Below are 214,607 nucleotides of genomic sequence, written 5' to 3' on the forward strand. Positions count from 1 at the left end.
AAAATGTATTACCTGGACTGGACTTTAGTGTCTCCAGATTAGGATAGTTGGCACTGGCAGGTGAAGCTAGAGACACCTTTAATGATGAACAGGAAAATTAAATACTATTGTGCAATTTGAATGTCTGTGATAAATGGACTGTTCAGCTTATTGTAGTACACGGAGATACACTGACTAGCTATGCAGCTGTGTGTCCTTTCAAATGTCAAACTAACTTGTCAAAGAAAACTAGAAACGTTAACCTGTCTGTAGCCTTGATAAAGAAACGTCCTAACGCATCAGACTGAGCTATAAAGTGTATTCACAGCTCCTGCTGTTCATGAATATAATTTAAAAAATTAAAAATAAATAAAATGTAGAGTCCAATGTTATCTTTGTACTTACCGTAAAATGTAAATTCTCTGACAAATGGATGAGCCGTTGTATTCACATGGAGCCGTTGCTAGCAAAAGAGGTAACAAATTGAATTCGTAAATCATTCACACAATAATGGGTGGAATAATGGGTGGGTCATTCAGACCACTCAGCCGGGGCATTCAGACCAATGGGTGTGGGTCATTCGGACTGGGGCATTCCGACTAGCACCCATCCATAGTTTTGTTATGTTTTTTCTCATTTCCTGTTATTTATTTTTTATTGCAAAGTCAATTGACAATGTATCTTAATCAAAAAGGCAATACAAATGACTGCTGTGCATGAAAATCTAAGTATCAAAAAATAAACAAATAAATAAACATTTGTTACAAAAACATCAGGGCATTAGCTCATATATACAGACACATTTTTCACATCGTTTTAAGGCACTTTTACATTCTTCAATTTTAAGAGACTTGCACAAGGACATCAGTTCATTTTTAAAAGGAACAACATTGGCATTTACATTCAGGAATCTACACCTGTGTATGATGAGGCAGCTCTTTAGTTTTGCAGTAAGTGTAATTCATACAGTCTACCACAAGGGGGAGCTCCCTTCATGTGAGCCGCAAGTGTCTGCGTAGAATAAACAGAAACTCATTGTAGTCATGTTGTGTTAGAGGAAAAATAAAATAAAACCGTCAAAAGCACTTTCAGAGTTTGGAAGCTCAAATACCACAATGAATATGGCACAGTTAACGTTCTAAAAATCAACACTACTTTAAGGTATTTTTGTTTTATTTTGATTTTTTTTTTTTAAATGCAAATTAGGAAAAAAAATTGATATTTATAGTTGGAACATTTTCTGCTTTTCTACACGTCACCAAGTATCCAAGCGTCAGTAAATGTCCGTATTTCCTTCACATCAACCAAATCCGTAACCAAGTCCGGAACCGGGACTTAGATTAAGAAGAACAAATTCTTATTCACAAAGTTGGCCGGATTTAGCGGTTGCCTTGAACGCAGCATTAGTGACCACATGATATAAAGTCATCATGTGGCTTCTGGGGCTGTACCCGAGCTAAGATTTTCATTGTCGACCAAAAAGTCACATTAAAAGTCACATTAATCTCACCTTTAATCCCAGACTCCAGCTCCCTTGTTGTGTTGGCCTGATGGAACTGCATGTAACGTCCTCTACAATGAGACGCTGTGACTGTTGTATTAGCTCTGCTCCTCTCACTTCTCCTTCTCTTTTCCACAGCGGACACAGCTCTGAGTTCGACGAGACATAAGTTACAAACTGGTGAAAATGGTAAGTTTTTCTTTTTCCGTAGCTGATCAGAAGTTGATTTAAACATTGTGATAATGCAACAATGCTTATGGAAAGACCGCCGCCCACACTCGCTCCAGAGACCACATCACCCCCGTCCTCCATCCACGTACAACAGCACACCCACTACAAAGTTCTGCTCATCGTCTACAAAGCACTCAACAACCTGGCCCCTCCCATACCCCACAGAGCTCCTACAACGTCACCGCCCTCCCGTCGCCTCCACTCTGCTGACTTAACCCCTTAACTCCCACCTGAACCGAGCACATTTTCTCCAGTTTGGCTTTACTCCAATCCAAAAGCTTCTGGAAAAAAGCTGTGAAAATAGCAACAAAACTGAGACGAAAACAATGATGGAGATGTCACAAAAATTTCACAAGAAATTGACAAAAAGTTGACGAAAAAATGACAAAATGTGATAAAAATTGGACAAAAAAATGTGACAAATGTGACAAAAAAAATGACAAAAATGTGATAAAATTGGACAAAAAAATTACAAAAATTTGACAAAAAAATGACCAGAATATAACAAAAAAAAATGACAAATGTGACAAAACGTGACAAAAAAAATGACAAAAATGTGACAAAAAAAATGACAAAAATGTGATAAAAATTTGACAAAAAAATTACAAAAATATGACCAAAAAATGACCAAAATATAACAAAAAAAAATACAAATGTGACAAAATGTGATAAAAATTGGACCAAAAAAATGACAAAAATGTGACAAAAAAAATTACAAAAAAGTTACAAAAATGTGACAAAAATGACCCAAAAAATGACAAATGTGACCAAAAAAATGACAAAAATGTGATAAAAATTTGACAAAAAAATTACAAAAAATTGACAAAAAAATGACCAATGTGACAAAACGTGACAAAAAAATGTGATAAAAATGATAAAAATTGGACCAAAAATGTGACCAAAAAAAATGACAAAAATGTGATAAAAATTTGACAAAAAAATTACAAAAATATGACAAAAAAATGACCAAAATATAACAAAAAAAATGACTAATGTGACAAAACATGACAAAAAAATGTGACAAAAATGTGATACAAATTTGACCAAAAAAAATTACCAAAAAATGACAAAAAATTGGTAAAAATTTGACACAAAAATTGACAAAAAAATGACCAGAATATAACAAAAAAAAATGACAAATGTGACAAAACGTGACAAAAAAATTGATAAAAATTGGATTAAAAAAATGACAAAAATGTGACAAAAAAAATTACTAAAAAGTTACAAAAATGAGTTGAATATCCAACAAAAAAATAAAATAAAAAAAGATCCTCTCGGTTCAGGCGGGAGTTAAGAGGTTAAACCTTCTCAAACCCATCGCCAAATCAAAGCACCGAACCTTGGGGGACCGAGCCTTCGCCATCGCCGCCCCCACCCTCTGGAACTCACCCCCCATCAGAAACTCACTCACTGACCACCTACAAAAAAACTGCTCAAAACGCACTTGTTTCAGCTCCTCTACAACAGCTCCGCCATCTTTGTTTGTCTCTCATTCATAAAACTGATTCATAATGATGTTTGTTTGTTTGAACAGGAAGACGCCGTCCCAAAAGCTGAAGGAGCCTCTGCAGAGAAATGCCACCCCTGTGACCAGTGTGGGAAGGAGTTTAATACAAAACTACATCTCATCGTCCACATGAGAGTTCACACAGGAGAGAGGCCGTTTTCATGTGACCAGTGCGGGGAGTCGTTCAAACAAAAAGGAGCGTTAAAACTACACTCCGTCGTCCACACGAAAGAACGAAACCACTGCTGCGACGAGTGCGGGAAAACGTTTGGACGGTCGTCATATTTACAATCGCACAAACTCACACACCGCAAAGTCCGATTCCCCTGTGACGAGTGTGAGAAAAGCTTCAGCTGTAAGCAAAGTTTAGACATACACAAACGCCTGCACTCGGGACACGACCTGTGCTGCTGCGACACGTGCGGGAAACGATTCGCGACTCCGTGTGAATTAGACCGACATCAGATCTCCCACTCGACGGACCGCCCTCACCTCTGTGACCAGTGTGGGAAGTCCTTCAAAAACAGGGAGACGCTCGTTCTGCACCAGAGGCTCCACACGGGGGAAAACCTCTTCTCCTGTGACCAGTGCGGGAAGAGGTTCATCACAAAACCGAAGCTCACTGAGCACTTGAGAGTTCACACGGGGGAGCGGCCGTTTGCGTGCGACCAGTGCGGGGCGTCGTTTAAACAAAAGGGGTCGTTAAAACTGCACTATGTGATTCACACGGGGGAACGAGACCACCGCTGTGACGAGTGCGGGAAAACCTTTGGACTGATGTCATATTTGAAAATACATAAACTCACTCATAAGCGCGAGAAGAACCATTTTTGCGACCAGTGCGGGACGGCGTTCGTGAACCCGAGCAGATTAAAAAAACACAAGCTCACACACGGCGAAAGGAGATTCCCCTGCGACGAGTGTGAGAAAAGCTTTGCCTGTAAGTACAAGTTGGAACTACACAAACGCCTGCACTCGGGACACGACCTGTGCTACTGTGAAGAGTGTGGGAAACGATTCACGAACCGGAGCGATTTGGAAAGACACGAGGTCTCTCATTCAACAGAGCGTTGTCAGGTCTGCGGGGAGTGTGGGGCGGCGTTCAAACGGATGAGCGATCTCAAAGAGCACATTCAAGCCAGACATGAGACTTACGGAGGTGTGAGCAGTGTGGAGAACGCTTCAGAGGCAGACGCGGGACAGGACGCTGAGTGTTCGCCGCTTCTCCACCAGGGTATTTCCTGATGTGTGTGGTTTAAACTGGGACTTACCTGTTGTCGTTGTACTATTACACGTTTAAACTGAGACTCCCCTGTGATTCGCAATAAGGACTTTTGTTTTTTTGCTCACCTGCTGCTGTTTCTGCGACACAGAATATGCCGATCTGCCGTCTTCCGATGATTTCCCATCTCTCTTTGACTTTCTATCCAGAACTTGGAAGTAACATCAAGCCGCCTGCCACTCCTATGTATTATGAAAACATAAAATCGAGATCGAGCAATATGCAAAAATACTCGTGATTAATGCAATGTAAAGCGTCTTTGAGTGTCCAGAAAAGTGCTCTATAAAAAACAATGTGTTATTATTATTAGAGACAAGATGTGCATATTGTACTTGCATAAATATGTGATTTTCAATAAAACACATGCTGATGTCGTTCAGCCTTCAAAAGCCACCCTCATGTTCTTTTTTTTTTCTTCCAAAAGGCACTTGTGATAAAACCAAAAGCCATTATAGACGTCTGTCAGAATCGCTACTCTCCAACCAGGCACTCTGCTCATAGTGTTGTGGATTTTCATACTTAACCTCTTAACTCCCGCCTGAACCGAGAGGATCTTTTTCCTCACGTCATCAGATTTTTTTTCCCATCATTTTTTTGTGGGTATTCAACTCATTTTTGTCACATTTTTGGTCATTTTTTCGTCCATTTTTTTTCTCCAATTTCTACATTTTTGCCACTTTTTCAACAATTTTTCATCACATTTCCATCATTGTTTTGTTGCTATTTTCACTGCTTTTTTCCAGAAGCTTTTGGATTGGGGTAAAGCCAAACTGGAGAAAATGTGCTGGGTTCTGGTGGGAGTTAAGGGGTTAATAAAGCTCTAAAGAGCCATATTTGGCTCCGCCCCCCTTGTGTCTGCATCTCCGGGGCCATAACCTTCGCATACAAATACTGTCAGTCATATTTTTCACCTCTCCGTGTTCAGTGGACTCTCAGCAACACATTCATCCACTCCAATTTCAAATCAACAGATCCTCAAACAGCCACAATATGTCCATTCGTCATAATTCGTTGTACATATTTTGGATATTGAAAAAAATGGTGTTCATTTTTAGACAGGGAGTGCAATATTGTGACCCGACATGTCCCTATGACTAAAATACTTCATTTCTGTAAAAAGATAAAAAATAAATAAAACAAATTTACATTTACATTTATTTATTTTTTTATTTGGCAAAATTTGGCACAGTCAGATTCCGCCTGGACTTTTATTTTATAAACATGTATAACTTAAGTGTTTTGACCTTGGTGGTATTTTGTTGACTACAGGAGCACACATTATATTGATTATTTCCATTTCTGTTCTTATTTGCTTCAGCACAGACAGAGAAAGAGCATGTTTTGGTGCAAATATGTGTTTTTCATTCAGGCGGAATTTTGATTTTTCTGTTTCAAACTAATTTTTACTTACAAACTAATTTTTTTTCACTTCAACAAAAAGTCCCAAGGAAACACATGTATAGCATTTTGGGGAAAAGGGCCTAAACAAGAAAGGCTTCAGAGATGTTTGTCTAGTCAAGATGTGAAGTTTATTACACAGTGCATTGCGGAGAGGGTTACACATATGGTCTGGTGATGCAGAAGGAGATCTGTGTGATGTTGAGGAGAAGGGCCACTGTTGTCTAAAGGTGCGAGGGCCTCGTCTGGAGCACAGGAAGGAACCGGCCTTTCTACCTGGTTTAGTCCCAGCAGAAGACCCGGGTGTTTACCAGCTGAGCAGTAACAGAAGTGACCGCTTGTGATTTCAGGTTAGACTATCTTCCAGTTTTGTGATTAGAAGAAGATCTTTGTTTATATAGCGCCTTTCACAGACAGTCACAAAGCGCTTTACATGATACAGTTGCCGGGTTGCAGGTTCGAGAATGTGATGTCATTTTCTACATAGTTCTACATATGCCAGTGTTGTACATCATAATAATAATGCCTTACACTTGTAATGCGCTTTACAAGCCTGTATTAACAAGTTTCTCAAAGCGCTACATTGTCGTCATTATTCATTCACTCCATACTCGGTGGTGATAAGCTACTGTTGTAGCCACAGCTGCCCTGGGGTAAACTGACGGAAGCGAGGCAACCAGTCTGCGCCATCGGCCCCTCCGACCACCACCAACCACTCACTCACACACCACATTCACCCCAGGCTTCCTGGTGTTACCAAACGGTCTCCCATCCAAGTACCGACCAGGCCCTTCCCTGCTTAGCTTCCAAGATCTGACGGGATTGGGCATAGCAAAGGCGGTATGGCCATACCGCCTTTTCACACTGTGAAAATGTCCAATTTAAATGAGATAAATGACTTAAAATTTGCTTGAATAAAGTTTTTTTTTATGTTAAATTAATTAAATTTAAGATCAGAAAAAAACACTAATGACAATCGAGCAAATAGAAATCCCACTGGAAATCAGACAATTTAACTTTTACTGTAAAAAACATTTCTTTTTCACTTGAAATGATACAAAATAATCTAAATTAAGAAAAAACTTTTTAAAAAAACATGCTTGTTCCATTGGCAAGAATAGGTTATATCTGCTCTAAGACAAAATCTACTCAAACTTTAGATTTAATCTCTTGGGTTAGGGTTAGATTTAAGTCATTTCTTCCTTTAGATGATTCTTCTTTCAGGATTGGCCTAAAAGGCTGCTCTGCTAAGACATTTTAAGGAATTGACAGTATTTTTCACATTTCTAGAGTACTTTAACACGCGTTTGAGCTCTGATTTGTGTCATAATATTTCTCAAAATCATCTCGAGGACCAGAGTTTGATGATGGGCCAAAAGCTTAAAGGGTTAACGTCGTTGTGCATGAAGCATCATAATATGTTTTGTTGTTGTTGAGGACGTTGCAGGAGATTATTGAAGCAAAGCCACAGCCAATGGAGCTGGAATCAAAGCTAAAGGCGGGCAGGGTGTATGTTCATGAAATCAAACATACAGCCGACCTTCAAGTATGAAAACTGCAGCTTTAAATCAAAGTACAGAGAAGAAGACATTGCAAAAACACCACATAAATGATAACAGTGGATTAGCCACGAAACAAAAACTATGGAGGACATATTCCATCTTTATTCTGAAAACTTTAGTGTCACAGATTTGTTTTCTTCAAAATAAAATGAGCATTTGACAACGTAAAATTGTTGTAAAGAACAATTAATAAAAACCTTTGATTGCTTTCCGTGACTAATGGATTGTTGTAATTCTCTCTTTCCATGTTCTTAGTTATGATTAGAATAAAACAATGTTTGCTCCAGCTTCACCAGAGCTTAGTGACCTGAACATTGGACAGAGTTTATATGTTGAGCATTATTCATATGGAGGTGTAGACAAAGTGCAGTGATGTGTGGACCTGTGTAAACTCAGAGAAAGCTCTGAAGGCAGCAGGGGGCGCTGTTGTGCGTTCGGGTCAAATCCAGTTGAGGTTTACATACTTCAGCAACACATGATTTCTGCGGGGGGATAAAAAAAAACAATAAAAAGTGATGACAGATAATAAACTTGTTTACATTTTCAGATAATGTGCACAGCTGGACTTCAAACCTAATACGACACAGTGGCTCTTGGTCAGAAGAACCAAAAAGCTCTAGTAAAAGCCTTGTCATTGTGACTTTACAGCTTTCCTGGAATTCCATCCATTTCAAAATCATGATTAAGTGAACAAACACGAGCGCGACTTCCCCCAAAAGACGCAACAAATTCCACAAAAACCAAGCAGGGAAACGATCTATTCCTGGCTTTTCTGAACTTCCATTTCCAGAGGTGGGAGTTTTCAAGTCCTGCAATTTTCGGGGCTTGAGACTGACTTGACCAAAGCTCCAAAAAGACTTGACTTGGGACTTGCTGTTTGTGACTTGAGACTTAACTTTGACTTGACGTGAGGCTCAATGACTCGCTGTGACTTTATAGTTGTTATTTATTTGAGTGAAACTGTTGAAAGATCAGGAGTCATTGTGTAAAAGCGGAGCATCTATGTTTACATTTGGTAATTAGCCACATGCTTTTTCAGCTTCAGACTCGATGATTGATGATTTTGAGAAATACTATGACCCAAATCTGAGATCAAATGCCTGTTAAAGTCCTCTAGAAATGTGAAAAATACTGTCAATTCCTTAAAATGTCTTGGCAGAGCAGCCTTATAGACTATAATCCTAAAAGAATACTCATCAATAGGTAGAAATGACTTAAATCTACTTGAATTAAGAGATTAAATCTAAAGTTGGAGTAGATTTGGTTTGGCCTTAGAGCAGATAAAACCTATTCTTGCCACAAGTTTTTTCTTAATTCAGATTATTTTGTATAATTTCAAGTGAATAATAAATATTTTTTACAGTAAAAGTTAAGTGTTTGATTTCCAGTGGGATTTCTATTTGTTCCATTGGCATTAGCGTTTTTATGTGATCTTAGATTAGTTCAAACTGATTCAAATTTAACATAAAAAAAACTTTATTCAAGTGATTTTAAGTAATTTATCTAATTTAACACAGGCGTTTTTCCAGTGTGTATGATGTACAACACTGGCATAGGTAGAACGTTGCTTCATTTGGAGGGTCCGGCTCTTGGTCTTTTGACGATGAAGAAACCGGCCCTCCACCGAGCAAACTTGCCGACCCCTGACTTAGAGGCTATTTTCCACATCCAAATCTACTTTGAGCAGGGGCGAATCCGAGTATACAGGGGCCGGGGCATTACAGGGGAACCACTGACACAAAAACTGCCAGAAACTAAAACAAATAAAAATATTATTTTATATTTATCTTTCAGACTGCAGGAAAAGCAGCTCATGTTTAAAAGACTCTGTTTCCATTTTTTTTAAAGTTGCCCCCCCCTCGGGCCCCCTTCCTTAAAATGCTGTCCCAGGAATTTTGCACATAGACTCGAGCATTTAAAATATATATAGTTTAAATTTTGTGGCGATTTAAACATTAATTAGACTTTGAATTCAAATTTTGATTTTAGCCTAAATTTTCAAAGTCGCTAAATCTTGAGAAAACACTCCAACCTCTTACCACCCGCCTGAACCAAATGCATTCTGTCCTCTTTGGCCATTATATAGGTCTGTGTAACACCTCATTTGAAAGCTAAGACCCACAAAACTGATCTTTTTCCTCGCGTTGTTGCTGTGTTGTGTCATAATTTTTATGTTGTTGTTTTTTTGTCACATTTTTGTTGAGTTTTTGTAAAAAAAATTGTTGAGTTTTTGTCACATTTTTGTCACATTTTTGTTGAATTTTTGTCACATTTTTGGTTGAATTTTTGTCACATTTTTGGTTGAATTTTTTTCACATTTTTGTTGAATTTTTGTCACATTTTTTTCACATTTTTGTTGAATTTTTGTCACATTTTTGGTTGAATTTTTGTCACATTTTTTTCACATTTTTGTCACTTTTTGTCACTTTTTGGTTGAATTTTTGTCACATTTTTGTTGAATTTTTGTCACATTTTTGTTGAATTTTTGTCACATTTTTGGTTGAATTTTTGTCACATTTTTGGTTGAGTTTTTGTCACATTTTTGTCACATTTTTTTCACATTTTTGTCACTTTTTGGTTGAATTTTTGTCACATTTTTGGTTGAGTTTTTGTCACATTTTTGTCACATTTTTGTCACATTTTTTTCACATTTTTGTCACTTTTTGTCACTTTTTGGTTGAATTTTTGTCACATTTTTGTTGAATTTTTGTCACATTTTTGTTGAATTTTTGTCACATTTTTGTTGCGTTTACATCCTTGTTTTCTTCTAATTTGTAGCTGTTTTGGTGCTTTTTTTCCCAAGCAGCTTGTTGATTAGGGTAAAGCCAAACTGGAGAAAATGGGATCCGTTCAGGTGGGAGTTAAGAGGTTAATATTTTAAAGTTGATTAAACACATTTTGAAAAGAAGAATTAGGCTTAAAGCTGACGTTTGCGACTCCAGGAACAACTTGGACTTTCTTGGGACTTGGACCTTCACGACTGGAACTTGACTTGGACTTGCCTTCAGTGACTCACTCCCACCTCTCACTGTCACCGCCTCATGTGAAGGAAACTCATGATTCTCGTCACCTGTTCGCTCGAGCGGCGCCTCCGTCACTTGGCGCCGTTGTACTTCACTTCCTTCCCACATTTCTTCAGCGTCTCCGTCAAAAACTCCACGTCTTTCTCCGACTCGATCCAAACCAGCTTTTTGGGCAAATCGATCTCGAATTTTACTTCTGAAAAATAACATAAAATCAGCTTACGTTCCAATAACATGTTTCAAATAAGTGGAAAACAGAAGTGAGGAGAGAGAGAGAAGTAGCTTTTATTACACTTTTAGTGCCAAAACCGTGTCATGTGACCAGCAGCTGACGGAACAATAAAAGTCATGAGGTCGTGTTTGGGCAAGTGATTATTGCATCTACTTTCTCTTTTGTTTGTTGAGTTGATTAAAAAGACTGAGTTTAAGGATTTTAACTGTTCTGACACTAAAATGGGAGTCAGACAATTGGGAAAAAATGATTTTCTCTGCATTTAATCAAAGAGTTGAATAGTAAAAACTGTTTTACTTTTTTTACTCTACTCCAGGGGGTAGGCAAGTTTGTGTCATGGAGGGACGATTTTCTTCACCGTCCAAAACACATAATTGTAGCCCAAAGTAAAGTACTTTTTTTCTACAAATATAAGTTTTGCACGTAATATATGACCTTATGGGTTGTTTTGCTGGGAAATGTGATAATACTGACAGCATTTTCCACACTTTAGAGTCCTTTTTATGTATTTGGTCTCTGATTTCTGAATAAATGTTTCTTCAAAATTCTCTTGGCGGCCAAAGGTTTTATGCTGGAAGGCCGAATTTGGCCCCCGGGCCTGACGTTGCCTACCCCTGCTCTACTCTATAAATGTTACAAATAACTCTAAAGTTCAGATACACCAAGAGAAAATACAACCATACATCCTTTTTCAATGACATTTTCTAACTGTGTGTATCTATGCTGTAAAGTCTATGCCAGATTAACCATCACAAAAAAAGAGGTTTGTGATTTTCCTGTGTTGGATTGTCGGCGTTAGAAATCTTGGAGATTTAAGTATAATCGCGTTACCATCTCCGAGTTTGTTGAGGATCCTGGTGACGGCTCCTGAACATCCCTCACACGTCATGGCCACTTCAAACTCGTGCTTCTGTTCGGAAGAGAAACAGTGAGATATTACACATGTTTATGTTAAACTCTTAAAGGAACAGGCCACCGTTTTTCCAAACTGAGTCTGAGTTTTCAAATGTGGCGTCACTCCGGCCTGAACTCCAGTTGAGAGGCTTTTAGATTTGGGGAAAGTCGAACTGGAGAAAATGAGCCTGGTTAAGGAGGGGTTAAGAGGTTAAAAACAAGCAGTCAATGAATTGCTATTTCTCCTGTTAAGCTACACCCATAGTCTCTTTAATATGAAGCAAAAATCCTTAGTTTTTTTTTAATGCACAAAATGATGAGATGAAGCTACAGTAAAGTCAGACAAACACAACATGCTGTTTAATTCTTTCTCACTACTTTACTTAAGAAACTTGTCATTTCGCCTTTTCCCATTGCTTTGCACTGTGAAAACTGTACCACGTCAAACATCTGGTGGGAACAAACCAGATGTTCAAGTGTAACCACATAATAATAGCTGATTCAATGAACATGCACTGATGCTACAGTTCTTGCTAGATCTAAGTATTTATTTGATTCAGAAAATCCATAAGGCGTTTTCGGAATAACAAGGTTGGCTAAATCAAGGAATATAAAACATAATGCTGTAAATCTCCGTATTATTAGCTTGATTCTGTAGCAACAGCTGCTAAAATTAACTTTGCATCACGTAAAATTGCATTATTTTGAACTCACTGTCATGTTTGCCGTGTTTTGTTGAAATCAGAGGGTCTGGACTTTGCTTCTGCCGGAGTTTGCGGCGGTTAGGACAAGAAACCCGCAGGAGAAAAGAGAGAAATGTCCAAAGTCTGGCGCTGACTGACCACAGAGTGCTGCGCTGGACAACAAACGCCTCACTTCCGGGTTTGGGGGCGGGGCAAAAACATTCAAAAGAGAAAAACGAGAAGAAAAAAAAAAAAAAAAAGAATCCGATGTGCGATGGAATGAAAATAAATATACACTGATGCTTTATTAAAGTGGGCGTAAACTTAAAAAAAATAAAAATAAATAAATAAAAAAAAGATAATGAATAGTTATATAATCACTCACTTGCACGAATAGTTTATTTCCGAACAACACAACAAAAGTATAAAGTTATTTTTATAAATTATTTGTACTGAAAAAAACAATAGTTTTCTCTTTCTTGACGTCAAATGGGCTGCGCCCGTTGCGCCTCTGCAGTTGCACCTCCCGGGCAGCAGATGGCGTCGTAGTTAAGCTCACGCAGAAGAAGATTTCCAACATGGCGTCGCAATACTTCACATCGATGCAGGAAAGCTTCAGAAATAACTGCAAAAGTCGTGAATTTCCGGCACATTCCGCCAAAGTGCACTCCGTGGCGTGGAGCTGTGACGGCCGGAGACTGGCCTCGGGCTCTTTTGACAAAACCGCCAGTGTTTTTGTCCTGGAGAAGGATCGTTTGGTGAGTTCGTGCTAACGATGCTAACGCTAGCCTCGCCCGAATGAATGAAGGAAACATTGCAGTGTCTAGAAGAGAAGGGGATGGACGTATTATTCACGTTTATTCATAAACACATCCCTACCACATATCTGAACCGTGATCTTATGACCTAAATACATTTTTATGGTTTATCTTGAATAGTGCTCGGTCCCGTCACATTTTTTTTTTTTTATACGGGTGCTTTAACCCCTTACTTTGTGCCTTTTCTCCTGTTCAGCTTTACCCAAATCTATAAGGTTACAGCTTACTGGCCAGTGTAACGCCTCACTTCAACGCTAAGACCTTCAAAACTGATCTGAACTGATCTTTTTCTTTGTTGTTGCCATCACTTTTTTCACATCCTTTTTCCATCCTTTTTTTTTTTTTACCACTTTTTTTCACTTTTTGGGTCACTTTTTAAAGCTTTTTTGTTGCGTTTTCTTCCTGTTTTTGTTGCCAATTTGACTTTTTTTTTTCTTCAAGAAAAAAGCTTTTAGATTTGGGTAAAGCTGACACCGATATTAAAATGAAGAAGGCAAAAATAGAAAATTGGGGATAAATTGTGATTAAATTGGTGAATAATTGAGGTAAATATTGGTAATAAAAATTGGCAAAAATAAGAATTTTTTTGGGGAAAATCAGGCAAATATTTGGCGAAAAAAAATGGAAAATTAAAAAACAAAGGGCAAAAATAAGATAAATATTGGGATTTTTTTTTTTTAATTTTGGTTAAAATTTGAAAAAATAAATAGATATATTTGTGCTGAATCAACCAAAATCACTTGCTTTAATGCTGTCCCTGGACTAACCTCATAAAAACTGTAATCCCTGCTTTCCGATACCTGTATTACCAAAAGTTTTTTTTACAATACCAAACTGGTATCATTTAACGGTACACAGCCCTCATCTTGAATTTCTGCAAAACCAAAATCCTTCCTCTATTGCTGCTCTCGGTGAGAAGCTTGTTTTTCATATAATGTAATACTACTAGTTTATCTACTGCAGATAGTTGTTCTCAATATTTCATTTTTGCTTTTTGATTAGGAATAAAGGGTTTCTGAATTTGACATAGAACGATATGTGCCACAGATTGGGATTGAGCTGTACAAAAAACGTCTAAAAAACATTCTCTTTGTATTTAGGTGAAGGAGAATAACTACAGGGGACACGGAGACAGTGTGGATCAGCTCTGTTGGCATCCCACCAACCCAGACCTGTTCGTTACGGCGTCCGGAGACAAAACCATCCGCATCTGGGACGTCCGGACGACTAAATGCATCGCCACTGTCAACACGAAAGGTGGGTTCGTCGTCTGGCCCCCTGTCTTCTTTGTGTTTGGGTTCAATAAAGGTCAGGACTGCACTTAAATGACTCTCATCCATGTGTTCCAGGAGAGAACATAAACATCTGCTGGAGCCCCGACGGACAGACCATCGCCGTGGGAAACAAAGACGACGTCGTGACTTTCATTGACGCCAAAACGCATCGGTCCAAAGCCGAGGAGCAGTTCAAGTTCGAGGTGAACGAGATTTCGTGGAACAACGACAACGACATGTTCTTCCTCACCAACGGAAACGGCTGCATCATCATCCTCAGGTAACAAGCACTTTAATAATGATCTTTTATGTGAGTGTGTGACAGTAATCATATATGTTTTTCAAATACACTAATAGTTTGATATATAACGAGTGGTTTATTGAGGTTTTCTTCTTCTTTCCACTTTTGTTTTGCTAATGGAACTATGTTATTCCTAATGTGTTTAAAGAGCCGATCGTCTTTCCTCTTTGCAGTTACCCGGAGCTGAAGCCGATCCAGTCCATAAACGCTCACCCTTCAAACTGCATCTGTATAAAGTTCGACCCGACGGGGAAGTACTTCGCCACCGGCAGCGCAGACGCTCTGGTCAGTCTGTGGGACATGGACGAGCTCGTGTGTGTTCGCTGCTTCTCCAGGTAAAAGGCTTAATGTTCTCCCCATTCAAAGGCAAACAAATATAAATATATACACGTCTGTGTGTCGTCATCAGACTGGACTGGCCGGCGCGGACGCTCAGCTTTAGCCACGATGGGAAGATGTTGGCCTCGGCGTCAGAGGATCATTTCATCGACATCGCAGAAGTGGAAACTGGTCAGTGACAAATAGTGAAACTATTAAAATATTAAAGATGTTTTAAGCACCATTTGCATATTTCCAACTTTAATCAGGTTTAAACTAAACAAGGCCAAATCCAGGAAAACCTAAACTAAAACCAGTCCTTACAAATACCAAACAAAAGGGCTATAGCTGTAGAGCTACAGCATTGTGACCCATGTGTGACCCCTGTGTGACCCCTGTGCGACCCTAGCCCTTGGGACTACGGATGCAAATTAGCCGTTGGCTTTAACTTGGACTCAACTTCAGGCATGAAAATCACTCGCCTTTCGGTGAAATTTGACGTTTTGAAACCAAAATAGGTGACCTACGTGAATCGTGTAGAATCTATGAGAAAATATTTGCCCTGGCGCATGTTGGTAACCAGCGGGTCTGTTTGGCCCACAAGCAGCCACAGCGTGAGGTTACAAAGCCAGTTTCTATGGTATAACGAGTGTCGCTCCAAACTCCTTCCTGCTCCGCGTGAGAACTCATTTGCATAAAGACACAATGTGGAGTTTTTGAACTACAAATCTTATTCACATGATTAATTTACCAAATTAACACAAATACAATTGAATATTTTTAGCTTCATTTTCCACTAAGAATTTACCAATTAAGTTTTTTTCCTCACATTTCCTGGCTCTTTGCTATTCACCCTGAGTGTTTCTACGAGCTGAATGTAACGAGTACATTTCTCCATTAAGGCCATGTTGTCTTATGATCTGCAGGAGAGAAGTTGTGGGAGGTGCAGTGCGACTCTCCCACGTTCACTGTGGCCTGGCACCCGAAGCGCCCCCTGCTGGCCTACGCCTGCGACGAGAAGGAGGGCAAATACGACAGCAACCGTGAGGCCGGCACCGTGAAGCTGTTCGGGCTGCCCAACGACTCTTAGGACCAAACCGCCGCCGCCCCGTCCACTGTGGCTTCAGGAGGTTTCAGACTGAACCGTTTCTGAGCTAAAATCAGTGGTAAAGTAGAACAGAAACGTCCTGAACCCACTGTACATAATGTAAAATAACAGTAACAGGGGCGCGACCGTCATTCTTCATTTGTTTGTTGTAATATAATTGTTTTTTACTGTAAAATATCAAGGTTTTGATAAATAAAAAAATACCTTTTGTAAGGCTTAGTGGTGTCTTTTTATTTGTAGGTTTGGGGTCAAGAATCTTAACAAACATCAGAACTGTCAAATCTGTCAAATCTATTCTCCGTATTTACTGACTTTTTAAAGACGTTATAACATTATTTCTTTACTTTAGACCAAAATATTCAAGCCTTTCTCTTTTAACCGTGATTCTCAACTTCTCAGTTTTCAGTGGGAATATTTTCCTTTTATATTTTCCATCTGAAACTGCCTGGTAACACTATTGGAGTTAGTTATTGTTATTGGGTTGTTTTGATCATATTGAGTCTTGAAGGCAAATCTACAACTTATTCGATAAAAACACAATATTTGACACGATATATAATAAAATGACATTTTATTTTGGTCATGTTGGGTCAAACCACTTGTGAACCACTGTTTTATCATTGGATGTGAGGAGATTTGTTTCATTTAAAGAGGGGGTGTTCTGCTTTTTTCAATCACATAGCACCAGTCTATATCACACTACAATGATGATTCTGTTGGTCTGTAAATGCAGTAAATTAGAATAACTGCCTTGTATAAAATTGCTCTTTCAAAATGGCTGTAGTGAATGTCTTGAAATAGGCCTCTGTCTCTTTAAGAACCTCTGAGCCTTTAGACACGCCCCCTCCACACGCTGTCTGTGGCATCAGTGGGGAGGGGGTTCTGCTGAGGAGCAGTGGTTGGTTACTCGGCTGGTGACGAAAGCTCGGAGGCGTCTCCAGGAGGTGGGGGCGTTCCTAGGAGGACTCAGGCAAACCTATCCCTAAAATGGCCGCCATCAGAGTTTTTACAGATTTACTCAAAAATACGTGAATGTGTCAAGGCAACACTTCAGGCATGTTTTTAATGAGGGAGTGACAGAATAACATGATGGAAAGCTTGAAAAAGTACATTTTGCATAATACCCCCCCTTTAAAGTCAGTGGTTCCCAAAGTGAGTTCCGTTCGTACAATTATTAGCTATATTACACAACTTTAACCCAGTATTTAACATATAGTCATTGCTAAATGTTGCTTTTTATGTGATTCTAGCTCTAAAATTGGCCCAAGTCTTCAATCCAGAACCAGGCTGATTAAATGCACACGCGATAAAAAGAGATCGAGAACACGCGTGTTTCAAAACAATGTTGTTGAAAATTGACTTGAAACAAATATATCTAGGCATTTGCCTCTTCACATCAAGTTGTGTCTGTAGAGGAGAGGAGTTAATCAGAAAGGAGAGTGTTATCCTTGAATCTAGGAAAAAAACAGTGATTTTGATTAAACTAGCCTCTGTTTAGCTTAGATTTCTCAGGAACCGAGGCAGAATTAAACTGTTTTCACCTATGGAGAGCTTAGAGTCTCACCTTTCAAACTATTACATAGAACACGCTGTGGTGATACAAATATCATGAAAAACTGTCTGGATTGTTGGCACTCAGTGTGCTAGAACACATTGTGAAAACTGACGGTGCAAACGAGGTTGCTTTGCTCCCTTTAGCACCGGTGGATCCGCCTGCTTACATTACAAACCATCACTTTAAAACGATAAAACCGCACTTGAATAATTCCACAGAACGCTGAAATGAAAGAAGCCTTTTATTTGACATCCCTTATGTGATTGTGCAGTGGATTTAATGTCGACAAATGGATCAGAAAACATGGACATTTTCTCCAGCGCTCGTGTAGAAATACATAAATCGACTTTATTCACTAGTTTCATGAAGACGGTGGAAGATCTTAAAGCATTTCAGACGTGGTTTTCCAGCTTTTTGCCTCCGAGCTCTTGTCGGTGTTTGTACAAAATGGCGTCGTCAGTGTAAATGATGATTTGAAAAGGAATTACTAAACAACAAAATGAGTAAAAAATATATTGCCGCTAGCTCTCATCTCTGAGTGTGGTTTGGTTTTGGTCCTGGTTTAGACCTTCTTCAGCCCTCGTCCCATCAGACACGCGAAGATGGTCATCACCATCTTCTGGTTCTCCTCCACGATGTCCTCGGGCAGAGCGTAGACTTTGGCACCGATCTTTCTGGCCATTGAAATCGCGTATCTGGAAGAAAAGGTCGAGATTTACAAAGTGCAGGTTCAGATAATAAAACACACAGGCTCGGTCCCCTCTGCTCCTCCACCTAGACCTGGGATGGTCGAGGAGACATTATTCAGTGGACCTCAGAGCTCTGACAGGATTGAGCAAGGATATCAGCTCTGACAAATAAGGCAAAGCTAATTTAGACATTTAAAAACAAACAAGAGGATTTTAAAAGTAGTCCTGACGAACACACAAGAGTTTCCGTCCATGAAAGAAACCTTTGAAAGCTCTGTCCTCATCCAAGCTCAGAAGATCGTTGAGAATCTGTCACATTTTCTGAACGGTGAATATGAAGTACTCCCATCAAGAAGACGATACAGAGACACAGACCCAAGAGCAACAGATACAAGAACAACAGAGACAAGAACAACAGATACAAGAACAACAGATACAAGCTCTCAATTCTCCCCAACTCTGTGTCTCTTTTGAACAAACTGAAGGATAAAGAGCAGGTGAAGAGTCATAACTAAGATGAACTCAAGTGCTTTATTGTGATTGTAATTGTTTAATATGAATGGTTGTACTGTATGTGTGGCAGCTGCGGGCAATGAGCTCCAGACATTGTTCGGCATCAGGGCTCTCGCAGACTCTCCACCAGAGCCTCAGTCAGTGGGGACTGTGTTCTCCCAATATGTACTAAATCTTTTGGATAGTTTCTCTTTTAATGGATCCAGATTGTGGAACTCTCTGCCCACTGATTTAAAACAGAACAGTTTTTACAGAGGCCTGAAAAAGTGGCTGAAGTCAAGTCAAAGCTGCACACATGTTAACACTGTATGAAATGTATAATGTATAATGTATGTATAATCTAATTATGTGTATTGTTTACTCTTTTGAAAAATGTGTAGCCTCCTATGTACAAGTGTTGCAAATTAGCAGTTTTGCTATAACACTAAAAAACAATGCATCTGGTTTGTCCAATGCAGTTGTTATGTCCATATCAAATAAACTAATAATAATAATAATAAAATATCCTCATTAAGGAAAATAACGTTTATCAATCAATCAAAATCTATTCTCAAAACAACAGGTAGCCAGTGAAGAGACGCAAGCACAGGAGTGATGTGGTCATGTGGTCATGTGGTCATGTGGTCATGTGGTCATGTGGTCATGTGGTCATGTGGTCATGTGGTCATGTGGTCATGTGGTCATGTGGTCATGTGGTCATGTGGTCATGTGGTCATGTGGTCAGGCCAAACTGAAGTGAATAACAAGGACGCTTGTTTTGAATTGGTCAGAGGGAAAGTCGTGCTTCACCTTCCCAAGAAGCCTAAGATTAAAAACGCCAGATCTAACCACTGCGCTCAGCTGCTTTTCCAGCTTAAAGAACTATCAATAAAAACACGAGAGCTTTGCCACAGGACTGAGAACGAGACTCAAGTGGCCGAGGGCAGAGAGACGGAGGTCGACAAAAACAACTATCTCTGTTTTGTCCTGGTTCAAATTTAGAAAATGAAGGTCCTTCACTTCCTGAAGACACTGATGCAAAAGGTGAGTTGATATTAAGGGGAAGAAACGTCATCAAAACAGACAGTAGGACTTACAGAATCAGAGTCTGTGATTCGCAGTTTCATATTTTTGCATTATTTCTAAAAATCCCCCTAGAAACACCTTCAAAAACAAAGTTGAGATGTTGCAAAAGTGTAAAGAAGACCTCATAATGAGAAAGCGAGCCCGAAGGTTTTGTAACATCTGCTCTATATTTCTCCCGACTGTCCGCCACAAAGGGTGAGTTGTCATTTTTCACTCTGACATTAAAAACAGGACGACATCCACAGACGTAGTAAAGTCTTCTCTTACTTAGCGTTGGAGAGCTTGTCCTCGTCCGTGAGTTCGTTTCCCGTTCGGACCAGGTCGAAGTTGATGCTCAGAGGCTGGATGGCGTCGATGAGCTCCACGATGGGCTGGCTGGTGCTGATCGAAGAGTCCTGCAGGAGAGGAAGAAGAAGAGTGTGGAGGTGTGATCGTGTCTGCTCAAGTGCTTTCCACACAAGACACTGCATTAACTGCTTTATGAGACGAAAAATACCTTAAAGCTTCTAATAGTCGACGTCTTTCCGGCTTTTTTCAGAGTTTCATTCACCCACGAGACGATGAGGTCGTCCCCCGCCACCTCGCCGTGACCCAGATCCGACAGCACGTTTAAAGTGTACCTGCGAATCCAAAACATGTATAACGGGGGTCGGAGGATTCGCTCTGACGCTCGTTCTTCTCACCTTCTCATGAGTTGCCAGATCAGGGCGAGAGTGAGCGTTTTATTTCCGTTGTAAAGGTCCTCGCCTCCGATTCCCACCAGCGAGAAGTTGGCTTTGGTTTTGCCCAGTTCCACGGCGTAGTTACAGTTCTCCACCTGAACACAGCACAGACGGCGTCACAACCCCACAGCACGCCTCAGCTTTACCCAAATCTAAAAGCTTCTCAACAGGAACCGACAGACTATAGGCCAGTGTCACAAGCTAAGATCTACAAAACTGATCCCAACTTTTTAAAGTGTTTTTATGACGTGTTTCTGTCGCTCTTTTTGTTGTGTTATGGTTTCTTTTCCAGCACGTTTGTAACTCCTCATTTAAAAGCTAAAAATAAACCACTTTACAGAAAATTCACACTTTTATATTTTAGAGCAATAGAGGATTTGGCAAATATGATAATAACTCAGACAGGAGTTGTTTTTCATCAGTAAAACAGATTTGTATCGACTGTCTCCGCTCAGACTGAAAAGTGGGCGGAGCAGCCAGTGGCGTAGCAAGGGGACCAAGGGCCCTGAGCAAGAATGACGGTAGGGGGCCCTCTGGTGGCTGCTCGGTGTACTGCGCACTGGGAGAGAGGACGTCATTTGGGCAGGAGTTGGTCACCTGACAACTCCCATAGTGCAGTTCTCTGCATGAGTTTCCCTCAGAACAGAAGCTGAGGTTCTTTAGTAGTGATGTGCCGATCGTGTCGAGGCTTCGAAGTGTGTGCCGAGTAATCTAGAGTGACGTTCGAAGCCTCGGGAAGTGGCCGGTACCAGTGTTAATTTTGACAACATATTTTAATTTAGTTTTAGTCTTAGTCTTTTGACTAAAATGTAATTTAATTTTAGTCGAGATTTAGTCAAAAAAATCTTTACAATTTTAGTCTAGTTTTAGTTGACTAAAATTGCATGTCAATTTAGTCGATTAAATTTAAAGGGGCTATATCATGCTATTTTAGCCATTCCAGAGTTAAGTATAGGCATTTATATGATATATTGTACCTCTACCACTATGGAGCACTCATTTTTGTGATAAATATAAGTGTTTTCTGGAGGTATTTTTCAAACCCGGAAGACACAACGCTTCGATTCAGTTAACTCCGCCCCCTCTCTCCGCATATACTTTACCGTAATATAAATAAACAGCAATAAGTGAAAATGCTTCACGATGCAGTTATACGGAGTTGTCATCTGCAACACAGCTTCATAAATGGCTAACACACATGCTAATATGCTAACACACATGCTAATATGCTAACACACATGCTAACACGCGTTTGGATTGACTCACCCTCTGCTCCATTGCTGTTTACATTATGGGACTCGCGTTGGTTATAAAAGTTAATCCACTTTGGTTCTGGCGAAGGTTCACCAAACATCCATCAGTGACAGTCACAGAAAAACAATATTTTGGTTGATAGTCGCTGAATCCCGGAGAAAAAAACAGCTGAGTGGCCTCTTCCTGAAAAAGGTTGAATAAACTCCTCGTCCTCGTAGCCAAACACGCTTCTTTTTCTCCGTGACATGATCGTTAGGTAAGAATAAAGAACAGGTGTGTCCAGAGTAGGTAACGAGCTCCATCTTCAGCTGCAGCGCAAACATGACTGATCTGTTCAGACGCTCAGGGGTGTTTGTATTTTTTTTTTTTTTTTTTTTTTACTCTTTGTTTCTCTCTTACGCCAGAAATAATGAAAAGGCTGGATTTACAAATTAAAATCAGACCGTAAGCATAGAATTAAGACATTACATTACAGACGTCGAGCACTTCCGTTCCGCTGTGACGACACAACTGAACACTCAGTCGTTCACCAGGAGAGGGCGGAGCCTCAGAGAGCAGGATTCAGGAGGATTACTGGGAGCTGCGTGAATGAAGCCACAAACCACTCTGGGGGTGTTTTTGATAAGGAAATAGCATAACAACATGGATAAAAGCTCCAAAAAGTCGATTTTGCATGATATAGGACCTTTAAGACTAATTTAGTCGACTTTGCATTGATAATATTAATTATAATCATATTTAATGTTGTTCCTCTGCTTCATGGAGCTGCTCCACATGAACAAAGCTCAGCTGATCCTTTGGCACAGAATTTACATGATCTGAGGCTCTTTCAGACGCTCAATAGAAGTTTGGATGATTTTAGTCTCTCCTTTTCATTTTTATTTAGTCTTATTTTAGTCGACTAAAATATCTGGACATTTTAGTCATAGTTTTAGTCTCATGAAAAACTTTTAATTTAGTTTTAGTCCAATTTTAGTCGTCAAAAATATGACTTTGACTAAAATTAAGACTAAATATTTTAGTCGACAAAATTAACACTGGCCGGTACCACGTGACTGATTCAGGAAGTGATTCGCGGGTTTGGAGCGCGATTCAAAACAAAAGAGACGATGAAATGAAATGAAATGAAATGGATTCCCCCTCACATAAACAAAGTAACACAAGCACATTTACATCACAACTCTTTCAGCCCCCACCATCTATTGTCAGCACTCAGAATGTCATACATTCTCATGGACCTGTCCCTTTTTAAATCCAGATTAAAGACTCATATTTTCAAACTTGCTTGCTTACTTAGAGCGCACTGAATTGTGTCCAGGTTGCAATCATTTGGTGTTTTTTTCTTTTTATTGTTTGTTTGTAGCACTTTGGTCCCCCTGGTGTTGTTGTAAAGTGCTATAAATGAACTTTTCTTGATCGATTGATACATTTCTCGTCCACATGATGGCGTAGTGGAGCAAAGCACCTTGATGCTTCGAACCATGTGTGATGCAATTGGCTGTGAGGCTTCAATGCTTCATGGGGCTTCATCTTGCCATCACTATTCTTTAGGTCATGAAGAGTGTTACAATAAACTGGTTTCACTTTAGAAATATAATCTGGTGGAGCCGTGAGTAAAAAAGTTACATTAGGGAACCATGACCCACTAAAGCAGCAGCAGGAGGGGGATGAACAGCGCCACAGAGCATTAGTGGAGAGATGATGTAACTGCATCACCAAAATCATTAGGAAGACTGTGTATCAAGCATTTACTGCAGGATTCTGAAAAACGGGTTGGTTCCTGGGCAAGGCCGTGGGACCCCAGGGTGCTGAGGGGGCTGTAGCACCCCCTGTTGGACAGTTTAGGAACGGCAGACAATATTAATAAAAAGGAAATATGCACAGAAAAAGCATATTTGGGGTAAATTTTGTCCCTCAGCACCCCCTAGCTAAAACATCTCCACACGGCTCTGTTCCTGGGGGCCCTTGACTGTCGCTGTAGCATCTCAGAGTCCACACAAGTCTGATAAAACACTGCCCAGAACGAGCTGCTCTGCGGGGGGACAGGACTAACCCGAGGATAACTCAAAACTGCGTGACTGCAGAGAAACACAAGTCCACATATGTCTTTGTCGAGGGAACAACGTGGTTTAAAACTCAAAACATCAATATTCCTTTTCATGCCAGACCTTTTTCATGTTTCCTCCGATCAGCTGCTTGAACGGCCCGCGGTTGACTCGGTCCCAGTTCACTTCAACCTTTGTTTTTTCATAAAGCTGGAAAATCACCATCGCGCTCTGTATATCACTGAGACACAAACACGAGGCGTTATTATCACGGTAAAACTTAAATCTCACGGATCTCTGCCACCGACCTGTACAGATGGTTGACGTGAGGGTTGACTCCGAGCGAGTTCATCCAGTTTCTGAAAGTCCTCTCTTCCCTCGTCTCACCTGGGAATTACATTTCAGATCAAAAACTCACCAAAAACAAGTGGAATGCTGCTCCGGGTTTGTTTCTGAAGAGGGGATAAGATTAAAACATGATTGAGCCTCTTTAACCCCCACCTGAGCCGAGCACGTTTTCTCCAGTTCAGCTTTAACCAAATCTCAACACTTCTGGAAAAAAGTGTCAAAGTAGCGACAAAAAGAAGGTGAAAACGAGGGTGAAAAAATATCGAAAGAGCAACAGAAAAGTGACAAAAAATGTGATGAAAAAATGAAAAAAATCGGTTGAAAAAATGAAAAAAATTGTTGAAAAATGAAAAAAATGTGATGAAAAAATGAAAAAAATCTGTTGAAAAAATTAAAAAAATGTGATGAAAAAAAAAAGATTAAAAAAAAGATTAAAAAATTTTATATTTTATTTATAAGACTTTTTTTTAAAACATTTGGTTTTAAAAAAATTAACAAAAATGTGATGAAAATTGATGACAAAACCAACAAAAATGTGGCAAATACGCAACAAAATGGTCACAAAAGTGACCAAAAAAATGAGAAAAAAGATCGTTCTAGATTAGTTTTGTAGGTCTTAGCTTTCAAATGAGGCGTTACTCTGGCCTGTAGGCTGCGAGCTCCAGTCCAGAAGCTTTTAGATTTGGGTAAAACTCAATTGGACTCGGTTAAGGCGGGGGTTAAGAGGTTAAAGTCAGACATGTTTTACTTCTACACATTTCCGTCCTGTCTGTCCTTACTGTCCACCACGAAGTCCTGGTTCTCGGGCTTGGTGAGCGCCGGGTACTTGTTGAAGAGCGTGGCCACGAACGCCATGTTGAGCTTGGAGTTCCCGCTCACCACGTCGCCCGCGGTAACGAACTGTCGGCAGTCGAGTTTGTCCGCCTCCTTCAGCATGGCCTCCGCACGCTTCGAGTTATCGCCGAGCTGAGCGGAAAAGGGGCGTGGTCAATACTCTGAGGTCTGATGGTTCTCATGAGTGTAACAGTCTCACATAAAGGCCGCTCATGTCGATGTCGATTTTGGGAGCGTCTTCTTTGCTGCCGTCGGGAGCGATGGCGTCGAGGAGGTGGAAATACGCCGTGGAGTCCTGAAGTACACACAGAAACATGCATTATTTACACGAGTAAGAAGCTAAAGCTTTCTGGCTCCATCGCTGAAGTCGCACCTTGACGTCGGAGGAGAAGTTATTGACGGTGATGCCGACTTTCTTCAGATGGAAGTTCATCCAGCGCAGCAGCAGCTCCTCTGGGCTCAGGCGCATCAGGTCCTCCAGAGTCTCTCCCTCCTCCAGGAGAGCTGCCAGCGCTGAAAAACAAGGAAATGCTGTTAAATAACGGGCCGCCAACGCTAAAGAAGAAGAAAATACTGTTAAATAACGGCCGCTAGCGCTAAAAAACAAGAAAATACTGTTAAATAACGGGCCGCCAACGCTAAAAAACAAGAAAATACTGTTAAAAACGGGCCGCCAGCGCTGAAAAACAAGAAAATACTGTTAAATAACGGGCCGCCAACGCTTAAAAACAAGAAAATACTGTTAAATACCGGGCCGCTAGTGCCAAAGAAGAAGAAAATACTGTTAAATAACGGGCCGCCAACGCTGAAAAACAAGAAAATACTGTTAAATAACGGGCCGCCAACGCTGAAAAACAAGAAAATACTGTTAAATACCGGGCCGCTAGTGCCAAAGAAGAAGAAAATACTGTTAAATAACGGGCCGCTAGCGCTAAAGAAGAAGAAAATACTGTTAAATAACGGGCCGCCAACGCTGAAAAACAAGAAAATACTGTTAAATACCGGGCCGCTAGTGCCAAAGAAGAAGAAAATACTGTTAAATAACGGGCCGCCAACGCTGAAAAACAAGAAAATACTGTTAAATAACGGCCTGCCAGTGCTAAAGAAGAAGAAAATACTGTTAAATAACGGGCCGCCAACGCTGAAAAACAAGAAAATACTGTTAAATAACGGCCTGCCAGTGCTAAAGAAGAAGAAAATACTGTTAAGTAACGGGCCGAAGAAAAAAATAATCATGAGTGTATGTCTGTGCGGCAGCTTGGGGCTAATAAAAACAGCCCATTTTCTTTGTCTAACTTGTCAATAAATCCTTCCCGTCGTCCCTCTGCTCTACAAAAAAACTTGCCTTGCCTCTGGGGGTAATACAAGTGTTAATGGGATGAATGGAGGGTCTTTCATCTCCCCCTGGTGTCTCTGACCAGAAAAAACAACTTGCAACTTTGCTGCCACCGGGTCAGAGATGCAATACACACTAATAGAATCATGAAGAAGCTAACAGGCTAACGAGCAAAGCTAACTCTGGGCTAGCACCACTTAAACAGTATTTACAGCCAAGTTTGAGTGAATAAAATGATCTCCATTGTGTAACTGGATGAACAATATCCCTCTGTCCCTTTGTCTTTTCTGTCAGCGTAGTATTTACTCTCACGGACAATTAATGAGTAAAAAAACACAACATGCTACGACACCTGCAGTTGCGCGTGTGGCCTCTAGGGGCAAGAGTTACATAGTTCTGCTTTAAGTTATACTTTATTTATTTCATTTGATGATTCCACGGATATGATGCCCATCTCAAGGGGGATTGGGGAAAAGAAATGGGGAAAAAATGTGCTATGCCTGTAAACTGATAACATTGTAAATGCAATAATGGCATCGCACCAATAAAAAGTTGATAAAAAAAAAAAAAGTTATACTTTATTAATCTCTGTAGAGAAATGTGTTCTCTGCATTTGACCCATCCTCAGTGTCGCTGGGCGACCTGTAGGACCCGTCTCCATGATGTGGAGCCAGGCTGGTGGTGAGAAACACCTGGCTGGAGGATTCACCTATTGCACATGTTTTTACCACTAACCTACGCAGACACAGGGAGAACATGCAAACTCCACACAGGAACTCCACACATTGAACCTGGGACCTTCAAGCTGTGAGGCACGAGCGCTAACCACTGTGCCACCGTGTCTAAGTATGATTCTACACATTAATACATAAATAGCATTAGGATAATAGTTATCATATAAAAATTCCAAAGCCCACAGAGCCCATTGATGCCAGCCGTCCCTGAAGAAAACACAGACATATTTGTGAAATCTCTGAGTGATGTTGACGACGGATTGGACTAAAGTTGGACGATGGAAATCATTGGCTGTGACTGATTCCAGACACTCTGCGGTTTGCCAGGAGGAGTGACTGTGGCAGCAGTAAAAGCACCTTCGTTCTTGCTGAGCTCTATATTGGCGAACAGTCCGATCCGGATGATCTGCCACAGCAGCCCCAGCACCAGGTGAGGCTTCCCCTCCTTCAGGTCCTGCGCCCCGATGTTCACCACCTGGCACCCGATCGCCGACGCAGAGTTCAACGCCAGGTTCAAGTTTTCCTGAGGAGACGGTTCAAAATCAGTCAACAGCGTTCTCTTTTGCTTTGCTTCACACTCTCTCACCTGGATGGTAAAGGCCGTCAGCTTCGTCTTGTTAATCGTCCGCTCATCGATCGTGTCCGGCACAGAGTGGTTTATAAGTTTACTTAAGGAAGAGAATAAGTCAAATTTAGACTTAGACTTAACATTTTAATATCTGTTTAAGGCGTGTACCATAGGATGATTCCGTTGGACAGCGAGGTGAACAGGGCGTTGGTCTCGGGGTTGATCGGTAACACCGGTTTACAGTCCTCGTCATCTTTCAGGCTCACGTTGATGTAGTTGGCAAAGGCGTGACGTTCCTCCTCTGGAATGAGACAGAAAAATAGAACTTCAAGGACAAACAAGGATTATTTTACTGTGATACAGGACGAGGGCTAAACCAGGACTAAAGAAGGTCACAGGCACTAGAAATGAACTAAAACTAGATCAAGACTAAACAAGGACTTCACGAGGATTAAGCCGAGGCCACATTCAGGGTCAGCAAGAAAATGACAAAAGTGTGATGAAAAAATGACAACAAATATGGTTAAAAAATGACAAAAATGTGATGAAAAAATGACAACAAATATGGTTAAAAAATGACAAAAATGTGATGAAAAAATGACAAAAATGTGATGAAAAAATGACAAAAGTGTGATGAAAAAATGACAAAAATGTGATGAAAGAATGACAAACATGTGATGAAAAAATGACAAAAATGTGATGAAAAAATGACAAAAATGTGATGAAAAAATGACAACAAATATGATTCAAAAATGACAAAAATATGGTTAAAAAATGACAAACATGTGATGAAAAAATGACAAAAATGTGATGAAAAAATGACAAAAATGTGATGAAAAAATGTCAAAAATGTGATGAAAAAATGAAAAAAATGTGATGAAAAAATGACAAAAATGTGATGAAAAAATGTCAAAAATGTGATGAAAAAATGAAAAAAATGTGATGAAAAAATGACAAAAATGTGATGAAAGAATGACAAAAATGTGATGAAAAAATGACAAAAATGTGATGAAAAAATGACAAAAATGTGATGAAAAAATGACAAAAATGTGATGAAAAAATGTCAAAAATGTGATGAAAAAATGAAAAAAATGTGATGAAAAAATGACAAAAATGTGATGAAAGAATGACAAAAATGTGATGAAAAAATGATAAAAAATGTGATGAAAAAATGACAACAAATATGGTTAAAAAATGACAAAAATGTGATGAAAAAATGACAAAAATGTGATGAAAAAATGACAAAAATGTGATGAAAAAATGACAAAAATGTGATGAAAAAATGACAAAAATGTGATGGAAAAAATGACAAAAATGTGATGAAAAAATGACAAAAATGTGATGAAAAAATGAAAAAAATGTGATGAAAAAATGATAAAAAATGTGATGAAAAAATGACAAAAATGTGATGAAAAAATGATAAAAAATGTGATGAAAAAATGATAAAAAATGTGATGAAAAAATGATAAAAAATGTGATGAAAAAATGACAACAAATATGGTTAAAAAATGACAAAAATGTGATGAAAAAATGACAAAAATGTGATGAAAAAATGATAAAAAATGTGATGAAAAAATGACAACAAATATGGTTAAAAAATGACAAAAATGTGATGAAAAAATGACAAAAATGTGATGAAAAAATGACAAAAATGTGATGAAAAAATGACAATATGATTCAAAAATGACAAAAATATGGTTAAAAAATGACTAAAATGTGATGAAAAAATGACAAAAAATATGATTCAAAAATGACTAAAATGTGATGAAAAAATGACTAAAATGTGATGAAAAAATGACAAAAATGTGATGAAAAAATGACAAAAATGTGATGAAAAAATGACAAAAATGTGATGAAAAAATGACAACAAATATGATTCAAAAATGACAAAAATGTGATGAAAGAATGACAAAAAATGTGATGAAAAAATCATAAAAATGTGATGAAAGAATGACAAAAATGTGATGAAAAAATGATAAAAATGTGATGAAAGAATGACAAAAATGTGATGAAAGAATGATAAAAATGTGATGAAAAAATGACAACAAATATGATTCAAAAATGACAAAAATGTGATGAAAGAATGACAAAAAATGTGATGAAAAAATCATAAAAATGTGATGAAAGAATGACAAAAATGTGATGAAAAAATGATAAAAATGTGATGAAAGAATGACAAAAATGTGATGAAAGAATGATAAAAATGTGATGAAAGAATGATAAAAATGTGATGAAAAAATGATAAAAATGTGATGAAAGAATGATAAAAATGTGATGAAAGAATGCAAGCGAGGACCAAAAGACTAAACCAGGATTATTCTATATATTATAGCAGTAATTTAATAGTAACGAAGGAGTCGGTCCAAAGAGCCGCCTCTTTTAAGTGAACAGAAGTGACAGAGAATGGCAAAGACTAAAGGAGTAAGAATGGGGTCGGAGAGAGAGAGATAAAAAGGAGGTTAAAATCTTGCACCTGCACCCATGCGTAAGGAACGAACCAGCTGTTTACACAAAATCAAGATCTTTACAAACTTAATCTAAACCATAAATGTAGTCAGCGCATCTCTAGTCACTTCTTCTTTGAGAAAGATCTGCCTCATAGTTTAGTCTTTTTGGATAGATAGAGTTAGTAGCTGGGTTTGTGGAGTGAAAAGTACACAATGCGATCACATGAGCAGAGGCGTTTTCAGACCTTTTCCTCATGTGTATTAGCTCAATGCAAAAGCAGAAGTATAGGAGTCCTGCTAAAGTTTTGACTGCAGTGATGTCTGGTGTCTATAGATTCCTCTCTCAGCACAAGGAGCACCAGCTACAGACGGGACAAGAGTGGAACGGGGGCGGAGCTACAGGCAGCAGAGGGACTGGGGAGAAACTATGGGGGAAAGGATTTTGACTGTAATTAAAATAGTACATACGTGAAACTAATACCAGCTTTGTGTGTGGCGAGAGAGCGCACGACTGCCCCACCGTGTCGCTCACTTATTCGGGAATAAGACAGACTGAGACAGATCTAAACCTGGACAGATCTCGGACTTGCCTCCGATGGTGTGGGTGGTTCCGGCGCTGGAGATTTCACTGGTTCCTCCGATCGACACCATTCCCTCCTTCTGTTTCAGAGCGCTCTTAAACGCCGAGGCCATTGGGTTGTCCTTAACATCGCGGAACATCTGGACAAACAAGAACGTTACACATCATGAATGAGAGATAACATAATAATAACGTCTGATAACTCTGCCAGCGCTCATTTCTTCTGCCAGATGGGGATCAGGATCGTGCAGGAGAATTTCTGAAACCTGAATGAATGACCCAAAATAAACCATACCAACTTTGTTTATAAAGCACTTTGAAAACTTTACATGTGGTCGAAGTGACACACGACGCAAAACAAAACATTTACATTATGCAAAACGTGAAAGATACAGAGGGCATCTTTGGAAGTGCCCATATAAGGACATGTTTGAAGCAGCCAGAGGGAAAACAAAGACGAGAAAAAAATGAACTTTCTCCCATTCCTCCACCATTACTGTAACAATATCTGAATAATGAATATATTTCTCCAATAAATACAGATACAAAGACATGGAGAGAAGCAAAGTGGTTCAACAGGCCATAAATACTTAAAAAACAGACGACGTTAACCAGGAAGCTAATCTTTTTTTCTTAAGATGGGGGAAAGGCCAGTTAATGAAAAGTGGCTCAACCAAACAACCGTATACCTGACCCATAGAAATAATATACAAGAGATAACCGGTTATCCATTCAGCTCCATTCATAGTAATGATCCCTTATGTCCTGTGAAATTAACATGGCTGCTCAATCTCCTCCTACGAAGCCTGTTCCTTAAAAGGGCAAAAAGGCGGGAAGCCGGACCGGCTACGAGCCTCCACAGAGCTCCACAGCCTGTCAATCACAGATATAGGCTTCCACTTTTTATTGCTGATGTACAAAAACCAGTGTGGTTAATAATATGACACCGACCACAGCGCTGTCACGTGGGTCACAGCCATTTTTAGAAAAAATAAAACTCTTTGGAGCAAGTGCTAGGGAGGTGTTAAGTCACCATAGGGACTGTTTACCATGTGTCTTTTGGAGTCGTTAGGGGGTGATATTACAGCAATGTCAGCTCCCATGAAGACCAGAGAGAAGCGCTTTCCTCGCCCATTGACCTGACCCTAAGCCTAACCTTAAAGGGACTGGATTCAAGTTGGTCATTTTATACTCACTACTGCCACTTCAGGTCTTACGTGTAACTACAGCTTCTATATTAAGCTCGTGCATGACGGCACTTCGGACACGAAGTAACACCTTTGACAGTGAGTGACAGTGCAGGATTTTAGAGGCAGTTTAGGGGGAACATTTAGGGGGAGGAAAACATTTTAAACCCGTCAACAAAAGGTGTCTTTCAAGCGTTAGTACGAATCTGAATCAGAGAGTCAATATGCAAATGTGGCCTTCACTATCTTGGGAAAAAAATGTTGCAACCAGGAAGCTACGTTAGCTTCGTGCTACATATGCTAACGTTAGCAACGAGTGCAGTTCTCTACATCTACAGAACATGCTGTAAAAAAAAATATTTGGACCCGATTTTGCCTCGACTTTCTTGTGTGTGATAGTTTGCGTGGCCGCCCTGAACTGTCCCGCCCCTTCTCTCCTATTAGTTTACACAGAACTGGAGAAGTCGAGATAAAATCATTTCTACACGAATACAAAGCTGTTTTTAGGCCGCGCAGAGAAACAGTGCAGCGTCGACTTGTTGGTGCAAATGAACATTGGACATTTTACACAAATCTACTAAACATTAGATTTTAGCGGCGAACACTTTCCCTGGTGGGCGGGGCAGAATAAGGTGAATAGATGGCTAAATTGTGATTCCCATGTGCGGTTTTCTCCCCCCCTCGACTCGGCCACGACCCCCTGATTGGTACAAAAGTGTCTGCTCATGTTGGTGCAGAGTCGGTGTTACCTACTTCGGTGAACTCGTCCAGGCTGATGCGACTGTCCTTGTCCCGGTCCAAGGTCTCCAGCAGCTCGCGGACCTTGTACCCGGGCATGGGTTTGCCCAGCTCCTGGAACAGCCCCTGGATCTCCGACGCCGTGACGTAGCCATTGCCGTCCACGTCTGCGAGGGACGGACAAAACAACAAGGAAAAAAGCAATGAAAAAACAAGAAGAAAACACGACAAAAAAGTTACCATCAGTTTTGTAGGTCTAAGCTTTCAAATGAGGTGTTGCTCTGCCTATAGTCCATAAGCTCCAGCGGAAAAGCTTTTAGATTTGGGTAAAACTGAACTGGCGGGGGTTAAGAGGTGCCCTGTCCCAACCTCATAAATCAATAAATAAATACTACAACCATTTAGTATGTTGAAGATAAAAAAGATGAAAAAGAGCAAAATTACCCAGAGTTTGGCCTGAAATGCTAACAAACGATTAGCAGCGCTAGCATAATTCAATATAATAATTCTACTTCTCTATCCCTTTCAGTGCCTGAGATATCGTTTTTTTTATCGGAGCTAGATCAGCCGATATCCGATATTCTAAAATCCCAATTATTGTATATAGTAGGGATGTCACGGTTACCGGTGTCGCGGTAAACCCCGGTAAAAATGTTGACAATAATAATTACCGTCTTGTTTTAAAAAAAATACATTATCTCGGTGGATTACGGCGCCCGCGGTTTAGGCAAAGTGAGCCTCATGAGCCGCCGTCTCCTCTGCTGAAGCTGCCGCAGGCGCCTCTGTAGCTACAACCAAAACTAAACTTTCTCCAAGCTGGAATCATGTCCGAGACGACAGCGCAGGATCAGCCTCAGAGACCGAGCCTGAAGTCTGGACATGTTTGTGTGTTTTAATAAAGCTGAAGGACAGTTGATAGAGACAGTTTTCCTGTTTGTGGAACGTGCAGGAAAAAGTGTCTCTAAAGCAGCAACACTTCGAACCTCTGACTCTCCTGCGTGACCGTCTCCCTCTATAGCAGTAAGCTAACGTTAGCGTGACCGTCTCCCTCTATACCAGGAAGCTAACGTTAGCGCTTTAGCTGAAATGCTGATGTGGCACTTTGGGTTGAAGGAGAATGTAACGAGTCGCCCCATAGTGCGGCCACAGCGCCACCGCCAGCATAAGCCGTGTCCGGATACCTCCGCACAATGACACAATGCATTACGGGGCTCCCAGAGGCAGATTCAGTCTCGCCGCAGTTTTATGAATTTAATAATGTTCATTGTCTGAGGCATTTTCCCAAATCTGCAAAGCAAAAGCTCACTGGAAGGAAACAAACTGAGAACAATTTTCCTGATATAGACGGTTTATCTTTAAAACTCTTATTCTTCGTTTCTGGCGCCATAAATATTACTTGTAATACCCTCGAAACGATCAACAACACATTGTTAGAGTTCCTTTACTATGATGTGAAAAGGCTTTGTCTGTATTTTTTTTTTTTTATGTAACAAGCACTGTTAAACTTTTTTGAAACTATTTCAGTTTGTGTAGAACTATCAATGCTTTCTGAACATATTAACACACATTGAAAAAATACCGCGATAAAACCGAAAACCGTGATAATTTTGGTCACAATAACCGTGAGGTAACATGTTCATACCGTGACAGGCCTAGTATATAGTTAAAACTAAAGGTTCGATTTTTCGATTTCTTTTTGTTAAACCATGACCTAGTGTGGACGGCTCTCAGTCATTTTATAAAAGCCAACGTAGGAAAAGATATAACAGCTGTGAGAAGGTCTTGCCACATGTTGAGCAGCTGTTTTAGAGGCATTCACATGTTTATTGATCCCTTATGGAGCAGCACTTACCCACGTTTTGGAAAGCCACCCTCACCTCCTCCAGCTCGTCCTGCGTGAACTCTCGGGGCATCTTATCACCTGCAGAACAACCACATATCGAGTTACACATTTACATTGTCGCAGTGTGTGGCTACTATGTAAATCAATGGGCAGCATTCTCACGTTGGACTATAATATACCGACTAACATGCTTCATGCTTTATGCTGCAGATTTGCCTTATTCAAATCATGTTCCTCGCATTAAAAAAAACACAAACAGCCTTTGTAACTAACACCACTAAAGCGTGACCTTCAAACTTTACGGAGCATTTGCATCTCCAAACAGGAAGTCCTCCATACACAAGACACATTAGTGCAGTCGATGAGTATCCAGAAATGTTCCTGTACATGTATTGCTATTTCAAGATGATTAGTATATAACATAGTACAGCAATATCGAGAAGTAGAGGGTAAAAAAAAGACAGATTTGTGAGAACTGCGACATATTTTGTATAAATGGACAGATCGGTTACTTAGATTGGATTATGAAACGTGCCCACGGTTCACAAATCAAACGTTAGATCAAATAAAGATAGTTTTCAGGTTAAGCCCAGTTAAGGGAAAAACTACTGAATAAGAACGTTCCACATTATTAAGCAGATCATCATTTTCAAGCAATATGGTAAAGAAAAAGGATCTCTCTGCTGATGAAAAGTGTGAAATAGTTGATTGTCTCGGTCTAGGTATGAAAACTTTCGATATTTCATGAAAGATTAAGCGTAATCATCACACTGATAAGAGATTTGAGGACGGTTTCTGCCAGACAAACACATCAGATTAAGAGAACAGCTGCTACAAAGCTGGAGTCTCCCGGACATCGAGGTGTAGGACCCTCCAGAGGCTGCAGTGTCCGGCCTCCCCTAAACTGTTAATTGAAGCTGAAATACATGAGGACTCATTTTCAAACAGTCTTGTTCACTGATGAGGCCGTGTGACCCTGGATGGTCAGATGGATGGAGGAGTGGATGGTTGGTGAATGGCCACAATGTCCCAACAAGGCTGTGCCGTCAGTAAGGAGGGGGCGGAGTCATGTTTTGGGCTAGAATCATGGGGATCCCTGAAGGTGCTACTACAAGCAAATCAGCTGAGCAGACCCGTCACAGCAACACCACATGATGCCTCTGAGGAAGGACACAGCTGTAGCCGAAACTGTCAGGTACAAGAATCAACATAGATAGAGGCAGGGGCGGACTGGGACTGAAAAGTGGCCCTGGACTCTGACCAGCCTGACCCAAATTAACGTAAATGCGACACTTCCACAAAGACATATTCTAACCTCTTGCCCCCCCGTCTTAACTGAGTGCATTTTCTCCAGTTCAGCTGTACCCAAGTCTAAAAGCTTCTTGACTGGAGAGCAACGCCTCATTTGAAAACAATGGCCTACAAAAGTGATTGTAAGTTTTTGTCACGTTGTTGCTGCATTTTTTGTCATGTTTTTTGTACTTTTTGTTGTTATTCATTACTTTTTTTGTGGCGTGTTTTCCTTAAATTTTTTGGTCACTTTTTCTGGCTTTTCCACTGCCTTGTCATCTGGTTTTCTGCACTTTTTCTTGGCACTTTGGCTTTTTTGTTGCCTTTTTAGATTGCTTTGTTGATGTATTTTCATCACGTTTTTTTTTGTCACATTTTTGTTCTGTTTTCATCCTCATTTTCGGCGCTATTTCAATGCTTTTCTTTCAAGTTTTTAGTTTCGGGTAAAGCTCGGTTAAGGCGGGGGGGAAGAGATTGAGGAGAAAACTGAGAGGCCAGACCGGTGGCCCTAGAGCCAGTGGCCCTTCTGTGCTCTTCCAGAATGGACATGTGACCAGTCCGCCCCTGGATGGAGGGGTGTGTCGGAGGTGCACTGTGAGGCGAAAGAGGTGCCGAGCTCATCTGTTCACAGCTCACAATCCAGAGCTCTATTGAGTCTTTGGTATAAATACAGCGGCTTAAACGTTGTGTGCTTTGACTGCCACATCCATTATGACTGAAATCCAACGCCACATTAATTACGTTTCTGCGTTTACACGGCGAACCACCGCCCGGCGCTCAGACACTTTCCCCGTCTGCGGTCGTGTATCCGGATACGTCTCTGCTGTGCCAGACGAGCTCGGGTTTCAGGAGAGCGCATAAACAAATGCGACCTGCCTCCATGCAAAACCATTCGTCTGGCGTGTCAGGCAAACTGGCCCCGCGGAGGGGAATCAACGCCGGATTACACCGACGTACAAACGTAGAAAACATACTGATGGAAGCCTGTAACAAACGCGGCCGCAGGTGTCCAGGGACTGTTATCTCGCACCTGGGGATTTGGATAATGAACACGCAACAAGGAACACCTGTGAACACACGTGTAAACAAATGTATGCAAAGGCGGCCACAGTAAATGTAGTTTACCACCTATTTATTGTGTACATATATTTCTTAAGAATCCGTTGACAGTCAGGTGGTTGTCCAGTGCCCAGTTCCCCCATCCCGCCCCCCAAACTGGAGCTGTGTTTCGACCCACTCGCTCCCAAGAAATCCTTTCCTCGCCTCTCGATCTCTTGCTAAACTTAATCCTTTCGTTGCAGAATAAAAACACTCGCCATAGCTTCTCTACAAACTACTGGAGATTTGGTTCTAGCTGTAAAGATGTGTTTGAGATTGTTATCAAATACCTGCTAAAAGGTAAGGCCCCTGCCAAGTAAGACTCTTATTTACCGATTCTTAAAATTAGATTAGATTAGATAGAAAAAACGTTATCAATATTCTCCAACTGCTCAGTCTATGCCGCAACAGAAGCGTCACATTCATTTCTGTTGTTTTTGCGGTGGCTGCACCAAAACTATAGAATGAGCTGCCATTAGACAGGTTTCTTCTGTGCCTGTTTTGAAATCCATCCATCCATCTTCTTCCACTTTTCCGTTGCCGGGTCGTGGGGGCTGTTGGAGCTGTCCAAATCACATTGCACCAGCCTCTTATGGCTCCTCCTGCAGGTGGTGGGTCCACAGAAGGACGGCCTCAGGGTTCTACCCGGGCCTGTTGGCCTCTCATAAGGGGCTTCTGAACCGCTCTTTGCCTGACCCGTCACCTATAGGACCGGTTTGCCCTGGGAGACCCTACAGGGGCACGAAGCCCCGACAACAGAGCTCCAGGATCATTCAGGTGCTCAGACCCTCCATCACGTTAAGGTGACGGTTGCAGGAGGGGCTGTTTTGAAATCTCTTCTTAAAATGCACTTTTGCCTTTGACACAGCCTGAGATTTTGACATTTAATCAGATTTTAGTTTATATATTTGATTTCTGTTTGACCTTTCTAGCACACTGGTCCACCTAGCTTTAAATAATGCATTATAAATAAAGTGGTCGCTGCCATTTGTAAAACAACTACACTGTCGTCTGGGATCTCTTTTATCTCCCTGAGTTCAGATGGGCGTGACTGAAAGGTAGATTAACCAATGAGACAAAAATGGTCTGTTGTGTCTAGGGCTGTGTACAGTTAAACCAGACATGCCCAAAGTCCGGCCTGCGGGCCAATCGCGGCCCTGACGTTACTTAATGTGAGGAGTTTACAGGAGAAATAGCACATGTTGCTTTGTTTTGCTTCTGCATCGCTGAGGAACCTTTGAGATCAGGAGCCTTTACTTTCACCACATCATGGACGACTTTGGAACTAAAGCTGAGCCGCCTTTGTCTCCAGCTCACCTGTTCCAGCATGTTGCCTTTAAAGGAAGAGGAGAGGACGAAGAGCAGCAGATTTACCTATACATTTACCTATATTTACATGGATGTTTTAGGTGTATTGTTGAGATCAATAAGGAAGCAGCTACTGTTGGACATGGTTGTTTGGCTTCACTCTTCACACATTTTTCAGATTTTCTAAACTAAAAGTCCAGAGGTCATTTTCACACCTTCAGGGATCCTAAAGGGGCCGACCAGCTCTCTACCCATGATTCTGGCCCAAAACATGACTCCGCCCCCTCCTTACTGACGTCACAGCCTTGTTGGGACATGGTGGCCATTCACCAACCATCCACTACTCCATTGATCTGACCATCCAGGGTCACACGGCCTCATCAGTGAACAAGACTGTTTGAAAATGAGTCTTCATGTATTTCTGGTTTATGCACAACTGCAGCCTCTGGAGGGTCCGACACCTTCATGTTCCGGAGACTCCAGAGGCACCAGCAGCTTCAAATACCTGTCTACTGTTTTTGTAGCAGCTGTTCTCTTAATCTGATGTGTTTGTGCACATAAAATTAGTGTTTGTGCTCACTTGGTTTTTGAGATATTGATCATTGATTGGTAATTGGCTCGGGTCTTGGTCCTGGTCTGATCTTTGTTCAGGTCTTGGTCTGGTCTTGGTTTGGTTCTTAGTCTTGATCTTTGTTCAGGTCTTGGTTTGGTTCTTAGTCTTGATCTTTGTCCGGGTCTTTGTTCGGGTCTTGGTCCGATCTTGTTTCGGGTCTTGGTCTTTGCTTAGTTTTAGTCTGGGTCGTGGTTCGGATCTTGGTCTGGGTCTTGGTTTTAGTCTGGGTCTTGGTTTTAGTCTGGGTCTTGGTTCGGGTCTTGGAAAAGTTGAAAACTGCTGAAAATCAGGAAAAAGACGGAAGTTTAATAAAAGATAAAGAACATGAAAACCAATTATTGATGCTGAAGGATTCACAGTCGATCAATATCTCAAAAACGAAGTGCGCACAAACGAAGGTGGGGGGGCTGATCAATGACCAATCAATGATCAATATCTCAAAAACAAAGTGCAGGATTGTAGGGCAGTTGTGGTGAACAGGTCTGAGCTCATTCTACACATTTGGACATGGAGGAACATGTAGGGGGAGGAAAATACTAAGCGTCTAATGTATGTAATGTATGTAATGTATGTATGTATAATGTATGTCCTTCATTCAGTGCACTGAGTCTTTGTATTTGAGATTCCACTACGGCTCTCTCTCTTTTATGGATATGTCTGTATACCTGTTTGTGGGCGGTCACTTACATGGGTCACCATTAAGACCACCTGGTTACACTCTCCGAAACGAGCAGATTGGTAATTGGTCAAATGCCAAACCGGATGTGCGTCAGCGTCCGCCATGATAAGAAGCCTCCGAATTGGTCTGTCAGTTAGGAAGGAGTTAGGAAAAGGAGCCTCAATGCTAACTATCATAGCTACTTTAGCATAGGGTCCTCTGGTGCTAACTATCATAGCCACTTTAGCATAGGGTCCTCTGGTGCTAACTATCATAGCCACTTTAGCATAGGGTCCTCTGGTGCTAACTATCATAGCCACTTTAGCATAGGGTCCTCTGGTGCTAACTATCATAGCCACTTTAGCATAGGGTCCTCTGGTGCTAACTATCATAGCCACTTTAGCATAGGGTCCTCTGGTGCTAACTATCATAGCCACTTTAGCATAGGGTCCTCTGGTGCTAACTATCATAGCCACTTTAGCATAGGGACCTCTGATGCTAACTATCATACCCACTTTAGCATAGGGTCCTCTGGTGCCAACTATCATAGCCACTTTAGCATAGGGTCCTCTGGTGCTAACTATCATAGCCACTTTAGCATAGGGTCCTCTGGTACTAACTAACCAGTGATTAGGAGCTATGTGCCATCCCATAAGCCAGTGGTTCTCAACCTGGGGGTCGGGACCCCCAAGGGGGTCGCGAGACAAATTTGGGGGGTCGCCAGATCATTTGAATAAAACATACATATTTTCATTAGCATATAATCTAATATTTTATTGTAGCATGTGTTATGTGCTATTTTACCAGAGTGCTGTTATTTGTTTGTAGTTTGATGAATTTTATTTCAACCATTTGTTTTTTAAGAATTATGTCAGCTAATGTTTCTATTTCTCACGGAGTGACCCGGGCGGGGGTCACAAACCCCTTTACCTGTTAAAATGGGGGTCGCGGCTCCAAAAGGTTGAGAACCACTGCCATAAGCCACCGCCCAGTCCTTTTTAAAGTTCTTGTAAAGTGAAGCTCTTGTTCACTGGTAAATGGTCTCAACTTGTTCAGTGTTTTTTCCCGACGCACACAAATTCACGCTCTCGTTCATCCACCAGCGCACACAGCCCTTTTTAAATCTGCAATCTGCCTTTCATTGTTCACACCGAGACACAAAACACCAGAGACACAATGTTTACACTTTTGAGACAATTCTAAAGGCGTGTCTCTTTGCAGACACTGTTACAACTGACCCACTACTGTCTGTTTCAGGATTTATATTTGGTTCATTCTACAGCCAACACGTCTGAGAGTCACAGCTCCAAAGATCAGACATTTACAGTTCATCATTTAGAGCAGGGGTAGGCAACGTCAGACCCGGGGGCCAAATCCGGCCCTCCAGCACAGAACCTCTGGCCTTCAAGGTGATTTTGAGAAACATTATGACACAAACCAGAAAGTACTTCAACATTTTTAAGGTTAAATGGGAGAAATACTGTCAATACACACAATTAGGTCATATCATGTACAACTCTGGCATTTGTTGAAAGTGCACTGAAAAAAAAAAAATATATATATATATATAGAAGAAATGACAGAAACCATTTTGAAATAAGAGATTCAATCTAAAGTTTGAGTAGATTTGGTCTGGTCTTAGTTTAGATAAAACATCTTATCGCCAATGGAACAAGTCATTATTCTCTTAACCTCTTACCACCCGCCAAAACCAAATGCATTCTCTCCTCTTTGCCATTGTCGTCACTTTTATTTCCCTCAAGTTTTTTTGTCACTTTTTTATGGCACTTTTGTTACTTTTTTGTTACTTTTTTGATACATTTTTGTCAAATTTTTTGCTGGATTATTGTCACTTTTTGGCTGCTCTTTTGTCACTTTTTTGCTGGATTTTTGTCACTTTTTTTGCTGGATTTTTGTAATTTTTGTCAATTTTCATCCTCGTTTTTTGGCGCTATTTTGAAGAAGCTTTTAGATTTGGAGAATTTGGAGAACAGGAGAAAACATGTTCAGGTGGGAGTTAAGAGGTTAACAGACTGTACTGTATAATTTCATGTGAAAAACAAAAAAAGTTCATTTGTCTGATTTCAAATTGGGTTTCATGCTTGTTCCATTGGCATCAGCATTTGTATCTTTATCTTAGATTAGACTCAACATAAAGAACCTTTATTCAAGCAATTTTAAGTCATTTATCTCATTTAACATGGTCATTTTTCCAGTGTAGTGCTTTACTTTGGCCTAAAACTGGCGGCTTCGGCCCTCGGTCTTTTCACAATGAAAAAAACTGGCCCTCGGTTAAGAAAACTTGCCTACCCCTGATTTAGGGGTTACATTTCCCAACTTATTGCACTAGGTCAAATGCTGCGTTACCGCCTTCGCCCTAAAGATGGCGCCATACTTGACTCTCCTCCAGTGCACCTTTAAGGATAAACTACATAAATCTGACACAAAGCTCCTGTCATCTCACTACATTCAACACACACAGACCTGCAAAAGTAAGTGGACTCCGCAAAATAAGCAAAACCTCTCACTAACTTCAGCCAAAAACTAGGAAAAGGAAATGAAATAAGTCTCCTAAAATATCTTAAATTACAAGTCTACAGTCTTGCACACAAAATGGCTCTGATGAAAGTGCTCAAACAAACAGCCTCCATCACATTTAGTCTGAATGATTTAATGAAAGTCCAGTGGGAATTTAGAGGAATTTGCCAGGTGCGTTTGAGGACGTCTCCACACTCCGCTTCCTCCCCCCGCAGGAGCAGAAACACCCTCACCCTCTCTCCCCCTCGCGTCTTACCTGGAGCCTGGCGCGGTCCTGTCCTGAGTCTTCCCCGGGAAAAGTGTTGTCCAGAGCGGGTGGATCCAGGCTGCTCCGCCGCCACCGCGCAGTTTTTCTCCAGAGGACACCGCCCCGTGCGCGGACAAGCCCCGCCTCCGCCTCCGCCGCGCCTTCACGCGCTTCATCCACATCAGGCTCTTGGAAATGTGTAAAACCAGGCCCTAAACTCACTTAATTCACTCCTTTATTGTGCGTTAAGTTAAATATTAATTGTTCAAAATCCTCCCTAACTTTCCTTTTTATGCTCATTTGAAAGCTAAGACCTACAAAAGTGACAGGTGGAAGTTAAGAGGTTAATACTTTTTAATGCAATTTTGAATCATCAAAAACTACATTTTAATGCCGCAAATGAACAACAGTGGAAAGAGAATTGGAGAAAACTGGTTCAGAAGCTTGACAGTGTGTGTGTGTGTGTTCTTGTACTTACGACATTGTGAGGACCAGTGGGAGTTTTTAACCAACAGAGTGAGGACATTTTTGAAAAGTGAGGACATTTTGGGTGGTCCTCATTTCTCTGAAGGACTGTTTGAGGGTCAATTGTGTGGTTTTAGGTGTAGCTGCAGTCAAGGCAGATTTAAATATTTTATTTCATAATTTAATTGTTGATTAAAAAGGACAAATAATTCATATAAGACAATACAGTTCATAATTAATACTTAATATTTCATTGGTTTTTCATTTCTTAAAAATTGTGTAAATAGGGGAGAACGTATTTTTGGTTCCGCTTTAATTTGAGTTGCTACGGGGACAGCATAGGCGTGGCACAGAGCAACATGAGGCCACCGGCACCCACATGAAGCAGAGTCCGAGAGAGAAGCCAATTAACATTTGAACTTTATTTCCTTGGAGTTTAAGCGGCCAATGAGGTATTTTATTGAAGCTGTGTGATATTTGTGTGATTATCTGTGAAATTATTTTAAGTTTTATTGTCTTTACTTTTTAGTTCTGATGGCATTGTACTGGCATGATTAAGGCATGTGAAGACATGATAGCCAAATAAATGTCTGTGGAAACCAAAGGATGACTTTAGCCTTGATTAACTCTGAGGGAGTAACATTAGGGTTAGGGTTAGAAAAGGGTTAGGGTACAACATTATGTCTATGAGTGTCCTCACTAAAATAGAAGTACAAGATAGTGAGTGTTTAGAAGTAGATCTGTAGATTTTTTTCCATCATTTTTTTGTTGGGTGTTCAACTCATTTTTGCAGCTTTTTTGTCACATTTTTGTCATTTTTTCGTCAATTTTTTATCACATTTTTGTCATTTTTTTTGTCACATTTTTGTCATTTTTTTGTCACATTTTTGTCATTTTTTGGTCAATTTTTTGTCATTTTTTGTAAATTTCTTGTGACATTTTTGCCACTTTTTCATCAATTTTTTGTCTCTTTTTTGGCAATGTTTTCTCACTTTTTTGTCACATTTCCATCATTGTTTTCGTCTCAGTTTTGTTGCTATTTTCACAGCTTTTTTCCAGAAGCTTTTGGACTGGGGTAAAGCCAAACTGGAGAAAATGTGCTCGGTTCAGTGTGAGTGTTTAAAAGAGCAGCACCACTTCAGCCCGTGGAACAGAGTGCTTCAAGAAGGGGAAGGAGTCAATATGGAACAAAACATATATATTATGAGGAAACAGCATTTCGATATGGTAAAAAAAAAAAAGAGTCTATTTAGCTTCTTTAAATTTATTTTCATTTATTTATTTATTTATTTATTTATTTATTTATTTGACAGGGACAATGCATATTGATAAACAGATTATAGCAGGGATGCTAGTTTCCATCTGTAGCCCCTAGGCAGGCAGCACATACACAATTTACATTAAAGCAGCACTAAGTAACTTGTTCACCTTAATAAATCCTTTCCGTAGTCCTTCTGGGGGTAATACAAGTGTTAAAGGGATGATTTTCTTTCCTGCCACCGGGTCGGAGTCACCAATACACATGGAATAATCAAGAAGAAGCTAACAGGCTAACGGGCAAAGCTAACTGCGGGCTAGCGCCACTTAAACAGTATTTACAGCCAAGTTTGACTGAAAAAAATGATCTCCATTGTAGTCTACATGGATTTACACTACATGTAAATCCATGTAGTGCAGGATTTACCCTCACGGACAATTAATGAGTAAAAAACACAACATGTACGACACCTGCAGATACGCTTATGGCCTCTAGGGGCATCAGTTACTTAGTACTGCTTTAACAGTCAAATAGTCTAATGTAAATTTAGGTTTGCATCGATCTCTCTGAATATATAGTCATTTCATACAAGCATTGATCAGAGTGTATAATGTAGCCTGTTTGTGTTTAATCTATGCAACAACCAATGATCCCGTATTTTAGGCTATTGTTGAAGCAGCTTTATATAAAGTTTGACATTTATAACGTGTACGAGCTGATCACGTTCTGACTCATCGGCTGCAGGTAAGTCATGTGTGAATGTGAGCTCAATGTTTGGTCATGGAAGTGAGTCATTCTCCTGACCATTACCCTCACATACAAAAACACTCAGACATTCAGAATTCAATGTCATTCTGATATTGACTTTGATGTATTTTTTATTGAAAACATCTTATTTTAGGGAAATTATGACAAATATCAAAATATAAATTATCCAAACTAACATCAATAAACCGTCTTAAATTATTATTATTATTGCTGATTACATTCTGGCGTTATAAGTGATTTGCCTCAGGTGCTCTGTGGAGCGGGTCACACTGTTTTTAACCTCTTAACTCCCGCCTGAACCTGCCTGAGAGGATCTTTTTCCTCACATCATCAGATTTTTTTTTCCATCATTTTTTTGTTGGGTATTCAACTCATTTTTGTAACTTTTTTTGTCATTTTTGTCATTTTTTTAGTAATTAATTTGTCAAATTTTTATCACATTTTGTCACATTTCTGTCATTTTTTTTTCCCGTCCATTTTTTAATCAAATTTTTGTAATTTTTTTGCCACATTTTTAATCACATTTTTGTCACATTTTTGTAATTTTTCATCAATTTTTCGTCACTTTTTTGTCACATTTCCATCATTGTTTTCGTCTCAGTTTTGTGGCTATTTTCACAGCTTTTTTCCAGAAGCTTTTGGATTGGGGTAAAGCCAAACTGGAGAAAATGTGCTCGGTTCAGGTGGGAGTTAAGGGGTTAATGCAGGCTAGCTGATACCATAGAAATGTGCTAGCCTAGCGCCACGAAACTCTTCAAATATAAGAACTGCATGAATTACAAACAATATCTCCATAAATCAGCAACACTCTGGATAACGAGGAAATGAGGCCCTATGTCAAACATCCTAAAATATCCCTTTAACTCCTGTGGCTGCAGTGAGAGGATTCTTCGAGCTGCTACTGCTCGTACATCGGGTCAGATCATAGACTTAGATCAGAGGCCAGAACAATAGCAGTGATAGAAGACTTGCTGTGAGTCTTGCCCGGATTCGTCCTCGTTTGTCCCTTTTTGCTTCCACTGGTGTGGGGGCTCTTCAGTGTTTCAGAAGAAGAAATGTTAAGGTCTCAAATGTCTTTAGCTCACATTTTAATCTCTTAACTCCCACCTGAACCAAGAGGATCTTTTTCCTCACGTATCAGGTTTTTTTCCATCATTTTTTTGTTGGGTGTTCAACTCATTTTTGTAACTTTTGTGTCATTTTTTGTAATTTTTTGTCACATTTTGGTCAAATTTTTGTCGTTTTTTTGTCATTTTTTGTCACATTTTGGTCAAATTTTTGTCGTTTTTTTGTAATTTTTTTGGTCACATTTTTGTCATATTTTTGTCACATTTTTGTCATTTTTTTGTCACATTTTTGATCTCATTTTTGTCATTTTTTTGTCATTTTTTTGGGTCAAATTTTTGTCATTTTTTTGTCAAATTTTTATCACATTTTTGTCACATTTTTGTCACATTTTTGTAATTTTTTTGTCACATTTTGGTCATTTTTTTGTCACATTTTTATCACATTTTTGTCACATTTTTGTAATTTTTTGTCACATTTTTGTCATTTTTTTGTCACATTTTGGTCATTTTTTTGTCACATTTTTATCACATTTTTGTCACATTTTTGTAATTTTTTGTCACATTTTTGTCATTTTTTTGTCAAATTTTTATCACATTTTTGTCACATTTTTGTCACATTTTTATTACATTTTGGTCATTTTTTCGTACATTTTTTGTCAATTTCTTGTGACATTTGTGTCACATTTCCATCATTGTTTTCGTCTCAGTTTTGTTGCTATTTTCACACCTTTTGTCCAGAAGCTTTTGGACTGGGGTAAAGCCAAACTGGAGAAAATGTGCTCGGTTCAGGTGGGAGTTAAGGGGTTAACAGGCTATACTATATTCGTCAGGTGAAATTACTGCACATACTCTGTCTTTGAGCTGCAGCAGCCAGTTTGTACGACACGCTGTGATTAAATCGGTGTCGTAGTAATTGTTGGAAGTAAGAGGCGGAGTAATCATCCAAAACCATGTGTAAACTAAACTGCTGGAGCCAGTTTGTACACGCTGCTCACATTCCTCTGTTCTTTCCCACCTCGCCTCCCCTTTTATGAAATATCTCAGGGTTTCCTCGTTTACTGCGAAGGGAGATGTGCCGGGTCTTGTCACGGTGAATTCCAGAAAAAAAACAGGAAGTTTGTGTGATAGGTGTGTAAAGGGGCCGGCCTCAGACATTCTCCCATAGATCTACACTTATTTGAATACATGGGTGGCATGTTTTAGATGTCACATAAAGTGTCTGATTATTTTCCACAGTATTTATATCAAAGGAGGAAGAAGAGAGGACCTGAAGTAGCACAGAGGTCACAGGATGATCGCTCTGCCGGGCTGGTCATTCATCAGAATTCAAAACAAAGTCATCTGCCAGAGCCATTACATGTGAAGGGTTTGATTTGACTGTTCGGGTGAAGCTGGATAATCCTCGTAAACAAATGTCCCGGTGGCAGGATTGGACATTTGACTTTTCAAATCAGGAGCGTGACAACTCCTGAGGCCACTGTGGAGTATATTTAAGTGTACTGAATAACAACAATACGTTTATTTATTTTTTACACTTAATAAAGAGAAAAAAATCTAGAACAGTCTTTTTTTTAAATTATAAATTAACAAAGAAATCTTGATTTAAAGAGGGGGTATTATGCTTTTTTCAATCACACAGCACCAGTCTATATCACACTACAACCAAACCTTCTGTTGGTCTGTCAATGCAGTAAATTAGAATAACTGCCTTGTATAAAATGTCTCTCTCAAAATGGCTGTAGTGAATGTCTTGAAATAGGCCTCTGTCTCTTTAAGAACCTCTGAGCCTTTAGACACGCCCCCTCCACACGCTGTCTGTGGCATCAGTGGGGAGGGGGTTCGTGGTTGGTTACTCGGCTGGTGACGAAAGCTCGGAGGCGTCTCCAGGAGGTGGGGGCGTTCCTAGGAGGACTCAGGCAAAGCTATCCCTAAAATGGCCGCCATCAGAGTTTTTACAGATTACTCAAAAATACGTGAATGTGCCAAGGCAACACTTCAGGCATGTTTTTAATGAGGGAGTGACAGAATAACATGATGGAAAGCTTGAAAAAGTCCATTTTGCATAATACCCCCCCTTTAAGTGTAAAAAAAAAACTGCCCCTTGACAGATTTCTTCAAATTCCATCCATTTTCTTCCGCTTTATCCGGGGCCGGGTCGCGGGGGCAGCACTCTGAGCAGAGACACCCAGACTTCCCGATCCTCGCACACCTCCTCCAGCTGTTCTGACCTCGAGGCCACACCAGGCCAGATCGGAGACATAGTCCCACCAGCGTGTCCTGGGTCTTCCACGAGGCCTCGTCCCACTAGGACATGCCTGGAACACCTCCCGAGGTCCGAGCTCCTCCCGGGTACCTGAGCTCCTCACCCCCAGCCACCCTGCGAAGGAAACTCATTTCAGCCGCTTGTATCCGCGATCTTGTCCTTTCAGTCAATACCCAGATCTCATGACCATAGGTGAGGGCGGGAACGTAGATCGATCGTTAAATCGAGAGCTTTGCCCCGACTCAGCTCCCTCTTCACCACGACAGACCGATACAGCGACCGCATCACTGCTGACGCCGCACCGATCCTTCTGTCCATCTCACGCTCCATCCGTCCCTCACTGAGAACAAGACCCCGAGATACTTGAACTCCTCCACCTGAGGCAAGGACTCCCCACCGACCTGTAGAGGGGAAGGAGAACCATGGCCTCGGATTTGGAGGTGCTGATCCTCATCCCGTCTGCAAACCGCCCCAGAGCAACTGAAGGTCCACCAGAACAACATCTTCTTCTTTCTTCAAATGAGTTTACTTTTTGTTGATGTGTATCATTAACGCATGGGTGCAGCCTGGTTTGCGTGGGAACCATGGAGACATGTCCCCGCTAATATTTTTGTTTCACATTGATTGGTCAGATATTCGCGCAGCTATTCATATTATCGGGTTTTTCATTGATCCACATTTACGTGTCCGACAGAAACACGCGATCTTTCTCATTTATTTATGTAAAGTGTCTCTGGAGCTCTGTGATCGGGGCTTCGTGCCCCTGTAGGCTGTCCCAGGGCAAACAGGTCCTAGGTGACGGGTCAGACAAAGAGCGGGTCAGAAGCCCCTCATGAGAGACCAACAGGCCCGGTTAGAATCGTGAGGCCGTCCTTCTGTGGACCCACCACCTGCAGGGGGCGCCATAAGGGGCTGGTGCAATGTGATTTGGGCAGCTCAAACCGCCGCCCCCACGACCCGGCAACCGACAAGTGGAAGAAAATAGATGGATGGAAGTGTCTCCACCAATAGTAACACCAAACCTACGTCCTAAATAAAAAAGACTATTTCTGTACTGCAAAAAGTCATTTACTAGATTAGTTTAGATGTCTCCAAGCAATAATCCAAATTATAATCCAAGCAATAATAATCCAAGCAATAAATCAAATTCTAGTTCTTTTGACTAGTTAACATTTAGTTGGGCATTTGACCTACATTATTTCACTTGTTCTGAGATGTTTCTGACTCGTTTCAATACACTTCCCCGTTATTTCAAGTACGTTTCTCTGCCAATGGAGCGAGAAAAATGGTCTTGTCCCATTGGCAGTTTCACTTTCTTATTTCAAACGAGTTTTACCATAGAACCATCTGAACTGTCCTCAAACTAGCAAAATAATCTTCAGATCAGGAAAAAGGTCTAAATTAGTGAAAACCCCTGAAAACGAGATATATTTCCTCAGTTCAAGTCATTTAAGCCAATACTTGATATTTACTTTTTGTAGTGTATACTATTTTCAGTGTACTTAAATACTTCATAGGATGTAGGTACTTTAGCACTCTTATGCTAGTACGACTACGTAAGTATAGGCTCTGGTGTTTTTTGTTTTGTTTATACTAGCGTTATATTAGTTATATTGGACGTTAAAAATACTTTTAATGTTCAATGTTAAGGTGTTGTGGTTATTCAGGAAAGCTTTTAAGTGTTAATCTGGTGTAGTTTTATTCACTACTTGCACATGACCCATAATGCTTTGCGCCTTGGGGGTAGATGAGCTGGAGGCCTTTGAGTGCGAGTGAAGCTACAGCCAAACAATGATGAAAAACACCTTCAAACAATCCAAAACGTAATCTGGAACCACAAAGCTCTGCACACAAGGCTTTTTTTCCCTATCGACTTTTTAAAATCAGTAGATAAAAAGGTGTAGATTTTATTAAGCTTTGGTTCAGTGGAATTGGATTTTTTTTAATGGTATTTGGAAGATTAATATTAGTCTCTTCAATGACAGCTCTAAACGCCATATTGTTTACAGCAGCGACCCCCCAAAGTCGCAATGCATTATGGTATTGCACAAGTAGCGAATAGTGTTTTTAAATGTAGCACTTTGAGACCACGCCCTTTATCCTGACCTGTTCTAGACTCGTCGTGGCCAGAGTCCAATCCCAGTACTGTGCATCAGCTGGAAGAGTCCGTATGTAAAGCACATCTGTCGCGAGTGACGTCAACGTTTCAGTTTTCAGAAAGCCTCCGTGGAGTCGCCATCGTTTGCTGACTCATGTTTCCTCATGCAAAAATACATCGAAATGGTCCTCGTGATGAACAGAGAACGGCTCCATTCACTATTGTTCGCTCTGGGTCACGTTGTGTTTGGAATGCGCCGTACGGGAGACGCTTTACAACGAGAGAAAGTGAACTAGAAACTCTTAGTCTCACCTGAACCGAGCACCTTTTCTCCAGTTTTGGCTTTACCCAAATCTAAAAGCTTCAAAAGAGCAACAAAAATGAGACAGAAATGTGACACAATGAGAAAAAAATACAAAAAAGTCATTGATGAAGACGGCGCAACCTCATGAACCAGGTGACAAGGCCGTTCCTCCTGACTCTGAAGCAGCTTTGAGGCTTCGTAGTTTTTACATTTGACGCTTTATAAACTAAACACAGAAGCACAGACGGCGAAACGACCTCCGGAAACAGTTATTAAACCGGCTGCTCTGGGAAACATTTAGAACTCTGTGTTTGATCAGTTTATTTTTCCTATGTAGCGTTAGCATTAGCCTCAAACATCGCAGATTATGAACAATGCAGATGTTTCCAGCTGTTGTCGACCATCGACCTCATTTAGATGAAGTCAAAGCCTGGTTAGAGTCAGCAATGAAATAGTTAATAAGAAAATTAACAAATAAAAGTGGCTTCTGATCCAAACGTTGAAACATTTTCATTTTTTTAGCTAGTCGGATTTACGTCTAATGGCCTCGAAACATCTTCTAATAATGTGTTTATTATTAGATGTTTATTATTACCTCACCATAGTCGGCACTGGCTTCACCGTCCAGACCATGTGGTGAGAAAAAGCTTTGTTTACAGGCCCGTGAAGCCGATTCAGCCGATATTCAGCTGCAGAGTCTGGCTCTCAGTTACCCATGGGCCAGCTACTCTTCCTGGGGTCCTTTAGAGAAAAAAACAACACATTTAAAATCTATTTGAATTACAGACATGTTTCAGACAAAACATTACACTGTAAATCTCTTTGTTCAAAGTCCATTTTCAGTTCATTTTGTTTCATATCTGAACATAGTTACAATTCCATAATTAGAAACATTAGATCATCTCCATGTTCAGACAGCATCAGTACATCAACATCATTTGCACATGTATTATATTATATCATAGATCAAATACGACCTTCCTAAAAGCATCTTTATTTGTTTTTTAATGCCAATATTTGTTTTGTGTGTGTCTGTCATTGGCCTGAAGGTCACAGTTTGTTGAAGAAAACAGGTTTTAGAACTTGGTGTTAGAAATCGACCTGTCTTGCTGTGTATCCATGTGTCACTTGATTTTGTTTGAGTTGCTCATAGATAAATTTAAGACTCTTATGCTGTAGTATTTTCCAAGTTGCAGAGAAGCTTTCACTCCATCTTCCACCGTTAGCCGGTTGAGTTGAGTTGCATGACGTCCACTCGAGCGGGGTGGACTCCTGGTCTCTGTGAGTGGAAAGTGTCCTTTTCCAAATATCTCTGAAAGCCTTTCCCCTGAGCTTTTACGAGGCTCAGTGAAGAGCGATGTTTGATCCCAGCCTCTGATGGAGGATCTAAAGTGAGTGTGTGTGGGAGACGTGTTGGACGGCAGATGTTTGGCTCGTCCTGTGTTTTTGGACAAAGACCTGAGACGGACGTGAGGAAGTGAGTGGGAGAAACCGCCGCGCTGCAAACGACTGATGAACTGTCGAGATTTGCACTGATATTTAATGCAAAGGCAGCTCATTTCTATCATTTTGGTTTGATTGTTTTTCTGGTCTCACGTGCAGCACTTTGCAAACGCTTTGTTGTTTAAATTTGTTATACAAATCGAGTGGATTGGAATACGAGATTTAAATAGATTAGGTCCTCATCCAAATCCATTCATTTGTGTATCCACTGCAAAAATAACATTTCCTGTGTCGAGCTGCTCCTCCAGAGCATGTGTTGTTTTAGCAACAGGAGAATCCAAATGGTTATGCCGTGTTAAACGGGCGAGAAAAAACATGTTTTTGTAGGATTCAAAGACAAAACCTTTAAAGGAACAGACCACAGTTCTTCCAGACTGAGACTGAGCTTAGACGAGTTGATCCGTAGCTGTCTGGAGAGCCTGGTCACTTCTAAATTCACCCCTGTTTGGAGCCATAGGAATACTTTGGGAGAGGCCAAATGCTAACAACATCTGTGGTCGTTTTGCGTGACTGAGGGCACGCGTAAAGACCAGACAGGTACACATCAACTCGTCTAAGCTCAGGTAAGAACATATCTCAGTGTGGACAAACGGTGGCCTGTTCCTTTAAGAGCCAGATTGTTGTTACAGTGTCAGTAATCTGGGATCTGTCCGGCTCAAATCGTTCGGGACAGACATTTGGAGCAGACTGTGTTGTTGACAAGTCTCTGTTTGGCCCAAACCACTTTTGAATCGCTTTCGATCGCTATTTATCATATTGGGTCGAGCTGTACTTGTCGTGAACAAGAACTGGCAGACCCAAAATGCAGAAGCGATAAGTATTTATTTTTATTGTAACAAGACAAGTGGATGGGGGGGGTGTGATCCTGGACAGCGAGGAAGGTAAGTGGAAGGAGGGGATCCGGGACGGCAGCAGAGGGGAAGGCAGGTGGTTGGTGGGGAATCCAGACAGAGACAAAGACAGAGGACGGATGGCGATGGTGGTGATACAGGTACTGGCTCCAAAAACTAAACAGGACACGGAAAAGGGCAGGTTAGTTCCAAAAAATCAAAAAGGTACGACAAAATAGTTTGAAATAGCCTGAGAGATGATCACCGCATGAGTGACGGAACAATCTGGCAATGGAGTGGAGGTCTGGTGGTATTTTCTGCAGAGTTGATTGCATGATGAGACACAGGGGTGGAGCACAGCAGGGAACTAATGAGGGAACCGCCCAGGAACTGACTAACAAGGTGAACACACAAGGGGAAATGGAAGGAAGGGAGGAGGGGCTAGACCACAACAGTACTATCCCTGTCGTAGCTTCTGCGCCTCTGAATGTTTGCTTGCATATCAGTATGACGCTCCAGAGGGTGTTTCTCCCTCAAGCACAGACAGACCTGAATATAAGACCAGTGCAAGGTCTGTCACATGTTGTATCCAGGGCCAGATGTTTGTGGTTCAGGGCTTTCTCTTGGAGAGGTCAGAGCTGAGCTGTTGAAGCTAAATGCTAACCGGTAGCATGCTAACGTCTAGAGCAGCTTCAGCACTCACTGGTTTCTTCACATAAACATGCGTCATGTGTTTTTACTGTTTCCTTCATGAGCAATGATCAAGAGTAAATAAAAATGTTGCATGTTGTAGCATAATTCTACTTCAGTATTCAAAATGGCCGCCATAACAACAAAGGTCACATGACTGAAAGGCATGAATAGGCAAAGATGGAGAGCACTGACTTTACAAGCCTGTGTTGACAAGTTTCTGAAAGCACTAGTCATTATTCATTCACTCCATACTCTGTGCGGGTATTAACCTACTGTTGATAAAGATGGATAAAGGAGACACTTCATCAACCACTCACTCAGAGTGAAGTAAGAAGTGTCTTGCCCAATAACACGACGACAATCTGCCCCTTCAGAAGCTGGCACTTCAACTGCCGACCTCTCCGTTATGGGACGCCGCGCTCGACCACTGAGCCACAGTCGCCCTGAGGTGGGAGTGAAGCGGCTCTGGTCAGTCTTCAGCAGGCGTCAGTGAGGGAGAGAGAGGGGTGGGAGTCACATGATCATGGGAGTCACATGACCAGAGACACATCTCCATCCCTCCTCCGCTCTCAGGTAAACCACAGCGGCATCACTCCGTCCGCCTGCCGTAAAAGGAACGACGCACTTGTCTCTCCTCTGACCACGCCCCCTCTCAAAGCCCGCTCTTCCTTATACGGTTGTGCTCCCAGCGCGGCCTCTGATTGGTGGAGAGGGACAGGTACATGTGGTAGACACACCTGAGCAGTGAAGCCACGAACAACACACACATTTCTCCCTTTTACACGTCCGGTGCAGGTCCAGACAACTAACCCTGAGTGATGGTGAGGGTGAACAGGACGAGGAGCCTGAGAACAATGTGTAAAGAATGTTATTGTCCACAAAGTAATGGGTATTAGATTCATAGATATGAGAAGTGGAATAAAAACTATGTTTGCATGTTGGGTACAACACTGCAAAATCATCCTTAAAGGGGGAGGTTTTATGCAAAATGGACTTTTTCAAGCTTTCCATCATGTAATTATGTCATTCCCTCATTAAAAACATGGCTGAAGTGTTGTCTTGGCACATTCACGTATTTCTGAGTAATCTGTAAAAACTCTGATGGCGGCCATTTTAGGGATAGGTTTGCCTGAGTCCTCCTAGGAACGCCCCCACCTCCTGGAGACGCCTCCGAGCTTTCTTCACCAGCCGAGTAACCAACCACTGCTCCTCAGCAGAACCCCCTCCCCACTGATGCCACAGACAGCGTGTGGAGGGGGCGTGTCGGAAAGGGTCAGAGGTTCTTAAAGAGACAGAGGCCTATTTCAAGACATTCACTACAGCCATTTTGAGAGAGACATTTTATACAAGGCAGTTATTCTAATTGACTGCATTTACAGACCAACAGAAGGTTTGTCATCATTGTAGTGTGATATAGACTGGTGCTATGGGATTGAAAAAAGCAGAATACCCCCTCTTTAAGAGATTAATTACCCGGTAAAGTAATGTCATTTTAATTTAGTTTTAGTTTATTTGAGCCATTCCAGGTTCCATGTTATTACACAAAAAGACACAATAATGCCCAAAATGGAATAGGCTGAAGCAAACAATGCCTATTTATGCCAACTTATTTACAAACTCATACCAACTCATTATTATATAGTTCAATATGTAGATACACAACCACAATCAAACAATTTACCGAGCTACCTTTGTTTCAGAAATGTATATCGATTGAAATGCATTCATCCAAATGAAATTATCAGGAAAGCTCAGTGAGATTCAGACTCGCAGACATGGGGGAAATCGAAAACGCAACAAAGAAATCCCAGGAGTGGAACCCAGGACCTTCCTGACCAACACTAATGTGGCAGTGCCATTTCATCTGGAAATGGATCAACATTTGTTCCAAGCCATAAACCCAAGACTTAATTCATCTCACAGGGGAGAAATGTATATCACATCACAGAATATGTAGTAAATGGCAAAACATTGGGTCATTTATCAAAATATATTGAAATAAAATGGCTCCAAAGGCTTGAAAATAAAGAGATGGTGCCCTCTAGTGGTTGTTCTTGTCAACAGTTTATTCCACATATGAATACATTTAGAAAGAGTTCTTTGACTTCTCATTGGGACTGCTCTGCTGCCGACTCCAGCTCAGACAAAATGGATCTGAAAAAGAGACAAAGATGAACTCAGAAATGCCACAGCATGGAAGGAACTGCGGCTCCAGCTTCATCCGAGTCCTCACCGGTGTTCCTCGCTGAGGCTGAGCTCCTTCACGGCCCTCTCCGCGAGTCTGGGGGTGCAGGACAGACAGAACGCGGCCGAGGTCTGGACCAGCTCCACGGCTCTGTCCGAGGAACCGGAGCTGATGCACCAGCTCAGCAGCTCCTCCATCAACTCCGCCCTGGACAAACCAAGCAGGAACATCAGCAAATATGAAACAAGGCAGGAGCCCAAATATCTTCAGACAAATCAAAACTCACGTGGGGACTCGGTTCTTAGACTTGAAGACTTGGAGCATCTCCCTGAAACAAAAACAAGGTCACTTTTTCTACTTTTTACGGCTGTGATTAGATTTCGACGGGGTTTAAAGATTCTGTCCAGGTTTGTTAACATTTGAGACAGAAATATGAACTGATAAACAATTTAACACAGAATCACATGGGTTCTAAAACATGTTTGCAGGTCTGTACTTTTACACAGGAGCCCCGATATTTCATCAATTAAGTAAGTGTAGCTGGGGGCGCACCAATTTTATTTAAAAGCGCCTTTCAGAACACCCAAGAACACTGTAAAATGGACACATTACAAATATTAAAAACAAGAGCAGCAAAATAAAACAGAGTACAAATGATTGAGAAGGTGAGCGCGTAGCTAGCTGGTGTAGGACTGTCTGAACAGGTGAGTTTTGAGTCTGGATTTGAAGAGTGGCAGAGAGTCTATGGTCCGGAGGTCGGAGGGGAGAGAGTTCCAGAGTTGCTGAAGGCTCTGTGCCCCATGGTGACGAGTTTGGCCGGTGGGACGGAGAGTTTGAGCGGAGAGTGCAGGGGCAGGAGGTCAGATATGTTCGGAGGGGCCAGGTTATGAAGTGCTTTGAATGTGATGAGGAGCATTTTGAAGTCGATTCTTTGTTTCATGGGGAGCCAGTGGAGTTGTTGTAGGACGGGGGTGACGTGATGAGAGCTGGGGGGTCCGTGTGATGATTCGAGCTGCAGAGTTTTGGAGGAGCTGCAGTTTCTGAAGGAAAGAGCGAACAGAAGTGAGTTGCAGTGATCGATGCGGGAGGTGACGAGGCTGTGGACGAGGATGGCGGTGGTGGAGCGGAGACCGAGTGATGTTATTGATGTGAGACTGGAAGGAGAGTGCGCTGTCGAGGATGACACTCAGACTCTTAACCTGAGGGGAGGGAAGGACAGATGAGTTGTTGAAGGGAATAGGAAAACTGTTAGACTTGGAGAGAGTGGAGGAGGTGCCTACGAGAAGGACTTCTGTTTTGGAGCTGTTCTGTATCGGATATCAGAGCAGATCCAGGAAAAGCAAGTAAGTAAGTGCTTTGTTTGTGCTTATACAAGTGTACAACGAAACAGTGTTCAGGTGTTAGTCCTGAGCCGCTGCCACTGTTCGTCAGCCTGACCCGCATGACCTTGGAGGACGGAGAAACTGTAGCTGCCCTCTGTCTCCTCTGAAACGCTGCAGCGCCTCCTGGGTTTGTCCTCGTTTCAGAGCGTGGTGTCCTGCACTGGTCAGCTCCACCTCCTTCCTCTTCCTCCTGCGCAGCTCCCTCCGCCCCACAAGTCTTTCACCATCTTCTGGGAAGAGCTTCATCCGTTTTATTCTCCAGTGAACGTCCGCTTGCCAGAACAATAGAAGGCATGTGTGGTTTCCCTGTGAGTCTCGCCCTGATACCTCCTTTGTCCCCTGCTTGTTTCCTGTAGCTCCTCTTGTGACGCCTCCTCTGTGCTGCAGGTGTGGGGGCTCTCGTGCCTCTTCAATGTCTCAGAAGAACACATGTAGGTCTCAGATGGGTTTAGCTCATACATTTCTGTTTGCTTTCCTCAGGACCAGTACGGACTCTCTGCAGCAAAGAAATCCACCGAACTTCACAAAAACACGAACCAAAGTACCCAGAAAACAATGTGCAACCCAGAAACTACAAATGCAGTTCACAGAAAAACACAAAAAGCTGTACCGAGAGAGAGGGAGGGTGCTTCATGTTTACACGGCATGACGGCAAAAATAAATAAATACTGGATCTGGAATTGGTTCCACATAAACAGAAAACACATCTTTCACCCACTTGATCTAAGGGAATATGTACTATGGAAGTACTTTTAACAGGCTGACATCACAGCGTCATGTTTTGGAATATCATTCAACTGCTTTTGGGCACCGTTATAAAAAAGAAACTGGACCTCACTTCAAATGTGCGGACAGAAAATACCTTAACCTCTTAACTCCCACCTGAACGGAACCCATTTTATCCAGTTTGGCTTTACCCTAATCAAAAAGCTTCTTCGGGAAAAAGCGCCAAAACAGCTACAAAATATGAAAAGAAAACAAGGATGTGAACGCAACCAAAAAGTGACACAAATTCAACAAAAATGTGACAAAAATTCAACAAAAATGTGACAAAAATTTAACAAAAATGTGACAAAAAATCATCAAAAAATGGGACAAAAATTCAACAAAAATGGGACAAAAATTCAACAAAAATGTGACAAAAATTCAACAAAAATGTGACAAAAATTCAACAAAAAATGTGACAAAAATTCAACAAAAATGTGACAAAAATTCATCAAAAATTAATAAAAAATGTGACAAAAATTCATCAAAAATGTGACAAAAATTCAACAAAAATGTGACAAAAATTCTACCAAAAAGTAGCAAAAATTCAACAAAAATGTGACAAAAATTCAACAAAAATGCGACAAAAACTCAACAAAAATGTGACCAAAATTGAAAAAATAAAAACATAAAAAAGGTGACTTAACACAGCAACAACGCGAGGAAAAAGATCAGTTTTGTGGGTCTTAGCTTTCAAATGAGACATTACACAGGCCTATATAAAAGCCGAAGAGGACAGAATGCATTTGGTTTAGGCGGGCGGTAAGAGGTTAAACTCTGAGATTGTTCTGGTTTGGCCCAGTGACCTGCCTTTGGCCCACAGCCCCAGTCCATAAACCAGGATCACTAAAGGGACCAGCAGGTTTCCCACAGTGGTCCTCGTACCAGGCGTGTTTTCGCGTGTGGTCCGCCCTCAGGAGCAGAGTGGTGACGTGGCTCAGAGCTGCCGAGCTCCACTGCATGTTCCTCCCTCTGTCGCCCTCAGGCAGAGCCTTCACCTGCAGAGCGACGTCGGCGAAGCTCCGCTGCACCTGCGGATGGACCGGGGGTTTTAACGGGGGGCGGGGCTTCACTGAGCTCGCATAGGGTGGAACGCACTGACCTCTGGGCCGTGTTTGTCCCGGGACATGAGGCCGAGCAGCTCCTCCACCAGGTCCATCTTGTTGTCGTGGCCCAAACTGCGGATATCTGAAAACACATATGTTTAATCCCCCGCCATTTATCAAGACAGGAATGTGCAAACTGGAAAATAGCATCTAGCTGTTTTAGGACCTGAATCTGACATGGAAATAAGACAAAGACGTGCTCCTTGTTTTGCTCATCAGCTTCTAAAATGATCCTCCAAGTGTTTTTCTATTGTTGAAGTGCAGAGGCAGTTTTCTAACCTTTCCAGATGGCCGGTAACATGTCCAGCCGATTGTCCGTGTCTAGAGCCTGGAGCAGGTCCTTGAGGCCCTGAGCGTTCGGGTAATACAGCTGAAAAACAACACAGGAAAATAAGTGATAATCATTTGAAAACAAACAAAAACCCAAAGAGATTCTTTGTCGACATGTTGAGAAGTTGATGTTAGACAAACTAGGATTTCACTGGCCATAATTCTATAATGATTTGTTATCAACATCTTATTTTTATATTTATTACCGCTTAACCTATTACCACCCGCCAAAATCAAATGCATTCCCTCCTCTCCGCCATTGTCGTCACTTTTTATTTCCCTTATGTGTCTTTGTCACTTTTTTACTACTTTTTTGCTGCTCTTTTGTCACCTTTTTGCTGAATTTTTGTCATTTTTTTTGCTGGATTTTTGTCCTTTTTTTTTTGCTGGATTCTTGTCATTTTTCTGCTGGATTTTTGTCATTTTTTAATTGGATTTTTGTAACTTTTTTGCTGTATTTTTGTCCCTTTTTGTTGGATTTTTGTCTTTTTTTTTGCTGTATTTTTATCCCTTTTTGTTGGATTTTTGTCTTTTTTTGCTGTATTTTTATCCCTTTTTGTTGGATTTTTGTCTTTTTTCTGACAAATGACAAAAAATTTGACAAAAATTGGACAAAAAAATGACAAAAAATTGTGTGACAAAAATTAGTTGAATACCCAACAAAAAATGATGGGAAAAAAATCTGATGACTTGAGGAAAAAGATCCTCTCGGTTCAGGCGGGAGTTAAAGGAATAGGCCACCGTTCTTACATACTGAGATATGTTCTTACCTGAGCTTTGACGAGTTCTTTAGGACCTGTCTGATCTTCCCCCGTGCCTTCAGTCACGTAAACACAGCACAGACGGCGTTAGCATTTAGCCTCTCCCTCTCTCCTCTATAGCTCCAAAACAGGTCAAGATAGAAGCTACCAAGCTCTTCCACGTTTTCCCTTTTTAAAGATGGTTACGTGAAGTGTTCCACTACAAAGTATAGTGTAAACAATGTGGATTTTCTAAGTGGATAAAAGGGGGAACTATATTGTAAGGCGTAATAATACCAGGAGTAGTTTGAAATCCGCGCAGTAATCTTCACTTTACTGTGCGGATGCCAAATTACTGCTGGTATTATTACGCCTTACAATATAGTTCCCCCTTTTATCCGCTTAGAAAATCCACATTGTTTCATTTTGTGTATTTATACTTTGTAGTGGAACACTTCACGTAACCATATTTAAATAGGGAAAACGTGGAAGAGCTTGGTAGCTTCTATCTTGACCTGTTTTGGAGCTATAGAGGAGAGAGGGAGAGGCTAAATGCTAACACCGTCTGCGCTGTGTTTACGTGACTGAAGGCACAGGTGAAGATCAGACAGGTCCTAAAGAACTCGTCAAAGCTAAGGTAAGAACATATCTCAGTATGGAAAAACGGGGCACTACATTGTACGGCGCAATAACACCCGAGGAGCACTTTGACGTCCGCACAGTAAAGCCGACGTGCTCCTAAGGTGTTATTACGCCTCACAATTAGAATCCGCTTAGAAAAATCAACGTTTAATTTTGTGTAACTACTCACGTAACTGTATGTAAGTAGGGGAAACGTGGAAGAGCTTCACCCCCGGAGGAGAGGATAAATGCTAACAACATCTTTGGTCTGACTGAGCGCACTCGTAAAGACCAGACAGGTACGTATCAACTCGTCTAAGCTCAGGTAAGAACATATGATGCCTATAAACAGGTGTGCAGAGGCGCATCGCTCTACTGCTTTAATGGTACATTGAAAAATAGACTTTCGTGACTTCAAAAGAACCAAATAATTCTAATGATTATTATGACTATATAATGATGTCGTCCTAATGATTACTGACCGCTGGTATGAGCTTCCTGTACCACTTCAGCACCACATCCACGTTCTCCATCATGCACAGGAGGTTAAAGAAGCGCCCGCTGGAATCAAATCACACAACAATGACTTTTCGAATCTTAAAGACCTTAACCCCTTAACTCCCACCTGAACCGAGCACATTTTCTCCAGCTTTACCCCAATCCAAAAGCTTCTGGAAAAAAGGTGTGAAAATAGCAACAGAACTGAGACGAAAACAATGATGAAGATGTGGCAAAAGAAGACAAAAAATGAAAAAAAAAAAGATAGAAAGTGACGAAAAATGTGACAAAAAAAGACAAAAAATGACGAAAAAAGACAAAAAAATGACAAAAAAAACCGACAAAAAAGTGACGAAAAATGTGACAAAAAGACAAAAAAACGACAAAAAAGTGACGAAAAAAGTGACAAAAAAAGACAAAAAATGACAAAAAAAGACAAAAAAACGACAAAAAAGTGACGAAAAAAGTGACAAAAAAGACAAAAAATGACCAAAAAAAACGACAAAAAAGTGACGAAAAATGTGACAAAAAAAGACAAAAAATGTGACAAAAAAAGACAAAAAAGTGACAAAAAATGTGACAAAAAAGACAAAAAATGACAAAAAAAACGACAAAAAAGTGACGAAAAATGTGACAAAAAAAGACAAAAAAACGACAAAAAAGTGACAAAAAATGTGACAAAAAAAGACAAAAAATGACCAAAAAAGACAAAAAAACGACAAAAAAGTGACGAAAAAAGTGACAAAAAAGACAAAAAATGACCAAAAAAAACGACAAAAAAGTGACGAAAAATGTGACAAAAAAAGACAAAAAATGTGACAAAAAAAGACAAAAAAGTGACAAAAAATGTGACAAAAAAGACAAAAAATGACAAAAAAACCGACAAAAAAGTGACGAAAAATGTGACAAAAAAAGACAAAAAAACGACAAAAAAGTGACAAAAAATGTGACAAAAAAAACGACAAAAAAGTGACGAAAAAAGTGACAAAAAAGACAAAAAAACGACAAAAAAGTGACTAAAAATGTGACAAAAAAGACAAAAAATGACAAAAAAAAACGACAAAAAAGTGACGAAAAATGTGACAAAAAAAGACAAAAAATGTGACAAAAAAATGACAAAAAATGAAAAAAAAAAGGCAAAAAATGTGACAAAAATGTGACAAAAATGAGTTGAATACCCCCCCCAAAAAAGCTGGAAAAAAATCTGATTACGTGAAGGAAAAGATCCATTTAGATGAGTTTTGTAGATCTTAGCTTTCAAATGAGGCGTTACACTGGCCTACAGGATTTGGGTAAAGCTGAACTGGAGAAAATGCTCTCGGTTCAGGCCGGAGTTAAGATGTTAAAGAATGATCTAGACTTACTAGTAAATGCTCTGTTGATATGGATCTCCCAGCAGCCTCCAGTTTTCCCCAAACTCGGTCAGAGCGTGGACTTTATACCCCAGCTCCAGCTCTTTATTGTCCAAACACTGCACTCAAACAAACACAAATGACCAAGTGTTCTACGATAGATGTATAAGTAAATAAATAAATAAATAAATACTGTGACTCACGACTCTCATGGCAGAGCAAAAGAAAAAGACTGAAAAACAAAAAAAAACAGATGAAAACACTGCATACTCATAGGGTTGTGTTGGAGTTTTGATTTTGTACCGTCATTGGGGTCTTGGCAGCTGAATCTGGTTCCCTCGATGTCGGACATCAGCTCTTGTAAAACGTCGACGTTGCTTATGTCAGACGAGCCTGAAAAGTGGTACGTTTTTAGTGATTTGTTCTACAGAAGGGTAAGAGTGTTTTGTTTTTACCTGGTCTGTAGAAGGCAGCGAGGACGTGGTCATAGGAGGCCAGACTGGGAGCTACAACAGAAGAAGAACATCCAGCTTCTCATCACTCTGTTTGAAATAAACCCGTCTTTCACAAATGGTTAAGGTGTACTTTCTGTCAGGAGCTAAAAACAAAACACATGCTGTGGATCGTTTGAAAGCTGAGACTCTAGACTCTCCGTAGGTGAAAACAGTTTAATTCTACGAATCTCGGTTCCTGAGAAATCTAAACTGAGCTAGTGTTGATCAAAATCACAGATTTTTTTTCTAGAAATGGAGATAGAGGGGGTTTTATGAAACACTCCTTTCTGATTTCCTCCTCTCTCCTCTCTGGACGGACACTAAGGTTATGTGAAGAGGCAAATGCCTAAATATAATCGTTTCAAGTCAATTTTCAACAACAACATTGTTGACACGTTTTGAAACACGCGTGTTCTCGATCTCTTTTTACGGCGTGTGCATTTAAACAGCCTGGTTCTGGATGGACTATTTGAAATGTGCTGTTTTTATTATCGTTATAGGAATGTTGTTGATCTCGTCTTGTTATGGCCATTTATGACCTTATGTTGGTATATGTTATGCTGCACCTTCATGGTATTGGTTTGGGTGTGTAAGGGTGGAGCCTTGTACCTTAAAACCAGGTGGACTAGGTTGCTGGCTGATTGCGTGTGGAAGCTGTCCAGGGGCTAGAGGCCAAACAGTTTTTTTGACCGTGTGATACAACCATATTAAAGACCCATAACTTCATCCGTAAGTTTGGACATTGAATTTATTCAGTTCATTTTGGACACATGAGTCAAGCTTAAGCCATGCCCGGACAGCTATAGTGGCAAGCTGTGGATTTAAACTGCCACTACACGTCTGAACTGTTGGGAATGACACACGGTGACTGTTTGTGAAGTGGTTTGCTACAAATGATTTGCTCTTTGGGATCAAGAAAGTTTTCTGAATCTCAATTACAGTCCGTTAATTGCACTTGCTCTGGCACCAATGTTGTTTTCGTCAACGAAGACGATAACGCTATCTTTTTGTTGACGCCTCTTTTTTTAATGACGATAACGTAACCAAGACGAGACAAAAATGGGAGAAAGTTTTTGGTCAGATCGTTTGTGCGCGGAGTGAGAGAACACACGGTAAGCGTGACCCGGAGCGGCGCCGTGCTGCTCATGATGCACCGGCGCCTCTTTCGCTCTCTCTCTCCCCGTGGCGTGCGGTCACTGCTCGCGTACATCCTCCTCGGAGCGTCTGACGTCCAGGTCACAGGGACTTTAATGTTTCTCAGGACAGTTTTCAACACCGTGGTGTATGAACGCAGAGAGCACGTTGAGGTCGGCTACGTATGTGCAGACAGCGCTGTTGGTAAAAAATAAATAAATCTAGAAGCGATGATCAGAGGACGAGGAGAGCGGGCGCTTTTGGAAAAAGTCCTGTTCACAGTCGGCCGACCACTTCTGCCAGTGCCTATCGTGGTGTCATCTGTTTGTCAAAAGCTATAGAAAGCCTATAGATAGATATTAACTTATTGAAATTAATTATAACTTCTTACAATGAAACCGACGAAAACGTGACAAAAACCTTTTTAATTTTCGTCTGACTAAAACGTGATTAAAACGATAACATTTCGAAATGACTAAAATGTGACTAAACCTAAAAGCATTTTTGTCCAAAAGACTAAGACTAAAACTAAATGGGCCAAAAACAACACTGCCGGGCACACTCCTGCTCGGCCCCCTGGCGAGTGCAAAGGTTTGCCCATACCTGACCTCAAGCATGGCCGCGTATTGCCTCCCATTAGCTTACATCTGGTCTACTTGTATGGCAGGATGTAACTGCTGCTAAAGGAAGATCATCATCACATCGTCACATCGTCACATCGTCACATCATCACATCATCACATCCCTCTGCCTGAGCTCACCGATCCCCAGCGCCTTCATCTCATTGAGCGTCTGCAGACTGTAGGTTTTGGACAGGTATCCGCAGCGCCTCAGGGCCTTGAGCACGGAGTTAAACGTCTGGAGCGTCGGCTGCACTTTCTGCTGGTTCATCTGGACCAGCAGCTCCTGGAGAAAAGAGACAAGCCGTTATTGCACTTTCAACAAAACCAGAAAGAACATCACATCTGTTCAAAGCAGATCCTACAGTGATGAGGTCCCATTTCTCGCTGTATTTCTCTTGGATGTCCGGAGCCGCGGAGATCAGGGCGTTGAACATGTGGACGTCACCTGAGCACAGAGACAGCAGCAGGTTCAGTCGCAGATTCGCTAAAAGGTGATGCATTTCGGTTTTACACGACTGACCTGTGAGTCTGTTGTTGAGGAGATCCGTGTAAAAACTGAAGGCCCTGCTGTACGCTCCGTGCTGAAGAAAAACAATTTATAATGATTGATCTGTGCAGTCACAACAATGGGCTGGGGAAGGGAGAGTTAAAACAAAAGCTAATATTTCCAAAGTATTGCTCAACATGTCAAAAGGATTATTAACATTTAACATTTTTGTTTTTCCACACAATCTTGAGTATAGAAACTAGCCTTACTCATTGGATTCTGTTCGAGCAGGTGAACAGCAGGAGGGACTATGGCCTTGGTAATTTCCCCAATTTCAAAGCACTTTAACCTGTTACTTAGTCTTCCAGATCTTACACACAGGCTGTAAGCTCTCCGGTCAGTACACATTGAGATTTGGATATGCATAATTGGAGAGAAAATAATTCTAACCCTAAACCTAACCCTAAGATCACGTTCATTATTGTTTTGAAAAAGAAATCGCGATACTAGACTTATATGTTTGCACCGTTGTGGAGGATTGCTGAGGATGAATTTCCTTAACTATGAACATTTTATAAAATTAATCTATAAATGACAACCGCTCCCCTGATGTTCTCAGAAGCTCCACCACACGAGGAGCTGCCAATGCGGACGTGAAAAAGCCCCTTTACTGTTTATTTGGTGGAAGAAAATGGATGGATGGTTTATTTGGTGCATGTTATTGAACACGTCACCCGGATTGTAGCCTTGGGTTGATTAGCATCCGCCCCCTCGCACTCTCAAACACCCTCATTCATTCTGACTTATTGTACACAGTGATGGGGAGTAACTAAATACAAGTATTTAGAATACTCATTTTGAGTAACTGTATTCTGGCACAGTTACTTTCATTTGGGAGTATTCAGAATACAGTTACTTTCCAAATATGAAGGGAATACATCCCAGAATCAATCATTACATTTTAGCTCCATATTGCACATCTATCCACTTTCTTCCCCTTGTCCGTTGCCGGATCGTGGAAGCAGATGTTGGAGCTGCCCAAATCACATGGCACCAGCACCTTATGGCGCCCCCTGCAGGTGGTGGGTCCACAGAAGGACGGACTCACGGGTCTCTCATAAGGAGCTTCTGAACCGCTCGTTGTCTGACCTGTCACCTATAGGACCTGTTTGCCCTGGTAGACCCTACCAGGGGCACGAAGCAACCGGCAACAGAGCTCCAGAACCATTCAAGCTCAAACCCTCCACCACCTTAAGGTGGTCGTTCCAGGAGGGGATTTTGCACATCATTATTAAAAAATTACTTTTAATGTTAACCTATTTTTCCGTAACACGTGTCACATGATGCTGTATCTGCTGCTCCATTGGCCAAGAGAGGTAAAGAGTTCCTCATTAATGTTCATTTTTGTAATTATACGCCATATTTATACATAAATATAATGGCAATCAAAGTGAAAGTATTCTAAAAGTATTCTAGAATACAGTACTCAGTATTCAGTAACTAAATACAATTGGAAAGGATTCTCCCCAACACTTGTGTACATGTTTTAGTGGTGAGGGGAAACCGGTGTCAGATGAAAATAAAAATCATCACTTTTGCCAAATTTACAGGAAAGTGGTTAAACGGAGGAAACACCCCGGGCGCCTCAGTCTGGAGGGCAGAGCGATGTTGTTCTTCAGTCTTTGCTTCACTCTTGCGTCTCACTCTCAATGACCTTCACAGCTAAACAACAAATCCCGCCCTCGAGGCTCACCTTGACCATTCCCCTGATGAGGGCGGAGTAGCAGCGCGTGTCTTGTTCCGGTAACAGGTTGAAGATTCGCTCGGCGTTGTTGTTCTCTTTCCAAGAGGTTTCGACGAGCTCATTGGCTCTTTGGAACCTGCCGCGGCGCTTCTTTTTCTCCTCCACCACCGCCGCCTCCTCCTGCAGGCGGACACCGGCCGGTCAGTTACGGAGCAAATAAAGGCAGTGTTTTCTGGTGATTCTGTCTCTCACCGCGTCGTCTTGCTCCGGCGCTCCGTCCTCCACTGGATCTCGATCGCAGTAAAAACTGATCAGGTCCAAAAGGTCGTGGGTCGTTTCCATAGAGACCGTCACGCCTGAGAAAAAGACGATTTCAAGTTATATTCGGCGATTTACCAGTGTTTAAACTCTTAACCCCCACCTGAACCGGACACATTTACTCCAATGTGGCTCTTCCCAAATCTAGAAGCTTCTTGAAAAAAAACATCAAAATAACAACAAAAAGCACGACAAAAGAGTGATGAAAAAAACAATAAAAAAAACATAAAAGGGCAACAAAACGGTGGCGACAAAAAAGTTGCTGTGAGTTTTCTTGGCTTTAAATGAGGCCTACAGGCTGTAAACTCCAGTCAGGAAGCTTTTAGATTTGGGAAAAAAATATGGTCCTTATGGTGGGGAGATGACATTGCTGTAACACCACCCCCTGGTGGCCAGGGGGACTTCAAAACATCCCAAGAACGGCTTAAGTCTGGCTCCAAAGAGTTTTTCTTTTTCTAAAAATTGCTATGACCCATGTGACCACGCTCATCCCGACATTTGGATGCATTTTCAGAGCATTGACTGGCTCCAGAGCCTGTCAATCAAGCTCTGGAGCTCTGCGGAGGCTCCGCCCACTCCTGGAGTGCAGGGCTTCCTGCCTTTGTGTAGGAGGAGACCATTAAGGTTAAGGCCATTAAGGTTCACACAGGACTCGGGAACCTTTTCAATGAATGGGGCCGAATGGGACCCACTCATCTTTATTATATTATATCTATGAGCACTACTCAACAAAACTAGAGGTTGCCTGACATATTGGGCCGATATTTGGAGATATTTTGCAATACCAGCTATTGGCCGATCCAGCGCCAATAAAAGCCGATATCTCTGAGTAAATGGTAAATGGTCTCAACTTATAAAGCGCTTTTCCACCTACATTAGGCACTCAAAGCGCTTTACAGCAAGGATCCACTCACCCATTCATACTCTCATTCACACACCAGTGTGCACAGACACTGCAGGCAAGGAGGGTGAAGTGTCTTGCCCAAGGACACAACGACAGTGTGCACCTGCAGGATTCGAACTGCCTCTACTCTCTGTGCCACCATCGCCTCAATAGTGATATATATAATAGTGACTTCTTTGCATTGGAAAGAGCGTAGCAGGAGTTTAAAACCAGTCCCTCCCACAACAGAGAAACATCGTGATGAAAACTGGTTTGCAACAAGTTTTACTAAACCTCACTCAATATGGACATTCTGCAGGTCACTCTGAAGCACAGAGCATTGTTCCCTTGTCTCTCACCGCTCTGCAGCAGCTGGTCGAACATGTCCACAGCCTCCGTGACCCTCCTCAGACTCAGCCTCTCCTTCAGAGCCGCTTCACTCACCTCCTCCAGCGTCGCAGACACCGACTCCGGCATCAGGCACTGCACAGACGAGCTCGAACAATCAGCGAAGGACAAACAACAGAAACGAGCCGGGCTTTCCTGACGCTCACCGGTATGTGCGGCTCTGCAAAGTCTGTGGTGAAGAATTTGGGGTTGCTGTTGATGAAATATTTCGCCGCGGCTCGACCGGACTCCTGAGAGAGCGAGAACAGCGTCTGTGGAGAGAAAAACAGAAGATCCAACACGCTGAAGAGTAAAGACAGGAAACGGGAAATGGCTTTGGACGCACAAAGTCAGAGGACGTCCATGGAGAAAGGTAGGGGTCATCCTGGAACTGGTATTGATACGCAGTGGGGTCCTGTTTCAGACACGAGAAATCAAAATGAAGTATTCAACTAAAAACAGTGATGGAGAACAAATATTACTGTACATGGAAAAGACTTTAAACTCACCCTGTTCACAGTCGAAGCCAGAGCCTCTAAAACAGCCACTTTGCTCCTATTGGGTTAAAAGTATTTTGTGAAGAATGTTAAAAAGAGGAAGAACAGAATCGTGAAGTAATAGATGTTTATTATAGTCTGGGCTTTTACCATGTTTTCTTTCTGGGCACGACGATGCTCTCTGTAGATTCTGTAACACAATAAAGTCAGAAAACGTTTTGCAGCTGGAAAAGGCAAACCTAAACCTAAAGTCATCAGTATTATTCGCCTGAGCCCCAGCAGGTAAAGATCTGGGCCCTCTTGCATTCTGAGATGCCCCCCAGGTTGGGAATCACAATTTGTCAAAAGAATTATATTTGTTTGTTTTACTGACCTGTTGTTGCCTCAGCAGTTTGCTGATGGAGGACGGAGGTCCAGTGGAAACCTCTGAAGGAGAGAAAAAGAATCCTTAAAGTGACAGTCTTTAAGTTTAAATGTTTTACAAATGTAATAGATTGAATATAATTGATCCCCTGGGGCTCCTATTTGATGTAATGCAGGGGTCCTCAAACTACGGCCTGCGAGATGATTCAATCCGGCCCCTGACTTGTAGAGCACATATATATAAAAAGTAAGTCTCCAGCCCATTCCTGTGCGGAGTTATTTTTTTACTAAATAACCAGTATACTCATTCCAGCCGCTAGGGGGCAACTTAAATAAATAAAAACGAATTCCACACGTGTCCAGCAGAGGGCACTAATAATGACTACAGTTTGAGAAACTTGTGACACAGGCTCGTAAAGCACAATAAAACAAAAATCAATGGAATACCTGTGGTATTTCAAATTAAAACAAAGTGTGAAGACTTGATTACTATTATTTAACCACTACAGCGAAACAAACATGTTTCTGGAATCAAGTGCCAGGCGAGTAATCTCTACTTCACAATGAGGCCTTTTGCTCTGGGTCAGACAATTATAGCTGACCCGGCCCGGCCCCCCATCACCGTCAGGAACGATAATGTGGTGTAACAGTAAAATTATTGTATTCCACTTGATACTGGTGTTAATCGTGGGGCAGCGCCCTCTAGTGGCGGCAAACTCTATAAATAGTGGGGGCGACGTGAGCTCGGCACCATTCTGTCAATGCGCAGCCGAGGTAAGGCCACGATCGTTGGGGTGTCTGTTTAAGTTTTATTTCTACATTTAATTATCATTTGTATGAATGTCGTATGATAGTAGAATTATTAAGGACATGTTTTAGTTATATAATTTCTACATTTTTATTTGATTATTTGTTAAACCACCACTAACGGTTTATAACGTGTACCCCCCCCACTAGCTGCTATGAGTGTTGGTGTTCCAGGTTCAAGGCTGACCAGCCGTTTTTGTCTGTTGCACAGGTACATTTATTTATTTTTACATTTATTGTATTTATTTTACCATTCTGTCAATGCGCAGCCGAGCTGCTATGAGTGTTGGTGTCCCAGGTTCAAGGCTGACCAGCCGTTTTTGTCTGTTGCACAGATAAAGAACCCTTGTAAAACAACCCCGTCTCCTGACCGTTACTAAATAACACAACGCAGAGTCATCCACGTTACAGTGGCCCCCAGAGAATAAGAGTTTAAAGACCCCTGATGTAATGCAAGTAGTACTAAATAATTATATTTTTCTAAAGCTCCTCCTTTTGCTGATTTTGGAAGTTTAGCAGAATCCCCGGGCCATCACTTTGACCAATGAGACGAGCTTTCCTGCGAAATGGCCTGTCAGGTCCAATCAGAGCGAGGGGGGCGGGACTTCAATGTTTACTTGTTAAATCTGTCTCTCTCTGAAATCTTACAGACTGTCACTTTAACGGAAGACATAATCCACGTTTCACACTCTGTGTTCATCTAATCTACCTGACCTGAGGGTCATGACTGAAACGATGAGATGCCTGGTCTAAATAAGTTACTGTGCTCAATATATCGTATCAGCAATATATCATTACGGAGTGACAATAGCTTACACGTATCGTATCGATGCACCTGAATCGTGATCGTGACACACAAATATGTTTTTCTAACCATTGACTTTATTCATAACGTATCACAACATGCACTCGAACTAATGCAATGAAAGGCTTAAATTTCACGTGGAGTTTATAAAATGTTTGCTTTAAATCTGGTAATGATTGGACTCTCTGACGACATACTTGAATCGTGATACACATCATGAACTCTGTCAAATCTGAAATGCACAATAATAATTTGGCAAAATGGTCTGGGTTATAATATTATCTCTGACAAAAGGGGGAAAACATGGATTTAAAATAAACACAAACTGGCACACATGTACACATTTCGATATATAAATAAATACAAACATCCTTTGCTCCAACAAAATGCAACACTTCGTGAATGACCTCGTCCTGTCAAAGAGATGCTAGCCGCAAATTTGTTCCAAGATCTATTTAAAAAATACCAACCACAACTTCACAATTCACACAAACACTCCTTAAGCAGCACGTTTAACCTCTCTTACCTGCGAAACCACAATTTGTCGATGTTATTTAACAGGAATTGACCATTTTTCTGTAAGCAATGCCCTACGTGCCTCCCGGGCGCCGCCATGTTGTTACGAAGGCGGAAGATTCCAACTGAAAGTACGAAAAATAATAAATATTTTTGTTTTCACTGCGCACCGCGTCCAATAAATTAACAAACGTTTCCCCCAACCCTTAGTATTATGTTTACATTTTTTCATTGGTTCAAAATGCTACTTTAGTCAATAAACAGTGTTATTTAAATGCATTTCCTCCCCCCTCTCTTTAGCGCTACAGTGGTACGGTCCCGCACGTGGAGCTGAGGGAGCCTGGCGGAGACGCGTGGGTCCCGGATAAAGTTATGAATTCAGGGAAATAAAGCAATAAAAGCGAGATATTTCGCCGCGATGTTGTTCGCCAAGGAGACACCGTGGCGTCGCCTGGAGGGCATGTCGTTTGGGTTGTTTTCTGCGGAGGAAATAAGGTGAGAATTGGCCAAAACGGCGTCAAAACAACACGAGTGCTGGGGCTAGCTAAACATGTTCTATGACCACATGTGTTTCTCTGTTGACAAAATGCGAAGAACAAGTTGACAATACGTTGAAATATCTTGGTAAGATGTTAAAACAGATTAAAATGGACCTTCTTTATTAGGTGTTAAGCTAAGACACGTGAATGCAAACAGCGTTCAGAGACATTAGCAGATCATATTGCATGAACTGGTTACACACTGTACATTTGTTGTCATAAAGGTTTAGAAGTTTTAAAATATTATTCCTCCTAAAGAACCCTTTTCCTGCCGCCCCTGATAACTGCAAATCAACTTTACACAGGTCTGTCACGATAACACGTTTGAAGTTCGATGTATTGAGGCAGGAAAGTATCGTGATAAACGATATTATTGACTCGAACGATACTAGTTACTGTCAAATCTTGGGCTTAAAAATGACAGTAAAGCCTTCGTTCTACAAGTGCATAATCATATCCTTAAACTCACACAAGCTGCAATGACCATGAAATGTAATGTCACTGATTTTGTTTCAGTAAAAAATCAAAGGGAATGCTAATAAATGTACAGACGATAAATATCGGGCCCTAAAATGTATCGTTTATCGCTATATATTGAACGATATGTCATTATAGTAATGATCGTGACAGCCCTACCTTTTAGGGCTGGGATAAAATGTCGGTTTGGACTTGGATCGCAATACCTTGTGCTGCAATACCAAGTAGTTGAAAGTATCGCAATACTTTCAATACTTGTGTTTGGAGGCATTTTTATCATAAACTCCTTTGTTTTCCAGTAACAGAACTTTGTTACATTTTGTGTTGATGCACTTTTCAATCTTAACAATTAATATCAAATAATAATTCACATGAAGTCTCTTTATAAATGTGTAATGGTAGTAGGGCTGGGACAATCCCCTTTTGTCACGATCCGATACGTATCACGATACTCGGGCCGATCCGATACGCATCTCGATTCAATAAGTAATTATGATAAGTAAGTAATATGTTTATCTTAAAATGTGTAAAAAGACAACAGTCATGTCGCCAAAGTTTAGAAACCAAATGCCATTTTCAGTTTATCCTAAAGAAAAAAGGGTTTGATGTTAAATAAACTTTCTGCACACCTGCATAAAATGTAATTATTGTATTTGGAAACAGGAGAGTTAACAAACCATGTTGAATCAAGAAAGGGTCTATATAACAAAAAGCTATATTATGTAAAATCAAAACCTCAAAATACATTATATATTTACTGTACAATTTCTGTGGAAATATGGGGGAATACCTTTGAAACTAATACACAACCTATTTTTTTTTTTTTATTACCAAAGAAAGCAGTTAGAGTGATCAGCCATTTTCTGTGTTGAGCTGGTCATAAAGAGCTTGTTTTGTTTTGCCAGCAACAGCATAGTCCAAAATGTTACCTTTAAAGCTCCAAAACTATTTATACATTAATAAAAATCTACAAGTTCAGTATTATGGAAAAGTATAGATCACTTGAATGAAGATCATTAGAAAAGAAGTTGTGGACGTGTAACATAATTTTGATGGATTGAAGTTCAAGTTCTGTGTTTCCATCGTTGGTATTAGAGTAACTGTATCATGTGCTTCTTTGGTCGTAGTGTTAGAGTTGACTTCAGCCTAAACCCTTTCAGTCAGGCATCATTTAGCACTTACATACTTAAAGTACATGTATTCTTATTGTGTAATGTACAAGATCTTTGAAAATATCATGACAGAAGAAAATTTAACTTTACTATAATTGATTCCATAACTTCATTTGTTTTCCTCGAAATGTTTTTGGTGTCATGTTCTGATCCCCAAAGACCTAATTATTAAAGTTCTATCTCTCTTTTGCAGGAAACTGAGTGTGAAGACCATCACAAACTCCAGATTACTCGATAACGTTGGAAATGTGGCTCTAAACGGCCTCTACGATTTGGCCCTGGGTCCGGCAGACAATAAAGAGGTAAAGGGTTTTGAAATGCCGTCCATATTATAGATTTGTGAATGTGTTGTGCTTGTTTCAGGTGTGTGCGACCTGCTGCCAGGACTTCAACAACTGCCCCGGTCACTTTGGCCACGTGGAGCTGCCTCTGCCGGCCTACAACCCGCTGTTCTTTGACGTAAGCAGCTCATACACACTTAAGAGAAATAAATAATAGATGCAGCAAGTCTCACATGATATAAAATGGGATATTATGAGAATGGATCAGTCAGAAGGAGTTTTATCCGTACAATGAGAAAACGAGGGTCTGACAAAAACATGAACATGAAACAAAAGCCGGCACAAAGTACAGCCTCTTCTCTGAAATGTAAGGTGTAAGATGTAACTTTTTTTCTTTACGTGATTAAATATTCGTGGCATTATTCAGGCACACAGGACTGTCAGGACACTGGCTCCTCTGGCAGAGAAGTTAATTCTTATTGTCGAACAAAAATAACCCCAAATACATTCAGCATTTGTGGAGTTTATGGTCATATATTTTCCAGTAAAAGAGTGAATCACTTGTAGACTTTCAAATCACGGCCTTAAATGTTATTATAAAAGTATTGCATTTCATTACAACTGGCTTGTAATATAAATATTGACATTGCGTGACTATTTTTCACTTTGTCAATGCGAAAAAAATATATAACACATTCATTTGTAGGTTTTGCTGAAAAAGTTGTTCAATTTTCAGCCATTTTTACACAAATTTCTACTTAAGTTTCCTGCTGTTTTGTTTTGGTTGGCATTAAAGCAGTACTAAGTAACTGGTGCCTCTAGAGGCCGTAAGCGCCACTGCAGGTGTCGTAGCAAGTTGCAGTTTTTTTACTCATTAATTGTCCGTGAGAGTAAATCCTACGCTGACAGAAAAGACAAAGGGACAGAGGGATATTGTTCATCCAATTACACACAATGGAGATCATTTTTTTCACTCAGACTTGGCTGCAAATACTGTTTAAGTGACATTAGCCCGCAGTTAGCTTTGCCCGTTAGCCTGTCAGCTTCTTCTTCATGATTCTGTTAGTGTGTATTGGTTCTCAGACCCGGGGGCAGTCAAGTTGCAATTGTGGTTTTCTGTCCAGAGACACCAGGGGGAGATGAAAGATCCTCCAATCATCCCTTTAACACTTGTATCACCCCCAGAGGGACTACGGGAAGGATTTATTTTAGTTCTGCTTTAAAATGCATACAATTTGCTGCTACCTGCATAAAACCTGATAATTATATTGGCCCCTAAAATCACTAATTCCCCACTAAAGCCTCAGAAACACTGACTTCCTCCTCCACAGGGACATCACAGATACTTCATGTGTTTTGTTTGAATCACATTCATTTAAACTCCTGTTTTCCGCCTTTCAGAAACTGTTCTTGCTGATCCGCGGCTCGTGTGTGTCCTGTCATTTACTGTCGTGTCCTCGGGCGGCGATTCACCTCCTCATCAAACAGCTGCAGCTCCTGGACCACGGAGCTCTGCAGGAGGTCCACCAGCTCGAACAAGTCCTCTCACAGGTGCACTTTAAACAGACACCTTCCATTGTCTTTTCTTTTATGTTAACCTCTTAACTCCCACCTGAACCGATCCCATTTTCTCCAGTTTGGCTTTACCCTAATCAAAAAGCTTCTTGGGGAAAAACACCAAAACAGCCACAAAAAATGAGAAGAAAACAAGGATGTAAATGCAACAAAAAAATGACAAAAATTCAACAAAATGTGACAAAAATTCAATAAAAATGTGACAAGAATTCAATAAAAATATGACAAAAATTAAATAAAAATGTGACAAAAATTAAATAAAAATGTGACAAAAAATAATTAAAAATGTGACAAAAAATAATTAAAAATGTGACAAGAATTCAATAAAAATATGACAAATTCAATAAAAATATGACAAAAATGTGACAAAAATTAAATAAAAATGTGACAAAAATTCAATAAAAATGTGACAAAAATTCAATAAAAATGTGACAAAAATTAATTAAAAATGTGACAAAAATTTAACAAAAATGTGACAAAAATTCAATAAAAATGTGACAAAAATTCAACAAAAATGTGACAATCATGATCAATCATCATGCGTCTGCACGTAGCCATGGCCAATCGTATCATCGTATGAGATGACGTATGACGTACCCGCTGTAAACTTTTGAGCTAAATTATTTAGAACAAGGTCTAAAGCTTGATCGAAAAATACCAGCGTGTCTGCTGCTGTCATGTTGGATCCGTAAATAAACTTTTTTTATTTTTTATCCGTAAATAAACTACAAGCTTCCGTATATCGAATAGCGCGTCATCGTCTTGCCGTCCCTCCTCGTTCTGTGATTGGTTCCCAAATCCACCGGAAAATTTCGGCCATGGTCCCCAGGCTGTTGTGCAGTTCGAAATAATTCGAGCGCACACAGCAGCCTGGAGTTAGCCAGGTTATAAAAATATGACATAAATTCAACAAAAATGTGACAAAAATTCAACAAAAATGTGACACAAATTAAATAAAAATGTGACAAAAATTAAATAAAAATATGACAAAAAACTCAACCAAAAAGTGACAAAAAAATTCAACAAAAATGTGACAAAAAAAAAGAAACATACAAAAGGTGACACAACACAGCAACAACGCGAGGAAAAAGATCAGTTTTGTGGGTCTTAGCTTTCAAATGAGGTGTTACACAGGCCTATATAATAGCCAAAGAGGACAGAATGCATTTGCATTAGGCGGGTGGTAAGAGGTTAAACCCAAAAACGACCGAACCCTGGAGAGACTGCAAACCTTAAATGTATCTAATCATTGTGTTGCCCCAGTGAGCTCTAACTTAACTTTTGTGCTGCAGTATTTGGACACGAACCCCAAAGCCTCCGGTGACGACATCGAAAAGGCTTTAAAAGAATTCTCCGACCGAGTTATCAACAGCCAGCACCGAACCAACACCAAACCAGTCAGTGACGAATATACAGCATTTAAATCAAATATATGTAGCACTTATTCTCCCAGAGCAGCCCTGACCCTCACTTTGTTTTCAGATCAAACACATCGTTCACCAGAAAAACACTTTGATAAACGACTTCTGGAAAAACCACATGAAAAGCAGGACCTGTCCGCACTGCAGGTAAAACCAGATATAATCATGTTTTAATAATGTCTTATATAACGTATAGTTTAGGCATTTCTTTGTGATGATGAGTGTGATTTATATAAATGTCAACTCTTTCTTCGAAGGTGTGGTAAATTTTCCATACGCCGTGAACACAACAGTAAACTCATCATTAACCTGCCCTCAGCCGTGGCCCAGAGCAAGAACGGTAAAACAAAACATCAGCTCACGTTTGTGGAGCAAATTCTTCATATTCTCCTTGTGTGTGTTTTTGTCTAAGATGATTTAATGGCCGGAAAGAGGTCGTACATGACGGCGAGTACGGCCCGGGAACACGTCAAGCTGCTGTGGGAGAAGGAAGGTAATGCTCCAGATCTTCTAAATATATCTGTAAACAGAACATCTGATTAGAAATAAAAGTTTTAAACATCACAGGATCAGAAGTATCAGTTCAGGTGCATCTGTTTCCACTGATCGTCATTGAGATGTTTCTACAGCTCTCCTCGAGTCCACCTGTGCTGATTACATGGATTGGACTTGGAGAGGTAGAGGCCGAGTAGGCTTATAACAACACCACTCCCAAGTAAACAATGAAATAAGAATCACAGTAACTTCAACCCACGCCAAGTCACTACATAATCAAAACACCAAGTCAAATACAAAGTGTTAAATATACAACACTCATACGATCATTTCCTTTGAGTCTTTGCTCTGTCCTCAGCGCAAATACTCATTCATTTATGTTTGTTTTAGTTTGTTTTGGTTATGTCATACTTCAAAAGGAACAGGCTTCGTTTTTTACAGACTGAGATATGTTCTTACCTGAGCTTAGACGAGTTCATGTGTACCTGCGCGTGTCCTCAGTCACGTAAACACAGACGGTATTAGCATTTAGCCTCTCCTCCTCTATAGCTCCAAACCAGGAGAAGATAGAAGCTACCGAGCTCTTCACGTTTTTCCTATTTAAATATGGTTACGTGAAGTATTACATGATAAAGTATAATTACACAAAATTAAACAGTGTGGATTTTCTAAGCGGATAAAAAGGGAACTATATTGGGAGGCGTAATAATACCAGGAGTATTTCAGCATCCGCGCAGTAAAGTGAAGATATTACTGCGCGGATTTCGAACTACTTCTGGTATATTTAAATAGTTATATCAAAAATATTCAAGCGATTCAATTAAAACAACCTGGAGCATCAGGTTTGGAAAGAGTAGCTAAACGGACAAACTTTTTTTGTAGAATGAATATTTTGTTTAAGAACGTCTGACGAACCAGAGCGTGTGTGCGGGGCGGGAGAACACACCCGGTATACGTCACACAGAACCGTGCTGTCAGCGTACGTCCTCCATGGAGCGTCTTACAGCCATGTCACAGGGACTCCATCTTTTCTCTTTTGGGAGTAATTGTGTCAAAACAAAAAAACAGACAAAAACTACAAATATGTAAAGCTGACCTGAGTAGCGCAGTATAAAATATCTTTTTGTCTTAACAGTTTCCACATTGTTTCCTCTGTAGGTTTCTTCCTGAAGCACCTGTTTTCTGGGATTGACTTTGACTCTAGCGAGACCGGCTTTTATCCAGACTTGTTCTTCCTGGAGCTGCTCCTCGTCCCCCCCTGCAGGTCAGACTTCGTAATAACGCTCTAACGAGACATGAGTTAAAGACTTTCCCTGACGATCTCCGCTCGTCCAGGTATCGCCCGATTAACCGCTTGGGCGACCAGATGTTCACCAACGGGCAGACGGTGAACATGCAGGCGGTGATGAAGGACTGTGAGGTCGTGCGGAAGCTGCTGGCTCTCATCGCCGGGAAGAAGCTCCAGGAGGAAGTGGTAAAAAAACACGGGAATCAAAGTCACGGGAGCGACTGTAGCTGACGTTTGAGTCGACTGAAAAGTCGATAGTGCAGGAACAGAAAGTAGTAAATGTCTGTGTCCATAGAGTAATTTAAAAGAACTTATATTTGAGCATCAGCTTCGTGGTTGTTTAAGCTACGCGGCGGCGGAGTGATCTGCTAGAAAATAGTCCCTCAAAATGCGATCAGTCATGTGATGCAGGTCAGTTATATTCCAAACATGACTCTATGGACACAGACATTTATATGGTTAGTCTGGCGTTATAAGTGATTTGCCTCAGGTGCTCTGTGGAGCGGGTCACACTGTTTTTAATGCAGGCTAGCTGATACCATAGACATGCACTAGCCTTGCATTAGCCTAGCACCACAAAACTCTTCAAACATAAGAACTGCATGAATTACAAAAAAAATGTCTCCAGAAATCAGCAACACTCTGGATAACGGGGAAATGAGGCCCTATGTCAAAAATCCTGAAATATCCCTTTAAGACACTTGAATAAAGTTTTTATAAAAGAGAAACTGATGTTGAAGTTATCGAATGTCATCATTTTATATTTTTGAACAATAGTGTAGTGATGCCACTTCATGCTAATGAAGTGGCATCACATCGCTCCTCTATAGGGCAAACACGGGGGTGAAGTTTGAAGCGACCAAGCTCTTCCATGTTTCCCCTCTTTAAATATGGTCACACAAGTCGTTACACCATCCAAGTATAGTCACAAATAGTATAGTCAAAAAACAGGTGGATAAAAAGGGGAACTATATTGTAAGGCGTAATAACACCTTAGCTTAGGTAGCACGGTTCAGGTGGTGAAGAGGCTAAGGAACTAATAAAGGCGGCTCTTTCGCTGCATCTCAAAGCTCCTCTGTGTGCGTCGGTTCGATGATGTACTCTCACTTTCCCCTGTGTTTGCCCCTCAGGCCTCGGAGCAGCCGGAGAAGCAGGAGAAGCAGGAGCAGCAGGAGCAGGTCGACCAGTCCTTTTTACTCTCTCTGCCCGGACAAACCGTCACTGACAAACTCTACAACATCTGGATCCGTCTGCAGAGCCACGTCAACATCGTGTTCGACAGCGACATGGACAAACTCATGACGGAGAAGTACCCGGGCATCAAACAGGTGCAAGAACCTACTACTCACTTCACTTATTTACCCTGTTAGACCTTCAGCGTCCTAATGTAACAATGTCCCGCCCTCTCACAGATCCTGGAGAAGAAGGACGGCCTGTTCAGGAAGCACATGATGGGGAAACGCGTGGACTTTGCCGCTCGATCCGTCATCTGCCCGGACATGTACATCGGCACCAACGAGATCGGGATCCCAATGGTAAATACTGAAGAGGAAAGCACCGAGCTCTACATCCAGTCTCGCTTCTCCCATCCCTTACACACCCTTTTGCTTTCTGACGAGGCATTAGGCCACATTAAAGCATAAAATCTTAATTATTAATCTGTTAAATTACGTGAACTAACAGGAATTTTCAAGAAACGCATTGAACAAAATGTGATTCATCAGTTTTCAAGCCTATTTTTTTGGCCCAGAATAAATGCAAATTGGGAGCAAAGTCTTAAAATGCTTAGCTTTAATGTATAATAAAGACGAAACTTAACCGTTGCGATGCTTATTTTATAATGTTTGTTTGCTAGCAAGCCGGTGAAATCCACAAAGTTACTACAACATCGTGCCACAACGGCTCTTTTCATTCATTGACATGTTTTGTATCAACGTGTCAAGATTTTAATCCCAGTATGGTTATTTTATGGTTAAAGACGGTGAAATGTACATGTGCAGATGTTTCAAAACTTTAGGCCCATTTTTTCAAAAAAAGGTTTTCATTCCACTCTTGCCACTTTCCAGTCTTGGACTTAACCATATTTTTTACGGGTTTTTCCAAGGGATTTGCCAATATCTAGTTCCCAGCCTGATTTATTGAGCTTTGATCCCCCTCAAAAATGTCAAAATAAACATTTCTACCAGTTTCTTCACTTATAAATAGCTTATTCAAAATCTAAATAATCGATCCAAATCTGGGTCTGTCCATTACTTCGGTTTCGTCGCTGAAATTTTTTGACATTTTCATGCATTAAGCCAAGACACGGCAGGTGAAAGTATTGATTTTTCACACAGTGGTCGATGTGGACGTCCTCCCTTAACATCTTAGTTTCCATGTCGGAGTGTAAAAGTGACAAAACTTACCCGTACAATGTTTTTTTTTATGACTTATTGTCCACAAGGAAGTGGGAGATATCCCGGTAGTTACGCCGTCATCACAAATGCCGGGTTCCCACACTTATTCATTCACAAATATTGACATATTTAATATGCACGTGTCCTGTGAAGGGCGTCTGAGATTAGGCTCTAATACAAATATATTAATTTGTCTTTCTGGGGAGGCCCCTGGTGCGAAAGAGCAGAGAAATGTGTCACACGTTACAAAACTTTAGGGCCCAGGGTTTTCATTCCACTCTTGCAACAATATCTCCACTTCAGTCGCTCCTACAGACTCCAAACTTTCCAGGCTTGGACGTAACGATATGTTGAAGTTTTTTTCAGAGGGATTTTTTAATATTTAATTTCCCGCCTGATTTATTCAGCTTCGAAGCCAAAGAGCGAGGCGAATGTTTTTACAGATTTCTTTACTTATTCAAAAACTGAACCGTAGATGAAACTGGCCTACACTTGTAAACCTCTATTGCCAAGCTTCTCAATGCGCTACACTGTAGTCATTATTCATTCACGCCTTACTCGGTGGTAAGCTACTGTTGTAGCCACAGCTGCCCTGGGGTAGACTGAGGAAAGAGATCCAAAATCCCCCAAAATATTTGTAAGTAATAAATCATCAAAATAAATCCTGGGTCTATCAATTTAGATTTCATCTCTGAAAATAATGGCAGTTTTGAACATGTTAACGCCTTATTTTTATATGAAAATGTAAAACAACCAAAAATAGCCTGGGATGAATGAGAGTGAGGGACATTAACATGTACTTCCCAATAATAAACCAATGAATAAAAACTTGCAATACATTTTTTTTGTCATATTTATATCCATAATCTAGAGCAAAAGTTTCAAACTGACGTGTCTAAATCTTTTTTTCTTCCCCTTTTCACCTGCTGCATCTTGTGTCAGATCTGATGCTCAGTTTGACTCTTCGTTTCCTCACGTGTAACTCCCTCGTGCAGGTTTTTGCCACGAAGCTGACGTACCCTCAGCCCGTGACTCCCTGGAACGTGAAGGAGCTCCGCCAGGCCGTGCTGAACGGTCCAAACGTCCACCCCGGAGCCTCGATGGTGATCAACGAGGACGGCAGGAAAACCATATTATCGGCCTCGAGCTTCAGCCAGAGGGAGGCGGTGGCGAAGCAGCTCCTCACGCCGTGCCCCGGGCCTCACAAGATGCCCATGAAAGTCGTGAGTCGTGTGTTTTCCACCAAAGTCGACTTCCTTCTCAGCTTTTCTAAGGTCTTCTCGTGCTCTGTGTGTGATCTTTATTCCCAGGTGAATCGTCACATAAAGAACGGAGATGTTTTGCTTTTGAACCGACAGCCCACCCTGCACAGACCGTCCATTCAGGCCCACAGCGCCCGCATCCTGCCCGGGGAGAAGGTAGGAGGAGAGCCAAAAAGTCTCATCACTATTGTCTTTACTCTGAATTAGGGCTGTGCCGGTTTGGATTTTTTCATACGGTAATCAACAAATTCCCGCGGTTTTGCGATATACCGCTCATTGGCGTTAGAAGCGTTTCGAAGGTGGGGGGGAAACATTTGAAGAGGGCAGAGGGGCTATCCAAGCACCTGAGCCGCTGGTCTCCTGCCAGACCTGTCGCTTTATGAAAAACTGAGTGAATTAGGCTCTTATTATGAGATGACTCATGTTTGCTGATCATTTATTCAGCTTCAGCCTCTTCACTCCGACCATCGCAAACAAACATCTCTGCACTTGTATCTTTATATTTCCCACAAATGCACATCGAATTGAGTGAAAGGAGAAAGGAAGCAAACATTTACCTGTCAAATGAATTGTTCTGATATTATTTGCAGCAGGTTTTAACACGCGTGTTGACCGGTTGAACACGCATGCCAGCCCAGTGCAGTTTCCCCAAACTCACGCTACATCAGCTTCATCACCTGCTTTGTAAACACATCCCAAACTAAAGTTCCTTACCTTAAAGTTACTGGTCAGGCCTTTGTACTGATGAAGAAGGAAAACACGCTGCCCACCTGCCGAGGACCGTGAAGATCCTGCTCCTCCAGGATGATCCGTGAAAAAGTCCGAAAACACGACGCACGAGTGTCCTTGTGCTTTGGTCAGATCTGCCAGTCCGTCCAACGATCAGTCTCTTGTCTTCGTAGTTTTTCCGTTTTTCTCCGGTTTGCAGAGCCATGTTTACATTTCAGCCGCTCTGAGGTGATGGAGCCGCATAAACACAGCTACGCAAAGTGGAGCGACGATCCGCGGATAATGCCAAAACTTTTTTCTATGGAAAATAAGACGCGGGTCAGATTTAATTGTTTGCCCTCGCGTCGTCTCTTGATCAGGCCCAGTCTGAACTTTAAGTAAATGTATCCTGTTCATGTGCATATGGAGCTGTATCTCGTCACCCACACACTCCACACTCATGTAGGCCTGATGTGTGACTGCTGCACCTCTCCTGCCCCTCACCTGCCCCTCACCTGCTCCTCTCCTGCTCCTCTCCTGCTCCTCACCTGCCCCTCACCTGCTCCTCTCCTGCTCCTCTCCTGCTCCTCACCTGCCCCTCACCTGCTCCTCTCCTGCTCCTCTCCTGCCCCTCACCTGCCCCTCACCTGCTCCTCTCCTGCTCCTCTCCTGCCCCTCACCTGCCCCTCACCTGCTCCTCTCCTGCTCCTCTCCTGCTCCTCTCCTGCCCCTCACCTGCCCCTCACCTGCCCCTCACCTGCTCCTCTCCTGCTCCTCTCCTGCCCCTCACCTGCCCCTCACCTGCTCCTCACCTGCTCCTCTCCTGCTCCTCTCCTGCCCCTCACCTGCCCCTCACCTGCTCCTCTCCTGCTCCTCTCCTGCTCCTCACCTGCCCCTCACCTGCTCCTCACCTGCCCCTCACCTGCTCCTCACCTGCTCCTCTCCTGCTCCTCTCCTGCCCCTCACCTGCCCCTCACCTGCTCCTCTCCTGCTCCTCACCTGCCCCTCACCTGCCCCTCACCTGCTCCTCTCCTGCTCCTCTCCTGCTCCTCACCTGCTCCTCACCTGCTCCTCACCTGCTCCTCACCTGCCCCTCACCTGCCCCTCACCTGCCCCTCACCTGCTCCTCACCTGCTCCTCACCTGCTCCTCACCTGCTCCTCACCTGCTCAGGGCGGCTGCTTTTTCATTTTATTTTCACCTGTGGCTGGTCTTTTTTGAGACTTTTGTTAGTTTTTTCGTTGAGCCACTTGTTCAGGTTTATTATTAGTTCCTTTTCTGGTTAAGTTTCGTTTACTTAAAGGCATTTTTTTTTTTTTTTGGCGGTGATGACGGTGAGGAACTCAGACCCGCGGTGTGCGTCACGTGACCGCGGTATGACGATAATCCGGTTACCGCCCCAGGCCTACTCTGAATCATTTTCTGTGTCTAAAGCCATCTGCTCCTTCCTTGGTTTTGACCTGGTTTAGTGCAAGTTTCAGTCCTTACATAGTTTTTGACATTGTTCCCTCGTCCTGGTTTAATTCTGGGTGATCCTCGTTTTGTTCAGTCTCTGCTTTAGTCTGGTTTTCTTCTTAGTTTAATCCAGATACAGGCCGTGATATTGTCTGATTTCAAATCTGGTTTAGACTTGGGCTGTGCGACACTATTATTTCCCCCATATTGATCGATTTTAAATTTGATGGATGAAAATAGGGCTGGGCAATTAATCGAATTTTAATCTAATCATGATTTTAATAAAGGTCGATCACAATAATCGCGTGGTACGTTTTAATCAGTCCTGTTGCATTCTGGAAAAAAAAATTGACGGTGCAATGCTGCAGCGTCAAGCCCTAGATAAAAAACTATAATGTGCCTGCAGCCAAACTGTAAACTGCAGCAAACTCATCGGCAAAAGCAAACTCTACATGTAAAGCCTCACTGAACAACATGCCCATGTCACTTCGCCTGAACCACAACAGCAACACACAAACATCTGCAAAGGAGACGCAAATGGCCCCCGTCTCTGTGATTTATCTTTATGGTGAAACCCTCTCTCTGTGATTTATCTTTATGGTGAAACCCTCTCTCTGTTCCTCTCGTGCAGGTGTTGAGGCTCCACTACGCCAACTGTAAAGCTTACAACGCAGACTTTGACGGAGACGAGATGAACGCTCACTTCCCTCAGAGCGAGCTGGGCCGCGCCGAGGCCTACACTCTGGTCAGCACCGACCAGCAGTACCTCGTCCCAAAGGTCAGCTTTAAACCCTCTCAGTCTTTATCAGGGTTCAGGTTCAAAACAGACCCTAAACCCAGAGTGTGGCTGTGTTCAGGACGGTAAGCCGCTGGCGGGGCTGATCCAGGACCACATGGTGTCCGGGACCAGGATGACGATTCGAGGCTGTTTCTTCAGCAGAGATCAGTACATGGAGCTGATCTACAGGGGCCTCACCGACAAACAGGGGAGAGTCCGGCTGCTGCCGCCGGCCATTCTCAAACCACACCCGCTGTGGACCGGCAAACAGGTACAGGCTCTCATCGGAGGTGAACACGGCCAGTTTTCAATGTCGAGATGAAAAACGACGAAACTCACCCTTTGCAATGATGATTTTGTTGACGTTTTGTCCGAAATAACTAAAGGCGTCAGAGATAGTGCTGAAATCCAAATATGGTCATTTCCCTTCTGGGAGGCAGCCGTGACTAAAGAGAAATACTCTTGCCACATTATCTCCACTTCAGGAGCTCCTACAGACTCCCAAACTTTCCAGTCTTGCCTGTAATGTCCCGGTGTGTCCTGTAGGTGGTGTCCACTCTGCTGTCTTTGTCCTAAACCTGTAATGTCCCGGTGTGTCCTGTAGGTGGTGTCCACTCTGCTGCTGAACGTCATCCCGAAGGCCGCCGTGCCTCTGAATCTGGTGGGACGGTCCAAGATCCCGAGTAAAGCCTGGATCCAGGTCCCGCCTCGAGCCTGTCCCGGATACAAACCGGAGACCATGTGCGACTCTCAGGTGAGACAGAGATATTTACACGCTAGATCCTAGGGCTGTGCAATTAATAGAAATTCGATTACGATTTTGATTATTACACGAGACGATCACAAAAATAGCATAATCGAGAACAAACGATTATTAAGGATGCCCTCCCGCTCGTCTTCCTGTGCGGTTTGTGTGACGCGTCTGATCAGCTGAAACACCAGCGTGACAGAACTGGAAATAATATCTACTAATATTTCTTATACCTAACTCTTGAGATAACGCCACTGTTCAGAGCTCACCTTGTGCTGAAGGAGAACCGCTGTTCAGAAGCCTCGACATCCTTTGCTCAGACACTGGTTTGGTTTAGTAGAAAAGTCAAACTCTTCTTCAGGAGCAGATCAACGGAGCTCAGACAAACTTATTACTTCATGCCACTGAGATGATTGTTTCTGTTCCCTTCTCATTTCACGAGCTAAAGGCTCAGGCTTTGGTTTGACATAAAAACATTAGCGCTGAGTGATGATGTCATCAGGCCGCGCGGCTCTGTTGGACAGGTGTGAGGGCATATAAAAAAAAAAAATGCTTTTATTGTCCAAAGAAAATGTAGTATTTTTAAAAATAATAATAAAAATGAATAAATAAAATACATACATATATTTTTTTAAGGCAACAAATAATCGTTTGAATAATCGTGATTTCAATTATTACTAAACTAATCGTGATTATTATTTTTTCTGTAATCGAGCAGCCCTACTAGATCCACACGCTAAGGGTTTTTATCACATGATGTGCTGCACGTTTGGTTCTGAGAAACAGTCGTGAAGTCACAAAAACGACCCCATACCTGAACTTTCTTTTCCTAGTTGTTGAATGAAACTAGTTTTATCCTTCAGTATATTGTAAAAAAAAAGACGTAATAAAGATTCTTTCCAGATCATTTAGTCGACTTAAACAAAATAAAGAGATCTGAACTTCCACTGTCAGTGTGCAAGAGCCTTATATTTAAATTCACAAACTGGTCTGTGCTTTTTTCTGTAACTATGATTCAAAATGTTTCAATAAAATAATGTAAAAAAAAACTACAAACACACAGCTTGACTAAAACTATATTAAAATATGCCGACATTAACAAGATTATGGAGGAATATATCACTGTATACGCAACAAATAAGTATAACTATTGAAAGAATCGAGATCTGTGTGTCAGTGCAGAGGATCAGGTCACAGATAAAGGTCGTAGGGAAGTCTGTGTTTGAGGTGACCTTTGACCCTCTGCTGCAGGTGTTGATCCGTCAGGGCGAGCTGCTGCAGGGAGTTCTGGATAAAGCTCATTACGGCTCGTCGGCGTACGGCCTGGTGCACTGCTGCTACGAGCTGTACGGAGGACAGACCAGCGGGAAACTGCTCAGCTGCCTGGCCCGGCTCTTCACGGCGTATCTGCAGCTCTACAGGGGCTTCACGCTCGGTAACGTCCCGTCCTGTGGAGAGTGGAGTGAAGTTCATGTGCTGTGGCCTGTATTCAGAAAACCTCAGCCAGTCATTACTGATGTGTTTTGTGTCGCTCTGGTCACCGGTGTGATTTTCAGTGCGATGTTTCTTGTTCGATGTGGTGTTTTTGTACAGGTTTGGTTTACCTCTTAACCCCCACCTGAACGGAGCACTTTCTCCAGTTTGGCTCAACCTGAATGTATGAGCTTCTCGAAATAAAGGTTCAAAAGAGCGACAAAAACGAGGATGAAAATGCAACAAAGGAGCGACAAAAAAAGCAATAAAAATGTGACAAAAACAGAAAAATTGGCTTTATAAAAACCTGTTGAAAAGTCAGTAATGGAAAAAAACATTAAAAGTTGGGACGTTCTGATCCCAAGACCTAAATATCTTACAGTGACTTGTGGTTTAGAGTTTAGAACCATTGAGAAAAGTAGGGATACCATATGCTTGTACTCATACTCGTACTCATTCATGAGGTCCCGATACCAGAAACCGATACCATTTGTCGTGCGGCCAGCGCAGCTACAAGGCGCTCCTACGAGGCGCAGCTACGAGGCGCAGCTCTCAGCTGAGGAGAGAAGAAGCAACAAACTGGAGAATTGTTTAGTGTAAACACAATAATCCACATAGAGCTGACTTTATTACAGACTGCGCTCTCTAAACCAGAGTCTGAGCTGGATTTAACCAGAGTCTGCAGTGTTTACAACATACAGGCTAATGTTGCTAACTCGAGGCTAGCAGTTTTGGCCATTCTGATGCCGTTTTAAGCCCAGGGTTTTATTCATCTGAAAAACTAACCCAGCGACTAAAAAGTCCTCAGAAAATCCAAATTAAAGACATACAGCAGAACAATGAAAACGCTGTAGCTACTCGCCAAGTTACTACAAACACACGAGAAAATCCACAGAGCTGAAGTAAAGACGAAAATCTCAATACTATTGTTAAATAAAAATACATACATGAACAAAGCACAGGCATTGGGGAGCTCTTGGACATGGGCTTTTCTGTCTATGATGGACAGAGCAATAAAAATAAATAAATAAATGGCATCAGCACAATTCTAATATAACTGCTCTTAAATGTGTCGCCTACTTTACTTAAGGAAATGTACATGAGTAAATTAACTAATTACAAACCAATCTGCTGTGAAAAAAGTAAGAATGAAGAAAATGCCTTGTACTCGTATCGGTATTCGTTATCGGCGAGTACTTAAATCAAAGTACTCGTATCGGTTTTAGAAAAAGTGGTATCTGTGCATCCCTAGAGAAAAGTTACTTATTCAATGTTTGGCAAGTTACTGAATCATAACAGAGATGAAAATGTAATGTTGTTTTTAGGAAAGGAGGGAAAGGACTGTATCAGCTTTCATCAGTAATTTAGGCTAAACAAACTGTTGAACTCTACTGTGTCAGCTTTTACCCACAGTGTCATAACCGCGGCGCCGCTTTCACAGAATTGCTTCATCCGTGTCACTGAAACCACATCTTATTTCACCGTGTCAAACCACAGAGTCTCACAAATACAGTCGCCTGAGCGATTGCAACACATGAAAAAAAAAAATATATATTTGTTTGAAAGCTTTTCTTTTGTTCATCCTTGGAAGAATAGTTTTGCTTTTTGAAATGCTAATTACTAAAATCGACCAGTTTCCCGAGGGAACCGTGATTGAATCTCAAGGGATTGAACCACAAACCTTTGAGCCGTTTCTTCTCCTCGTCTGCAGGTGTGGAGGACATCTTGGTGAAAGCTGGAGCCAACAAACAACGGAGGAAGATCATCAAACAGTCTCTCAAAATCGGCACCAAAGTAAGTTTCCTGGTGATGGGTTTCAGTGATCAGTGATTGGCTCAGTGGTGTCAGAGCGACCCCTAGACCCCGGGGTTACACTCTTCATCCCCTGGTCCTATGAAGTTAACACAACTTTATAGCTGATTTTACAGTAAAATCACCAGGTCCTCTTTGTGCCGCATGTATCAGCCGGTGCTTCCTGTTTGTTTGGGCCGAGTGTTTCCCTGGGATTGACCTGACAGGTGCTCACAAGACCACATTACAAAGAAAATGACTCTTTTTATTTGATTGAGTTGATGCTTCAGCTGTGTTTAGTTCAGTTTGTCCACAAGAGGTCGGAGTTTAAACAGAAAGCCCAGAAACAGAAGCTCCGAATGCACCACTAAACCCTCTTAGTAAACTGCAGCCTTGTCAAATTCAGTGCTCCGCCTCCACTCGGTGCCACTGGCCAAAATGGCTGCCACAGTGAAGTGTCGCTCATGGGCCCCGTCGGTTTATTCACGACCTTCTGGGGATGAATCTGTGCGACACACATTCCCCCGTGCTCGTGTTCTCGCTATAAAGTAACCCCCCTCTCTCTCGTTTCTCAGGCTCTGCAGGCGGCCTTTAACCTGCCCCCCAACGTGGACCAGGCCGAGGCTCGCAGCCGCTGGCAGGACGCCCACCTGAACCCCGACCAGAGGGACTTCAGTCTGGCAGATCACAAGTTCAAAGAGGTGGCCAACCAGGTCAACAACGACATCAACAAGGTAACACTGACCGGCTTTGGTTTAGAGCTGATTGATGCATATATATACTTCGTACTGACCCTCGTCTGTCTGCAGGTGTGCATGCCCATCGGCCTCCACACGTCTTTCCCCGACAACAACCTGCAGCTCATGGTTCAGTCTGGAGCGAAAGGATCCACCGTCAACACGATGCAGGTGATCCTCTCTCTCTGTTTGTGTATTTGTTTATCTGTATTTGTTTCGTGGTGGAGTGTGCTGTGCAGCCTTGTCAAATTCAGTGCTCCGTCTTCAGTCGGCGCCACTGGCCAAAATGGCTGCCACAGTGAAGTGTAGTTCATGGGCCTCATCGGTTTAAACGTAATCTCTGAGGATAAATATGTACTACACACAAAACATGTCTCTTAAAACTCCCACCTGAACCGAGAACATTTTCTCCAGTTTGGCTTTACCCCAGTCCAAAAGCTTCTGGAAAAAAGCTGTGAAAATAGCAACAAAACTGAGATGAAAACAATGATGGAAATGTGACAAAAAAGTGAGAAAACATTGACAAAAAAGTGACGAAAAATGGATGAAAAAGTGGCAAAAATGTCACAAAAATGTCAAAAAGAAATTAACAAAAAATTGACGAAAAATGACACAAAAAAAAAATAAGACAAAAAAAATGAGATAAAAAATGTGGCTAAAATGTGACAAAAAATTACAAAAATTTGATTAAAAAAATTGACGGAAAAATATTAAAAAAAAGGATAAAAAATTGACAAAAAAAAAATACAAAAATGTGACAAAATGTGACAAAAAATGTCCAAAATTTGATAAAAAATTTACAAAAATGTGACAAAAAAATGACAAAGGACAAAAATTTGATAAAAAATTGACGAAAAAAATTACAAAAATTTGATGCAAAAATGGACGAAAAAATGACAAAAAAGTTACAAAAATGAGTTGAATACCCAACAAAAAAATTATGGAAAACAAATCTGATGACGTGAGGAAAAAGATCCTCTCGGTTCAGGTGGGAGTTAAGAGGTTAAATGTCTGTGCAGATTTGCTGTCCAGTATTATTATTAACGATGTGCTGTATGGTGTGTGTGTAGATCTCGTGCCTCCTGGGTCAGATCGAGCTGGAGGGGCGGCGGCCTCCCCTCATGCCTTCTGGGAAGTCTCTGCCGTGTTTCCAGCCGTACGACCCCTCGCCCGGAGCCGGCGGCTTTGTCTCCGGGCGGTTCCTCACGGGCATCAAACCTCAGGTGAGCTCTCGGTGTGTCGATTGGGGATCTCCAACCAGAAACCCTTTCTTTGTAGCATCGCGGAGAAGCTAAACCATCAACTGGACTGGGTTACCGTCACTAGAAGTGAAACGTCCTCCACTTTAACAAAACCCAGTCCAAGGTGATGATTTAGCGTCTCTACAGTGGATACTCCCTGGATGAATGAGAGCCCACAAACATGTAAAAGTATCTCACTGGGTTGAAATGGGGCGGGAACCCTGGACCAGATCAAGGGTCTGCAAACTTCAGCAGGGTGAGGGTTAGAACAACTCCAACTGAAAGACGTGAAGAGCCGCAGAAGTATTTCTTAACCCTCCCCTGAACCGAGCACATTTTCTCCCGTTTGCCACTTCCCAAATCTTAAAGCTTCTTGGAAAACGGCTCCCGTGTTGTCTGGGCACAAATAAAACCTAGCTGATAATGATAGAGGCGTAATAACGATCCTCATGGCGCAGGAGTCAGCTCAGCGTCTCCCGTCATGGACTCTTTCCCTGTTCACCCCCCCGCTCTGAGAGTCCACGATGTCAGTCTCTTCATGCACATTTCTCCGTCCCTCTGCAGCGGGTCTTGAGCGTCTTTGGGCACAGGCAGTAACAGGTGCTCGACTATTTTACTACAAAGCGCTGAAGTCTGTGGAAAACCCTGCGTTCGAAGTGTGCGATTTACACTCAGACACTGGAGCTTTCGCTGAAGGCTTCAAAGAGACTGAAACGTGGCCACGCCCACAGCACTGACCGAGCCTCACCTCTCCTGGTTATTCAACACATGCTCCAAAAACAGTGGCGTATGTGGGGGCGCAGGCGCTCGCTCTACAGCCCCAGAGTCCGCTCGTTTTGCACAGACGCAAAGGCCCAGCTCATTCAGCTGCTTTTAAAAAGTAGCTTACTCATAGGTTCAGGTCTGAGTGGAAGGATGTGTTGATGAGGAGGTTCAGCTCGGAGAAACGCCACCTGCAACTGACGTTTCCACCACGAGGACTGATGTTGCAGATGTCGTTGGTCTGGTCATATTTGCTGTGGATTATGTTTAATGTAATGATTAGTGTGCACCAGGGCTACACGAATATGAAAAATATGTATTTTTACTAATAGTAATTGTGCCCCCTCCTAAATCTGAATCTGAATTGTGGATTTCGTATGCTCCCCTTAAAGGAGGGGGTATTATGCAAAATTTCAAGCTTTACATCATGTTATTCTGTCATTCCCTCATTAAAAACATGCCTGAAGTGTTGCCTTGGCACATTCACGTATTTTTGAGTAATCTGTAAAAACTCTGATGGCGGCCATTTTAGGGATAGGTTTGCCTGAGTCCTCCTAGGAACGCCCCCACCTCCTGGAGACGCCTCCGAGCTTTCGTCACCAGCCGAGTAACCAACCACTGCTCCTCAGCAGAACCCCCTCCCCACTGATGCCACAGACAGCGTGTGGAGGGGAGTGGAGTTATTCTAATTTACTGCATTTACAGACCAACAGAAGGTTTGGTCATCATTGTAGTGTGATATAGACTGGTGCCATGTGATTGAAAAAAGCATAATACCCCCTCTTTAAGTCTGACATCTGGCGACGGGACTGTTACTATTATTGGGAAGTTTTATCAATGATTTGTCACTGCCTTTGTTTTGGGTCAAATATAGCCTAGTCAGTCAGTCAGAGCATTTTGCAGGTGTTTCAACAGCTGAAAGTGAACCGGTTCAACCCCAGACCCTTCAGCTTCAGTTTAGAGGCAGATGCTCCTTAAGCAGGAGATGGCCTGAGTGGCTTTTGCTGAATATGAACTGAAATGAGTTTTGCTTGTTGTAACGGTAAATCGTTTTTTGTCACAGGAGTTCTTCTTTCACTGCATGGCCGGTCGAGAGGGTCTGGTCGACACCGCTGTGAAAACCTCCAGATCTGGATATCTGCAGAGGTAACGTCAACACAGCTTTCGAAATAATAAAACTGTGCAGCTTTGTCAAATTCAGTGCTCCGCCTCCAGTCGGTGCCACTGGCCAAAATGGCTGCCACAGTGAAGTGTAGCTCATGGGCCCCGTCGGTTCATTCACGACCTCCGGGGATAAATATGTGCTACACACAGGTGACATGGTGACATAATCTATGAAATAATGTTAAAATAAGCAAGAAACTTCGTCTACACTGTGAAACAAGCAACTATTGTATTTATTTTACATTGTAACATCACTCAAGTAGACGTAAAGTACTTTTACTCACAGAAGTGCAGTTTCTTCAAAAGGTTGGGTCGAGTACATGTATTTGAGTAAACGTACCTGAGTGCGACCCGCCTGTTTTCCCACAGATGTGTGATCAAACACCTGGAGGGGCTGGTGGTTCAGTACGACCTCACAGTGAGGGACAGTGACGGCTCCGTGGTGCAGTTTCTCTACGGAGAGGACGGACTTGACATCCCCAAAACGCAGTTCCTCCAGCCCAGACAGTTCCCCTTCGTCCAGGAAAACTACGAGGTACGATTACATGCACCTATACCAGAGGTGGGAGACTCGAGTCACATGACTAGACTCGAGTCGCAATTTTCGGGACTTGAGACTTACTTGACCAAAGCTGAAAAAAGAAGAAGAACTTGACTTGGGACTTGCTGTTTGTGACTCGAGACTTAACTTGGACTTGAGGCCAATGACTCTCCATGACTCGCTGTGACTTTATAGTTATTATTTGAGTGAAACTGTCGAAATATCAGGATTCATTGCGTCAAAGCAGCGCATCTATGTTTACATTATGGTGATGAGCCACATGCGTGTTCGGTTTCCCGACACAGCGCTTCTAATCAATACAGCGCGTAAAGGCAGTAGGAAATACGAGGTTGAAATACGTGCATTAAAAGTTTTCTAAACAGAGTGAGGAGGTGGAGATTTATGGACAGGAAAATGAAACAATGGGCTGGACCTACAGCGCAGACGGAGCCTCCAGAACGGCGATGTAAGAGCTGATTATTCAACAGGAATCTTGGGGCTTTTTGATGTTTTAAGGCGTTCACACAAAGTTTACAGCATTTTATGGCTCTTTTACGCATCCACAAACAGCCCAGTGACAGCGGGACTGAAGGCTACGCGGAAACTGCTTTGAGCAGGGGCGAATCCGAGTATACAGGGGGAGGGCTTGACAAAAGCTATGACGTGGCTTGACTTGACCCCATGACCGATTGACTTGGACTTGCTTGAGACTTGCATTTAGTGACTTACTCCCACCTCTGACCTATACAATAAGTATGACCGAGCACTAGGGCTCTGCTTAGAGGGAGAAGGTCCTGCTGAACAAATGTGCCTCCGTTATCTCACGTTTTTTACAGTATAAATAATTTGGAAGTTTAAAGAGAGTAGATGCAAGTTGGCCATTTTATGCTCACTACTGCCATCTCAGGCCACATGTGTAACTGCAGCTTCTATATTAAGCTTGTGCATGACGGCACTTTCTGAGTGACAGTGCAGGAATTTAGAGGCAGTTGTGGTGAACAGGTCTAAGCTCATTCTACACATTAGGACATGGAGGAAAATACTTCATTTTAACATTTTTAAACTCTGTATAGTCCCTTTAAATACAGTAAATATATGTTTTAAAAATATATTTATGGTTAAGTTATTTTTAGTATTGAATAAAATTGAGTGGAAAAACCTCTAACCAGTACTTTAACGATCCTTTTTTCCGTACCTGTGTATTTGTCATATAGAACCATGAAACAGATTAATAATGTTAATTTATTCCTTTCCTTCCATTTCATGTCTTTCCATTTGTATCATTTGCTTGAGGTGAAACAACCAAGAAACGGCAAAGGGCAGGACATTTCGTTAACACTTTATAATAAGGGTTCATTATGAATTCATGATGAATTCATCATAATTCATGATGAATTCATCATGACTTAGTTTATTATGAATTCATGTGAGGTCATGATGATTCATGATGAAATACTCATGAATTCACACAGTTAATTCAGGCAATGAACTCATTAATGATAATGATTAGTTCATCATGATCATGATGATGTTTTTGTTTGTGAAGAAACCAACCACACCACGGACCAAACTTTGTATAAACTTCCAACTAAAATGACCTCATGGTGAGTTCATCATGAGTTCATTCTGAATGATCCGCTTAAAATGAAGCTTTAATAACTTAGAAGATACAGATACAGGAGAGCAAGAACACACAGAAGAGCTTAAATCAACTTTTTTTATTCATTTATGACACAATACAAAAACTGTAACAATGCTTTAGTAAGTATTATGGCAGTATGTTTGCAGAGGCTCTCAGTCGCCCAGGAAGTATTCATTTAGTGAAGCTCTTAATCCATGTTTTGCTTCTATTTTGGGAGGGGCCAAAAAGTCAAATGACTTGACTCGAGAGACAATTTTCGGGACTTGAGACTCCAGAAAGCTTGACTTGACTTGGGACTTGCTGTTTGTGACTTAACTTGGACTTGAGGCAAATGACTCTCAGTGACTCGCTGTGACTTTATATTTATTACATATTTTAGTGAAACTGTCGAAAGATCGGGATTCATTTCGTAAAAGCGGCGCATCTATGTTTACATTATGGTGATTAGCCTCATGCGGGTTCTTAACCCCATAACCCCCGGTTGAACTGATCCCCCTTTAACCCCTTAACCCCCGGTCGAACTGATCCCCCTTTAACCCCTTAACCCCCGGTTGAACTGATCCCCCTTTAACCCCTTAACCCCCGGTCGAACTGATCCCCCTTTAACCCCTTAACCCCCGGTCGAACTGATTCCCCTTTAACCCCTTAACCCCCGGTCGAACTGATCCCCCTTTAACCCCTTAACCCCCGGTCGAACTGATTCCCCTTTAACCCCTTAACCCCCGGTCGAACTGATTCCCCTTTAACCCCTTAACCCCCGGTCGAACCGATTCCCCTTTAACCCCTTAACCCCCGGTCGAACCGATTCCCCTTTAACCCCTTAACCCCCGGTCGACCCGATCCCCCTTTAACCCCTTAACCCCCGGTCAAACCGACTCCCCTTTAACCCCTTAACCCCAGGTCGACCCGATCCCCCTTTAACCCCTTCACCCCCGGTCAAACCGACTCCCCTTTAACCCCTTAACCCCCGGTCGAACCGATCCCCCTTTAACCCCTTAACCCCCGGTCGAACTGATCCCCCTTTAACCCCTTAACCCCCGGTCGAACTGATTCCCCTTTAACCCCTTAACCCCCGGTCGACCCGATCCCCCTTTAACCCCTTAACCCCCGGTCGAACCGATTCCCCTTTAACCCCTTAACCCCCGGTCGAACCGATCCCCCTTTAACCCCTTAACCCCCGGTCGAACTGATCCCCCTTTAACCCCTTAACCCCCGGTCGAACCGATCCCCCTTTAACCCCTTAACCCCCGGTCGAACCGATCCCCCTTTAACCCCTTAACCCCCGGTCGAACTGATCCCCCTTTAACCCCTTAACCCCCGGTCGAACCGATTCCCCTTTAACCCCTTAACCCCCGGTCAAACTGATCCCCCTTTAACCCCTTAACCTCCGGTCGAACCGTTTCCCCTTTAACCCCTTAACCCCTGGTCAAACTGATCCCCCTTTAACCCCTTAACCTCCGGTCGAACGGTTTCCCCTTTAACCCCTTAACCCCCGGGAAAACCGATTCCCCTTTAACCCCTTAACCTCCGGTCGAGCCGATTCCCCTTAACCCCCGGGAAAATGGGAATCGGGATACCGGGACCTTCTAGCTGTGAAGCGAGGGCGCTAACCGCTGTGCTACCGTGCTTTGTGTCGGCTCTCAGTCGTACAGGAGAAAGACGAAGGTTCTTCAGTCATCGTCTGTACTCGAGCTGAAGAGTTGAATGTTTCACCTCTCATCCAAAAGGCTTCGTCAGCAACTCTGAGCACAGCGCAGCCCACAGACCAGATCTTTATCCGATCGTCGGGCCGAGCTGAAACTTCAGTGTCACTGACGAAGCCTTTTGGATGAGAGGTGAAACATTCAACACTGTAACTAGAGCACAGAAGATGATTGAATTGTTCCACCTGACGGACCCTCTCACCAGAGAACCTACAGAACCATTGCTCCTGGAGCCTTGTAGAGACACTGTGATGGAAAGTGAAGGCACCATGCTGACACAGCTTAGATCAGCTTATCTGTCTGGTCTTTGTGCGTGACTGAGCACACACACAAAGACCAAAGATGTTGTTAGCATGTAGCCTCTCCCAGCATATTCCTCTGGCCCCAAACGGCAGTGAAGCTGGAAGTGACCGAGCTCTTTCACGTTTTCTCTGTTTAAATACACAAAATTAAACACAAACAGTTTAATTTTGTGTGACTAGACTTGGATTGTGTAACTACTCACGTAACTGTTTTCAAAAAGGGAAAACGTGGAAGAGCTCGGTGGCTTCTAACCTCACCGGCGTTTGGGGCCATAGGAATATGCTAAAGGCTAAATGCTAACAACGTCTCACAAAAAGACCAAAGACCAGACAGCTAAGCGTCGACGTCTAAGCTCAGGTAAGGACATTTCTCAGTGTGGGAAACGGTGGCCTGTTCCTTTTTATAAGCAGCTGCTACAATAATACCTCCTTCTCGTCCTCTCGAATTGTCTGTCCTTTGCGAGCCATTCCATCCTGTCCTGTTGGATCTTCTCTGTAACTTCCTTATTCACAGTTGTCAAAGCTCGGCCCTCTCCTGCCAGTGCATTCACTACAGCCACCCGGATGTTCTGGGTGTAGATTTCCACAGTTAGCTCCTCATGATCTTTCTGAATCCCCTGCTTGTCCAGCTGCAGGGCATTAACTCTTTCCCTGAAGTCACTGATTGCTTCTTGTAGAGGCATCTGCTGCTGCTTTAGTTTCTGTAAGTACACGATCCTCTCCCTCATGTATTTGTTTGTGTTGCTCAGTGACTCCTCCTCCTTGGCCAGCCTCTTCATTCTCGCTGCCAGAACCTCCTTCTTCGTGACCTGTTCCTCCAGCGAGCCGATCTCTTCGTGTAAGCGACGGTTTTCCTCTCCCGAAACATTGGTTTTCTCCTGCTGCTCCAGCTCACGTGTCTCATCCACCATGTTAAGCTTCAGAAGTTGTTTTTCAAGAATTTGCTGTTCCTTGAGCAGTTTTTTGTTTCTCGCTTCCAGTTCAGCGCCGCCCTTGACAGTCGCTGTGTAACTATCTTCTTTTGCTTTGGCCTTTCTTATTTCACGCTTTAAATGAGCATTTCTTTCCTCCATTGCGGCGTTGCTTTTCCTCATGTCGTCATCTGCACGGGCCTTCTCCTCGTGCTTCGGTAAAAGCTTTATGTAGTTATCACATACCTTCTCATTCATCTTCAAACAGTTCTTCAATTCCTCGTTTTCTCTTTTCGCGACCTTTTCTTGTTCCAACAGCTCCGTGAGCCGGATCTTCAGATTGATGCCCTCACTCGATTTGATGAGCTTCTCCGTGATACTTTCCTCTATTTGTTTGTTTTCATTCTTCACGGTCTTGATTGCATTTTGTAACTCTTTATACCGATTGAAATCCTCTTGTTGGTGCAGGAGAGGGGTCAGCCTGTTTTCCTCAGCATTTAAAGCACTTCTACAGGCTTTCGCCGCCGCGAGCTCATCCTGAAGCTGCTTTGCGTAAACCCTGTGCTCTTCCGACAGCCACTCTTCTCTCTCTTTGAGTTCAGAGACATGTTTTTGCTTGACGTCGACTTCCTGACGAATAGAGTCTCTTTCCGCTTCTAAGTCGAGGCAGTTTTGGGGTAGTTTCTTTTTAAGGTGGATTTGTTTGGTGATCTCTTCAGCTTCTTTGTCCAGAGCCTTCCCCTGCTCCGTGAGGACGCGTATCTCTCCTGTTAGCTCGTCGTGGCTTTGTTTCATGGCCGAGAGATCTTGCTGCATCTGTTTATTCGCCTTCTGTTTAACGCTTACGTTCTGTCGTAGGTTTTTGACCTCGTTTTGTAGATCGGCACAGTCCGCTGTTACGACGGCCTGTCCTGTCCGTCGGTGAGGTTCGTTTGGTCCTTGAGGGACCGTGGTGGATCCGTCGTCTTCGGCCATGTTGACGTGCGTCTCCAGCTCCCGTGTGAACTGTTCTTTGAGGAACGTGTTCACAGATTTGAGCCTCTGAAGACGTTCCTCTGCGTCCCCCCGGAGATTATTCTTGATGGTGATGAAAATATGTCTGATCAACACATTTTCTTCTTCGCCTGCTGTGTATTTACTGGCCATGTTTACGCTTTAACTGTTAAGAGCACAGAATATGAATCGTTCGCGTCTGTGCACTGATTGACGTGTGTGTCTCTGAGATGACGTTAAGCTGACAAGAATATGATGTCATGCAATAGAACGCTGTTAACCAATCAAATTACAGGAATCGTTTCTAAGCAACAGGCAGGCATCTTTGGAATTGCCCATATATGGTCATGTTCTTAGCAGCAGATGGATTGGTCCATTACTTTGACAAATGCTGAATTATGAAAATATTTTTCTACAAAATAAATATTCAGAGACATAGAGAGTTTTATATCTGTTTATCGTCTGCCAGAAAACGGCTCAAAGGGTGAAAAACTGTGATTCTCATGAGATGTTTACTTCCCCCTCGGCTTGGCCACGCCCCCTTTGCTGTCTGTATCTATGCTAACCAGGAAGTAAAAGTTGGATTTAGCTACGACAGCCATTTCAGTTAGCTTCATGCTAAATTTGCTAGCGTTAGCTATGACAGCCATTTAAGTTAGCTTCATGTTACATTATGCTAACGTTAGCTACAACAGGGTTTTAAGTTAGCTTCATGTTACATTATGCTAACGTTAGCTTCGACAGCCGTTTAAGTTAGCTTCACGTTACATTATGCTAACGTTAGCTACGACAGGGTTTTAAGTTAGCTTCATGTTACATTATGCTAACGTTAGCGGCAACAGCCGTTTGTTAGCTTCATGTTACATTATGCTAACGTTAGCTACGACAGCCATTTAAGTTAGCTTCATGTTACATTATGCTAACGTTAGCTACAACAGGGTTTTAAGTTAGCTTCATGTTACATTATGCTAACGTTAGCTGCAACAGCCGTTTAAGTTCGCTTCATGTTGCATTATGCTAACGTTAGCTACGACAGGGTTTTAAGTTAGCTTCATGTTACATTATGCTAACGTTAGCTGCAACAGCCGTTTGTTAGCTTCATGTTACATTATGCTTACGTTAGCTACAACAGGGTTTTAAGTTAGCTTCATGTTACATTATGCTAACGTTAGCTACGACAGTCGTTTGTTAGCTTCATGTTACATTATGCTTACGTTAGCTACAACAGGGTTTTAAGTTAGCTTCATGTTACATTATGCTAACGTTAGCTTCGACAGCCATTTAAGTCAGTTTCATGTTACATTATGTTAACATTAGCAACAACAGGGTTTTAAGTTAGCTTCATGTTACATTATGCTAACATTAGCTACAACAGGGTTTTAAGTTAGCTTCATGTTACATTATGCTTACGTTAGCTACAACAGGGTTTTAAGTTAGCTTCATGTTACATTATGCTAACGTTAGCTGCAACAGCCGTTTGTTAGCTTCATGTTACATTATGCTTACGTTAGCTACAACAGGGTTTTAAGTTAGCTTCATGTCACATTATGCTAACGTTAGTTTCGACAGCCATTTAAGTCAGCTTCATGTTACATTATGTTAACATTAGCAACAACAGGGTTTTAAGTTAGCTTCATGTTACATTATGCTAACATTAGCTACAACAGGGTTTTAAATTAGCTTCATGTTACATTATGCTAACGTTAGCTTCGACAGCCATTTAAGTCAGCTTCATGTTACATTATGGTAACATTAGCTACAACAGGGTTTTAAGTTAGCTTCATGTTACATTATGCTAACGTTAGCTACGACAGCCATTTAAGTTAGCTTCATGTTACATTATGCTAACGTTAGCTACGACAGGGTTTTAAGTTAGCTTCATGTTGCATTATGCTAACGTTAGCTACAACAGCCGTTTGTTAGCTTCATGTTACATTATGCTAACGTTAGCTACAACAGGGTTTTAAGTTGGCTTCATGTTACATTATGCTAACGTTAGCTACGACAGCCATTTAAGTTAGCTTCATGTTACATTATGCTAACGTTAGCTACGACAGGGTTTTAAGTTAGCTTCATGTTGCATTATGCTAACGTTAGCTACGACAGCCGTTTGTTAGCTTCATGTTACATTATGCTAACGTTAGCTACAACAGGGTTTTAAGTTAGCTTCATGTTACATTATGCTAACGTTAGCTACGACAGCCGTTTGTTAGCTTCATGTTGCATTATGCTAACGTTAGCTACGACAGCCGTTTGTTAGCTTCATGTTACATTATGCTAACATTACCTACAACAGGGTTTTAAGTTAGCTTCATGTTACATTATGCTTACCATAGCTACGACAGCCATTTAAGTTAGCTTCATGTTACATTATGCTAACGTTAGCTGCAACAGCCGTTTGTTAGCTTCATGTTACATTATGCTAACGTTAGCTACAACAGGGGTTTGAGTTAGCTTCATGTTACATTATGCTAAAGTTAGCTTCGACAGCCATTTAAGTCAGCTTCATGTTACATTATGGTAACATTAGCTACAACAGGGTTTTAAGTTAGCTTCATGTTACATTATGCTAACATTAGCTACAACAGGGTTTTAAGTTAGCTTCATGTTACATTATGCTAACATTAGCTTCGACAGCCATTTAAGTCAGCATCATGTTACATTATGTTAACGTTAGCTACAACAGGGTTTTAAGTTAGCTTCATGTTACATTATGCTAACGTTAGCTACAACAGGGTTTTAAGTTAACTTCATGTTGCATTATGCTAATGTTAGCGACGACAGCCGTTTGTTAGCTTCATGTTACATTATGCTAACGTTAGCTACAACAGGGTTTTAAGTTAGCTTCATGTTACATTATGCTAACGTTAGCTACGACAGCCATTTAAGTTAGCTTCATGTTACATTATGCTAACGTTAGCTACAACAGGGTTTTAAGTTAGCTTCATGTTACATTATGCTAACAAAGTTATCTGACAAAGTGTTGTTGTTGTCAAAAAAAGAAAGAATACGTTTTTTGACAATGCTGAGAACCTTGCTCTTAATTTATACATTATTCAGAGAAAAATGTGAACACCGCGTTCCAAATTATTATGCAAATGACATTTTTCTCTGATTTCCTAAACTGTCGACTCAAATGAGAGTCAGCATAATTAAATGTTCAGGTCTTTAACTCGTCGAGGATCATATATATATATATATATATATATATATATATAATCGTAGTAAAAAAAACTCAAAATCTACTGTTCCTAATTATTCTGCAACTCATTGTTTCAATACATTTTAAAGCTTGTAATTAACTGAAAATGGTCATTTGTTGAATTTGCAGCATTAGGAGGTCATATATACCTAAATCAAAAGCTATTTCAATTATAAACATCTCAATAGGTCAAGTTATGTTTTACCATAGGACCTTCTTTGAGCAGCTTCAATCTTAAATCCATTAAACTTGTGAGTTTATGGACAGTTTCTGCTTGGATTTCTTTGCAGGATGTTAGAATAACCCTTGTGTGGCCTTCGCAGGTCATTTTGACCTAGCCTGATAAACCACACCCACCTTCTTTCTGCACGAAAGAAGGTGGGTCTGGCCACGCACGGTAGACACGTTGTTGATTGGCGGCTAAGGCCGAGCCGAACCTATCACGACCGTCACAGAGAAATGAGAAGGTTACGTCACTCGCTGCACCTCTATGTTTTTAGTTCAATTAACGTTAACATCAGCCAAAACTAACCATTGGATGAAGTAGTCAAGGATTTTGCATCGCGTTCTTCGCGTGAGTTTATATTCACTTCATATTTTTTGAATTGGACACAGCTGTCGTCACGTCCGCTAATCGCTAATTGGTTTATTTCACTGACAATCTGTGCGCGTTAGGCCCGCCCCTTCAAACTGCTCCAATTGCTCCGTAACCAGACTAACTCCCTGCATGGAATGAACAGGGAAGAGTATGGCAGAGCCAGGCAAATTTTGACCCGCTGTTACGTTCAGGGCATTTGGATACAAGGTGACACAAGGGGGCGCTCTTCCAACCAGTGTTAATTTTAACAACATATTTGAATGTAGTTTTAGTCTTTTGACGAAAATGTCATTCAATTTTAGTCTAGTTTTAGTTGACTAAAATTGCAAGTAAATTTAGTCGACTAAATTTAAGACGAATTTAGTCGACTTTGCATTGATAATATTGATTATAATCATATTTAATCTGGTTCCTCTGCTTCATGGAGCTGCTCCACATGAACAAAGCTCAGAGCTGATCCTTTGGCAGTGATTGTAAATGATCTGAGGCTCTTTCAGACGCTCAATGGAAGTTTGGATGATTTTAGTGTCTCCCTTTCATTTTTATTTAGTCTTATTTTAGTCGAATAAAATATCTGGACATTTTAGTCATAGTTTTAGTCTCATGAGAAACTTTTAATTTAGTTTTAGTCCAAGTTTAGTCACAAAAATAACACTGACTAAAATTAAGACTAAATATTTGAGTCGACAAAATAAACACTGTTCCAACCTTCTCAGTGTAAATGTGAGTTGACTTTCTTCAGAGTGAGACTTTAGCTCAGACACCATGAGTGACAGTAACATGAGGCTAAACACAGTGAGCTCTTTGTTTCCAGTAAAAAGGCTGAGGCCTCATTGCTCTTCAGGCACAGACTGAGAAGTGAAGAAGGAAGTCATGGAGCTTCTGCTTTAGACAGAACTTCAGACTTCTGCTGCATGTAAGAGTCATATTATATTCTGAAACTCAAATATGTAGTAAAAACATAATATATGGAAAATTATTATTACGCTCTATACGATTACAAGAGGCCCATTGCCAGCCCTGAGGGCGCTCGGGCCTAATGAAAGTCCTATGTCAACAAACAATTGTGCAAGAAAATATTAATGTTAGGCTTTGTGACGTTGTAATTGTTAAATTGTTGAAACTGCAACTTTAATTCTGTTGAGATAATTGTTGCTCCCGAAACACCTGAAGCTTTTAGTTGTCGACTGGACTGTTTGTTGAATTGAGGATTTTCCGTTCTCTTCACAGAAGCTTCTTAGCTCTAGTGCTCAGAAAATGTAACAAGTAAAGCCAAACTCGACATGGCTCCAATAACACTCAGGCCCTAAAATAGAAGCAAAACATGGATTAAGAGCTTCACTAAATGAATACTTCCTGGGCGACTGAGAGCCTCTGCAAACATACTGCCATAATACTTACTAAAGCATTGTTACAGTTTTTGTATTGTGTCATAAATGAATAAAAAAGGTTGATTTAAGCTCTTCTGTGTGTTCTTGCTCTCGTGTACCTGTATCTTCTAAGTTATTAAAGCTTCATTTTAAGCGGCTCATTCAGAATGAACTCATGATGAACTCACCATGAGGTCATTTTAGTTGGAAGTTTATACAAAGTTTGGTCCGTGGTGTGGTTGGTTTCTTCACAAACAAAAACATCATCATGATCATGAACTAATCATTATCATTAATGAGTTCATTGTCTGAATTAATGGTGTGAATTCATGAATATTTCATTATGAATCATCATGACCTCACATGAATTCATAATGAACTAAGTCATGATGAATTCATGCATTCATGTACCCTTATTATAAAGCGTTACCGAAATTTTTATTATTATTGTTATTTTTCCCCCCTCCATTTTAAGACATTTTTTCCCCCTATTTTTTCCCAAAATGTTCAAATTTTTTCCCATTTAAAAAAAAATAAAACATTTTTGAGCCAAATTCTCCGTCTCCTTGTTTTCCCCAATTTTTTTCCTTTTTAAATGAATTTTCGGCAACTTTTTTTCCTTTTACATTTTCATGACCAACAGCATCAAGACTTGAATATAAAGATTTGTATTTCTTTTTCGGTACCAGCTTTCAATACTTTTATTTTTCCCGGTAACTTTGCTTTTATTTCCTTCATATAAAAGTAACAAAGTGCAGCCTTGTCAAATTCAGTGCTCCGCCTCCCGTCGGTGCCACTGGCCAAAATGGCTGCCACAGTGACGTGTGGTTCATGGGCCCCGTTGGTTTGAACATAATCTTTGGGGATAAATATGTTCTACACACATCCAGTCTGTCGCGCTCACTGTAGCTGTAGCTCTGAGTGTTGGAGTTCATCTACAGTTGTTTTTACATTCATTTCTTTCTTTAGGTCATCAGGAAGTCCCAGGGTTTGGATGAAGTCCTGTCCCGGTTGGATCCTGAAGCCGCCAGACGACACTTTACAGCCATTCAGCGCTGGAAGAACAAGCACGAGGCGGCCGATCCCAGACAAGGTGAGTCGGATTTACAGCAGAAGATACATTTGCAGGAAGAGTGGTGTGTTTTGTGTATTGATTACTGTCTTGTATACAAACCCTTTTCCTGATCACGCCTGTGTGTTATCAGGTGCATTCCTGCTGTTCACCCAGAAGAAATCGGCCAAAGTCAAAGACACGATACCAGTCGGAGACAACATTAACGGCAGAGACAATCCTACTTTAGAGGTATTTTTGTACTTGTTATAGCAGAGGTGGGAGACTCGAGTCAAATGACTTGAGACCCTTGTTAATTTCGTCGACTAAAATATTTAGTCTTAATTTTAGTGTTATTTTTGTGACTAAAATTGGACTAAAACTAAATTAAAAGTTTTTCATGAGACTAAAACTGTGACTAAAATGTCCAGATATTTTAGTCGACTAAAATAAGACTAAATCAAAATGAAAAGGAGAGACTAAAATCATCCAAACTTCTATTGTCAGTTTGAAAGAGCCTCAGATCATTTACAATCACTGCCAACGGATCAGCTCTGAGCTTTGTTCATGTGGAGCAGCTCCATGAAGCAGAGAAACAACATTAAATATGATTATAATCAATATTATCGATGCAAAGTCCACTAAATTTGTTTTAAATTTGTTCTAAATTTGTTTTAAATTTAGTCGACTAAAACTAGACTAAAATTGAAGATATTTTTTTGTCTGAAACTAGACTAAAATCGAATTACATTTTCGTCATAAGACTAAGACTAAATTAAAATATGTTGTCAAAATTAACACTGCTTGAGACTCACTTCACTAAAGCTCTAAAAAGACTTGACTTGGACTTGAGGCCAGTGACTCTCAGTGACTCTCAGTGACTCGCTGTGACTTTATAGTTATTATTTATTTGAGTGAAACTGTTGAAAGCTCAGGATTCACTGTATAAAAGCGGCGCATCTATGTTTACATTTGGTAATTAGCCACAGGGTTTTTCAGCTTCAGACTGAATGTCTAGTCAATACAGTGTTTAAAGGCAGGAGGAAATGTGTGTTTCTTTGTATGCATTTTCTATTGTGAGTTGAAAACTGTAGAACAGCATATTATAAACTAAAATGCAAACACTTGGCTGATCCAGCAGCTTCATAATTTCTGTTCCAGACTTAACTAGTTGGTGTTAGTTTATTTTATTTATTTATTTAGAAAAACAGGGACAGTGTACAATAGAGGTATTTTACAAACCTGGAAGACAAGACGCTTGGATTCAGTTAACTCCGCCCCCTCTCTCTGAGTTAATCCGCCCATGCATTATTAGCAGTAAAAGAAATGCTAACACACACGCTAACACTGTCCTGGCCGCTCCATCAGGTGTTTATATTATGGGACGGGCGTTGGTTCTAAAACTGAATCCACTTTGGTTCTGTTGAGGGTTCACCAAACATCCATCACAGTCACAGAAAAACACTGTTTTGGTGAAAGTCACCGAATCTAGGAGAGAAATTCCAACTTCTAGCGAGTGGCCTCTTCTTTAGGAAGGTTGAATAAAGTCCTGTAGCCAAACACGCTTTTCTCTGACATTATCGTGAGGTACGAAAAAAGAACAGAGTAGGTTAGAGGGCGTGTATGTTTTCTCCACAGGAGCAGCGCAGACGCCTCGAACACTTCCTTTTTTTTCTTAAGAAAGAAAAAATGAAAAAGCACTTTTACAAATGAAAATCAGGCCCTAAGCATAGAATTAAGACCTTCCAACTCAGTGGTTTTCCGGGAGAGGGCGGAGCTGCAGGATTCAGGAGGATTGCTGAGAACTGTGTGAATGAAGCCACAAACCACTCTGGGGTGTTTTTGATAAGGACCTTTTAAAAACTTAATCAGGACCAAAATAAGACTGAAATGAAACAAAAAAGTCATGAGAAACTGACAAATAATTTAGCGATTCCGATACATTGTAATAACTGATCCGTCCCCGTCTCCTCCCAGTTGGTGCAGCAGTGGCAGGCTCTCGATGCTCACGGTAAATCGAGGTTCGGCAGGAAGTCTGTGCGATGTCCGGAGCCGGCGCTCGGTGTGTTACGGCCCGACGTCAGCTTCGGATCCGTGTCCGAAAACTTCCACGACATCACGGAGAAGTTTCTGAGCGGCAGAGCGGACGGGCAGCTTCCCCACAGCGACAGGTAAAGCTGCAGGACAAATCCCCGTTCAGTCGAAACTGCAGTCTCACGTTTTGGAATGTATTCATATCTAACTCCCAGCCTGATTTATTGACCGCCCTCACCGCCTCCAGAGTCCAGGGGGCCCCAGGACGGAGCGCGTTCAGTCTGTTCGATAATAAATAGCTGTGTTTGTTTGTGTTATCAGCCTCCGCCAGCTGCTGCAGTACAAGTGGCAGCGCGCCCTGTGTGACCCCGGGGAGGCCGTGGGGCTGCTGGCGGCTCAGTCCATCGGGGAGCCGTCCACTCAGATGACGCTTAACACCTTCCACTTCGCCGGCAGAGGAGAGATGAACGTCACCCTGGGAATCCCTCGGTAATTTAGAGATCGCCCTCTCGAGTCCAGCACTGGCCTGTTTGCTCATGTCATGCTAATATCCAGAGTCCACGCCTAAAATCTCTTCTACCGACATTATGTTCCTTTAAAGCACAATCATATTTTATTATTCCCCTGTAACGCTCTCTGCTCTGTTCCGCTCAGACTGAGGGAGATCCTGATGGTGGCCAGTGCGAACATTAAGACTCCGATGATGAGCGTCCCGGTCCTCAACTCCAGGAAGGCTCTGAAGAAAGCCAAGACTCTGAAGAAGATGCTCACGCGCGTCTGTCTGGCCGAGGTGACTTTGACCGTTTCATTTCCTGGGCTAAACATTTGGAGATTTGATTTGCAGTTTATCACAGCACACACTTGTATACAGGCACTTTCCCATTTGAAATAGATCTAGATGATGAAGCTCAGAAGCTCTGGCGTCTCAGAGCATGTCTGTGCAGGTCCCTGGAATCTACCCGTGAGTGAGTGATCCTCTTTTCCCCTGTGGGACATTAATTAAGTTCTATAACAGCATATTATAAACTAAAATGCAAACACTTGGCTGATCCAGCAGCTTCATAATTTCTGTTCCAGCCTTAATTAGTTGGTGTTAGTTTAGTTTATTTATTTATTTACATTACAATAAGCATTAAACCTTAAGGGGAGAGATGTATTGTACCAGGTTATAACTCAAGTGCTAATTTCCACCCGTAGACCCTGGGAAGGCTGATGTTATAGTAAAATACATAAAAACATCATGCATACATGGATAATTTACACTGACCAAGTTCATAATAGTAAGCATTAGCGTTCTCTGGCAAACCGCTGCATTTTACAAATCTTTCCACTCCAGACTTAGAGCTTTTCAGTGGGAAGTACGTGTGGTGACCACCCATGACTAGGGCTGGGTACCGTTCGTTTTTTTTCGATACCACTACTTTAACGATACCTGCTTTTCGGTGCCTTAACGGTACTTTTTTCGATACCCATGTTATTTTAATCGAGTTAAAATAATGTGTATAAAAAGTTCAGGAGAACAAACAGCACAGCGGCACAAACACGGCACAACAGAAAACAGGAGCAGCAGCGTCACCTGTAACTTCCATGTTTTGAGCAGAATTCCCACTAAAGCCGTGATAAAAAGAGCGAAAGGACATTATTACCTCCTGAGCTGCAGGAACAGACCAGATCCACATCAGGACCGTTTACTGAAGATAAACTTTTCTAAACTCACTGAGCTGTTCCACAGTGAAAGCTCCTCACATGTCAAAGATCTGTTACATAGTGAGAGCGCTCACTCTGTCACTGACAATGCACCATAACTGTTCCAAACATGGCTAATGCAGAGTGAGCCTCACCTTTTCCAGAGACAATCTTTGATCCCAAACGCTCCGGTGCAACTGGAGTTTAAACAACAGCAGTGACTTCAGGCTCTGCGGCTAAAGGTAAAGCTAAAGCTAAAGGTAAAGCTAAAGGCAAAGCTAAAGGTAAAGCCCATGTGTTTCTCGTTGTCACTGCCGTGTTGTCACTGCTTTTCTCTTTGTCTAAGAGTCTAGTTTCTTATTCAGTCCTGGTTTAGTCCTGGCTCAGACGCGGCTCTGCCATCTCTGATAATGACTGAAGTGTTGGAGTTATAGCTTTGCTTCGCTTCTGCATTTGCGCTGAAGCTGCTCATAAGTTCAGGCTTTTTTAGACTCACTGCGGATCATTTGTCATTGACGTTTGGAGAGAAAATGTACCGAAAATTGACAGACCGCTGTCAGTGCTGCTGTAATAAACCAGGCCTCAGTCGACCTCCTCTTCTCATAAGCCCCGCCTTCTCTTGTGCAACAGCTGTGCCACATGGACGATAACCCTCGAGCTATGGCGGGTGAACACTGTGCGGTTGTGAGAGAAATCTTAGGTCTTTGGTCGTACAGTGAGCCGGGGATAAAGTTTTAAAATATAACCGTCGTACGACCAAAGACGAGTTATAGAGTGAGCCTCCTCTCGCTGCAGAGAGGATCTCTGTCAGTGTCCCGTCAACACATCAGCACACCACACTCTGCCAGAGTCACAGCAACACAGTCCAACTCCGCATTTTTACAGGACTTTCCCTGCACTTTTCCGGGACAATAAACCCCGCTAGCATCTCGCCTCGGCTAAACACGGCTTCTGAAACCTGAAACTGCCACGACAAAACTTTGATCTTAGCTATGATTGTAGAGAGTGGAGATGAGAGAAGCTCACGATGTTTCTCTCCGATCTAAAAATCTTATAAGACAAAAGGAGCGACTGTCAGCAGTTATCAGACCTTCTTCTGTTTTGAGAGCAAATGTTAGGCACTTGTCCATTCTAAGGATCTAATTTTCATAACTGCTTTGGAAACTAGGGATGGACCGATATGAACATTTTTTGCCAATATCGATATCCGATATTTGCCTCGCTGCTGTGGTATATGATATATGATATTTGACGGAATGTATTTATTTATGCCTGGGACACGTCTCACACACCAGGATGAAACAAACCTTTTTATTAGAAAAATATTAAAAAGACCAAATGCAATGTTGGAGTGAATGTCATTTTGTTTTTGGCTAAATATTTACTCAGACCTACTTATTATTATACTTTCACCCATGTCCTCTATTAATGGGAAACAGTGACACTGGGAATATGCTAGGCTACTATTTATTGTATTTTTTATTTAAACATGTAGCCTACCATGTTATTTAAGCTACATGTTTTAACTTTAAAAAAATCTGATAAACTTCTCTGTGGACACACAGCTCTGTATGAAGCTTTGGAATTGCAAAAAATATCATCATGTCACTTTAACACCTTATACTGAACTTATGAGGCCAGACTGAAGATGTAGAGTTGGTTTAGAGCTGGCAAAAAGCAAACAGTAGATTTACAAGATTAGCATGAGCTTTGAACTGCATTGTTTTCAATGGTAAATGTGCTAACGATGCAAATGCATCTAATTAAATATGCGACATAACGCCATGATCATCACTGTAGTTAGACCTACATGATCATCACTGTTAGACCTACATGATCATCACTGTAGTTAGACCTACATGATCATCACTGTAGTTAGACCTACATGATCATCACTGTAGTTAGACCTACATGATCATCTCTGTTAGACCTACATGATCATCACTGTAGTTAGACCTACATGATCATCACTGTAGTTAGACCTACATGATCATCACTGTAGTTAGACCTACATGATCATCACTGTAGTTAGACCTACATGATCATCACTGTAGTTAGACCTACATGATCATCACTGTAGTTAGACCTACATGATCATCTCTGTAGTTAGACCTACATGATCATCACTGTAGTTAGACCTACATGATCATCACTGTAGTTAGACCTACATGATCATCTCTGTAGTTAGACCTACACGATCATCACTGTAGTTACACCTACATGATCATCACTGTAGTTACACCTACATGATCATCACTGTAGTTACACCTACATGATCATCACTGTAGTTACACCTACATGATCATCACTGTAGTTACACCTACATGATCATCACTGTAGTTACACCTACATGATCATCACTGTAGTTAGACCTACATGATCATCACTGTAGTTAAACCTACATGATCATCACTGTAGTTAGACCTACATGATCATCACTGTAGTCAGACCTACATGATCATCACTGTAGTTAGACCTACATGATCATCACTGTAGTTAGACCTACATGATCATCACTGTAGTTAGACCTACATGATCATCACTGTAGTTAGACCTACATGATCATCTCTGTTAGACCTACATGATCATCACTGTAGTTACACCTACATGATCATCACTGTAGTTAGACCTACATGATCATCACTGTAGTTAGACCTACATGATCATCACTGTAGTTAGACCTACATGATCATCACTGTAGTTAGACCTACATGATCATCACTGTAGTTAGACCTACATGATCATCACTGTAGTTAGACCTACATGATCATCTCTGTAGTTAGACCTACACGATCATCACTGTAGTTACACCTACATGATCCTCACTGTAGTTACACCTACATGATCATCACTGTAGTTACACCTACATGATGACAGAAAGGTCATGTTTACGTGTTGTAGCCTTTAGCCTGTTAGCAGCTATGCTAGCGCTAACAAACAAAGTTATAAATCTGGCGTCAGGACGCAGAAACTTTTGCAACACTCACCTCAGATGTAGCGACAAATAATCCATCAGAAAATGATTCCTGTTAATCCTGACTCAGAATAAAGTCCATGAGGCAGTTTTAGTCCAGTTTGTTCCAGCAGCAACTTGTGGCTCTGTATCTCTGGTGTCAAGTGTCCCCTCTTTGTTTAAACTTAGTAAAAACATATTTTCTTTTGGAGACGTGTGAATTTACTGCTAGAGGTTCTTTATTTTCAGGAGCCACTGTTTATTTTAGATAATTTGAATAAACTGTTGCCGCAGTCAGGTCAGTGCAGCCCGTCTACACTGCTGCTGCATTCAGGTGCGCTACGGCATTACGGTGCAGTAAATAATTAAAAGAAGAAAAAAATAGCGGCCGATATTTCCCCATATCGGACCGATACCGATATGTGGAAACAATTACAAATATCGGCCGATAATATCGGCAGCATCTATATATCGGCCATCCCTACTGGAAACGGTCCTCATAAATCTCAAATACTACAGATTTCAAAGCTGATAGTTTGACGGTGTCACTGACTCTTTGCTCTTGTGGACGTTTGCAGCTTTTGCAGAAGGTGGACGTGGTGGAGTCTCTGCGAGTCGCCGGGACGCACAACAAGATGCGCACGTTCAAAGTCGGCTTCCACTTTCTGCCGCCCGAGCGTTACCGTGACGACAAGCTCCTGACGCCGCGGCAGATCCTGCAGTACATGGAGAGGAGGTCAGAGCGGCGGGACACGGACGCTCCTCTGTGCCCGGAATCAACAAAAGCATCACGTTGTAAATCCTCTGTGCAGGTTTTTCCGTTTGCTCACCGAGGCCATTAAGAAACACAGCGCGAAACTGGCTTCGATCTCCGTGGAGACGAGGAAGGCCACGCTCAAAGACAAGGACGACGCCGCCGAGGGGCCGGGCGGGTCTGCGGCGGTAGGAACCCATTCTGTACTGCGGAATATTTCACTAAAACAGAATACAGTACAAAGTAATACTAAGTAAAGTAATCATTCAAACTCTGCTTTTTGCCAGAGGTTTGTGAAAAGGCTGAATTAGAAGCTTGAAGAGTTTCCGCAGTGTTTTTGAGTGAAGTCTTTGTTGCAGGTGGATGACGGCGATGCGGAGGAGGAGCCGGAGATCGTGGACGACAAAGCAAACGAAGGCGACGCCGACGCCACGGACGCCAAACAGAAAGACAAGCAGGAGGAGGAGGTAAAGCTGGTTCAAATGAGCCTTAACCCGGCACATTTACTCCACTTCAGCTTTACCCAAATCTAAAAGCTTCTCGACTGGAGCTCACAGCCTATAGGCCAAAGTGACGCCTCATTTGAAAGCTAAGACCGACAAAACTGAGATGATTTTTCCCTGCGTTGTTGCCAGGTTGTCGTTGTATCTCTGGTGCTTTTTCATCACTTTTTTTGTTGTTCTTTTTATGCTTTTTTTGCTGCGTTTTATCCTCATTTACATCTTGTTTTTGTCGCCATTTTGAGCTTTTAGATTTGGATAAAGTTGAATTGGAGCGAAAGTGCACAGATCAGCAGTGGTGTAGTCTACGTGATACGCAGGTATACGCCGTATAACCACTAGAAGGCCTGCAGAATTACTGTATAACCACTATAAGGCCTGCAGAATGACCGTATAACCACTGTAAGGCCTGCAGAATGACCGTATAACCACTACAAAGTGGGAAAAGATACGTATCACCCATTTGCGCAGTGTTATTTTTGCGTTTTCTGTCCGTTTAGAGACCAGCACAAACTCCACCACAAACTATTTCCTCCCCTGAAACGAGAGATCACAGACTCATCCCTCTCTCTCTCTTTTTCTCTGTCCCTGCCGACAGACCGACTGTTCCCTCTCAGCTCCGGTGTACATGAGCACAAAATAAAACCCGGCCTGAGAATAGCTCATAATGACAGAGGCTTTTTAACCGTCCTCACGGCGCTGGAGGAGTCGCGTACGTCTCATAGACACTTTCCCTGTTCATCCCCGCTCTGGGAGTCCACAATGCCCAACGCTTCTCCCCCCCCCTGCAGCAGCGTGAGAGCGGTTTTGGGCAAAGGCAGTGACAGGTGCAGGCGGGAAACAATCTGTATTACAAAGCGCTGAAGTCCACGGGAAAGCGCTAACATTAGCGCTAACATTAGCATGGAGGACGTCTCTGTGTTTGTCCACCATGTTTTACATTGAGATGATATTTTAGACTTGAGTAACTACGGTGGAAGGAGAACTCTTTTTACTCTTTAGTCACAGCAGGACAGCGTCTATCGTCCATCGCTGTTGTGGACGGATGTGCGTCAGATATATACGGGCGTACCAGAAACACACAAATATAAAGGTTCCGGCTTGGGGGGGAAATACGATAATAGTTAGTTATCACTCTTTCTAATCTCGCTCTTGTATGAAGCCACAGACTATAAGAATCTGACAGGTGCGAGACCTGAGACGCCGCACACTGGTTTTCATTCTCTTCTGTTTCACACACGAGACACGCTATGAGTCATGACGACCTAAAAGTACACGCTGGTTTCTGGACCACATCCGCCCCAGTGGAGCTTTCAGAGCATAGTGTAGGTGGTAAAACGCTTAAATGAAGTAAATGAGACCATTTACCATCTAACCTCCTGTACGCTGAGTTCTTCACAAACAACCACAACAAAGAATTGTTTTTGAGAAGGTCACACTTTTATTTAAAATCCGAGCACATCATCTCGACATCAACAGATTCTGCGACCTGGACTAAAAACTGCAGCTAACTCTGTCGGACAAAACCAAGCTCCACACTTCCTCGATTTCACAGAGTTTAGTACAACTTACTATATACATAAAGCAACACTAGTAAACAGTGCATTTATAAGTATTTACTGTTAGAAGTCCAGCTAATCCACGGCTGCAGACTCAAAAATAACCCACCTGGTCCAAATGCAGCGATAGTTTTCCTCTTCGAAGTAAACTTTTCATCCGTGTGGAGCGTCCTGATCCTCTAAGTCACGTGTTTACCTTAATAATTCCTTCCCGTCGTCCCTCTGAGGGTAATACAGGTGTTAATGGGATGATTGGGGGGGGGGTCTTTCATCTCCCCCGGTGTCTCTGACCAGAAAAACACAATTGCAACTTTCCCTGCACCGGGTTGGAATCACCAATACACACTAATGGAATCACAAAGAAGAAGCTAACAGGCTAACGGGCAAAGCTAACTGGGCTAGCGCCACTTAAACAGTATTTACAGCCAAGTCTGTTCTGTCAGCGTAGTATTTACTCTCACGGACAATTAATGAGTAAACGACACCTGCAGTGGCGCTTATGGCCTCTAGGGGCATAAGGGGCACTGTCGCGTGCAGTGTTGGGGATAACGTATTACAAAAATGTATTACTTTTTTCAGTAACTAAGGAAAATTTTAACATAATACTTGCACAAAATACAGGGATATATTAGTCATTGCATTTTAAGTAACTCAAGTTACAAGAGCAATTAACCTCTTACCACCCGCCTAAACCGAATGCATGCTGTCCTCTTTCGCTATAGACCTCATTTGAAAGCTAAGACCCACAAAACTGATCTTTTTCCTCGCTGTGTTGTCACCTTTTTTTATTTTTTTATTTTTTTTCAATTTTTGTTACATTTTTGTTGAGTTCTTGTCACTTTTTTGGTGAGTTCTTGTCACTTTTTTGGTGAGTTTTTGTCACTTTTTTGGTGAGTTTTTGTCACTTTTTAGTTGCGTTCTTGTCACTTTTTTGGTGAGTTTTTGTCACTTTTTTGGTGAGTTTTTGTCACTTTTTAGTTGAGTTTTTGTCACTTTTTAGTTGAGTTTTTGTCACTTTTTAGTTGAGTTTTTGTCACTTTTTAGTTGAGTTTTTGTCACTTTTTTGGTGAGTTTTTGTCACTTTTTAGTTGAGTTTTTGTCACTTTTTTGGTGAGTTTTTGTCACTTTTTAGTTGCGTTCTTGTCACTTTTTTGGTGAGTTTTTGTCACTTTTTAGTTGCGTTCTTGTCACTTTTTTGGTGAGTTTTTGTCACTTTTTTGGTGAGTTTTTGTCACTTTTTAGTTGAGTTTTTGTCACTTTTTAGTTGAGTTTTTGTCACTTTTTAGTTGAGTTTTTGTCACTTTTTAGTTGAGTTTTTGTCACTTTTTAGTTGCGTTCTTGTCACTTTTTTGGTGAGTTTTTGTCACTTTTTTGGTGAGTTTTTGTCACTTTTTAGTTGAGTTTTTGTCACTTTTTAGTTGAGTTTTTGTCACTTTTTAGTTGAGTTTTTGTCACTTTTTAGTTGAGTTTTTGTCACTTTTTAGTTGAGTTTTTGTCACTTTTTAGTTGAGTTTTTGTCACTTTTTTGGTGAGTTTTTGTCACTTTTTTGGTGAGTTTTTGTCACTTTTTTGGTGAGTTTTTGTCACTTTTTTGGTGAGTTTTTGTCACTTTTTTGGTGAGTTTTTGTCACTTTTTTGGTGAGTTTTTGTCACTTTTTAGTTGAGTTTTTGTCACTTTTTAGTTGAGTTTTTGTCACTTTTTAGTTGAGTTTTTGTCACTTTTTAGTTGCGTTCTTGTCACTTTTTTGGTGAGTTTTTGTCACTTTTTTGGTGAGTTTTTGTCACTTTTTAGTTGAGTTTTTGTCACTTTTTAGTTGAGTTTTTGTCACTTTTTAGTTGAGTTTTTGTCACTTTTTAGTTGAGTTTTTGTCACTTTTTAGTTGAGTTTTTGTCACTTTTTTGGTGAGTTTTTGTCACTTTTTTGGTGAGTTTTTGTCACTTTTTTGGTGAGTTTTTGTCACTTTTTTGGTGAGTTTTTGTCACTTTTTTGGTGAGTTTTTGTCACTTTTTTGGTGAGTTTTTGTCACTTTTTAGTTGAGTTTTTGTCACTTTTTAGTTGAGTTTTTGTCACTTTTTAGTTGAGTTTTTGTCACTTTTTAGTTGAGTTTTTGTCACTTTTTTGGTGAGTTTTTGTCATTTGATGGTTGAGTTTTTGTCACATTTTTGTCACATCTTTGTGGATTTTTTGCCACATTTTTGTTGCGTTTACATCCTTGTTTTCTTCTCATTTTTTGTGGCTGTTTTGGTGCTTTTTCCCCAAGAAGCTTTTTGATTGGGGTAGGAGAAAATTGGATCCGTTCAGGTGGGAGTTAAGAGGTTAAATGTATGAAGCGAAACTCCCCCCAAATAAAACGCAGCACCAATTCAAGTTTGAAGCATATCAGGGGTGTCGAAGTTGTTTGGGTCGAGGGCCGGGTATATTGTAAAGGACTCTGGGAAACATGTGACACAGGCTGATGCAGCACAATACGTGTAAACTGTTATGAGGCCAAAGTGCTACATAAAGTCACTCCACACTTCTCTCATGGCAGGTCGACTATGACAGTGACGAGGAGTCTGCAGACGACGCCGAGGACCTGGACGAGCAAAAGGACGAGGACGAGGCCCGATCGAGCGTGGAAGCTTCGGAGGAGGCGTCGGAAGAGGCCGGTGCCGCGCCCACAGCGTACGGACTCAGGAAACACAAGAAACGGCGAGCGGAGCCGTGCGCGGAGGGGCCGGACGAGACGAGGATCACCACCGTCCTGGCGTCCAGCACCGCCATCGAGGGCTATCGCTACGACCACGTCAGCGAGCTGTGGTGTGAGGTGGGAGCCCAGATGTTCACCAGGATCATCATCTCAATACTTGTTCCTATAATGAAGCTTTGGCAAACCAGCAGAAATATGTAAACGTGCAAGTCAACCTCTTGTCCCCACCTTCACCCAAAGCTTTACCCAAATCTACTGATGTGAAGTTTGATTGATTTTACTGACTCGAGTTAAAATTAACCACTCTCCAAAGTGAATCGGGTGTTTTGAGTCAGTCTAATGTAAACCACTGTTTAAATCAGGCGTCTCAGACATGCGGCCCGGGGGCTAAATGCGGCCCGCGAGGTAATTTTTTGCGGCCCGCGAGATAATGACTTCTTTATATTATATGCGGCCCACCGGTAAATTGCATTAAACACGTTAGAACTACATTTCCCATGAGGCACCGCACGGTAGCGCCAACGCTGCGGACGCGAGAATGACAACATCAGACGGGGAAGGAGATGCGGCGCTTCTGCAGACGACTTATCAACTTTTTTCAACAGAGAAACAGACGAAAAGCAGCGACTGAGAGAGAGGAGCTTCTGAAACAGGTGGAGACTCAGAACATGAGGAGAAACTTCAGCTGTTCAGCTAAACATGAGCTGGAAAAGTCACCGCAGCAGCAGGACAAAAAGCACCTTTACCATATTTACCTTTAGGACTTTGCAAAGCGAACACATTGTATTAGTGTTTAAAAGCATCACAACAGTAAAGTGAGGAGCCTTTTCTCTCAGAGCTACATTATCAGGTCAATGAATTTAATCTTTATTAAGGACACATGATCCATAGTTACATTAAAAATAGAGAATATGGTAATGTATAAAAAAATACTGCAAATAATTACAGCAACATTGACAGTAAATATATAACCACATCAGTTCTAACTGTCGGTCACACAAAGGCCTAAGTCTGTAATTTCAAATGTAGAAGCTCAGCAAATGTTTGGCTGATTGGAAACCTCTAGAAGCTTAAACATGTGCATATAGGTAATGTATACAGTCTATTTTAAGTTATATTATAGCAAACAATAAAAAGTTGCTGAATCATAATTGACTTAATATAAAAGGCTTCGTCTGTTGCGGCCCCGACCAACGCTGGGTTCGCATTTTTGGACACCTTCCAGATGTGAAGCACGAGCGCTAACCGCTGTGCCACCGTGCTGCCCATAATAATATAATCTGGTGCCATTTTAGAAAGTGAACTGGATAAAGTGATATTTTATGTAATCCATGATTTGGGATAATATATTTATCTATTTTCCCCAATCCTCCTTTATTTACACTTCAGTGCGAGGCTAGCTTAGTTAGTTAGCGGTCGAGTCACGTGATCCGTGTCGGTGCTTTTGTTTGAACCACAGAGTGATTCGAGTTAGTGAGCGAGTTCATGGAGGCGGGAATCACGACTCCTGAGTCGGTAAAAAGTGAATCTCGAGTTTTGAACGAATGGCACATCACATCATGCAGCCTCTATAGGTCAGAGCAACGCCTCATATGAAGCTACAACATGTGTCAGATCTTTTCCTTTGCATTGTTGTGTCTGTCACTTTTTAAACTATTTTTATCAGCACTTTTTTGTCACAGTTTTATCTCCGTTTTGACTCTTTGTTCAAGAAGCTTTTAGATTTGGGTAAATGCTCTCGATGAACGTGTTGGTTGAGAGGTTATTTTTTGTCAATGTCCGTTTCCTCTTATGTTTTATGTTGAGCTGTACAAACTAAATGGGGAATATCTTTCTGTCCAGTACAAATCTGTTCTCATGTTCACTTGTATGATTATTTACCGTGTCCCCGCCGCAGGTGGACCTGGCTTTACCCGTGACCAGGGTGCACTTCGACCTCACCGGCGTGGTGTCGGCCCTGGCCAGGAGCGCGGTCGTCATGGAGACCAAGGGGCTGACCCGCTGCCTGCTGAGCGAGGTCACCACGAAGAGCGGCGAGAAGGAGATGATGCTCAACACGGAGGGGATCAACATGCACGAGCTGTTCAAGTACAGTGACGTGAGTGTGGAGGAGATTCTGAAAACTGACCCGGGACACCCCGAGAGACCTGAAAACTGACCCGGGACACCCCGAGAGACCTGAAAACTGACCCGGGACACCCCGAGAGACCGGTGTTTATTCTGAAAACTGACCCGGGACACCCCGAGAGACCGGTGTTTATTCTGAAAACTGACCCGGGACACCCCGAGAGACCTGAAAACTGACCCGGGACACCCCGAGAGACCAGTGTTTATTCTGAAAACTGACCCGGGACACCCCGAGAGACCTGAAAACTGACCCGGGACACCCCGAGAGACAGTTATTTATTGCTGTATATTACTGACAGGAATATATTTTCATGTTCACTGCCCAATTTGCCCATATAGTCTGATTACTAAATTGAAATAATAAATAGAGCAAGGTTTAAAGGGGCTAGATGCAAGTTGGTAATGTTACACTCACTACTGCCACCTCAGGTCTTATGCGTAACTGCAGCTTTTATAATAAAGGGATATTTCAGGATGTTTGACATAGGGCCTCATTTCCTAGTTATCCCGAGTGTTGCTGATTTCTGGAGATATTTTTTTTGTAGTTAATGCAGTTCTTATATTTGAAGAGTTACGTGGCGCTAGGCTAGTACAAGGCTAGTGCATTTCTATGGTATCAGCTAGCCTGCATTAAAAACAGTCTGACCCGCTCCACAGTGCACCTGAGGCAAATCACTTATATATACCATATAAATGTCTGTGTCGACTGAATAATTTTAACCATTTTGCATTTAAAATACCTTATATTTGAGCATCAGCTTCCTGGTTGTATAAGCTACGCAGCGGCGGAGTGATCTGCTAGAAAATAGTCCCTCAAAATGCGATCATTCATGTGATGCAGGTCAGTTATATTCCAAACATAATTCACAGACATGTATATGGTTAGTCTGGTGTTATAAGTGTTTTGCCTCAGGTGCTCTGTGGAGCGGGTCACACTGTTTTTAATGCAGGCTAGCTGATACCATAGAAATGCGCTAGCCTTGCATTAGCCTAGCGCCACGAAACTCTTCAAACATAAGAACTGCATGAACTACAAAAAAAAATATCTCCAGGTACCAGCAACACTGGATAACGAGGAAATCCTGAAATATCCCTTTAAGCACTTCAGACCCAAAGTAACACCTTTCTGAGTGATTTTAGAGGCAGTTGTGGTGAACAGGTCCGAGCTCATTCTACACATGAGGACATGGGAGGAAAATACTTCGTTTTGACATTTTTAAACTCTGTACAGTCCCTTTAAATTACAGTCTTAGTTTGTTGACGTATTAACAACTTTGGTAAGGTAAAGTTTAATATAACATATGCTCAAAGTGTAACATAAAAATAAGGTTAATTTTATAGTTAAGAGATCTTTCAGTTTTACCCAAATTAGGGTGATGCAGAAATTGGTAAACATCCAGAGCTGGTTTTTCCTGTACACAGACTGTAAGGTGTGTGGGGCCCCCGCAGCAACAAGGGCCCGGCATCATCCACTTTTTAATGTTCTGTTCACTTTCAGATCTTGGACCTGAAGCGCCTCTACTGTAACGAAGTCCACTCCATGGCTCAAACCTACGGCATCGAGGTGGCTCTGAAAGTGATCGAGAAGGAAATCAAAGACGTGTTCGCCGTCTACGGTACAGCACCCGCTCAGAAAGAAAATCAGACTGTTACAAAAACCTCTGCCTGACCCGTGTCCTCTGCGTAGGGATCGAGGTGGACCCGCGGCACCTCTCGCTAGTGGCTGATTACATGTGTTTCGAGGGAGTTTACAAACCCCTGAACAGACACTCCATGCAGTCCAACTCCTCCCCGCTGCAGCAGATGACCTTCGAGACCAGCTTCAAGTTCCTCAAACAGGCCACGATGCTCGGTGAGAACATTTCTGCTTTGTAGTTAATGCTGTTGGCGGTTCAGGCGGGGTCTTAAAGGAACAGGCCACCGTTTTTCCATACTGAGAAGTTCTGAGCTTAGACGAGTTGATCCGTACCTGTCTGGTCTTTGTGCCCGTGGAAGAGCGTGGTCACCAGACAGCTACGCATCGTCTAAGCTCAGGTAAGAACATATCTCAGGATGGAAAAAACGGTGGCCGGTTCCTTTAAAACAGGGGTCTCAAACTCATTTGGACTGGGGGCCAAAAATGCAAACCCAGTGTTGGTCGGGGGCAACAGACGAAGCCTTTTATATTAAGTCAATTATGATTTAGCAACTTTTTATTGTTTGCTATAATATAACTTAAAATAGACTGTACATTACCTATCTGCACATTTTAAGCTTCTAGAGGTTTCCAATCAGCCAAACATTTGCTGAGCTTCTAAATTTGAAATTACAGACTTAGACAATTAGTTTTTTCGTAATTAATCCCATTTTGGTTCAGGGCATCAGTGATCTTTCAGGAGTCAGGTCCAGTTTCTGTCTGTGAGCCTGTTAAAGACAGGCAAAATGTACAACAAATGTCATTTTTGATGTAGTGTAGAAAAGCCTAACCAGGGACTGGGCCTGATCATGAGCACCAGCAAAAAGCATCAGCTTCAGACTTGTTTTGTTCTGTGTTCATTTTCAATGACCCTGTCATATAATAAATACATTAATGAATGTGTCGACTCGGACACTTTTCCAGACTCTGGTGTGTCTGAGATCAGCTCAGATTCACCTCGTGTAAATAATGTGGAGTCACTGACCTCAGACCTTGAACTGATGGGGCTTATATTTGTACTGTTAAAGCAGTACCAAGTAACGTGTTTACCTTAATAAATCCTCTCCATAGTCTCTGTGGGGGTAATACAAGTGTTTATGGAGGATCTTTCATCTCCCCCTGGTGTCTCTGGACAGAAAACCATGTTTGCAACCACCGGAGAAATCAATACTGTATTTTTTTATGTAACAAGCACTGTTAAACTTTTTTGAAACTATTTCAGTTTGTGTAGGACTATCAATGCTTTCTGAACATATTAACACACATTCCAAAAAAATACCGCGATAAAACCGAAAACCGTGATAATTTTGGTCACAATAACCGTGAGGTAAAATTTTCATACCGTGACAGCCCTAGTTTGCACATGTGTCCTTAATAAAGATTGAATTCATTGATATGATAATGTAGCTCTGAGAGAAAAGGCTCCTCACTTTACTGTTGTGTCCTTTTAAACAATAATACAATGTGCTTGCTTTGCACAGTCCTAAAGGTAAATATGGTAAAGGTGCTTTTTGTCCTGCTGCAGAGCTGTAACTGTTCCAGCACATGTTTAGTTTCTCCTCATGTTCTGAGTCTCCACCTGTTTCAGAAGCTCCTCTCACAGTCTCTTTTAGTTAGTTTCTCTGTTGAAAAAAGTTGATAAGTCGTCTGCAGAAGCACCGCATCTCCTTCCTCTGTCTGATGTTGACGTTCTCGCGTCCGCAGCACTGGCGCTACCGCGCGGTGCCTCATGGGAAATGTAGTTCTAACGTGTTTAATGCAATTTACCGGCGGGCCGCATATAATATAAAGAAGTAATTATCTCGCGGGCCGCAAAAAATGACCTCGCGGCTGTATTTGGCCCCCGGGCCGCATGTCTGAAACGCCTGATTTAAAATAATGTGTTCTGCGAGTCACGTGAAAACGGAGCTGCAGAAACACTGGTCGTTTCTCACTTCTCAGAGTGTGGACTCGATGACATCACAGGAAGGAGCTCACGGACACGTGAACTTTTCTAACGTTTAATCACCTCATGTGAAATGAAGAGGTCGAGACTCTGCAGGTCACGTGGAAATTACAAAGTTTTGCTGCAAACAAAATCAAATGTCTTCATTTTAGTCAATTTCTCATTATGTATTTATACATAAATAAGGCATGTGTAAAAATAATTAAAAATATATCTTATGTGCAAACTGAAATAATAAAATAGGTTTCTGAAGTTTCCATACAAAGACTTGTCTGCAGGGCCCCTTAATAAAACAATATCAAAATAAAATGCATTTTTCCTTAATAACCTGTTCATGACATACTTTACTTATAGTAATGTTTTTTTGTACTTTGCATTAGTATTACTGATCGTTGTGAGAAAATGAAAGTGTGACCAAAGTTGTTTCAACACTTAAACCCAGTAAAAACTGAGCAGGGGACACTGGTTTAGACCTGCTTTAGACCTGGTTTAGACCTTTAGACCTGCTTTAGACCTGGTTTAGACCTTCTTTAGACCTGCTTTAGTCCTGCTTTAGACCTGCTTTAGACCTGCTTTAGACCTGCTTTAGACCTGCTTTAGACCTGCTGTAGACCTGCTTTAGACCTGGTTTAGACCTGCTTTAGACCTGCTTTAGACCTGCTTTAGACCTGCTTTAGACCTGCTTTAGACCTGCTTTAGACCTGCTTTAGACCTGCTGTAGACCTGCTTTAGACCTGCTTTAGACCTGCTTTAGACCTGCTTTAGACCTGCTTTAGACCTGCTTTAGACCTGCTTTAGACCTGCTTTAGACCTGCTTTAGACCTGCTTTAGACCTGCTGTAGACCTGCTTTAGACCTGGTTTAGACCTGGTTTAGACCTACTTTAGACCTGGTTTAGACCTGGTTTAGACCCGCTTTAGACCCGCTTTAGACCTGCTTTAGACCTACTTTAGACCTGGTTTAGACCTGGTTTAGACCCGCTTTAGACCCGCTTTAGACCTGCTTTAGACCTACTTTAGACCTGTTTTAGACCTGCTTTAGACCTGCTTTAGACCTGTTTTAGACCCGCTTTAGACCTGCTTTAGACCTGTTTTAGACCTGCTTTAGACCTGGTTTAGACCTGCTTTAGACCTACTTTAGACCTGCTTTAGACCTGTTTTAGACCTGCTTTAGACCTCGTTTAGACCCGCTTTAGACCTACTTTAGACCTGGTTTAGACCTGGTTTAGACCCGCTTTAGACCTGCTTTAGACCTGCTTTAGACCTGTTTTAGACCTGCTTTAGACCTGCTTTAGACCTGGTTTAGACCCGCTTTAGACCTGCTTTAGACCTACTTTAGACCTGCTTTAGACCTGCTTTAGACCTGCTTTAGACCTGCTTTAGACCTGGTTTAGACCTGCTTTAGACCTGCTTTAGACCTGCTCTAGACCTGCTTTAGACCTGCTTTAGACCTGCTTTAGACCTGCTTTAGACATGGTTTAGACCTGCTTTAGACCTGCTCTAGACCTGCTTTAGACCTGCTTTAGACATGGTTTAGACCTGCTTTAGACCTGCTCTAGACCTGCTTTAGACCTGCTTTAGACCTGCTTTAGACCTGCTCTAGACCTGCTTTAGACCTGCTTTAGACCTGCTTTAGACCTGCTTTAGACCTGCTGTAGACCTGCTTTAGACCTGCTTTAGACCTGGTTTAGACCTGGTTTAGACCTACTTTAGACCTGGTTTAGACCCGCTTTAGACCCGCTTTAGACCTGCTTTAGACCTACTTTAGACCTGGTTTAGACCTGGTTTAGACCCGCTTTAGACCCGCTTTAGACCCGCTTTAGACCTACTTTAGACCTGCTTTAGACCTGTTTTAGACCTGCTTTAGACCTGCTTTAGACCTGGTTTAGACCCGCTTAAGACCTGCTTTAGACCTGCTCTAGACCTGCTTTAGACCTGCTTTAGACCTGCTTTAGACATGGTTTAGACCTGCTTTAGACCTGCTCTAGACCTGCTTTAGACCTGCTTTAGACCTGCTTTAGACCTGCTCTAGACCTGCTTTAGACCTGCTTTAGACCTGCTTTAGACCTGCTTTAGACCTGCTTTAGACCTGCTTTAGACCTGCTTTAGACCTGCTTTAGACCTGCTTTAGACCTGCTCTAGACCTGCTTTAGACCTGCTTTAGACCTGCTTTAGACCTGCTTTAGACCTGCTGTAGACCTGCTTTAGACCTGCTTTAGACCTGGTTTAGACCTGGTTTAGACCTACTTTAGACCTGGTTTAGACCTGGTTTAGACCCGCTTTAGACCCGCTTTAGACCTGCTTTAGACCCGCTTTAGACCCGCTTTAGACCCGCTTTAGACCTACTTTAGACCTGCTTTAGACCTGTTTTAGACCTGCTTTAGACCTGCTTTAGACCTGGTTTAGACCCGCTTTAGACCCGCTTTAGACCTGCTCTAGACCTGCTTTAGACCTGCTTTAGACCTGCTTTAGACCTGCTTTAGACCTGCTTTAGACATGGTTTAGACCTGCTTTAGACCTGCTCTAGACCTGCTTTAGACCTGCTTTAGACCTGCTTTAGACCTGCTCTAGACCTGCTCTAGACCTGCTTTAGACCTGCTTTAGACCTGCTTTAGACCTGCTTTAGACCTGTTTTAGACCTGCTTTAGACCTGCTTTAGACCCGTTTTAGACCCGCTTTAGACCCGCTTTAGACCTACTTTAGACCTGCTTTAGACCTGTTTTAGACCTGCTTTAGACCTGGTTTAGACCTGCTTTAGACCTGCTTTAGACCTGGTTTAGACCTGCTTTAGACCTACTTTAGACCTGGTTTAGACCTGGTTTAGACCCGCTTTAGACCTGCTTTAGACCTGCTTTAGACCTGCTTTAGACCTGCTTTAGACCTGCTTTAGACCTGCTTTAGACCTGCTTTAGACCTGCTTTAGACCTACTTTAGACCTGGTTTAGACCCGCTTTAGACCCGCTTTAGACCTGCTTTAGACCTACTTTAGACCTGGTTTAGACCTGGTTTAGACCCGCTTTAGACCCGCTTTAGACCCGCTTTAGACCTACTTTAGACCTGCTTTAGACCTGTTTTAGACCTGCTTTAGACCTGCTTTAGACCTGCTTTAGACCCGCTTTAGACCTGCTTTAGACCTGCTCTAGACCTGCTTTAGACCTGCTTTAGACCTGCTTTAGACATGGTTTAGACCTGCTTTAGACCTGCTCTAGACCTGCTTTAGACCTGCTTTAGACCTGCTTTAGACCTGCTTTAGACCTGCTCTAGACCTGCTTTAGACCTGCTTTAGACCTGCTTTAGACCTGCTTTAGACCTGCTTTAGACCTGTTTTAGACCTGCTTTAGACCTGCTTTAGACCTGCTTTAGACCTGCTTTAGACCTGCTCTAGACCTGCTTTAGACCTGCTTTAGACCTGCTTTAGACCTGCTTTAGACCTGCTGTAGACCTGCTTTAGACCTGCTTTAGACCTGGTTTAGACCTGGTTTAGACCTACTTTAGACCTGGTTTAGACCTGGTTTAGACCTGCTTTAGACCCGCTTTAGACCTGCTTTAGACCTACTTTAGACCTGGTTTAGACCTGGTTTAGACCCGCTTTAGACCCGCTTTAGACCCGCTTTAGACCTACTTTAGACCTGCTTTAGACCTGTTTTAGACCTGCTTTAGACCTGCTTTAGACCTGGTTTAGACCCGCTTTAGACCTGCTTTAGACCTGCTCTAGACCTGCTTTAGACCTGCTTTAGACCTGTTTTAGACCTGCTTTAGACCTGCTTTAGACCTGGTTTAGACCCGCTTTAGACCTGCTTTAGACCTGCTCTAGACCTGCTTTAGACCTGCTTTAGACCTGCTTTAGACATGGTTTAGACCTGCTTTAGACCTGCTCTAGACCTGCTTTAGACCTGCTTTAGACCTGCTTTAGACCTGCTTTAGACCTGCTCTAGACCTGCTTTAGACCTGCTTTAGACCTGCTTTAGACCTGTTTTAGACCTGCTTTAGACCTGCTTTAGACCCGTTTTAGACCCGCTTTAGACCTGCTTTAGACCTACTTTAGACCTGCTTTAGACCTGCTTTAGACCTGCTTTAGACCTGCTTTAGACCTGCTTTAGACCTGCTTTAGACCTGCTTTAGACCTGTTTTAGACCTGCTTTAGACCTGCTTTAGACCTGCTTTAGACCTGCTTTAGACCTGCTCTAGACCTGCTTTAGACCTGCTTTAGACCTGCTTTAGACCTGCTCTAGACCTGCTTTAGACCTGCTTTAGACCTGCTTTAGACCTGCTGTAGACCTGCTGTAGACCTGCTTTAGACCTGCTTTAGACCTGGTTTAGACCTGGTTTAGACCTACTTTAGACCTGGTTTAGACCTGGTTTAGACCCGCTTTAGACCCGCTTTAGACCTGCTTTAGACCTACTTTAGACCTGGTTTAGACCTGGTTTAGACCCGCTTTAGACCCGCTTTAGACCCGCTTTAGACCTACTTTAGACCTGCTTTAGACCTGTTTTAGACCTGCTTTAGACCTGCTTTAGACCTGGTTTAGACCCGCTTTAGACCTGCTTTAGACCTGCTCTAGACCTGCTTTAGACCTGCTTTAGACCTGCTTTAGACCTGCTTTAGACCTGCTCTAGACCTGCTTTAGACCTGCTTTAGACCTGCTTTAGACCTGTTTTAGACCTGCTTTAGACCTGCTTTAGACCCGTTTTAGACCCGCTTTAGACCCGCTTTAGACCTACTTTAGACCTGCTTTAGACCTGTTTTAGACCTGCTTAAGACCTGGTTTAGACCTGCTTTAGACCTGCTTTAGACCTGGTTTAGACCCGCTTTAGACCTGCTTTAGACCTACTTTAGACCTGCTTTAGACCTGTTTTAGACCTGCTTTAGACCTGGTTTAGACCTGCTTTAGACCTACTTTAGACCTGGTTTAGACCTGGTTTAGACCCGCTTTAGACCTGCTTTAGACCTGCTTTAGACCTGTTTTAGACCTGCTTTAGACCTGCTTTAGACCTGGTTTAGACCCGCTTTAGACCTGCTTTAGACCTGCTTTAGACCTGCTTTAGACCTGGTTTAGACCTGCTTTAGACCCGCTTTAGACCTGCTTTAGACCCGCTTTAGACCTGCTTTAGACCTGCTTTAGACCTGCTCTAGACCTGCTTTAGACCTGCTTTAGACCTGCTTTAGACCTGCTCTAGACCTGCTTTAGACCTGCTTTAGACCTGCTTTAGACCTGGTTTAGACCTGCTTTAGTCCTGCTTTAGACCTGCTTTAGTCCTGCTTTAGTCCTGCTTTAGACCTGCTTTAGACCTGCTCTAGACCTGTTGTAGACCTGCTTTAGACCTGCTTTAGACCTGCTTTAGACCTGCTCTAGACCTGGTTTAGACCTGCTTTACACCTGCTCTAGACCTGCTGTAGACCTGCTTTAGACCTGCTTTAGACATGGTTTAGACCTGCTTTAGACCTGCTTTAGACCTGCTTTAGACCTGCTTTAGACCTGCTTTAGACCTGCTTTACACCTGCTCTAGACCTGCTGTAGACCTGCTTTAGACCTGCTTTAGACATGGTTTAGACCTGCTTTACACCTGCTCTAGACCTGCTGTAGACCTGCTTTAGACCTGCTTTAGACCTGCTTTACACCTGCTCTAGACCTGCTGTAGACCTGCTTTAGACCTGCTTTAGACCTGCTTTAGACATGGTTTAGACCTGCTTTAGACCTGCTTTAGACCTGCTTTAGACCTGGTTCTGTCCAGGACATGGTTAGACCGGACTAAAAAACTGCCCACTCTCCATAAATACCGTCTTGGTCGACTGTCCATCTAACATCCTTCTGCTTATACTTATATTAACTTTATTATTTTGACTAGCAGCTACTTTCATCCCTATTTATCAGCCTTTCATTTATATATATCTTTTATTTAATGCAATGAGAACAAATAGTATTTTTTGATGGAGGCATTAGATTTCACCGTGATGGCATTAAAAAGGTACTGAAGTCTTAAATGAGGCCAGAGCTGGAGCTGCCGAGTGTTTGTTGTATTTGCTCCTGCGCCACATTACAGGGAAGAGTTCACTCCAAAACGTGATCATACATTTTGTAAGTCTATATTATAAAACAGAGGAATTGTCTCGTGGTTCAGCCTTCTTCCTCTGACTGTACGAGGAGTGTGTGGTCTTTGCATTTATCAGAATCAGCTCTTTATTCACGCTCTTTTATCAGAGCGCAGGGGGAGGGGAAGTGGAGTCGTGCTTTAAAGTTTAGACACTGAAACTTGTCTGGTCTTTGGTCTAAATGCAGATCTGCAAACAGACAAAGATCAAGATGTATTTGTGTCGATAGCTCAACCACATCCTCTTATCTCTGCAGCATCTCAGTCGAATACTTTTCTTCACACAGTATAGGAAGTATACACTGCTCTTCACACTGTAAAAAAAAAACCTGTTATACTTCCTTAAATAAAAGTATAAAAAGAAATACTGTAATTTCCAGACCCCCAAGATGAATTTGCTCGCATACCTGCCAAAGTCGGGGAAGATGAGCCTCTTTTTGGTGGTTATTGTGTAAAAACAGTATAATATAAATTCAAAATTTAACTATTTATATATATTTTGGATTGAAAAATCGCAGTGAGTTGTTTTTTTAACCTCTTAACCCCCACCTGAACTGAACACATTATCTCCAGTTTGGTTTTACCCACTTCTAAAAGCTGCTTGAAAAAAAAAAAGCATCAAAATGACATTGAAACACAATAAAGTGACGAAAAAGCGACAAAAACACAACAAAAGAGTGACTAAAGAGCGACAAAAAAGTGACGAGAAAACGGCAAAAATAAATAACAAAAAAACACAGAAAAGCGGCGACAGCCCAACAGAAAGTTACGATTCGTTTTGTAGGCTTTAGCTTTCAAATGAGGCGCTACACTGTTGCTCTGCTGTCGAGAAGCTTTTAGATTTGGTTAAAGCCGAACTGGAGGTAAAAAAAAAAAAAAATCCAGGCAAAACATCTCGTATAATGTAAAACACTGGCATTTGCAGAAAATTGTCCTTTACTTTGGGCTTCAGTGGTTCGGCCCTCGTGATTTTCACCACACAGACTTGCTCTAAAAAGACTGGACTTGGGACTTGCTGTTTGTGACCAATGACTCTCTGTGACTTTATAGTTATTATTTATTTGAGTGAAGCTGTTGAAAGATCAGGATTCATTGAGTAAAAGCGGCGCATCTATGTTTACATTTGGTAATTAGCCTCAGGGTTTTTCAGCTTCAGCGTCTAATCAATACAGCGTTCAGTCCCATAGCACCAGTCTATATCACACTACAATGATGACAAACCTTCTGTTGGTCTGTAAATGCAGTAAATTAGAATAACTGCCTTGTATAAAATGTCTCTCTCAAAATGGCTGTAGTGAATGTCTTGAAATAGGCCTCTGTCTCTTTAAGAACCTCTGAGCCTTTAGACACGCCCCCTCCACACGCTGTCTGTGGCATCAGTGGGGAGGGGGTTCTGCTGAGGAGCAGTGGTTGGTTACTCGGCTGGTGACGAAAGCTGGGAGGCGTCTCCAGGAGGTGGGGGCGTTCCTAGGAGGACTCAGGCAAACCTATCCCTAAAATGGCCGCCATCAGAGTTTTTACAGATTACTCAAAAATACGTGAATGTGCCAAAGCAACACTTCAGGCATGTTTTTAATGAGGGAGTGACATCATAACATGATGGAAAGCTTGAAAAAGTCAATTTTGCATAATACCCCCCCTTTAATATTTTCAAGTAGATTAACCTGTTGACCAGGTCAGCTTTACCCAAATCCTGTAGGCCAGTGCAACACCTCATTTCACAGCTAAGATCTACAAAACTCATCTAAATGGATCTTTTTCCTCACGTCATCAGATTTGTTTCCGTCTTTTTTGGCGGGGGGGGTATTCAACTCATTTTGTAACTTTTTTGTCATTTTTTTAAAATCATTTTTTTGTCATATTTTTGTCACATTTATTGTCTTTTTTTTAATCAATTTTTTGTCACATTTTTTGTCTTTTTTTAATACATTTTTTGTCTTTTTTTAGTCAATTTTTTGTCTTTTTTTGTCACATTTTTGTCACATTTTTTGTCCATTTTTTGTCACATTTTTTCATCACTTTTTTGTCAAAGTTTTCTCACTTTTTGTCACATCACACACAAGGTTAAAATGGCGTTAAATGTGTCTTGCTTCTGCCCGTTTAAACCCTGTTTGGTTTCTCCCGTTTTTAGGAGCGCGGGATCAGCTGGAGTCGCCGTCCGCCTGCCTCGTCGTCGGGAAAGTCGTTAAAGGAGGAACTGGACTCTTCGAACTCAAACAACCTCTTCAATAAATAACTATTTCACTTCCTGAACAGTGGGTCTGTACTATTTATCTGCCCTGGTTTCCTCTTCAGACTCGGTTATTTTCTAAAATCATTTGAGAGGTTTGGAAAGATCTATGTGTAAAAAAGAGTCGAGCTAAAATGGCTGTTTTACTGTATCATTGTTTTGAATGTCTAATATAATGCATCTGGTTGTTTTAGCAATAGGTGCGTTAATGTGCTATATTTTGTAAAGATATTTTCCGTAAATAAATTCGACATTATCAACCCATTTCATGTTTTTTTTTTAATGTTGCTCCAAATGGTTTTACTCTCAGGCGCTTTGTGAAGAAAAGACAATAAATAAAATTAGGGGGAGGCGCGTTAAGGTGAACTACCATCGCTTTTTGGAAATACTACATTTTCCTTGTTCATTTCTCGGGTCAGGATTTCATAACCTGGATATGAACAGGAATAATAAACATTCTTTTGTATTAAAAACAGTGAAATAATTTTTTTTTTTAGGGGTTTAAGACGAGACACTGCAGGTGAATAGGGAAAAAAATTGAAATTTACAGATATCGAAATATAGAATATAGAAACTTTTTCTGTAGATTACTGGCATAAACCCCCCTTTTTGTTTTGTTTTATCCCTCATTGAAAGCGTCTTTGAGTGTCCAAAAAAGCGCTATACACAAGTCTGATGTATTATTAAATGTGAGAAAAAAAATACATTGCAAGTTTTGTCATTTTATCTTTTCATATAAGAACACGGTGTTTTATGCCTAAAAATGCCCCAAATTTCCCATCTTTTCGGCGACGAAATCTGAATAATGGATAGAGCTACATTCATATAGTTTCATTTTATTGATAAATGAGTCACCAAGACTTTGTCAGAGGGAATTTTGGATTTCTTTTTTAGTTTTAAAATAAGCTGTTTTTTAGTGGAAAAATTTAGTTTTCGCCTTATTTTTTGACATTCAAAACTCAATAAATAGGGCTAGGGGTTAAATAATAAGAAATCCCTCTGAAAAAATCTTCCAAATATTGTTCAGTCCAAGGCTGGAAAATGTGAAGTCTTTAGGTCCGACTGATGTGGACATAGTGTCGCCACAATGACAGAAAAATGTGTTTTGAGAAAAAGGCCCTTGAAATTGTGTTCTCCCATATAAGTCTATGGGGGAACATTGTATCAGCGCAATATTTAAACATGTTTTTGTGAAGATTAGGTATATTTTCTGTTTCCGGGTGAAAGCTTATATGTTCAGAGACCAATTTGGCCCCAAACCTGAAAACTGAAAAAATTTAGTTTTGCCTGTAGTGTCTCCCCTTAAGTCGGGGTAAAATGAGCGAGACAACTTGTTTTTAGAGCTAATTTCTCCAGAACCACATGTTCCAGAATACTTTTACCCTCTTAATCCCAGCCTTTACCGAGCTCATTTTCTCCAGTTCAGCTTTACCCAAATCTTAAAGGGACTATACGGAGTTTAAAATGTTAAAATGCAGTGTTTTCCTCCCGTACATGTTCCAGCCATGAGCTCAGACCTGTTCACCACAACTGCCTCTAAAATCCTGCACTGTCACTCAGAAAGAAGGTCCGTCATGCGCGAGCTTAATATAGAAGCTGCAGTTACGCGTAAGACCTGAGGTGGCAGCAGTGATTATAAAATGAATTGGCCACCGATTTTCCATACTGAGATATGTTAGACGAGTTGATCCGTACCTGTCTGGTCTGTGTGTCCGTGGAAGAGCTTGGTCGCTTCCAACTTCACCCCTGTTTGGAGCCATAGGAATACACTGGGAGAGGCCAAATGCTAACAACATCTTTAGTCTTTGTGGGTGACTAAGGACACGCGTGAAGACCAGACAGGTACACATCAACTCGTCTTAGCTCAGGTGAGAACATATCTCAGTGTGGAAGAACACTTTTTTGTTACGTTTTTATCGGGTTTTTTTGTTGTTTCTTCTTCACTATTTTGACACTGTTTTCAAGAAGCTTTAGATTTGGGTAAAGCCAAACTGTGAAAAAAAAAGTTCTCGGTTCATGTGGGGGTTAAGAGTTTAACGAATTATTTTGCCATTAATCAAATAAATAACGCTTTCACATAGACTGTCAAAAAGAATTTTATGAATTCATTTAATTAATTAATTTAATTGTATTAATTTTATTGTATTTATTTAATTGTATTTATTTAATTGTATTTATTTAATTCATTTGTTTATTTAATTTATTAATTTTATTAATTTTGTTAATTTTATTTGTTTAATTGTATTTATTTAATTCATTAATTTATTTAATTGTGTTTACTTTATCCATTTTATTTAGTTTATTAATTTTATTGTATTTATTGTATTTTATTTATTTATTTCATTTTATTTTTTTCATTTTACTTATTTAATTTTACTTATATAATTTTATTCATTTAATGTTATTGATTTAATTTCTTTCTTTGTTTCAATTTATTTATTTAATTAATTAATTAAATTTAATTTAATGTAATTTGTATATTTTATTGTATTTAATTTATTTATTTTATTTAATTTTATTCATTGCTTTCCTGAATGGACCAGGCAGCCAGCTTTAGTTTGAAAGAGTGGGCGTGTTTCGGGGGGAGTCTTTTATTGTGACAGACCGGAAGTGCGGTTTCCTGGGACTCTCCTCACACCCCTCCGGTCACATAGCTTTGCACCAAACACAATTTACCCCCAGTTTTCACGTCTAACGCGGCGGACATGGAGCTCCACGACACATGGGAAGGTAAGCCACTTTGTTACGCTTTTAAAGGGTCACAAACGGGTTGTTCTGGGGGAGATAGTCCGGGATAAAGACGGGGGTTTGGGGTCTTTTCTCTCCGCAGCTGCAGATTCATAACGGTGTCTGCTACGCTTCATTAAACCCGCTGAAAATAACGCTTTATTTGTGTTTCTACCGCAAAATGATACGGTTTATCCAGCCCGTTAGCTAAATGCACGCAAGAAAATCTTTTTACGTCGTTATTTATAATTATTGGCCTGCGTTTGGTTGACCCTGAAGCCTGTTTTTGTTTAGCTTAGTTTTTATCATTTATAAATCGCTTTCATCACAGCGTTTATCAATTTAGATGCTTTAAAGAACATTTACAATAATATGCCTCATAAATTAGAAAGTAAAGTTTTTTTTCTTAATGGAGTCGATGTTATTTATGTTTTATTTGGTCCCGTATTCTCACTTCCCCGGCACTCCCCACATCATGATGACTTTGGGATGTAAATTGCGTTTGTACTTTGTGGTTCAGTATTTGTTTAAGTCACTTTATTCAGCGCCTGTCGCGGTAGAGGGTTCGGGAAAATCAACTGTTACCATGGAGATCCGCCATGTTTGTGGCTGTTAGCTAAGAGAACAGAATAATGCAATAAAAGAAGTGGAACAACTGTTCGCTGTTGAGTCACACTGTGGTGTCCACATGTTTTAATGAGAATCACTACAGTGTTTATATGTAGGGCTGCTCGATTATTGAAAAAATGATAATCACGATTATTTTTGTCGTAGTTGAAATCACGATTATTCAAACGATTATTTGTTGCCTTTAACCTCTTAACTCCCGCCTGAACCGAGAGATCTTTTTCCTCACGCCATCAGATTTTTTTCCATCATTTTTTTGTTGGGTTTTCAACTCATTTTTGTAACATTTTTGTAATTTTTTCGTCACATTTTTGTCAATTTCTTGTCACGTGAAAAATGTGCTCGGTTCAGTTGGGAGTTAAGGGGTTAAGAAAAAGTCTTTGTTTTATTTATATATTTATTAATAAAGAAAACTATGCTGACTAGTATTTCTGTTTTCTGAACAGTCATAAAAGTACAAATGATTTCAAGTTTGCTTCGATTAAGGAGAGGTCTGTGTTTCACACCTGCCCCCTGCTGGCCGGCCCTCACACCTGCGCAAGCAAACTGAGCAGCGCGGCCTGATGACATCATCACACAGCGCCGTTTGTTTTTATGTCAGGCAAAAGCATGAGCCATGGCAGGTGAAAAGCGAAGGGAAAATAATCCCAGCGCCGTCAAATAATGCAAGAAAAAAAAAAACGTTTTTTCCGATTATGCTAATTTTTTAATCGTTTAGTGTGATAATCGAAATCGTAATCGCATATCGATTAATTGCACAGCCCTATTTATAAGTATATTAGTACATGTTTACATGACAGCACTTTTTTTTATCGCGCTAAACAATATTATTGTTCCCATCCCTGGTTGCATTCTAATAACACACAAAATGTGTCATAACAAGACTTAAAAAACACATCAGCACCACAACAAAACTAAATAATGAACTTAACTTTACACATTTATATATTCTGTGCATTGTTTGTGTCGATCTCAGTCAGACTTTAGTGATGTTGCGATACATTGTTCCTTCTCGCGATACAGATATTGCATCTCTTAATATCGCGATACGATATTTTTTGGCGATATATTGTGCAGACCTACTGTGCACACATGTGACAGGATTGCCCCGTCTCTCCAAATGTCCACCAGCAGTTCAGAGTAAAATATAGATGAGAGATTTGACCTTTGAACTACCACCAGGCCCAAGTTCAAGATCAAATAGACCCGGAAACAGAAGGAAACAGCTACCATTAAAAGTATTGCTAGATTAACGGCATTGTGACCTGCTGACCCTGTAGATTAATCCTCCACAAACATGCTCTGATGTGTGTGTGACTCTGGTATTTGTTGAGCAATTCATATTTCAGTCTTAACACAAAAGATCTATTCAGCTCGAGGGCACGTCTCCAAGCCAATGTTCATGTATGAGCCTTGCCTTGTGTAACTTACGGCCCCCAGTTTGCGTATGATCATAATAATAATAATAATTGCTAATGGGTAGATTCTTTACGACCCCCTTGTTAAAATGACCCATTTCACAATCTTTCTTGATCCGTTGTGTTTCCCGAGGTGGCTAATGATTAAGCTCTCAGTATGTCGACTGAACGGGTCCGTTCTTGTGCAGGTCCGGGGGCACTCTGAGGGAAAGAGGAGGAGCAGCGCCCGTGGTCCGTCTCAGCCAGGACGTCCCGAAGGAGAACATGAGGGTGTGGAGCTGTGGAGCGAACAGGTATGAGTTGTCAGGTGACCAACTCCTGCCACGAGACGTCCTCTCTCCCAGTGCGCAGTACGCCGAGTGGCCACCAGACGGCCCCGACGGACATTCTTGCTTGGGGCCCCTTGGTACCCTTCCTACGCCCCTGCTGAAGATTTGTGCACCGTACTAAAGCGCCCATGCATTCAAACAATAGTAACTAAATGTAGAGACTTTTTCATCTTGAATGTGAGGTCACTGATCCGCTGCAGGGCAAATATATGGCGAGTCATGAGATTGTGAGAATATGTAAAAAAAAAATAAAAACAAGAAATAATTTTACAAAAGCCACAAGTTTTTGTTTAATGATTAATATTTGGGAGTTGAAAAATGCAGCATAAGAAGTCGCTAATCATAATCTAGGTAATATCATGGTCTGCCTCTGCACCTCCGCTCACTCTGCTGGAAACTGCTTTGTCATTCCAGGCATTTTTCTGTAACAGCCTCAGAGCAAAACTCTGTACAGGATCTTCTTGTTCTGCCCATGCGGGGACTTTCAACAGTCAACTTCTGCAACGGCATCAGGGATGGGTTATGTCATGTAGCTTTAATGCTGCCTGTAGTTTTTACAGGGTATCATTAAATCGCCATTTATCACACTGGGTCAGGCTGTGCAGTCGTACTGTCTCTGTCACAGCCCTGACTGTGGAGCTCAGACTCTTGTGTATTAGTCTGACGCTCTGAGGGGATTTATCCTTTTCTGGGGGAGCACAGACAGACTTAGGATCAGCACAATGTGTCGAGTTCATGTCTCCGGGTCCCACTGATGGTAAATAAACATCTCCTGTGTAAGACATCCAGACTGATGCTATTCTCCATCTGTCCTCTCCAACACCATTGTTAATCCTCCAACAGTAATAATAATAATAATAATGCATTCGTTTTATATAGCGCTTTTCTGGACACTCAAAGACGCTTTACATTGCATTATTCATTCACTCCATACTCGGTGGTGGTAAGCTACTATTGTAGCCACAGCTGCCCTGGGGTAGACTGACGGAAGCGAGGCAACCAGTCTGCGCCATCGGCCCCTCCGACCACCACCAACCACTCACTGACACACTACATTCGCTAGGCTTCCTGGTGTTACTAAACGGTCTCCCATCCAAGTACCGACCAGGCCCTTCCCTGCTTAGCTTCCAAGGTCTGACGGGATTGGGCATCGCAAAGGCGGTATGACCACTCTAATAACTCTAGAAAAATTGCAATATGATAGATTTCCAAAATCTTTCAGGCTAGGGCTGAATGATATGGACAAAATTTCATAACTCGATATTCATGCCAGATATCTCGATATTGATACGATACGATATAACTATGGGTCAGGTGAAAACATTTTTCAGTGCAGTTTTATTGATGAAAATATATATAGTTTATGTCTTGTTTTTTGATTTGAATGTTTTGGATGTTCATATCTCGATATCAATACGATAACGAGCCCTAGTTACAGCACAAGTGTTGATAAACTGCTGAAAGATCGAAGAACGAGGAAAACCACAGCATTGTGTACTCTGATGTTAACATTGGTTTTAATTCTGCTTGAATTAACCTGTGAAACACACACTTTCATGTCCTGGGGCAGATGAGACATATTTTATTGTGCGTTTAGAACGTTCGTGTGGTGAAGCTACGAAACGTGAGCTCGTTGTATGCAAAAACTGCAGCATTTTCATAATTCCAAAAGCCAGAGCTTTCAGAGCTGCAGGTTCCACATGCACATGGTCAGAACATGCTCGAGTTTTACCGACTCATTCCCATCGTCTCATCTCTGGTATGGTTATAGTGAAAGATCCAAAATCACAGCTACATTTAAGCTGCCTGGACACAAGTTCACCAGTGTTTCTGCGGGGCATGAACCTCATGACCCTCACCTGAACCAAGCAGTTTCTCCAGTTTGGCTTTAAAATAGCAACAAAAACGAGACGAAAACCAGGATAAAAACACAAGAAAAGAACGACAAAGTGACAGAAGTGCAAAAAAACCCATAAAAGTGCTACACAAACGCTACAAATGCTTTACAAACCCGCATAAAACCCGTCAAAATAGAGACCCAAAAACGTGCCAGAAAAGCATCAGAAAAATGACGAAAAAAGAAACAAAAAAGCATAAAAAAAGGGATAAAAATACGCCCAAAAAGTGGCAGCGCAGCAATAACGAGAGGAGAAATCTTCGATCAGTTGTGCAAGTCTTCACCTTTAAATGAGGCATTATACTGGCCTTTAAGCTTTTAGATTTGGATAAAGCCAAACCGGGGGAATTGTGCTTGGTTAAGGCGGGTGTAAAGAGGTTAAATGTTGTTGTTTTTTGCATTTGTGGCATCAAAAAGCATCACATTCGACTTGCTGCTGCCTGTGTAAACCCTGAAACTGATTACATGTGATGAAAGCCACTGTCTACAAATCTTGGCCCGTATATCCATATAGCCATTATCCATCACAATGCACTTCAGTGAGTTATTCAATGCCAGATAATGGATTGGCCTGTGGTTTCAAATGGACCTGAAGCTGAAACCACATGATCACACAAGGAAGGAATGAACGAGGTCTTTTATGAACCGCGATGTTTGACGCCTTTCGCCCTGGTTCAGATGCAGGCGCAGTGCTTTGGTTTGTGTTTTCTCTCCTGGTTGTGTGAGGCGCGCCGGGCTTTTGTCGCATAAACTGAACAAAAGCAAAGATGTTATAAAGTAAACTGAGGGAAAGGCGACGCAGCCACTCCCTGCGATCAGCGAGAGCAAACACACCAGTTTAATAATACAACGCTTGCACTCATGCACACAAGGCCCACGTGTCGCTCTTCAAGTCTCCATGTGGTCTCCATGTGGTCTCCGTGTGGTCTCCGTGTGGTCTCCGTGTGGTCTCCGTGTGGTCTCCGTGTGGTCTCTGAGAGGTCTCCATGTGGTCTCCGTGTGGTCTCCGTGTGGTCTCCATGTGGTCTCCGTGTGGTCTCCGTGTGGTCTCCGTGTGGTCTCTGTGTGGTCTCCATGTGGTCTCCATGTGGTCTCTGTGGTCTCCATGTGGTCTCCGTGTGGTCTCCGTGTGGTCTCCGTGTGGTCTCCGCGTGGTCTCCGCGTGGTCTCCGTATGGTCTCCGTGTGGTCTCCGTGTGGTCTCCATGTGGTCTCCATGTGGTCTCCATGTGGTCTCCATGTGGTCTCTGTGGTCTCCATGTGGTCTCCGTGTGGTCTCCGCGTGGTCTCCGCGTGGTCTCCGTGTGGTCTCCGTATGGTCTCCGTGTGGTCTCCGTGTGGTCTCCATGTGGTCTCCGTGTGGTCTCCATGTGGTCTCCGCGTGGTCTCCGTGTGGTCTCCGTATGGTCTCTGAGAGGTCTCCATGTGGTCTCCGTGTGGTCTCCGTGTGGTCTCCGTGTGGTCTCCGTGTGGTCTCCGTGTGGTCTCCGTGTGGTCTCCGTGTGGTCTCCGTGTGGTCTCTGAGAGGTCTCCATGTGGTCTCCGTGTGGTCTCCGTGTGGTCTCCATGTGGTCTCCGTGTGGTCTCCGTGTGGTCTCCATGTGGTCTCCGTGTGGTCTCCATGTGGTCTCCGTGTGGTCTCCGTGTGGTCTCCGTGTGGTCTCTGAGAGGTCTCCATGTGGTCTCCGTGTGGTCTCCGTGTGGTCTCTGAGAGGTCTCCATGTGGTCTCCGTGTGGTCTCCGTGTGGTCTCCGTGTGGTCTCCGTGTGGTCTCCGCGTGGTCTCCGCGTGGTCTCCGTATGGTCTCCGTGTGGTCTCCGTGTGGTCTCCGTGTGGTCTCCGCGTGGTCTCCGTGTGGTCTCCGTGTGGTCTCTGAGAGGTCTCCATGTGGTCTCCGTGTGGTCTCCGTGTGGTCTCCGTGTGGTCTCCGTGTGGTCTCCGCGTGGTCTCCGCGTGGTCTCCGTATGGTCTCCGTGTGGTCTCCGTGTGGTCTCCGTGTGGTCTCCGCGTGGTCTCCGTGTGGTCTCCGCGTGGTCTCCGTATGGTCTCCGTGTTGTCTCCGTATGGTCTCTGAGAGGTCTCCATGTGGTCTCCATGTGGTCTCCATGTGGTCTCCGTATGGTCTCCATGTGGTCTCCGCGTGGTCTCCGTGTGGTCTCCGTATGGTCTCCATGTGGTCTCCGTGTGGTCTCCGTGTGGTCTCCGCGTGGTCTCCGCGTGGTCTCCGTATGGTCTCCGTGTGGTCTCCGCGTGGTCTCCGCGTGGTCTCCGCGTGGTCTCCGTATGGTCTCCATGTGGTCTCCGTATGGTCTCCGTGTGGTCTCCGTGTGGTCTCCATGTGGTCTCCGTGTGGTCTCCATGTGGTCTCCGTATGGTCTCTGAGAGGTCTCCATGTGGTCTCCATGTGGTCTCCGTATGGTCTCCGTGTGGTCTCCGTGTGGTCTCCGTATGGTCTCCATGTGGTCTCCGTATGGTCTCCGTGTGGTCTCCGTGTGGTCTCCGTGTGGTCTCCGCGTGGTCTCCGCGTGGTCTCCGTGTGGTCTCCGTATGGTCTCCGTGTGGTCTCCATGTGGTCTCCGTGTGGTCTCCGTGTGGTCTCCGTATGGTCTCTGAGAGGTCTCCATGTGGTCTCCGTGTGGTCTCCGTGTGGTCTCCGTGTGGTCTCTGAGAGGTCTCCGTGTGGTCTCTGAGAGGTCTCCGTGTGGTCTCCATGTGGTCTCCATGTGGTCTCCGTGTGGTCTCCGTGTGGTCTCCGTGTGGTCTCCGTGTGGTCTCCGTGGGCTCAAGCAGTTGTGTCGGGAATGCTATTTGTTGTCCTCAACCTGTGAGACGATTCTGAGATCTCCTTTGTGTCCGTCAGGTCTCGGAGACTTTGCAGGGACGTCACAGAAACGTCTTTAAAAAAAAAAAAATTATTGTTATTTTGATTTTAAAACAGCCAGAGATGATACCTGGCACAAGGTCTTTCAACATAAATTGACTAACACGTTGCTGTAACAAACAGAACCAGACAAACTCACGGTAAAAAATTCAACAACAGGAGACAAGACAATAATATAAGACAAACAAAACAAAACAGAGATTAAATAAATGCAAAATGACAACACAGACAATGACAAAAAGAGGAGAAAGGCATGAAATAGTTTTAAGAATATAGATAAAGACAGCATCTCTGGAATCGCCCATATATGGTCACCTTTGAAAACAGTTAAGAGGGAAAACAATTTTGAAAAAATATCAACTTTTTCGAATTATTCAAAAACGACTTTAACAAATGCTGAATTATGAATATAGTTTCTACTGAATAAAGATACAAAGACATGGAGAGGAGCAAAGTGGTTCAACAGCCCATAAATACATTAAAAAAACAGAGAATGCTAATATGATGCTACATGTTAGCATCGGGCTAATGCTAACGGTTAGCTAGCGCTAGCTACAACTGCCGTTTTTTCACTTCTACTGAACAATCTGTTGTGACAAAATATCCATATGGGCCCGATTTACACTTGACTTTATTTATGTGTGATAAATAAGTTGATATTCCACTAGAAAATGGCTAAAAAGAGTGGAAAATTGTGTTTCCCGAAAGATTCTATTCTCCCCCTCGGTGAGGCCACGCCCCCTTCTATGTGTCTGTATCTATGTGTCACATAGAGCGAGTGGACCTTGAGCACATATAGAGGGGGTGAGCTTAAACTGAAGCTTCTAGGGCAGAACTCCAACCCATATGACATATGAGCTGCTGCAAAGATTATGTAAATAGTTTGTTATATATGTTTAATATTTTGATCGAGTTCTTATTCCAACCTTTGTTTAGAGATCTTATATACATTTCAACTTCAGTTAAGAATACTTTAAGGAGGGGATAACTATAGTTTTTACTAAATTTTACTTTATGAATATGGAATTTACCTAAAACAATAAATAAGTTCACCATAAATTTTATTTTCCAATTGGGGTGGTTATCAGAGAAACGTCTCACTGGTTGAGGACAACAAATAGTGTTCACAGCGTTGCCACAGCGACACAATTGCTTGATGTTGGAGGATTAACACTGGTGTTGGAGAGGACAGATGAAGAACAGGCAGCAGTCTGGATGTCTTATACAGGAGAAGTTTATTTACCATCAGTGCGGGACCCGGGGACATTGGACTGATACACAAGAGTCTGAGCTCCACAGTCAGAGCTACGACAGAGAGAGTACGACTGCACAGCTTGTTCCTCTAACAATCGAGACCACGTAGACCTCTCTGAGACCATGTTTGTTTTCACCGAGACTACCTGCAGACTCGCTTTATCTCCAGGGGACGTCTCGGACACACCTCCGTGACCAGCGGCGACTGTCGAGCTTTTCCATAACAAAGGCCAGGGCCAAACCGGTCTGACCAGGTATAGGCTTCGGGACCGACCTCGGGCTGTGTGCTCGTGTGTGCTCGTGCACGTAGATCGTGGCGTGGCCGGGTCGCTCTATGTGGAACGATAGCTTTAGTGAGCGAACTCTGACACTCATTCAGTCCACAGGAACAAAGAACGAGACTTGTTTCTTTGGCATTTGTCATTGAAAGCCTTAATTCCATTCTTTTCATTTCCATTTAGTTTTTATCTATTGGCAAAAGTATCCACCTATTTAACCTCTTAACTCCCGCCTGAACCGAGAGGATCTTTTTCCCACGTCATCAGATTTTTTTTCCATCATTTTTTTGTTGGGTATTCAACTCATTTTTGTAACTTTTTTGTCATTTTTTTGTCGTTTTTTCATCATTTTTTTGTAATTTTTTGTCAATTTTTTTTAATTTTTTTGTCACATTTTTGTCATTTTTTCGTCATTTTTTAATACCATCCATCCATCCATTTTCTTCCGCTTTATCCGGGGCCGGGTCGCGGGGGCAGCAGTCTCAGCAGAGATGCCCAAACTTCCCGATCCACACACACCTCCTCCAGCTGTTCTGGGGGGACCCCGAGGCAACACCAGGCCAGCTCGGAGACATAGTCCCACCACCGTGTCCTGGGTCTTCCACGAGGCCTTGTCCCACTTTTTAATACATTTTTTATAAAAAAATTTGTCACATTTTTGTAATTTTTTGGTCAAATTTTTATCACATTTTTGTCATTTTTTTGTCAATTTTTCGTCAATTTCTTGTGACATTTTGGCCACTTTTTCATACATTTTTCGTCACTTTTTTGTCAATGTTTTCTCGCTTTTTTTGTCACATTTCCATCATTGTTTTCGTCTCAGTTTTGTTGCTATTTTCACAGCTTTTTTCCAGAGGCTTTTGGACTGGGGTAAAGCCAAACTGGAGAAAATGTGCTCGGTTCAGGTGGGAGTTAAGGGGTTAAGTCAAAGTTTTAGTCATATATGCAGAAAAACAAATAGTAAACGTTAGAGTGTGGTCTTTGTAGTTGCTTTGTAGTCCCGAGAGTAAAAGGATCCAAACCTTCCCCCGGGGCAGGGAGGGCGGGGCTGGATCAGCAGCTGTCACGCAGAACACACAGACACCTGTGTGACATCGCACAGACACACTGCCACAAACCATAAGGAGTGTTCTTTGGGATTATACGGACTGTGAAAGGTTTTGTGAAGGTGCTTGATGGGAACTGGCAAGAAGAGGTGGAAAAACACAAGATGTTACAGGTTTTCAAGTTGAGGTAAAGTCTTTGGAAGCTGCTGAGTCATGGGGTCGGGACAAACCATGATATGTTAGAGTTTAAACTGGCTTTAAAAAGTACTAAATGCATTAGTCTAAATCACATTAAGCTGGAGTTTTGGCTGTTGCCCGTTGTGTCCATTCTCCTTTTGTTTGATGGAACGTTTGCAAACTGTAAGAAATGAAAGATTCACAGATTAGTTTTGCCTTTGTCGTGTTAAAGACACACTGCCAGCAATCCAAAGCAGTGTTGTTTTAGCAGTGAGTAATCACAGCATGGATTTGGATAAGGACTTAACCTATTTAAATCTGTTTGAATTTGGATTTCTTAAGCCGGAGCCTCTGTGGAGCCTCTGTGGAGCCTCTGTGGAGCCTCCGTGGAGCCTCCGTGGAGCCTCTGTGGAGCCTCTGTGGAGCCTCCGTGGAGCCTCCCTGGAGCCTCCCTGGAGCCTCCCTGGAGTCTCTGTGGAGCCTCCCTGGAGTCTCTGTGGAGCCTCCCTGGAGCCTCCCTGGAGCCTCTGTGGAGCCTCCCTGGAGTCTCTGTGGAGCCTCCCTGGAGCCTCCCTGGAGCCTCTGTGGAGCCTCCCTGGAGCCTCCCTGGAGCCTCCCTGGAGCCTCTGTGGAGCCTCCCTGGAGCCCCCATTGAGAGACTCTGACTTCTTACCGCCTGTATACATCACACCAGCCCCTCATGGCTCCTCCTGCAGGTGGTGGGTCCACGAAAGGACAGCCTCATGGTGTGTCTCTCATAAGGGGACCTGACAACAGAGCTCCAGGATCATTTGGGTGCACGAACCCCTTCACCACGTTAAGGTGGCGGTTCCAGGAGGGGCCCAAGAGCATGTTCTTCTAAAAATATATTAACCAACCTGGTTTTTGTTCTGTGGAATTATGAAGTTTTGATTAACAGGCCCTGGAGCACTGCTCAGCCCGCCTCTCGGGAGTTTCCTGTCCTGAGCTGAATCATGGATTCTCTATCAAAGGGAGTGATTAATGTAAATGGAGGAGAGAGTCATTAATATCGGTCTATTAATATCAAAGTGTCTTCACCAGAGAGCCAACTGCATCTGCATGATGTCAGTTTGATTTCCTGTATGTTGAACGTGTTTCCTGAAGCTACAGACAAAATATTCTGTTTTTGCCAATTAAATATGTCCCACTAACAGTTTTTGGATCGTGCTTTTTTTTTTAAACGAGGCTGATTTGCAGATAGTTGTGATGTTATTTACTTTTTTCTTCTTGTGTTTTGTAGAAGGTGTTCCTGAAGCTCCACTCACACAATGTTCCCTTTCTGTATACAAGTATTTCTAAGTATTTCTGTCTCGTTCACAGGCGGCTGCTGGTGCTCTGTGTGGTGCTGGGACTGGTCGGTTTGGCTGTGGTTTCGCTGCCGCTGTTTGACCCCAAACCTCCGCGACCTCTGGAGTGGCACGTGGACCCGGCGCACAGAAAGGTGAGGCCAGACAGAAAGCGAATAGTGACTGATATGTGTGTGATAAAGGAAGTGTAGTTGGTGTGAGGCGCCTCTGATTGCTCTGCTGCCTCTGACAATCTGATAAGTGGAGGCTGGACAGTTGTCTGACTGCATTGTGACGGGGAACAAAGGGGAAACCCATGATTGAGTTTAATGTAAAAAGGCCCAACCCGTAGCATTAGCTGTTAGGGCTGCACGGTTTTCACCTGATGACTGTGTGATTCTTCAGACTTCAGATATTTGATACAGTTAAGGTGAGACGCTGCAGGTGAAGAGAGAAAAAATAATAAATTATAATACCTTATTATACGGCTCTTCACAACGTAAGTAGAAGCTCCATTGTTTTGAATGGGATTTCCCAACGTTCTACCGGTCATTATTTTCTGATAAAAGACCTCTGAGAAAAATAATGACGCTGCCAATGGCAACGGAGTTGGTGCTTTCATATCACTCCGTGCGTACGTAGTAGCGACACTATCTCTGTCCCGTCACTGCGAGAGAAGTTGGGGAATCGCTCGTGAAGTTAGCGTGAGTCTGACTTTCAACTTACCCATAGATTCACCACCATTCCTCCAACTGCGCCTTCAACTAAGTAGCTAGGCTAGCTACTAGCCTTGCTGCTTCTAGCCTAGCAAAACGGTGCCGAGCAACGCGCAAACTTTTAGGAACTATTTGTCGCGGAAGTCATTAAATAAACCTTTCGACCTTCATAAAAGTGTACGAAGTTTATGTTGTGTGTGTTCAGTTGGCAAATGGCCGAATAATAATGACCAGCGTTCTATACATTATCTCTTACCTAATGCACGGCTCCTCGTTGTTTAATCCTTACATATAGAGATATCAATTTCACTCATCTCTTAACCCTCGTTCTCCCACGGAGCCGCTAACTGGGTGGAAGAAAGTTGTTCCTTCTGCCCCATCTGACAAAAAACAATACCCCTCTGCAGGTAAACCCTCTGCGGGTAAACCCTCTGCGGGTGAACCCTCTGCGGGTGAACCCTCTGCGGGTGAACCCTCTGCGGGTGAACCCTCTGCGGGTAAACCCTCTGCGGGTGAACCCTCTGCGGGTGAACCCTCTGCGGGTGAACCCTCTGCGGGTGAACCCTCTGCGGGTGAACCCTCTGCGGGTGAACCCTCTGCGGGTGAACCCTCTGGAACATACGAGCGATCGCTGTTATTGTTACTTCCGCAATTTTGGCCGGAGGTTTTGGTGAATGGTCGGCAACAGCTGATGCAGACAGGCCTCTAACTCGGTTTTATAAAATGATAGATCTGTTACATCGCAAGAGAAGCAATGCACTGTTTATGGACATTGTCTTTGCTGATTATAGGATTTTAATAAAATGTTTATCAAACATGAAAATGTAAAATGCCGCTCGCATTACTGATGGTAAATGAGGCTGAGTATTTCTGTACAAACAGAGTCCGTCTCTCTGAAGTCCTGTGAGTGACTCGTATGAACTGAGAACGAATCACTCTGTGGTTCAAACAAAAGCACTGACACGGATCACATGACTCGACCGCTAACTAACTAAGCTAGCCTCGCACTGAAGTGTAAATAAAGGAGGATTGGGGAAAATAGATGAATTCATTTAAATCTTGGATTACATCAATTTTGCTTTATCCAGTTTCACATTCTAAAATGGCACCAGATCACTATCAAATCATGTTTTTTTTAATGAATAATTATTTATGGATTTAATAATATGTGGAGGCTACGTTTTATGTTGTCTGATATTTTCCCAATTACTGTAATATTTTCATTGGTTTGAACAGTGGTTTACATTAGACCAGTGGTTCTCAACCTGGGGCAGAGAAATTTGGGCGGTCGCCAGATCATGTTGATAAATGATACATATTTTTAGGACTGCTCGATTATTGAAAATCACCAATGTTAACTGACTGAAACTCAAAGTGGAACGAACCCTGAAGGACCAGTTTATACAGAAATGGAGAGGAGAATGTGGCACTATGTCGTCTTGTGATGTTTATGTGGAATTTAAAACCGTATTTAAATTAGAAAAGTATCTTTTGTGTGAGAATGTCTCCCACAGACACGCCATTTGTTATTTAAGGCGAGACACGGCAGGTGAAAGTATAGATTTTTCACGCAGTGGTCGAAGTAGAGATTTGTATCTATTTTCCTCCCTTTACATCCTAGTTTTCATGTCAGATATAAAAATGATGATGTTTATTTTATGATGTTTTGTCTGCGAGGTGGGGGCGACCCGGAAGTAGCTGCTGCGCCGCGTAGAAAGTCCGTCTTTCTCGCGGGTTTTCATTCATAAATATTGACAGATTTGACATCCACGTGTCCTGCTAAGGGGCCCCGTGATGACGCTTTCACCCAAATATGGTGTTTTTCCTCCTACGAGACGCTGGAGCGGAAAAGTGGAAGAACGGGCCGAGCATGAGCACTCGCTACAAAACTTCAGGGCTGGTTTTCTCTGAATGAGAGAAGCCGCACTCGGGCAGAGCCTGAGCCCTTATAGAAGCTCCCACAGACTCCAAACTTTACAGTCTTAAGGGAAATGGGGATGTGGGGGAAAAAAAAAAGTGGGGGAAAAATGAAAGTGTAACACATGCAAAAAAAGTGCAAAATGCCAATGCAATGTAACACAATTGTATAAAATAAAAAAAATAAAAAAATAAAAAAATTGATCACACAAAAAAAACGTTCGCAAATGTAGCATGAAGCTAACTGAAATGGCTGTCGTAGCTAAATCTAACTTTTACTTCCTGGTTAGCATAGATACAGACAGCAAAGGGGGCGTGGCCAAGCCGAGGGGGAAGTAAACATCTCATGAGAATCACAGTTTTTCACCCTTTGAGCCGTTTTCTGGCAGACGATAAACAGAGATAAAACTCTCTATGTCTCTGTATCTTTATTTAGTAGAAAAATATTTTCATAATTCAGCGTTTGTCAAAGTAATGGACCAATCCATCTGCTGCTAAGAACATGACCATATATGGGCAATTCCAAAGATACCTGCCTGTTGCTTAGAAACGATTCCTGTAATTTGATTGGTTAACAGCGTTCTATTGCATGACATCATATTCTTGTCAGCTTAACGTCATCTCAGAGACACACACGTCAGTCTGTGCACAGACGCGAACGATTCATATTCTGTGCTCTTAACAGTTAAAGCGTAAACATGGCCAGTAAATACACAGCAGGCGAAGAAGAAAATGTGTTATTCAGACATATTTTCATCACCATCAAGAATAATCTCCGGGGGGACGCAGAGGAACGTCTTCAGAGGCTCAAATCTATGAACACGTTCCTCAAAGAACAGTTCACACGGGAGCTGGAGACGAACATGGCCGAAGACGACAGATCCACCACGGTCCCTCAAGGACCAAACGAACCTCACCGACGGACAGGACAGGCCGTCGTAACAGCGGACTGTGCCGATCTACAAAACAAGGTCAAAAACCTACGACAGAACGTAAGCGTTAAACAGACGGCGAATAAACAGATGCAGCAAGATCTCTCGGCCATGAAACAAAGCCACGACGAGCTAACAGGAGAGATACGCGTCCTCACGGAGCAGGGGAAGGCTCTGGACAAGGAAGCTGAAGAGATCACCAAACAAATCCACCTTAAAAAGAAACTACCCCAAAACTGCCTCGACTTAGAAGCGGAAAGAGACTCTATTCGTCAGGAAGTCGACGTCAAGCAAAAACATGTCTCTGAACTCAAAGAGAGAGAAGAGTGGCTGTCGGAAGAGCACAGGGTTTACGCAAAGCAGCTTCAGGACGAGCTCGCGGCGGCGAAAGCCTGTAGAAGTGCTTTAAATGCTGAGGAAAACAGGCTGACCCCTCTCCTGCACCAACAAGAGGATTTCAATCGGTATAAAGAGTTACAAAATGCAATCAAGAACGTGAAGAATGAAAACAAACAAATAGAGGAAAGTATCACGGAGAAGCTCATCAAATCGAGTGAGGGCATCAATCTGAAGATCCGGCTCACGGAGCTGTGGGAACAAGAAAAGGTCGCGAAAAGAGAAAACGAGGAATTGAAGAACTGTTTGAAGATGAATGAGAAGGTATGTGATAACTACATAAAGCTTTTACCGAAGCACGAGGAGAAGGTCCGTGCAGATGACGACATGAGGAAAAGCAACGCCGCAATGGAGGAAACAACTGCTCATTTAAAGCGTGAAATAAGAAAGGCCAAAGCAAAAGAAGATAGTTACACAGCGACTGTCAAGGGCGGCGCTGAACTGGAAGCGAGAAACAAAAAACTGCTCAAGGAACAGCAAATTCTTGAAAAACAACTTCTGAAGCTTAACATGGTGGATGAGACACGTGAGCAGGAGCAGCAGGAGAAAACCGATGTTTCGAGAGAGGAAAACCGTCGCTTACACGAAGAGATCGGCTCGCTGGAGGAACAGGTCACGAAGAAGGAGGTTCTGGCAGCGAGAATGAAGAGGCTGGCCAAGGAGGAGGAGTCAATGAGCAACACAAACAAATACATGAGGGAGAGGATCGTGTACTTACAGAAACTAAAGCAGCAGCAGATGCCTCTACAAGAAGCAATCAGTGACTACAGGGAAAGAGTTAATGCCCTGCAGCTGGACAAGCAGGGGATTCAGAAAGATCATGAGGAGCTAACTGTGGAAATCTACACCCAGAACATCCGGGTGGCTGTAGTGAATGCACTGGCAGGAGAGGGCCGAGCTTTGACAACTGTGAATAAGGAAGTTACAGAGAAGATCCAACAGGACAGGATGGAATGGCTCGCAAAGGACAGGCAATTCGAGAGGACGAGAAGGAGGTATTATTGTAGCAGCAGCTTATAAAAAGGAACAGGCCACCGTTTCCCACACTGAGAAATGTCCTTACCTGAGCTTAGACGTCGACGCTTAGCTGTCTGGTCTTTGGTCTTTTTGTGAGACGTTGTTAGCATTTAGCCTTTAGCATATTTCTATGGCCCCAAACGCCGGTGAGGTCAGAAGCCACCGAGCTCTTCCGACGTTTTCCCTTTTTGAAAACAGTTACGTGAGTAGTTACACGATCCAAGTCTAGTCACACAAAATTAAACTGTTTGTGTTTAATTTTGTGTGACTAGACTTGGATCGTGTAACTACTCACGTAACCGTATTTAAACAGAGAAAACGTGAAAGAGCTCGGTCACTTCCAGCTTCACTGCCGTTTGGGGCCAGAGGAATATGCTGGGAGAGGCTACATGCTAGCAACATCTTTGGTCTTTGTGTGTGAGCTCAGTCACGCACAAAGACCAGACAGATAAGCTGATCTCAGCTGTGTCAGCATGGTGCCTTCACTTTCCATCACAGTGTCTCTACAAGGCTCCAGGAGCAATGGTTCTGTAGGTTCTCTGGTGAGAGGGTCCGTCAGGTGGAACAATTCAATCATCTTCTGTGCTCTAGTTACAGTGTTGAATGTTTCACCTCTCATCCAAAAGGCTTCATCAGTAACTGAAGTTTCAGCTCGGCCCGACGATCGGATAAAGATCTGGTCTGTGGGCTGCGCTGTGCTCAGAGTTGCTGACGAAGCCTTTTGGATGAGAGGTGAAACGGTCAACACTTCAGCTCGAGTACAGACGATGACTGAAGAACCTTCGTCTTTCTCCTGTACGACTGAGAGCCGACACAAAGCACGGTAGCGCATCAGTTCGACCGGGGGTGAAGGGGTTAAAGGGGGATCGGGTCGACCGGGGGTTAAGGGGTTAAAGGGGGATCAGTTCGACCAGGGGTTAAAGGGGGATCAGTTCGACCGGGGGTTAAGGGGTTAAAGGGGGATCAGTTCGACCAGGGGTGAAGGGGTTAAAGGGGGATCGGGTCGACCGGGGGTTAAGGGGTTAAAGGGGGATCAGGTCGACCAGGGGTTAAACGGGGATCAGTTCGACCGGGGGTTAAGGGGTTAAACGGGGATCAGTTCGACCGGGGGTTAAGGGGTTAAAGGGGGATCAGTTCGACCAGGGGTTAAACGGGGATCAGTTCGACCGGGGGTTAAGGGGTTAAACGGGGATCAGTTCGACCGGGGGTTAAGGGGTTAAAGGGGAATCGGGTCGACCAGGGGTTAAGGGGTTAAAGGGGGATCGGTTCGATCGGGGGTTAAGGGGTTAAAGGGGGATCGGTTCGATCGGGGGTTAAGGGGTTAAAGGGGGATCGGTTCGACCGGGGGTTAAGGGGTTAAAGGGGGATCAGTTCGACCGGGGGTTAAGGGGTAAAGAACCCGCATGAGGCTAATCACCATAATGTAAACATAGATGCGCCGCTTTTACGAAATGAATCCCGATCTTTCGACAGTTTCACTAAAATCTGTAATAAATATAAAGTCACAGCGAGTCACTGAGAGTCATTGGCCTCAAGTCCAAGTTAAGTCACAAACAGCAAGTCCCAAGTCAAGTCAAGTCTTTTGGAGTCTCAAGTCCCGAAAATGTTGTGTCATCATAAATGAATAAAAAAGGTTAATTCAAGCTCTTCTGTGTGTTCTTGCTCTCCTGTATCTGTATCTTCTAAGTTATTAAAGCTTCATTTTAAGCGGCTCATTCAGAATGAACTCATGATGAACTCACCATGAGATCATTTTAGTTGGAAGTTTATACAAAGTTTGGTCCGTGGTGTGGTTGGTTTCTTCACAAACAAAAAAATCATCATGATCATGATGAACTAATCATTATCATTAATGAGTTCATTGCCTGAATTAATGGTGTGAATTCATGAGTATTTCATCATGAATCATCATGACCTCACATGAATTCATAATGAACTAAGTCATGATGAATTCATCATGAATTCATGTACCCTTATTATACAGTGTTACCGAAATGTCCTGCCCTTTGCCGTTTCTTGGTTGTTTCACCTCAAGCAAATGATACAAATGGAAAGACATGAAATGGAAGGAAAAGGAATAAATTAACATTATTAATCTGTTTCATGGTTCTATATGACAAATACACAGGTACGGAAAAAAGGATCGTTAAAGTACTGGTTAGAGGTTTTTCCACTCAATTTTATTTGATACTAAAAATAACTTAACCATAAATATATTTTTAAAACATATATTTATTGTATTTAAAGGGACTATACAGAGTTTAAAAATGTTAAAATGAAGTATTTTCCTCCCCTACATGTTCCTCCATGTCCTAATGACCTGTTCACCACAACTGCCTCTAAAATCCTGCACTGTCGCTCAGAAAGTGCCGTCATGCACGAGCTTAAGGCGAGACACGGCAGGTGAAAGTATTGATTTTTCACGCAGTGGTCGAAGAACTATTATAGCGTCAGAAACGAAGGTAAACCGTCTATATCAGGAACATTGTTGTTGTCCTTCCAGTGAGCTTTCGCTTTGCAGATTTGGGAAAATGCCATCATTATTGAATTCATAAAACTGCGGCGAGAGTGAATCTATTGCAATCTGCCTCTGGGAGCCCCGTAATGTTTGTGCCATTGTGCGGAGGTATCCGGACACGGCTTATGCTGGCGGTGGCTCTGCAGCCGCACTATGGGGCGACTCGTTACATTCTCCCTCAGCCCAAAGTCCCATATCAGCATTTCAGCTAAAACGCTAACGTTAGCTTACTGCTATAGAGCTGAGGGAGACGGTCACGCTAACGTTAGCCTACTGCTATAGAGCTGTGGGAGACGGTCACACTAACGTTAGCTTACTGCTATAGAGCTGTAGGAGACGGTCACGCTAACGTTAGCTTACTGCTATAGAGCTGTGGGAGACGGTCACGCTAACGTTAGCTTACTGCTATAGAGCTGTGGGAGACGGTCACGCTAACGTTAGCTTACTGCTTTAGAGCTGTGGGAGACGGTCACGCTAACGTTAGCTTACTGCTATAGAGCTGTGGGAGACGGTCACGCTAACGTTAGCTTACTGCTATAGAGCTGTGGGAGACGGTCATGCTAACGTTAGCTTACTGCTATAGAGCTGTAGGAGACGGTCACGCTAACGTTAGCTTACTGCTATAGAGCTGTGGGAGACGGTCACGCTAACGTTAGCTTACTTCTATAGAGCTGTAGGAGACGGTCACGCTAACGTTAGGTTACTGCTATAGAGCTGTGCGAGACGGTCTCGCTAACGTTAGCTTACTGCTATAGAGCTGTGGGAGACGGTCACACTAACGTTAGCTTACTGCTATAGAGCTGTGGGAGACGGTCACGCTAACGTTAGCTTACTGCTATAGAGCTGTGGGAGACGGTCACGCTAACGTTAGCTTACTGCTATAGAGCTGTGGGAGACGGTCACGCTAACGTTAACTTACTGCTATAGAGCTGTGGGAGACGGTCACGCTAACGTTAGCTTACTGCTATAGAGCTGTGGGAGACGGTCACGCTAACGTTAGCTTACTGCTATAGAGCTGTAGGAGACGGTCACGCTAATGTTAGCTTACTGCTATAGAGCTGTGGGAGACGGTCACACTAACGTTAGCTTACTGCTATAGAGCTGTGGGAGACGGTCACGCTAACGTTAGCTTACTGCTATAGAGCTGTGGGAGACGGTCACGCTAACGTTAGCTTACTGCTATAGAGCTGTGGGAGACGGTCACACTAACGTTAGCTTACTGCTATAGAGGGAGACGGTCACACTAACGTTAGCTTACTGCTATAGAGCCGTGGGAGACGGTCACGCTAACGTTAGCTTACTGCTATAGAGCTGTGGGAGATGGTCACGCTAACGTTAGCTTACTGCTATAGAGCTGTGGGAGACGGTCACACTAACGTTAGCTTACTGCTATAGAGCTGTGGGAGACGGTCACACTAACGTTAGCTTACTGCTATAGAGCTGTGGGAGACGGTCACGCTAGCGTTAGCTTACTGCTATAGAGCTGTGGGAGACGGTCACACTAACGTTAGCTTACTGCTATAGAGGGAGATGGTCACACTAACGTTAGCTTACTGCTATAGAGGGAGACGGTCACGCTAACGTTAGCTTACTGCTATAGAGCTGTGGGAGACGGTCACGCTAACGTTAGCTTACTGCTATAGAGCTGTGGGAGACGGTCATGCTAACGTTAGCTTACTGCTATAGAGCTGTGGGAGACGGTCACGCTAACGTTAGCTTACTGCTATAGAGCTGTAGGAGACGGTCACGCTAACGTTAGCTTACTGCTATAGAGCTGTGGGAGACGGTCACACTAACGTTAGCTTACTGCTATAGAGGGAGACGGTCACGCTAACGTTAGCTTACTGCTATAGAGCTGTGGGAGACGGTCACGCTAACGTTAGCTTACTGCTATAGAGCTGTGGGAGACGGTCACGCTAACGTTAGCTTACTGCTATAGAGCTGTAGGAGACGGTCACGCTAACGTTAGCTTACTGCTATAGAGCTGTGGGAAACGGTCACACTAACGTTAGCTTACTGCTATAGAGCTGTGGGAGATGGTCACACTAACGTTAGCTTACTGCTATAGAGCTGTGGGAGACGGTCACGCTAACGTTAGCTTACTGCTATAGAGCTGTGGGAGACGGTCACACTAACGTTAGCTTACTGCTATAGAGCTGTGGGAGACGGTCACACTAACGTTAGCTTACTGCTATAGAGGGAGACGGTCACGCTAACGTTAGCTTACTGCTATAGAGCTGTGGGAGACGGTCACGCTAACGTTAGCTTACTGCTATAGAGCTGTAGGAGACGGTCACGCTAACGTTAGTTTACTGCTATAGAGCTGTGGGAGACGGTCACACTAACGTTAGCTTACTGCTATAGAGCTGTAGGAGACGGTCGCGCTAACGTTAGTTTACTGCTATAGAGCTGTAGGAGACGGTCACGCTAACGTTAGCTTACTGCTATAGAGCTGTGGGAGACGGTCACACTAACGTTAGCTTACTGCTATAGAGCTGTGGGAGACGGTCACACTAACGTTAGCTTACTGCTATAGAGCTGTAGGAGACGGTCGCGCTAACGTTAGTTTACTGCTATAGAGCTGTAGGAGACGGTCACGCTAACGTTAGCTTACTGCTATAGAGCTGTGGGAGACGGTCACACTAACGTTAGCTTACTGCTATAGAGCTGTAGGAGACGGTCACGCTAACGTTAGTTTACTGCTATAGAGCTGTGGGAGACGGTCACGCTAACGTTAGCTTACTGCTATAGAGCTGTAGGAGACGGTCACGCTAACGTTAGTTTACTGCTATAGAGCTGTGGGAGACGGTCACACTAACGTTAGCTTACTTCTATAGAGCTGTAGGAGATGGTCACACTAACGTTAGCTTACTGCTATAGAGCTGTGGGAGACGGTCACGCTAACGTTAGCTTACTGCTATAGAGCTGTGGGAGACGGTCACGCTAACGTTAGCTTACTGCTATAGAGCTGTGGGAGACGGTCACGCTAACGTTAGCTTACTGCTATAGAGCTGTGGGAGACGGTCATGCTAACGTTAGCTTACTGCTATAGAGGGAGACGGTCACGCTAACGTTAGCTTACTGCTATAGAGGGAGACGGTCACGCAGGAGAGTCAGAGGTTCGAAGTCTTGCTGCTTTAGAGACACTTTTTCCTGCACGTTCCACAAACAGGAAAACTGTCTCTATCAACTGTCCTTCAGCTTCTTAAAATACACAAACATGTCCAGACTTCAGGCTCGGTCTCTGAGGCTGATCCTGCGCTGTCGTCTCGGACACGATTCCAGCTTCCAGAAAGTTTAGTTTTGGTTGTAGCTACAGAGGCGCCTGCGGCGACTTCAGCAGAGGAGACGGCGGCTCATGAGGCTCACTTTGCCTAAACCGCGGGCGCCGTAATCCACCGAGATAATGTATTTTTTTTAAAACAAGACGGTGATTATTATCGTCAACATTTTTCCTGAGGTTTATCGCTACACCGGTTACCGTGCCGTCCCTACTCTACATTTCACCTGCAGTGTCTCGCCTTAAGAAGCTTTCATTTACTACTAAAAATGGAAAAATGGTTTTATTTTATTGCAAAAATGAACAAAAGCTTTCGCACACGTCTCACTCTTTTAGACATTTATTACTGCAACGCTTCCCTGTCTTCTGTTTCAAAATGATCTTTAACTTCTTACCACCCGCCAAAACCAAATGCATTCTCTCCTCTTTGCCATTGTCACTTTTTCATGGCACTTTTGTTACTTTTTTGATGCATTTTTTTGCTGGATTTTTGCTGGATTTTTGTCACTTTTTGTCAATTTACATCCTCATTTTCTTCTCGTTTTTTGGCGCTATTTTGAAGAAGCTTTTAGATTTGGAGAATTTGGAGAACAGGAGAAAACATGTTCAGGTGGGAGTTAAGAGGTCAAATTTTGCCTTGTTTTTTGGGTTCAAAGCAGAATCAATCAGGCTGGGAATTGGATATTAAAAAAATCCCTCTGAAAAAATCTTGTTTAGTCTAAAGTTTGGAGTCTGTAGGAGCGACTGAAGTGACACGAGTGGAACACAAACCTCATCTAGAGAAAACCAGCCCTGTTATGTTGCAAAGTCGGCTTCATTAAGGGCTTGTCTGATTACGGGGCTTAGCGGGGACGATGTGGTTGTTTCGGAGACTGTCTGTGGATCCCTCCCTGTTTCAAACCAACTGTTTTACTCTTGGGAAACAGGCAGGATTTGATAAAACCTTGGATGGAAATAGAAAAGACTAGACCGGACATAAAGCGTTCTGCAGACACGTTTCCAACACAATCACCAGGTTTCCTCCACGTCTGCTTTTCTCTGTATGCTGTGGTTTCCCTCATGGTGTTGTTGTATCTTCTCCACAGTCGGTCCATAAACACGTCCAGAGCGTCCTGGACGGTGAATGCCGCTCGGCTCAGACGCGGCAGGCCTTACTGACCCTCCTCCCTGCGTCCAGCAAGAACACCAGGCCTTTACTCTGGCGGGACAGCGAGCTTCCCGAGGAGCTCTTCCGCTTCGCGCCGCCATTTGGATTCAGAGGTCTCCGGCCGAAGCTCGACGACCTCCTGCAGCTGGTTAGAGACGTTTGTACTCAGTGTGTTTGAAAAGAGGGTGTTACGAGTTTAGAGTCTGACCAGGTTTCTTTGAAATCTCACCAGGAAGTGCTTTTTTTTACCTACTCTGAAAAAGCGTATCCTGTCATTGTAGAGCAGGGGTCGGCAGGTTTGTGTCACGGAGGCCGATTTAGGGCCGGGCTTCGAGAACTTTCCCTTTAAGGAGCTAAACCTGATTGTACAAACAAACAGGATCCAAACTCATCTCAAACTTTCCTAATGCATTTACAACATCAATATTCGTCACAGGGACTGAGTTTAAACCAGGTTTCACAACTTTCAGGAGGAAAACTGTCACTTCACTGTAAAATATACCTACTAGCCTGACATTTTATGACTGTTTAAAAGGCTTTAAAGGGGGGGTGTTATGCAAAATTGACTTTTTCAAGCCTTCCATCATGTTATTATGTCATTCCCTCATTAAAAACATGCCTGAAGTGTTGCCTTGGCACATTCACGTATTTCTGAGTAATCTGTAAAAACTCTGATGGCGGCCATTTTAGGGATAGGTTTGCCTGAGTCCTCCTAGGAACGCCCCCACCTCCTGGAGACGCCTCCGAGCTTTCGTCACCAGCCGAGTAACCAACCACTGCTCCTCAGCAGAACCCCCTCCCCACTGATGCCACAGACAGCGTGTGGAGGGGGCGTGTCTAAAGGCTCAGAGGTTCTTAAAGAGACAGAGGCCTATTTCAAGACATTCACTACAGCCATTTTGAGAGAGACATTTTATACAAGGCAGTTATTCTAATTTACTGCATTTACAGACCAACAGAAGGTTTGGTCATCATTGTAGTGTGATATAGACTGGTGCTATGGGATTGAAAAAAGCATAACACCCCCTCTTTAATAACAAGCTGTGACCCAAATAAAACTGTAATTTGTCATATATCGTATAAAATATTGTATTTGCCACATGTTTTTATTGAACAAGCTGTAGATTTGCATTTAAGACTGAAATTATGATCAAAACAACCCAATAATATTAATTTTAACAGACTCCAGTGTGTTTCCGTGTAGTTTCAGATGGAAAATATTGAAAAACAGTTCCCTATTGGCTCGCGACCCACTTTTGTGTCCCGACCCACCAGTTGAGAATCACTATTTTACATTCTATATGACCAAGTGGAATGTACTGCAAGGACATTTAAAAATACTGACAATATTTCTCATATTTTTAGAGTACTTGAACAGGTATTTGATCCCTTATTTGCATAATGATGTTTCTGAAAGTCATATTGAGGGTCAAGATGGCTGGATTCACTCAGGCGTCAGGTTTCCCTTTTTTTTAAATTTAGTTCAGCCAGCCGGGGAAAAACCTTCAAAAGGAGTAAAGCACAAAGTAAACCAGAGTCTGTACAAATGCTTGAATCGACTATGTACAAAATTAAGATATTCTAGCAATAAACCTACTCAACATACTTTTTAAATATCAAGTTCTTAGAATGAATCAACGTTAAAGAGACGAGATGCACGTTGACCATTTTATACTCAAAACCATCTATACATTTTCTGAAGCCTCTCATTAATGATTGTTTCATTGGTTAATTATATTGGTTGGTTAAAATGTCCTATGATGTTCCTGTTGTGCTGCAGTTGCCGGAGTCGAGCTCTCAGCTGAGGCCGGACAGATGCCGTCGCTGCGTCGTGGTGGGAAACGGCGGGATCCTGCGAGGCCTGGAGCTGGGGCCGCTCATCGACCGCTTTGACACGGTCATCAGGTGAGGCGGGTGCTCGAATTCTGTTACTTTAGGGGACCTTCATGTAGATAAAAGGACCACGATGCTCCGGACTCTGGAGAAGATCAGAGGTTCAGAGGTTTTCATTGAGGTTTTTTTCAGTAGAGCATGAAGCCTGGCTCTGCTGCCCTCCAGTGGCTGTCAATGGCATTACACCTTTTCAAACGCTTAACTGCAAATGCTTTGTTTTTTTTATTATTATTACAAACGATTAAAGAGGAAGCCACTAAATTAAAATGTTTGATGTGTTCTTAACTCATAACTAACATAACTGTGGCCTAATCTTCACAGGGACGAGTTTATCTGCACATTTCTTATATTTATATTTGTTTCACGACTAGAAAGAAACAGGTAATATTCCCGTATGTGATGTTTGATTATACTGTACAATATTGCATTCAGAACATTGTTTACTTTAGTTCATCGTAAGGAAAGCTTCAACAGTTCATGATTTGGTCAAATTTAAATCCTTATGTAATGTATAAAGTAAGATATCGATGCTTCCAAACTATTCAGCAACAGAGACGGCAAATATAATCTGTGAGGTCCAATAAACTTTAAGAAACAAACTACAAGTACGACCCTGAAAAGCATGTTCATCACTCACTGCAGGTTGATCTATGAATGAACTTTAAACAAATGTACAGAGAAAAGGTGTTTAGAAACTATTAGGGGTGTAACGGTTCACGGGGATGTATTGAACCGTTTCGGTTCGGCCTGTTCGGTTCGGTCCACTTGCGTACCGTTTCGGTGTATTATTTTCATTAAATAATGTAAATTTATTATTAGAGTCATATTAAGTGCCGCGGAACAAAGTTCCTACGCGAGTTTCCGCACGGACGCTATTGAAGCTGCATGAGTAGCTGAGAGAAACGGAGAAACTGCAGTCGTTGAAGGCGCTGGCTTTAAGTATTTGATTAAAAGTCTTGAGCCTCGCTACAATATCCCATCACGTCCGCACTTCAGCCAAAAAGTTACACCAGCGCTCAGAGCCGGTTCTTCCTATACGCAAACTACGCAAGGTGCGTAGTGTTGTTTCACTGATTAACCAACGCGTTGTTACGGAGACAGGCTCTTCCAGCGCGCACTCACTCTCCGCCTACTTCGCCACATATCACACCAAAAAGGAGTAGTCTGGTGAAGTGAATGAGCAGGAGAGACCGACCGCCTTCCCCCTGTCTCTTCCAAAGCGCGAGTGCTTCTCCGCTCGTGTCCCGCTCGGCCGTCTGTCTCCCGGTTCCTCCGCGGTTGCATCATGTCACCTGTGTCCCGGGCGCAGCTCTCATGTTTTCTCTGCGCAGACTCTGGGCCTCACTCTCATTTAAACTCTCATCTTATTGTGTCTGGTGAGTCTAGAGTATCAGGACAGTAGTTTGGCGAGTAGACGAGAGTAAAGCCGTTCTCCGTGCCCTGTTTGTTGAGTTGAATCCACATGGTTCTCACGAGCGCAGTTACTTACAGTAACTCTGGTTCTCTGAATGTGCACAATCTAAAACGGATTGGGCGACTCACAGACTAATTCTCAGCGGTAAGACAGAGACAACAGTCAGGAGCAGGTTTCAGTTTCAGGTTTCAGCGGTTCCCAATCTGTGGGTCAGGGACCAGAGGTGAGAGAATGGGACCATTTGCCATTTACTATTTTAAAAAGGGAAATAGACTAGTAGTAGTCCTAAATCCCAGTCTCACAGTGGTTTAGTGGTTAGTGGTCCTCACACAGGGGGTCGCTTTTATTTATTTTATGCAAGAATTCTATTGTGTATTGGCAGCTTTTCAAAAGAAAAATTTTGTTAGTTCTTATTTATTTGTACCGAAAATTAACCGAACCGAGCCCTCCAAAACCGTGAACCGAACCGAATACAATTTTAGCGTACCGTTACACCCCTAGAAACTATGCTAAAGAAGATGAACTGTACATTAATACTGAATTTGTTTTTATTTTATTTCGGTAACACTTCACATTCCGGGCCGGTAAGTCCTTGGTACTTACAGTGGTAATTACAATGGTACTTATGGTGGTAATTACAGTGGTACTTCTAGGTACTTATTGTGGTACTTAAAGGATACTATAGTGAGAATTACAAGTTATGTACTTCTAGATACAGTGGTAACTCTTAGTAATGAAGGTTGTACTTCTTGTTTTCCCTAATGCTGCTTTATGTTGTTTTATAGTCACACAATCCTAGAAATTACGTCTGTTTGTAGAAGTACCACATTTACTACTTATGAATTGCTGCTGTAGTATCCTTGACTTACCAATAAGTATCATAGATGTATCACTGAAACTAGTAGAAACTATCACTTAAAGTACCAAAGTAAATAGAAGTATGACCTTCATTATTAAGAGACCACTGTATCTCTTAGTAATGAGAGATACTGTGGTAACTCTGTGTCTCCGTAACCCCTAGTGACTAGTAATTATGACTTTTAGTACCACAATAATAACCTATTAATTATCCTGTAATTACCACTATAAGTACCACGGACTTACCGGCCCGTAATGCAAAGTGTGACCTTTATGTTTAGTTTTTTTCTCTCTTTTGCGAGATATGTTTTGCTTGGTTCTATTTGGTGGAAATGTTCTGTTTTCCTTTAGTAAACAGCTTCTGTTCTCTGGTGTTTGCAAGCATGACGTCGTAAAGATGTGTATTTAATTTATCGTTTAACTAATGTCTGAAACAAAAACACATGTTGAATTAGTGAATGTGAGAAAGGTTTTATTCTTCAGCTTCTTCTCCTTTTGAGCTTTTCTGTGATTCTTGCTTAATAATTGTATCCGGTGCAAATTCTGCCTGTATTTATTTTTGTACAACAGCTCATATAAAGGAAATGAAGTAATGAAAGTGGTGGTGTGTGTGCAGGCTGAACAGCGGTCCTCTGGGGGGGTTTGTGGCTGACGTGGGGAATCGCACCAGCATCAGGATGAGTTACCCCGAGGGCACCCCCCTGCAGTGGGCCGACCCCGACCCCCACGCCCTGTTTGTGGCCGTGGTTTATAAAGCCGTGGACATGAGCTGGATCTCCGCCATGATCAGGAAAGCCTCTGTGGTGAGGACTCACTCTGGCACACGCGACATGGGCACCCACCCTTTTCCCTCTGCATTAACCTCTTAACTCCCACCTGAACGGATCACATTTTCTCCAGTTTGGCTTTACCCTAATCAAAAAAGCACCAAAACAGCCACAAAAAATGAGAAGAAAACAAGGATGTAAACGCAACAAAATGTGACAAAAAATCAACAAAAATTCAACAAAATGTGACAAAAATTCAACAAAATGTGACAAAAATTCAACAAAATGTGACAAAAAATCAACAAAATGTGACAAAAAAATCAACAAAATGTGACAAATTCAACAAAATTTCAACAAAAATTCAACAAAAATTCAACAAAAACTCAATAAAAATGTGACAAAAATTCAACAAAAATTCAACAAAATGTGACAAAAAATCAATGGCCGCTGGCTGCCCTGCTTTTTGACCACAAACGTGGGGGCCGCCATTGCTCCGCCGTTGCTGCAGTACCTCCATATCGCCGCTAGGCCCCCATTGAAAAGCATTGGACTTTAGACACGTTAAAAACTACTTTAAAGCCTGGTTTCAATTGTTTCAACGCTAGACTAGGCTAGATCTTCCTCCTGAGATAACGCTGGGTTAATAACAATATATGAAACCAGGCTGGTTTTCGTAATATGATTTTTTGAAATCTCGTACTTAATGAGGGTCGGACTGTTAGCATTGGAGCAGCGTGAGCTACACGTCACGCAAGGGCCGTGTCTACGGTGAAAATCCCGCCCGTATGTCCTTTTTAGGAACATGCTTCGTCAGAGCTGGGGAGGGGGAGCCTGTAAATCCGCCATGAATTGCCCCACGGCCGTGGTCATTCTGGTAAACGGGGAGGAGTGAGCATAAGACGTCCATTATTTTCTACAGTCTATGCAAAAAATCAACAAAATGTGACAAAATGTGACAAAAATTCAACAAAAACTTAAAAAAATGACAAAAATTCAACAAAAATTCAACAAAAATTCAACAAAAATTCAACAAAAACAAACAAAAAAAAAAAGACAAAAATTCAACAAAAATTCAACTAAATGTGACAAAAATTCAACAAAAATTCAACAAAAATAAAAAAAAAAGAATGAAAAAAAAAAAACATAAAAAAGGTGACACAACACAGCAACAACGCGAGGAAAAAGATCCGTTTTGTGGGTCTTAGCTTTCAAATGAGGCGTTACACAGGCCTATATAATGGCCAAAGAGGACAGAATGCCTTTGGTTTAGGCGGGTGGTAAGAGGTTGACCATCTGGATGAGTGACCCCGGGGCGGGCCACTGGTTTCCCTCTGACCGGTTTGCTTTTGTGTCTCTGCAGCCGCTGTGGGACTGGCTGTTCTTCTGGCGGACGGTCCCGGATCAGGTCCCGATCGAGTCTCAGAGGTTCAGACTCCTGAATCCAGACGTGATCCGCGAGGCGTCCCAGGACCTGCTCAAGTACCCCCTGCCCCGACCCCGGCTGTGGGGCTGGGACCAGGTCAGTCCTTCACCACCGAGCCAATGGAAATGAGGAGCCTTCTGTGCTCCAGCCTCTTACGTTTAATCATTTACACTTACAAAATGTGGCGAAGGAGCGACAAAAACGTGCCGGAAAAGCAAAAATAATACAACAACTAAAGAGGGGCGAAACAGCAACAGTGGGGAAAAATGACGAAAACATGACAGAAAAACAACAAAAAAGTGATAAAAGAAGCAACAAAGGAGTGACAAGAGCATCAAAAACATTACAAATAAACATGAATATCCTTCAAAATAACTAAAATGTGGTGAAAAAAAGTCCAGTAAGTAACGACTCCATGGCAGAGGTGGGAGTAAGTCACTTGGTCATGCAGTCAAGTCGAGTCATAGCTTCTTGTTGGATTTAAAGTCTAATTAATATTCAAATCGCTACAAAATTTCAAAAATATATATTTTAAATGCTCCAGTCTATGTACAAATATACTGGGACAGCATTTGAAGGAAGGGGGCCCGGGGGGGCTACTTAAAGAAAATGGAAACAGAGTCTTTTAAACATGAGCTGTTTTTCCTGCAGTCTGAAAGATAAATGTAAAATAATATTTTTATTTCTGTTTCTGGCAGTTCTTCTGTCAGTGGTTCCCCTGTAATGCCCCAGGCCCCTGTATACTCTAATAGTCACTGGGCTCTGTGTGGATGTGGAAAATAACCTCGAAGTGCTGTAACTTTGGAGAGAACGCCTTAAAACACTGAAAAGCCCCAAGATTTCTGTCATTAATCAGCTCTTACATCGTGGTTCTGTGAATCTTCAGCTCTTCACTCACTGTAGAAAACTTTTAATACATCCAAAGAAACACAAAGCTTCATCGGGAAGCAGAAAGAGCATGTGGCTAATTACCATAAGTAAACATTCTGTGGATGTGCTTTTACCAATGGGGAGGAAAGCTCTTCTGTATGGTCCTTATGGCGGGAGCTGACATTGCTGTAATGCCGCCCCCTGGTGGCCAGGGGTGACTCCAAGAGACACTTGGGACCACTGCTTCTAATGAGACTTCAAACGCCCCAAAAACGGCTGCAAAGAGTTTGTCTTTTTCTAAAAGTCGCTCTTGCCCATGTGACCACGCTAGTTTTTGTTAATTAGCCTGAAATTTGGAAGCATTTTCAGTACATTGACTGGCTCCACAACCTTTCAATCAAGCTCTGGAGCTCTGTGGAGGCTCAGCCTGACCTATAGTCTGTAAACTCCAGTGGAGAAGCTTTTAGATTTGGGTAATGCTGAACTGGAGCGGTCAGTTTTTGTGTCCCCGTTTTACATGTCCTCTCCTCTCCTCTGGCTCTCCCTCAGAACGTCCCGACTCTGGGCGTGTCGGCGCTCACGTTGGCCAGTCTGCTCTGTGACCAGGTCAGTCTGGCCGGGTTCGGGTACAGCCTCTCGCAGCAGGGGGCGCCGCTGCACTACTACGACCACTTACACATGGACGCCATGCTGCAGCAGAAGATGCACAACGTGGACCGAGAGACGGACCTGCTCCGAGGCCTCGTCCAATCAGGAGCCATCAGCGACCTCACCGGGGGCATCCAAAGTATTTACCCGAGTCCACAGTCTTAGCGCGGGTTCGATTCCTGACCTCCATCATCTCATGTGACCCGGCAGAGCGGTGATCCCGCCTCCTGCCGCGCAATAAGGAGCGTGTCCTTGTACATATATTTAAATGGAGAGTCGGTGTTGGCACTGCAGGCATGTGCTTCAGAGGTTTATTGGTTATTATTAGATATAATTAAATATGTTTTAGCCATTCCAGCCCCACCACCAGCAATGAGTGACATTAGAAAGAGGAGGATTTGATTTCAATGTGTTTCATTCACATAAGCAGCTCTTGTTGTTTCACTCTGTTCTTAGATTCTTCGGCAGTGCTGAGTAGAAGACAATGATTTATTTTTTTAAATGAAAATATGACTTAATGCAGTGAAGCGTTTTAAATATGTGAACTATAAACAAAGGTTTGATCGCTTCTTTAACAAAGTTTTATGTTTGTTGCAACCAGAACTTTATTTCTTAGTGTTTGGTAAGTTGCACATTAACTAATGAATAAGTTCTGAGTTAACTTTAAAGCTGAAGCTCCTCGTCTGTCACAAACGTCCTCTTTTCTTCGCTTTGGTTTTCCTATAAACCTTGTGAGGGGAACAATCATAGTTCTGTGGTAGAATTTAACACTTGGAGCAAAAAAACAATAAAAATACATAAGATCTATGCAGAGGCGTAGCTTGCCAAGGCAGGCAGCTGCCTGGGGCCCCAACAGGCAAGGGCCCCCGTGAACTGACCCATTTTTTAAATTAATTTGCATCAAACGCTTGATATACAGTCCTTTTGGAGCTGCAGTTACACCATGTCTCCACTAATGTGCCGTGGCGCTGTTCGCCCCCCTCCTGGTTCCCTAATGTAACTTATGACGAGCAGGGACAGGCTTTTTAATCACGTCTCCACCAGATTATATTTCTAAAGTGAATCCAGTTTATTGTGACAACTCCTGCCCACGAGACGTCCTCTCTCAGTGCGCAGTACACAGGGCGGCCACCAGAGGGCCCCCCCTACCGACATTCTTACTTGGGGCCCCTTGGTAGCCTTGCTACGCCACTGGATCTATGTCTTCAAGTTCTGCAATGAGTTTCACTTTTGAAGAATGAAATGTATTATTTAATTTGACTCAGTCTGGAGAAAAGAGGGTTCAGTTTACTGTGAAATACTGGAGTGGCCAAGAGTTTGTTATGTCAAATGTCAACCATATCTGCCGAGCATGATCGGCATCGGCTTTAGAAAAGTCCACATCGGTCGACCTCTACGTTTGGAGTGAATCTCCCACAGATTCATTTCTAAAATGTGAAACTACTCAGTTTCGACCAGATTTCCGATGTTTTCCTTCAGCTTAACGTGTAAATGAGAGGGACCACTGATTATTGAAGCTGGCTTCAATCATTTCCTTGGACTGGTGTTTATTTCTTTTAGATTTTGTTAATATATTTGTTAGACACTAATGGTAAAAGCAGCTTTTCTTAAATTATTGTTGTATATACTGACATCCTGTACCACGTGGTCACGAGGGCGGAGTTATGTTTGATAACACACCTCTGGCCACACGCTCTGATATTTGGCTGAACTGCCTTTAGCTTTGGACACGTTCGCTGTACTTTGGTTCAAGCTTCTGCCTTGTCAAAATATTTTTTTTGTAGTAATGATGGAAGAGTGTGACCACTGTGCTAGGCCTTCTCCAGCACATCCCAATGATCCTCAATGGGGTTAAGATCTGGACTCAGTCACAATGTCGGAATATACCCGTGCCATCATGGAAGAAGTATAATACACACTTCTTCCCTGATGGCACGGGTATATTGGAATAACCTGGTCATTCAGGAAGTCGGCTGAGCTCAGTGTTGCTGAACCGAGACCTGCCCAGATCAGACCACCAGGTGGCGACATCGGCAGTATCTATCATTTACCCATATGGAAGGTAACATTACTCCCAGTTGACCTGTTTTCATTGTACAGTTTTCCATTGTATCTTTTTTTACATGACATTTGTGTTTGACCTGGTTGTAACCGAAAGTGAACTGAAAGTATTATTGACAAAATGCAATACTTTTAAAATAATAAAGCAATTGTAAATGCAATTAATACGTCTAATTTCTTTTTATTTTAAACTTTAGGCTGTTTGTAGGAATACAGTTACAGTTGCAAATGTTCTTATTTTCTTCAGGCTGAGTCCTGGTTTCATACTTTGGAAGCCAAAGTAATGGCAGATGATTCCTCAAAGTGTGCATCACTCACTGTCATAATTGTGTCCCACTGTGTTGGTCGGCTGCATTGTTTAGGCGCCATCTGGTGGTGAAAAAGCATTACAGCAGGAGCCTGAAAAAGTGAACTCAACACTGACTCATTTATTCTCTTTGAGAAGCTGGACTTTATGTTGCTTTTGCCACTATTTTTGACGAGTTATTACTTGGACTGGACGCCGTTAAACGATACCAGTTTAAGAAAAAAAAAGGTTTCGTTACCGCTGTATCGAAAAAAGAAAAGTATCGAAAGCAGGTACTGGAAAGAAATATAAAATATTTGTATCCAACTTTTGATGCTGTTAAAATTAAAAAGAAAAAAAAGACACACAAGTTGAAAAAAAATAATAATAATGAAGAAAAAAGTTAAATAAAATAGGAAAGTTCAAGTGGAAAAATTGGGGTAAATTTGGGAAATAATTGGGATTTTGAAACAATTGGGAAAAAAAAAAAAAACTTGGGATAAAATTGGGGAAATATTTTGAAAAATAAAGAAATAAATCAAAAGAACATTTTGGGAAAATTGGAGAAAAACACCTTAGAAAAAAGTGAAAATTTAGGGGGAAAGAATTCTAGTCCTTAGCTTTCAAATAAGGCGTTACACTGTTGCTGTCCAGACAGTTGAGAGGCTTTTAGGTTTGGGTAAAGCTGGAACTGGGAAAAAAACCTCTCCGTTCAGGCGGGGGTTAAGGGGTTAAGACATTTATTTACCTATTTTCGTTATTTGTCTGTATATTACTTCGCGCGGATTGCGGAATATTACATTTGAAATCACTTTTTACCGTAACACATTTTATTTTGAAAGCGGCAGCCTTTCTGCCTGACCTTTTACTCTGAAAGCGCCTGTGAGCGGAAGCCAGTCAGGTCGTTCGTTCTTGAGGCGGCGTGGTGCAAACAGAAGCCGCTGCAAACCGGTGAGAAAGCTCTAAATGTCGCTCCTTTTCTCTCACTTTTCACACATTCTTCATGAACTAAACACACACTTTAGTTCCGTTTTTCCCTCTCCAGTTTCTACTTTTTACTCCACGACTCTTTGAACAATGTGTGTCGGGTCAAACTCCTGTCAAAGTCGGTTAATGACAGATGCACTTGTTGAGTCAAACGGTAAATTGTGGGTTTTTAATCTGATAAATGTCGTTTTTCTGAGTATAATCTTCCTGAAATGTCTGCCATGCGCCTTTTAACTCCTCAACTGTTAATAATTCCCGTGTGCGCGGCGTTAATTGTTAATGTTTGACCTTCTTGATATGAATAACCCGTAACGATGCCACTGGCGCGCGCGCAGCTGCCGTTACGTTTCCGCACCTAACGTTTTCCTACAGTTATTACGCTTTAATAATTACTTTTTTTTTTTTTTTAACCTTTAATGAGATCATTTAATCTCTTAACCCCCGCCTGAACCGAACAGATTTTCTCCAGCTCAGCTTTACCCAAATCTGAACGCCTCTTGAGAAAAGCGTCAAAATAGCGACGAAAACGAGGATGAAAAACGCGACGAAAAAGTGACAAAGCGACGATAAAAAGCGACAAAAACTTAAAAAAGCGCTGAAGGGTGTGAGGGTGAACCGACCTGGCAACGTCAGATTTCTGTGCCACTTAGTTTGACTTCACCGTTTTACGTTGTATACACATCCAGTTGTTGTTGTACTTAGGGATGCTCCGATCCGCTTTTTTGAGCTTCCGATCCGACCCGATATTTGACACTTCATCTGGCCGATACCGATCAGATACAGTCTTTTTGTATTGTTATATTTTTTAGAATATCTCTATATATATTAGCCTATGGATAACTGCAGGTTTACGGTGCGGTAAACCGGCAGGCTGGAGCCGCTGCGATCCAATCCGATACTCTCAAAATGCCCGGATCGGCTACCGATGCCGATACTGAATATCGGATCAGTACATCCCTAATTGTATCAGCTGGTTTCCCATAAGATCAGATGCACTTTTTTGGAAATATTGTCAGGCCGGGCGATACATCGATATTTAAGATATTGATATACTTGTAATGAGATCTGGAATTAGACCATATTGTTTATATCGAGATAGTTAAAATATGAGCTAACAAAGATTATTTTATTAGTTATCTTAAACTGAGCACATTATTTTGTCATCTCTTTATATATAAATGACGAAAAACATTGACCTATTTTATTTTATAGCCTATTTTTATTTAAATGTTATACAGTGTTTATGTTTACATTTTACAGTGAGTTTTCAATAAAACTACTCGTATTTGACTTAACATTTCATTCCAAAGCTCTCACTTTGCGGAAAGAATATCGGTATATATGTCAATACAGACGGTATCTCTGGAATCGCCCATATATGGTCATGTTTGAAAACAGTTCAGGGGGAAAACAATTTGGAGAAATATCTTTACTTTCCCTAATTATTCAAAAACTACTTTAACAAATGCAGAATTTTCTACTAAATAAAGATACAAAGACCTGGAGAGGAGCAAAGTGGTTCAACAGCCCATAAATACATGAATAACGGAGAATGCTAACATGATGCTAACGGTCTGCTAGCGCTACCTACAACTGCTGTTTTTTCACTTCTGCTGAACAATCTGCTGTGAGAAAATATCCATATGGGCCTGATTTACACTTGATTTTGTTTGTATGTGATTTGTGTTTCCCAAAAGATTCTATGATAAAAACTACAGACGGCATTGCGTCATAGAAGGGGGCGTGGCTTCGCCGAGGGGGAAACAGAACAGGGCTTTATCCTTAGCCTTCCACACAGTTTAAAGATGAATGGTTAATGTTTGTTTTAGTTGATGAGGTTTGTGGCGCTCCCAGGTGAAGCCATTTCATTTTGACGTCTCGACTTTATTGATTCACAAGAGGAAGTTATTTTCGTTAAACAACCAGTTTCTCGGCCAAAACAGGAGAAAAACCCAATAAGTTACGTTTTAAAACCAATAAATTTGCAAAGACATGCGATAAACCAGGTTCTGTTAACCCCTTCACCCCTTTGTTTTAAGATTTTAGATTTGGGTAATGCCGCCAAACTGGAGAAAATGCGCTCGGTTCAGGTGGGGATTAAGAGGTGAAAATGTAATGTTAATAATAATAATAAAACGCAGAAAGCGACGCAACCAGTCCCGGTTCCCTTTTGTGAAGAGTCGGTCTTTCAAGTTCACCGGGCGGTTGTTTTGGTTCTGCCAGCTCATAAAGTGCTAAACACTTGAATGACACGTCAAGGAGAGTCACGCACACGCATGCACACACACACGCACACGCTCACATGCTGCGGCTGTGGGAGGCTCCGGCACACTGCAGGTTTTGAGGTGAGAGGTCACGGCGCCCTGATTGGTGGACGCCTCTCACCCGGCTGGCCTGTGATTGGTGGGATTCCTCCTCCATGTATGTAGCACATGTGTGTTATGTGTGGGGTTTTTAATACTTGCACAATCTACAAGAATATGGACTTGTGGTCTGCTTTAAAGACAGGCAGAAGTGTTCCTTAGTCTGCGCTTCTGAAAGTAAAAAGCAGAACAAATCAACATGCAGGGATTAAAGAGCATTAACAGTCATTACACTCTTCACCCCACCTGAACCGAGCACATTTTCTCCAAATCGAAAAGCTTCTGGAACAAAGTGTCAAGACAGCGACGAAAGTAGGATGAAATCACAACAAAAGTGACAAAAGAGCAAAAAGACAAGCCAAAAAAAAGCCACAAAAGAGAGAACAAAACGTGCTGGAAAAGCAACAAAAACAAGACCAAAAAGAGACGAAAACACAAGAAGAATTCCAGGCCTTACCCTGGCCTATACGCTGTGAGCTCCAGTCGGTTAAGGCGAGGGTTAAGAGGTTAAATGAATTTTTCCAAAATGGAGGCCATTAAAAACCATTCAATTGGATTCAAACTAGAGCTGAAAGATATATCGTTATTTTATTGATATTGAGATATATACATTCAAAATAGTAAAATGAAAAAAGCAAGATATAAACGATATAGATTTTCATCAATAAAACTGCACTCTTTTGTATTACGTTTTTATTTTTCTGAAAAATGCTTCGTTTTCTAATAACCCAGAGTTATATTGTATCGTATCGAGATATCTGACATGAATATCGAGATAGGAAATTGTGTCCATATTGTTCAGCCCTAATAAATCTAAGTTTATTAGAAAATCCTGTCTTATTTTGCTATAAGTTCATTGAAAATACGGAAAGGATGGTTTACAACGGGGGTCGACAACATCAAGCCCAGCACAGACCCAATATTATTACACAAATGAGAGTATTTTTAACATTATTAGAGTTTAAGTACTCTTAACGTGTGAGAAATACTGTCGATTACTTCCCCATTTGCAAACAGAACACCCAGTTACGTCATATATATGAAGTACAATCCTGGCATTTGTTCCACCAAGAAAACCTGCTGCAGTTTTGGCTGAAATCCACCAGTCAGTGTGAACTGGTCTCGTCATGTGTTTGAAGAGCCGTCCTGACATCAGTCCAGACACGCTGTTCCTCCACTTACATAATCCACATACAGCTCTGACATGTCAGGAGGAAAACTGTCATCATGTCTTAGCTTTTTTGTTGAATAAACAATTATAAAGTATCAGAGGCAGCCTGCAGTTGTATTAATTCTCATATTAATTCCCATAAATCCTTGTTAATTCCCATGACAAATGTGTGTTCTTTTGCCGCCCGAGGGCAGAGGCCGGGCTTATGTTTCCAAACCAAAACAGACATGAGTGATTGTGTTTATTGCGCCCGGGTCGAGCTAATTATATCCTCTGTTCTGTCCCGTCCCGAGCTGAAGGTCGTCCGGCCCGGTCACTGTGTACAAAAGTCACACGTTTGGAGTCGGATCTAAAGCCACCGTCCGTGAAGCTCTGTCTGATCACCTGACGGGGGCAAAGGTCACCGGGGCAAAGGGCGCGAGTGTGCGGACGTTAGTAACCCCAGTGTTACACAGCTCTAAATCCCCTACAGCCACTGACCAGGAGGAGTGTCCAGCTTTAACCACACCCATACTAAATTATTTATCATTTAGAATCATAAAACAGATGAATATCATTCATTTATTCCTTTTCCTTCCATTACATTTCTTTTGCATTTGTGTCATTTGTTTGAGATGGAACAACAAAGAAACTTCCTTTAACCTCTTAACTCCCACCTGAACGGATCCCATTTTCTCCAGTTTGGCTTTACCCTAATCAAAAAGCTTCTTGGAAAAAAAGCACCAAACAGCCACAAAAATGAGAAGACAAGGATGTAAACGCAACAAAAATGTGACAAAAATTCAACAAAAAAGTGACAAAAATTCAACAAAAATGTGACAAAAACTTAACAAAAATGTGACAAAAATTCATCAAAAATGTGACAAAAATTCAACTTAAAAGTGACAAAAATGTGACAAAAATTCATCAAAAATGTGACAAAAATTCATCAAAAATGTGACAAAAATTCATCAAAAATGTGACAAAAATTCATCAAAAATGTGACAAAAATTCATCAAAAATGTGACAAAAATTCATCAAAAATGTGACAAAAATTCATCAAAAATGTGACAAAAATTCAACAAAAATGTGACAAAAATTCAACAAAAATGTGACAAAAATTCAACCAAAAAGTGACAAAAATTCAACCAAAAAGTGACAAAAATGTGACAAAAATTCATCAAAAAAGTGACAAAAATTCATCAAAAATGTGACAAAAATTCATCAAAAAAGTGACAAAAATTCATCAAAAATGTGACAAAAATTCATCAAAAATGTGACAAAAATTCAACAAAAAAGTGAAAAAAATTCAACCAAAAAGTGACAAAAATTCAACCAAAAAGTGACAAAAATGTGACAAAAATTCATCAAAAAAGTGACAAAAATTCATCAAAAATGTGACAAAAATTCATCAAAAAAGTGACAAAAATTCATCAAAAATGTGACAAAAATTCATCAAAAATGTGACAAAAATTCAACAAAAAAGTGACAAAAATTCAACCAAAAAGTGACAAAAATTCATCAAAAATGTGACAAAAATTCATCAAAAATGTGACAAAAATTCAACAAAAATGTGACAAAAATTCAACCAAAAAGTGACAAAAATTCAACAAAAATGTGACAAAAATTCAACAAAAATGTGACAAAAATTCAACCAAAAAGTGACAAAAATTCATCAAAAATGTGACAAAAATTCATCCAAAATGTGACATAAATTCATCCAAAATGTGACAAAAATTCATCCAAAATGTGACAAAAAATCAACAAAAATGTGACAAAAATTCAACAATAATGTGACAAAAATTCAACCAAAAATTGACAAAAATTCAACAAAAATGTGACAAAATTCAACAAAAAGAAGAAAGAAAAAAGGTGACACAACACAGCAACAACGCGAGGAAAAAGATCCGTTTTGTGGGTCTTAGCTTTCAAATGAGGTGCTACACAGGGCTATGTAATAACCTAAGAGGACAGAATGCATTTGGTTTAGGCGGGGGGTAAGAGGTTAACAGTTCCAGCCCTCGTCTTTAATGAGTCGTTTTTCCCTCACATTATTGTTTTGTATCATAAATGACAAACCTTAATCTCAATACTTTATCCTCAGCTCGACGTCTTCACTGGCCTTACGAAACGGGGTCTCGCTGATGAAGTCATTGATTTGGTCTGAGTCTGGACTGTGTTGCCTCAGCGCTCTGACCTCTGACCTCAGCCTTGTGATTCGCAGGTCGTCCCGGGTCATAGCCTAAACCTCTCCTCGGCGGCTGCATGTGGGTCACTGCGGACGCTCCGGCGGACTCGCTCAAAACAGCTGCTTCCTCAGATCAGGTGAGACAGTGACGCTGGTAGACTTTAAACGGAAACGGCTCTTCTTCTGTGGATTTAAACAGGCCGAGGTGTGGGAGGAAACGGCTCTTCTGTGGATTTAAACAGGCCGAGGTGCGGGAGGGAAACGGCTCTTCTTCTGTGGATTTAAACAGGCCGAGGTGCGGGAGGGAAACGGCTCTTCTGTGGATTTAAACAGGCCGAGGTGTGGGAGGAAACGGCTCTTCTTCTGTGGATTTAAACAGGCCGAGGTGCGGGCGGGAAACGGCTCTTCTTCTGTGGATTTAAACAGGCCGAGGTGCGGGCGGGAAACGGCTCTTCTGTGGATTTAAACAGGCCGAGGTGCGGGAGGGAAACGGCTTTCCATCACAGTGTCTCTACAAGGCTCCAGGAGCAATGGTTCTGTAGGTTCTCTGGTGAGAGGGTCCGTCAGGTGGAACAATTCAATCATCTTCTGTGCTCTAGTTAAAGTGTTGAATGTTTCACCTCTCATCCAAAAGGCTTCGTCAGTGACACTGAAGTTTCAGCTCGGCCCGACAATCGGATAAAGATCTGGTCTGTGGGCTGCGCTGTGCTCAGAGTTGCTGACGAAGCCTTTTGGATGAGAGGTGAAACATTCAACTCTTCAGCTCGAGCACAGACGATGACTGAAGAACCTTCGTCTTTCTCCTGTACGACTGAGAGCCGACACAAAGCACGGTAGCACAGCGGTTAGCGCCCTCGCTTCACAGCTAGAAGGTCCCCGAGGTTTTCCCGGGGGTTAACGGGTTAAAAGGGGAACGGTTCGACCGGGTGTTAAGGGGTTAAAGGGGGATCAGTTCGACCGGGGGTTAAGGGGTTAAAGGGGGATCGGTTCGACCGGGGGTGAAGGGGTTAAAGGGGGATCAGTTCGACCGTTGGTTAAGGGGTTAAAGGGGGATCAGTTTGACCGGGTGTTAAGGGGTTAAAGGGGAATCAGTTCGACCGGGTGTTAAGGGGTTAAAGGGGGATCAGTTTGACCGGGTGTTAAGGGGTTAAAGGGGGATCAGTTTGACCGGGGGTTAAGGGGTTAAAGGGGAATCAGTTCGACCGGGTGTTAAGGGGTTAAAGGGGGATCAGTTCGACCAGGGGTTAAGGGGTTAAAGGGGAATCAGTTCGACCGGGTGTTAAGGGGTTAAAGGGGGATCAGTTTGACCGGGGGTTAAGGGGTTAAAGGGGAATCAGTTCGACCGGGTGTTAAGGGGTTAAAGGGGGATCAGTTCGACCAGGGGTTAAGGGGTTAAAGGGGGATCAGTTCGACCAGGGGTTAAGGGGTTAAAGGGGGATCAGTTCGACCGGGGGTTAAGGGGTTAAAGGGGGATCGGGTCGACCGGGGGTGAAGGGGTTAAAGGGGAATCGGTTCGACCGGGGGTTAAGGGGTTAAAGGGGAGTCGGTTCGACCGGGGGTTAAGGGGTTAAAGGGGGATCGGGTCGACCGGGGGTTAAGGGGTTAAAGGGGGATCAGTTCGACCGGGGGTTAAGGGGTTAAAGGGGAGTCGGTTCGACCGGGGGTTAAGGGGTTAAAGGGGGATCGGTTTGACCGGGGGTTAAGGGGTTAAAGGGGAATCGGTTCGACCGGGGGTTAAGGGGTTAAAGGGGAGTCGGTTCGACCAGGGGTTAAGGGGTTAAAGGGGAATCGGTTCGACCGGGGGTTAAGGGGTTAAAGGGGGATCAGTTCGACCGTTGGTTAAGGGGTTAAAGGGGGATCAGTTCGACCGGGGGTTAAGGGGTTAAAGGGGAGTCGGTTCGACCGGGGGTTAAGGGGTTAAAGGGGGATCGGTTTGACCGGGGGTTAAGGGGTTAAAGGGGAATCGGTTCGACCGGGGGTTAAGGGGTTAAAGGGGGATCAGTTCGACCGGGGGTTAAGGGGTTAAAGGGGGATCGGTTTGACCGGGGGTTAAGGGGTTAAAGGGGAATCGGTTCGACCGGGGGTTAAAGGGGGATCAGTTCAACCGGGGGTTAAGGGGTTAAGAACCCGCATGAGGCTAATCACCATAATGCAAACATAGATGCGCCGCTTTTACGAAATGAATCCCGATCTTGCGACAGTTTCACTAGAATATGTAATAAATATAAAGTCACAGCGAGTCACTGAGAGTCATTGGCCTCAAGTCCAAGTTAAGTCACAAACAGCAAGTCCCAAGTCAAGTCAAGCTTTCTGGAGTCTCAAGTCCCGAAAATTGTCTCTCGAGTCAAGTCATTTGACTTTTTGGCCCCTCCCAAAATAGAAGCAAAACATGGATTAAGAGCTTCACTAAATGAATACTTCCTGGGCGACTGAGAGCCTCTGCAAACATACTGCCATAATACTTACTAAAGCATTGTTACAGTTTTTGTGTTGTGTCATAAATGAATAAAAAAGGTTGATTTAAGCTCTTCTGTGTGTTCTTGCTCTCCTGTATCTGTATCTTCTAAGTTATTAAAGCTTCATTTTAAGCGGCTCATTCAGAATGAACTCATGATGAACTCACCATGAGGTCATTTTAGTTGGAAGTTTATACAAAGTTTGGTCCGTGGTGTGGTTGGTTTCTTCACAAACAAAAACATCATCATGATCATGATGAACTAATCATTATCATTAATGAGTTCATTGCCTGAATTAATGGTGTGAATTCATGAGTATTTCATCATGAATCATCATGACCTCACATGAATTCATAATGAACTAAGTCATGATGAATTCATCATGAATTCATGTACCCTTATTATACAGTGTTACTGAAATGTCCTGCCCGTTGCCGTTTCTTGGTTGTTTCACCTCAAGCAAATGATACAAATGGAAAGACATGAAATTGAAGGAAAAGGAATAAATTAACATTATTAATCTGTTTCATGGTTCTATATGACAAATACACAGGTACGGAAAAAAGGATCGTTAAAGAACTGGTTAGAGGTTTTTCCACTCAATTTTATTTGATACTAAAAATAACTTAACCATAAATATATTTTTAAAACATATATTTATTGTATTTAAAGGGACTATACAGAGTTTAAAAATGTTAAAATGAAGTATTTTCCTCCCCCACATGTTCCTCTATGTCCTAATGACCTGTTCACCACAACTGCCTCTAAAATCCTGCACTGTCGCTCAGAAAGTGCCGTCATGCACGAGCTTAAGGCGAGACACGGCAGGTGAAAGTATTGATTTTTCACGTAGTGGTCGAAGTGGAGATTTTTATCTATTTTCCTCCCTTTACATCTTAGTTTTCATGTCAGATATAAAAATGATGATGTTTATTTTATGATGTTTTGTCTGCGAGGTGGGGGCGACCCGGAAGTAGCTGCTGCGCCGCGTAGAAAGTCCGTCTTTCTCGCGGGTTTTCATTCTTAAATATTGACAGATTTGACATCCACGTGTCCTGCTAAGAGGCCCCGTGATGACGCTTTCACCCAAATATGGTGTTTTTCCTCCTATGAGACGCTGGAGCGGAAAAGTGGGAGAACGGGCCGAGCATGAGCACTCGTTACAAAACTTCAGGGCTGGTTTTCTCTGAATGAGAGAAGCCGCACTCGGGCAGAGCCTGAGCCCTTATAGAAGCTCCCACAGACTCCACACTTTACAGTCTGAGACCTGACAAGATTTTGAAGGTTTTTTCTGACAGATTTTTTAATATCTAATTCCAAACCTGATTTATTCAGCTTTGAAACCAAAAAAACAGGCGAAATTTGAGTTTTTACAGATTTTTTCGCTGATGATTAGTTTATTGAAAAACTAAACAAAATATCCAAAATCCCCTCTGGAAAAATCTTAGTTACTAATATGTCAATAAAATAAAACCATAATATTTAATCTGGCTCAATTCATTATTTTGATTTCGTTGCCCAAAATAAAGGCAATTTTGGCCATTTTAATGCTCAAAATGCCTTATTTTTTTGTGAAAACATAAAATGACGAAAAAATGCAATACATTTTTTCTCCCTCCTCTCAGAAAAAATGCAATACATTTTTTCTCATATTTATATCTGTAATGTTCAGCAAAAGTTTCAAATTGATATCTCCTACATTTTTTTCCACCCCCTATTCACCTGCAGTGTCTCACCTTAAACGGCTCTTCTTCTGTGGATTTAAACAGGCCGAGGTGCGGGAGGGAAACGGCTGTTCTTCTGTGGATTTAAACAGGCCGAGGTGCGGGAGGGAACGGCTCTTCTGTGGATTTAAACAGGCCGAGGTGCGGGAGGGAAACGGCTCTTCTGTGGATTTAAACAGGCCGAGGTGCGGGAGGGAAACGGCTGTTCTTCTGTGGATTTAAACAGGCCGAGGTGCGGGAGGGAAACGGCTCTTCTTCTGTGGATTTAAACAGGCCGAGGTGCGGGAGGGAAACGGCTCTTCTTCTGTGGATTTAAACAGGCCGAGGTGCGGGCGGGAAACGGCTCTTCTTCTGTGGATTTAAACAGGCCGAGGTGCGGGAGGGAAACGGCTCTTCTGTGGATTTAAACAGGCCGAGGTGCGGGAGGGAAACGGCTCTTCTTCTGTGGATTTAAACAGGCCGAGGTGCGGGCGGGAAACGGCTCTTCTTCTGTGGATTTAAACAGGCCGAGGTGCGGGAGGGAAACGGCTCTTCTGTGGATTTAAACAGGCCGAGGTGCGGGAGGGAAACGGCTCTTCTTCTGTGGATTTAAACAGGCCGAGGTGCGGGCGGGAAACGGCTCTTCTTCTGTGGATTTAAACAGGCCGAGGTGCGGGAGGGAACGGCTCTTCTTCTGTGGATTTAAACAGGCCGAGGTGCGGGAGGGAAACGGCTCTTCTGTGGATTTAAACAGGCCGAGGTGCGGGCGGGAAACGGCTCTTCTTCTGTGGATTTAAACAGGCCGAGGTGCGGGAGGGAAACGGCTCTTCTTCTGTGGATTTAAACAGGCCGAGGTGCGGGAGGGAAACGGCTCTTCTGTGGATTTAAACAGGCCGAGGTGCGGGAGGGAAACGGCTCTTCTTCTGTGGATTTAAACAGGCCGAGGTGCGGGAGGGAAACGGCTCTTCTGTGGATTTAAACAGGCCGAGGTGCGGGAGGGAAACGGCTCTTCTGTGGATTTAAACAGGCCGAGGTGCGGGAGGGAAACGGCTCTTCTGTGGATTTAAACAGGCCGAGGTGCGGGAGGGAAACGGCTCTTCTGTGGATTTAAACAGGCCGAGGTGCGGGAGGGAAACGGCTCTTCTTCTGTGGATTTAAACAGGCCGAGGTGCGGGAGGGAACGGCTCTTGTTCTGTGGATTTAAACAGGCCGAGGTGCGGGAGGGAAACGGCTCTTCTTCTGTGGATTTAAACAGGCCGAGGTGCGGGAGGGAACGGCTCTTCTTCTGTGGATTTAAACAGGCCGAGGTGCGGGAGGGAACGGCTCTTCTTCTGTGGATTTAAACAGGCCGAGGTGCGGGCTGGAAACGGCTCTTCTTCTGTGGATTTAAACAGGCCGAGGTGCGGGAGGGAACGGCTCCTCTTCTGTGGATTTAAACAGGCCGAGGTGCGGGCTGGAAACGGCTCTTCTTCTGTGGATTTAAAGAAGAAGAAGATTTAGAACCGTACTAAAAAAGGAACTTAAATGTGTTTCCTGCAGTCATTGAGTCTACTTGTCTTCGAAAATGAGAGCAGTGCTTGACCTTTTATGCCATGAAATCATTGAAAATACTAAAAATATTATGTTATATTAATATGTTTAGCTAGTACATTAGCTGAAAATGATCCTTTTTTGTTTATTTTTTGCTCCTCCGGATGACTTCCAAAAACATGCAGGTCGGGTCGACCCACAATGGCAGCGGCTCAGGAGACCTGAACACTATTTCGTTTTACACTTGTACAATGACAAAAAAAGCACTTACTTACTCATTTCTAGCTTTTTATGCAAATCTTTAGAAATGATAAATCGAGTTGTTGTGCTTGTGGCTTTGGGAATATAATATTAGTGCATTGAAATGGCATTTAAAGCCTTCCATTTGCCTTCCTGCTGCCTGTAGAAAACCTGACATAACTGAACCTGAACTTTTGCTCTTTTCTAAGTTCCCGTGAGTTTTTGTTTTAAGTGATTGAAACAAAAACGTGTGACCTTAATGATTCTGTGACATCTTCCAACAGACACGAACAGCCTTTACCAAACTTAGTGTTACTATTTTACTTTTATTGTGTGGAGTTTTATTGTGTTTTTTAATCTATAGCGTTAGTTTGCTGTAGATATAAGTCTATTTTTGTTGTATTTATTACCACAAGGTTGAATGAATTGGTATATATTCATTCAATCCTTCCTTTTCTTTTCTTCAGTGTGTACTTTAAGTTATTTTTGTTACTATAAAAAAAAATGTATATTGTGCAGTCTTACTTGCAGTAGAGCTGTGATCATCCAACTCTGTAGTTCCACAAACACCGTCCTGAAATGTTTGTCTAGCTCTTCCTTTTTTTGTCTTCTTGCAAATGGTTTAGATAAATGATCTCAGTGAAAATAAATAATGATTAAACTAAAAGAATCCTTGCTCTGTCGGTTTCCAGGAGACGGACAAACTGAACATGAGGCTCATTATTGTCACCTGAGATTCTGAATGTACTTTCACAAGAGCCCAGTTCGAGGCCAGTTTTTCCAGTTTACAGGAGACGCCTTTCACATGAACGCACTAAACTTCTCCATGGTAATGATAAATAAGCCTGACCAAAAGTATCTGATAAATACATATCTATATATTTTTTTTTTCTTCATCGTATAATTTAAGTTACTTTCACTATTCCTCTCATTCTTCAATTTGATGGACTGTTTGCAAATCTTAGAACGTGCTTATTACACTATTACACAATTTGGACATTAAAATGGCATTCTTTTTGTTGTGTTTGGGTCTGATCCTGACAACTTTAATCCATTCCTCTCCAGGTCCCTCCTCCTCGTCTCCTCCTCGTCTCCTCCTCCTCCTCCTCCTCGTCTCCTCCGTAAGACACTATGAACCTTCAGAAGGTGCGGTTGCCAGATCTGGATGAGATCAGCCAGTACCTCCGCTCCCTGTCCACTCCCACCCTCGTCAGCGTCGGGGCTGTAGCCATGGCGACCACGTACTTCCTGGCAACGCGTCCCAAGAGCCTCCCGCCGGCGTGCGACCTCGACATGCAGTCTGTGGAGGTGCAGGTGAGGGCGACCCGGGGGGGAACATGTCTGTCGGTGATGGATATTGGAACAATTAAACTGTAAATGATCAGGCGTCGAGATGCACAATACCTCTGAATTATTGTTTTTGCAGCTTTAGGCTTTTTCTCTTTAGATCTTTGACAGTTTGATGAAAAAAATCTAATCAAAAATACCAGAATAATAACGTTATCTTAACCACTTAACCCCCGCCTGAAGCAAGTGCATTTTGTCCAGTTTGCTTCCACCTAGGGCTGGGCGATGTGGCCAAAAATATATATACGGTATATATATATATATTTTTTTTTTTAATCAGTTTGGCTGATTTTAATCGATTTTATTTGAAATACTTTAAAAAGTCTGCTGATCTTTTATATGAAGAAAGCTGAACTGCTCAGAGTACTGCTCATTAATATTTCATACTGTAGCTACAATTAGGCCCATTAAGAAAACACAACACTTTATTCAAAATAGTTTTAGATGAAGGTAGAAAATGAGCTCCGGGTCCCACGAGTGTAACAGTTTGTTGTGAACTACGGCTGCTCTTCCAGTGACTGGCTCTGAGTGTGGAATTAAAAAACGGCCATGTGTTTCAACAGGTTTGTCATCAGGCATTTTGTGAATGAATTACTTACAGGTTGTGCTAAAATACCCAACGAGGGCTCACGTGAGGAGTGTTATGTTACCCATGAGAAAATACAAATCTAAATATACACACACACACACAAACACAGACTGCAACATGCCAAAAACATGTGTCAACATGTAGAAAAAAATAAAATATTTCGAAGTATAGTATGACCGTGTTGTTTTAGATATTCCTCGTCTACTCTCAAAAGTAAAACCTCTTAATAAACCATGAAGTGTTTTAGTTTCTCCTGTGATTGACAACCGTCTCCATGGAGACTCAAGGGAAAGGGGCGGAGTTAAATGGTCCAGAGCAGAGTGAGAGAAAGACACAGGAGCAGAAACTCCAGCTCGTCCTCTTAAAACACAACCTTTGTGAAGCAGCAGAATCATCAGGAAGTCTCTGCTTCTCCTCTGGAGTCATGGAGCGTCTGAAACGCTGATAAAATGGCCGACTCCATTTTACCATTTAGCCATTTCCAGAATCGTCTGTTTTTAAAAGAATGAATTAATGCCCCACCACCACCCAAATTAAAAACAAACAAGCGTCTAAATAGCGACAAAAACGAAAATGTGACAAAATGCCACAAAAGGGCAAACATGAAAGTGACACAAAAAAAAGCAACAAAAATGTGACAAAAAAGCGATGGAAGAAAAAGTGACGACAACAAGACAACCACGTGAGGAAAAAGATCTGTTTAGATCAGTTTTGTAGGTCTTAGCTTTCAAATGAGCCGTTACTCTGGCCTACAGGCTGTAAACGTTTAGGTTTGGGTAAAGCCAAACTGGTCTTTGGCTGGGCCTAATTTAACATGTATGTTCTTCAGATCGCTCAGACCTGACAGCTCCTCATTCCTCAGGAGGCGGAGGATTAAAGTGCACAGCTTGGAATTACACCCGGAGCAGAACTGGTTAAACTGCTGCTCATGTTGTTTTAGGTCAAAACCAAATGTGACCGTGGGACAAATGTCTGGAGCTGAAGACGACACGCCCACAGGGCATTTACAAAAGGAAAGTCGCTGCCGACCTTAAGGCAGGAGGAGGCAGCAGGTCTGTGGAGACGCTGCACAATATGAGGGAGAAACTGTGCCAAAATGAAGGCCTGAAATGTTGTTAACAAGTATTACTTTGAAAATGGTGACATTGCTCTGCGATTTTACTCCAGGAGTTTATCAAAAATACAAAAAGTATGATCCAAAAACATTCCGTTCCAGCTTTTGCTGAAAGTTTTGTTTAATTTTCTTTCAGATTAAAGGGGCTAGATGCAAGTTGGCAATTTTATACTCTCTACTGCCACCTCAGGTCATGACGGCACTTCAGACCAGATATAACAACTTTCTGAGTGACAGTGCAGGTTTTTAGAGGCAGTTGTGGTGAACAGGTCTGAGCTCATTCTACACATTAGGACATGGAGGAACATGTAGGGGGAGGAAAAACTTAGTTTTAACATTTTTAAACTCCATAGTCCCTATAACAGAAGTTCTTTCTCAAAATGTTTCCTTTTTGCTTTTAAAAATCCAAGCATTTATAAATGCATAGGTTTTTGGGTTTTTTTGGTGTTTTTTTGTGTTGTTTTTGTATTAAAAATATTCTGTGTGGTCGTTAAAATCGCATTGAAAAGCATTAAAATGACTTGCCTGTATAAACCCTGCTAAAGAAGTGGCAGCAGCTACCATAAAATGTTTCACTGCTTTCCCCCAAGACTGTTTTAAACCTTAAATGGGAGGTGAAACAGCCTGTAATTTGTGAAATCCATTCAATTATTCAAAATAAACGGTTTAAATACACTTGATTTTCTGCCCTGAAGTAGCAGCATCAGAATTCTGATGAAGATCGAAACGCGTCAATAAATCCACACAAATTCACAGTGCCTCAGCTTATGCCCTCCGAGCCTGAAGAGAACCTGATTTTTGTACGTTTTTTTCACAAGACGGTTTCTACTTTAGCCTTCAGCACTCTCTGCCTCTCTTCTAGTTCTTATTCACACTGTGTTTGGATTGAGCTAATAAAACAACAACTAAAACCTTAAGTAATGAGGCACATTTGCACAGCAGGATCTTCTGTACGAAATATGAATAAATATGAATCGATTTAACCCAACTGGATTCTTTTCTCAGCCCTAGTTATGATTGAACTCTTGGTTTTCTCACATTCAAGAAAAAAGTCCTTCGACGTAGCATCAGGAAGTGTCTCTGGGGCGAAACCCGGAGCTAAACCTGGGCAGGCCTGGAGACGACTCGACTGAAACAACTTGTTCTTTCCCGCCGCTCAGGGAGAAGGTCTGGCTCGGAGATCCGTGTTCGCTAATGAAGACGGGTACCTGACACATCTATACGAAGACGCCAAGACCATGTACGAGTTTGTGCTCCGAGGGGCCCGCGTCTCCAGTGAGTCACTCTGTTTCCTTTATAACCGGCTCATGTTCTCAAGCCTTGTCCTGTATCGCCTTTATATTCAAATACACCAGTAAAATGACTCTGTCCAATCTGCAGATAACGGTCCATGTTTAGGCTCCAGGAAGCCCCAGCAGCCGTACGAATGGCTGTCCTACAACGAGGTGAGACATTTTATTGAATAAGGTTTCCTCTCTGCTTTTTCTTGTGCTCATAATAAATGTGCGATCGTAGGTTATCCAGCGAAGTGAAAACCTGGGATCTGCCTTTCTCCACAAAGGACACTCCAAAACGACGGACCCCTACATCGGAATCTTCTCTCAGAACAGGCCTGAGGTACAGACCTGTTTACTCTGACGTCCAGATTAGAGGTGGGAGATGTATATCCAAATTGTTCTCTGGACGATATGCAAAATTGTGATATTGAATATTTCATAATTAGTACATTCCGACCTCCCAAACATGCGTGTTTTTTTTTTTACACCACAGTTTTTTTCTGACTTTGTGGCGTTGTCCTTGTGAGTTACCGTAGCGCGGTGCGAGCTGCCCCCTCCCCTGCGTAACAGTCAAAACAACAACATGGCAGCATGGAGCCATTACAGAGATGAAGAATCTAATGATGTAAATGAAGTCACTTGAGTCGCTCATATTTCGAGGAAAGTGCTCAGGACAAGTTGTAGCACTGCCTTGCTAGCTAGCTAACTTTCCTAACTTTTAGCTTTTTTTATATGAAAAATCGCTGATTTTTGGGGAGGAAAAAATCGCCCAGCTCTACTAGTAATTCAATTCACCTTATTCCTGAGGCTCGCGTGGGCGCCGCCATGAATTGTGCCCGGCCGATTTCTCCTATATGTTAACATGGACTGGAGAAGTCCACATAAAATCAGTCACTACACGAAAACAAAGCCGTTTTTCGGCCGCGCTGAGAAACGGTGCAGTGTTGACATGTTGGTGCAAATGAACATTGGACATTTTACACAAATCAATCGACTAAACATGAGATTTGCAGATTTGAGCGGAGAATATTTTCCCTCCTTCTCCTTCACGCTCGCCCGGAAGTGTCTGTACAACGGAAGTGCTGAGACAAAGCAAAAAGTGTGAAAAGTGGGCGGGGCGGAATAAGGTGAATACAGTAATAGGTCAGATACAGCAAGTCAAAGACCAACTGGACCTTCTTTGCCAGTTTGCACACATTTCTTTGAAGGATTGCAAAATGATCGTCTGAATATCGATATCGAGATATTGAAAAAAAAAAACCGCGATAATCATTTTTGTCAATATCTCACACCCGTAGTCGAGATATACTTTATAGTGGCTTAATGATAACGATATATTTGTGCCATCCTTGTCTCTGCCACCTGGACCGAGAACATTTTCTCCAGTTTGGACCTGAATCTAAAAGCTTCTTGAAAAAAAACGAGAAAACGGCGTCAAAATGAACCGATGAAAGTGCAACAAAAAAGTGACGAGAAAGCCACAAAAGATCAAGAAAAATGTGGCAAAAAGGGAGATGGAGAAAGAACGTGAAAACGGCAACAACACGAGGAAAAAGATCCGCTCAGATCAGTTTTGTCGGTCTTAGCTTTCAAATGAGGCGTTACCCTGGCCTGTAGTCTGTAAGCTCCAATCCAGAAGCTTTTAAATGAAACTTTAAAAGCCAAACTGGAGACAATGCGCTCGGTGAAGGCGGGGGTTAAGAGGTTAAAGGCTCTTGTCTATTTTCTGCCTGGTTTTTAGTGGACGTTAGCAGAAGTGGCCTGTTACACCTACTCTCTGGTGTCGGTCCCACTTTACGACACTCTGGGAACAGAAGCCATCGCCTACATCATCGACAAAGGTAAAAACAACCTACACGTGTAAATGAACTGGAGAAAAACACTAAACATTGAGTCTGTCAGTGGATAAAACCAGAAAATCACTGTATGTGCAGCTTTGGACCTAAAATAAATGAGAATACATGTCTGAATAGGAGTGAGAGGAACTGATATAATCCCTCACACCTGTTCCTAAACTCTGCTACTTCCTTCAACAGCTGCTTTAAACTAGCAATGCCAGATGAAAATTTGAAATACAGTAGATAATATTCATAAGAGCATAGGATGGTAGAGGTCAGCAAGAGGATGAAAAGGCTTTTTGAATTTTTTAAATACATCAATTACTTCCAAAGTTATAAACATTTCAGTTTTCATTTTCGGCCACTTTTGGTGAAATCGATTTCCATTAAAACAATAGGATATGGTCTGGACCGATTTATCACAAAAAGTGGTAACATTTTCAGCTTCTTTGTTCTCTAACTTTCCCATTTCCCCAAATATCATTCTCAAAATTCACAATCAAGACGGAAAATTGTCAAGGATTTCAAATATGATGTCAGATTTTAATTGTGGGCTAAGACAATGCAACTAATTTGCATATTTTAACAAATAATTAAGGCGAGACACTGCAGGTGGATACAGAAAACATTTAAAGTGAGTGATATTGATTTTAAACTTTTGCTGTATATTATTAACACAAATCTGAACAAAAACTGTATTGCTGTATTTCCGTAATATTTGTTTATATATAAAAATAAGAGTTTATGCTAAAATGTGCAATATTTTGCAGATGAAATCTAAATAATGCACCACCCATGTTTAAAATAATGGTTTCAGCTTTGTTGGTACATTAGATAAGAAGATTCTTTCAGAGGGGATTTGGGATATCTTGTATAGTTTTTTGAATAAGCCAGTAATGGTGATCTACAAAAAAAAAAGTCAAATATTTAGGACATTTTTTTTCTTTTTTTTTTTAGTTACTTAATTTGTAAATTCATAGTGGAAATTCAGCAAAACATATCCTATTGCATTTCTGTTATTTTGGTAAATTAATCATGTGAATAAGATTGTTTTATGAGCTAATTTGTAGTTCGAAAACTCCGCATTGTGGCTTTATGCAAATGAGTGCGCACCGCGGAGCAGAGAGGATTTGGAGCGAGACACGTTATACCATAGAAACTAGCTTTCGTAGCCTCACACTGTGGCTGTTGTGGGTGCCCTGCGGACCCGCTGGTTACCCGTGTGTCAGGGCATGTTCCAGGGCAAGTGTCAGGGCCATAAACAGCCACAGACCTGGGCTACAGTCGGGCCGTGACCGCGGGAGCGGAGCGGGGCTAACGCGGCTAACGCTAGCTACACCGCGGACTCGCCTTGGTTTAGAGCGGCCGCTGACGGCGCGGCCAAGTTTTATAACTTCATTCAAAAAGCCGCGGATTAAATTCACATTTATATCCCAAACCAAAGCGCAAATAAGAAAGAATACTTCTTATATTTTATGATCATGATGGTGACTTTTCGAAAAATATCCACACTTTCAGTCACGATTGCGGAGACTTTCCCCCACAATATCTCAGGATTTACAGCAAATATGCAGAAGTCACCAGCACCATTCGACTCGGCTACTCGTGTTCTGATTGACTGGAAAATATCACGGTCCGGGAGCGTGATTTGTTGCCGCGGAAAACGAGATGAAAAAAGTGTTTTTTTCGAGCGAGGTCCAGACCTCTGATCGAAGATTTTGACGCTGCAGGTGAACTTTATTCATTCATAACTTAACAATTACTTGGCCTACCGAAGAACTAAACACACCTGTGGATTCCTTGATTCAAGCTGCGTTTAATGATACTAGATTAATAAATAGCCGTTGAATATTGTAACCGCTAGATGGCGCTAAAGCAGAGGAACGCTCATTCAGGTCATTTTTCACCACTCAGTGACGGAGCATTTTGCATTGCTATTTAAACACAGAGCTCCATTGTTCCCATTTTACAAGCCCCTGATGAGGTTTTTGTGTTTGCCTTTAGATAAACTGATTCTGAATGTTTCCTGGTGCTTGTTTCTAGCTCTGAACAGTATCTGAAGTACGAGAAAATCAAAATCGTGGATTTTTAAAGGTGCATTCTTATATTCAAACATGTTAAAAGTCCATTATGCAACTCTTTATGTGAAACAAAAAAAACTAAATATTTGTGTGTATTTGACCCAGTGGCTGTGTGAGTGGTCAGCACGGTGCCTTTACTTTCCGTCACAGTGGTCTCTAGGACGCTCCAGGATCAGTTGTTTAGACGGTTTTCTCTGCTGATGGAGCCTAAACCTGATAATAGCTTTTTTTGTTGCGTTGCCGCCGCGTTTTTTCCAATTTTTTATTGTTTTTTCATAGTTTTTTTTGTGTTTTTGTTTCGCCACATTTTTGCTATGTTTTTGCCGCTCCTTTGTTGAGTTTTCATCCTTGTTTTTGTTGTTATATTAATACTTTTTAGATTAGTTTATAGATTTGGGTAAAGCCAAACGGGAGAAAATGAGCTTGGTTCAGGTGGGAGTTAAGAGATCAACAGGTCTTCGATCTCTGATTTGAGTAAAGTTATTTCTCAAGATCATCTTGAGGGCCATGCTGGAGGGCCGGATTTGGCCCCCGGGCCTACCCCTGCACTACAAGGTGAAATACGCACAAATATCCACTTTTTTCCGCGTAAAAGTTGCATAATGCACCTTTAATATGTTTGAATATAATGGGTTTGTGTGATTTCTTGACTAACACTCTTCACCCGGGCTGGGTACCGTTAAACAATACGAGTATGGCATCCCCCCAAAAAAGTTTAGGTACTACTGGTACTGAAAAAATAAAAGTACTGACAGCAAGTCCCGAACCAAAATAAAAAAAATTCTCTACATTTTTCTTAAATTCTATGTTTGCGCCATTTTTACAAAAATTTTCTCAAAAGTTTCCTTATTTTTGCTCAATTTTTTTTCTAGTTTTTTTTTTTAGCCCATTTTCCCCCAAAAAATCTCCCAATATTCCTCCATTTTTGCCGTAGTTATTCCCCATTTTTCACACATTTCTTTACATTTCTTGACCTGAGATTACCCCAATATTGTAAATGTGCAGATCTTCCAAACTTTATTGTTCTATTTTCTGGTTCTAGACGACAAATATTTTAGTCTAGGTATCGGAAAAAGTATCGTTCAGGGTTTGGTATCGAAAGTATCGTTAAAGTACTGGTATCGGGTAATGATGTAACTGTACCCAGCCCTCCTCTTCACTAAAGTGCTGCTTCTGAGAGTTCACACTTCACTGTGATTGACCAGATCTCTTCTTCACCGGGTGACAGTGGTGCGGATGGGAGGGCAGGTCGGGGGTTCGAATCCCAGCTACTGCAGGTGCCCATTGTGGTTGTGTCCTTGGGCAAGACACTTCACCCACCTCACCTCCAGTGTCTGCGTGTGGGTATGAATGAGAAATGAGTGACTGGATCCTTGTTGTGAAGCACTTTGGGCCTAATGAAGGTTAAAAAAGCGCTATATAAGTTGAGACTAACATTCACTCACTTGGAGGAGGAGGATGATGATGGTGATGATGATGATGATGATGATGATGATGAAGTCTCCAGAACCTCGTCTTCATCCTGTAAAACCCTCTGAGCCCGTGTAACCGCTCTGTCCGCAGCCTCCATCTCCACCATCGTGTGCGACGTGCCCGAGAAGGTGGACCTGGTGCTGCAGTGTCTGAACGGAAAGGCGCACTCGGTCAGAACCATCGTGCTGATGCAGGCGCCCAGTGATGACCTCATCAGTAAAGGACTGGAGGCTCGGGTCGAGATCATCAGCCTGCAGGACATGGAGGTTCAACTCAAAGCTGCTTTAATGGCTTTTGGGAGAGATTTCTTTTGTAATTCGCCTAATTTATTTTGTTTTTTGCTTCGCAGGCGCTCGGGGAGGCGAATCGCCGTCCTCCGCAGGTGACTTAAATGGATTTAAATGGGAAGAACGTTTGGATTTGTTGATGCTAAAGATATTGCACTGTTTTCAGCCTCCGCAACCTGACGACATGGCCATCATCTGCTTCACCAGCGGAACTACAGGTCACTTTCTGGACATTATATTATGCCATAGCCTTATTATATGACATTATTAATGGTTTACTCCATTCACTGAAACATCTGAATCCCGTGATGCTCTTGGGACAAAGTCTTGATAAACTGAATGATCTTTTCATGTGTTGTGTTCAGGAAACCCAAAGGGGGCGATGTTGACCCACTGCAATATTGTATCCAACTGCTCTGCGTTTATCAAAACCACAACGGTAAGACATGGACTCGTTAATGGAGCACCTGCAGACGGCGATCGACCCACAAGAGCCGGGATTCTGTTGTTCAAATGTCCGCCTTTAATATCTGTGGCTGTGTCCGTGTTCTCTCCAGTCGTTCGCTCAGACCAGCTCGGACGACGTGATGGTGTCTTTCCTCCCGCTGGCTCACATGTTCGAACGCGTGGTGGAGGTACCGTGTTTATTCATGGCTTTGTTTTGTGCGTTTAGACCAGCGCCCCCATGTCCCACAGCGACACCCACATCTCCTACCTCCCTCTGGCTCACATGTTCGAGAGAGTCGTCCAGGTAGGTCCCTCCCCTTAGAGCCCTCTGTACCTCTGTTTGTGGCCAAAAACAAGAGACACTTTAAATGATTATCTGCTGACTCCGTTTACTTCTCACAATAGCAGTTAACCTCTTAACCCCCGCCTTAACCGAGTGCATTTTCTCCCGTCCTCATTTCAAAGCTCTGCAGAGGCTCCTGACCCGCACCAACAGGAGAGCCCATGTTCCTCCTGTCCTGAAGTCTCTCCACTGGCTTCCTGTTGCCTTCAGAGTGAACTTTAACATTTATATCACTGCCCTAACCCAGCCCTACACTTCAGCTCGGAGTCTGAGGTCTTCAGGTCAAAACCTGCCTATGGTTCCTCAGACCTTTTACAAAACCCAAGGAGACAGGTCCTCCCGTCTCTGGAATGAGCCTTCTCTGTCCTTGAGTTCCCTTGATTCTGTGGAGACTCTTTCCAGAGCCAATAGAGCTGCCTCGATTTGTTTTTGTCCACTGTAAAGCACTTTGACCTGTCCGTGAAAAGCTCTATATAAAAAAAGACTACTTACTTACTTACATTTGAAAACTAAGAATTACAAAACTAATCTAAGCTTCTTCCTCATTAAGATTGTCACTACAGCTGCAACTAACGATTATTTTGCGATCGATTAATCTATTGATTATTTTTACGATTAACCCCTTAACTCCCACCTGAACCGAGCACATTTTCTCCAGTTTGGCTTTACCCCAGTCCAAAAGCTTCTGGAAACTGAGACGAAATGATGGAATGATGGAAATGTGAGAAAAAAGTGAGAAAACATTGACAAAAAGTGACGAAAAATGGATGAAAAGGTGGCAAAAAGTCACAAAAATGTGACAAAATATGACAAAAAAATGACAAAAATTTGATTAAAAATTGACCAAAAAATGACACAAATGTGAGAAAAAATGACAAAAAAATGACAAAAAAGTTACAAAAATGAGTTGAATACCCAACAAAAAAATGATGGAAAAAAATCTGATAACCTGAGGAAAAAGATCCTCTCGGTTCAGGCGGGAGTTAAGAGGTTAATCACTTGGCTATGAATGGTGTAGGAATATTACATTTTTTCATTTTTTTAATCACATTCAGCTTTAGTGGCGCTGCGTGAGGATGTGTTGATGGAGTAAACTAAAGGGAAATATTTGTTCTATTCACAAAATGTACAGTGTTCAAAACACTACAGCCCCTAACTATAAAAACAAAGTAGATTTTCATCAAAAATACTACATTCTTTGTCATTTTTGTTCCATTTAAGTCTGTGTGAACCAGATAACGATGAATCGATTATTAAAATAGTTGTCGACTATTTCAATAATAGACTAGTTGTTTCAGCCCTAATTGTCATATTTTCCTTTTTGTTTGTGTTTTCACCACATTTTTGTTGCTTTTTTGTGTTGGTCACATTTTACTTTACTTACTAACTTACTTACATTTGAAAGCTAAGACCTACAAAACTAGTCTAAGCTTCTTCCTCGTTATTGTTGTCGCGTTTTCCTTTTTGTTTGTGTTTTCATCACATTTCACAACAAAAACAGGGAAGAAACGTAGGTGAATTTTGTAGGTCTTAGCTTTCAAATGAGGCATTACACTGGCCTATAGGCTGTAAACTCCAGTGGAGAAGCTTTTAGATTTGGGTAAAACTGTTGAAAATGTGCTCTGTTAAGGGGTTTATTACACTAATTCTCGTCACAGAAGCTTCTTCTCGGCTCTTTAGGTCAGAAACAGAAGCTTTTATGATCAGGAGCGAAACGTCCTCAACTTTACCAAAACCCAGTCCAGTCGATGATTTAACCTTTTCTATGATGGACACCCTCTGGATGAATGAGGTCTCTTGTTTTGGTCCCGGCCTGTCCGTCTGTCCCTCTGTGATCCTTCACCCTCTCAGTGCATGATGGATGATGTGATTGTCATGGTCAGGGCGTGATGTTGGTGCACGGAGCGCGGATCGGGTTCTTCCAGGGAGACATCAAACTGCTGATGGACGACCTGGCCACGTTAAAACCCACCGTGTTCCCCGTGGTGCCGCGCCTGCTCAACCGCATGTACGACAAGGTACGGCACAAAGTACAGATACTGCAGTCCATCATCATGTAGTGAAAGCCCCGTATGTCCTGAGTAGGGATATTTGTCATCTTTCAACATATCGGTATCGGTCCAATATGGGAAAATATCGTCTGATTTTTTTTCTTCCTTTGAATTATTTACTGCATCATAATGTCGTAGCGCACCTGAATGCAGCAGCAGTGTAGACGGGCTGCACTGACCTGACTGGGGCAACAATTTATTCAAATTATCTAAAATAAACAGTGGCTCCTAAGAATAAAGAACCTCCAGCATAAATTCACACGTCTTCAAAAGAAAATAATGTTTTTACTAAGTTTAAACAAAGAGCGGACACTTGGACACCACAGAGATGCAGAGCCACAAGTTGCTGCTGTAACAAACTGGACTAAATCTGCCCCATGGACATTATTCTGAGTCAGGATTAACAGGAATCATTTTCTGATGGATTATTTGTCGCTACATCTGAGGTGAGTGTTGCAAAAGTTTGTCCGTCCTGACGCCAGATTTATAACTTTGTTTGTTAGCGCTAGCATAGCTGCTAACAGGCTAAAGGCTACGACACGTAAACATGACCTTTCTGACATCATGTAGGTCATCTTTACTCCGCCCACTTTTATCATGTTAATGACCCGTGAAAACGAGGCGTTATGTCATGTTGCATTTTCGCGCATATTTAATTAGACGCATTTGCGACGTTAGCACATTTATCATTGAAAACAAAGCAGTTCAAAGCTCATACTAATCCTGTAAATCTACTGTTTGCTTTTTGCCAGCTCTAAACCAACTCTAAATCTTCAGTCTGGCCTCATTAGTTCAGTATAAGGTGCTGTTTTTGCAATTCCAAAGCTTCATACAGAGCTGTGTGTCCACAGAGAAGTTTATCAGATTTGTTTAAAGTTAAAACATGTAGCATAAACAACATGGTAGGCTACATGTTTAAGTAAAAAATACAATAAATAGTAGCCAAGCATATTCCCAGTGTCACTGTTTCCCATTAATAGAGGACATGGGTGAAAGTATAATAATAAGTAGGTCTGAGTAAATATTTAGCCATAAACAAAATGACAATTCACTCCAACATTGCATTTGGTCTTTTTAATATTTTTCTAATAATAAGGATTGTTTCATCCTGGTGTGTGAGACGTGTCCCAGGCAGAAGACAGTCCAATAATGGAACAATTTACAAACTTTACCACATTTGAGTAAACCTTTCTATTGATTATTAACGTTGAAATAAATATTGGTAAATACCGGATATCGGCCACAGCGGTGAGGCAAATATCGGATATTGGTATCGGCAGAACATTTTCATATCGGACCATCCCTAGTCCTGAGGGACGTTTGTCTGGTCCTCGCTCACATGTATAAAGTGTGAATGAGGTTTTTAAAGTGTGTTTGTGCAGATCTTGGGTCACATGTATAAAGTGTGAATAAGGTTTTTAAAGTGTGTTTGTGCAGATCTTGGGTCACATGTATAAAGTGTGAATGAGGTTTTTAAAGTGTGTTTGTGCAGATCTTGGGTCACATGTATAAAGTGTGAATGAGGTTTTTAAAGTGTGTTTGTGCAGATCTTGGGTCACATGTATAAAGTGTGAATAGGGTTTTTAAAGTGTCTTTGTGCAGATCTTGGGTCACATGTATAAAGTGTGAATAAGGTTTTTAAAGTGTGTTTGTGCAGATCTTGGGTCACATGTATAAAGTGTGAATGAGGTTTTTAAAGTGTGTTTGTGCAGATCTTGGGTCAGGCCAGCTCCGCTGTGAAGCGCTGGCTGCTCGGCTTCGCCTACAGGAGGAAACAGGCCGAGCTCATGAAGGGCATCGTGAGGAGAGACGGCTTCTGGGACCGGCTCATCTTCAGCAAAGTCCAGGTACCAAACACTCACATGTACTGCTCAGCCTGCACTACGCATGTACTGCAAATACTTACATGTGTACTGCTCAGCCTGCACTACGCACGCATGTACTGCAAATACTTACTGCAGGTACTTTAGTAACTGCAAACACTTACTGCATTTACTTTAGTAACTGTAAACACTTACTGCAGGTACTTTAGTAACTGCAAATACTTACTGCAGGTGCTTTAGTAACTGCAAACACTTACTGCATTTACTTTAGTAACTGTAAACACTTACTGCAGGTACTTTAGTAACTGCAAATACTTACTGCAGGTACTTTAGTAACTGCAAATGCTTACTGCAGGTACTTTAGTAACTGCAAATACTTACTGCAGGTACTTTAGTAACTGCAAATACTTACTGCAGGTACTTTAGTAACTGCAAATACTTACTGCAGGTACTTTAGTAACTGCAAATACTTACTGCAGGTACTTTAGTAACTGTAAACACTTACTGCAGGTACTTTAGTAACTGCAAATACTTACTGCAGGTACTTTAGTAACTGCAAATGCTTACTGCAGGTACTTTAGTAACTGCAAATACTTACTGCAGGTACTTTAGTAACTGCAAATACTTACTGCAGGTACTTTAGTAACTGCAAATACTTACTGCAGGTACTTTAGTAACTGCAAATACTTACTGCAGGTACTTTAGTAACTGCAAACACTTACTGCAGGTACTTTAGTAACTGCAAACACTTACTGCAGGTGTCATAATTACTCAAACTACTTCAGTAATTGTACAGCAAATAAACACAGTGGTTCATCTCAGGAGACACAGAAAAATATGAAATATTTATTGAATATACAGTGTTAGAGAATTAACATGTTGTCTTGAAGGTTTTAATACAGTATAATGATTAAAGTAAAAATATTTAAAATCCTGTTTGTAAAAAGGTTATATTAATAGTCATAAATGTGACAGTTTCGCTGTGATGTGTCGCCCTCTACAGGCCAGTATGGGCGGCTGCGTGAGGCTCATGTTGGTCGGAGCGGCTCCAGTTTCTCCCACAGTCCTGACCTTCATCAGAGCCGCCATGGGTTGCCAGGTAAAAGAGACTCAAAGGAATTATAAATGAAGTGTAAAGGATTGATAACTGAGGAACTTTACTCCCTGTCCAGTTTTACGAGGGCTACGGGCAGACGGAGTGCACGGCCGGGTGCACGCTGACCATGCCCGGAGACTGGACCGCAGGTGAGGACGGGAAACTATGGATTAACCTCTTAGCTCCCGCCTTAACCAAGCACATTTTCTCCAGTTTGGTTTTACCCAAATCCATAAGTTTACAGCCTATACTAAACTGATCTTTTTCCTTGCATTTTCTCCGTGTCTTTGCAAGATTTTTTGACATTTCTTTCACCAAAAACATACCTGGAGCTGTGTTTCGAGCCACTAGCGCATTTTTCAGTAATCTTTGATTCTTCTCCAGCTTGTCCTGAGGGCCTACGTATCCAGGAAATGCATTCCCACCCCTCGATTCTCTTTCTAAGCTACAGCCACTCGATGTGTTCTCTTTAATGAAACAGCTGCACAGCGAAGGGGAGCATGAGCAGCTATAATGAGATTGCCAGTCAGGAAGTAAAACTACGGAATATTTAGTTTCAGCTTTGGCTCAATATTGCTTTTTCTAATAAGCAACATGTTAAGTGATGAAGTGACATTATTACCAAATACCAGGAGAAAGCATTCCGTATTTTCTGAACTATAAGTCGCTCCAAAGTATAAGTCGCACCAGCCAAAAAAAAAGCAGAATGAAGAAGAAAAAACGTAATAAGTCGCTGATGCACCTTTGACAAGCCTCTCCCGGCCGCACGTTGTTCAATCACCCATTTGTGAAGTCGTTCCTCCAGCTGTGGCTCTAGCTTTTAGCCCCCATTAGTTTGTTTTTTTAACCCTCATTGCAGTAAGAGAAACCTCCGCTTTTCAACAGATCCTCACAAGTGCATATTTCACTACTTGTAGTGTGCAAGCTGCAGAACATGATTTGAGTTCAGAGCAGCAGATACTGGTACACAAGCCTAGAGCGCCCTCTATTGGCCGTTGACCCCCAGCCAAACTATGAAAAATAAAAGTGTGACTTATAGTCTGAAAAATACGGTAATTATTTATTTATTTAAGATGGGACAGTGCATATTAATTAACATGAGTCGTCAAAGTCCACATGAAAATATGCCAGAGTTAGCCACAATGGCTCATTTTCATCTGTGGTCCCAGGGCAGGGCTGTTCTCAGAACAACAAGCACAACAGACATGAACAAAAGACAAGATAAAATGGTTAGTAAAAAGACATTATAAACAAAACGACACAGACAAATTAAATAAAACAGATAAGAGATTTTAAACACTATTGGTAAACAGCCTACATGTTCACACTGTGACTGCAGGTCTGATTGTCCAGGAGCCAAAGCTTTACTGATCTAGTGAAGGTTCACAGTGTTGGGATGTTCCTGATGTTCCAGGTGTGAGCCGCCCAGCACAGTCTCCTCTGCTTTGGGCTCGTGTGCCCACACTGTCTGTTAAGGGGATGAATTCCTGCAGAGGGGGCGGGGCCAGTCCATGCAGTATTCTATAAACCAGTACAATGTCGTGAAACCGTATCATATTCCCCCAACTAAAAAAACTATATTTTGAGAGAACATGGCAATGATGGTAAGAGTTATGCGTTTGATCCAAACCCTTGAGTGATGCTTATAAACTCTCTGCACTGACTGTAGTGTTGTTTTACTTGTTTGACTCCAGGTCGTCAGACAGTAGTGAATGTGTGACATAATCATGGCGCTAAAGTAGGTTTTTGCTGCATCTGCAGTTAAATTATTCCGTAGTTGTCTAAAAGTTCCCAATGTAAATTTTACTTTTTTGGCTTGGGATTTGAATGTGAGTTTAGAATCAATAATGACCCCTAAATATTTATATTCTTGAACCGCTGCTAATGCGTGTCCTGCAACATCAACAGGTGGGTCAGGTTCTTTGTTGCGTGGCGTAGTAAAAAACATGCAAACTGTTTTATTCATGTTTAGAAAAAGACCTGAATTGTTTAGCCATCTTTGACTGTCTAATGACTAATACTTGTTGGCATTTCTCATAATTGTTTGTCTTCCCGCAGGTCACGTCGGGGCGCCTCTTCCCTGTAACTCTGTGAAACTGGTCGACGTTCCTGAGATGAATTATTTGGCAGCGAACGGAGAAGGCGAGGTACATTCTTTTCACCATCTATGGCTTAATTATCTTTAGTGACACACCTTTCTACGCTTGTGACATGTTTTTTTGCTTGTTTGTTCCAGGTTTGTGTAAAAGGCGCCAATGTGTTTCTAGGATATTTGAAAGACCCAGAGAAAACCAAAGAGACCATTGATGACGACGGCTGGGTTCACACGGGAGACATCGGAAAATGGCTCCCAGTGAGTTTAGCTTCATCTCAAACCGTGAGCCTTTCCTCTCTCCAACCCTAAAACACTGTCTTTCGTCGCACAGAACGGCACGTTGAAGATCGTGGACAGAAAGAAGCACATTTTTAAGCTCGCGCAGGGGGAGTACATCGCGCCGGAGAAGATCGAAAACGTCTACGTTCGCAGCGACGCTTTGGCTCAAGTTTTTGTCCACGGAGACAGTCTGCAGGTAGAACCTTCCACAAAGCAATAATAACATGTTAACCACAGAAACAGAAAGGAGAAGCAGCATGTGATCAGTTAGCATATACGCTAGTCCATTAGCCTGCTCACTGTGTCTTTTCCTATAGCCTTTAGCATAGCCACCAAACATCACAGACTATGAATGATCCAGATGTTTTTAGCCTTTGTCAACCCATCGACCACATTTAGGTCAAAGCCTCGTTAGAAAGCATTAATGAATGTACAGACTTTTGGAGATTTTACTAAAAATACAAATTAGCATCTAGATAAAAGTGTCCTGAACTAAATGCTAAATCAAATTCTGTTCAGTTTTTGCTTTTTTGTGGGTCGGATATACATCAAAAGATGTTAAAGGGATATTTCAGGATTTTTGACATAGGGCATCATTCCCTAGTTATCCAGAGTGTTGTTGATTTCTGGAGATGTTTTTTTTATATATATAAAGAGTTTACTGGTGCTAGGCTAGTGCTAGGCTAGTGCATGTCTATGGTAACTAGTAGCCTGCATTAAAAACCTCTTCTAAATCATGGGCTCGTCCTCCAAACGTTGCCATATCTGATTTGTAGAATCTCCTTTGTGAATTCCACGTGTAGTGATGCGGCCGCAGGTAAACAAACCACTGTAGATCCGGTAACCGAGCAGATCACTCCGCCGCTGCGTAGCTACAACCAGGAAGCTGCTCAAATATAAGTTATTTTAAAACATTATTCAGTCGACACAGACGTTTATATGGTTAGTCTGGTGTTATTAATGATTTGCCTCAGGTGCTCTGTGCTCGGGTCAGACTGTTTTTAATGCAGGCTACTAGTTACCATAGACATGCACTAGCCTAGCACTAGCCTAGCACCACTAAACTGTTCACATAAGGGACTGCATGAATAAAAAAAAAAAAATCCCCAGAAATCAACAACTAGGAAATGAGGCCCCATGTCAAAAATCCTGAAAAATCCCTTTAACGATAGAGAAACCACAGAAATGATTTAAACGCCCTGAAACAAAACATACCTCATACTTTAATATTGTGCCTGGCTTCGGTATGGGAATAGAATGCTCAATCTAAAATGATTCAATGACTAGTATGTGTGCATTTGTTGGAACCGGCTCCGATACCTAAAGGCATTTCAATGATTTCTATGGTGTTGAACAGTATTTAAATCTCATCTTATTCTCCCAAAGTGAAGCTACATTGTCGACTGGACTGGGTTGGTCGAGCTGAGGATGTTTCGTTTCGAGTCTTATACACAGTGTCACATTCTGACCACAAGAGCTAAGAAGAAGCGAAACATCCAACACTCAACCCACCCAGTCCAGTCGACGATTTAGCTTCACGACGACAAATACTTCCTTGACAACTGAGTGTTCACAAACGTATTATTCTCAGAGTGTGGGTTCAGTTCTTGTTCTTCTGGAATTTGACGTTGAAATGTCAGCTTCAGAGCAGGGAGATAATAAGGACAGTGATGTATGGAAGCAGCGATTCTGTCCCATCTCGACTGTCTGATGGTGTTGTTCTTGTGTTTCTGCATGTTTTAGGCCTGTCTCGTCGCTGTGGTGATTCCTGACCAGGACTTCCTCAGTAATTGGACCAAGAGGACTCTGGGACTGACGGGGACTTTCACGGACTTGTGCAGCAAAAAGGTAACGCTTCAAACTGCTCCTCCCTCTTATTTAAAGATTGTGTCCAGGGCCTTTAGTTTAGGTGATTTGTTTATTTGAGCCTTTAAACTCTTACCACCCGCCTAAACCGAATGCCTTCTGTCCTCTTTGGCTATAGGCCTGTGTAACACCTCATTTGAAAGCTAAGACCCACAAAACTGATCTTTTTCCTCGCGTTGTTGCTGTGTTGAGTCACCTTTTTTATGTTTGTTTTTTTGGTCACATTTTTGCTGAGTTTTTGTCAAATTTTAGTTGAATTTTTGTCATTTTTTTGTTGAATTTTTGTCATTTTTTTGTTGAATTTTTATCATATTTTTGTTGATTTTTTGTCACATTTTGGTTGAATTTTTGTCATTTTTTTTGTTGAATTTGTGTCACATTTTTGTTTTGTTTTTGTCACTTTTTTGTTGCGTTTACATCATTGTTTTCTTCTCATTTTTTGTGGTTGTTTTGGTGCTTCTTTCCCCAAGAAGCTTTTTGATTAGGGTAAAGCCAAACGGGAGAAAATGGGATCCGTTCAGTTGGGAGTTACGAGGTTAAACTTGTCTACTTCCCCTCCACAGGAAGTCAAAGTGGCCATCTTGGAGGACATGGTGCGACTGGGCAAAGAGGGAGGTCTCAAATCTTTTGAGCAGGTAAGATAAAAGTCACTCAGTGAAAGTCGCTCGTGATGGGCGAGTGAAGCCGTGTGACACTTCAGAGCTTTCCAGGCAAAACGTCTCATTAAAGATTCTGAGCTTCAGAGCCGCTTCATTCAGTTTGAACACTGACCTCTTGTGGACAAACTTTTTGACTGCAACGTCTTATAAATTCGATCAAGTCAATGTGTGCTACAGAAGTTTAATCTGGCGTGTGGCGTTTTGATCATTCACAATCTGATATTGGTGTATGAATGATCAGACCAACCACAGGCCAATTAAATATGAGTCATTTTTCTCTGTGCGCCGTTACCTGCCGTTCTGCATGGGAAATGCAGCACATTTATTTCTCACTTATAGTTAAATCACCAAAGTGAGGATCAATAAACCTCTGTGGTTTCGCGCCTCGTCGCTCAAAGCTGTGAAACCAAAGCAACTCTGAGACTCACACTGAGCCACTTTGACACTGATACACGTCTCTTTCCCAGAACTCTCACACAGTATACATACAGTATTTTTGCCCATCACTACGTAAGGATTAAACAACGAGGAGCCGCGCATTAGACGGTTATAATGCACGACACGGAGAACACCACAACGTGCAGTGGAGTCGGGCATTATAACCGTCTAATGCACGGCTCTGCTTATACCAGGGTCCCACAAACGTAACATTTACAATAAATGTTTGTTTCATTGACTAAACTCCCTAAATCTGCCAGACTACGGGGCTATTTTGTGTGGGTTATTAGCCGGTCACTGAAGGCTGGTCTCAGAGCGAGTCATTCTCCGCAGCTATTACGAGGATCTCAGTCAGGCTCAACGACACAACATCAGCACAGAATCACAACACAACAGGACTAACCCGGAAACACTTTTCCCTGGAAGTAAACACCGATATGCGGCACTCGTGGGCAGGAGTTATTTACCTTTTACAACGTTTAACCTGAAGCTAGCTAGCTCAACCAGCTCAACTGTTTATGGAAACAGCTGCGGTGGAGTCGCTCACACCTGGACCCCCCCAACTGAAACTTTTATGTTTGACTTTACTAATCCAGACAAATATGCTTCAATGCAGGATCATTTTATGTACGCCTGAAAATGATGAATAGCCTTAACCGTTTCCAATAGAAATGTAAAGCTCATATGTTATTAACAGTAGCTAACCTAGCTGCTCACTCTCCTCTACAAACATTTATCAAACACTAAATCCATCTCATACGTTCCTGTCAGTCACTAATTACGCCTTTATCTGATCCAGCTGTGTCATGCGTTGCTATGGCGACGCCACAGCGGAGTGACATCCCAGTGATTTAACCACCGGACTTCGTGTGCGGTTATACCAAAATAATGCACCAGCCAATCAGAGTCCAGTATTCACCCAGACCATGGTATAAATGTTGTTAATGCTACTGTGCTCAAATACTGCCATTAATGTAAAAACTACATTCAGCATTTGTAGAGAAATGTGCCGTACACAGTTTAAATCCAGTGAAAGTGTGTATTAAATGAAGCTTCTCCTGTTTGGTGTGTGTTTGCAGGTGAAGGCGATCCACGTCCACACGGAGCAGTTCTCCATCGAAAACGGACTCCTGACTCCGACCATGAAGGCCAAGAGGAACGAGCTGCGGCAGCACTTCAGGGATCAGATCCACGAGCTCTACGCACAAATAAACGCCTAGGCAAACGCAATCAAAACAAAATGGCTCCCACAGATTCTTTAAACAAGGCCATAGGAACAAAGGAGGGCTGTTTTAAACACTGAAACGAGGACACGACTGTAAAACGAAAAGGGAAATCAAAAATGTGACTATTGAATTGTAGTTTGGAAAAAGCACATTATCACCTCTGATGCAAATGGTTTATAACTATATTCTTAAAGGGAAGAAGATCCTGACCGTGCTGCGCCAGGGAAGGAGTTTCCTAAACTAACTCATCATGTTGCTCTACATGGTGTCCTTTTATGAAGTCTTGGTTTGAATAAGCTCTAGTTTGTAGCACAGTTTGTTGGTAGGACTCAGCGGAAAAGAGCCATATGGAAGAATCTCAAACCTCAATTATCATTTCACAAGATCAGTTTGGTCTCATTCAAAAGGGTCACGTGATTTTGATCAGGAAGTTTAATTTCAGCAGGGATTATAAAGTATATTTATTTAAGTGGCACTACAGTGAGATTAACTGAGGAAAAACTGTTTTAACGCTTTTTATGACTAAGATTCAAAGCCAAAATGAGATGAATTCTAAAGTTTGAGGTTTTAATTTAAGAGAATGTGATTTTGTGATTGTTCCGATTTGTTGAAAATGATTAAACTGTTTGATAAAAGATGGATTTTATTTTATTTATTTATTATTTCCCTTTGACTTAACATGGTCGGCACGGCAACAGTTTAAAATCACTCGCCTCTATGTCACTTCCTGTGAATGTCTATAAACTATTAACTATGATTTAGCTAAAATTCTGTCCCATGTGTCAAAATCAGACATAGTTATGGCTTTTGTGCGATTCTTGTTTTTCCTCGGCTTCAGACTCATCCCACAGTGACACGGGTTCTTAAACGTGTTCTTATCGAGGAGCAAAGTGGTTCAGCAGCCCATAAATACTTAAAAGCACACAATTCTAACCAGGAAACTACTTTAGCATCATGCTACATATGCTAACGTTAGCGCTAAGTGCCGTTTTCGCTTCTGCTGAACAATTTGCAGACTTTTCATCAACAATGAGCTGTAGTCGATTATAACAAGCTAACGGGTAACCTCGAATAACCATTGTCCACCTGCACAGGTAATGTTCGTCTTTTGAGTTGTATGGGCTCCTGCAGATCCTGGTGTCGTCCATGGGGGTATAGTTAGAGATCCATAGGGCATGGCAGTAGCGAAGAGGTACTAGAGCCTCCAAACAGCAGTTATTTTTCAGGCAAGAGCTCCTTCCAAGCATCCAGTGTGGAAGGTTTGTCTCCAAAGTCACTTTCCGGGTCAGACTCAGATCATATCCTGTGTGGCCATTGTGCCCAAAGTGACAACGCACCATTCACTACAGCCTTTTTGAGAGAGCAATTTTATACAAGGCAGTTATTCTAATTTACTGCATTTACAGACCAACAGGTTTGGTCATCATTATAGTGTGATATAGACTGGTGCTATGTGATTGAAAAAAGCATAATACCCCCTTTTAAACGTCGAGGAGCCGTGCATTAGACGGTTATAATGCACAACGCGGAGTCAGAACTCCTTCTGAAGTGTATTGAGCCTGCATTTGAACATTGTCAGAGTTAAGGCCTGTCTCACATCCTCATGAAGACTGCTCCAGATTTGAGCTTTAGCCTCAACGGGTTTAGTCCTGACTCTGGAACCCACCAGGAGACCCCTCCCTGAGATGGTTCATACGGCTGTAACATGTCAGAGATGGACTTCGGTGACTTCTTTCTATTCTCTGAGTGACTGAAGCCAGTGCAGAGACCGGAGCACTGGACTAATGTGGTCGTATTTCCTGGTTCTGGATGTTCTGCAGCCGTTACAGTCGTCTAACCTGCTGGAGACAAATGGATACGTCTCTCTTTTTTTGTAGCTATGACCTACAAAATGGATCGGAACATTTTTGTTGCGTTGTCGCTGCGTATATTTTTGATTTCCTTTCATAGTATTTTTTTAATGCATTTTTGTTGTGTATTCATCATGGTTTTGTCACTTTTGTTGCTTTTTCCGGCTCGTTTTTGTTAATTTGCCGCTTTTTATTTTATTTTTTTCAAGAAGCTTTTCGATTTGGGTAAAGCCAAACTGGAGAAAATGTGCTCGGTTCAGGCGGGGGTTAAGAGGTGAAAGTTGCCATTTATAAATCGATAGTGATAATTGAGTTAGTTTCCTGGTGAATGCGTTTCTTTTCGTCTCCCCGAAAAAAAAAAAAAACTTGCCAGACGCCATATTCCGCGTCCATGGCAACGGCGCGTCAGCCGCTTACGTCACAGCGTCTGGGCACAGTCACGTGACCGCTCCGCTGGCCAAAAGCGAAACACCCGCTCATCTCTCCTCGACTCCGCTGCGACTTTTCGTCCGCCTTCCCCCCCGCCCGTCCTCCGCCCTGCCGCCGCGGACATGCACCGGCACCTCCGGGAGACACGAACACGCACCGATATCCCCCAACCCGCGGTTTAAATCCCGGAAACGGACCGAAAAGGGCAGCGTTTATACCGAGGTACGTAAGCTAGGTTCTGTCACGTCGACGCCGGAGGGGATGACTAGCATGTTTACTTCTGGGTTAGCAGAGATTTCCTCACACAATCACTGTTTTAAAACCTCTTAAACCGGTGAATTGGCTTTAAATCTGACCCATCGGGACATCAGGTGCTTCACGTGCACTTTTGTCCATCAGTGTTTTCCTGAAATGATCCTGAATGGTGCCTTTTTCAGAGAAGCTAGCAGCGCAGACTTTCACTAGCCACACGAGTGTTGTAAAATTCAGCTGATTTGGGACAGAATAAGCAGATTGTCTGTTACTTCAGCAGTAAAAAGTGTAAGCCTGAGTCAACAGCTTTGAGTTCCTGCTCTGGGAGTCTGTGATAAAGATAAATACAGTGTTACTAAAGTGTTTACCTTAAAACATGGGGTCTCAGAAATGACTGATTTAATCATAAGGGGCTGATATTGAACTGATGAAAACGCTGTAAATCTCACATGGCTATATAGATAGAGATATAGAGATATGGATATATAGATGTAGATATAGAGATATGGATATATAGACAGAGATATAGATAGAGATATAGAGATATGGATATATAGACAGAGATATAGATAGAGATATAGATATAGATATATAGAGATAGGGCTGTTACTAGGGCTGGGCGATATGGACCAAAAGTCATATCCCGATATATTTTGATTGAATATCGATATACGATATATATCCCGATATTTTTTTCTGCAAAGGGAGAGTTGTGAAATTAAATGTCAAAGTCAAATCCAAATATGATTAGTTTTATTGAAAACTCACTATAAAATGTGAACATCAACACTGTATAATAAAGCTCCAAAGGTGCACATTTAAATAGAAACATCTTAAATAAAAATAGCCTAGAAAATAAAATAGTGCAGCATTTACATATAAGGAGATAACAAAATAAAATCAGAATGAGAAACTTTAAAGATCAGTCATCTTGAGATCGCCTGTTTCCTTTTGTTAAATGTGTGTGTTAAATGATATGGTCTATTTCCATATCTCTTTTTGAAATATATCGATATATCTTAAATATCGATATATCGGCCAGCCCTAGCTGTTACAATAAATACTATATCGACTTATCGTTCAATAGAAAAACAGATAAACGATACATTTTTGGGATATTTTCCCTTATTCTTTCTTTGTAAAACTTAGAGTTTTAACTGAAGCAAATCGTTTCATTATATTACATTATATATACATGACTGTACACTTTTAGAACAAAGGTTTACTCTCATTTTTGTGCCTTGGGAGTTGTCAATATCGAGTATCGTTAGAATCAGTAATATCGTTTATCGCGATACTTTCCTGCCTCAATATATCGTTACGGTGACGGGCCTAATCTGAACAATAATTGTGCTGTTAAACTTGTAAAAGTGCTTTTGTGGGAGGATATTATTGTAGTGGTGAAACTAACACCTTAAACCAGTCAATGGTCCGGCTCGGGGGCCTAATCTGGCCCTCCAGCTCAGAACCTCTGGACCCCAAGATGATTTTGAGAAACATTTTTATGCAAATAAGAGCTCAGATACCTGTTAAAGTGTCAGTATTTTAATGTCCTGTCAGAACATCCTGCTCGGTCATGTATAATGTTAAACAGTGATTCTCTACTGGGGGGTCGGGACCCTAAAGTGTGTCGTGAGTCAATAGGGAACTTTTATTCAATGTTCTCCATCTGAAACTGCATGGAAACACTAACTGTGTTATAATGAATGTTATTGGGTTGTTTTGATCATAGTTTCAGTCTTTAAAGGGAAATCTACGGCTTGTTCAGCAAAAACTAGTGGAAAATGCAAGATTTTATACGATATATGACAGATTACAGTTTGATTTGGGTCCTCGGCTCGTCATCCGAGGGTGTTGGTGGATCCTAAAGCCCTGAAACATTGGCATTTGCAGAAAGTAGTTCTTTACTTTAGGCGACAAGGGTGAGGTTCTTGGGTGTTTTGGCGATGATGAAAATCAGCCCCTCCTGTTTTAAACCAGGCCACGACTGCCTTTTAAAGAGTCCATGTGTTTAACGCATTGTTTTGCCTGTATCAAATCACAAACAGTGTCCTGAATTACCAAACACCCCCCCCCCCAAAAAAAAACACTCTGGTAACACTTTATTTTACACCACCCGTGACACATTGTACCAAAGATACTGCAATGTAATGAGCTCTGTAACGATGTGTAATAACTGTTTGGGTTATTACACAATGGAGGTAATAATGAAATAAGACATAACTCTAACAGCCTTGTCTTATCCCTTTGTGTACCTCCAAAGTACTAATACACACTATTCCATTGTGTATGTACTGCATAGGTGCAGGTTATTGTTACAAAGCAGATTATTTACAGTTTACTACATCTTGTTCTCCATCAACCTCAATATAATTGTGGCCATACCGCCTTTGCCCAATCCCGTCAGACCTTGGAAGCTCAGCAGGGAAGGGCCTGGTCTGTACTTGGATGGGAGTCCGTTTAGTAACACCAGGAAGCCTGGCGAATGCAGTGTGTGAGTGAGTGGTGGTGGTCGGAGGGGCCGATGGCGCAGACTGGTTGCCTCGCTTCCGTCAGTCTACCCCAGGGCAGCTGTGGCTACAATAGTAGCTTACCACCATCGGGTATGGAGTGAATGAATAGTGCAATGTAAAGAGTCTTTGAGTGTCCAGAAAAGCGCTATATAAAACCAATGCATTATTATTATTATTATTATTAAAATCATGAGTCACATTTTGTAAAAACATCAAACTTTATATTTTACATAAAGGAAAACGACCTGAGGATTTCAGAGTAATATTTACCAAAATCGCTACATCCGGGTTAGCGGAGATAAATGCTAACGGTGTAGCAGCTACGCTAACCCCGGAAGTAGTGACTTTAGTAAATCTGACTTTTATAGCAGTAAGTTCAGCATGTTTGGCTCATGGTTCTGATAAATAAGTCTGTTCAGTAACTCTCTGTGAGTTTCACAAATATTGATTGTGGTTTTAAAGAGTTTTTTGTAGTTTCTCGCACATCTGCAAACCCGGAAGTCGAGCTTTGACGTCCCCACTGGACTCGCCCATATATAGTCATGTCTGAAAACAGTTTAGGGGGAAACAATTTGGTGAAAAATCTCTTTCTCTAATTATTCAAAAACTACTTTAACAAATGATGAATTATTATGTTTCTACTAAATACAGATACAAAGGACATGGAGAGGAGCAAAGTAAATACATAAATAACGGAGGATGCTAACGCTTAGCTAGCGCTAGCTGTGACTGCCGTTTTTTCACTTCTCCTGAACAATCTGCTGTGAGAAAATATCCATATGGACCCGATTTAGACTTGACTTTATTCATGTGATAAATAAGTTTATATTCCACCAGAATAAAGATTCTATTTTCCCCGTCGGTGAAGCCACGCCCCTTCTATGACGCTGTGGCCTCTGTATCCATGGAAAGCGTTTGCTAACAGCTGCAAACATGGCGGGTCTCCATGGTAACTGTGGACATGTAATTCCGTGTCATTTGCTGCAGGAAACACAAACCACTGTTGATTTATTTGACCATAAACCTCCCTTTTCTCTGAACTCTGGCTTTGCATCGCGGCTGTTCCTCCAACAGATTTAAAGTTTAGAATCCAAAGCATCTCCTCGACTCCACCCTGTAAACTCCGAGCTCCTGCTGCTCTAGCACACGGCGCTATTTTCAGATCCCGCTCTCGTTAGCGGTGTATAATTAGTGTTAAGCCAGTCCAGGTGTCGTCCACACAACTCCAGGTTTTCTCCACTGTTTTTAATCCTGGGTGGACATTACAGGCCAAGAACTGTGTGTCATAACAAGATAAGGTTATCTCGTGTTGGGCAACATTTGTGTGGCTTTCAGAGCTGCAGGACTAGAACCAGTGTCAGGTTTAGTTTGCAGCCAGAGGAAAGATGAGGCTGTGCTTTCAGAGAAACAGAGCAGAAAGATGTGCAGCTACATGGACGTGTACTTGAATGTCCATTTACTTTTAGCTTCTAGAATAATAGACAATGGTAACTGAGCAGCTTTATACTTCATTAAAGTCCTCAAATGGTATTGTTAAGCATTAAATAGGATTCAAGTTGATGTTAAATGTACATTTCTTGGAATTTTTTTTACTGTAAATCTTAGTTGTGCCACATAACTCTTCAAACATAAGAACTGCATGAATTACAAAAACATATCTCCAGGTACCAGCAACACTCTGGGTAACTAGAACATGAGGCTCTATGTCAAACATCCTGAAACATCCCTTTAAAGCTCGTGCATGACGACACTTCAGACCCGAAGTGACACTTTCTGAGTGACAGTGCAGGATTGTAGAGGCAGTTGTGGTGAACAGGTCTGAGCTCATTCTAGGGCTGCAACTAATGATTATTTTGTAATCGATTAATCTATCGTCTATTTTTACGATTAATCGATTAGTCACTTGGCAATGAATGGTGTAGGAACGTTTGATTTTTTTCCATTTTTTTATCACATAAAGTTAAAGTGGATCTGCTTGAGGACGTGTTGATGGAGTAAACTTAAAGTAAATGTTTGTTGGAGGCTCTTGGTGCTAATTCTGCTTCTGATTGGACGAGACACAAACAGATATTCATGAAATTTACAATGTACAAAGTGAACTACAGACACTTACTATAAAAACAAAGTAGGTTTTCATCAAAAATACTAAATTTTCATGTCATTTTTGCTCTATTTGAGTCTGTGTGAACCAGAAAACGATTAATCGATTACAATAGTTGTCGACTATTTCAATAATCGATTAGTCGACGATTAATCGATTATTTGTTTCAGCCCTAGCTCACTCTACACATCAGGCCATGGAGGAACATGTAGGGGGAGGAACATACTGTATAGTCCCTTTAACGACACTCATCCCTACCTGTAATTACAGAAATGATGAGAAACGATGCATAAAATCATAATATTTCAAAGGAAATGCCAGAAAAATACAAAAAGATACAAACTACGTGTATTTTATGTGTCAACACATAGAGGCTCGTGTTCCAGGGATAGGACTGTTGCTTAAAGGGATGTTTCAGGATTTTTGACACAGGGCCTCATTTCCTAGTTATCCAGAGTGTCTATGGAGACACACTGTTTTTAATGCAGGCTAGCTGATACCATAGACATGCACTAGCCTTGCATTAGCCTAGCGCCACGAAACTCTTCAAATAAAAGAACTGCATGAATTACAAACAAAATATCTCCAGAAATCAGCAACACTCTGGATAACGAGGACATGAGGCCCTGTGTCAAACATCCTGAAATATCCCTTTAAATGTTATTACGTTACATGAAGTTTTTGTGGCACATTCTGTTTCCATGTCTAATCTAAGGAATTAAAACTCTATGAATTAGATATTGGTGTATTTTAAATTAGGTCGAGGAGGCGGCAAAGCAATAAAACGACCTTCTTTTCTTAGTCCTCTATAATAAGTAAAAGCTTAATCGCACATTGTGAAATGAAAAAGGGGAAACAAACACTTTGATCTTGAACTGTTGCGTTTTGTTTTTCTTGTGACTTGTGCAGTAAAACCAGTTTCCGAGCGACCGCAGAGTTGCTGAGTCGCCGAGTCGCGCTGACACTTTGACTCCGCGGCTCCAGGAGTCACATGTTCATCGCCCGTTTGTAAAAACTCATTAAATCTTAAAGCTGAGCTGTGTTACCGAGAAAACAATCACGAGCTCAGGAAAACAGCTGCACTGAGAGAAACAACGGATCCAACAATATCTAGTATCTATGACTAAATATATCACAATATCAGGACAATATCAGGACCAAAACAAGGATCAAATGGAACTAAATCAGGAAAATGACGACGATTTATTGTGGTTTCTGGGATATGATCTGTATTTCCTATTATTCCGATATCAGTATTTAGCCGATACCGATATCAAAGGTATTTTCAAGTTGGTGTAATTTTGTCATCTCTCAAAAAGCCTCTAGTTAAACATAGAGGAGACGGTGGGTTTTTCTGAGGCCATATTTTTGGTCTATAACCCTGTGTGTGAAGCTTCTAAACATGTCAGTGTTGAATTGCGACTGCAGGGGGCGCTGTGTGAGGGGGAAGGAAGTATCTTTTGGGAAACACCATTTTTCGCTGTTTTATCCGTTTTCTGGCGGAATATAAACTTATTTCTCGCACACAAATAGGTCCATAGGTCGAAATTCGATTTCGATTACAACAGTAAACGATTACAAAATTAGCATAATCGCAAAAAACGATATTATTATAAATATTATTTTTTTTCAATTTTTTTCATTTTTTTTTTTTCTTTTTTTTTTTTTAGGGATTTTTGTCACTTTTTTGATGGATTTTTGTCTTTATTTTTTTGATGGATTTTTGTCCTTTTTTTGATGGATTTTTGTCTTTTTTTTGATGGATTTTTGTCTTTTTTTTGATGGATTTTTGTCCTTTTTTCTGCTGGATTTTTGTCCTTTTTTTGATGGATTTTTGTCCTTTTTTTCTGCTGGATTTTTGTCCTTTTTTTGCTGGATTTTTGTCACTTTTTTGATGGATTTTTGTCCTTTTTTTTTTGATGGATTTTTGTTTTTTTTTTAATGGATTTTTGCCTTTTTTTTAATTGATTTTTGTCACTTTTTTTTATGGATTTTTGTCATTTTTTTGATGGATTTTTGTCTTTTTTTTTGCTGGATTTTTGTCTTTTTTTAATGGATTTTTGTCACTTTTTTGCTGGATTTTTGTCATTTTTTTTGCTGGATTTTTGTCATTTTTTTGCTGGATTTTTGTCACTTTTTTTGCTGGATTTTTGTCACTTTTTTTGCTGGATTTTTGTCACCTTTTTTGCTGGATTTTTGTCACTTTTTTTGCTGGATTTTTGTCACTTTTTTGCTGGATTTTTGTCACTTTTTTTGCTGGATTTTTGTCACTTTTTTTGCTGGATTTTTGTCACTTTTTTTGCTGGATTTTCGTCACTTTTTTGATGGATTTTTTTAAAGGCAACAAATAATCGTTTGAATAATCGTGATTTCAATTATGACAAAAATAATCGTGATTATTATTTTTTCAATAATCGAGCAGCCCTAGTCCATATTAGCCTGGCCGTCCGTAAACTCCGGTCAAATATAATTGGCCTGCATGTACGTCTGGGCTTGATCTCAGGGGCCGCGTTACATCAGCTGAATTTCTACCGACCATTCAGCGGGGGAGGCGGGGCTTGTAGGTGACGTCAAGCATTTGCGCCACATTTGCTGGTTGTATCCGTCCTGGCTCGGCTCCAAATATCCAGAAATTAAAAATGAAGCCTTGGAATGTTCAAGGAAGGTCCCCAAGAGTTATGATATCGCTCGCTTCACTCTATTTTTACGATTAATCGGTTAATCGCTTGGCTGTGAATAGTGTAGGAAATATTTTTTTTATTATTTTTTTTATCACATTATAGCTTAAGTGGCGCTGTTTTTCGGATGTGTTGATGGAGTAAACTAAAGGGAAATGTTTTTTGAAGGCTCTATTCATGAAATTTACAATGTACAAAACACTACAGACCCTGAATATAAAATCAAAGTAGGTTTTCCAAAAAAATACTGCACTTTTTCTGTCATTTTTGCTCCATTTGAGTCTGTGTGAACCAGAAAACGATTCATCGATTACTAAAATAGTTGTCGACTATTTCAATAATTGATTAGTCGTCGATTAGTCGTTTCAGCCCTACATACGTTATCACCAAACGTTTGGTCTGGTAAAACCAGGCTAGGTCCAAATCTAAATTAGGTCCATATGTTTTTTCAGCAGAAAATAATGTCAGTCGTAGCTTACATTAGCTAGTGTTAGCATGTAGCGTCCCAGATGGACGGGGTCTTTCTGTGGTTTGCTTGTTTCCCTGTGTCTGCGTAGGTTTCCTCCGGGTTCTCCGGTTTCCCCTACCACTAAAACATGTACAATAGGCCAGGATGAATCAGAGTGTGTTTGAGAGTGCACATGGGGGACGACGGATGGAAATTAGCCCAAGACGACAATCCGTTTAGTCTCTACTGGGGCTGCTCGATTTTTGAAAAAATAACAATCACGATTATTTTAGTCATAATTAAACGATTATTTGTTGCCTATTTATATATTTATTAATTAGAAAACGATGCTGAATGTTTTCTGTTTTCTTAACAGTCATAAAAGTACAAATGATTTCAAGTTTGCCTCGACTAAGGAGAGGTCTCTGTTTCACACCTGCCCCCTGCTGGCCAGCCCTCACACCTGCCCCCTGCTGGCCAGCCCTCACACCTGCCCCCTGCTGGCCAGCCCTCACACCTGCCCCCTGCTGGCCAGCCGTCACACCTGCCCCCTGCTGGTCAGCCCTCACACCTGCCCCCTGCTGGTCAGCCCTCACACCTGCCCCCTGCTGGCCGGCCCTCACACCTGCCCCCTGCTGGCCGGCCCTCACACCTGAGGCAAACTGAGCGGCGCGGCCTGATGACATCATCACACAGCGCCGTTTGTTTTTATGTCAGGGAAAAGCAAAGGGAAAATAATCCCAGTGCCTAGTCTATACAATAGTTTTACTCTTAGTCTTTTGACTAAAATGTAATTCAGTTTTAGTTGATATTTAGTCAAAAGATTCTCTTAAATTTGAGTCTAGTTTTAGTCGACTAAAATCGCAAGTAAATTTAGTCGACTTTGCATTGATAATATTCATTATAATCATATTTAATGAGTTCCTCTGCCTCATGTTTCTGCTCCTCATGAACAAAGCTCAGAGCTGATCCTCTGGCCGAGGATTCACATGATCTGAGGCTCTTTCAGACGGTCAGTAGAAGTTTGGATGATTTTAGTCTCTCCTTTTCTTTTTATTTAGTCTTATTTTAATCGACTAAAACATCTGGACGTTTTAGTCACAGTTTTAGTCTCATGAAAAACTTTAAATTTAGTTTTAGTCAAATTTTAGTCGTCAAAAATATCACTTTGACTAAAATTAAGACTAAATATTTAAGTCGATGAAATTAACATGAATTGTCCCGACCAAATAAACCAATAAACTAAACAAACAATAAATATCATTGTAGAATTCTCTGTTATTAATTTAATTATGGGCTGTTGAACCACTTTGCTCATGTATCTTTATTGAACAGAAACTATATTCATAATTCAGCATTTGTTAAAGTAGTAATAATTATA

At 42.0% G+C, this 214,607-nt stretch overlaps 8 protein-coding genes across 9 annotated transcripts; 5 read left to right on the forward strand and 3 right to left on the reverse strand.

The window, feature by feature from the left end:
* Positions 1-1,613: 1,613 nt before the first annotated feature.
* Positions 1,614-4,463, forward strand: LOC306963519 (uncharacterized protein; the record flags this gene model as incomplete). The annotated part of the gene is made up of 2 exons (XM_079557092.1): positions 1,614-1,669; positions 3,246-4,463. The coding sequence occupies exons 1-2, from the start codon at positions 1,667-1,669 to the stop codon at positions 4,461-4,463; spliced, it is 1,221 nt and encodes a 406-aa protein (XP_079413218.1). The 5' UTR covers positions 1,614-1,666.
* Positions 4,464-7,776: 3,313 nt separating this feature from the next.
* On the reverse strand, positions 7,777-12,473 carry atox1 (antioxidant 1 copper chaperone). Its single transcript, XM_079556312.1, has 4 exons — positions 12,324-12,473; positions 11,547-11,625; positions 10,531-10,679; positions 7,777-7,942 (listed from the first exon to the last, which is right to left on the reverse strand). The coding sequence occupies exons 1-3, from the start codon at positions 12,327-12,329 to the stop codon at positions 10,555-10,557; spliced, it is 210 nt and encodes a 69-aa protein (XP_079412438.1). The 5' UTR covers positions 12,330-12,473; the 3' UTR covers positions 7,777-7,942; positions 10,531-10,554.
* Positions 12,474-12,850: 377 nt separating this feature from the next.
* On the forward strand, positions 12,851-16,131 carry thoc3 (THO complex 3). The gene is made up of 6 exons (XM_079556628.1): positions 12,851-13,050; positions 14,211-14,367; positions 14,460-14,664; positions 14,859-15,020; positions 15,095-15,195; positions 15,930-16,131. Exons 1-6 carry the CDS (start codon positions 12,871-12,873, stop codon positions 16,091-16,093), a joined length of 969 nt encoding a protein of 322 aa, XP_079412754.1. The 5' UTR covers positions 12,851-12,870; the 3' UTR covers positions 16,094-16,131.
* A 1,763-nt stretch (positions 16,132-17,894) lies between these two features.
* On the reverse strand, positions 17,895-42,439 carry LOC306962931 (plastin-3-like). Its single transcript, XM_079556309.1, has 16 exons — positions 42,331-42,439; positions 34,579-34,647; positions 32,742-32,893; positions 30,812-30,941; positions 27,943-28,075; positions 27,793-27,874; positions 27,564-27,729; positions 25,510-25,649; positions 25,336-25,431; positions 25,082-25,268; positions 24,263-24,341; positions 24,078-24,195; positions 20,617-20,750; positions 20,430-20,553; positions 20,201-20,328; positions 17,895-18,361 (listed from the first exon to the last, which is right to left on the reverse strand). The coding sequence occupies exons 2-16, from the start codon at positions 34,637-34,639 to the stop codon at positions 18,229-18,231; spliced, it is 1,863 nt and encodes a 620-aa protein (XP_079412435.1). The 5' UTR covers positions 34,640-34,647; positions 42,331-42,439; the 3' UTR covers positions 17,895-18,228.
* Positions 42,440-55,602: 13,163 nt separating this feature from the next.
* ptcd3 (pentatricopeptide repeat domain 3) lies at positions 55,603-71,716 on the reverse strand. The gene is made up of 23 exons (XM_079556221.1): positions 71,618-71,716; positions 69,490-69,542; positions 69,267-69,306; positions 69,129-69,174; positions 68,966-69,034; positions 68,787-68,891; positions 68,592-68,715; positions 67,284-67,387; positions 67,041-67,205; positions 65,321-65,381; positions 65,163-65,245; positions 64,939-65,083; positions 63,005-63,055; positions 62,853-62,942; positions 62,753-62,781; positions 62,562-62,668; positions 61,182-61,260; positions 59,288-59,378; positions 59,005-59,090; positions 58,788-58,933; positions 56,042-56,083; positions 55,804-55,962; positions 55,603-55,724 (listed from the first exon to the last, which is right to left on the reverse strand). Exons 1-23 carry the CDS (start codon positions 71,704-71,706, stop codon positions 55,679-55,681), a joined length of 2,010 nt encoding a protein of 669 aa, XP_079412347.1. The 5' UTR covers positions 71,707-71,716; the 3' UTR covers positions 55,603-55,678.
* Positions 71,717-71,934: 218 nt separating this feature from the next.
* On the forward strand, positions 71,935-131,950 carry polr1a (RNA polymerase I subunit A). 2 transcript variants are annotated; one of them, XM_079556164.1, is made up of 37 exons: positions 71,935-72,102; positions 73,989-74,097; positions 74,159-74,254; positions 75,478-75,627; positions 76,944-77,048; positions 77,134-77,219; positions 77,330-77,412; positions 77,485-77,565; positions 78,726-78,831; positions 78,903-79,041; positions 79,986-80,183; positions 80,268-80,390; positions 82,247-82,474; positions 82,562-82,669; positions 85,307-85,453; positions 85,533-85,724; positions 86,058-86,207; positions 87,456-87,639; positions 89,389-89,471; positions 90,044-90,202; positions 90,278-90,376; positions 91,276-91,428; positions 93,272-93,354; positions 93,742-93,907; positions 105,604-105,727; positions 105,840-105,937; positions 107,663-107,856; positions 108,041-108,208; positions 108,374-108,509; positions 112,937-113,094; positions 113,171-113,300; positions 113,472-113,579; positions 117,703-117,978; positions 119,759-119,959; positions 121,487-121,604; positions 121,676-121,840; positions 131,828-131,950. In XM_079556164.1, the coding sequence occupies exons 1-37, from the start codon at positions 72,026-72,028 to the stop codon at positions 131,926-131,928; spliced, it is 5,082 nt and encodes a 1,693-aa protein (XP_079412290.1). In that variant the 5' UTR covers positions 71,935-72,025; the 3' UTR covers positions 131,929-131,950. The 2 variants fall into 2 exon arrangements, with proteins under 2 accessions (XP_079412290.1, XP_079412291.1); XM_079556165.1 differs by having other exon boundaries at positions 80,004-80,183.
* Positions 131,951-134,538: 2,588 nt separating this feature from the next.
* Positions 134,539-165,938, forward strand: st3gal5 (ST3 beta-galactoside alpha-2,3-sialyltransferase 5). Its single transcript, XM_079556255.1, has 8 exons — positions 134,539-134,656; positions 136,887-136,991; positions 145,901-146,021; positions 157,728-157,937; positions 159,570-159,694; positions 162,571-162,757; positions 164,082-164,240; positions 165,564-165,938. The coding sequence occupies exons 1-8, from the start codon at positions 134,649-134,651 to the stop codon at positions 165,825-165,827; spliced, it is 1,179 nt and encodes a 392-aa protein (XP_079412381.1). The 5' UTR covers positions 134,539-134,648; the 3' UTR covers positions 165,828-165,938.
* A 15,791-nt stretch (positions 165,939-181,729) lies between these two features.
* LOC306963114 (long-chain-fatty-acid--CoA ligase 1-like) lies at positions 181,730-203,121 on the forward strand. Its single transcript, XM_079556575.1, has 20 exons — positions 181,730-181,940; positions 184,837-184,951; positions 185,057-185,121; positions 185,192-185,293; positions 186,695-186,794; positions 190,436-190,611; positions 190,695-190,727; positions 190,799-190,850; positions 190,998-191,071; positions 191,306-191,383; positions 193,306-193,440; positions 195,186-195,320; positions 196,300-196,395; positions 196,469-196,541; positions 198,451-198,539; positions 198,629-198,745; positions 198,819-198,962; positions 200,510-200,614; positions 201,196-201,267; positions 202,809-203,121. The coding sequence occupies exons 1-20, from the start codon at positions 181,758-181,760 to the stop codon at positions 202,947-202,949; spliced, it is 2,085 nt and encodes a 694-aa protein (XP_079412701.1). The 5' UTR covers positions 181,730-181,757; the 3' UTR covers positions 202,950-203,121.
* The last annotated feature ends 11,486 nt before the right edge of the window (positions 203,122-214,607 follow it).

This window comes from Gobius niger (assembly GCF_951799975.1).
Source record: "Gobius niger genome assembly, chromosome: 5".
NCBI lineage: Eukaryota > Metazoa > Chordata > Actinopteri > Gobiiformes > Gobiidae > Gobius > Gobius niger.

Bases quoted from the DNA above. Each gene is read 5' to 3' on its own strand.
- atox1 (XM_079556312.1), bottom strand. The intron at 10,680-11,546 runs GTAACGCGATTA...GTTATTTTTCAG, and splicing joins CCTCAACAAACTCGGAGATG to AAGTAAAATTCGAGATCGAT.
- thoc3 (XM_079556628.1), top strand. From the start codon at position 12,871: ATGGCGTCGCAATACTTCACATCGATGCAGGAAAGCTTCAGAAATAAC. The intron at 13,051-14,210 runs GTGAGTTCGTGC...CTTTGTATTTAG, and splicing joins TCCTGGAGAAGGATCGTTTG to GTGAAGGAGAATAACTACAG. The intron at 14,368-14,459 runs GTGGGTTCGTCG...CATGTGTTCCAG, and splicing joins CGCCACTGTCAACACGAAAG to GAGAGAACATAAACATCTGC.
- LOC306962931 (XM_079556309.1), bottom strand. From the start codon at position 34,639: ATGCCCCGAGAGTTCACGCAGGACGAGCTGGAGGAGGTGAGGGTGGCT. The intron at 27,730-27,792 runs GTGAGAGAGTGT...CCGTCTCCTCAG, and splicing joins TGACGGCCTTTACCATCCAG to GAAAACTTGAACCTGGCGTT. The intron at 20,554-20,616 runs GTGAGAAGAACG...TTGGATTCGCAG, and splicing joins ATCTGGCAACTCATGAGAAG to GTACACTTTAAACGTGCTGT.
- ptcd3 (XM_079556221.1), bottom strand. From the start codon at position 71,706: ATGGCGGCGCCCGGGAGGCACGTAGGGCATTGCTTACAGAAAAATGGT. The intron at 69,307-69,489 runs GTCAGTAAAACA...ATTGTGTTACAG, and splicing joins AACTGCTGAGGCAACAACAG to AATCTACAGAGAGCATCGTC. The intron at 56,084-58,787 runs GTACGAGGACCA...TTTTTGTTTCAG, and splicing joins CACACGCGAAAACACGCCTG to GGAGATGCTCCAAGTCTTCA.
- polr1a (XM_079556164.1), top strand. From the start codon at position 72,026: ATGTTGTTCGCCAAGGAGACACCGTGGCGTCGCCTGGAGGGCATGTCG. The intron at 77,566-78,725 runs GTAATGCTCCAG...TTTCCTCTGTAG, and splicing joins GCTGCTGTGGGAGAAGGAAG to GTTTCTTCCTGAAGCACCTG. The intron at 80,391-82,246 runs GTAAATACTGAA...TCCCTCGTGCAG, and splicing joins ACGAGATCGGGATCCCAATG to GTTTTTGCCACGAAGCTGAC.
- st3gal5 (XM_079556255.1), top strand. The intron at 146,022-157,727 runs GTGAGGCCAGAC...TCTTCTCCACAG, and splicing joins TGGACCCGGCGCACAGAAAG to TCGGTCCATAAACACGTCCA. The intron at 164,241-165,563 runs GTCAGTCCTTCA...GCTCTCCCTCAG, and splicing joins GGCTGTGGGGCTGGGACCAG to AACGTCCCGACTCTGGGCGT.
- LOC306963114 (XM_079556575.1), top strand. From the start codon at position 181,758: ATGAACCTTCAGAAGGTGCGGTTGCCAGATCTGGATGAGATCAGCCAG. The intron at 193,441-195,185 runs GTACGGCACAAA...GTGTTTGTGCAG, and splicing joins TCAACCGCATGTACGACAAG to ATCTTGGGTCAGGCCAGCTC. The intron at 198,540-198,628 runs GTACATTCTTTT...TGTTTGTTCCAG, and splicing joins CAGCGAACGGAGAAGGCGAG to GTTTGTGTAAAAGGCGCCAA.